Source organism: Rousettus aegyptiacus, unplaced genomic scaffold (genome assembly GCF_014176215.1).
Source record: "Rousettus aegyptiacus isolate mRouAeg1 unplaced genomic scaffold, mRouAeg1.p scaffold_m13_p_11, whole genome shotgun sequence".
In the NCBI taxonomy this organism is placed as follows: domain Eukaryota; kingdom Metazoa; phylum Chordata; class Mammalia; order Chiroptera; family Pteropodidae; genus Rousettus; species Rousettus aegyptiacus.
Window position 1 is genome coordinate 60,347,840 of NW_023416286.1, and position 288,358 is coordinate 60,636,197.

Below are 288,358 nucleotides of genomic sequence, written 5' to 3' on the forward strand. Positions count from 1 at the left end.
TCCCTGATAAGATAAAAAATAACACTAATCTACTATTAGTTTTCCTAATATGTTTACCTTCCCATAGTTTGCCATCCCTAAAAACCTTTCCCTTTGTCTTGTCACTTTTCTGCAAAGTTATTTTTTCTTTGATAAGATGCTATATACATCCCAAGGTCTCATAACACTTTTGAGTTACTCATTACTAAATTTCTCCCATATATGTTACACTACATGTGTTAGTAAACTGTTTTTCTTTTGTTAATCTGTCTTATGTTGTCGGGAGCCATTAAGAGACGCTGAAGAAGTCACATAGCTGATAGCCATGAAGCAGCTGCCGAGACTGCTTAACAATGGTTCAAGGAAGCAAGATGTTAACTTAAACATTACTGACCCTGGTGGGGAGACTTGCATCATAAAGAAACCCTTTTAAGATAGTGGAATGTTTTATAGCCCAGAAAAGGATGTTCTGCCCTGAGGGAAGGATATATAGGAACTTATGTAAATGTCAGCATTCCTATGGTAATGTACTTTGTGCTTTGCCCCTGTACTCTGTACTTTGCTATTTGTACTCTATGCTTTGCTATCGTACTCTGCTATTGTATCCAAAAACTTATATAAGGGCTGTGCTAAATAAACTCGGGGCTGCAGCAGTGACTGTATGCCCTCCCGAAGCGCTTTCCTATCTTCTTTTTTCTTAGGCTTCCCCCCCCTCTTTCAGGTACTGATTGACTTTAGCCGGCTGGCTCCGGCATTATGTCAGTTGAATTTCCAGGACCACAGCTAGAGAATCCTAGAAGGGTACAAGAAAAAGAATTTATTTCTCCCCCCCACCTGATAAAATATACATAACATAAAATTTACCATCTTAACCATTTTTTAAGTATAGTGTTTTGTTGCATTAAGTGCATTTATATTGTGCAACTAACCACCACCATCCACTTTCAGAACTTTTTCATCTTCCCCCAACTAATACTCTGTAGTGTGAAAATTAATAAACAGAAACTTCTTTTAAAATGGAGTACAGAGGGTAAAAGAACTTTTATTATATATATGTAACTCAAGGAACATTATTGACCCTCAGGAAGAGACTACTTTGCATCTTCAACAGAAATGACACCACTTTACTTCCTCTGCAGGAGGAAAAAAAGATTATTCCTTGCCCAGTAATAGCTCTGCCAATGGGAGATCACCATAACTCAGTCAATGAAAGATCACTACACTTTGAACTTTTAGTTTCCTCCGATGGACTGACTCTTCATTTACAGCAGCCCCTCCCAAGTCTATATTTCCATCTTTTGTTTCTCTGGACTTGTGTGTGGTTCATTGTTAGAATGCATGTCCTAAATTGCAAACCTTTGTCGATATTGAATAAACTCATTTTTGGAGAAATATCTGGCTATTTGTTTAAAGTCAACAGTACCCATTCCCTACCCCACTCCACTCCCAACCCCTGGTGACTATCATTATACTTTCTGTCTTTTTAAATTTGGCTACTCACAGTGCCTCATATAACCGGAATCACAGTATTAGTGACTCTAATGTTTCTGGCCACCAAATGTGTGCGTTTTTTTCCCCCACACAAACCAATTTTCTGACTCTCTAGATACTAACTGGTGGTGTGCCAATATCCATTTATTAGCTCATTTTTTTCCAAAGGCTGAAAATTGAACCAAGAAGATTCTTTCTCCCTTGTTTCCTGAAGATAGATAATAAGAGCTGTTGTTATCGTGTAAAGTGTGAATGAAGAATCTAATTATGACCAAAATTTTCTTCTACAATAGGTAATAATGTATTCTGTGTCATTTTTAATCCTTTAAGTTCTGATATACTTTAAAATTGTGTTTTCTTGGCCTGGGCAACTTTGTGAAAATCCATGTCTCTGCTGTACATAGTTGATTTATCCAATCATTCTACTCAATACAGCTCTGGTGATCCCATTTTGACTTGCTCTGAGGCAACCATTTGCACTGGCAATCTGTGCACATGTCAAGACTTGTGATTCTAAATTACATAAAGCATGTCAGAAATGTTGGTGCAGTATCAATTACTTGACTTTGTGTTTGTAATTTCAAAGAATTATCTGAAGATGGAGAGAGAGGCAGCCCAAAGTAACAGAAAGTTCATGGGCTTTGAGACCAATATCTGGGTTCAAGTCTTGTTTGTTTTTTTCCATTTTGGAGAATTCATTTCACCTTCCTCAAATCTTCTCGAAACTTTATTATCAATAAAAAGATAATCATACATACCTAACAGCAATATTTTGAGGTTTTAGTAGGGTGATAAAAGGTTAGTTACACATTAAATTAGTAGTACTATACTAACAATAATATATATATAATAACATAGTAACAATAGTTATTGTTACTGAATGGGAAATATATCATGTTTTACCAAACATTTGCCTTATATGACATAACATTTGATCAGAAGCATAATTCTAGACTGATTCTAAATTTTTTGGACAGTTAGATTTTTGGTATGTTTTTCATGAGAATATTGATACTTCATTTGCTATGTGTTGGTGAGAAAACTAACATCGGTGATGGTTTCATTTTAGTAAGTTTTTGTTCTTTCAAGACCGAGTTTGGAAATTCACAACACCTCTTTTTATGTTGTAGCATACATTCTTTTTAAAGCACTTCAAGAAAATTTTTTTCTTGGGGAAAAAACGGTTTTTGTTTTTAATCACCCATGATTTCACGATACAGAAATTTTGGAATATTATCTTCCAATGTTTCTTAGTTTCATGAATTCTTGTATGTAATTGGTATAATGGTTTCATGTCATTATATGAATATTTTCTGTTGTTTTAGTTTGGGTCCCCTGAAACTAAACCCTAAGACAAACATTTGAAAGCAAACAGATTTTTTAGGAATGATCCTAGGAAACACTGGTAATGGAGTGGAGAAGTGAGAAAGGAAGGGGGGAAAAGCCAGTAAAGGATACATCATCAAGCACATTCTCAGTATGGGCTACTGGAATGTAATTCTGCTGGGGAAACTTAGGTGACAATGTGGAACACAAACCTCACAGTTAACTTCCCTGAGAAGCGAGTTTGGGGTATTTATACACCAGTTCCTGTCAGTCTATCGACTGAAGGCTGCCAGGGGAGGGGGCAGAGGGAGACACTAATTCCTCGGCATAACTGTCCTCTTCTTGTACTTGGCCAGAGCTGACTCTAGAGGTAGAGCAAACTCTAAGGCAGAGCTGCGGGAAGTCAGGCTAATGTAGAGTGGTAAGGGTCCAGGGCTATCGGCAGTCATTGATAACATTTGCTAAACCCATGTTATTAAAAAAACAATTATAGGATAGTATACTGTGTGGATGAATGCCTCAACAATTGCACTCTTTAAAATTCTTTCTTTCCCTGTTCCTTCTCACAGCAAAATTTCTTAAAAGACTCATGTAATCACTGTCTGCATACTTTCACATATCATTCTCTCCTCAACACATTTTTATAGGGGTTTTATCTTCCTCTCTTTAAAGTGCTGCTTTAATTAATCAAAAAACCCCACCTTGCCCAAGCTATTCATTTGTTAGCTAATCTTCTGTCTTCCACTCAAATGCCTCTCAGAAGCACAAGCTCCAGTGTTTCCTTCTAGAAACACTCTCTTTATCTCAGTGACTCCAAATTTTCTCCCACCTGTCTCCTTGGGTTGGTTCTCTAACCTAGGTGAAGGGCCTCAGTGCTCAGTCTTTGGCTGCTTGTGCTTTCTATCTCTTTATCTCCCTGTAGCTAGATAGAGACTATGGCTTGTTTCCATACATCTAATTACTTTAATAAAACTTCTTAAGTAAATCTATGAAAATGTCAACATTTTATATAATCTGTCTGGGATACACATAATTTTAAAAATAAAGAATTGGGGGTTATTTTTCACATTCTTGAAAAAGAAGAGGGAAATTTATTAATCATTTAGGAACACTCATAAAGCCATTAGTAAACCAAAGCACATTATAATAACATTCACTTCTTCAGCTGTTATTCTTTGAGCAATTTCAGTCTCACAGAAGACAACTGAGACCAAGAGGCATCTAAGCTGCCAAAATTATATACACAAAATTATATACACAAAATTATTATTCCTAGCAGAGATCCTCAATTCTTACTCAACGCCTATTAAATATTACTATATAAGCCTCTTTAAAAGTAGCAAAAAGTAAAATATTATTAGAAAAAAAACAGAAGAAATAAAATATATGAAAACCAGACAAAATTTTTAAAAGTTAAATGGTTGCTATTTAAATATATATAAGTAAATCCATAAAACCCTAAGAGTACTGTAATAAATGGCACAATATTATATGCTGGTAATGGCATCAAATAATTAATAACATTTGTCATTAAGTGCTGTATACTCTGAAGAATGAAGGGACATCAGCAATACATTTTAGATAAATACCCATCAAAAAAGTTAACATTTTATTTTAATATTGAAACATAATGTACTTCATTTCTGTTGTCCACATTATAATAAAAGCCTTAGCCCAAACACGTGACTCTAATGATAGAAGTAGAAGACATAGTATAAGGTTGTAAGCTCTGCTCTGATAAACATATTTGTATATAAATAAATTTGTATATAAATTATTGTCTATGTTGACTTTTTCCCTTGATAATCCTATAAGTAGAATTCCTTTAAGTAAAATTGTTGATTCAAAAGGGATGAAGATTTTTAAGGCTCTTAATAAATATTGCCAAATGGTTTTCTAAAAAGACTATTTTAATTTACATTTTACCAATAGTATGTTACAATGCTTATCACATTTTGCCTTTATTACCATGGAGTATTGTGTTTTCTAAAAATCTTTGCTAATTTGAGAGGTGAGAATGAATATACCTGTATATTTACATTCATATTATTATTTGTATTATTGTGCTATAGTTTCTTTTTTACTTATACTTTTCCTAGATTGTAGCCTACTGAAAAAAAGGGATTTCATCTTTTTAGGTGTAGCCTTTTCTGAGGACATCTTTATCAACTTTTAGCAGTTTCTGGACAAACTCATTTCAATAATGGACTAGTTTTCCAAATGACTGAAAATAAAATAACTTATGTTCCCAATATTATTATTATACCTTCGAGAATGACCAAATAAAATATATTGACCCCAATGGCTTTGTTAGCAGTTTTGCTTAATATTTCACCGGTAGCTCTCTATTATAGTGTTATAACACAGATATGATTGAGATCCAATGGAAAGTGAAACAAGTAATTCATTACTAATAACAAAGTCCTGAAACCTGAAGGTGACTTATTTTCATGAATTAGCATGAATTAGAGCACATTCAAAGTTATTTGTATAATAACAAACCTGATTCATTTGATTTCTTGAAATATAAATTAGTGGTATTTGAGCCTATCAATTGGTTATAGTAGTGTTGTCTACAGAAATATAGAGTCTAATCTGTAGTTTTAATTTTGTAGTAGCCATGTTAAAAGCTAAAAAGGAACAAATAAAATTAAAATTAATAATAGCAATATATTTTTAAACCAATGTATCCAAAATACTATCATTTCAACATAGAATCAATGTAAAAAATTATTAATGAGATATTAAAAGATTTTTTATAATTCTTTGATATCTACTGCATATCTTACACTTACGGCACATCCTAATGTATACCACATGTATTTCAAGTCCTCAAAATCTTCATGTGTGGTGCAACTATATTGGACAATCCAGGGTTTACAGTATTAGTTAGGACTTTTATGCCTACAAGGCAATGAATATATTTTTTAGTAATTGGAAAGATGTTCCTGGTAGGTGTCTTAGTTTAAGTTCCCACAGCAGCAGACCCTGAGACAAGGATTTGGGTGGAAGTAGTTTATTTTGGAGGCGATCCCAGGAAAATACTTGTAGGGAGTGGGATAAGATAGAGAAAGGAAGGAAGCCAATAAAGGGTGTGTTAGCAAGCAAGTTACTGCTTAGGCAACTGGCCTCCATCCTGCTGGATAAGAGGAGAGAGAATATTTCAGCTGACAGGCAAGGGGACCAGGGCCTTTACCTACCAACTCCCCATCCATCACTAGTTGAGGGTTGATTACAGAGTTTTGGCTTGCCTTGCATATGGGAACATATGCTTCAATAGTCAGAAAAGGCCCTTAAGTAGGGAATGTCAGATAAGCAGTAAGATGTCTTAGACCTGGAGAGGTGCCTTTGAACTGGAAAACGATAGCTTCTGCTATAGCAGGTCATGCAATGTAAGTAGATATTCTATTAATTTTAGAAACCCCAGACACTTGATGCTACCAAGACTTTCCTTTTATGCTACTTGTCTTGTTCCCTTCTGTCTCTAGTTCCTGAAACAGTTCTTGTCAGACAATAGGTATTTAATAAATAGTTGTTGATTGCATGTCTTTCCTTGGGTACTGCTTTATTCTTTCAGGCCTCTACATGTCCTTGGGAGACATGGCTACTAGCAGTTATGGGCCATATCCTTACAACTCCCCAATAAGAAGGGAAAGTGAGATTTTCCCTTTCCAGCTCCACCAAAAATTCTCAAAGAAGAAAACCAGTTGGCCTGGCTTGGACCATGAGCTTATCTCTTAATCAATATTATTGGACATGGTCATGTTTTATTATGATTGGCTAGATTTAAATTGGGTGCCCACTTCTGAGGTAACAAAAGTGGAGACTTATTAGAAGGTAGAAAGACAATGCAATTATCACTATATTTGGAACTAGGGAAAATCGCCAGAGTATGTTTAAATTGTAAGTGCTGTTTGTCCCATATGTCTTAGCAGAAAAACACTTAAGGACCAGCTTTGTCTTAGCTGAACTATTTACTACTGCATTATTAGTTCGTATACCTACCATTGATATAATACTTGATAGTTTAACTATTTGAAAGGGATCCTATAGATCATCTAGTCATTTCTACTTTGCAAAGGCACAAATTTGTATCATGTGCTCCTGAGGTTTGTTTGGGCATTAATCGTCAAGTACGACAAGACTGGATCTCTCCCTAGATGTTGTCTCCTCATCCTTACTAGAGTCAATGACTGGCTTCATTCACTCAGTGTGATATTTTCAACATTCATTCATGTTAGAGCATGTATCAGAGTTTCATTCCTTTTGATAAAATGCCAAATAATAATATTGTATGTAATGTCACATTTTATTTATTCAATCACCAGTTAATGGACACTTGGTTCCTGCCTTTTCTCCCACTGTTTGGCTTTTATGAATAGTGCTGTTGTGACATGTGTGTAAATTTTTGTGTGAATATATGTTTTCATTTACCTTGGGTAGACATCTAGGAGTAGAATTGTTGAGTGTTATGCTAATCATTTCACATTTCACCAGTAGCATATGAGGGTTCCCATTTCTCCACAACTTCTCTGACATTTATTGTCTTTTTATAGTACTGAACTATTTAAGATCAGTAAACAAGTGCAGATAGAGCTTTGCAAGTTCTGTGCCTGGTCTAGTGGCCATGTACCTAGAAGGCATTCACTAAACATTGGTTGAATGAATGAAAAAAAAAACAACAATCCATTTATTTATATGTTGCTTTATGTCTTATATATACACTCACAAGTTGTGAGGCTCACAATAATCCTATAAGAAGTAGGAAGAGTAGAAGACTGATTCCCAATTTAGACCTGAGAAAAATAAGAATAAGACAGATTAGATAATAAATGAAAAGTCAGATCCTTGGTCCCTTGGCTCCAAATCCAGTCTTCTACAATTCAATGCTGGTTCTTGGTAAATCTTTGAAATAATGTTATTAGTTAATGTACAGAAAAGAATGTTCAGAAGTTTCAAAGATCTTAAGTTAAGAAAAAAAAGACTCAGCAGAAACTGAAGGGACTGCTCGTTTTTGTAGTTTGGAGACTGCTAAGGAGGATTCTGAGATAGTCGTGGGGATGAGAGAATGGTCTAGGGCAGTTTGACAAGGGGTGTCACTAGACATAACTTTTGCAAGCAAATTCTTCATCTTTGAAGTAGAAATGGTAGCTGAGAATTTACAGGGCTAGAAACTTTAGGGAGGTGTAAAGAAAACTATAAATCAGGTGAGGGCTGATTATTTAGGTTCATAGACTATTATCTGAGAAAGAGCTAACATCTAAAGATAGGTAATAATCATAGTTTTCTTACAATATTCAGTTCTAATTGTACTTTTTTTGTAACAGAAATTCTATAACATATATGAAATATCAAGAGAATAGTATAATAACCCCCACCACCCATTAAATAAAAATTATTGACATTTTGCTATTCTTATATATTTAAATAGTCTGACTTTCCTGAAAAGGCATTTTTCCCCCACAGCTTTTTGAAATATAACTGACAATCAAAAATTGTATATATTTCAGGTGTACAACCTGATGACTCGCTACACACACACACACACACACACACACACACACACACACACATTGTGAAATACAAGCAAGCCTGTCAACATATCCATCACTTCACATCTGAACAATTTTCCTTTTTTTTTTTTATGTTGAGAATACCTAAGATTTATCCTTTTAGCAAATTTCAAATTATACAGTATTGTCACTTATAGTCGCTTTGCTGTAAACCAGTTCTCCAGAACTTATTTATCTTGCATAACTAAAACTAAAAGCCATTATTAATAACACCATTTCAGGCAAGTTACATTTAGGGCTGAAGGGAAGAGAAACTGCTGAGGCCACAAAAGAACTGAAAACTTTAGAGTGTGAGTCCAAGATTTTGTTCATTGAGTTCTACAATCATTCAACGAATATATTCTAGGTGTAATTTTCATGGACACTGACCATCCACCAGTGAGATAGACCATGCTGGCCTCGGATTTGAGTCCCAATAGGGTTTCATCATTTACTGACTCTAAGACTTGGACAAGTTTTGTCCTTGAGCATCATCTTTCTCATCTGTAAAATAAGGACAATAATACCTCCTGACTGCAGCATTGTCACAATTAAAAGTGAGGTAAGGTACTCAGAAATGCGCATAATCCGTGTTCCATAATATATGTTCCGTTTGCCACAGTTATTCTACTAGGTTCTGAGAGCTTGATGAAAGAATTCATAAGGAAGTCTGTCTGTCTGTCTCTCTTCATGCTCCTTTCCCAATCTAAGAGGGCAGCAAAAAACTCACAGGAGTCTTCTGTACAATGCAACATGTAAGATGCCAAAGCCTGTCCCCAACGACAGCATGCTTTCATCTTCTAAATTCATTTGAGTTCTAATCTTCTGTTATCTTTCTTTAGGTATTGCAGCTCTACAAAGATAATCTGTGCTAAACCCTGCTGTTGTCGAGGTCAAATGTTCGTCCGCAAGTTGGAGAAACTCCCACTGCACCCTTGTTTGGTCCTGATAAGGGCAGTGAGCCCGGATGGCGAGCTGCTAAATGCCCTCTGGCCGCTCTCTCCCGGTCTTCCGAAAGCCGCAGTCAAGGAGCGTTTCTAAGCCGCGGGGGCGGGTAGAGCCGGTGCCTCGCCTCTTTACTTCTGAGTGGGCACCTTGATTCCAAGAACGAACTTCGGTGAAATTTGCAGCCAGGAGCGAGCACGTGGGAGCCTCGCTGCCCGGCACTGTGTACCTCGTGGGCAGCTTACGCATCTCTATCCAACGGCGCCGGCTGCCTTGGGTCGCCCCTGCGCGTGGCTCGCAGCAGCCTCGCCCGCCGCCTAGCTGCCCGCGACAACCGGCTGCAGGCAGCGACTGCAGCGGCAGTCGCGGCGCGGAGCAGGCGCCCGCGAGGCAGCGCGGCCGGGGAGGCGGAGGCGGGGACGGGGCGGGCCGCCAGAGCTCCGCTCCCGGAAGCGGGTGGTTCTTGGGCTCCAGCCAAGAGGACCTGCGCGGTGACCGGGGTCCAGCATCCCCGCCAGCGCCTCTAGGAGCAGCAGGAACTGCACCGCCGTCCGAGCAGCTTGACCCCGGCTCTCGCCGCCCCGGCTGGATAATGCTGCCGGTGTACCCGGAGGTGAAGCCCAACCCGCTGCAGAGCGCGAACCTCTGCTCGCGCGTGTTCTTCTGGTGAGCGTCCCGGTCGAGTTGCGAGGTCCCCCGGTCGCTGAGTCCGCGCCTTTTGAGGAGGGAGACTGAGCCTCTGTGGGAGGGAGCGCTTTCCACCGGCTCTTTTTGGGGCGGGTACGGCTGCCCCATGCCGGCCACGTGGTCCCCGTCTGCGCCGGGCGACGGGGCGGGAGGGAGCCGGGGTCGCGAGGGGAACCCGGGGACTTGGTGGCGGGGACGCAGGGTTTCCCCTTCCTTGCTGCTCGCGGCCCAGCTGGCTTCCCCGTTGCCGGGAAGAGGAGGAGGAGAATGGAGGCTGTCTGGGGAGGAGTGGGGGCAATCTTTGCCCAGCAGGAAAAAGGGCTAGCTCACCCCCACACCCCCCGCCCTTAGTCGACTTTCCCCTACTGCTCAGGGATTCGCATTCGGAACTAAAACTGCACCCTTTTCTTTCTTTCTAAACAAGCAGCTTATAAATAGCTTCCTTTATCTAATTTCAACCGAAGCCTAATTAGTGCCCTGGACCATTGCCATTTCCCAATAGTGTCCCACCTCTTCCGATATTGCTTAGGTGACAGCTGCGTGTTACAGCTCCATCGGGCTGGGCTCCCTCTGTGTCCGTGACCACGTCTCTGTCTTTCTCCCTCTCTCCCTGTTTCTCTTGTGTGTTTCTCACTGTGCGTCCTAATATCCGGTTGTGGCAAATTTTATGTGGGTAAAAAGCACTTTGTTATTATTTAATGAAGTGGGGCACTATTTGAACACGGTTGGCTTTTGCCTGGGACACATACAGCCCTGACTGGAGTATTTCTTTGACCAGCTCTTTTCCTATTGCTAATATTTCCACTTCCACCTTTGAGGACTACTCTGGATACGTCTTACATGGATCTATAGCCTTTAGAGAAGCATCTAGGGTCTTGATGCAGGTGGTCCTGCCCAACGAGTCCTGTGGTCCCAAAACTACCAAAGGGTCCCTGAACTGGGAGGAAACACAGGTGCAAAACGGCCTACAGAGGTGATGCTCTTAACTAAAGTTTTCCATTTAGCAGCTGTGACTACTGACTGAATGGACTTCAGTCACACTTGGTTGATTGTTAGATCTTATGTTTGTCGTCCCTAATCTTTCCTACATATTCTGATATTTCCTTTTTTTTTTTTTTTTTTTTTTTTTAAGAGAAAGCCTAAGGGACCCTAAGGGAATGAGTGCTCCTACACTCGTTTTGATTATGGTGTGTTCAGTATGCGTTGGAGCATCTCATGGTTGGTGGTCGGCCTTTAAAGAAGGGCGAAGAAGTAATATGGCTATAAATTATAAATACCATAAATTATAAGTAGGCAAACACCTCCTTAACTTCAGGCAGGGCAAGGACCTCAGGAAGCACTTTGTGGATTATGGAAATGTTTGTGCATGGAGATAGAAAAGTGAGGGCTCCTCATTAATCACTTTCATAGCCACCCATTTCCGTTTTCCCTGCTGAGGGGAAGCTGTTAATTCCATTTTACACCTGAAGGCTCTGAAGCAAAGAGGTTGAGTAAGTTGCCTAGCATCACACAGCCACTAAGTAGTGGTGAGCAGAATCCCAAACCAGGCATTGGGACATCTGGGCTCGTGTTCAAACCAATGCTCCTATTGGACCACTTGTTCTTAAATGCAATGGAGAAGGCTATTCCATACATAACCTTTGTTCTTGTAGGCTGGAGTTTGTTAAATTACTTGCTGTTGGAGATGGTGCATACTTTAGGACAACTGTTGTCAAAGTGTGCCACTCATACCTGCGGTATCCACCTCACCTGGGAGTTTGTTAGAAATGCAAATTCTCTGATATCCATTCCAGATCAATTCTGTAAAATTAGAAACTCTGGAATGTGGATTTTAAACTGGCATTCCAGGTAATTCTGATGGAAAGTTAAGACTGGCTCACTACTTTAAGCCACTCCTCCCGTTGTCATTGTTATTCTAGTATTAGTTTTTTAAAAAAGGACAAGTCTTTGTGAAGTCAGTTGTAGACTGTGAGTGCCACCCTGTATTTATTTACTCTCTGCAGTTTGAGGAATTTTAAAGTCTGAGGCACTTCATTGATTTTTTTGTGTATCCCTCTGAGTCCAGGCGGGAAAGCTGAAATGAGGCCAGCTAGGAAGTGCTGCCTGGGGACAAGGCCAAACTTGTAGAGAAAAACTCATTTTTCAACTTCTCATTGTTGTTTGCTTTTTTCTTCTCGAATTTCATCTGCTTTCTAAGCTTGTGAACTGGTAGCTACCTTTTTCTTAAAGATGCCAATAACTAGCATACTGACTTTTATACAAAAAAACCTTACTGAGATTTTGATGTTTTCACAGCACATTTTGGACTTAGGGGTCTAAGAGGAGTCATATATTATGGCTATTGGTAATTGTCACAGATTTTTGAAAATAACGTATTTTTTTCTATTTCTGTTAGAAATTTAAAACTGTAGAAAAAGAAGAAAGGAATAAGGATGATTTATTTCTCTTAGCCAAGTACCTGCTGCTATTTTGATGGTGTCTTAGTCTTCCTCCTAAAACTTTTTATGAACACGCCTTTTCCATAAAACTAAATAGTTTTGAATCCCAATTATTTCTTAATTTCCTATGGTTAACATTTATTATGGCATAAAATAATCTTCGAAACAAGATATTTAATGATTGCAATCTACACAGTCTTTCGCTTTTTTTTGAACACCATTTGTTTCTGTGTATTATGATATAATGTATATCCATGCCCATATACTTTGAGGCATCTTTTTCTCTATTCACAGAAGTGTTATTACTGATGAAAGAACAAATTCTTTTCCAATAGAATATTCCCTCTTAATAAGGGTTTGTATGCTTATTTCATTATCAACTTCAAGTACCTGAATTAAACTTTTTTTCTAAGTAAAAAGGTTAATATAATACCAGTTTTAATTTGAATGTATTTTATTTATAGAGATGAAGCATATATCTACTGATTTCATTTGTATTTCTTTGAATTGTCTATTAATAGATGTTTGTCCCTATGAGGCATTTCTATTTTTTAACTAACTTGTTTCATACTTTTCCACATTCTCACTTGTCTCTTAATTAGTTCGGAGGTTTTAAATTTATATATCATTAATTATGATATATAATTAAATATGATATATATGAGCTTTTCAATTTCTCCTATTGCTTTTGTAATATATCTTTTTAAATCCCAGCATCATTTAAATCTCTATAAGTATTTTTAAAAATTATTTTCTTATTTATTTCTAACAAAAAAGGCAGCTAGAATTTCTTTTAGAATTTGCTGTAAGATAGACCCCATTTTTTTCCAGAACAGCCCATTTTCCCTTATGGTTTATTGAGTACTTCTTCCTGCTCCCCATTATTGGAAATAATAAATGGCAAAAATTGTGAACCATGTCCAACTGGGCATTAGATTGCCCAGTTCCCTGAGACTCTCCCTGGTGATATCCTCCCTGATGGGTAGTGTGTGTGTGTGTGTGTGTGTGTGTGTGTGCGCGCGCGCGCATGTGTACTCAGTATTCCTCTGCCCACCCCTATCCTGGAGGTCAGCAGGTTGGGGGGTAGTATAGAACATGTCCCCAGAGATGGGGGTTGAGGATGGTTTGGGCCAGATGCATTTGGCCCAAAGAGTGGTTAAATTCTTGCTCCCCTGACGCTGGCTCAACAAAGCGAATGGTGTTGTGGAGACTGCCACTGGTGTCAAGACACACTCTCTGGAGACTCTTCTCAGAGAAAGCTAATGACACGAGGGGGAAGTGCAAATGGCTGAGTGCTGAGGTGGCTTAGAGGGTTGGTTGTATTAGGCTCTCAGGAAATATTGATCATGAATGAATAGAAATGCTTGATTTTAAACTAGGATTTTTGCACCATTTTCAGACTACCTCATATTAATCTCCTTGTTTGTCATTAACAGTTGGGAATCCACATGTTGCAGATGGAGGCTAGTGGAACTTTTCAGGGCTCTTTCTCTGGCCTCAGCCTGTTCCTCTTTCTTAAGGTTTAGTTTGATGAGTTTTGGCAATTTTATACAATAATTGCAGCTCCAAGCAAGCTATAGAATATCTCAAAGGTGTATTAAAATTTACTAAGTACCCAGAGTGAAATCAACAGTGTTAACAAATTTTATAAGTTTATCTCCTATAGTTTATTCTTGTGTGTGTGTGGTTTTTTTTTTTTTTTTTTTTTTTTTTTTTGGTATTTATCCTTATATTCCTGCATCTGGTGTTAACCAGTATCCTTTCAGTATGTCAAGTAGATAACTTGCTTTTCTGACCTCTCCAGAGGACTCCTTTCCTTCATCATGTAGCTTCCAGGACAGCTGCTCTGTGGGGTGTGGCGCATGGGGGCCTCCTCTACGACTTGAGCTTTCAGTGTTAAGTCTCGCCTGTCACTTTTTGATGGGGTTCTGTACCCAATGAGGATGCTTCCATGGGCTTCCTCTTTGGTTGAGCTCTAATTCCTTTGTACATGTTTTCTATGTTGATGAATAGCATACAGGTAGATGCCTGCAGTGCAGTGGGAAGGTGTGGGCTTTGGAATTAGATGGACTCAGCTCTTATCTTTGGCCTTGCAAATTCTGTGTGGCTGCATGCAATGATCTCTGAGCCTTAACGCTGAGAGGCTGGAGATGATAATAAATGCAGTTCACCCAGTCCAGAGTTAAGGCCTCAGGTTGTTATGGCCAGAGGATGCCTGAAGTCAGGAAGATAAATGTTAGACGCATTTAAAGATTAATCTAATCCACGTGAGATCTCTTTATCTATGCAGTCTCACCTCGTTTTATTGTACTTCCCTTTATTGCCCTTCATAGATACTGTGCTTTTTACAAATTGAAGCAAGACCCTCCACCAGCAAAAAGATTATAGCTCACTTTTTCATGGTGGTCTGGAAAGGAACCCACATGTTTCTGAGGTATGCCTGTATTATGTACACACACAGAGTTAACTGAAAATGGAATTCAGCAGAAGCTTGCTTAATATTTTCTTTAGATGTCAAAACTCCTGTTTACCTATTTCAGGAGTATGTTTTGATATGCTAGAAAAATGCAGTCACAGTGCCCTCTCCCTTCCTTCTCCCAGATATTCTTATGCAGGCAGTTAGTCCTCAGAGATGGTTCCATTTAGATAACAATATTGATAATCACTAACACTAATAGAATGCTTCCTGTGTGCTAAGAATTTCACTCACTGTTTTATATTTAATGTCTCACTCAATCCTCAAGCAACCCTATGAGGCAGGCATCCTGTGACTACTTATTTCACAGATGAAGAAATCCCGGTTCAGAGAGGTTGGGCAATTTGTTAGGAGCCTCCTACCAAGGAGGTCACAGGGCCTCAGGCTCCTTCCTGTCTGCCTGTCTCTAGCTTTGACAGGTAAATGTTGGTCGTCCAAATAAAAAAATGAATATGTTGACTTTATCCAGCAGACATTTAAAAATCATGTTAGTGAATGAATATGCTCTTTATATATGCATGCATCCGGAGCATGTTTTCCTACCTTCCCTTTATTATGCTGCCTCCTGAATTGCCATGTGGATTTGTTGGTGTGATTATCCATCCAGTGCTAAGGCATAAACCTGTCAGTTTTTGACTTTTTTACCCTCATCCACTAACGTCAAATTCTTTTCATTCAACTTTAAACATACCCTTGGAGTCATTCATTCATTCGGCAAAGGTTTCCTGGACACAAGTGTGTGGGATCCACAGGGAAGGAAACACCCAATATACCTGCCCTCCTGGGGCTTGTGTCTCTCTCCGCTTCTGCTCCGACCTCAGTTCACACTCTTGGTTTCTCTTCCTCCCAGTGGGTCTCCTTGCTATATTCTTACCCCTAAAACAAGTTCGTGCTATCCTCTAGCTTAACAACCTCCCCTACCTCCTTGCTGTTCTCAAGAGAAGTTCTGTAGCATGGTATTCAGGGATCCTTCAGAATATGCTCTCCAAGACTTGTCTTTCATTTTTCATGTAACTAGTCTTTTCTAATTAGGTGAGGCATGTCTTGTAACTATTCTGCCTTTGCAGGGCCATCAGAGCCAGGACTAGGGTGCTGACTGATGCTAGGCAGCTGCCTCTAAATGAGCTGCTGGGTTACGAAAGCGGCTGAGATCTGTTTGCCCAGTACCATTGCTAGAGACACGTTTCTGCCACACTGGCCTTAATCCACGGTGGAGCCTCGCCCCATCTGAAGCTGGATTGCCTGGGTATAAATTTGATCTCTGCTACTTTCTTTACCACAAGCAATAATCATTATATACACCTCATAGGGTTGTTGAGAGCATTAAGTGAACCGAACACTAATAAGACATTTAGAATAATGTCCGGAAGATAGTAAGCAGTAAAAAGCATGAAAAGAGAGCTGTGCCACCTTCCTCTTGTTATTTAACAATTGTAAGCTAACATGTCCCAGATAGGTTACTATTTGAGAGTACAATAGGAGTCTAGTCCTAGGGTACTATTTTGACTCTTGTGGTTTAAGTTATTCATTCAGTAAACATTTGAGTGCCTTCTTAGTTGCCAGGTTTAAATCCATAAAAATAACATTTTTCTCAAAGAGTTCACACAGTCTGATGGGGGAGGCAGTCATTGTGTTAGTTTTATAAATAATGCTAGCTGCTGAGAAAAGCCTCAAATCTTAGTGGCTTAGTTCAAACAAACAAACATACATTTATTCTTACGTTGTCCATTTTGGGTTGGCTGGAGTCGGGAACTACACACTTACTTAGTAGCTGGACTTTTTATATCTTGTAGCTTGGCCCTTGGGTCCTCTCCATCAAGTCTTCTTCGTTCAGCTGGAAAGGGGTTGTATATGTTTCAGACTTGAAAGTGACACACATCATTGACACTCACATCCTGCCGGCCAGCTCTCAGTCATGTGGTGGCATCTTACTATAAGGGAGCTAGAAAATGTCCATGCGCCCAGCAGTCTACTGCAAGAGTTAATCATAACACATTGGGGTGCGTGCTGTAGTAAAGGAATAAGGTGTGCACCAATGGAGTGTTGCGAGGAGCCATCGAATGGAGAAAGTGGGGAGTCATCCCAGGGAGGGGATGAATGTGTACAGGATGCAGAATCTTGGAAAAGGGGTAGTGCATCCTGAGAACAGTGAAAAGGGTTGCGGACACCCCTTGGTTGTTATGCCCTTCCCTGCCAGCTGGTGGTATTATATACAGTCATCAAGATCATACCCCTCCCCTATTCCTTATAAATAAAAATGCCAACTCTCAGACTTCACTTCTTCCTTCTACCCAGATCTGTACTTGGTGAACACCTGCAGCCCTTCTATGGTTTCTGGATTAGCTCCTTATTCCATTTCCCGGTTCCATGGTCAGTTCTATGCCAGCCTCTTTGTGAGGTAGTCCCTGTCTGCTCTTTTTCCACAGGCTAGCTCCTGTCTGCCCTATGTCCAATGTCATAGAATCATAAGGTCAGAAGGGATGGATCTTCTAGTTCACACTCAGTATAGGAATCCCTTCCAGATAATGTGTAATGGGGAAATTTACTACTTATATTTTTTCATATTAGAATGCCAGAAGTGTCTTGTATAGTGCCACAGTTTTATTTCTGGGAAATTTCTACCCATCTGTATCTCTTTTTAATTTTTTGTCAACACACAGAAAGTTTATGTCCCCACTTCATATGATGGCGTTCTGGTTTTCAAAAACAGCTATCATGGACCCATGAAACCTTGTCTTTCAGAGAATTGTCTCCAGTTCATGCTACCTTTAAATGGCAGGGTTTTCCTTTGGTTGAAATGAATGCTCTTTAGTTTCTCGGTGTTTTTATTCTAACGTGGCACTTATAACTGGACATAGTATTCCGGGTTTGATCTGTTTAGAGGTAATATTTTAAGTAACTACTACTTTGACAATTTAACAGATAGTTTTGAGTGCTTGCTGCATTCCAGGTAATGTTCTAGATTAGGAGTTGGTAAACTACCATCCATCAGTCAAATCTAGCCTACTGTCTGTTTTCGTTAACAAAATTTTGTTGGAACACAGCCTCACTCATTTATTTATATCTTGTCTATGGGCTTAAGCAGCAAAGTTGAGTAGTTGCAACAGTCTGTATGACCTGCAAAGCCTACAATATTTATCATCTAGCGCTTTATTGAAAACATTTGCCTACCCTCTTCTAGGTGTTTGGAATATAGCAGTGAGCAAAATAGATAACAAATCCTGCCTTCATAGGACTTAAATTCTAGTGTGAGAATGAATACTAAACAAGATAAATAAGTAAAATATGATTAAGTTAGATAGTTATAAGTGTTGAGAGGAAAAAATAAGGCAGGGGAAGGAGTTAGGAGTGTGTGTATGGGTGAGGGAGATGACAGTTTTAGGCAGGGCAGCCAGGGAAAGCTACAGAGAAGGTGAGGGAATGAATCATGCACATTCTGGGAAAACGGCCAGTGCAAAAGAAGAGATCTTGAGGACTCTGTTGGCCTTTGGAGGAGATGAGCTATACTTGGAATGAAGTGGGGATTTAGTAAGATCATTTTGGCTACTGTATCGTGAATAGACTAAAGAAAGTCATAGATACAGGAAGACTAGCAGATGTCACAGCAATTCAGGCAAGAAATGATAGGCCAGGATGGTAGGAATGTCAATAGTAAGTAGTCGGATTCAGGGAAAAGCTTATTTGAAGGTGGAGCTGGGGGTCTTTGATGCTAGACAGACTATAGGACTTGAGAAGAAGGGATAGTCAAAATTGTGCCCATGATTTGGGCCTGAGCACCTGGAAGGATGGAGTTACCATTAGATGAGATACTGAAACCTGCAGGAGGAACAGGTTGGAGAAGACCAGGAGTTTGGTTTTGACCATGTTAAGTGTGAGATGCCTGCTATACACATTCAAGTGGAGAGGTTGATAGGTAATCAGTCATGAATCAGGGGCTCAGGGAAGAAGTCTGGGCCAGAGATAAAATTTGGGCATCATCAGCAATGTATATTGGACACATGATCAACTGACCTCACAGTCCATGGGGTTTGTCCCCACGCAAACTTCTCTTTTATCACTATTTAAGTTAACTTTGTTGTGCCAAAGTTTGGCACCTCACTGTTGCCTATTGAAAGTAATTTGAAAACATTTGTAGTCCGAACACCAGAAAGGACGGGTCCTGGAACTCCCCTCCTCCAGGGTGGGGCTGATCTGCCGGTGAACACCATGGGCAGTAGATTAACTTGGCCACCAGTTTGGGAGAGTCATGCTATCTGTCCAGAGGTATCGTATCTACTGGACATTCTGAAACACTATAAAGAAAAGAATTGAGCTTAGTTTGGCATTATTTTCTTCTAAGGAACGCAGGCTGGCTCTTGGTGCTGTCTTTCCTAGTTATATACACTTGCAAATTGCCTCCTTTAAATGATTGACTTGTGTGATTTCTATTAAGCTTGCTAGCTCTATTTTGTTTAAGTGTTTATGAATACACAGCAGTTTCTCAAACCTCACTATGATTGAATTACATGGACAGCCATACAATTTAAATACCTGGTCCTTTGTAGGCCAATTTGATTCACCTCTGGGGTGGAACGCAGTATTTTTAAAAGCTTCCCTATGAGTCAACACTGAAGACTAAGAATCACTGATTAACAGCTTTCCAATGGTCAGACACATTTCTCTGCATATTTCCATTTTCTGGCCAAGGGTTCTGAACTGCCCTCATCTCTACCCCTTTTCATGTTCCTTTCTCCAAGCACAGTGAGGCTTATTTATCCCTATGGGGACTCAGCAAATGATTGGGGAAGAAGGGGATTTGCTGTGTGCAAGGATCTTAGAGATGTTTGGTCCTTGGATCCTTATAGTAACTTCTTGTTGAAGCTGGCTTTGTCCTCGTTTTACCCAGGTAGGACATAATGAAGCTCTGAATTGAGTCAGGTCTGACAAATACCAGAGCCTGAGCTTCGGCTTTCCTGTCTCTGTTTATGTCTTTACCGTGGTCAGACAAGGATGCCAGGGTTGATTGTGCTTATGAGGGTAATTGAGTGGAAATCTCACTCTTGTCAATTAAAAGCTGTGAATATAAAATTGCTCACCTAATAAACTGTTTTTATTTGCAGACTTTTATTTATGGGCTTTATTGGGCAGGATGTAACTGAGATTACATGGTAAACTTAATAGGCCTTGTGTGCCCTGCCCTTCAAGATGGTATGAAAGGTGTCTGTCCTGTTTGAAATTAGTAGATGGGGAGATTTATAAATGACTTAAAACTTTAGGCTGGGCCTGGAGGGGTCTGATTGTCACAGAATCCAAACGTGACATTTATTTGAGTTCTGAGTGTTCATTGAGCAACACACACAGTCATTCAGCTGTAAAACAGATAGTGCATTTTTAATAGCTATTACCTAATATGGTACCAGTAAGTGACTTCTACATATCAGGCCCTCGGCAAATGGGTACAGTGCGGATTACTGCAAAATTCCACCCCTTTATCATATCTTTTTTTGTTGTTTTAAATGATCAATTGTTATTTAAGTTTTTGTTCATGTGACTTTTTTTTTTTTTTTTTTTTTTTTTAGGCGAGGCAACCCTTGGTCACCTCACAGGTTGCAAGGACTTTGTCAGCTTACAATCCCTTATTTTTTATTTCTTACACCTACAGCACCTGGTCTTCCTAGGTGGTCTCCCATCCAAGTACTAACCAGGCCCGACCCTGCTTAGCTTCCAAGATCAGATGGGATTGGGCTTGTTCAGGGTGGTATGGCCAGAATCATGTGACTTTTTAAAAAAACTAAGTTGTTAGCCCTTTGAGGGCAGAAACCAGTATCTTACATCTTTATCTCATCACTGAGCTGAGCATCTCACACTTAATAAGCTTATTCAGTAATTGTAAGTTGTTTCTTTAGTCTTTTCTGATTCCTTTAAAGCACAGTGGGGCTTACTCAACTCTGTTGGGGCTCAGCAAATGATTCGGGAAGGATCTTGGACATACTCATTTTTGCATGGAGATACTCATTTTTAAACCCTTTTATAACCTCTTTTCTAAGTTACAGTCAAGAAGGGCAAGGCAGTAAGGAGGTCATGTGGTACAGTGTGTAATATCATCTCTGATGAGTGAAGAAGTGACTGCCCTACAGAAATTAAGATCTGTTAAAAAGAAAGCAACATGGGAAATTAATTTATTAATTTATGCTAAGAACTGGGCTGCTATTGGTGGAAGCACTTTGCAGTTTATAAGGTGGTATCACTCCATCCACCAGAAGTCCTCTGGAAAGCAGTTTAATAACAGCACTGCACCTGGAACTGCTCAAGTCGGCTTTCCATTAATGGCCCCAGACCCCTTGATCTTAGACTTCTACCCAGCAAAACTGTGAGAATAAATTCATGTTGTTTAAGCGCCCCCGTCGGTGGCACTTTGTTATGGTAGCCCCAGCCGATTTAAGCACTCATATGCCCTATAGAGGTCTTGGTTGGAGTTAGTGCCACTGGTTGTCTTTGATCAGACCTACTTTGTATTTGTGATAGTTTGTCCTCTATTAGACTGAACCAGCCAAAGATTCTGACCTCATAACCTTGCCCACTACTTGACCTGCTCATTAGAGACCTGTCTCCTCATATTTTTTGAGTTGAGTTCAGGTAAAATCGCTGAAACCCTTCAAGATGTGGAGCTAATCCACATAAATCCTCCAGAGTGCTTTACTTAGGAGGAAAGCAATCCTGTCCCCATACAGGCAGTCTGGGCGTTTCAAGTGTAATTATTGCCCTTGAAAATACATCAGTCGTTGTTGCTGTTAGTTCCCTAGCACCAGGTGGGTGCATCTTTGGTGTAAGCTGTCCAGTGTGAGCTGTTCTTTCAGGCTATGATGTAACTCAAACTTGTGCTCTGAACTTTCTCTTTTACAACCTACATACAAATTTACTAAATATTTTGCTTTGGGGAAAACCCCATGCAAGTCCATGTAAGTCCATAGTATATCCAGTATTAATAGACAAGAAAAAAAAAGAGATGGCTCCATTGTTCTCTCAGGCAAACTCAAAATCTTCTTTCTTCCCCTTGAGAATATAATGCAGTCCAAGTTTTTTTCTTAAGACAAAAATTTCAAAGAGAAACTTAGTCCCTTTGAGTAAGCCATATTAGGATCCCCCTCACACCAGTGGATTTTGATCATCTCTGCTCAGAGCCACTCAGAAAGTAAACTGAAGACTTTGTAAGGGAAATTCCACAAGGCTGCTTCATTTACACAGTTCCTTGGGAAGGATTTTTTTTCCTGTAACAGGGAGGGACATATTCTAAGAAACCCTTTCAGGAAGGATGAGGTGCAGCAGGAAAGAATCCCACAGAGCAGCCCATTCACAAACATAGAAAAGGGAATTAATCGCCTTTGATTTTTGGAAATTGGCATTTTTATAGAGGGCAGAACAAAGTGAGTAAAACAGCAGCTAGTAGTGAACATAATAGACTGTGGAAAAGGTAGCGGGCGAGGTGGGTGAAGGTTGCATTGGTTTAACTGAACTCCGACTGGCAACCTTTAGATGAACCAGAGACAGGCTTAGCCATTCTGATTCCCTGTCACTTTAGGCTAATTCTCTAGGAAAGTTTTATTTTGAGTAGTTGGTGACAGATGCAAAACAGAGGCCTGAGTAGGTTGAAGTAAACTAGCCCAGGGTCACTCAGACAGAAGGTCTGGTTCAAAGGTGTTATGTAGTTTCCTCCCTCTCACATATTTAGATTAAATTCCTGGCAAGAATTTGGAGGGAGAAGAGGTGAACATGAACACTGTTGTAGTACCTTGTATGTTGAAGGACCGACCATGCTAGGCATGTGGAGAATGTAGACATGCGTGAGGCTCCAGTGTGTCTTTCCAGGGTGGGAGTCATGGGGCAGGAAACAAGGCAGTAGCTTCAGCTCGGCCCTGTGCCTACCAAGAAGCTGAGGAGCTTGGCTGGAGGTCCCATTCCACACTCCCTGCGTTCAGTGCTCTCTTCCCCAGGCTCCTTTCTGCCTCAGGCCCCTACCTTCTCCTGCCTTCTCTCGAACTCTCTCTTCTCTCCCCACTTCCCTCTCAGAAAGGCATCCCTATTTACTGGTTTCTACAAAAATCCATGCAGAGTGAGGTTTGGAGATTTTTGAAGATTTTGTTTGATTCTCAAGGGAGGGCCTTGTACTCTGTCCTCTCTCTTTCTCTCTCAGCTCCCCTCCCTCTTTGCAGTAAAAGGCAAAGTCCCTCCTGACCTTGGACACAGGCATTCTGACCACTCCAGGACCTGCTGAGATGTCCATGAACAGTTTTCTACCTTATTATGCAAATTCCTGTAATGCAAGGTAGAATGCTACTATATCCGCGATTAACATTTGTAAACACTTTGCCAAGCGTGACCACTTTCACTGCCTCTAGCTGAGGAAACTGAGGTACACAGAGATTAAATCTTGTGCCCAAAGCCACATACCTTAGTAAATGAAGGGCAAGGGGTGGGGGTCGTGGTGGTGGTGGGGTGGCGTGGACTGTCTGATTTCTAGCTTCAAATGTTGAAAGCCCCATGCAAAGGTCCTTGGAAGGAAGAGGAGGGAGAGTTACACTCAGATGTGTGTTTTTGCTGGAGGAGCTGGTGTGATCCAGGTTTCGTGAAACGGGTGGTGCTTGTAAAACTACGATGTGTTTTAGTTTGGGCAGAAATTCTCTTTCCTGTCTTTAAACTTCTTAAGAAGTATACCTCCAAAAGCATGGCACGCTGCTGCTGATGACTTCTTTTTCTAGGCTTTGCAATCTTGTATTGATATTAAGGACCAATCTTTATTTCTGAAGTGTCCTCTGGTTCCCAATGGATTTTAGCATTCAGTTGGAATGTAGGGAAAAGGATTTATGTTCATTATATCTGGGTCTCTTAACAGGCTATGATTCAATGTGTCGGACTCATCTTTTTATTTGGGAAGGACGTGATTTGATGTAGCAGCCTCCTTCCTACCCTTCTGCCACGAAAAAGGGGGAGAAAAAACACACCTTGATTTGATATGAAATCAGATTAATAGTAAAATTTTTGATTGCTTAAGGTCGTACAGCTCTTGTAAGTCTGTTTAAAAATAAATTTCTTTTTCACCTGTGCCAGGTGGCTCTAACTCTTCGTTTGTCCAGCATATCCTGGTTTATACCCTTTATCACATTGCAATCATTATCAGCACCTCTTTTTATCCCTAAGAGTATCTTATATGATTACTCTAACTGAGCCGAAGTTCATATTCCATAAAATATGCCCTTCCTCGCTAGCTGTGGAGCATGGACAGCAACTGTGGACAGGGCAATGCCAATATTTGCTAAACATTTACCAAGAGTAATGACTAGTGAAAACCTCTTAGTATCCACACTTGAGTGGGTATTCTCAGAAAATAACCCCTGTCCTGTGCTTTGTATGGAAGAATGATGGTTGCGAAAGCTACCAGGGGAGAGTGTGTGGTTCTCGAGGTGACACTTAGCAGGCCAGGCGGTGGGAGTCTGGGAGTCTGAGAGTCTGGGGTGGTTGGTCCATCTGGCTGTGGAAGCTGGGGGAATGCTGACAGTTACTGGGTAATGTCTCTTACTTGTAGTTCAGTTTGTGTGGCTGGAGGGACCATACCTAAAGGGTTTGTGTGTGAAGATGAGTGTGAGTGTTTAGCCTGTGAAGGCAATTATAAGTAAGCACTTAGTTTTGGAGGTGTAAGGCACGGAGAGCGAGCCCAACAGTAAGCCAAGACAAGGCGACCATGGTGAGCTTCCAGGAAACGGGAAATTCTGGGTGGAGGCTGGAAGGCCCCTGAGATGTCACGAACCTTCACTCTCTTGGCTTGTTTAGACAATATGCCGATTCCGGTGCTTTTGGTGTGGGTTGGGAGAAGGAGTAGGCTGAGAGCTCTGAGGGCCTGGGTGGCTTCCCTGTACCCTTGGGATCTTCTGAGACAGGTAGAGGCTGAGGAAGCCAGATTATCGCATGAGTTTACACTCTATGGTGACTGTCTTTGCTGTGTGATCTTGGTCTGATTCCAATCTGAGCCAGTTTTTTTATTCATCAATTGAACATGTTAGTTTTAGCTCTGTAGAGTGGATGGAAGATGTTAGCCATGTTTGCTGTTTTCCTCCAGGACCTGAAGCCCAGCTACCTCTCCCAGATTCCTGGGTCCACTCCCTTCTACAGGATACTTTATTATGGTCTCTGCTGAATTAGAGGCAAATACTTAGTATTGCAGGATTTTTCTCTAGGCCTTAGGGCTCCTGCACTTGACGTTACACGCTGAACCTGCTCTTGTCTTTCGGCTCTTGGGCCACACTTGGCCTCCTTACTGAGCTCTCCTTCCTCACCCCATCTAAAACAGCCATCCCCACCCCCAGCCACATGTCCCCATTTTGTTTTCTTTCTGGTCCATATCATTGTTTTGAACCTGTCTCTTTTTTGTTTGATTCCCTTCCCTTTCCCCTTCCTAAATGTGAGCTCCATAATAGAAACCCTGTCTGTGGCTTAGAACCTAGAAGGGTACCTGTTACATGGGGGGCAAGTGCTTCACAGTTAATTTGTGCTAGTGAATGTTGTATTCCCGTTTTCCTATAGTCTTGTTGTTGAGATTCCCAGCAAAAGAAGTGAGTTGTGGGCCGCATCCTTTTTTATTCAGAAAGGCGTTAATGTACATGCTGTGGCTTGAGGGTTGCTTCATGGGGATGAGGGAGGAATAGTCCATGTTATCTCTGGCCTCTTTGAAGGGAGAAAGAGGAGGTGGCTCTTGGGTTACACAGCTGGGTAGTGGGGGGTTGCCCATTCACTGTTCTTGACTCTTGTGGGGTATGCATGCGGGGAGTGATTTGTCTTCCTTCCATCTCTGCCTTTCTTCTGATAAGGTGACCTGCGTGGAGGGGCAAGGAACACAGAGGCTTTTGGTGGGAACTATATTAGCTTGAAAATGGCATTCAGAATCCTGGGATTGGTTTAGGACTGTGGGGAGACAGAGGACAGGCACAAAGCTAGGGGCGACAGGCTATCTGTAAAATATCTGTACATGGCATTCTCTTCACAGTCTGACAAAACCTGTTTGTGTAGTTTTTCCTTTTTTTTTTTTTTTTTTTTTTTTTTCTGTTTCTGAGCTTTTGTGGTTATAGGAAATATCTTTTTAAAGCTAATGGGAGAAGATACCAAGATTATGAAGAAAGCTGTTCTAGTGGATCCTGAGATTTACTATGGAATTTTCCTCTCCTGACTTATTTCCTGCCAAATAAGTCCTTTAATAGACACGTACACAGGCTTTTCAAAGAATGTTTTTGTTCTTTCTTTATATGCAGCTATTCAAGCTGAGGGTTGGTATGTTCATAATTGACCTAATGCTTCAAAGAATGAACTGGTTCAGCTGGAATTTTCCTAAAATCTATGCCCAAATAGAAAAGGGTATGATTTATAATTAGCATTTCCTCCTTAATTCTGGATAATAGCAGAAAGGTTATTACATTTTAAATTGGTGTTATCATTTTAGATAGCTGTTCTCAATATTGTTCTCAGTATAAAATTTGGTACCCTTGTCTTATATTTTTTGGTATAAATTCTTTTTGCTTGTCAGAATGCGGCTGACAGATTTTATTTTCAAGTCTGGAGTTGTCGTTGAGAGCTTGAAACAGTTGTCTAGGAAAGAGATGGAAGGGATAGTCAGAAAGAGGGACTACTTTGGTGTGGAAGAGTGATCTCATGTTCAAAGCCAGCAGGGGCACTAGGGACTGACTTGTCTATCATACCTTCTCTTCTGCCTTAGTTGGGGCAGCAAAAGCCTTATATGTTTCATGTGTGGAGTGTAAGCAGTCTCAGTTATTAGCTCATTGATAATTACAGGAAATATGGACTCAAATTAGTGCTTATTAATTTAACCCTCCTGTCTTTTCTTCTTGGAATGCAAGGTGGTGATGTATTAAAATTAAATGAAAAACTAGGCTAAACGGTTTTAAGAGTTATTTATTGTTTTCCCCTGCCTGTGAAAGGTTTTTCAGAGGCACATGAGCGGTATAAATTGGATTGCCTGGAGAGTGTGTGAGAGTTCTGAAACGCTTGCTGTGCTCAGTGAGCATCATTCTCACCTGTACTCCAGAGCGTTTCCTCCAAGGAAGTTCTCTCGGGTACTTGAGATTAATTTTTTTAGTGGACAAGGCTTGCAACCAGAGTTCTTGGGTGGGTAGGAGCTTCTTGGATGTTCAGCCTGTTTCCCAGGCTTTTGACTAGTGGTAATGGAAGCCAGAGGGAATCCTGTTCCATCCAGTTTCGTGTGAAGTTATGCCCTGTGTGTGCTCTGTTTCTATTAGGCCCAGTGTCTGTTATGTAAATAGAAGAGGAACATACAGTTAAAGTAAACTTAAACCTGAACCCAAGAAAGGTCTCTTACAAATTAAGTGTCCTTGGGAGTTACTGCCAAGTTCTCATCTATTTTCTGCAAATTTGGAACAAACATGGTGCTATTTATTTGCAAGTACTGTAAACATGCTGCTGGGATGTTGAGGGTTAAGGCGATACAAATATTTGTTGAGGTTTTATAGACTAATAATCTGTTAATCATAGCTATGGTCTTGGAAAGTAAACAACCTCTACATGTGCTTCTATGTAAGACTGGCGTGGCGGATGGTGGCCAGTGTGTGAACCTAGGGCCCATATGTGAACTTGTCTTCTATTCCCAGTCCAGTGGTAACTGTTGCCATGATGTGGCAATGACTGCCTTTGGAGAGCTCACTGTGTACAGCTCTGTCCTGACTCAGGGTGACAAATACTGTTTTTGATAGAACCCAGCCAACTCATATCACATCGCACACACTCATGTGATCTGTGTGCAGCTGTCTCTGGATTCATTTGTTAGCTGTGCCTTAAGATAGCAATAAATTGTAGATCTGAGTTAAACTTTGTTATGGGTTGAGAAAGGCCAGCTGGCTGTTTCTGTTTGAGTCTTTTCTGATGTATCTTCTATTGCTTATCATATGACCACTATCTCTGAGGCATCAGAAATGGAAATCTCTTTGGCGGATGGCTCTGCTTAGAGATTTGCTACTCCATGTGTGGTCTGTAGACCAGCCATCCTGCCATCACCCAGACATGGCAGAGTCTCAGGCTCCACCCCAGACTTAGTAAATCAGAATCTGTATTTTAACAAACTCTCCAGGTGGTTTGTATGCACAGACCTAGGCAAGGCTCCTATTCTCATCTGCTTGGTTGAAGCTGGGTTGCTACCTCTTCCAGGTTCTGAAGAGTGTGTGTGTGTGTGTGTGGGGGGGGGGGTTCTAAGGCCATGTGAGTGTGTCACACATCCCTTCCTTTTCAATGCAACGTTGTCTCACCTAACTGCAAGGGAGGCTAGGAAAGAGTCAAACTGTGTGCCAGGAATAAGGGAGAAGGAAGGACCAGACTCACACATGTACCAAGGAATGAGTTATGTAAGCTAAGCTGTGGGTATAGTTCAGTGGTCAGTATTACACCTACCTTTCCTTTGCAGTTTGTTTTTCAGTTTGTTTTTTCTTAATCACTGTATTAATTAAAAGATTGAAAAAGATAATAATTTTAGAGAAAAAGATAATTTTATTTCTACTGATAGATAGCACCAATATTAATAGTTGAGTGACTGACTTTAACTCTTATAGAAAAAATACCCAACATGCTTATCAAATATCCACCACTTGAGACCTGGATGGGTGTGGACTTTACCCTAGTCTTCCTTTCTTCCCTTCCCTTCTGTGATGGAAAATGACAAGCATATGTATATGTACATATTATACATATAACCCTAGACTATCCATCTACGAGTATCAACAACTACCACTTCAACTCTACTCCCACTTACTTATTCTGAATGTGAAGTGTCCAACCAAGTCAGATGAATGAAGAATAGTGTTATGGGCTGTAGTCCCTCCAAAACTCATATGTTGAAACTCCAATGCCCAGTACCTCAGAATGTGACTGTATTCAGGAATAGGGCCTTTAAAGAAGTGATTAGTTAAAATGAGGACATTAGAATGTCCTTATAAGAAAATTTGGATACACAAACACCAGGGGTGCATGCACGCAGAAGACAGGTAAGCCATCTGCAAGCCAAAGAGAAGGGGCCTCGAGAGGAACCAACTTTGCTGACACCTTGGTCTTCAACCAGTGAGGTCAGTCCGAGTTCTCACCTTCTAGGTGTCCCTGACTTGAATCTTACCTTCTTCATGCTGGTGTGGCCTCGGTGCTCACATTCCTTTTATGGTGAGCCCTTGTCCTACCTTGTGCCTGTTGTTGCCATCAATTCCCACAGCTGTCCAGAGTCCTAGACCTGTTCCACTTCTGAGCCAGTGGTCAGTGGTGACAGGACTCGTGGGCACGAGGGGACACCAGTGACTGGTGCTCATGCGTCTCATTCAGCTAGGCGGTGTCCTAAATGCCTGCTTCCCTGCCTGTCCCTCAGGTATCTGCAACAACTAAATTCTAAGAGGAGGGCTGGAGGGATCCATCTCTGACTCTTCCTTTTCAAGCTGCCTCAGACCAAGTACACTGAAGCTTAGCTTTTTGGTTCTAGTTTAGTCATTTAACTGACCTTGACTTCTTAGGCCAGTTTTTCTTCCTGGGGCTCGTGGGCTTTACTAGCTCTAACCTCCTTTGACTGAATAATCATTTACCAGACACCTTTTTGTGATTGTCTTTCCTGGAATCTCAATTCTGCATGAGTTTCAGGCCAAATATATAAAGAGTGCTTGCTAGAAATATAGACTTAGTCTCTACCTCAGATCTGCAGAATCAGAACCTCAATAGTGGGGTCTGAGCTTATTTTTAATGAGCTTCTCAGGTAATTTCATTGCAGGTTAAAATGTGAGAACTCCATCCTAGAGTGAGAGCATGTGGCCACAAGGGATGAGGAGAGAGGAGCTCTTAAAACATTCCTAGTCATTTCCTTTAGTGCTAGCCGAAGAGTTCCTAGTGACAGTGATGGGCTTCTGGGCTCCGTGTCTAGGACTGTATTTTATATTACAGGTGAGGACAGGGAGGCTGTGGGGTGAAAGAGGCAGGCAGGCAGTCAGCAGAGGAGCAAGTAGGTGGATGGACTTCGAGGCCAGCAGAGGCTAAGGAGGCGGTGTCTGATATGTGAGCACCTGGTCTTGAGCTCTAGGGAGGAGTACCCCCTACACTGACTAGTGAGGTTCAGATGGTCCCATCTCCATCTGAACCTCACAGGCACTGTCCTCCATGAGACTGCCCTCCATTTAGATACCAGCGGCAGGTTTGGGGTCCCCAGGCCACCCGCAGATGGCTACATATTTGGGGGTTTCCATAAGCCCCTCAGGTTCAGTAATTTGCTAGAACCATGCAGAGAACACAATTACAGTTCTATTTTAGCAAACAGATACAAATCAGAAACAGTCAAAGGAAGAATCACATATAGTGAGGTTTGGGATAATAGAGCTTCCTCATCTTATACCCGTGGAGTCAGGACATGCAGGACATGTCACATTTCCGGACATCATTGTGTGACAATACTCAGTATTGGCAACTAGGAAAGCTCCCCCAAGCTTTGGTGTCCAGAATTTCTACTGAGGTTTCATTACTTAGGTGTGATCAGTTGATTCATTAGCCATGTGATTGATCTCCAGCTCCAGCTCCAGCTCCCCATCCCTGGAACTCGGACTGATACCACATGGCTCAAAGGCTCAGTCCTCTAATCGTGTAGTTGGTCTTTCTGGTCTTTCTGAGTCATCTGTTAGCATAAATTCTCTAGGGCTCACCATGTCACCTTGTTAGCATAAAGCATCAGGGCCCACATTCATTTGGAAAATTCCAAAGATATAGAGGAACTGGGACAAGCCCAGGAACTACGGACAAATACTAGCTGAAGTGTTTTTTTCCTCCAGCTGTACTAAGGCACAGTTGAAAAAACTGTAAGGTATTTAAAGTATTCCATGTGATGATTTGATCTACAAATACATTGTGGAAGGATTCTCTCCACTGAGTGAATTAGCCTATCCATCACCTTATTTATCCTTTGTTTTTGGTGAGAACATTTACATTCTACAGTCTTAGCAAATTTCAATTATACAATATGGTATTATCAACAGTTGTCACCCTGTTGTACATGAAATCTTTAAGCCTTGTTCATTTATCTTATAGCTGAAAGTATGAACCCTTTCACTAAACTCTCCCTATATTCCCCTCCCCCCACCTCCAGCTCCAGGTCCTGGCAAACACTTCTGCTCTATAAGTTTGACCTTGATACAATGCAGTATTTGTCTGGCTTATTTTATATAGCATAATGCCTTCCAGGTTCATCCATGTTGTTGAAAATGACAGGATTTTTTTCTTTTTTAAGGTTGAATAATATTTCATTGTGTATATGTGTATGTATCATCTAGAGAAGTTATAATGTCATAGAGCAATGCATTACTCAAATGTTTGTAGCGATGCTAATGTAAACAAACCTGCTGCACTGCCAGTTGTATAAAAGTATAGCACATACAATTTCGTATAGTACATAATACTTTATAATGATAATAAAAGACTATGTTACTATCTTACGTATGTACTATGCTATATTTTTTATCATTATTTCAGAATTTTTCTACTTAAAAAAATGTTTGTAAAACAGTATGCCATATTTTGCTGGCGGCAATCTCATACATCTCATGTTTACCACATCTCTTGATAGCATTATTTTCTCTTGTGCTTGACTTAATCTTGTGTTGTTTTGTTCGTCGTGACTCTTCAGAGTACAAACTTCACTGCTAATGCTGCCAATTAGAAGCTGGATCAAATCACTGAGCTGGAAATATTAAAAGTGATTCAGGACTACAAGGGTAGGAAATCGGCGATGGTTACTGCTCACCAGTCGTTCGGAACGTGCCATTCCAACATAGCTATGATCTTGAAGAACAGGAACAAAATGAAGGAAGCTGGATCTGCTTCACTGAAGGCAATGAAACTAACAAAAATTCAAGAAGACCCTATGTCAGAGATGGAGAAACTTCTAATGATCTGGATTGAAGACTGGACACAGAAGTGTATGCCTCTCAGCACTGTGATGATCATGACAAAGCAAAAAGTTCACTTGCAGTGTTGAAAGAAAAGGCGGGACCCAACTATGATGTTGAATTTACTGCTAGCTCCAGGTAGTGTAAACAATTCAAGAATAGTTATTCATTACATATTATGAAAGTGAGTGGTGAGTCTGTGAGTGCTAATGTGAAGGCAGCTGAAGAATTTTTGGGAACTCTAGCTAAGATGATTGTGGAGGAAAATTACCTGGCAGAGCAAACATTCCGTATAGATGTGACCTCCCTATTCTGGAAATGGATGCCTGATAGAACTTTTATCTCTAAGGAGGCCAAGTCAATGCCAGGCTTCAAGGCTTTTAAGGACAGGGTAACAGTCTTGTTTGGGGGCAATGGTGAAATCCTTTGTGACGTAGCACAGGGAGAACTCCAGGGTTTTCAAGCATATCAATAAACACAAACTAGCCAGTGTACTACAGGAACAGTAAGGAGTCATGGATGATTTAGCTCCTCTCCCAAGATGCCCTTCTGAACTGCCACGCCAGTGAAATGGTGAAGTGCTATTAGAGAATCGCATGCCTTTCAAGGTTTTGTTGATTATACTCTCGGACATCCTCCTTTTATTGGTGATGTTCATCCCGATATCAAAGTGGTGTTTCTTCCTCCAAACACTACCTCTTTGACCCAACCAAGGGAACAAGGAGTTGTAGCAGCTTTTAAGGCCTACTGCCTGAGGAGGACTTTTGCCCAGGCTATTGCTGCAACCGAAGAAGACACTGAGAAGACTCTGCTGCAATTTGGGAAGGATTACAAAATCTGTGACTGCATGAAGAACCTTGCTTGGGCTTGGGGTGGTGTCACTAAAGAGTGTATGAATTGCATCTGGAAGAAGACACTCGAGAGATTCACCTTTGACTTCAAAGGATTTGCCAAGGATGAAGAGGTTGCAAAAATCAACAGGTTGTGATTGAGATGGCAAATGACTTTAACCTAGATATGGATGATGATGACATTGAGGAGCTTCTAAATTCTTCAGGTGGTTCCTGAGAAATTGCCTAATAAGGAATTACTGGAACCAGAATGGGAATGCATAAATGAGGAATAGGCAAGAGAAAAGGCAATTGCAGGAGAAGAAAAAGAAAACCCCTCCTCCAGGAAAATTCACAGTGGAGGGTTTAGTAGATGCTTTTGCAGACTTCAGCAAGCTCTTTAAAAAGTTTGAAAACACAGAACCCAATACTGAAAGGTTTTCATTAATAGAGAGGAATATTCATGGTGCATTATCTGCTTACAAGCAAATCTATGATGGAAAAAAGAACCATACCGAACAAACCACCATGGACATATTTGTGAAAAGAGTAATACCTCCTCAAGAAGAGCTTTAGGCAGGGAGGTCCTTCGGGAGGTACTCCAGAAGAAGACATTGCTATCATAGGAGGTGACAGTCAGCTCTATGCATGTTGTTGCCCTGAAGACCTTCATTTGGGATAAGGTGTGGAGGTATAAGACAGCAATGTTGATGATCCTGACCCTGTGTAGGCCTAGGCTACTGTGTTTGTGTCTTAGTTTTTAAGAAAAAAATTTAAAATAAAAAAATTTTTAAAAATAGAAAAAAGCTTATAAAATAAAGATATAAAGAAATAGTATTTTATACAGCTGTACAGTGTATTTGTGTTTTAAGCTAAATGTTATTACAAAAAAGTTGAAAAGTTGAAAAGTTTACAAAGTTAAAAAGTTTCAGTAAGCTAAGGTTAATTTTATTATTAAAGAACGAAAACCAAAAAAAAAAATTAAATTTAATGTAGCCTAAGTGTACACTGTTTATAAAATCTATAGCCATGTGCAGTAGTAATGTCCTAGGCCTTCACATGCACTCTCTGCTCGCTCAGTGACTCACCCAGAGCAACTTCCAGTCCTATAAGCTTCATTAAAAATAAGCGCTCTGTACAGGTGTACCATTTTTAATCTTTTATACCACATTTTTACTGTGTCTTTCCTACATTTAGATACACAGATATTTGGCATTGTTACGTTTGCTTATAGTATTTAGTACAGCAAAAACTACAGGTTGGAGCGATAGGACCAATAGGCTATAATGTACAGCATAGTGTGTAGTAGGTGAAATCACCTCATGATGCATTTCTCAAAACGTAACCCCATTGTTAACTGATGCATAACTGTATGTTTATTAGATTCATCTGAATTAACTTGTAGTTTGGGTCCAGTGTTTCCTTATTGACTTTCTGTCTGGATGATCTATTCATTGTTGAAAGTGGAATACCGAAATTCACCGCTATTATTGTGTTGCTGTCTATTTCTCCTTTTAAATTTCTTAATATTTGCTTTATATGTTTAGATGTTCCTGTGTTGTGTGCACAAATATTTATATGTTGTCATGATAAATTGAGCCTTTTCTTATTGAATAATGACCTTCTTTGTCTCGTTATAGTCTTTGGGTTAGTCTATTTTGTCTGATACAAACATAGCTACCCTGCTTTTTTTTTGATTTTCATTTGCATGGAATATCTTTTCCCATCTCTTTGCTTTCAGTCTATGTGTGTCTATCTACCATAGACTTTTGCTTTGTGGTTACCATGAAGCTTACATAAAACATTTTAAAAGTCTCTTTTAGGCTGATAACTTAACTTTGAACACATACAAAAGCTGTATATTTTTACATTCCCCCACAGTTTATGTTTTTGGTGTCACAGCTAACTCATTTTATACTATGTACACTAACAAATTATTGTAGTTATGGTTATTCTTAAAACTTCTGTCTTTTAACTTTGATTCTAGAGTTGTGAGTTATTTACCCACCAGCAACTTATGATTATTCTGAATTTATATATTTACCTTTTCCAGTGAGTTTTATATTTTCATGTTTTCCTGTTACTAATTAGTATCCTTTTATTTCACCATTAAGAACTCCCTTCAACATTTCTTGTAAAGTTGGTCTAGTGATGATGAACTTCTTTAGCTTTTATGTGTCTGAAAGACTTTCAATTCTGAAGGACAACTGCCTGGTAGAGTATTCTTATTGGCAGTTTTTTCTTTTAGCACATTGACCATATCATATTACTTCTGCAAAGTTGGCTGAAAAAAAACCTGCTCATAGCCTTATGCGAGTACCCTGGTACGTAAGAAGTTGCTTTTCTCTTGTTTTTAAGATTATATTTTATTTTTATATTTTGTATCTATTTCTGTGATTTTTTTAAACTTGTAAAGTCATATTTTTAAACTAATACCATGGAGTTTCGATTATTGTATTTGAAATAATTTAAAATCTGGTGGTGTCTTTTAACTTTTAATTTTGACGTAACTTCGCTTGACAGAAAAGTTGTGAATCGTGCACAGAACTCCAGTATACCCTTCACCCAGATTCCCTAACATCGGATTCTACCATATTCGCCATTCTATTATGCATATTATTCCTATTTTATCTGAAGCATTTGAAAGTTGATTGTAGACATGCTTCTCCATTAGCCCTTAACATTTCAGTGTATACTTCCAAAAAGTGAGGACACTTTCTGGCATAATCACTGTACACTCATCACAATTTAGAAATTAACATTGATACGTTTCTACCATTTAATCCTCAGGCTGCATAACCAATTTCCCCATATTGCCCATTTTCGGCCCAGGATCATGTGTTGTATTTAGCTGTCATATCTCTTTAGTGTCCTTCAATGAGGAACAGCTCTGCAGTCTCTCATGTCCTTGATATTTTTTGAAGAATACGCAGGTCATTACTCTGGAAAATGTTCTTCAGTTTGGGTTTGTCTGATGTTTTCTCATAGTAGGAATACGAAGAAGTAAATGCTCAGTGCTTTATACACACCTGATGTCCACCTGTCTCATTACTGGTGATGGTAACTTTTATCGCTTGGTTAAAGTGATGTCTGCCAGGTTTGTTCATCCTAAAGTTAGGTAATAAATTTAAAAAAACCTTTTTTTACTCTTTGAAGTTAATATCTTGACTACAGGCATTCCTTGTTTTATCCTTTGCCCTGTTGTACTTCATAGACGTTGCTTTTTTTTTTTTTTTGAATAAATTGAAGGCAAGACCATCCACCAGCAAAAAGAGTGACTCACTTTATTGCAGTACTCACTTTATTGCCGTGATCTGCACCCTAACCTGCAGTGTCACGAAGTATGCCTGTAATTTATCAACAGGAGCCAACTCTCTCTTCAGTATAATTAGAATATACTTATGCAACTGATTTCTGTCTATATAGGATGCATCTTACAACTTTGGTATACTAGTTCATTGCCCTTAGTAATTTTGAGTTGGACTTTCTAATTTTGTAAAACTATACAAATTTTATTACTTTCTCTGTCTTAGCTTTTTTTTGTCTTCTTTCACCGCTTTTTCCATCATTACTAGTGTGTCAGTGAACCATCCATATCTGGTATCTTATTTTAATGGGAATGAGTTTAATGTGTGTTTTGCTGGTAAGGAAAATTGCTTTTGGATATAGTTTTAAAAAATATATTTAGTAGATAAAATATATGTTATAGAGTTTTTAAATGTATTACTGCTATGCTAATTTTAAGAAATTTAAGAATCGCTTTGATAGAGTTTATAAGAAATAAGATATAAAAAACATTTTCTTAAAGAATGATTTGAGTTGCAGTGTTTTTGTTTTAACTTCCTAGGGTAAATTAGTAAGAGGATATTGAATTTTAAATTCCTGGTTTTAATTTTAAACTTTCTGGTTTGCTTGGGCTTTTTTTTTTTTTTTTTTTTTTTTTTTGTGGTAGAACGACACATGGAGGTGAGATTTGTGTTGCAGGAAGTAAGGCTGGGAGAGTGAATTAGATCAAGGTTACTTGCATGAAGGAGTATGGCAATTGTACTGGTCACACCTTCGTAAATGTTTCTGATTCAGTCTTTAACTGATTTCCTTGCCTTCTGCAGTACATCATTTACAAGGTAGCTTAAAAATTTTTCATTATTTCTCTTTTTCTAAAGTCTAAATTTCTAAGTTTGGAATACTGGACCTTTGGTTACATCAAACTACATCAAATCCCATTTGGTTTTGAACCTGCTGTTCCTAGGCAATATGTCTTTGCATATCTTGCCTTGTTTTTCTAGAAAGATTCTCTCCTCTTCCTCTGTTGTCTCCTCAGTGAATGCTGAATGATTCCTCTGGATTTTACTCAAGCTTTGTCTCTTCCTGGGAACCCTCCCTAACCCAGGCAGCTGACTCAGTCATTTGTGGTAGGGCTCCAGATACTTGTTTGTCTTTGTTTTAAGACTCCCACTGCTAAGGTTGGGATTTTGATGTTTAGCCAGGGTTGGGACTGTTGGCGTATATATCAGATGAAGCATGCCAATGTACACTCTATAGCAGGTTCTTAAACTTGAGCCTGTATCAGCATCACCTGGAAGACCATTTCTAATAAGTTACGGGATGCTGATGTTGTTGGTCTAGAGACCACACTTTGACAACCTCTGTTACAGAAGATGGGTCACTGGTGAGCTGGGGTATTGATCATTCGCCCCTACTGAGACCTAAAGAAAGCCAAGAAGCAGATCCTGTACATAGCTCAAAACCACACTTGTCACATCATACTTTAATTATTTGTAACACAAATCCCTTGCTCACTGGACTGTGAGCTCTAGGAGGGCAATTGGACCAGTGAATATAGTGATGGGTTCATACCATTATTCTTGTTTTGGTGGCTAAGGGACTGCTGCCAGCGCCCTGTAGCTACTATTTGGGGCCAACATTTGAAGTAAAGTTATGCAGCTTTTCCAGAAAGACAAAAAGGTTGGGGCCATGGTTCTGATCAAGAAGACTTTGCCACTCAGACAACGTCTGGAGACATTTTTGGTTGTCACAGTGTGCGGTGGGGAGATGCTACTGGCATCTTAAGGATTGAGTCCAGGAATGCTCTAAGGGAAGGGGGTTCTAGTGAGGTAGGGTGGGTCTTTCTGTGAAATTTGTCTGTGTGCTTCTCATTTGTTCCTCACCCAAGTCTCTGTTCTCAGACTCTCTGAGTAGCCTATGTACCTCTGTCCCCCTGACCCCTATGTCCAGCCCAGCTCCGCCCTGATGGAGGCCCTAGCCTGGGCCACAGGAGCCTCCAGTGATCACATGTGGCAGAATCTTCAGAGAGAATCAAAGATTAATAATTTGCCACAGCTAAAAGTGTGTTAAAATACATTATTCTTTCAACAATAACCGACCTGCATATTCTACTTGACCAACAGGAGGTAGAGAGGATTGTATGAGTCAGTGTTCTCTGCCACTGCTTCTCAAGCAGGGGACAGTCATTTATTCATTTATTCGGCTGAGTTTTGAGTGACTCGCTATGTGCCAGGCCCAGTAACTGCCATGGAAAGACTGGGCCCTGCCCTTATGAAGCTCTCGTTCTAGAAAGGAGATGGACAAAATAAAGAAGAGGATTATTTTTCCACTCGACAGATAGATTGTAGTAAATGGTAAAGAAAGGTAGTGAGGGAATTAAGGTAGCAAATCAAGGTGTGTGGGTTTTTTTCAGATAGTGCAGGGCCTTGCTGTGGAGGTGACAATTTGATTGCGACCTGGAGAAGGGCCTGTGCAATAATGGGAGGAAAGGGGAAGAGGATATGTTCCTATCAAAGGAAATAGGAAACAGGAGCTTGGAACCAGCAGCTGGAGTGCTGTGAGCGAGGGCGATGGGCAGGAGATGAGGTTGGTGAGCTAAGAGAAACCTGGTCACACGTGACACTCCAGCAGGAGTTTAAGTGTTCTGTTGCAGGATGACAACATGGTCTTGTATTTTTGAGAAATTATTCTATATTTTTTGTGTATAAAGATCATAGGGAAACCAAGAGTGAGAGTAGGCAGGCCATTTAGCAGGCTGCAGCACCAAGAACTGATGGCGGCTTGGGCCTCAGTGGGGGAAGCAGAGATGCAGGGAAGTGGATGGGATCAGGTTGCATTTTTGAGGTAGCAGCTGAGGCAGCAAGGGGAAGGGAGGCATCAGGGGTGACTACCAGGTTTCTGGTTTGAGTAGTGGGTTCCACGGACTTGACATTTACCGAGATGGGAAAGAACAGGTTTGGCAGGGAAAATCAGGAGTTTCATTGGGACTGTGGAGCCTGTTAGACATCTGTGAGGAGATGGCAGGTAGGCACTTAGCCACAGGCATCTGGAGTGTGGGGGAGAAGCCTGGTGCTTAGCATTTAGATAGTGTTCGGAGGCAGGGGATGGACAGGTATCCCCTGGGAAAAGTGTGAGGCTCACCTTAGTCAGTGCAGGGGCCAGACTGGCTGAGTAGATGTGAAGACAGTGGGTGTTAGGTCACAGCCATTGGCAGGCATTGTAGATGTCTGAAAGCCCAGCCTTAATATGTGCAATGGAAGAGATGAGAAAAAGAAAATGAGCAGCTGGGGATTGGAGTGCCCTTTGTGTAGGGTGTGAAAGTCAGTGGTAATGATACTGGGAGTTGGGGTGAAGTGGAAGCCTGATCCAGCAGCTGGAGTTGCCGAACAATGAATGATATAGGCAGTGACAAAGGATTTTTTAGATGCGGTGTGAGTAGCTGGTTTGCAGGTGTCAGAGGCGTTTACAGCTGGGAGGGGTATGGGGCTCAAAAGTGGAGTTGGGGAACCAGAGGCTACCCTGAGGCTACAGGGAAGCTGTGTCCCCAGGGACCAGCCAGGCCCCTGCTAAGAGCAAGGATCTGAGGGCTTGGGGGAGTTCCAGGGAATTTCATGGGAGGACTAGGAGGGAGGGTTAGATTGGGTGGTGGCGGTTACCCAGGGAGTCTAGTTCTAGCCGAGATGAATGGGTTGTGACTGTAGATGAGTGAGGACTTGTCATCCTTAGTGGGTGGTCTGGGCCAGGGGCTTCAGGGAGAGTGTTCCCGTGAGCCACAGCATATGGTGGCTCTCACGGGGCTCCATTATTGGAAAACTGTACCCACTGGTGTTAAGAAAGTATAGGAGTGAAGCCATTGCTTTCTCGACTCTGTCCCCCAAGGGCCCTGAGGGAAGAAGGGAGTAAAGGAGCACCTAGGAGATGTATTCGCCAAAGCAGCTCCCTGCAAGCGGAGCATTTCTATGCCAATTTTTCCATTTATTCAGTGTTTCCCCCCACCCCCCTTCAAGTGCCACAGTTTACTAAAACTTCTAGGAAGATGCGCCAAGCGTTTCTATGGCTTTGCGTACTCCCGGGACACTAGGGAACACTCCTTGGGGTTTAGGGCCCCCGCAGTCAGGCACAGCACTCTGTGGGGCCCTTGGCTCTTTCAGCACGGGACTACCTGTTTTAGTCATTTTACATTTCACTTCCTTATCACTGTATGGGAAATAAGAAGTGATGTGGGAGTAACAACCAAGTATGAGCTGTGTAAGGAGGAAACCCTCACCAGGAGCCTCAGTTCAGCCCCAAATGCGGTTTTACCGTTATGGGTCATTGCCACATGGCTCAGAGTTTCCCTGTCCCAGGAACTGTGCTGGGAATGGAGTATGAAAAAATGGCCAAGAGGCCCTCCTGCCCTGTAAGGATCCCTGGTCTGTTGTGCAGATTATGGCGCTAAGGACAGTGTACACACAGTAGACCCATTACTGTATCAGGAAATCAGTTTATTTAGTGGTTTTTGATTGGTGTTTCTTTTCTTTTTTAAAATTAATGAAAATTGTGGTATAGGGATGTCAAGTACAGCATAGGGAATATAGTCACTAACAGTAATAACAGTATGGTGTCAGATGGGTGATCACTTATTGGAATGATCACTTTGTAAGGTTTATAAATGTCGAATCGCTATATTGTGCCCCTGAAATTAATATAATATTGTATGTTAACTGTAATTGAAAAATAAGAGACAAACAATACCCCCACCCCAAATTTTGGTAAAACACACATAAATGTAAAATTTACCATCTTTTTAAAAAACTGAGGTACAATTGACATTAATTTCAGATGTAATAACATAATGATTCGATATTTGTATATATTGTGAAGTGATCACCACAATAAATCTAGTTAACATCTGTCACTACACATAGTTACAAAATTTTTTTTATGATAAGAACTTTAATATTTACTGTCAGCAGTTTTCAAATATGCAATACAGAATTATTAACTACAGTCATCATACTATACATTATTATACTTTCATGACTTATTTATTTTGTAATTGGAATTTTGTACCTTCTTACCCCCTTTTCCCATTCCACCCACCCCTTACCTCTGGCAACCACCAATCTGTTTTCTGTTATCTTGAGAGCTTTCTCTGTCTGTCTGTCCCTCTCTCTTTTTTTAAAGATTCTACGTATAGGTGAGATCATACAGTATTTGTCTTTCTCTGTCTTATTTCGTTTATAGCATAGTGTCCTCAAGGTCCATCCACATTGTCATAAATGGAAAGACTTCCTTACTTTTTATGGCCAAATAATATTCTATTGTGTATATGTACTAATACCATCTTAATTGTTTTAAAGGGTACAGGTTAGTGGCTGTCCTTTTGTGACTGGCTTATTTCACTTAGCATAAGATCCTCAGGGTTCATCTATATTGTAACATGTGTCAGCATTTCTTTTTAAAGGCTGAATAATAGTCTAGTGTATATGTATAGCACGCTTTGTTTATCCATTAATCCCTCAGTAGACACCTGGGTCGCTTCCACCTCTTGGCTATCATGACTAATGCTGCTGTGATCATGAGCATGCAGTGATTGGGATTTCTTTTTCATGAACAAGGGTAGAAAATACCAGAGTAGCATGGGGCAATGTAGACACAGCGTAGGCAGACCTTCTGGGTGTTCAAGAGCACTTAGGAATCTGGATTTGTATGGGAACTCTCTTGTTTTTTCAGCTATTTTTCAAAATAATGTGTGCCACTCCAGACATATTCGTTGCTGTGATCTTGCTTATGGGCCTCCACTGGGTAACCACAGGCAGGAGAGATTACGTATAAGGGATTTTTGATAAATGCCACATAAGTTGCCGTGGTTCCAAGGGAGGAGAGGTTTGCTGGAGAGAGAGGTCAGGGAGGGGGCCCCCTGAAGGAGCTCGATCCTGAAACAGGGATCAGTTAAGTCAGATTTTAAAAAAAGGGGTATAATGAATTCTCAGTCATTGCTGGTGGTAATGCACTTTGGAAGACAGTTTTGGGGTTTCTTACAAAACCGAACCTACTCTTTCCATATGACCCAGCAGTCATGCTCCTAGGTATGTACCCAAAGGAGTTGAAAACTTATGTCCACACAAACACCTGCATACGGATATTTATAGCAGCTTTATTTATAATTGCAAAAACTTGGAAGCGACCAAGATGTCCTTTAGTCAGTGAATGCATAAATGAATTGTGGTCCATCCAGATAATGAGATATTATTCAACACTAAAAAGAAATGAGCAACCAAGGTAAAAGACGCGAAGGAATCTTAAGTGTACATTATTAAGTGAAGGAAGCCAGTCCAAAAACTCAGTCTGAAATGACCCATAATGATACTGTGCGATTTCAACTATATGACATTATGGAAAAGACAAAACCATGGAGACAGTAAAAAGATCAATGGTTGCCAGGAATTAGGAGGAGAGAAGCATGAATAAATAGGTGGAACACAGAAAATTTTTAGGGCAGCGAAACTGTTCCGTATGACACAGTAATGGTGAATACATATCATTATACACTTGTCAAAGCCCATAGAATGTACACTGAAAGTGAACCCTAGTGTAAACTATGAACTTTGGGTGATAAAAACATGCCAATAATGGTCATCAATCGCAACAACTGTACTGCTCTGGAGGGGAATTTCGACAATGGGGGAGGTTGTGCCAAAGTGTGGGAACTCTCTGTACTTTCTGCTCCGCTTTGCTGTGAACCTGAAACTGCTATAAAAAATAGTCCATTAAAAGTTTTTTAAAAAAGGATGAAGGCCTATTGGGTTTGGGGGTTGAAGGCAGGATGGTCAGTGTGTGTTCGGGGGATAAGTCGGCAACCAGTCTAGCTGGTAAAAAATGGTTCCCGTTGGGACAATGGAATGCATAACCGGAAAAGCAGGCTGGGGCTCTTGCAGATATGCAGACACTCACACTGGCAATGCTCGTACCAGGGTGTGACTTTGCAAGCTGCATGAGATAACATGTCTCCTAAATTAACCTAACCGCCCGGACGTTTATTTCCCATGGATGATGAACTTTGAGCAATCTAGTGAAAGTACTAAATTAGCCTTGAGTAGGTATTTTTTCAACTACGACAATGTGAATTACATGTTCACATGCGTGGTGATTGAGCTTCTGGAACAATTCTTTGACACAATGTAAAGTATTTCTTTTCTGTTCTTTGTGGTGCCCGAATTTCAATGAGTGGCATCGAAGGCTTAGTTAATCAGGCAGTAGATTTCTTACTCTCAGGAGGGATACCTTGAGCTAGGAGGCAAGAGCTACATCATCCCTTACAAGGGGTAAGATTTGATAGCTTGGAAGAAAGCATTTTGTTGGAACAGGCACTGTTGACTCAATCTTTAGAGGAGGGCCAGCACAGAGGCACTCACAGGTTTGGAAGGGATCTTGGCAGTGATCGATTCCACAACCTTGGGCTGTGCTAACCAGACTAGGGTTTTACCTGCTCGCTGTAAGATCCCTTACTTACTAGTTTCAAACAAGAGTGCTTTTACCTCCTCACAGGCATGTGAGTTGGGCCGCAGAAATATTTTCTTGCTCATGACTCCTTGTTTTATTGGGAAAATATGTGGTGATAAGACAAGGGCACATGAAGACATAAAGGCATGGTTTAGTTGGCAGGGGAGAGAGGAGACAAGAAGGCCAGGAATGAACCAGAGATTTCTGCCCAGCCAGCAGTATGGGAGATCCGCATGTGCCCCAGGGCAGAGGGAGTGATGGGGGTGGGGGGACATTGGGGAGGGAGCGGGACGCAGCCTGCACTGCTGCTTCGCTTGTGTTGACATGGGAAAAACAGGTCGCAGATGAAGAGGGAAGGGACGAGGAAGTGGATTCTGAGCAAACTTTAGGAATGGAGGAAAGTTTCAGAGGAATGAGGAAAGAAGATTCTAGCTGAGAGATGCCATTGCATTTAATTTGATTTGGCTGGGGGCCACTCCAGGAAAGCTGGCGTAGTGACCCATTTTGAGATAGCTCACCTGTGGTGTGGGTGTTCCCATCTCATGCTGGATGGATTCTTGTGGCCAGGCATGGAGACATACCAGACACTGTCTTTAGTCACAGATGTGGCAAGTAGTTTGTGAGTAGTCCTTGCTCTGAAGGAGTTATACTCCATGGTGAGGCAGGAGGGAAATGCCGCTGCTGGATTAAGGGGTGTGGAAGGAGAGAGGAAGGAGAGAGTCACAGCCTTGGGACAAGGACCACTGGGGCAGAGCTGGGTTGAGGGATGGCTCCTTAGACAGTGGTCTGGAGTTGCTGAGTAAATTTCCTCAGACATAAGCTGGAATTAAGGTGTCCGTTGTCTCAGGTCTCCATGTCTAATTCCTCACTTGGGTGATGACAGATAATTTAGGCTCCTGTGAAAGTAGTCTTGCCATCAGATAAAAATGAAAACCTTAAGTCTTTGCTGGTACCTGTAGGGCTCAACCTTGCTTTTTGAGATTTGGGGGTCCTTAAGTCAGGAGCCACGATGAAATAAATTTGCTTAATTGAGTAATTCCATCTATCAAAATTTTTAGAGGCTTTTTAATGGGGTCCAGTAGTGATTACTTAATGGCTGGTGTTTGTCTCCGGGACATTGTAGTGTTCAAAGCAACCCCAGTTCATCCCATCAGCAGCCTTGGGCGATATTATCTCCAGGTGTTTTCCTAATTTACCAGAGGCCACTATTGAGAAATGAGGTTCAAGGTCACACAACCAGAAAGTAACAGCCCTAGACTAACTCAGGAGGATTACCCCTTGAAACACATTAAGCGGTATTTTTTTTTTCTTTTTACTCATTAAACTTTTGAAAATTTTGGTAAAATACACATAACATAAAATTTACCATCCTAACATTTTAAAGTATACAGTTCAATACAATAGCGTTAAGTACATTCACATTGTTGTGCAACCAAGCTCCAGAATTCTTTTCCTCTAGCCTTGGAGTTTCATTATACACTAACTCCTCACTTCCCTTTTCTGCCAGCCAGCCCCTGGCAACCACCATTCTGCTTTTGTCTCTCTGAATTTGATTACTCTAAGTACCTTATGTAAGTGGAATCATACAGTATTTTTCCTTTTGTGACTACACCATTTTACATTCCCACCAGCATTGTTCAAGGGTTCCAGTTTCTCCACATCCACGCTGACACTTTTTTTTTTTCTTTTTGGATAGTAGCCATTCTAATATGTGTGAGGTTGGTTTGTATCTCCCTAATGATTAGTGATGTTGAGCATCTTTTCCTTTGTAAGCAGAATTTTAAAGAGGGCCTGTCAGGGTACGGTATCATCGTCTGGGTAAGTTCCAGTGCTAATTTCTAATTTCCCGAGAGATTCCTTCAGGGAATAACTGTAGAATAAATGGCCCAACACATTTCAAACCTGTTTAGTGGTAAAGCTCACAGATTTATACTCTTGCTTTGGAAGGAAATTGAGAACTAGGGATATCAAGTGACTGCCAAAGGAGGATGGAGGTGCAAAATCTGTAACTTGTAGAAATGAAGAGGGGAATGAATGGTTGAGGCCCTGGGAATGCCCGGGTCCTCAGGACCGTTGCTGGGACTAGATTTCGGCCTTCCGGCTCCTGGACCAGCATTAAGCCACTAAAGTTAGCAAAATCAAGCTCAGTTTCTCTTACTGCTTCCTTCATGATTCACAGATGTTCATTTTTTCAACAAAATAATTCTTGAGCACTACCTCTGTACCTAGTGCTATAGGCTAGGGATAAAGCAGTAAATAAGAGAAACGAGATCTCTGCTTTCACAGGTTATTGTCTGGCTTCAGAAATTTCCTTACCCTGGCAAAGTCAGTAAAATGGTGTTAATCTTTAGACTATTTTGCAGATTAATTATTATCATTTAAATAATGAATAATAGATAAAGAGAGTTTATTGGAATAGAGTTTTTCTTGGGGTCCTTTATAAAGTTATTGTTTTTCCTTTCATAATTAGTAAGTAATTAGTAGAGAGATAATTTGAGGTTATGTGAATATCCTTTTGTACATCAAATTTTCACTCACTGGTTTTAACTTTCATCGAAATTTATTTTTTAAAATTTTTATAAATTTTGTGTTTTTCAAAACAGTTGGCATACAATATTATATTAGTTTCGGGTGTACCCGTTGTTAATTTTCTAACTCTATCGTTCCTTAAGTATTGTTTTTGCATTCTAGAACACAGGAGCTTTCCCTTCTCCCCTATTTATGTAGGAGTAAGGATGCATGGATTCTTTTGTTATTTAATGGGTTATGATTCATTGCCATTTTTTTTTATTTTGATGCTCTTAGTATCACAGATTTGTCTAGTGAGAACCTTTAAAGCTGGCTTCTCTGTCCTTTGACAGACATATCCTCATGATTCCTTGAGCGCTTCCTTATTTTCTGTTCCAGGCCATTTTGTACACTCTCTGTGTGTTATGTGTTGGTCTCATCACTGAGTGGTGATGCTATTCTGGGAATGCCTGGGACACTACTATTTGTGGCAAGTCCTCACAGACATTTTCCCCAAGGAGTCAGTGTTGTGGCTGAACCGGCCCTTATGGTTTTAAGATTCCAAAATGCACCTCAGTAATGATTTATATCAGGGAACTTTGAAAATAATGATTTATTACTCGTAGGTCCTGGCATGCCTGGAGTCACACAGTAAGGTCATGGGGGGAAGGAGTGAGAGAGGGAGGTAGGGAAGAACACCAGTCTGGGTTCTGCCTTTATTGAGGTTGAGGGTGAGGTGCCTAAGGTTTTGCGGGTTCACTCTGTGTTGGTCAATTTAAAACAACAGTAGGGGTTAAAGCTCAGGAGGGGAAAAGCCCAGGGTTAGTTATCCAGGCCAACCAGAGTTTTCTGGCAAAGAAAAAGGGAACTTCATGGGTGGGTGACCCAGGTCTTTATCTAGAGGTGTAGCTGGCAATGTGTTTGACTTGAACATCTTTGAAGTGGATGCCTCAGCAACCAAAAGCTTAACGTATGACACTTAAAATACAATAAAAAAAAAAAGCTAGTTGTCATTTCCTGACACACTGCCTCAACCTCGGAGTCAGTCATTTCTTTAAGTACCCTTATGGAAAAAGGTACTAAAAAATCCCCCACGATCTGGGCCCTGGAGTGCTCTTTGATACTGATGTGTCATTGCTTTCAGGCTCTCTCAGCAAACAGAGCTAGTGTGTGTGTGCGCGTGTGTTTGTTTGCATATGCAAATATCTAATTTTTTAACCATAACTGTATATTTAAAATGGAGACTTTTAAAAAACAAAGGTCATAAATGTAGAGTTCTAATAAGATGCAGATATATATTTTTGGATAAATGTCACCCCTTTTCTCTTAATTTTTAACAGGTGGCTAAACCCCTTGTTTAAAGTTGGTCACAAACGGAGATTAGAAGAAGATGATATGTATTCGGTGCTTCCAGAAGATCGCTCCAAGTACCTTGGAGAAGAGCTGCAAGGGTAAGCAACAGGCAGTGAGGAGAAGGATAGGAAGAAGGGGAACTTCTAAGTGTGTGGCTATTGGTTGGGAGAGGGTATTGCCTTCCTTTGGGCCCTTCTGGAGCCTTCTTCGCCTAGCATTGCACGGGCACCTCCCCTCAGGCTGCCCTTGGGCTTAGGCTACTTGGAGGCTGTGGGGAAGCTGTGTTTCCTGTGGAAGTGCAGGGAGCCCACAGCAAAGGCCCTGGCCACTGAGATCTGTCCTGGAAAGTGGTATTGCTAGCGAAGTTATCTGGACTCCTGTTTGCCATCTTGGGCTGCTCAGCTCAGGGTGCTGTCCATCCAGCAGAGCTTGACAGTAACTTGTTTCCTAAAATAGGGACTTTTTTGCTCCAGGCTCGTTTTTTTCTGGTGCTTCAGATAGCTACCACACATGTTGTAAGAGCCCTGTGAGCGATTAGCCAGCATTTGTGGGATAGCCATGAGGTGTCCTGTAATAAGCACTTACCTTTCCCTCCGCCACTTCCCCTACTTCCCCCGTTTTGCCCTAAGGCAGGGTGTGCTGCTCTTCACCTCCCTTTGTTTCTCATTGCAGGTTCTGGGATAAAGAAGTCTTGAGAGCAGAGAGAGACTCACGGAAGCCTTCTTTAACAAAGGCGATCATAAAGTGTTACTGGAAATCCTATTTAGTTTTGGGAGTTTTTACGTTAATTGAGGTAAAAGCTTTGACCTGCAGTGAATTGTTTTTCAGTATATGTGGATTGCTAGTAAGACGGATGGGACTGCCTGGGAGAGGGGCAAGAAATTTAAGGCCTGAGAGTAAAACATATCTAGTAAACATGATGTAACTCAGCAGCTGAGTTCATCTTTAGAATGGGCAAATACTTAGATGACTAGACCTTAGGGAGATTATTATTTTCTTTTAAGCAACTAAAATAGAGAGTCATGGAAGGACAGCACTGAAAAGAAAAGGCGTTTTATACCATATTAGGACACTTTCGGTGCTCAGTAAATCTTATAAATGCTAAGAATGATCCTTGACCAAAAGAAGATCCTACAACCTCAAGAGATAGGTCTCCTGTGGTTCGGAAGATGTAAATTTGGAGCAGAGCCCAGAATAACAAACAGTCATTAGGTACTCAACAAATAATTGTTAACTTGACCAAGACATATCTGATAAATGCCTTCCAAAGCAGGCATCGTCACCTCTCCCCTTCCAGGGAAACAGAACTCAGGACCCTGCTTCTGGCTTGGGCTCGAGCTGGCCAGAGCTCCCAAGAGCACACAGGTCTGGGCTGTTTGCTTTCCAGCGAGCTGGGTACCACGAGCCAAAGCCCTCTCTTTGGAGTGGCTCTGGCTTCTCCATGAATTCTGGAGAGTACGTACCACATGTACCACCTATCTTGGTTTCTTGCCCCTGGTCGTTGGAGGGGATTGCTGGTCGGAAGGTGGAGTTTTGGTAGCCTAGCATGGCAGAGAGCGTAGGATTGGATAGGCAATGGAGAACCAAAGGCAAAAGCCAGGAGTCAATGACCTCCATTGCCGTGAAGGGCCTCGGGCATGATCCTCCGGTAAGACGTTGCTCTATGTGCTCTAGGTAGGTGTGCTGAAAATTTGCCTAGGTGACTTGTGCTCTCTGTGGGGCTTTAGTACTGCCTTAGGGACACTGGTGGCCCTGCCTGTGTGTGACATTAGAGTTAGAAGTTGCAGTTGCTATGAAAGGGTTGTTCTAGATGCAGAAGGATGGTGCGTCGTTGTAAATGCATTTATTGGGGGTGAGATGGGTGGGCTCGTTGATTTGTACGTGGAAAGTGTAGCTCCTGTTTAAAATGCTCTGTTGTGTTGAAGGGCACTGTGGGAAGTGGGTAGCTAGGTGAGTAAACGCTGGAGAAAACCAGAGAATCTGTCAGGCAACAGGTGATTGGATGGTCCCGGGAGACTGCAGTTCTTGCTAATGACAGAGGCATGTTGGCCAGTGTGCCAGACGGTGGGGACGTGTGTGTATATGGGGCAGAGTTCCTCCTTTGGGAGGGCACCAACCACCACCTGGATACTGCTGTGGCCTTGTGAAGGGCAGAGTAGAGATGCAAATCGGTGGGACTGCTTTGCATCAAAGTTTAGTCGAGGGTGGGAGAGGATGCAGGAGACCCTCAGGTCGTCCAACCTGTTTTTGACCTGTGCTCAGGTGTCCCAATAATGGTGTTTCTACATCGTTACAGTAAGTCTCAGTTTAATAGAAGTGAGGTGGCAAGTGGGTGTCACTGGAGCCTGTGTCTGCATTTCTTGATCAATTGTGGCTGCTGATGTCAGGGAGCTGAGCTCTCACGAATTCTGCTCGCCAGGAATCACTGGAGCCTCGCTGTGCGCCTGTGGCTCTAGGTTGGGGTGGACAGGGGTGAGTGGCCTCAGAGTTTAGTATGGGACCGTGTCCTAGAGCAGGCCACCCTCTGCTGCCCCCGGATGTGTAGTTTCCATTTGCTGCCAGGTGCTGAAGAAGCTGAAGACAGGCAGATCAAAGGGTACCCCACGTCTCTGGGTTGGAACTGAGCTTCTGGTTTTCCTCACTGTCCTGGGCTGCTGGCTTCTTGGGCTAGGGTCTCTAAGCCCTACATGGTGACTAGATTCCATCTCAAAGTGAGCTTTGGGTCTTTGCTGGCCAAGATTTGGGAGAATTTGACACAGAGACAGAGGCCCTAGGAGCTGGGGTTCTTCTTGAGAGAGGATAGGCCCCACTTTGGTGCTGGGATTTCAGAGTTATCCAGTTCCAGTAATACTTATCGATGGAGGATCCAGGATTGCTAGGTCTGGGGGGCTGAATGAAGGTGCAGCCAGCCGGTAGAGTGTTGGGCCCTCTTTTAGGAGATTGGTTGGTTATGGCAGAAAAGTGGGGAATAAAGTAACTGGCCAACGTGGGGGCTCATCCTCAGTAATATTAGTATTAATTAATATGAGCGGCAGCAGCAATAGAGGTTCATACTCAGTAGTAGTAGTAGTAGTAGTAGTAGTAGTAGTAGTAGTAGTAGTAGTAGTAGTACTCCTCAGTAGTAATAGTAACAGCAGTAATAGTGGTTCATACTCAGTGGTAGTAGTAATAGTACTGTTGACGTTTCAATAAGGGCTCATTCTCAGTGGCGGTGGCGGTGGCAGCAGCACTATTTGTGTAGTAATTATAGTAAGTATTTGAAAAATGTCTATCAGGAACTGCTATGAGCACTTTACATGTGATATTATTTTATTCCTTTGGCCAACTCAGATGAGATAGAAATTATTATTCCCATTTTGGAAAAGAGGATACATAGTGACAAGTAGTTAACATATTGTGCCCAGGGTCACACAAAACATAAAGGACAGAGTCAGGATTTCATCTTGGGTGCTCTGGCTTATGAGGCCGACCATCTCTATGACTGATAGCTTGTCCTGTGTCTTCAGGGTCTCAGATACATGCATCTCGATCTTGGCCTAGGAATAATAAGTAAGATGCTAAGAACTGCCTGGAGCAGGAAGTTATACTGGGGATTGTAAATCGAGGTTGAGTCCAGGTGGCTATATCCCTTGGGTGTTGGAATTTGCTAGGGTGTTGACATTAGCAGTAGCACCATGGTGCATTCATATGGATCAGGAGCCCTGTAGAAAGCCACCTTGGCTCATTACTATTAATCTCAAGTAGGTACAGTTTGCCTGCCCTGGTGACCTAAGTTCTTAAACATCCATTCACACTCTTAAGACATCATCGCAGATTGGCTCCTTGAGATGGACCAGTAGAAGGCAGTGGTCTTGCATGGGACTCAGATGATCTGGGCAAAGACCAAGTTCTTTATGTTGTTACTTAACAAGAGCGCCTGGTTCACTGCTGAGAGCGGGTATCTCTGTGAATCTTGGAGTGGGTGTGCATGTGTTCAGCAACGACGAGAACCCCGGCTCAGTCACCAGTGTGGGGGCAGTTCTCCTGTTCTCATGGTTGAGCCCTTCCCCAATTGCAGATTGTGCACCAGATCTGGGGTATTATGGTGACAGCTAGGTGGAACTGGTCAGCGCTGGTAACAGATAAATCAGATGTGATTTCTCTCAGGAGGATGCTTGCTTGATTGCTCTTTGTTCAGGCCAATTTCTTGGTGGTTTATGCTATAAAATTAGACAGTAGTCTAAAATCCCTGGATGAGCATGGTGACTAGCCTATGATGTTCATTCTAACTTTTTGTCTTTAAGATAATACCTGGCAGAACTCAGTTCTGATGCAGTGAAGTTCAGGGATTTCTAGGGGTCATTAGGGCTCAACTAGAGTAAACCGTGAATTTTTTTTTTTTTTTTTTCTGGCAGCCAAAAGACGCTTGTAATCCAACACAAATATTCTTGTTTCCCTAGACTTGGCTGTTGAAACTCCTGTTTTGGAGAAATTAGAAATGATTTCTTAGGGTGAAATGTTATATATCAAAAATCATTTTCAGATGCCATTTGGGTTTTTAGTGATTAAAACTAGTACTAAGTTAGATGGGATGAACATTAGTTTAATGATCGATTGATTTCATGAAGCAGTTTCCCATTTTGTGATCTTATCTCTATGCTACTTGTTGGTTTTTGTAATTTAGATAGTGGAAAATCTAAACTCAATCCAGCCTTTTCTTAAAAGCTCAAAGTTGAGGATTATCCATGATTTCTAAGCAGTGTACTGTTATCAACCAGAGCACAGCCAGCCGTTTCCCAGGCACTACTGGCAGCATTAGCCAGGCAGGGTGACGCCAGTCTAGGGCAAGGCTTCTGAGGTTGGGATTTTGAAGTAGTGAAAACCTCTGTCCTATGAGAGTTGAGGACTGATTTGATTGTAATGCCGGGAGAAACAAGTGCCAGGCAGACGATGAATGCGGTGCTCTAGTAGACCAGCGCTAATTGGAAGAGAATAGCTGGTGAGTTTCCAGCATTCTTGGCCCCTGTGTGCACCTCTTTGGGGACAGTGGTGGGAAAGGAGCAAGTCTCTGCCTGCCCTGAGCCTTCAAGGTGGAGAGGAGCCTAAAGCCTCTTTAAGGGCCAAACATTGACAGAAGCCACCTCCCTAGTCATGGAGCCTTTTTTTTTTTTTGAGAGTTGAGGTCTCTCCCTGCTGGTGTGTCAAGTGGGATGGCCTCAAAGAACTTATGTGGGTTCTCCAGTTCCCTTCCCCTGAGAGAGAAGGAGTGGACTAGGGTTAGGTTCTATTCTAGTGACCCTTAGAAATGACTTCAGTGCCTGCTGGCCTTGTCCAGTGACTTGGCCTTTGCCTGAGGCCACTTTGGCTGATTGTCTTTGGTTTAGCTAGAGGCTGTAGGAAGGCGAATGTTTATATATATCTTCATGTTGGAACTCAGTTGATGGGCAAGAAGTAAACAAGACAAACAAAACCCTCCGAATAGAGTTTGTTCCTTGACTTAGGGGCTGATTCCCAGAGAGCTGTACTGGGCCTTTGCATTTATATTCTAGCTCATTCTTTCAAGTGTCCCTACCTCCGCTCAATCCAAGAGGCTGAGGAGTGGCTTCTGAAGAAACTGGGAGGAACCATTGAGGACTATACAGCAAAGGAGAGATGGAGGAATCCTCTAAAAAAGTGCGCAGGAAACCTGCAGAGCAGACCAGTGTACTTTCTGCTAGTTCTTGGCATATAGCATTAGTGTAGTAATAGCCACAGTGATGACCCTGAATCATCAAAGGTGATGCTTCTCAGTTCATTTTCTTTAAGAAGTCAAGGAAGTAAGGGGGCTCATTTGAAAAGAATTGCATTCATAAAAGTTAAAAAAAGATCTGCTTAGAAATGAAACTTCTAACTACTTTCTAGAAAAGTTGGCTTTTAAGAATGACTTCTGTCAATATTTCTTGTTCTGCCATGATTGCCTGTAAACAGCAATGAACTTTCCCAAGCCCATTGTGAAATCAGCCTCTGCCATTGAGAATGGAATAGGTTTCTTCCCATGACTTCTGTATTATAAAAGTGACCATAGCTTAAGCTTATCTTCATGCTGGTTTCTCAGCACTTTATGCCGTCATAGCTCATTTAGTTGTCTTAGGTCTCGAGACAAGGCAGATGTTTCTATGGATAAGGACATGGAGGTGCAGGAGGGCATGTGACAGGCTTAGGGTCATGTGGCCTGCAAGTGACTGACCTGGTTTGTGAAGCAAAACGTTTTGATTCCTAGGCCAGTGCCCTTCGCGTTCTGTTTTGATGCTCTGTCTCCTGTCCCAGCCCCGACTGACTGATCAGAGAGCCAAGAGTAGGTGTTTATTCTACCAACAGCTCTGTGTTCCTCTGTCAGCTGCAGTGTTTTTTCTTTCCCTGTAGGTTTTTAAGAACGTTTCAAAAATACAAAAATAGAATAGGATCGAAGGGTAGCAGAATATGCCACCCCGGAATATGCCCCTTTGGCACAAGGATTATTTCGAGCTGCTTAAACAGCAGGCACAAAAGAAGCTCTGAAAACAGAGATATTACCTTTCTGTAAGGCATATTTACATTTATCAAAGAAATCTCCATTTGTTAGCGTTTCCCTCTGTAACCAAGAGAAGGATGGCTTTAAACCACTAGAGAATGAAGAAGTCTTTTTAAAAATTAATTAATTAATTAATTAGTTAGTTAATTGTGACATTGGTCCACAAAATCCAATAAGTTTCAGCTATACACTTTAACAGTAAGGCATATATATATTTACACTGTGTGTTCGCCTCTCACAGTTAGATATATTTCTGTCACCACATATTTGACCCCCTTTACCCTGTCTGCCTCCCCCCACTCCCACCCTCCACCCACTGGTAACCACTAATCTATAGTCCATGTCCATGAATCTCTGCTTGTTTGTCCTGTTCATCTGTTGCTTTTAGGTTTATATCCCACATATAAGTGATATCATGTGATTTTCAACTTTTTCAGTCGTTTATTTCACTTAGCATGATTATCTCGAGGTCCATTCATGTTGTTGCAAATGGCAGTATTTCATTTCTTCCATTGTATATATGTACCACAGCTTCTTTATCCAATCATTTATCATAGGACACTTTGGTTGCTTCCATGTCCTGGCCTCTGTGAATAACGCTGCTATGAACATTGGTGTACAAATATCTTCTTGGATTCGGTTTTTCAAGTCTTTGGGGTAAATACCCAGTAGTGAGATTGTTGGATCGTGTATGGTAGATCAATTCTTAGTTTATCGAGGAACCTCCATACCGTTTCTATAGTGGCTGTCCCAATTTGTAGTCCAACCAGCAATGTATAAGGGTTCCTTTTTTTCCACATCCTCTCCAACATTTGTTATTACTTGTCCTGTTGATTATAGCTATTCTAACAGGTGTGAGGAGGTATATCATTAAGTCTTTAAGAAGACTTAATCTTTACAACAAACCCTACTCTTGTTTACCCTGCTTTTCCTACTAACCCCTCATAACTACTCCCTCATTCTTTCTTTTGTCTTTAGTTCAAGATAGTATTTCAGGTGGTGGCTTGGGCCATTTCAGAGAGTTACTCAGTTTTTCTGAGCATCTCCCATGTGTACTGGAGGTATACATCTTAATAAACTTCCATTTGTTTTTCTCTTGTTATTCTGTTTTTTATTGCAGTGGGTCTCAGCTAAGAACTCAGAAGGATACTGGGAAAATTGCTTTTCCTCTCATATAGCAAAGCAAGCCCCTATGTAACACCAGGCCAGCATCATTAGTTATCAGTTCATGACATTGTGATTCATCTGAACCCCTACCTAGTATCACTTCCCAAGAAAATTTTGAAGTAGTTCCTAGACAATATATCTTTTTATCTATAAATATTTCGGTATGCATCTTTAAAAGAGGTGGAATCTTTCATATAATTCTTATACCATTATTGTGCATAAACATTAACACTAACACTTTAATATCATTAATATCTACTCGGCGCTCACATTTGGTTTATTTTCCCTTGTAATATGAAGCAGCATCCAAATAAAGTGCATCTGGTTGGTATAGGTTGTATAGGTTCCCTTTCTATTTCCCCACCCTCTTCTCTCTCTCTTGCCTTCCTGCTAGCTAGCTAGCTATCTATCTATCTATCTATCTATCTATCTATCTATCTATCTATCATCTATTTACCTATCTGTCTCATTTGGAGAAACTGGGTCATTTTTCCCACAGTCTGTATTTGGATGATTTCTGCCCTCCACCCCATGTTCTCTGGCACTGCAAGTTGGTGGTTAGATCTAGACACTTGTTCTCAGTATTTTTCCACCTCTTTGGCAGGATTACTTCATAGGTAGGGTAGTGTTACTTCTCTTATGAGGTATATAACATCCAGTTGTCTGTATTTGTATATGATGTTAGGCAGTATTCATGGTCATTGCTCAAGACCCATTCATTCATTAGGGGGTTGCAAACTGGTGATATTTTAATTCTTCTCCACTTATTAGCCGAAACACTTCACGAAGAGAAGTTTGTCATAATCAATTCTTTGGTTACCCTGAGCTCCAGTATGTATAGGAAGGACAGGGGAAATTCTTAATTTTTAAACAAATTTTCAAAATAATAAATTGTTTTTCCAGCATTCTTCTCTGGGGCTAATGAGGTTTTCTTTCATCATTTATTTTATGAGTGTCATGTATTTAAGGATTTCTGATGTGCTTCAGTCCATTACAGTTATTATTCTTATGCCAAACTTTGGCCATCTTTAGCCAGTGGGAATCTGTTCAGGTTGGGTCCTAAGTCTTTTGCGTATACTCTAATAGTCTTTGCTAGTTTCCTTGCTTTCTGGAGTAACAAGATGTTTTTGGGATCATCTTCTACAGTTTTTGCCCCAGCCCTAGAATCAGCCATTTCTCCAAGTAGCCCTGGTTTCTTTTAGTGGGAAATGGTGTTCTTTTATTTTTTTATTTTATTTTATTTTATTTTATTTTATTTTATTTTATTTTATTTTATTTTATTTTATTTTATTTTATTTTATTATTTTATATTATTTTATTATTTTATATTATTTTATTATTTTATTTTAAACACCTACAGCACCTGGTATTCCTAGGTGGTCCTTAATCCAAGTACTAACCAGGCCCAACCCTATTCAACCCTGCTTAGCTTCCGAGATCAGACACGATTGGGCACGTTCATGGTGGCATGGCTGTAGACTGGGAAATGGTGTTTAGAGACTATAGTCTAGGCACTAGAGGTACTCACTGCTGGTGAGGTGGTCATTGTTTCTCAAGTTTTTGATTAGATTAAGCTAGAATACATTTTTTTTTTAAAGGTAAACATATCATGATTGTTTATGGGTATTTTTAGTCCAAATCATATTCAGGACACTAGTGTTTTTACTGAATCTCATTACTCTTACACCTTTATCTGTTATGTATGTCTGTACCTCTTTCCTCCCATGCCTAATCTCAGTTCCCAATGAAAACATAATTACTTAATTGTTTTACCTCATAGTATCAACACTATTACCCATAATATGACTTAGGAAAAAAAATTAAGATTTTTTTGCAGTTCATATTGATTTTAGGATAGGTAGGTATATCACACAGAGGATATATTTTTAAATTATTCATTTAAAACCACTTTTAATTTTTCTTTTTTTGTATGAGTTGCATAAGTATGTATTTAGGTACATTTGCTTCATTTTACTCTGAAATTTTAGAAATTGCTTTTTAAAAATGTGTTTTATAATTCTGTATGATGGCCTTGGTTCTAAAGCCAAATCAACAGAAGAGGCTATTAAAGTCTGTTGTTTTTGTTCCTTCCACTATTTCCTCTTTCATTTTGGAGGTAAATTTAAAAACAAATTATGATACTTCTAAAAACTTTTTAAAATATATTCAATTTTTCCTGCTGAGAAGAATGGAGAATGGATAGTTTTCCTCCTCCAAGCCTCAGTACTTTTGGTTCATAAGGGTTTTTCTTAGAGGCATGATATGTGACATGTAACCTTGATTAAAACCCTTCATAGTACTTGTAAGTCATTCAGCGCAGGTCTGTGGACCCGCTAGGCTCAGATGCCATGATCGTGAAGGAGAGGAGGACAGTAGGTGCTTGCATGAGGCTAGTTTCTGCTCTCCAAAATCTTTTAGGGTAAGGGACTTTCCAGCTTTATTCTTAATCAACTGAACCTAAACCAGTCCCTGGATGCTGGGCCTTGGGCATCAGTGTGTCCTTAATACCTCCCGAGTGATGCTAAATGTGCAGAATGTGCAGTCAGGATGATGACCCCTGATTAAAAGAGGAGTTAAGGTATATCTAGAATCTCGATGGTTATTTCCCCAGACTCACTTACTACTTTTCTTCCTTATCGCTGGATCTTTCTCAACTCTACCCTTGTCACCTTGTTGTAGAAAAGATCCAAAATTAGACCAGTGAGAAACCAGGCAGCACTCAGAGAGTTGGAGAACTCAGGTTTATTATGCCAGTGGTCCCAGAGGAGCTAGTGCTCTGAAGACCTGGACCCTGGAGTTCCCTTGCAACATTCCTTATATAGACTCTTTTTGGCATGGGCTGACTGGTTAATTTGTCCTCAGACAGTTACAAAGGGTGGGAGTTGCTATGGGTTTCTAGCAGTTACAAAGTTTTAAAAGGGGGGGAGTTGCTAGGGGGTATAAACAGTTACATTTGTTGCTTAGATCAAACAAAAGAGAAGGTAAGTCTTCAGTCAATTTCCAATATAGCCCATGCAGCAAGCATATTTACAGAAGCAGAACAGAGAGCTGATTAGCCTTTTGAATGAAAATTCCTCTTCAACCTATTCCTGCATTTCTAAAAATTAACCACCTACACATTTTCCCCATGAGCTCTCTCTTTTATGCTTATATGTTTTACTCAAGCATTTTTTTCTTTTTCTGATAGCTTGTTTCTATTTCCTGTATTTTCTTTTTTCCCCCCCTCATAGTCAGGAGTGGTAGAGTTGGACAAGAAATATTTCAAGTACATGGGGAAACATGGTGGAGAAACTGCCCACTGGGGAAGTTTTAGCATTCAGCCACATAATAAGTTACTCTGAGAAGAAAGGGGTGGGGACCAAATGTCATTTGCTATAAGGAGGCTGAATGCCAATATGCCATTAAGAAATATCTACCCCAAAGACTCTCAGCTCAGCCATAAGAAGAGATAAAATACTGCCATTTGCAACAACATGGTTGGACCTTGAAATAATCATACTAAGCGAAATTGGCCAGACAGAAAAGGTTGAAAGTCACATGATATCACATATGTGGGATATAAACCTAAAAGCAACAAATGAACAGGACAAACAAACAGAGGCTCATGGACACGGACTAGTGGTTACCAGAGAGAGGAGGAAGGGAGGGGAAAATTAAAAAAAAATAAAATGTTAAAAAAATCATGTATATATAGTAAGAAAAAAATATAAATAAATTGGCATTTAAAAAAACAAGACTCAGATTCTGGTGGGACTTTGAACCATGGGGCATTGTATCATATTGGGCTCTTTTGAAAATCCCTTATTTCTCAGTTAACAAGAATTCTTGTGAAGGAATAAGGACTGTATTCTCAGTTGGTTTATGGGAAGAATCTTCACCAGGTCATAGATTGGTATCAAAGATGAAGTGTTTGCATAACTTTCAACCTTGTTCTTGCTATCCAGAATTTTTAAATTTTTTTGTAGTTTTATTGAGAAGCAATTGACACATATCACTGTATAAGTTTAAAGTGGATGGCATGAAGGTTCGATTTTACATATATTGTAAAGTGATTGCCACATGAGGTTCAGCGAATATCCATCTTATACATACAATAAAGATAAAAGAAAAAAAAAACTTCTCCAATGATGAGAACTCTTAGGATTTACTCTTTCAATAACTTTCCTGTATATCATACAGCAATGTTAGAGATAGTCATCCAGAAGATTTTAATTTGGTCAATTTCAAATTTGATAATGCATATTTTCTCAATTGTTATACTTCTTACTAGTTGAGAGTTAAGATCAAGAATGGACAGATGAATGGGAAGGCATGGGCCATGAACTGGCATTACTCATTAGTGAGCCTATGTGCTTGACTCTGCTATTAAATACTGTCTGCAGAAAAGTCCAGAGCTTAGGTGGTAGTGACCTGCCTTCATTTTGGGCTGGATTTGTTGCATCTATAAGTATTCTTTCTGATGGATGACATCACTCCTACATTCTCCTGTAATTATATACATGGTAGGCTCAAATGGATTGCTGAGTAACAGGCAATCATAAGTTTTAGGAAAGTTTGATATGGCAGGTATTATTACCTTTGAGCTTCTGGTGCATAGTCCTAGGGTTGCATGCTGCTTCTCTGGGCTGCCCGTGGCCACACCTGCCCATGTGTACAGTTTGACATTCTTGCTTTTTTGCGTAAGCCTCCAGCTTTTCACCGCAGTAAACTCTTATTAAAGTCTGTTTTACTACTCTTTCGTAAACACTTATTGCTTGTTGGGGTGAATGATTGGGCATGCTGGAAATGTAACAATGAGCCTTTGGATTATCTTACTCATAATTCTTCAACTAAACAATTTTTCTTTACCTCTATATAGTAGATGAAAACTTCTGTGATCTCTTGGAAGGTGAGGCAGTTGGTGAAGCCTGGGAACGTGTGTGTGCATGTGCATACAAAGGGACAGGAGTGTCACACCCATTTGAGGGATGGGAACATCTTGCTGTAAATATCCTGATAGGGCACTAGTTAGTTGAGAAGAAAATACATGTTAGTTTTGTTTCATGTTTTGTTTTCTGGATTCTTCTTCCCTTTTGTGCATGGGTTCCTTACTTCGGACAGATAGGAAAGAGCTATCAAAAGCAAACCTGTCAAACCTGTCAGTTGTTTACCATTTCTGTGTTAATAAAGAGAGATTCTTTAAAAGGGAATGCTTGTTTCAAGGTTGAGTTCTTGAAAGATTTCCAGACTTTTGGCATTTGTCTTTTGAGAAGGTCGTGGGAAAAATGATGTTGAGGGCATATGTATTTGCTTTTGGTGACTTGCATTTTTCGTTGAGTGTTTTTTTTTTTTTTTTGATAGGAGAAGAGTTACCTTCCAAGGGAGGAAGTAATTTATGGGGTAGAGTGTCTGTTTGTCAGGGAGAGGCCAGTTTTGCTGTTTCTTTGCTTTTAATCTTGGTGAAGAAAAATGCTTTTCCCAAATCTTATTTAGAAGATAAGCCCAAGGACTCCCATCTCATTGATGTAGGATTTCCGTTTTTGCCTTGGGGAGTAGTCAGCACCTGCAATGGATGTATGACTGATTGGAAACCACTGACAACATTTTTTTGTAGCTTGACTTTCGCCTTGTTTAATTTTTGACTCCAAGGAGGCAGCACTTCTGGGCACATCCCAACTTCTAGTGTGTAGAGACAAATTAAAGTAATATCCCCTGGGACTGAGAGCCCGGGAACCTCCCAATCCTGGTTCCTTTAATACTTTAGTATTTTTAATATTCCAACAGAAGCTGGACTCTGTTCTCTTAATCTACTGACATGTTGAATTTGGCTTGGGAAAGATTGTAAGATTTCCCCTTCTGATCTGTGTTTGTGCCAATATCTCAGTTTGTAAAGGCTCTTAAAGCAGAAGGAGGTGGGTGACAAGAGTGTGCCTTCCGTAGATGAGCCACTCTTAACTTTGTTTGGGGCTGGGAAGTTGAGAGTACAGAGGAAACAGACTGTCCATATGTAAGCAAATTACTTACTCTTTTGCTACTTTTTTCCTTACTCATCTTCGGCCAAGATTTAATTGATATTTTGCCAAATGCATTCTAAAGCACTGGTTTTAATATTTATCGAGCATCCACAGTGTACCAAACACAATGTACTATAAAGCTTTATTGTCTTTGAACTTATAATTTTGGCTTAAAGCTAAAACAACTGTCTGCTTGTCATAAAGAAGAAAGTAGTCCTGTTTTCCTTTTAGATTAGTGACAAATGTAGCAGTTGGTCATAATGCCTTTTTTATATGCTAATAATAAAAGCGAAGCTGTGTTAAGGAAAACCAGTGTGGCTTGTATTTCTAATTAAGGCTTTTTTCTCTCCTTTTAGGAAAGCCTCAAAGTAGTCCAGCCCATATTTTTGGGGAAAATTATTGATTATTTTGAAAAACACGATCCCACCAATTCTGTGACTTTGCACGAGGCCTACGGCTATGCCACGGTTCTGTCTGTCTGCACGCTCGTTTTGGCCATACTGCACCACCTGTACTTTTATCACGTTCAGTGTGCTGGGATGAGGTTAAGAGTAGCCATGTGCCATATGATTTATCGGAAGGTAAGTGTCTTTTGGTAACAAAGTGTGCACCTCATCTGAAGCATTAGAAGCATTTTTGGGACGTTCTGCACAACTTAAAAATTTTGTAAATCGAACCATTTAAACCTTACCAGAAAAGCTCACTGTTTGCAACAGGCTTATTTATTTATTTTTTTTAAAGCAACTTTATCAATATATAATGAGTTTTCTATTGAGAGTAAGTCAGGGCTGCTTTGATAAAATTTGGTCACATGTGGTGGTAAAATACTAAATTTGAATTGAAATCTAATTAAGAAGTAAGTATCAAAAATAACCATTAAATTGATTTAGGCATGAAAAATTTTCAGTGTTATGACTCAATCTCATAGTTATATTTATGGAATTTCTGTTATTGTTCATTAAAAACTTTTTTTGTATCAAACTTGTATTTAAAAGTGACCATCAGTGAGATTGGGTCTATAAATTTAAATCTAGGAGAAAGGATTGATTGTATTAGAGAAAGGGAATGATAGTATTTTTTAAATGAACCATTTATTTATGTTCAATATAATTTTGTTAAGTAAAGGAAAATATTCAATGGAAGCCCAATACAGACACACTCACAATATTCTTTAGCTATGGTTATTTTAAATAATATTCAAGAAAAAATTCGATGTTTGGGATAAAACTTTAAATTTCACATTTCAGTAATTTTGGAGAGAACTTATGGTTTCATCTATTTTATGTTGCTTTTCTTTTGAGTTACTATACAGTATTTTTTCATTAGTATGTGTGATAACAATTTTAATAAGACTGATTAGATGTGTTCACTGTTTTTGTATTGAGAAATGTCATAAACGTATCCCATAGTTTACCCTGGTCTTAACTACTGTAAAAGGAGTAGGATTTCAGGTGTCTTCACAAAGAAATTGCCAATATATACCAGGGTCAGGAGCTGAGGAGCTTTTTAGAATCTTGATCCTGTATATATCTCTTTACCCTGGGCTATTTGCTTTAAAAATATAAAAACCTTACTTAATTGTATTATATACTTGAAATTTGCTGAGAGCAAATCTTAACTGTTCTCACCACACACATAAACATACACAAACACACACTATAGTAATCAATTCCCAGCGCATATGTATATCAACCATCGTGTTGTGTACCTTAAATATATACAATTTTTATTTAAAAAATCCTCATTGGAGATAAAATTCAGCAATTTAAGTATTGCTTCTTTTACCTAGTTGCTACTTATCTAGTGCTTGTTTTTTGTGAATACCTTTTTTTTCCCCCCTGCAAAATATAAGGCGTCTTCTGCAGAGTCTTACTAATCTTGGGATTGTGTGAGTTCTGGAGGCCCGGCGTCTCATTGCCTGTGGTGGGCTACAGCCTGTAAGCTGGTTTCGTCCGTGAGGTGGAAATGCTAGCAATGCCTCTGCTCTCAGTCAAGGGGCCTTCGTCGTCGTCATCGTCATCACCTTTGTTCTCTTGCACTCCCTTCTGTTGTTTAGGAGAATACTCAGATTTCTCTATCAATTAGCTAGATTTGTATTTCCAGATCATATTTAGCTCCCATAAATAAATAGGAAATTTCACTAGCACTCCACTCTGAAATCCTAGAACACTGATGTCAGGTTTGACAAGGTGAAGTTTTGAATATAGCTTTGTGAGGAGAGTTGTTGTCCACCTGTTTTTCTTCCTCTTCTCACTGACGCGTTGGAACTTTGCCTTTGGGAAATGTGATCTGACTTGGCTCATGTAAACACCTCCCCAAGGTATTAATTTGCTGGCTTGATTACTCTAAAAGGATTGACCCTTTACGAAGTCAAGAATTGCTTGGGTTAAACCGTAGGTGTAACCTGAACTTCCAGAAATCTGGGATAGGCAGATTTCCTCGTGCCTTGTCTCGAGAATCCTGCCGAGGTAAAGAAATAAGATACTTCATTACAGGTGGGCTGGTTTGTTAGAGAAAAGCTGGGCTGTACTGTGGCTCTGAATGTCCCCTTGTGAACACGTGCAGTTTATGCTCAGGCTCAACCTCCTAATCTCCTATGCTGGGAGGAAATCACGTTGGGTGTTAAAATGGATTGGCTGCTAAGCTCATAGTCGTAGTTTAGAATATTAAATGACCTCATGGGATGTATCATATATAAAAATGACTTGCCATTTGTTTACCTTTGCACAGCTTCAGTAAAATTACTTTTGGCTTTTGATCATTTTTTTTTTATTGTGGTAAAATAGCATAACATAAAATTTACCATTTTAACTCTTTTTAAGTATACCATTCAGTGGCATTGAGGACAGTCACATCGTTATACACTATGCACATCCAGAACTTTTTCATCTTCCAAAACTGAAACTGTACCCATTAAACACTGACTCCCAGATCCACTGTCCCCACAGGCATCATATTCCGCTTCCTGTCTTTATGAATTTCCCTACTCTGGGTACCTCATATAAGTGGAATCACATTATTTTGTATCTAGCTAATGTCATATAGCATAATGTCTTCAAGTTTCATCCATGTTGTAACGTGTGTTAGAATTTAACTCCTTTAATTGCGGCTGAATGATATATTGTGTATTATTTATCCATTCTGCCTTTTGGCTATTGCAAATGATGCTGCTATGAACATGAACATACAAATATCTCTTCAAGTTCATGCTTTCAGTTCTTTTGGATAAACTGCCAGAAGAGGGATTGCTGGACTATATGGTCATTTTATGTTTAATTTTTTGAGGAATTACCATATTGTCTTCCACAGTGGCTGTATCATTTTGCATTCCTGCTAGAGCACTGATTTTTCTGTTTAACATGAGGACTAAATGAAGAGAAGTTTATGAAGTATGACATTTCGTTTGAATCATTGGTTTCAGTTGGTGGTCTGTTCAAGTACCTCAAATATTTAGGGCATTTTCCAGAGCATTTTACCGAATAAAGGGATTGTGTAACACCGGCGGTGTTTTTGTAACATCAACGGACTAAGAACCCAAGTTCTTACACAATAGTGTTTTGAACATTATACTTGCTCATTTAAAAAAGTCACCAGCAATTACTGGTCGTATTTCCAGCATAGGATGCTCTCACCTCTTTTGTGGGACAAGTGGCTTACTTTGTCTTTGTTCTTGGCTGGGATCCAGAAAAAGGAGGACATATCCAACTTCAAATTTCAAGGGGCTGCTTTGCCAGTTGAGAACATAGGAGGGAGGGCCAGGCTGGTGGAAGATGGTAGCTTCAGGAAAGGTGAGCCTGGATTGAAGGTAGCTGACAATTTCCAGCCCTGTCACTAGTGGGAATGAATGTCCCTTCTGGCAGCCCTGACGTTGGCTTTTGGCCTGGGTAGAAGTGAGCCTGAACATGAAAAGCTCTAGACCTGGGGCAGGCAGGATGACAGTTTCGGTAATAAGGATAGTCTTGTCATATGTCCTAGAGGCTTTGAATTTTTTTTTTTTTTTTTTTTTTTTTTGCATGGAGAATGCATATAGCACAGAGATTTTTTTCCTTGAGATCTTTAGCCTAATTGGCTCTTAGGTTTCCTGACTTTGTGTCCAGTGTGAAGGCGGTTCCTGTAGCCTGATGAAGGGCTGGATTGCTCTAAATGCCAGGTAAAGCCAGAGCACTTAGTCATTGAGCCCATGGATGCTGTTCTCTGCTACTTGTTTTCTGGTGCAGATTTCCTTGCAGAATTGGATTAGTTTGACCAGACTTCTTATTTTGGCTAAAATCTTGTGATAACTCTCTTAAAGGATATTTTTTAGGAGAGAATTTGTCCTTCTTTAATTCAATTTCTAATATGAGTTGATTCCATGTAAACATCTGTTTTCCTTTATTCTTTCTTGTAGGTCTGTTCTAGAAGAATGTATGTAGAGTCAGTCATTTATTTGTAACCCCCAAATCAATAATCGAGGCTCTTTTATGGTCATTTGTGGGTGTGCACATAGTGGCTGAAATTTTGAGTCACCTGACATGCATGGTCCCAGCTGGTGTTGAACAAGATGACCCTTCGCCTCCATGTTTCAGCTCTCATACTGTAAAAAGGTGTCCTTTTCACAGATTATTTAGCGCCTGTTTTCTGCATTTTTGTGCTTTTTGTTGATGATTTCCTGTTTAGAATGGCCTCCCGCAGAGTGCTGAAGTATTTGTCCAGGGTTCTTAAGCACAAGAAGACTGTCATGTGTCTTATGGAGAAAATACCTGTGTTGGATAAGTTTGGTTCCGGTATGAGTTATCATACTTTTGGCGGTGAGTCTAGTGTTAATCGATGATAGATATTAAGTAAGTTGCCTTTAAACAGAAGTAGGGTTATGTATATGTTGGTCAATTGATGAATACTGGTAGCAGCCTAACCCTGCATTTTCCCTAGGAGCAATTATTCACTAATTCATGTTCACAGTGACTTTATGAAACATAACTACCATGAATAATGAGAATCGATGCCTGATAGTTATGCAGTACATCTCAAGGGGATGACTTCTGTAGATCAATATTCTGTTTAGAGAAATATTTTTACTTAAGTATATTTTTAATTATTTAAGCAATGTATAGATGGTCCCCAACTTATGATGGTTCAACTTAACAATTTCTTGATTTTACAATGGCGTGAAAGTGATACAAATTCGGTGGAAAACGTCCATTGGATTTTGATCTTTCCGTGGGCTAGCAATGTGCTGCATGGTACCTTTATGATGCTGGTCAGCGGCAGAGAGCCGCAGCTCCCAATCAGCCAGGGGCTGATGAGGGTGAACCACTTGTGCTGTGTTGCCAGTGTTTTTAGGCATAGTGTTCGTGTTTTCTCATTCTGTAATGTCTACAAAATGGACATCTGTGTCTCCTGCTTCTGTTGAGAAGACGCAATCGCTCTTCAGATCAAATTCAAGATAATTGCCCAACTGTGGGCTAGTGTAAGTGTTCTGAGCATGTTTAAGGTAGGTGAGGCTGAGCTATGATGGTCGGTAGGTTAGGTGTATTAATTGCATTTTTAACCTAATGATGTTATCGACTTGCCATGAGTTTATCAGGAGTAAGTCGAGAAGTATCTGCAGTTCTAATTCTAGAATTCTGTAATTTGGAGGAAAATGCATGTGCCCACACCATTTAGATTTCATGTTTTTAGGTAGTCTTCATCTTTCTGAGTGATGGGTCTTCTCCTTTTCTTTAGTTCTTTCTCTTAAAATCCATCTTCTCTTGACCATTTTACTTTGCCTTTCCAGACATTTCTCCAGCTCAGGTTACATTAGGACAGCAGACATCCTTTATCACAGACTCTGAGAAGGAAGGAGAAGGAGCCCTTTCAAGATGCAGAGAGAGGTTGAGCCTTCTGCAGTAAGTGGAGACATTGTTTAAAAAGTCTCTGCATGGAATGTGCTGATTATTAGAAGGAAAGGTTTCACCTTCCTGCGGCCCCTCCACCTCAATCCCAACCCTCCCTCTTGATCTCCTAGCATATGGGTTGCAAGTTTAACCCTTCTCAGTAGTGAATAACCCTTTAGAAATTGCAGGTGTAAACCTCAGGGATGGTAGCCATTCATTAGTCCCTAATGTCTTAGAATGTGGGCTGGGAACATCAGATGTACCGAGTGTTCAGGTGTTGGTCAGGGCCATGGGTATTTCATAGAAGACACTGTGAGAGATCACATAAGGTAGGGATTATGAGCATGGACTCTGAGAGCATTCAGACCTGAGTTCAAATTCAGTTCTGCCATTTGCTAAACTAAAGTCGTAGAGAATTGAATTCACTGCTCAGGGGCTCAGTTTCCTGATTTTTAAAATGGGAATAAAGAATATCGCTTCATGGTGTTGTCGTGAGTACTGGATAAAATAATTTTTATAAAGCACTTGGTACAGAAGACATTTATTAACTTCAAGAAGGTTGGGGGATCACAAACATAACAAGGCTCTGTATTTGGACTGCTTTTGTATGAATCGTAGCTTCCTTCTTGCTAGCTATTTGCCTTGGGCAAGCTGCTCTAAGCTTAAATTTCCTCATTTCTAAGATGAAGAAAATAGTACCCAATTCTCATGTTTGTGGGGATTAAATGAGTCAATCTTTGTAAAGCATTTAACATAGTACCTGGTATTTAGCTAGTGTTGAAACAGTCTTATTAGCTTTATTATTGGCGTTCAATCACAGAAGGCTCAAATACATATAATTAGAAGAAATGGCAGCTTGGGTGCTAAGTGGTGCACAAGTGCACAGAGTTAATAGTTTAGGAAGGGATCCCACTAATTGGTGGAGGTGGGGGAGAAGGAGAGGAAGGGCATTCCATGCTTTGAACAATGTTGAGATGGAAAAACAGAAAAGGTTTATTCAAAGAATCGTAGTAGCTTAGTTGGCATAAAAATTTAGGTGAGCACGAGGCGATAAACCTAAGAAGGCATACTGGGACCAGGTGATGGAGGACCTTGATCATGAGCTGAAACCACTTGGGTTTATTTAGGTGGCAGAAGTGAGCCACTAGACCTTTCCGAGTGAGGAAATAAATGATCAGAGTAGTGATTTAGAGAAATGCGTCTACAGATGGCCTGCTGCATGTGTCTACACTTGAATTGATGAGGGCCCCACATGGAGATAAAAACCATAGAGTTGGAAAGGAGAAGTCAGGCCTGGGAGGTACAATATGCGTATCTTATTGGCCATTCATTCATTCATTCACTTTGACTATTTTTCCCATTTGGTGAAGCATTTAGTTTTCATGAACTGTTCCTGACATCCAGAAAACAAGTTGTGGGTCACTGTAAAAGAATAATAATTGTCTTATTTATCTAAGGCAGCTGAACCGCTCTCACAAAATAATGTGCAGAAATAAATTAGCAAAATGAATTAGTATGTAGATCTTTTAATGCATTATAATATTTATGAGAGATAGAGAGAGGAAGAGTAGAAAGAAAGTAGCCCTTTCTATTAGAGGGGGAATTTCGAGGAGGAAAAGTCATAGTTCTGATAGGAATCCACAAAGCCAGCCGGTCTTGAAACTTGGGCAGTTTCTTAAGCATTACTGTTTTTGGTTACTATTCTTGCCCCAAATTTGGAAGGAAATACCCCAAACCTCATCATTCTAAAGTGGTAAGTATCATTTTTGCAGATTCTTTTCCAGTCTTTGTTTAGCCACACATATGTGTTTGTACAGTTAAAATCTTACTATGTTCACAGTTTATATACACTTTCGTCATTGAATTGACTTCTCTCTTACCCTTTCACTGACTGCAGTGGGGAGCTCTGTGTGGACAGTACGGGTTGTGGTAGTGTGAGCTGTAGGGCATACCCGTTTAACGTCCTCACGTAACATATCAAGGATGAGAGCATATGCTAGGCTGAGGGTCCCCAAATTTTGTCATGTCATTATTGTGCTTCTTAAAAACTTGGAACCTGGGTCTAATCCCAGACTAACTCCTTCAGAAAATCTAAGAAAGGGGTTGGAAATCTGTATATTTACTCTGTTCCCCAGCATTCCTATCAGGCAAGTCGAGGAAACACTGAACCAGAGAACGGTGAAGGGACAGGGACGGGGATGGGGACAGGGTGAGTGTGGCGCCTCCTTGGAAAGTGAAGGGGCAGCCTGAACCTCTGCATTCCTTTCCCTGGGATTTATGCCTAAATCATGACATGCTTATTTATTTTTAAAATTATGATTCATCTACTTAACATTTTTTTCTCGTTTGTCTGAAATTGTTTTTATTTTCCGTTCATTCTTCTAAGAGAGTTCTCTAAGTTTAGATTTTTTGGTGGTTATTTTCTTTCAGGTTTTCAAAGGTAATCATCTTGTTCTTTAAATATACACATTTAAAAATTTTTTCATTTTGCGCTAAAATACACATAGTATAAAACTGGCCACGTTTACCACTCTCGAGTGTGTAATTCAGTGGCATTAAGTACATTCCCGTCATTGTGCAGCCATCACCAGCTTCCATCTCCAGAACTCTTCACTTTGTAAAACTGAGACTCTTTGCCCATTAAACTGCACTTTCCCTTTCCCTGCTGCCAACCTTTATTCTACTTTCTGTCTCTGACTTTGCCTTTTCTAGGGACCTCGTGTAAGTGGAATTATACACGATTTGTCCTTAGATGACTGGCTTATTTCACTTAGCATAATGTCCTCAAAGTTAATTTAATTTTTTGCATAGGTACAGGCCATACATTTGCTCAGTATTCGTTGAGAAAGTCACCAATTACCCTGACCTTCATGAGCTTTCAGTTAGTTGGGGAGGAAAAGGACGGCATTTCAAAGAGGGTTCTGCCCCTTCTGGCTCCCCGCTCTGAGCGAGTAGCTGTGTCTTGGTTGTGTTTTCAAGTCCTCATCTTCTCTTTTCTCCTCCCTCTGGGACCTATTAGCTGACATTTTCTTTGTTTGGTATCTCTGTGTCCTAACAGCTGTTGAGACCCAGCTGCTTTTTGGTAAACTCCGCTTTAATGAGTAGGAGAATGTGGGATTTAGAAAAATGGGATTTGGTAAAGAGTATGACAGGTCACTTTGTGGGAGGTAGTTTTCCTCATTGCTCTGTGTACTTTTTTCTTGATCCTTGTATACATTTCCGATGATAGAAATTAAAGCATTGCTGCTTTTGATAAGTTTGGTTCTAAAATTATGTGTTATGAATGAATTTTTTCTGCTACACAGATTATTTTCTGAAAGCTTCTAAGATGTTGTTTGTTGCACAAGTTCAATACTTTGATAAATATAAAACATTAGGAAAAAGAAAAATCGCATTCGTGAAATACTCTCATTTTTGAGTAATTCTCAGTAAAATTATGTACAATGGGTGAGTTCGTAGAGGGCATATTACTTCCTTCTTGTAGAAGAAAAGCACATTACAAGCAAAATGATTAGTAACTATAGAGAAAATAGTTCTCAGTATAGTTCCTCTAGAAGACTTAGCATATGGCTTCATGTATAAATTTTTATGACAAAGCATGCCATTTTTGAGGTGATAGATTATAATAAACACATTTTTTAAATGCTTTTTATTTTAGGAACAAAACAAATAAATGATAAAACTTTTAAAAATATTGATAGAAGTTCATTTTGGGGGGGGAGGGGGCATACTTTATTTATTTTATTATTAAATTATCTTCTCTTACCTAACCCTAAAATGTATATTTGTACTTGTGTGTATTCTCACTCTCCTTTCTTTCCTTCTCATGGGCTTTATTAGTCTCCCCATATTTTTCCTTCTTCTGGTTCCCTTGCCAGCTCACCTTTGCCACACACAGCTCTTCTGTGTTGCCGATTTCTCTGTTCCTGTCTCTTGTTTGGTAAACCAGTCAGATGGGGCTTCTCTTTCAAACAAATGGATGATGGAAGGGGCTGGGTGTGAGGGGTCGTTCATTATCTGGGGATGTGATCTCACTTTGAACATACTGCCATCAAATTGCCTTACATTTTCTTTGCATCAGTATTAGTAAACTTTATTAATTAAATTGTAGTCATTTTTCTGAAACGATTTATGTTGACTGTCTCCTCACTCATCAAGGTACCTATTTTCAGTTCAATAATTATATTTTCTGAAATGTTCCCAAGGATCTGGGGGTACTTAAGGCCCCCCACAGTTGAGAGAGGTGTTTTACATGTAGCATGGTCACCAGGAAACCCTTGGGCTCTTCCTGTAGTCACCTAGGGGCTGTTGGTCTCGAGGGTTCCCAAGGCGTTAGAAAAGCCAGCCTCAGGGACTCATGGCTCTTGGATGCGATGAGGTTAAGGAAACTCCTCTTGAGGAATTCAAGTCCTAAGTCTGACCTCAGAGATGTAGTACCTCCCCCAACCCACCCAGATGGTTCTTGAGGTCTACGTTGTCCCATCATGCTCAGAGGCTCACTTGTGAACTCCACGTATCTTTCTAGCCTCTTGACTCCAGTAGGTCATAGTGGTATAAGGGTAAAAGGTGGCTAGTGGAGTTGAATTACCCCCAGGGAGGTAAATGGCAAATCTGTCAAAGCTGGTGGAGAGCTTTTTGAATAGGTATTCTAGGTTGTGTGATAGCCATGGAGAATCAGGCAAAAAGAAAAAGAAAAAAAGGCAGTGGCGCTGTCAGATTATAGATAGCAGCAGGTGGTTGATTTTGTATGAACTTTTCCATTTCCTTGAATCTCTTCTCTATGGAACTGTAGAGGGCATCTAACTTTATGGAATTGTCTCCTATCATGATCATGGGGATGGAGGATATTAGGCAGTCCCTGAGCACTCCCTTTAAAAACAGATTAGTGGCTTTTGATTACACATTCATGAAAATAGATGTGGCAGCATTGCTAGGCAACTCTGGGCAACAATATTGGAAAAATACAGACAATTTTCTGCTTCAGATGAGCTAAACATACTTATTATAGTTGCTTTTTTCAGTAATGCCCATTGTACCTGGAAACCACATTATTTGACAAATTCAGCTCGAGGGTAGGGCCAGGAATCAGGAAGTAAGCCAAAAATGCTAAGTAGGTGACATAAGAGCTTGTTTGATTTTTTTTGTTGTTTTTTGTTTCTTTATTCTAAGTCTTTTGCTCAGAGCCTACTTACTATGACTTTTCTTAGAATATTGTGAAGCAATGCCCTAGTTTAGAACCACTGGTATGTGATGGTGAGATAGTCTGAGGAAAAGATAGTAAAAGGTCATGGCGAGTTAGTCTTTTGAAGAAATAGCTGGACAACAAATGACAAAACGATTATATAACGTATGTAAAATCCCCAAAGCACTGCCATTTGGGGCTCTCTGTGGGAGGAGTGTTCACACACAGAGGATCCTTAACACTGGCTAGGAGTCACATTGGTGACGAGGAATCTGCAGCATGGAGGTGATGAGCCACAGTTTGTGTCTTTTTTTAAAAGAGACTATTAGAGAAAGGTTTGAGGAGGATTTCTATTAAAATGAAGATTTTGGTTCTTAAAGGGATACTACATCTCACCAGTCTGGAAAACTCACTTCTGTGGAAAGGGCATTCATTTTCCCTATTCCTTTAGTGATGATATTTGTGTCTGCACTTCGATTTTGTGTTTCACTTCTGATTAAAATAACAAAGGAGAAGCAGTTTATTTTCCAAATAAGTGACAAATATATTGCATTTATTTTTAAAAATTGTACAAAATGAATGTTCTGACCTAGGTCCTAGAGTTCTCTTATAACTCCAAATGTATTTTCATGTCCACCCACAATCAGAACCAACTATAAGTGGATCCTGTGCTGATGGAGTTTTCATTCCACAGTTCAGTCTTATTCTTAATGGCCACCTAGATTCTAGTATAACCAATAATTAGATATTTAGATTGTTTTCCAGTTTTTAGTAATTTGATATTTAGATAATTTTCCAGTTTTTATGTATTAACAAACAGCAGTGCAGTGAACATGATTAAAACTAAAACCTCAAAGACATTTTTAATTCCCTAGAGTATATACATTTCAAGGCTTTTGATATGCCAGATTTCCTCCCAAAGAGTTGACTGTTTACATTTTCTCCAGTGAAATGAGATTGCCCACATTCTTGCCAAGATTGGATGTTGTATTTTTTAAAATCTCTGCTGATTTCACAATTGCATGGATGAAAAATAATACTGCTTTATTTTAATTTACATGTCTTTGAGTAATAACAAATTTCAGATTTGCAAATTTTCATTAGCCATTTGTGTTTTCCTTAGTGAATTTCCTGCATGTGGTCTTTGCTTATGATCCCCCCCTCCTTTAATTGGTAAGCTTTTATAATTCTTATTGATATTGTTCCTCTGAACCTCCAGGCTTCGATTATTATATAATTCTCTTGATCTATTAAAGGTATTCACCCTGGGTCTGGCATGTATTGTACAAGTATTGATTCCAGTTTGTTTTGTTTACCTTTTATTTTTCTCATGGTGGAACTGTTCTGCTTTCACAAGGAAAGCACATTTAACTAAGCATAATCCATTTATAACATGTCAGCTTAAGGAAATGTAGAACCAAAACATTAACAGAAAGATGATGCATTAATTTGCACATTGTTCATCTCTACATTGGATGCGAACTGTTTTTATAACATGTATACTTTATGAGAACCAAACTTTAATTTTCTGCATTAATGAGGAACAGTGGTAACTGCTTCAGTAAAAAACAGAAAAACAAAAACCAAAAAAACAGCTGAGTGCCTGTTCTCTGTGAGGCATCAGGCACTTTCAGCTTATTTTCTCATCTGCAAAATAGGAATAATACTTCGTAAGGTTGTTTCCTATTCAGTGCCCAGTGTCTGGCTTACACTAGACACTCAGTAAATGGTGGCTGATTTGTGATCACGATGACATAAATGAACATGCAAGGGTCAGTGTACTCAGTTGTATTGTTGTTCCTCTGTATGTAATGTCTCATTTTTCTTGGGCTGCTTTTAAGACTTGCTCTTGCTTTTTGGTTTTCAGCAGTTTGACTGTGGTGCGCCTAGGCATAGGTCCCTTTGTTTTTATCCTTCTTGGGGTTTGCTAAGATTCTTAGGCATGTAAATTAGTGTTTTCTACCAAACTTGGGAACATTTCAGCCTTTATTTCTTAAAAGTATTTTTTTCTTCCCTATATGTTGTCTTCTTCCAGATCTCCAATTATGCATATGTTTCATTGCTTGATATTGTCCCTTTGAACCTCCAGGCTTTGACTGTTTTTTTTTTTTTTTTTTTCCCAGTCTCTCTCTTTTTTTCCCCCTGTCCTTTGGATTGTAAACTATAGAAGAAAGGGTTAATGAGTCTGGGAACAGATCAATGGAAGTTTTTCGTTTTTAAAGTTATCTAGTGAATTTTCCATATTGTACCTTTTAGTTATAGAATTTCCATTTGGTTCTTTTTGATAGTGTCCATCTCTTCCCTGAAATTACCCATCCACTCACTTGTTATAACCATATTTCCCTTCAACTCCTTGAACATATTTGCAATACAGTGGGTCCTCGAATAACATCATTTCATTCAACACCATTTCACTGTAACATAGGAACTTTTGTTTATATCATTTAGTCTATCACGAAATTGTTTTCGTTGTATGCTATTTCCCTAAAAATGGGAGAACCTATTGATGACGTTAAGCAAGGACTTACTGTAGTTATTTTACAGTTTTCATCTAATTCCTAAATCATCTCGGAGTCTATTTCTGTTGCCTGTAGTTTTTCCCCTTGATTATGGGTCACTTTTTCATTGCATGTTTAACAGCTGTTTTCCTATATTATGAGGGATACATTATAGGGAGTCTCAATTAAAAGGTATTGAAATTTGCTCTGATAGACGATTCCTGGCAGGATAGATGGGTTCTTTTAATCTCTCTGCCTGTCTAATCTAATCTGGGGCTGATTTTTGCACTTGGAACTTAGTCCAAGTACGTGGCTCTTACTCTAGAGTGTGATTTTTGTTGCAGTGTCATGGCTCTCCTGGCCTCTGAGCTGACCATCGAGGCACTAGGGAGATCTCCTAGTTGGGAACAGACTCCAGTGTCTCCCAGTATTGCATAACCTCTGGAGTCTTCCTTCGACACCAGCCCCATAGCCTCTCTCCTAGGACTCAGGGAGCCTTGTACTGCCCGTGGGCAGTGAAACCATGGCAAAGAATCTTTGGTAAATCCCCACACAGACTTTTGGGGCCTGCCCTCAGCTACTCTGGCCCACAAATTGCAGATGTTTCTGCAACTTGGAACAGCATCTCTTCCTGTTTGGCTCAGTGAATCTACGGTTCTACTTGGGCAGAAAGCACCCCCGCCACCTGCCCCCTCACCCCTCCTCTCCCCGGCCGAAAGCCAGGCCGGTCACTGACTCAGCTCTCGTATTTCCCTTCTCTAAAGCCTCACAGTCTTGCACTGCCCGTGGTTTAGTGCCTGAAAAAAGCTGCTTCATGTATTTTGACCAGTTTTGTAGTTTTACAGTGGAGGGCAAGTCCAGCACCAATTATTCTTTCATGATCGGAAGCAGAAGTCTGGCAGTTTGCTTATAAACTGCCTTCCTCATTAATGATATTAATGACATGTCACTATTTTTTTTCATTCTATCTAGACTATAACAGATTTTCTTTTGACAGATCTCAATTTCTGTGTTGGCTACAGTGATACTTTCCTTCTAGAGCCAGCCTTTTAGTCCATCCTTATATCTGACATGTTGCCTTCCAAACTCTGTAGTGATTTCATTATATAAACGTGACTGAATTACAAGTAGCCCTAATGTGCACCCAGAGAAACTTTGTCTTTTGCTCACATTGTCACCGGCACCATCTTACCCTGTAGTCCTCATTGTCATAGCACTAATGGTCTGTAATTGATAATTCTAGCTGACTATAGTTATCTGGAGATTAAAAACAAACAAAAGAACAGTTTAGAATAAGAGTTTGGTGTGGCATTCTGCCTTATTTCAGTTGTTAAAATTATATGCCAAATATCTACTCCTTTAAAAGACTCTTAAAATTTTCTGCATCTGGGATTAACATGGATGTGTATGTAAAATTGGCTTTAAAAATATTTTCAAGCTGGCTTTCAGTAATTAAGGCACAAAAAGTTTTATTTCTTACCTGTAGGGTTGTCCGTCCTCCCTCCTTCCCCCGTTCCTTCCTTACTGGCGTATGTATGTATATCTGCATCACACTGTCTGCTCTCCAGAGTGTTCTCACTCATGTCTGGCCCTTCCTTTCCATTCACAAAGCCTCGTGCACAGTCCTGTTACCTCTTGCCTAGACTAATTAGTCCTTCTTAAGAATCACCTGGCCGATCACATTCACAGTTTCATCTTCCTAAAATTGAGTTTCTCACTCTAATATTAAAATTCACTGTTCTATATTGCCTTCCAACCTCTGTAGCTGTTTCTCAATACATCTTTCAAGCCAGATTTGGAGTATTCTTCACTCAGCTGCCTCCACATTTTCCTCTCCCTGACTTCTATGCCTGCTCTTCCTTTTACCTGCAGCAACCTCCTCTTCTCTCCCTCCATATAGTTTCTCCTCTTCATCATCCAAGGTCCACCCCACCCCTGCCTCTCCCACCCCCAACAGTGTCACCCAGTTGAAAGCTCCCACAGTCCGCTGTGCCGCTGTACTTACTGCCCAGTTTACACTTGAATTACAGGTGCTTGTACATATCTTGTTTCATTTGTAAAGACAAGAAAACACGACTCCTCTGTCATCCTATCTCCTGGAGCAGCTGGCATCCTCCGCATAGCAGATAATAAATATTTGTTATTTCGCTCTCATAGGAACCCTGTGATCTAGGCAGGATGAGGGATTATCTTCATTCACAGAATGAGGACTCCAAGACCCAAATTGTTTAAATGACATCACACACAGAATTAATGACTGATTCCAGATTTATAGCCTAAGTCTCCTAACTTTTTTTTTGGTAGGCAACTTTTCCACTCTCATCTAATTTGGCTCAAAATTACCTTGGTTGGCTCTTAAGTATAAACTTTTTTTTTTTTTAAAATACTTTGGACATGTCCAAATTTATCAAAAGATGAAGTGGGGGATTTAGCTCTACCTCCTGTTCTTCCCTTTGCCGTGACCGCCACCACACTGAGGAGTAGAAGGCTGAATCAGGGTCGCTAGAGCCCTGCCGTTGTGGGTCATCCTACTTGTCTTGACATCACACACACACAAAAACCCCATGAAAATGTACCGTTTCGCTATTTTCTAAGTGAGGCTTGGTATCAGGCTTGGAATGTGATTCTCTCTTTCCCTCCCTTTCTTTAGGCACTTCGCCTTAGTAACGTGGCCATGAGCAAGACCACCACAGGCCAGATCATCAATCTGCTGTCCAATGATGTGAACAAGTTTGATCAGGTAAGCTATACCTGAGCAATCCTTTTTCATTTCCCATCCTTCTCATGTAGTTTACCTTATTGGAATGTCAGTTGCCAGTTTTTTTGGTACAGGCCAAGGTACTGTTGAGGACATAAAGGTTCTTTGAATCCAGCTCTTCATTTCTCCTCTGTGCAACTTAGATATAATGTGTGTCGTCTTGTAGATGAAAGTTTTATTTTTCTAATGTTGCCTGCAACATACTTTAATCATAAATGGTCAGACAGCAGTGTTTTTGCCCAGCTCGGTTAAATGTAGCTAATAGTCCTCTTCTAGTAGCTTTTCTTTACATGAGCTGGTGTGTCAAGATTGTTCTTTTCCCTGTGCCCTGTGCAGCGCCTGCTGTGTAGGAAGTCTGATAAATAATGACAAATGGGTAGTCCCTAGCCCGAAGCAACCAAATCTCCTCAGTCCTACCACACTCTTCTACACTTACCTTGTGACTATATCACATTATGCAGGGCATCATAGGAGCTAGTCAGATCTGTATCGCACTAGACCACTTCTCTTTCAATTATTCAATTATCAAACATGAACTAAGGCCCCTACTTAGTTCCAGGGGTGAATAAGACTTTTGACCTGGAGAAGCCACAGCCTGTCAGGGAGGTAAATACACAAGTAATTACTGGAGAGTGTAGTAGGCACCATAACTCAGGCTTTCTTGGGGTGCTAGAGAGCCTAGGGGAGGTGGGGCCAAATTTATGGCAGAGTTTGGGGGAAGCCCTGAGCACATCTGTGGGGAAGACAAAATCGAGATCTTTCTTCCAATGCTGCTGGCCAGGTTCTCCCTGAAAGCACCTAAAGTCTGCCTTGTGTTGCCCCAGAAAGGAGAAACTTTTCTGCTTTGGCATGTTTAAAGCCCACCGTGATCACTTCTGCTTAGGTTCCTTTCTGTTGGTTCAGAGCAGATCATTCCTATACTCTGTCCTTTATTGATTTTGTTTTTCTGTAGTCCTAAAAAGGCTTTGTCTTTTTCTTCTAAGGTAACAGTGTTCTTGCACTTTCTGTGGGCAGGCCCACTGCAGGCCATCGCAGTAACTGCCCTGCTCTGGATGGAAATAGGAATTTCGTGCCTCGCCGGGATGGCAATTCTAATTATTCTTCTGCCTTTGCAAAGCTGCATTGGAAAGTTGTTTTCATCACTCCGGTAAGAGAAAAACTGGTTTAAAAATAGGTACTATGTATTTGTTAATATCCACAATCTGTCTGATGCTCCTGTTCAGAAAAAAAGTGGGGGGGGCAGTGATTCTATGATGTCTTTGCAGTGAGTTGTAGACTCTTCAGGCTTAGCCAGTGGAGACTCCGGCTTAGCCAAAGGCTAATCTTGAAGCGGGAAAGGGGAAGGCATTCACTCGCTCCCCCCGACTAGCTTTTAGGCACCGTACCTCAATAAGTAGAGCATCCTTAAGCAGAATTTGTGTATGTTGAGGTTGTTTAAACATTATTGACTAGTAATACATTTAGATATAGGCCTAATTCTAGCTGCATATACTTTTGTTATGCTCGTGTTAGAGCCATTTTCAGTGTGAGTGTTTTCATTAAGCTTCAAGCTCCCCAAGGGCAAGGTAAATCTTAATTATGTCCTTACAACATCCCATAGTCCTAGCAGCAGTGTATGTGATAGAAAAGTGGCTGGTGATGAAAAGCCTAATGGTTATGAGTAAGACCTGAAGCAGATCCCAGGGGGTTGGAAGGGGGCCGTCGTCAAGGTTGTCAGGTGGATGGAGATGTGCTGTTTGTTTGAAGCATATCGAGTTCTTTCTTTTGTGCCTCTATACCTGGCATTTTTCTCTACTTGGAATTTCCTTTCCCCTCTTTGCCATGGAGAAGCGTTCCTCATCCTTCGAGGCCCCTTCCAATGCTACCGGAATTCTGAAGCTTTATTGCTCTCCTCTTTCACAGTAGAATTAACAACCCTTTTTTTCCTGCTCCCCAGCACTTTATTCCTATTTTATTACACCACAGCCAGTTGTGCTCTTGTTACACTTGGGCGCCTTTCTGCCTTCACAACCCAACCATGACCTCCTTGAGCACATGGTTTGTATGTGACTCATTTCATGTCTTCTTTAGAAGACATGCTATTGCACGCTCTTCAGATTACTTCTTGAACTGGGATGAATTGTCGATTTCCCGTTTGAAGTCTTTCTCCATTTGTATTGTGAACAGGACCTGCTTCTGCTGTCAGTGCAAGAAGAGCTATAGGGAATCCTTCGATCCCCGGCCTCTGCCTGTGCCCACTGCTGATGAGGAAAGCTGGGTTGTAGTCGCCATGGCTCATCTCTCATGTCTGTCTCTCTCTCCCCTTAGGAGTAAGACTGCCGCTTTCACAGACATGAGAATCAGAACCATGAATGAAGTTATAACCGGCATAAGAATAATAAAAATGTATGCTTGGGAAAAGTCATTTGCAGAACTTATTACCAATTTGAGAAGGTAAGTGTTCGTAAACATCACACCATATTTTCATATTTTTAAAAATTTGAGCAATAGTTGACATATGACATTGGTTTTAGGCATACGACATAATGATTTGTAGATACCGTGAGATGATCGCCACAGTAAGTCTAGTTGCCACCCATTAACATACAAAGTTGCAAACTTTTATTTATTTATTTTTCACTGAGTGGTTTTAGAATTCTTATTAGGTTTTTACATTAGGGTGAACGTAATTCAATGCTGCCTGCCTCAACTTCCACCTGTGACCACAGGGGTAAGCAGAATCATGTGGTATGTCACTTTAACCTGACCTTCTATTTACCATCTTCTTAAAAGAAAAAATACATATGCTTCTTACACAGAAATGAAATTCAAAATATTTCTTAATATTCAAATGCCAAACAAGCAATGATTCTATGATGTTAATATTTGATATGACATTGAAGGTAAAACTATAACTTATGTGAATGTAGCACATACAGGAAGATTCTAGAAGTTGGATTATACCTGTATGAGGCAAACTGTATGAACCAGTATTACTCATTCCAAACAAAGCCATGGAAATAGTGTTCCTTTTTGTTTGTAAAATGTTTTTTAGTCTCTCATTTAAATATTTGATGAGTCTTTACACTCCGGCACATGATACACACGCTCCCTCCTCTCACTTCTGCACCTTTTTAGGTGCACCTCCCATGGCTTCGAAAGCACTCTCATCCTCATTCCTCCCTGGGCCCCTCCACCCTGCTAACTCAGGCTCATCCTCTCAGGTTCCAAGTGTGTGCTACGTGCCCTGGCTCCACCGCTCCCAGTTAAGACGCCTCTTCTCCGTGCCCGCGTGGGGCCTGTGCTGGCTGCTTCTGTCTAATGTCTTGGTGTCTCACAAGTGTCGGGTGCCTTATTCTCCTCTCCTATGAGTTCATGAGCTCCTGGAGGGGACAGGCTGCATCTTTCTATCATCAGTGAGGTGCCCAGCATAGGACTTGTGTCCACAAGTGCTTGTTGAATGAATGTTCAAACCCAGTCTGATCGCCCCATAATGTGAAAGTGTGACATTAAGCCTCATGTAGTTGGATGAATGAGGGGTGATGGAGTGTGTGGTCCTTGTGAGGGAGCTGGCCTCAAGGTGCGAGCTGTATAATGACTTTCTCCTAATGTACGTCCACTCCTTAGAAAGGGACCACGTGCAAAAGGCACTTGAATTCATGACTTTGATATTGATGCTTCCTTTAAAATTTATATCCCATTCTATATCCTATATCCAGGAAGGAAATTTCCAAGGTTTTGAGAAGTTCCTACCTTAGAGGAATGAATTTGGCATCGTTTTTTGTTGGAAGCAAACTTATCATTTTTGTGACCTTCACCGTCTACGTGCTCCTTGGCAACGTGATCACAGCCAGCCGCGTGTTCGTGACAGTGGCACTGTACGCGACTGTGCGGTTGACGGTCACTCTCTTCTTCCCCTCGGCCATCGAGAAGGTGTCAGAGGCAGTTGTCAGCATCCGAAGAATCAAGGTTTGGTGACTAATAACATTTTAAAGTTGTAAGCGGATTTTAGTAAGGTCATTTCTCCTTTTACTTAATGTCACTGTGGTCCCGTTAGGTGAGGTTGGACTCTCATGGCCAAACCTGCAGTCAGTCCAAAATGTGCCTCCCCCCTGTCTTCTGAGGTAGAGTGCATCACAGATAACGTCAGCACTGCCGATCACTCATGGGCAGAAACATAAACAGCAGCGGCCCAGGCTCTTGATGTCCAAGCTGTAACTGCAGGGTGATTAAAACGTCTGAGAGCAGGAGAGGGAGATGGATTTCGTCTTCCATCTAACTTCGGTGATGAGGCAGGGACTGCATGCAGTCCTGGGGTGAGTAGGGTTTCTCTCTGGGCCAGGAAGGAAAGAGTTGCTGGAAGGTCCCTGCTTCTTGGGCAGGAAGAGTGGCCTCCGCCTCACTCAGCTCTTTCTGTTTAAAAATGGGTTCTTTCCTCCATAGATGCTTTGCTTGTGATTTCTGAGTATTTCTTTTGGCTCTCTGCCTTTTTGTCCCTGTCTTCTTTTCACATTACTTTTTTCCCCGCTTCAGCCTATCTCCAGAAGGCCTCTTACTTCCAAATTTGTTTTTTTGATGTCTACCATACCCATTAAGACCTTTTCCTGGCTAGCTGTCCCTAAATTGCTAGGGACAAATAATTTACTTCACCAGGATAAGGGCCTGGCACACAGTAGCTTCTGAATTATTTGTGTGTTTACAGATAGGTCTAAAATGAAGATGAGTTGGCTCTGTGAGAGGGCTTTGGCCTGAACCCGAGTGCCTGGGCTTGACCAGAAATCTAGTTTTTTTTTGTTCTTGCTTTTCCACAGTGATGGATGCCCGGTAATAGATCTTTAGTGAAGTCAGAGAGCTTTGGGCGTGTTTTTTGGGAGGAGGCAGTCTTGTCATAAAAGCTCAGATTTTTTTATGATGAAGTTTCTATACTATGAAAAAAGCATTATCCATAAAACAGATCAGTCATACAGGGTCACTTCTGGTTCCTCCAAGTTTATCACTCTTTCCGACAGGGGCTTCTAGCAACTTTGTTAAGAGATGGTAGTCCATGCACTTCGATAACGTTTCTTTTATGTAGCTTCCTCATTTAAAAGAAGACATTTAGGGATATACTTTGACCATACTGACGGTCTAAGTGTACACTATAACTTTTCCATGCCGTGGCTTTGCATGTATATTGTGCTGCTGTAATTTAATCTCGTTACTGCCTGTTGCTGCCTCCGCTTTCATTGCTGCTGCCATTGCTTACTATGGGCGAGGCACTCTTGAAGCCTTTACACATCATCTCATTTAATCCTGACAGTGATTCAATGAGATAAACATTGGTGCCCCCACTTTACAGATAAAGGAACAGGTCCCTGTCATAGGTGCGGTAGCTCACCCATCTTCACATTGCTTGTAAGCGATAGAACCAGGACTCTGCCCAGAGCCCCAGTTTCTTAACCATTGTTGCAGTGACTTCTTAGTACCTCTGGCATGTGCGATATTTCCTTAAGTGTTGTTTTAATTATCTAGTCTTATTCCAAAGACCTCCAAAGCTTCCTCATTTCCTGCAGAATAAAACTTTTAAACTCTAGATTGAAGCTCAGCAGGCTGCGCTGCGTGTCTCCCAGCATGTGATGACCCTCCACTATGGTGGGAAGGCTTGTTTCTGCTGCATACCACATTCATCCCCATGTTTAGGTCTTTGACCACTCCATTCATCTCCCTGGCTTGCTTTCTCTTCTGTCTCAGATCTAAGCAAACGCTGCCGAGCCCCCTGGCCAGCTCCCGTGACCCTCTCCTAGCACTTTCATTTATCCTGATCTTGGGATTCCATTTACATACAAGGTCAGGACTGCACCACTCAGCATCGTTTCAGGTGGGGTGATTCTGGCAACCCAGGAGCATTCTAAGCCACCTGACAGCAGACCATGTCTGGCAGTTCTTTTGTATAGTATGTGGCCCCATGTTGGACACATGAAGGGTATCAAATAAATTCTGGATTGATGAAAATAACAGTCAAAGGAAAAGACTGGCACTCAAGAGAGGCCCAGGGTGGCCCAACCTATACTAGAAGCCGGAGAAATGCACAGTGAGGGATACGCTGGAGTTAGGCGTACCTGGAACATTGAGCCTTGTGGGGCTCAACCCAGGGTGTTGTCCAGAGGGGATGGATCTTGTCCAGAAGGGAGAAGCACCTGAGTCTTTCCATCGTTCTGTCTGTGTGTCCATCTGTGTATCTCAAACCAGCCTGCCTGGACTTGGTGGACCTGCTCTCTGAAGAGAGGAGCTGTTCCCCACACAGCCTGCTGCTACTGCAGGCCCTGCTGGCCTGGCTCCTGGGCTGTGCGGACAGCTGGGCTTTCCTTGGGCTTTGTAGATAAATAGAAACTCTCAGTCTTACTTGCTTGCTCAACAGAATTAGAACATCTTACTGGCTGCCATGAGGTAAAAGATTAAACTCATGGGGCTTTGTGCTAAAATGCATCTCGAGTCAGAAGGCAGTCTGGAGACAGAATTCCCTCTACGGAGGAGGCCAGTCTTTTTTCTCTTAAGGCCTTCAGAGTCTACTGATTTAAATGTTAATCTTGTCTAAAAATTACTTTCTCAGTAACATCCAGAGGTGTTCGAGCAGTCTTGGGACTGTGGTCTAGCCCAGTTGACACACAGAATTCACCATCGTAGTCTCTTGACTTCCCCATCTCTTCTTTGAGCTCCCCAGATGTGACTCTGTTTTCACTTACATTGTGACTGAAGTCGCCTTTATGGATTTCTCTCCCTGAACTCCAGACTTCTAAAGGACAGATACAGTGCCTCTTCATATATGGTTCATCTTCGTATTCCACACTGATAACAGAAGCTCAGATAATGTGTAACCGAAGGAACCGTCCAGCTCTGTCATGCCTGTGGGATTCTGTGAATGCCTAACAATTGAGCATTAATTAGTGGAAAGTGACAACTTTTATTCTCTGATGTATTAATGTAATGCATCAAAGAGTATAGTGTGAAAGGGATCCCATAGAAGGTTTTCAGGAAATTATGGTCAAATATTTGGGTCCAGTGTTTCTTTTCCAGCAAAATGCCACTGAACTGGATCTGAGGCTTGAAACTGCTTCCCATGTAGATATGTGCAGTGACCTTAAAATTATAACCTGCTAAAAACTTCGAGTTTTCCAGGGCTAACTGTGTCAAGCTAGTTTGTGTCCTGATAAACGAAGTATCTTTGCTTTGGGCAGAAGAAAACCTCAGTTTTCCTTCATCTACATAAGGTTTCTGGCAGGAAGGTGGGCCTGGGGATTTACAGATTTGTTTCAATAAAGGTGGGATAAATGGCAGAGGGTAGGTTGGTGAGAAGAGTCAGTGTTAGCATGGCAAATTGCTTCGTGGTGGTGTTGAAGTAATTATGGAAATTATATATATATATAAAATATATATATACACACACACGCGCATATTATATATATATATATTTTAGATCTTAGACTCTTTTTCTATCCATATTTTTCTATAACCCTTTTTAAAATTGAGTTTTCTGGTTCATCAAAATCAAAGGAGATTCTTATTAAACTGAATTACCACAGCTCGGGGAGATTCCAATTCACTAGGTTTCGGGCAGGGCCTACGGTATCTATGTCTTTAGTAAGTGCCCCCATGTACCTGGAAATAGGCCACATTTGGGAAACATTGTCTTACTTATGGACAAAAACACATACGGTCTAAATGAGCTTAAATGTTAAAGACATCAGGATCATGTTAAGACAAAAATCACTTGAGAGGAAAAACGAATACCTGCCTTAGTTTATGCGAGACATTTGAGGGATTAATTTGGAATTTATTCATTCATTCAGTCACTCCACAATATAATCGGGCACCTTCCTTAAACCCGGTGCTGTGCTAGATACAGATACACAATGATAGGCAAATGCACAGAAGTCCTTCCTGCGTGGAATTTATGTATCATCAAGTAGAGGGGATGTCATACAGAAGCAAATAAGGAAACTCACTGTCGATGTGCATTCGTGTGTCCTTAGTCTAGTCCTTGGAAGTAAAGGTCTTAGGGAGGTGCTTCGGCAGAGATGCCGGTGTAATTTCAGAGACAGTGCCTCCTGAGAAGGCTGAAGTAGTTACCTAGGCGATTGAATATATGTGTGAGGGTGGGGACGGGCAGGTGAATTGGGGGAGGTGGGAGGCTGATGTTTGCTTTTTTATGGGGATAGTTATGTGACAAAAATTCTTAGTGCACCAAGAGGAGACTCATGCATTCGAGGAACCAAATATGTCTGGGGCTGTAGAGAAAGTGCTGGAGGCCTGAGCCGGGGACCTTACAGGACCCTACTGACAGCATTAAGAGGTTTAACTTTTTCAGGGCTCGCCTGGCTGCAGCCTGGGGAATGGGCCAGGGAAGTAGGGGTGGGGATCCAGAGTACGGTAGGGAGATGTGTAAAGGGGCGTTAGATAGTCCGAGAATGAGATGATGTGTTTTGGTTTAGGGTGGAAAAGAGACTTGGGCAGATTTGAGATCTACTCGGGATCACGCTGAGTTGGATGTTGGGGAAGGGGAGAAGTTGGGTAGAAGGAGAGGACTGCATGAGTATCACCTGTGTTCACTGACATGTGGAATACTAGAGGAGGAGAAAAGCATGAATTTAGTTTTGAAGTCTAAGATGCTTTTCTAATACCCAAGTGTTTTTAGACCCACCAAAAGGCCATATGCTCAGTTCATCCTCCTTTCCTGTGTCTAACAAAGGTAATAGGCAATGAATACAGCAGCCCCCTTATCTGAGAGGGATACTTTCCAACACCCCTAGTGAATGCCTGAAAAAGTGGATAGTCCCGAACCCTGTGTATACTGTTCTCCTACGCATACGTATAATAAAGTTTAATTTATAAATTAGGCACAGTAAGATATTAATAGTAATAACTATTAATACAGTAGAACAGTTATAACACTATACTGTAATAAAAGTTAAGTGAGAGTGGTCTCTCTCTCTTCCCCTCAAAGTATCTTATTGTGCTATATTGACTTTTTGTGACGATGTGAGATGATGCAGTGCCTACATGATGTGATGGAGTGGGGTGGATATGCTGGACAGAAGGATGATTCAAGTTCTGGTTGGGACAGAGCAAAATTGAAAATATATGAATTGTTTATTTCTGGAATTTCCCATTTAGTATACTTGGACCACGTTTGACTGTGGGTAACTGAAACCATGGAAAGTAACGCTTTGGATAGGGGGGAACTATTATATAATTGACTGATTCAGTGCTTACTTTCCTTCCTTTCCCTTCCCCTCACTTAGATTTGTTAATGTGCAATTAGAAGATGATGAAAATGGCAGCTGGAGAGGAAGGCAGGAAGGGTCTGCTGAGTGTACTGGTCAGGTCATCAGAACTGGGTGAGCTTTGACCGTAGATGGGCTATGTGCTTAGTAGGCATGTAGAGTTTAGAAATCACTGCCTTCTTAAAGCTTGCTCCAACTCTGTCTTCTGTAGCCTGGGCCTCAGGAGATTGGGCCATGCAATTTCCAGTAAGATCATGTTTCGGGGCCCTAGGAAGAAAATCTACATCTTTTTACCTTCGAGTTGGTGCTGTCATCCATGCCTGCGGGGCAAACCTACATGTTGGCTTTATGGTGTAGTGTCTTCTTTTTTATACATGCTTTTCAGTTTCCTTTTTTATGTTCTGAAAATGAAGGATTTATTATAAAGTTACAGGCCCGAGAAATTCCCTCTATTTTCCTTTTAGTGAGGAGAGATTACTGATGGTCTTGGCATTGAATGAGTTCAATAGGATTCTAACAGATCTGTTCTTAACTTTAAAGCCCTGAAAGTCTTCAGCAGCTTCTGCATCCGGTAAAATTGGTTTCTGAGGTTATATTGTTCACAGAGCTGCTTAGGCTTTTGCCTGCCAACCACTCTGAAGTCAACCTTTTCGGCCCGAGTTCCAGTGTCTGATACTTTCCCGCGTGACCTGCTCTGGGTATGCAGTTCCTGGCTCTAATGGCAATTTAATTTCAGCTCTTTCATCAGCCTAAGTACAAGAGAAAAACCCACCCAGCACTGTTGGCACCTTTACAAGTTAGAAGATTGTGACTTCTTTCTCTACTCAGACCTACTGTTTATTGACAAGTACTCAAAACGTTTGCTTCCTCACTTTGTGCCTAGTTTTTCTTTTTTGAAAGTGGGAAATTTTTAATATGTATACACTGAATATTGACTTTTATGTGTTGGTTATATGCTTAAGCTAAAATCAGAGTTTTATTCTGTCTAGACGAGATTTATAGTATATATAAGCTTTTGCATACACACACACACACACACACACACACACACACACACACAGCCTAGTAACTGTAAGGCTATAGTGATGTAGTCAGTGGTTTGACTCATTGGAACCAGTCACAAGGTCTGTTTATTCCTTTAGCTGATTTTTGTTGATATGTTGATTCTGTGCGAGGCTTAGTTGGAGTTGGGACTGTTTGTAAAGTGTGTGACGAAGTAGTCTCTACCCTCTGTGTGACTGAAAATCCCCATGGGGATTCTGGGGGAGGAAGGGCAGTGCCAGCCAGGGCCACCCTGAGCTGATTCCCATGGGATTAGCATTCCAGATCAACTCAGAAGGGCAGGTGGGATTAGTCCTCAGGGAAGCAAGGCCAGCGCCACTTCGGGAGTGTGCAGTTAAGTGTGTGTGCGTCAGCGAAGGGTTTTAAGCAAGGTGGACGTTCTCAGAGTTGTAAAATCAATAGGGAGCTGTGTTGGGGATAGGCTTGGTGCTGTTGAGGAGTGCTGGGGAATGAACAAGAAGTATAGGGAGAGAGTGAAAAAAAATGCTTTGCCAGTATTTTCAATGATTGGTAGCAAGATTCTGAAATTATGTAGTTTCAAGAGGAATGGAGACTTGGGGAAAGTGATGAATGTGGCAAAACCAGTTAGAGTTAGTAGTTGGTTGACTCTGGGAGAGGTGGTGTGGTGAGAGAAATCGGGCTGCGGGGGGTTTAAAGCCTGCAGATGTGTCCTCAGACCACAGCCTGTCCATTCTGCCTCCTTCCCCGCCGGGGCTTGGGGCAGGTAGAAAATGCAGTGCCCAGTCTTTTGTTCTCCTTTTAGTTTCAGGTATACAGGGTAAAGGTTAGACATTTGGTAATTTGTGAAGTGATCCCCTCGGTTACTCTAGCACCCACTTAGCAGTGCCCACTCCTGAGTATAGGTTCTCAGCGAGCCTGTTGGGTGGATGAGCGTGTGGAACAAATGAATGAGCAGATGGTGTCTCACGCTTGCTGGCTCTTAGAGAGAAACGCATAGGCACGCATTTTTATGTTTTTCCTACACAGAACTTTTCATTTTCAGTTTTTACCAGTTGTTCTTTTCAAGTAGAACATCGCAATCAAATTCGTATCTTTGTGGAGTGCTAAGAGTTGCAATCTTTGTGGAGCGATGAGTTTTAGAGGTACTCATGATTTTTAGAGGAGCAAGTTACTTATGTGCTGTTTTCACTTTCCCAAACATATTCACACGCTTATTTCCGGTGCCTCCCGTGTTGGTGAGGATTAGGTTTGCCTACGGGTTCTAGAATACCTATGTTAAAACTGCTTACACAAGAGAGTGTTTTCTTCTCTCATGCAAAAATCCTTGTAAGGTTCTATATTGGTTTCCTGAGGCTGCCGTAATAAAGTACCAAAAACTTGGGAGGCGTAAAACAACAGGAGTTTGTTTCATAGTTCTGGAGGCTGAAAGTCTGAAATCAAGGTGTCAGAGGGCGATGCCTCCTCTAGCTTCTGGTGGTTGCTGGAGAACCCTGGCATTCCTTGGCTTACAAAGGCATCACCCCAGTGTCCGTCTCCATCGTTACATGGCCGTTTTCTGCCTGTGTGTCTGTCTTTGTGGCTCTCTTCCCTTCTTATAAACCAGCCACCAGTCATACTGGATTTGGGGCCCCCCGTACTCCAGTGTGACCTCACTTTCATTAATTACATCTGCAATGACCCCGTTTCCAAATAAAGTCACATTTTGTGGTAACTGGGGTCAGAAATTCAACATACCTTTTGGTGGGGGACATAATTCACCTCATAACAAGTTCCACAGCTAGTATGATCCTTCCTAGTGTTAGGAATCCAGACTCTTTCTTGTTATTCCACTGTGTGCGGCCTTGAACAAGCCGGCAGCCTCCAAGGCCCAGGCCGTGAGGCAGAGGAAGGATCCTGGACGTTGTCACTTGCCATTGGCCTGAATTTAGTCACATGGCTACACTAAGCTATGTGGGAGGCTGGGGAGAGGGGTTCTCCTTCTAGACTGCCATGTGCCAGCCAAAAATTGGGGGTTTGTTACCACAGAAAATGAGAGCAGATTTTGAATCAGGCCAACAGTTTCTGCCACATGTTCAAAGTTTTTCTGAGTTTGGGGTGATCTCAGTTGTTTATCCAGTTTCTGCACCTTGGTAGGTTTTCTCTTTGAATTATGCCTAACATTTGCAGAGCAAGAGGAAGTTTTCCTATATATCATTATGTTAGATTTGTATGGTGAGCAGGACGGTTTTATTCAGCTAAATAGTGTTGAATAGTTCCTGACTAGTGTGGAAAATACCGGGACGTGGCAGTGGAAGATGCGGCCGTTCCTGCGTCGAGGGGAGGGAATTGTGAATAGATGATTGATACAGGAGGCTGTGATCATGAATCGATGCTTATAAAATATTTTATAAAGAGATGGTAACTTAATAAGTGCCTTTTTTTTTTCAGAATGATGACTTAAGTGATAGTTAATGACAAGTAGTGATGCATTGGTTTGACACGCACGAGGGGAAAAGCAGCGTGTGCTTAGGTGCCCAGCTGAAGGTCACGGCAAAGAAGCCACAGAGCCAGGCCCCTGTTCACAGCCTCGGCCATCGGTCTCGTGTTCCCGGCCTGTGCTTCTGAGCCAGCTCGGTCCCTCGAGGCCCAGGAATGGCCTTCGTCTTTGTGTTCCCAGTATGTGGCATGGTGCTTGGCACATGGTGGAGTTCAGTAAATATTTATGGAATCATTTCCTACCAACTCTGTGTTTATTGTTAATAACACAAAAGAAAAACAATAAAAATGCCTGAGTTCTAAATATGTTCAAGTGCGGAGCCATATTTTCTGTTTAAGGTGGAACTAGTGCACTTGTTGATAAAGTTACAAAGATAGCTTCATGACCATGAACACTTTATATATGTATACACACATAAGATATATATTATAGTCTACTATATATGCAGTATATATACATAATACTATACTACATAATTATATGTTATACACTATATAAATATAAACATATACAAATATATACAGTTGACCCTTGGACAACCAGGAGTTAGAGGTGCTGAGCCGCCGCACAGTCGAAAATCTGTGTATAACTTTTGACTCTCCCAAAACTTAACTACTAAAAGTCTGTGGTTCACTGGAAGCCATAATGAGAACATAAACAGTTGATTAAAACGTATTTTGTATGTTATCTGTATTACATACCGTATTTTTCAATAAAGTAAGCTAGAGGAGAGAAAATGTTAAGAAAATCATAAGGAAGAGGAAAATAATACATTTACAGTATTCACTGAAAAAAAAAAATCCATGTTTAAGTGGACCTGCACATTTCAAACCTGTTGTTCAAGAGTCAAGTGCACTAAGTTATGTGGTATGTTCTGATGTGAACCATCACTTTGAATACATCGGCAAAACGATATGTAGGCTGTGTAAAGGTTTTTGTTTTTTTTTTAATTGCGTGTTTTAGGAAAGCAATTATTTTTGTGTTTTTGTTCTTGCAGTTTAACCAATCTGTGTTTTTCCTTTTTCTGTAGAACTTTCTATTGCTTGATGAGATCAAAGAGCGTAATTCTCAACTGCTGTCAGACGGTAAAACTATAGTGCATGTGCAAGACTTCACTACTTTTTGGGATAAGGTAACAAACTTTCATTACAAGGTCATGACTGCTAAAAGACAACTGGCAACATAGATTTAATAGAGTTTTGAGATTTTTTTTTTTATACTTAGTATAAGATATGACTTGCTCATTGTTATAAAAATTCTCAAAATCAGGAATAAGGGTTGCCTTTAATTGAGATTAAGTGTAAAATCAGGCTGAGGCATTTGACATATTGTTCTTTATCTCATTTTTCAAGAGAACTTTCAAAATATTACCAGATTTTGAACTTAAAGTACGTAAGTTTGTAATGCTAGAATTTATAGGATTAGAATATACTTTTTACCTTGACATTATCACACTATCTGCTACATATGGAGTAAAGCCATGATTTGGATCTTTGGTGTGGAGTAGGGTGGGGGCTCCCCTATTCTAAACTCCTGGGTGGTGCTGGCTACTTTGGTGGCGGCCAGGAGCAGGCAGGAGGCAGCAGGTGGGCATAGTAAGAGCCAGTGGGTCCCAATGTGTGGCAAGCTGACAGGCAGGACTGGTGACGTCACAAGGATTTTCCCACCACTTGGTTTATTTATGGCTTTCAGGCAGATGTGAAAAATTAAAAAAAAACTAGGGACCACTCTCAAGGAGTTCTCAAACTTGCACATTCAGTGCAGCCTCCTGTATCAACAACTGAAATGCTTTTCTCCCAGGGTTCCATGGTCCTCTGTGCCTATTCTTCTGTATCAGTCTGGATTAGGAAAACAACCCCCACACAGGAGAGGGGATGTCACGTGGGGAATTAGTTACATGTGTAGTGGGTGAGGTAACCCAGAGCTTAGCAATACCAGGAAGTTGCTCCCACTTCTAGAGCTGGAGGAATGCAGGAAGGAGGTGGTGTTTACCAGAGGGTCACCTGTCTGGGGCAGAACCCAGGAGCCTGGCTGTCAGTGGGAGTGGGGACCACAGTGCGAAAGGCTGTTCTGTTGATGCTGGCACAGCACAGGTAGTGCGACTATAACAAAGGCTGGAGAAGCAGGTGGAGGTACTGGCGGGTACCAGTTTCCCTCTCCTGCCTCCTGGCCTTAGACAGTATTTTCTAGGGCTGAACTGCCTTTGACTTGGAAGTTTGCAGAAGGTTTGCAGGAGCTGGCAGTTCCTAGCATAGCAGGGGTAAGGTGGGAATTGGAGCCAAGAGCAAACACGCGCTCAGCCAGCACTCCTTCCAACCTCCACTCTTGTTTGCCCTTCTCCAGTGGTACAAGTGTCATACTTTGTAGACGCTTCCTGTGTTTTCATGCCTATGACTCTTAAGTATTGTGCTACCTGCATCGTGGTCACCTACTTCTGATTTAGTGCCTGTCATCTCTACCCAAACAGTAGTATATTCCCAAATTCATAAAACCACATCATTGCACCTTTTATACATGGACGCTCACACAAGCTGCTTTACCTAACCTGCCCTAGCTTAATAAAATAGATTTACCTCCTATTTCCTATTGCTCATCATGATACATTGTAAGTATTTATAGAAAGCACCATTTAAAATTTATTATAAAGGTGTATTCTGTTGAATGTTTTGAGTTAGATGAAGCACCCAGGTGGCTAACAAACACTTTACATGACCCATGACCAAATTTCTTTTGTACCAAACTCTGCAACATTGTAAAATGACTGTTTTGTTCTTCTCTCAAGAACTTGATAACATGTTCTCAGACTTTTTTTGCAGCTTGCATTGGTGTACAGAACACCCTATTCTGTTTTGCTAGCCTTGCTTGTGGAAGGATTGTGCCCGTGCTGGGGGATAGTTAAGAGGTGTCAGGTTAGGTCATGGATGAGAGAGCTCTCAGGTGAGGAGGGGCACAGAGGTTGCTAGGTTTGGAGAGAAGCTGAGGCAAAATGAAGTGCATGTTGCAGTGTAGGGGAAAGACGTGTACTCTCTAACTTGCTCCACTAAACAGCCAGGCAAGTGGGGGAGGATCTTCTTACCTACTGGCTTCTCATTTATGAAATGAATGGATTTGGTCTTATTCTGCAAGCCTTAAAATTTATGGTCCAGTTGGAGCCTTTAAATCTTCATAGGGCAAGGGGTTTTTTTTCTTTGTGGTTTACGGCTACATCCCCAGCGCCCAGACAATGTCTAGCACAGAGTGGAGGGGCGGCTCCGTCTGTGATCCTTGTTGCATCACCAGTAGCTGAACCAGAAGTGCAAGGGGCCCTAGCACCCTGAAACTCTTGCATGCTGCCCCCTTCTGGTCTTCCTAGAGTAGTGCCTTATCCTGAAACCTGCACAGAGAAGGAATTGCTTGCTGCGAATCTGGCCCAAAGAATAATGAGGTGATATGACAGGAAGCCAATGTTTGTATGTGACTCATAATTTTGCAGTCAACACTAAGTAAAAATAGTAAAATAGGAACTAGTTATCAAACATTAAACAAATGGAGAAGCTTAAAAAATGTTTCTGATGTATTAAAATCCAGCTTCATATTGATGGTTTTTAGTAATTCCTAGAAAGGCTGGGGCTAATTTTCTTGTGATTAAAAATAATTGTCATCATTTTAGTATGTGACCATTCTTTAATTAATTCAGTTATTTTCAGAGAAATTTTTTTCATTTTGAAGATTATCCATACTTTTTATTTCTCCTGTGCTTTTAGTCTTTTGGGCATTTTAGTAATCACACATACTCACTCATTTTTTAAAAAAACATTAAAAGTTTTCTAACATTAGCAGTTATTGAGAATTTTCTTCACACTTAGTATATGTATAAGCATACATATACCGTAACTCTTTATTTTAGAATTCGTAGATTACTTAGGAATACGACTTGTCATTAACGTGATGAGTACTTTATCCTTCTCCACCTTGCGTTAGATAGTACGCTGTTGCAGGTACCTCTGTGTTGTTACAGTGGAAGTACTTTGTTGTCCCTATTTAGCCGGGACTGGTAATACATGCTCCAGGTATAAAATTGAGACTATCACTCTAACCCAATATGTGATTTTATGCCCCATTTTTGTTGTTGTTAAATGAAAGATCTAGTTACAGCCTTGACCATCATTTACAGGAATTTATTTGCCAATAGCGACATTATTTTGAAGGGGCTTCTTGCTTGCTAAGCATTACTGAGATTCATTCTTTATCAAGTGAAAATAGATTGGTGGAGATTTCAAATTGTTTATTAGTCAAGGACCGGGCGGGTCATGTACTTATGCTGCCATCTTGTGGAGATGAATAAAATAGATTAAATCCAAGGGTTTAATGAAAACTTATAAATGATTAAAAACCATTGATACTGAATGTACTATTAAGTACATTGTTTTTAATAAGTTATTGAACATCAAGAAGTTTTCATTTAAGAAGGTGCCTTGTCATTTTTGCTACTTAAATTCTGTGTCTAGAGCCATGTCCACATAGAAATCTGGTAAAAGAATGGTCTTTCTTAAAGGCAACTGACGCTGCTTCAAACCCCCAAAGAGATATGATTGAATGATAAGGATTCCAGGACACAGTATACTAAAATAGGAAAGAGAAAGATATGGATTATGTTCACGTAACAATGCCTGTTGTATTGTTTTCTTCACTTTTTGAAATGGATACATTTTTGTAAACTTTAATTTATAGAGCTTAGAAACCCCAACCCTGCAAGGCCTTTCCTTTACTGTCAGACCTGGTGAATTGTTAGCTGTGGTTGGACCGGTGGGAGCAGGAAAGGTAAGTCAGAATGCCTTTTTGAAGCTTGGTATAACGCCATATCCTGTGTCAAACTGTTGGGGCTGAGCCCAAAGCTATACGTAACACAGGTTTGAATTGGATATATCTAGAATGGCATTTCTCAGAGTATGTTCCATGGAATATAAATTTTGCAGGAAGGTTGCATGGCCAAGTAAATCTGGATAAAGCACCTTATGTTTTTCTTCTTGGTAATTCAAGTAGCACAACTGGGAACTGCTTGTCTGAAAGTTGGCCATCTCAGTGAAGGAAATTATTTAAGTGGCAGCTGTTTGGGATGGAATGACTGAGCAAATGGGGACTTCTTTTTGTCCGAGCAGACCTCGCAGGAAGTCTGGAGGTTGTAAAAGCTCTTCCAGAAAGTTTTAAACATTTCCTTATCTGATTTATCTGAGTCACATAAATACACATTTAGTAAATGTGCAGCCGTGTGCCTGGCACTGTGCTGAGAGCACAAGGTACAATGTAAACGTGGACCCAGATGCCTTTGCCCTTCAAAACTGACCAGGTTCTGGGGCGAAGCAGATGCTCAAACAGGTTCTTTAAGCTCTGCGTTATAAGCACTCTGATCATTTAGGTACAGACATCTCATGTTTGTATGTTGTAAGAGATTTGAAGGAATTGTGTGTGCATGCTTAGTCTTGCATGTTCTGAAACAACAAAATAAAGAAATAAAAACGGGCTGTATAAATGAGAAGGGGATTATTTCTTTTAGGATCGGATGGGTTTTTGCCCTTTGGAAACATGACTCACTTCAGAGTTCCTTTAAATAATCTTTTCTGGTGCATTGGATATAAATATTTATACATAGCTTTTCAGGAACAAGTATTTGTTAAGGAAAGGATATATGTTTGCTGGGACAACTACATTAAACATCAGGCATATGAAACATATATCATGCAAGGCTACTCAGTTAAGAATGTTGAGCATTCTTAATTAGTCTTCGTTGAGTAAAGTATTTCATTTGAGGGAAGACTTTTGGGCAGAATAGATTGTTGTACTGTATTATATTATTATTCCTTATCAACTATTAGTTTATACTGACCAGTAACATATTTAAAAAAATTTTTTTATTGCCAAGTTCCAGGACTGTACTTTATCCTATTTTCAACGAAAGGGCTATAGCATTTATCAAACTGCAGAGCAGGAGAAGGTGGTATTGCAGCGGCTCGTTCTGTCCTGAGTGCTGTCTGTACACATGTGTTTGTTTGCAATCTGTTTCAGTCATCGCTGTTGAGTGCCGTGCTGGGGGAACTGTCCCCAAGCCAGGGGCTAGTCAGTGTGCATGGACGAATCGCGTATGTTTCTCAGCAGCCCTGGGTGTTTTCAGGAACTGTGAGGAGCAATATTTTATTTGGGAAGAAATATGAAAAGGAACGATACAAAAAAGTAATACAGGCGTGTGCCTTGAAAAAGGTGAGTAATGACTTTAGTGTTGCATATATTCAGAGTTCAGATCATAATAATAATAGTGTTAGCTTAAACTGTAAATTTTGTTAAAAGTTTAATTTTTCAACATGATATTTGAGTGCTATTTTAATACTTTGAGTTGATTTTCTATGTAAACACATGTGCATACATGCACACTGCTATTTTAATCTTGATGTGATAAAGATATTTACAGAGTGCCTTTTCCTTTGGGTTTGTTTATTTTGTGAAGTTTTATTCACTTTCAACCTTTTTTTAAACGGACACCTATGAAAATCTGCAAAAGTGGAGAGAATATTGTAAGAACCCTCGTGTGCCCATCCCCCACCATCCGCTGGTGGCCAGTCTTGTTTCGTCCCCTTGCCCTAACCCCTGCCAGCCCCACCCCATGCCACATTATTCTGGAGCAGATCCTAGACCTCATGTTAGTTCATCTGAAACTATTTCTTTAGTTATCTCTAAAATACAAGAAAGCCTTTGAAAAGACACCATGTTATCACACCTGAACTGAGTTTACCTGATAAGATGTAATTTGGCAAAAAGAAAAAAAAGTAAATACTGACATGTGCTGTGTCACTCTCTCTGGGTTATGAAATATCAGTGAACAGTAGGTAGCCTTAAAAGGCTCTCCCTGGGGTCTGCTCAGTGCGGTCTGGACATCTGACTGCTTTTATCCCTCACGCCGTGTGGAAAAGGCTGGGACAGGCAGTCAGAGGGATGATGTTCAAGGTCCCAAACCAGCTTTGTGAGGAAGTAGTAATTTTGCTTGAACAATGGCTTGATCATTATAGGTTGCATCAGGTGAGTAGCATTTTAAGATGATGTAGACAAAACATAGTTACTTGTTTAGTGGGCTTTTATTCCTTTTTCCTGGGTCATTGTTAATGAGAGGTTATGTGCTTTTAGAAGTGACATCAAGTTAGCAGTCACGAGCTAGATTTTTTAAAGCAGTATCTATATTGTAGAAGAAAAGAAGAGGGAAAAAATGTAGAGCAGTAATAAAAGTAGCTCCCATTTATTCAGAGTTTACGTGCTAATCATTTCTCTCTCCCCCCCACTCACATGAACACTCACAAAGGTACTCACATTTTTAATCTTTTATCAGTGCCTTCGCTGTGCCTGTCCTCACTTTACAGTTGGCAGAACCGAGGCTTAGAAAGATCAAACAATTCACTTAAACACTTGCAGCTCAGGTTCAGATTTGTTTCTGCAGGACTCTAGACCCCAAGCTTTCCCATGGTGCCTTCCTTATAAACAATTGAGAAAGTTTATAAGGAAGAACTATTTCAAACATTGGGTCATCGATGAAGGCAGAATGTGGAATGCGGAATAGACAGATCTCAGGCATTTCCTCTTTATCTGAATCAAGTGCAGTGCCCGATCCCAGGTCAGACTCCAAAGACCTAAGCCAAGGTCTGGGTGTTTGATGGCACATCCTTGTCTTTCCAGTGATGTCTCAGCCCTGTCTTTTCTACTCTCCCACATTTGAGCATCTCCAGAGAAAAGCAGGTGTTGGGAACGGTAGCTGCCAGGCAGCATTTTCCTCAGGGACTGATGCCTTTGCCACAGCCACGTGGCCCTGTAATGGAAGCAACGTTCTGCGGCTTCGTCCACTCTGTGGGTGTCTCTGTGGCACACAGACTCTTGCTGGCTTGGGCTGCCCAGTGATTGTTCTGTATGTGACTTAACTTGAAAACATGGACTGTCATCTTGTTCTGCTGAATGACACAGGGGTGTGAAGTTAGGGCGCTGGCCGGAAGGGAGGCCCAGGGTGGAGAAGTAAAGAGTGGAGTCCTGGCCTCACTTTGTCACTTGCTCACTGTCACTTTGGACCTGTCCTGTTACCTGCCTGGGCTCCTGACATTTATTCTGCAGAATGAGAACATTGGGTCAGAAGGTTTCCAAGAAATTTTTAATGAGTTGTGAGATCTTTCGCCTATCTCCCTTTGGAATCCATGTGTCAATGGATGGACATAAATGGCCACAGATAATTGGGGCCTGGAGATATAGAGATGTTATACGTAGTAGCAAAGCTTTGGCCTTTGGAGAGAAACAGTCCTCGGGAGTTATTCTAGGTGTTTGTCTCAGCTCCTTTCCTATTAAATGGGAGAGGTATGGAATTATTGTAAAGACCACAGATAAAGCCTGTAAAATGCAAACACTCCAGATTTTTAGTAAATGGTAGCTAGCTATTGTTCCTATTATAGCCTTTTCTCTAAATACATACATTCGTCCATTCATATAAATATAATAAAAATTTCTCCTTATCCCGTACTCCCAATCCTGGAGGAAAAAACAGAACATTTCTTACATTACTTATATTAATAACAACTGGATGTATCATACTGAATCTATTTGAAGTAAACTTTTAAGTTCATTGAGCTGAAAACATTTCTATAATAAAACAGGGAGATAGGAAGTAATCATATCTAGCAATATCGATTTAGGCTGATGACATATTCGAAATTACACGGTAGTCCTGGAACATAATTTAGGAAACAACATAATAATGATAGGTACTGTAGGAGTCACAGTTAAACTGGAAGGCCCTGGAGTCAGACAACTCTAGGGCTGAGTTTCTCTTATTAGGTGTGTGATTTTGGCTAATTGTGTGAACTTTACAAAGCCTCAGTTTCTTTATCTGTAAAGTAGAGGTAATAATACTATCAACCTCATAAGGTTGTTTTGAGGGTGAAATGAAGTAATGATTTTAAAGCTCCTGATTGCTAGGGACAAACAAGCACTCTGTAAGTGTTAGAATAATGTTCAAAAATTAGCTCTTAATTATAAGAAGAGTCAGTTTTGGATAAAATTGCATCTATAAAATGTGACATGTTAGAAGGAAGATATCTGAGTATATATTCATTATATGCGTTGATATTTGCATAGATGTTCTACATTACATTGTGTAATGTAGTACATTACATAAATCAACAAGAAATATGTTAACATACCATAAACAATATATTATGTAACATTTTCCTGCATATTATCTTTTACTATATGAAGACTTTTAAAAACTCTTAGGCAGTACATGTTCAAAGGTATAGCATTGATAAGTTCTAGTCTAATATTTTCCCACATAGATCGCTTGAATTTACAGACCCTTTTGGGATGTTCATAAGCTTATAATTTCTTCTCATATTTGCCACATTCCTGCTAAGTTGGACATTTTTCTTTCAGATTGTCTTAACAAGCAGAATAATTATTGTTATATCTTTATTCTTTTATCTCTCAATTGAAATAACTGTATCACTTGCCTGTGACATAATAGGAAACAAGAAGTCATGAGTACAAAAGGGATACATGAGGCTAATCTAGATATGGAGACCAAATTTATTGACATTTCTGTATTTAAATATTAAGGGCTACAGGTCTTGAATTATTTCAGTATTGTATTCATTTCAAATGTATTTTTTAGGAACCTCAGGGGACAGCATAATGTGAAGAAAGAGCCTATGAACTGAGATGAGTTTGGTGCAGATTCAGCCATTCCATTTAATAGCTGATAGTTCTCAGACCAGTTATGTAATCGCACTTAGTCTCAGTTTCCTCTTCTGTGAAATGGGTTCGATATAGTCATCTTTCGCTATTTATAGAGAATCGATCCCAGGACTTCCCTCCAATACTCAAGTCTCTTACATAAAATGGTGTAGAACAAGCATACAGTCGGCCCTTTGTATCCATGGATCCCTAACCACTTTTGGAAAATTCTGTTTTCCATCCAGGCTTGGTTGAATCTATAGATGAGAAATCCACGGATACAGAAGTCTGAGTGAACTTACCGTCCAGCTTTTGTGAGGATTAGAGATATTCGGTATAAGGTATCCAGCACAGTGATTGGCACATAGGTCGTACCATCCAGGAGCTGACTAATGGGGAGAGAATTAGATGTGTTCTTCAGGAGAAATGTAAACAAAGCTTCAGGAACCCTGTAGAAAAGAGAGATGACTTCTGACTGTAGAAACTCAGGGATGGTTTCATGGAGGAGAGTGAGCTGGGCCTGGAAAGATGGGTAGGCAGGCTATTGACAGACTATGATAGGAAGGATAATTCCAAATGGAGGAAAAGCTAGGAACAAAGGCTCATGGGAGTCCTGCTGTTCGACCCTGGAATCCAGCCCTCGATTGCTGGGGCCTTGCATCTGGCCTTCACTAACTATTGTAGTAGTGTGCTCAGTAACATTTCTGCTGTAAGTCTCTACCATTGCTAAAGGGCACTTCATGTTTTTGGCCTGACACCATCAAACCAGTGTAGCCATTTCCTGGTTTTCCTCTAGTTTATGTATCTGATTTTCAGTGAAAGCTGTTGTGGACGAAATAGTCAGTTAATTTCAACTTAGGAGTAATGTAAGAATACATTCCTGTTGGTGGGAGAACTTGTCATATAAGCTCAACCCAGGCTTTTTCCTCCAACCAAATCAGGAAATCATGGTTAGGAAATTAGTCTGACTCGGGTGTTCCTTCAGATCCTTTGAAATGTTTTTCCCCTCTGAGGCTTGTCTATAAATAGTTTGCAGAGTCAACAAACACACTCAAAGTCCTTCTTTTACCAGACTTGAAGAGAGTCCATTTCTTATTTTCTACATGTGCTAAATGAAAGAGTGAGTTTTAAGTTCCTTTTCTAGAAAATAGCTGATTGCTGTGCTATTGTGGTGCTATTTTAAAGAAGGAACAAAGCAACGTAAAATCAAGGCACAAAAGCTAAGGACACTTTGCAAGGACTGTCAACTGTGAAAGAGAGAGACCAAGTAAACGTGTGTATGTACGTGTGTCTGTGTGTGTGTGTGTGTGTGTGTGTGTGTGTTTGTGTTCCTAGAAGTCTGGGAACCTATCTTAAAATAGCTCATTGTTTTTTCATGAAAACCAAAAGCAAGAGATAATACTAACTTTTGAGCTCAACAAAGAAAAAAATGTGAAATAATAGTTAATTTTCATGATAGGCAGCCATTGCTGCCTTTCATCTGATGCAGTCCAGTTACGCTTTGAGTACTCAGGGAACTCTGAGTGCCTGTGTGTTTCGGTGGGCCTTCCGGAAATGGGTTATGATGGAGACACTCCTTTTCTCTTTTCTCTTGGTGGTGGGCTTGGCATATTGTGATTCACACTGTATCAGAATGTGAATGTGATCCCACTGTTGGTTTGATCAAAAAAATATGTACCAGTCAACAATAGCAAAAGTTAATTCATGTTCTTTTTCCTTTTGTTGAGGGTTGTTCTTATACTTACCCTTTTGGTTCTCACAGCATCTTGAGTTGAGTAATTCTTGTTTCTCATGCACATTTTGTAGAAAATGAAAGTGAGACTTAGGGAGATCAAAGGACTTGTTTATCCTAGAGATCCCCATGTGTCAGGTGCTCTCTCCTCTAAGTTTGCCAAAGTGGAGACAGAAAAATGAGGGCTTCATTTGCAGAAAGGTATTGCCATGTATCCTAGGTTGACCTTTGAGAGAGTGGAGAACCAACAAACTGCCCCTAAACTCTGCTTGTCTACATTAGTAATGATTATAGGCAATCTAAGTAAAGATTTCTGACATAAAATGTGTAACTTAAACCCGATTATTATACTGTCATTTTGTGGATGTTGTTGTCATCTTTTTATCTAGGTATTGTGATTTGTCTATTTATTTCTTAAATAATAGTCAAATATAACTTCTGGTAGATTCCCAGATCTTTAAAGCAAAACTTCTTATTCTTCTCAGCTTCGAGTTTTTCCTGGATTGCATGGAACAAGCCTCTATTTAGTCCAATTGGTCTGCTGAGTGTCCCTCGAACATTTTGGTTTTTCTTTGGTTTCTCCTGCCCAGACTGCTCTTTCTGCTCTTATTTCTTGTATAGATCTTGTCTGTCACTCTGTCACTGTGTCTTAAATAACACTGTGAAGACATGGGTCAGGTGTCATCCCTTCTCTGAAAGTGGGAAGCTGAGACTGATATCAGCAAAATGGCTAGTTAAGACACACTCCTTGATAAAATAAGTCCTGTGCCTTTACAAGCTATATATGTGCCGCCAGCTTTCCCATTTGTACCTCTAACACAGACCTTCAGGCATGCATATCCAGCAGCAGCTTGACATCACCAATAGGTATCTCAGCTTGCCTATAACCAAAATCTGTGTTTTATCTGCTAAACCTGCATCCGTTATCCTCTTAAACTCAGTAACTGGTGACCCTGTTCTTCTCCCCTTTCATGCCAAGAACAATGCAGTCTTCCTCTTTTCTTGCAACCCACCCTCATCCCATCAGCAGCTCTTACAGGCTTTTCCTTTGAAATTTGTCCAAAATGTGACCACTTCCCTCCATTTTCATGGCTCCTACTTTGATCCCTGCCACTGTCATCTTTCAACTAGATTATTGCCATAGCCTAACTTGTATCCTGCCTTTTCCTGCCCCTTTACCATGTTTTCCACAAAGAGGCAGCAGCGATTGCTTAAAAGCCCAAGCCAGATCACGTCAGTTCTCCCCCATGCCCCTCCCCGTTTCACTCTGAGCCCCTCCTGCTACGCCTCGCCCATCCTCTGCATTCTTCACTCACTCTGCTCCAGCTCTACTGGCCTCTGTGCTAGTCTTCAAGCACCTTGGGGGTGTACCTGCCCCATGCACTTGCTCATTCTTCCACATGGAATACTTTTTCTCCAGATCTCTGCAGGCTGGCTTCCCCGTCCAACGGATATCTGTTGGCTGAAACCCTCCTCTGATCAGAGCCCTTCCCCACCCCCATATAAAGTAAACTTTCGCCCCTTCACTCGCTATCCCACTTAGCTGACTTCCTTTTCCTTCATAGTACTTAGTGCTTGTACTCATGTTAATTTTTCGTGTTACCAGTCTCCCAACATGGAAACTCTAGAGACTATTTTCTATTCAATTCACCGTACCCAGAACAATGCTTGACATATAGTTGATGTTCACTAAATATCTGTTAAAATGGTTAAAGGCATAAATGCTGTAAAAAACTACAAGATGAAAACAAAAACTGTTTTTTTTTTAAAGGTTCAAAGTTATAGTTTAGCCACTATGAAATGTATCTATTGCTGTTGATCACATATATGTATGAAGAACTAATGCTAAAAGTTTAAGATGACAGTAGAACACATTTTAAGTCTTTTTTTTTTTTCTATCTCCATATAGGATTTGGAGCTTTTGGAGGATGGAGATCTTACTATGATAGGAGACCGGGGAACCACACTAAGTGGAGGGCAGAAAGCCCGGGTCAACCTCGCAAGGCAAATCGCGTTTTAGCTACTGTTCTGCATGTGCCTCTTTTGCTGTTTCTAGTGGGGGTTGACATGCAGTCCCTGCTCTCCGTGTGGGGGTACTGTGGGAAGCACTAGTCTTAGATGATTTCGTTGGGTCTTGGAATGAATATCATCTGAACTATTGAACGCTGTCATGATTGGGGGATGAGATCCAGCGGGCATGAGGTGTTTGTCAGTCCGATATCTCTTTATGTTTTCTAGAGCGGTATATCAGGATGCAGACATCTACCTTCTAGACGATCCTCTCAGTGCAGTGGATGCAGAAGTTGGCAGGCATCTGTTCCAACTGTGAGTTTCCTCATTTTTTGTGTCATTTCTGCTTTCTAAGAGCCCTGTGCAGTGGGCTGAGGAAAGTCTCTGTGCCTCAGAAGATCGAGCTCGTTCAGCTTTGATGTCCCCTCCCTTCCTTCCACAGAAGATCCAGTTTAGAAAAATTTTGCACAGATATGAGGTCAAGATGGGAAAATACTGAAGGTGCTAACTGTGTGCAGGCGTATGGCGAGTACAGGCTTTAGGGAGTTAAGAAATAAATGGCAAACTGTGTAAGTCCTCCCCACCCACTCACACTTGATAACCAAGACACTGTTGATGGATCCAGACCCCAGGAATAAAGATGACGTACAATTTTTAAATCCACAGGTGGAATAGTAACCTACCGGTGGGTAGTAACCTGGTACTTGATTACCAGTTCTTTTCCTCTATCATTTGTGGCATGTCAGAAGCGAAGTTTTCAGTACCAACATAGATCTTCCATGGAAAGACCTTGTTGGTTTACATTTATTATTCTGTAGGTTGAAAATACTTAATACAGTCTAGAATTTAATGATTTGTTCCACAGCAGAGTATGGCTTCAATCATTTAATATTGCTTCATTCGAACTAATAAGACCCACAAATGTAGAGTTAACTTGAATTTGAAACTAGATATCTAGAATCTGGATTAACTCCAGCCTCTCTCTTTGTGTTTCTGGAATTTGTTTTCTTTGGCTTTTGCTGAGCCACTGAGCCACTGAGTTACAATAATCCGAATCTCTTTTCTGTGTGTGTTGTAACCTAACATGCGCTGACGGATGCTTCCTACGAAGTCTAGGCTAGACTTTTCAAAAGCTTCATGAACTTGCTTTTGCTAAAACAGCATCCATATCTATCCCACAGTTACCTTGCTGTTGTTTACCTTGTTCGAGCCAATGAGCCCTTTCAGTTGCACTTAGGCACTACTATGTGCACTGAGACAGATGCTTTTACAAATGTTACTGCACAAAGCACCTAGGTTTATAAAGGAGGACAGTAAGCCAGAGAGGATAAGGACGCATACTGGGCAGAGGAAGGGAGATCAAGAAGTTTAGATCTGTTTTGGCCCCTAAGGAATTTGTGGAGTTTGTCAAAACACATGGATGGGAAGAGTTCACCCTGTAAAGATAATAAATGCTAAATGGAAGTAGAAGTGGACAGCTCTAGGCATTCAGCCCAGCTTGTAAAGCTCACCTTGGACTGGGCTTGGTGGGACAGGCGCCGTGGGCCTGCAGGCTGGGCAGGGTGTGTACGGAAGCTATAGGATTCAGTTCCTTTTGCTAAAGGGAGTAGTAGAAGCAAAGCTATAGACATAAAAAGAAGCAAGACGTGAAAAGAACAGCAGGCACGTCCTGCTGCAGGAAGTACAGGTTGTACAGCAGGATGCGGGTTCCGTAGCAGAGGGAAGCTGCTTGGAAGTACTCACTGTGAGGTCCTGTATTAGTTTGCTAGGGCTGTGTCTGCTCAGGCTGCTGTAACAGAATACCATAGACTAGGTGACTTATAAATAACAAATTTGTTTCTCTGAGTTCTAGAGGCTGGGAAGTCTGAGAACAAGGCAGATTCAGTATCTTTGTCCTCACATGGAGGAAGGGGTGGAGGCAGTTCTCGGAGGTCTCCTTTACAAGGGCACAGTCCCATTCATGAGGGTTCAGCCCTCGTGACCTAATCACCTCCCAAGGCCCCCACCTCCCAATGCAGTCACATTGGGGATTACGGTTCAATGTGTAAATTTTGGGAAGGCATAAGCATTTTGTCTATAGCAGGCTGCCCTGACAAGATACTACAGACTGGGCAGCTTAAACTACAAACTTATTTTCTCACAGTTCCGGAGGCCGGAAGTCCAAGACCGTGGTGTCCAGAGGTTTGGTTTCTCTTAAGGCCTCTCTTCTTATCTTGTATCACCTGTGTCCACGGTGCTTCTCTTCTTATGTCCTAATCTATTCTTCTATGGAAACCAGTCAGATTGGATTAGGGCCCACCCTAACGGCCTCATTTTAACTTAATTATTTCTTTAAAGGCCCTGACACGAAATTCAACGGGTCCTGAAAAAAAGAGAAGAGATTCAAACAGAGCCAGTAGTGTGAGAGCGAGACTGTGAGGCAGCTCTGAGCCTGGACACTAGGAGCTGAAGTTCACGGTCATCCACTAAGCATGGGTCACTGGGTGGGTCCCTAACATTTTCTTTCCCACCAGAATGTATATGTAGAGTGTTCTTATTTACTGGGGTGGTGAGAAGTTCTAGAGATGGATGGTGGTGATGGTTAAAACGGTAAATTTTATTTTACATAAATTTTATCACCATAAAAAAAATAGTGTATAGTACAGTGAATGTTTCAGAATGCAGAGAGTAGGGCCAGCTGACACTCGGCATGAGCTCCAGCTGTATGACCTGACCTCTCTTTTCCGCCCATCCTGAATGTGACTTGATGAATTTTTTCTGGGGCAGAGAAGTGCCTTGTGGGCTGTACGGAGTTCAGTGACAGGAGACTAGTGCTGGCATAGAGATTTCCCACTCCCCCATCCTCAGTGGCACCTTGAGAAGCTGAGCCTCCCCATTCCCCACGCTCTACCTTGCACACCCCTGGGTCCGCCACTCTGTCTGGTGTGAGTCTGCACAAGTTCTCCATCACTCCAAGAACAATTTCCGCTAGCCATTGCAATCACATCACGAGGAGGAAAGAGGAGGGGTTTTAATTGCTAAGTATCAGTATGCTTATCACAGAAGCTCTCCCAAGTTCTTCCTCGAACACAGGTGTTTATAAAGTCCTCTCGCAGCTTTTGGGTTTAATGACTTCGGATATACACTTGATAGAAGCAAGCTTGTTAAAATTGTTGTTCGCTAATCAGAACCACGTTCTTTAGGGAAACTTAGGGCAGGGAGCACGAATGCAATTTAGGAAATCACTCAGCAGCAACTGGAGAATGTTCTCAACGAGTTAGAAAATTGGATCGAACAATATACTATGAAAGATGGCGGTTGTGTTGGAGCTTAGTAATGTGAAGTGTTTTGTATTAAAAGTGAATGAATTACACTTTTACTTGCCATTAACAGTTTACGTCAGTCATGAATATATATCCAACGTTATTAATGTCTGGGGATTTTACAACCATATACTGTCAACAGTAAGTGGGTTCTATCACGTACAGAAATTTCGGAACCCTTAGATGAACTGATGTCAGTCGAATCTGTCCCAGGCTACAGATCTGTGTTGTATTTTAGAACGCCACGTGTCAGGGCCTGCATAGTTAGTTCTTTGGGTCTGCCCTAATCAGATCTCCCACACTGCTGCCTTCTCAGTTCACCCTTCTGCCTCAGACCTTCAGATTCCCTTCCTGTTTGGACGCAGCTCCAAGTCCTGAAAGGGCAAACAAGGTTCTTTGCATTCTAGCCCCATTCGCCTTTCCAGCATTTCCTTGCACAGCCTCAGTACACATTCCAGGAACACCGGCCTCTGTGGAGCGCTCAGAGTGAGGTGAGCGCCTTCTCATACCTGTCTGTCTTATACAGATATTGTTCCTTCTGTCCAAGAGCCAGGGGACAGTCTACCAGGGCAAAGAGGAAAGATGTAGGACACCGCTACCGCCGCCCCGCCTTTCCGCCTTCCTCTCCTGTCCCCCCAGGGGGATCTGTGAGCGTCCTGCCTTCCCACAGCCCGCAACAGGTTGTTCTTGATCGTGACGCGCCCCCTCACCCCCACTAAACTGCGAGTGCGTGAAGGCGCCGTCGCACAGCGTGTTCCTGTCCGGGAACCACTGCTGCTGCTATTCGTTCTTCCAGGGATGTTTCCCCAGATGGCCTCTTGGCTCACGTGTCACCTCCATCTACGATAGCCACCATCGCCTTGCTTTTTTCCTTCATAGCTCGCATCACGCAGTGCATTTTCCACATTCACTTAGTGTGTCTCCCTTCACGCGATGCAGAGTAGATCCCATATTCTTGACTGGTGGATGTATCCTCAGCACCTAGTGCCTGGCACTTCAACCAATGTTTGTTGATTGAGTGAAAGAAGGTTGCGACAGTTTCTTCACTCTCTCCACAGTATGTGATACCTCTGAATACAGCTCTTATACAGAATGAGAGTTAAACGACTCATTGTGGAATCAATCTTTTACTTATGGCCTGACCTGGGAATTTTTTTCTCTTAAAAATTTGGAAAATAAAGTTGTTTTCTTGGAAATTTTGATGAAAATCATAATTTAGAAAAAATTTAAAGTTATCAGCTGATAATATCATTGTAATTACATTACCTCATCTGTGATGAAATGTTAGGAAGAAAACAATTTGAAACTGTTCAGTTGGTCCATCTCGGATGTAGTAACCCATCAGGTTTGACTAACATCTCCCTTTAGGGATTAATGGCAGGTAATTTTGAATTAAAGAGAAACAATTCCATTAAAAGCTTTCCTACTAAGCCTGGTGAGGGGTTTACTTGGTCAAGAAACTTTGGTATGAAAGCCAAATGAATACATGACGAAATGGAAAAAAGCAATCCTTTCGGATTTAAAGAATGAAATGATAGTATATGCATCTACACCCTGGGGTCTCGCTTTTGGTCATAGGCCCAGTCTCAAAAGTGTCCTCTTAGGACTTTTCTGTCCCAGCTCCAAAGCAGATGGCCTCTTATGAGTAAGGGTAAGAGTGGAGAATGGCACTAACATTTACTAAGTGGATTTATTTCTCAGAACATGCCTATGAGTTGACATTTCTTATTTTGAGATGAAGAAAGTGAGCTTCAGCGAGGTTTAGTAGCTCACCTGACATTGTCAGTCTAGTAGGAGGTGGAGCAAGGCAAGGATATGAACTCCAGTCTGAGTGTCTCCAGAACTCTTGATCTGATCTTCCTCGGCAGGTTGAGTCATGTCCATGGTCCTGAGATTTGCTCAGTGTGGGACTCGGGCAATGAGAGTGTGTGCCCAGAGCCTTGCCTGTGGTCACTGGGGCCTGGTACCAACTACTCGCTAACTTGGAGAGGTCACAGACCATTGTGGGTGCAGCTTAGTTCCTAGGGGTCTGCATTCAAAATGTAGGAGCACTTTAAGGAGTTACTATAAAAAAAAAAAATTTCGAAGGTCAAATACTAAGGTGGGTCTTCACTGAGAGAATTAGTATCTCCTTGGAGCCACTGGGTCATTTCCATAATGATTAGGGCCATTCAGGTTCTGTTCTTTCATTTTTATATTTGACAGATTTTCAGTCCTAGCAAAAGATGATGCGCTTCCTGGAGGCGACTCGGAGTATTGTGGGGACTAATCAAAGCTGTGCTAGCATTTATTTTCTAACATCATTTAGGAAGAAGTGTCTAAAATAGGCGAAGGTTACTGAGAATCTGAGGGTATTTTTTTTCTTTTGCTTAATATATACACCATAAATCATAAATAATCACCTAGGAAACTGTCTAAGAAAAATGTACACACTTTTATAGGACATAGGTCTCTCCCTCCATTCCTACACAGTGATAAAATAATTAGTATTTCAGTTCAGTTTTGGAATCTCACTGTTGTTCAATTGTTTTTCAACATGAAATATATAAACAATTGTTTAGCCGAATTTTAGGGGGAAAAAACCTTGGCAGTTGCTACCTCCTGCATTGGACTGCTTTTTAGAATTTTGTAGTGAAGCTAGACTCAAGTCGGCTGCTGGTGAATTTGAGGACCTCATCGGCTGCAATGATTTATATTTGTATTTAATTTGTATTTATATTGGTATTTAAATTACAGGTCTTTGACTACTATGTGATCTTTGTCTCCTTATGTTTTCAAGATGTACATTTTTCAATTTGGAGCACCCCTATTGATGTATCTTGACATACTGTACCTCTTACATTCATAGGTGTATTTGTCAAACCTTGCATGAGAAGATCACAATCTTAGTGACTCATCAGTTGCAGTACCTAAAAGCTGCAAGTCAGATTCTGATATTGAAAGATGTAAGTAACTTCTAGAAGTCTTTGGAGCTTGCTGTCTCTCAGGTGTGTTGAAGGCAGGGCCTCTCAGCAGGTCACGCTCCTTGCATTCGTGGTAAACTCCCTGTTCCTCCTCAGTTGTCCATCCCTTTCTACTCAGAGCTGCTATCTACCCACGGAGGATGAATCCAAAGACATGTAGAAATGTCACTATTACATCTTAAGCCATATATCCTAAAGTACATAAACTTCCTAAGGACTCAGAGTTACTAAATTATAATTGTTCTGGTGAAATTGTTAAGGATGATAATGCTGTTTTGTTTAGAAGTTTTTGTTTTCTTCTTCCATGACTTAAGTGAAGTGTTATTTAGAAATTAGAGATATGAAGACATGCTCGTATCCATTTGATTATCATACATGGTTTCCCTAAAGAGTGTTTTCCATTAATACCAGAAATATGGTTAGATAGCTGAGCATCCCCTGGTTAGAGACACCCACTCTCCTGGCGTAGTCAGTTGCAAGTCTCATTGCACAGGGCTTTATGTGTGCCCGGTATGGGTGAGAGCCTGTGTAGCTGTGAGACAAGTTCCTCGCATCATGGAGCTACCATCCTTATGAGAGTATGTGATATGCGTGATGAAGGGGAGAGAGGTGTGGAGGCTGATATCCTGACCGTCTCCCTGAGCAGGCAGTACCTCTCATGACCTGAGTGACATGAAGATGCTGGCCACTCAGTAACCTGGGGCAGGGGCATCTGAGGCAGAGGGTCCAGTGGCGGGGCCATGAGGCAGGAACTGACCTGGAAGGCCAGTGTGGCTGAAGCAGAATGAGCAGGGGGAGCATGGAAGAAGACGGGCTGAGAGCGGTGGGCGGCAGGCCTAGAAGTGATGTAGTCTGATGTGTGATTTTTAAAAAGATCCCTCTTGATGGTCATTGGAGGGGCACTAGCAGAAACAGAAGTCTTAGTGAAGTTCAGAATATACAAGTATGGGCTTAGGCTAGTATTGTGTCATTTTCTAGAGTTGCTGTAGCAAAGCACCTCAAAGGAGGGGGGGTGGTTCAAAACAACAGAAATTTATTCTTGCTTTCTGGAGGCTACACATTCAAAATCACAATGCCAGCAGAGCCATGCCGTCGCCGAAGGCTCTGGGGAAGGCTCCTTCCTCGCCTCTTCCAGCTGCCGATGTTCACTGGCAATCCTTGGTGTCCTTGGCTGGCAGCTGCAGCACTTAAGTCTCTGCCTCCATTGTCACATCTCATTGTCCCTGAGTCTGTATCAGTCTCTTCTCTTTGTAAGGACACCAGGCGTATCGGATTTAGGGCCCACCATACTCTGGTATGACCTCCTCTTAACTCGATCACATCTGCAAAGACACTATTTCCAAATAAGGCCACCATCATAGGTATCATGTTTGAGATTTGAACATATCTTTTGCGGGGCCACCATTTAACCCACAACAGCTAGTGTGGTTGGGGGACGAAGGGTAGTGAGAATTTTTAAGGCTTAGTATTTGTTCGATTCATCACTCCTAGGCTTGCTTGCCTCTGTGCCTCAGCACCTCCATCATTAACCGTTGTCTGTTCCAAGAGGCTTTTGGTCAGATGTGTCACTTCATTAAAGGCATTTATGTCCTAAGAAAGACTATTAACATGCAGAATTGCTACCCTTCAGAAGCAGTTTAATGTGTTGACTCTTCCCCACTTCTCCAGTGATAGGGAGCTCAGAGTCCTCAGCCTTGAGAACAGTTAAGTTCACATGCAGAAGAGTGGGACTCACCTCACTGGTGGCAGTATGATGAGCACAGAATCAGTAGGCAAGACTAGAGCCTGTTGGGACTAGCTGGTCCCTAGATGATTTGGGGGTCCCCTTATTGCTTTTTTGAGGATATTACCCCCAGTTTTAGTATGATTAAAACAACCATTTGTCCACTGGCGAGCACTCCTGGATTAGTTGAGGTGCATTACAACTGTTTGGTCCCTCTCTAACAGCAGAAAGGTGTTAGCTGCCCTCTCGTCCCCTCTTGGAATTGTCAGCATTTGGCTACTGAGTAAAACTGCTCTCTCTATACCATAGTCATGTTCTTATGCATCTTACAGATACTAAGTGGAAACTGGCAATTTCATTAAACAAAGTGTATGAATTTTGCCTCCCAAGTGGAACAAGACACTATGTATCATGAACGATGTTCTAATTCTGCAGCTTCCAATAGTTCGCAAAAGCTTTATTAGATTTTTCTCAGTGGACCCCCCTGGAGGATGGGGTGAGAAAGGGTGTTGGGCGGGCTGGGCTGCCTTCCTCCTGGCCTGCCTTAACCAGGGCTGCCCTTTGATTTGTTTTGCGTCCTGGGCTTTTGTCTAATATTTTGTTTACTACGGAGTAAGTCAGCCGAGTCTTGTTTCACAGAGGGAGAAAATAGTGAAAACATCTGCCCATTATTTTACATATCTTTGTAAGGAGAGGAAACTATGTAATGAAGTATCGCATATATTTTTAAAAATTATCCGATTGGTTATAACTTAAGCAGTTGCCAGATTTGGGAAAGCCTAGTCGGGTGCTCGTGATTGTTCTCAGTTTCATTTTCTTGGATTTGAGTTCATTGGCTCTAGCTTAAGTTTCAGTTTCCTTGCATAGGCCACCAAGGTATTAGGGCCACCCCAGTCTAGTGGCCTCCTTGTTTAACACATGGAATATTGAACTTATAGTCAGGCACTTTCTGAGTATTGGGAGCAGTTTTAGAGTAAAGGGCATGAAGATGCAGCTTATGGGTTCCATGTCCAGGGTTGGTTCCCACTATCTTGTCCCATTGGTGCTATGATGCTATGACAGTGGTCAGGAAAGATTTGATGAGTGACTCTTACCTACGCAGAAGGACTTGTGCCCACTTCTCTGTCAATCTTGTTTTTTTTCGCCCTGACATAACCTCCGCATTTGACTCTGTTCTTTCAAATTCTGCTTGTTACATGAGACATCTTGATTTTCATGTTGTCTAAAAAGACTGTACTGATACTCCCACTAACATCTATACTTTTTGTTTCCTTAAATGACCGTGGTACTCATGTCAGTCATCTCTATTTTTAACACATGATTACACATTTCTTTTATATCCCCCAGCACCCAACACAGGCTTTGGCAGAGAACAGAATGCTCAGTTCTGTGTTGAGTTGAATCGCACTAGATTTTGTCAACTAGAATTCCACACCTAAAAATAATATTCTTATGAAAATCATAATTTAAAACCAGTTAACTTTTTTTGATTAGCACTAGATTAGATTGGTATTATCAAATGCAAATGTATTTCTCTCAAATTCTTTATTTTTATTTTAGGGTAAAATGGTACAAAAGGGAACTTACACTGAGTTTCTGAAGTCCGGGATAGATTTTGGGTCCCTTTTGAAGAAAGAAAATGAGGAGGCTGAACAATCTTCCATTCCAGGAAGTCCCTCACTGAGGAGTCGGTCCTTCTCGGAGTCTTCAGTTTGGTCTCAACAGTCTTCTAGACCCTCGTTGAAAGACGGTGCTCCAGAGCACGAAGCTGTGAGTTTCTCACCTTGCAACTTGCCCTGGTTCTGTCTGCACTTAGTGGCCTCATGGATCCTTCAGTCTGCTCCACTCATATAACATCTGCATTTATCCGCAAACAGATCCTAAGGTTCCAAGGCCTTATTCCATGGAATTTGTAGAATTAAAATAGAACACAGGGGGCAGGACCGATTGAGGTTTTTCTTTGGGTATAAGATGGAAAATTTCACTGAGATCAGTAGTGAGCTTACTGCGATAAGCCCCAAGGTATATGGGGCCCACACTGATATTAGAACTCTTGAATTTACCGTAAGTAAATCTTGCTCTTTGTGGCCCCAGGCTTTCCTTTTGCACCCAAAGGCTTAATTTGAAGATCTGCTCAGACTGCATTCTACTGTAGCCCACATTAAATCAGCTACATTTCCTCTATGTTGGAATGTTCTGGCACTGCAGATGACTGATGGTATTATTCTGTCCCTATTGTCAGATGGTTTGTGATAGGCCAGAAGTAGCATGTACAAAAGACTTAGAACACGGTAGGCACTTTAGAGCTAATTCCTGTTTTCTTTCTTACTCTTGAAGACCAAGAACCACATCTTATCCATCTTTGAATTCCCAGTGGCCAGCATAGAGCCAACTATAGAGCCAAGGACAGAGCCGAGGACATCCTTGGCTCATGTGAATCAATAATGCATTCTAAGTCCTCCTCACAGAAGTGCAGAAATACATTAGATCACCCTTAAAAATATACACAGGTATTCCTCGATATCCACTATCCAAATCCAGGAGCCTGGATGATTCTTTTTCTCACATTTCAAACTCAGGAATCACTCTCTAAAATTCAGGAATCAATTTGATTCAGAACATATGCTCTCCCTTGCTATCCAAACTCTCATGCTCCATCTTGCTGTTTGACCTCAGTTTTCTGTATTTGGCTAAAATTTTGAGCCCCTACTTTGTTTTATGTTTCCACTGTTGAGTGACACAAATAATCGAGAATGATACATTAGCTCCATATCATTTATTTTGTATATTATTTTCATACACACCTCTGCATTTGTACTTGACTCATGTGTGTTGTACATGTGCTGGAAATCAGGATGTTCTACTTTGAACACTGATAACCTTGTGCAAATGATATTTTCTTATTTCTAAAGATTCCTACCTAGAAGTGGGATGGCTGGTTCCAAGGGCAAATGCATGTGGCGTATGGCTAGACATCTCCACACCCTCCCACACAGGAGCTGTACCATTTTTTACTCCTTCCGGTGTACGAGATGTGCGTGTTTTCCCATGGCTTTGCCAACGGAGTATGCTGTTGAACTTTTGACATTTTAGAGTTGATTATTTAAAATGTTGTCTCTCACTGCCTTTTTTCCTTCCCAGATCAAGAATATGCAGGTTACACTAACCAAAGAGAGCCGTTCTGAAGGAAAAGTTGGGATCAAGGCCTACAAGAATTACTTCACAGCCGGTGCCCACTGGTTAATGCTCATTTTCATTCTTCTAGTAAACATCACAGCTCAGGTGAATAAGGACACTTGTGCCTTTAACTCAATATTTACAGTAATATTTATATCTGTACTGTATTTATACTGTATTATTGTATTTTGCAGTCCACTTGGATTTGCATTGAAAATGGGGTATCTGTGGGGAACAAAATAAGCAATGCTTACTGGTGTTGTGTGTACATTACAAAGAGCTTCTAGGGGGAAAATAAGGATGTCTTTCAAAGTTTTAAAAATGTAATATACACTTACCCTATTGTTGTCTGGGATGTTGCGCTTAGCACAAACTTGGTCTGAGCTGGAAGGACCATCTCTGTTTTCTGGAGCCTTTCAATTATCCATTTTAGTGAGTGAGAGTTTTGAGTTGGTAAGTGATGTTAGAGTTTGATTTTTGTATGTGTTTGTTTTCCTACTCTAGGTCACCTACATTTTTCAAGATTGGTGGCTTTCATACTGGTGAGTTATTTCTAAATTGACTGCAAAGTGCTATAAAAACAACATGAAGCCTCCCTTTTTCACAGAGTCAGGGAGAGGTGGGCTTTGTGCAGTCTCCTCTTCTAATCCTCACTTAGTTTCCCTGAAGAAAAATTAAAGTTCTTGCTGGTGGAGTGTGACCCTCCCACGGTCTCTACCCATGTCTGATCCTTAGCAGCGTCTTCACAGACAGTTTTTGAGAACTCAAAGTCACGATTCAAATTGGATTTTTATAAGGTAGACATACATGGGACCCTGTAAGCTGGAAGTCATCTTCCAGTGGAGGTTCAGTGAAGGTTTTTTTTTGGTCTTTATCTAAATTCCATCTGTAGATTAATATATTTTCTTCCCCGTTCCATAGGGCAAATGAACAGAGCGCCCTGAACATCACTGTAAATGGAAAAGGAAATATAACTGAGAAGCTTGATCTTAACTGGTACTTAGGAATTTATTCAGGTAAAGTGTGATCATTAGGTCTATTATATGACAGTCTGAGGTGCTTACAATGAGCCTGTGTGAGTAACTAGGCTTCCAGGAGTGATTCAATAATGTCTTAACAGATTAAGAGTCTGAGTCGCATTTACTCTGTGAATTAATTAGAATAATTATTTTTAAAATCTACTAGAAGAAAGAGGTTCAATGAAGAATCTTAATTTGCTCTCTACTAGATTTTGGAAGTTAAATCGGGATTGAGCATTCAGAAAATCAGCCACTGGAAATATGTGGCTATTGTCTATTCTAATAGGTAGCTTTCGCTAAATCTTATATTATTATATGGATGGGCAAGGGGATTAGAAACGGATCCCCACCTTCTGGTTCGGATTGTTCCAATTCTGTTTGAATAAACCCTGGCTTTTGTTGAACTTGGATGAAATCCTCTGGCAGCAAGGCCCCCCAAATAAAAGCATTATTCCCTTGCAGGTATGCAAAGCTCCCTTCACCACACTGCTCATCTCTTGGGCTTCACTAATTACTTAAGAGGGAAGCTAAGCAGGAAAAAATTCAGTGTCTGGGAATTAGGCTTCCTTCTCTCTTTCTTACCTTGAGATCACAATGTTATCGCCTTCCCAACTGTGTGAGTAATTTAACATTTGGCTTGCCAAACTAATATTAACACAGTGCTCTGTTTTCACAAGAGTGCTTAGAATATATGTAGCATTACATACTTTTAAAGGAAATCCTCATCTAAAATTTTAAATATTCCCACAGGAAATGCTCATACAAGCTTTCCTTGAAGATAGAGCGAATTATCTTTTTAAGAACCCACTCATTGAAATTTGGTATTTATTTAGTTGATCACTTGCTAAGAAATCTAAATCCATTAGCTGTTTACTTGCTGAATTGGTACACTATGAGAGACATAAAGAAAGAAGAAAAATGGTTCTGTTATATATTCATGTAGGCTAAAGAAAGTGCCTGCTTATTGATGGAATTTAGGAATTTGAGCAGCTTTCAGAATTTAAAAATGAGTGGTGTGTCATCTGAAGGGGGAAAAAGTACTTGATGGAATTTATTACAGACCTTATCCCCACTCTATTTAGCATTGCGAATTCAAGAGACGTTAGGAGAGATATTTTAATTTTTATATGCATAGTAGGTGTTCATTTATGTCATTAATAAAATAATTTAAGTCATTATGTCCATTTAAAAATGCTTTGTGTTTATATAAAACATTTAATAAGAGATTAGTTTCTCACTTAGATTATCTCATGTTAAAATATAATTTGTATTTTCTTGCGATTCGATTATTTAAGAGATTTTCTCTTTTTAAAATTTTTTAAATTTATTTTTTTATTATTTTTTATTTTTTAGGCAAGGCAACCCTTGGTTGATCTCACAGATTGCAGGAACCTTGTCAGCTTACAATCCCTTATTTTTTTTATTTTTTACGCCTACAACACCTGGTCTTTTTATGTTTTAGGCAACGCAACCCTTGGTTGATCTCACAGATTGCAGGAACCTTGTCAGTTTACAATCCCTTATTTTTTTTTATTTTTTATGCCTACAACACCTGGTCTTCCTAGATGGTTTCCTATCCGACTAGTAACCAAGGCCCGACCCTACTTAGCTTCTGAGATCAGATGGGATCAGGCTTGGTCAGGGTAGGATGGCCGTAGGTAAGAGATTTTCTACTTGCAAGTTATTTTCAGATTCTTTAAAGCTGCAAGGGCATTTTTTTTTTTTTTTTACAAGGAAATGGTCAATCATTTCTCCTATTTCCTGATACTGTCACCTGCTGGTATCAAAACATACCATGATTTTAGAGCATGAGATATGTTGTAAGTAGTAAGGTTTGGAATATGGAGATGGAAAAATAGAACTTGTAATTAATTTAGGAAAGACTAGAATGAAATTGTAGTTTACATCTGATTTTTTTTCCCATATAGTTGCTATCTAATGAGAGAAAAATACTTTATATTCTTCTTTATAAATGTATCTTATGAATGCATTAAACTCTTAATAGAATCCTTTATGGAATAAAATGCATAACATCTTGATAAACTGACATGCTTTAATATTGTTGAGGAAAATGCAGAGATCTTGTGCTATGAGGGATGTTTCTTTATTTCAGGTTTAACTATAGCTGTCTTCATTTTCGGCATAGCAAGATGTTTGTTGGTATTCTACGTCCTTGTTAATGCTTCAAAAACTTTACACGACAGAATGTTTGAATCCATTTTGAAAGCTCCAGTATTGTTCTTTGATAGAAATCCAATAGGTAAGTCAGACACCAAATTTCTCAGTAAATATGTCTTATTAGCACATTTAGTGCCTGATTGCATTTCAGTATTTGCAAATGGAGGTGATGCTTGGAAGAAAAGCACTATGCATGTTGATTCATTTTCTACAAAAAAACTTCCCTGACATTTTTCTACTACCAGAGAAAATCTGAATAGAGGGGGTATATAAGCTTTCATTTCAATTTATGTGTGTGTGGAAAAATAAATGAATGTTTACATTGCAGAAAGATTTAGGAATCCATTCATGTGGCATATGAAACACCCTACATTCAGTGCAAACATGTTTAAATGTAGTTGACTAGTTGCTTAAACATGGGCTGTATTATGTATTGTTAAGCTAGGTCATCCTTTAGAAAGGACCCTTTTACAAGGAAACTTTCTATATGAGACAGGCTGTGTGTTTCTTCCTTTCATTACTCATCCATTTCTGAAACCACAGAGCTCTTGTGTGTGCTCTATGAGGTTTACCAAAAATGGTAATGAAAAATTAATTAAAACCCAAGGAGGGTGAAGTGCAAATATCTTCTTCAATGAAAGTCATTAACTCTATAGTTTTAAAGTGGACTTTTGGTTACATATTAGAGGCTTGGTCGTACCTGCCAGGTGGGTTGTCAGTAGTAAGTTCTTGATACAAGTGTACCCGGTGGCTTCCGTGTGGTTGATGAATCCACCCCGAGGCCTTTGACTTGTCTTGCTTCTGAAGGTGGCCTCCTGACCTGGGTTTCAATGAAGAATTAGTTCATCAACATACATCCCCACTTTGTTCAGTTGGTTGGACTTGTGGTGAGGCTCAGTGTGGCTTTGTTTTTGGTGGATAATGATTGACAGAACCTGTGGAGGCAGGGGAGGTGGGTTGGAGGGAGCACAGTAGTAGCCTTGGTTTGGCCGTTACCTTGCTGTGTCACCTAGGCCAAAGCACATGGATGCTATATTGGGCAGGCCAGCCTCGGAGCAGGATGCATTGTGGTTAAAAGTACAGGCTCTGGAACCAGCTGTCTGGTGTTAGTCCTGGTACTAGTTATCAAGTAATAGCTGGTTGTAGTTATTAATACTTATCATGCTAGTTACTTAACTTCTCTGTGCCTGGCTTTTCTTATCTGTAAATTGAGGATGCTCTTCACTCCTACCTTATTAAGATATTATGGGAATTAAGCCAGTTAACACAGTCACAGTGTGTAGAGCAGTGCTTAGGACATGGCCTGGGCCTAATGAATCTTAGCAACAGTGGCGACGTCTTGGAACTTCTTCACCTGTGAAACGGAAATAACTACTGCTGCCCTTCCTGTTTCATAACACCATAGTGAGGATGAAATAAGATGGAACGGCTCGTGCGTTGATTCAATCAACAAATGTTCGGTCCAGGCACTGTGCGAAGCACGAGGAATTGTATACTGCAGAGGCCCACACAAATCTACAGTCTCATTACAGCTGTAGTCAGAAAGTGAGCGGAGGACTTTTGTGCTCTTACGGCTATAAAGGCACTCTATTTTGCCAGTTAATTTGAAAACTATGGTCATAAAGTTTGGAGCATCGAGTGGGACCGAATTTCTGTTATCACAGTCTCTGAATGCTCATGACCACAGTTAACTAAATGCTTCCTGTTCAAGACCTGTAGGCATCTCCACTGATTAATTATTCAGGAATTTGGGACCATGTCTAAATCTTTGAGGTTGCTAATCTTAGCGTAGCACAGGAGTGTTTATCTTGCCTCCACCTCCCATATCTATTGGCAGGATGTTATTTCTTCAGAAAAATAAAAGCCCTGGTAAATACTCCAAAGATAAGTCTTGTTTGCACAAAATGTTTAGAGGCCATGAATTATGTACTCTTTTAGTGGTAGATTAAAAGGTACTTTTAATTAAAGAAATTTTTAATATGGTAGATAATAAGTTTCCATTTGGATAAAATTTTTGTACTTTTTACAATGGGAAGAACAAACCAAAGCTGTGAATTATGCCTCAGTTGAGACATCATTGATTATGTGTACTTTAATGGTTATATAATATGCTCAATTTTTAAGTTCCATTAAATGTGTACAAGTGTCCAGCATAATGTTGCTGCCCTGGAGTTACAGAGTATGTTGTCTGAGCAGCACGGGGAAATCAGGAAGCGTATCCTTCTCTTCCCAATACTTCGTTATTCAGGGCATGTTCTCAGGGACACCTGGGGTCAGTACGTTTCCTGTGAGCTTCAGATCCTGACAACCAACCAGATTTTAGAAAACAGAGGGGACAGTGAGGCCTTTTGCCAGTGTTACAGATGCTCCTCAATTTCTGATGGGGGCTACATTCCGATAAACCCATGGTAAGTTGAAAATACCGTTAAGTTGAAAATATATTTAGTATAACTAACCTACCAAACTCATAACTTAGCTTAGCCTAATTTAAATGTGCTCAGACACTTACATTAGCCACAGTTGGGCAAAATCATCTCCCTGCTGTTGCCCAGCATCATGAGAGATTATTGTACTGCATATTACTAGCTCAGGAAAAGATCAAAATTCAAAATTTGGACAATGGTTTCCTCTGAATGTGTATTACTTTTGCACCACCAAAAAGTCTAAAAATTCTAAGTTCAAAAATCCTACCATTGTAAGTTGGAAATCATTTATAGTTTCCAGCCAACTAGGCTTAGGTGATAACTGGTACAGAAACCAGAAACTCTAGGCAGAGGCTCACCGGATCTGCCTGAACTATAGCTTAGCTTGTATTTGCAGAGGTCTTGGCAGAGTTCCCTTCCATACTCATCTCCAGTTCCCACTCGTGCTGGAATATTCTCAGTGACCTTGATCTGGATTATAGAAATGTCTGTTACACCCATTCATGGGTGCTCCCGCCCCAGATGTGTCGTCTTTGTTTTCATGTTTCCTCCCAGATCCTTATGCGTTTTGTTAATCAGTGGGGACCCTTTGCACTTATGCAGAGAACCAGGCCTTCAGCGGAAGGAAGGTCCTGAAACACTGGCTGCCTCACCAGTCCTAAATTCACTTGCATAGACTGAAGGAGAAGAGCAAGGCAAATCTGGAATGTGCGTGTTTCTCCTCAGTAGTAAAGTTTCTCCGACTGGAGTTTAACCATTCCAGAGAGCTGATTTTTAAGAAGGTTCCATTGCTCCAAGCTACATGACTAAGTTACTCTCCATTTTGAACCCATATATGGTTACATGAAATTTACTTCGTTTATTTGACTATATAATGTAATATCTTATTGTCTACTGATCTTTCATAACCTGATAAATTAGCTTTTTGGGTAAAATTTAAATCAACTAGTGTATAGTGTCAGAATGGCAAAAGCTAGTTTTCTTTTTCTTCTCTCTTTTTTTAACTTCCTTCCTCTTGCTTATCTCTATTTTTTATCCTTTCATCCTAAGAAGTGTTTCGGTAACAGTGTCGTGTGTGTCCATTAACGAGCTGCACACTTTCAGCTGCCTCGACGCTTCCTGCTCATTTCGATTGCGCCTTGAGTGGCATAGTGACTTGGAGATGGGATCTGCGTCCCTGTGCTGTTTTCTGCGTCTGCCTCTTCCATCATCGTAGCCCCATTTCAGTTCTATGAGATCTTAAAACGCGGGTAACGCAAATCCCAGGTCAGCAGTAAATCATTCAGAAATTAAGAGATGATTTCTATTTTAAATGTAAATTGTGTTTTCCTTGCACAGGCAGAATTCATGTTTTATATCTGTCACAAGGGGGCAGCATGATCTACGTTATTTCAGAACTATAATGTAAGAACACCTTATCGCAAAACCTGTTTTTTTTTTTTTTTTAATTTTATTTTAAAGCTTTCTTGGAAATCCATTTTTATAGCTTGGGTCTTTGTATTTTATAGTGTTTACATAGAATTTTAAAAAGCAGTTTCATGGTTTATTATGTAAACTCTTTATTAAAAATGTTTACAGTGTGGTCCCAGAAAATCAAATATTTCAAACAAGGTCATTTGGATTTCTTAATTGATACCTTCTTGCCTAGTAACTACAATAGGTAGCCACTGATATTTTGACTGGATACATTTTCAGTTCCTACCTGAGTTCAGGGAAGAACATGACCACACGGTTTCTTAGTTTTCTTCACCGTCAGAGTCAGCAGAGACATTTTATTTTTATCAAGTCTCTAGAATTTCGCCCTTTGTTTTGGAGGCAGGATGAGTGCTTAGTTTGTCTTGTTTTTTTCATGCCTAATTATGGTGACATAACACTTGGCCGAGTGTGCTGGCTGTAATGGATGCCGGAGAAATATTTGTTTATTTGCTTTCAATTTGTTAATTTGGCTTTAAGAAACTGAGCTGCTGGTGTCAGTAGATGTTTATTCTCTCAGGGAAGTGCAAAGTTAATATTGGTCCATTGCCAGTGTGTTCATTTCAGAGGACTGATTCTTCTACAGCGGAGTGTAATGTGTGTGTTTGCTTATGTTACGCATCCAGTGTAAAAAAATAAAAGGTACAAATTTCTATTATTATTTTTTCTTTACAGATCAAGTAAAATTAGGGCTAAAATACTATAAAAATAAAAAGAAACCTGCTAGTTTTCGTTTCATTTTGTTTTGTTTTCCATTTTTATTCTTCAGGTGGAAGGTACTTATACCCACTAAGGTATGGAACAGGAGTTGTTACACTAGTGTTTAAAAGAGATATATTCTTGTATCTTCCCCAATGAAAAATCTAGAATTTCCCTAAGGATTAAGATGTCCAGCTTGACTTAGTGGGAAACGAGGCTCTGTAGGTGATTTCACAAATCTAAAGTATCCTGGGTTAGGATGTACATCGTGTAGGATGTTGAGGGTTGTGGGGAGAAGGGTCATAGGGGTTTAGACTATTGTTCTGTTTCTTGAACCAGTGAAAAGACTCCTGAGAGTCTACTACAAGTTTCTAAATAAATAACTTGTAGGGAAGTGAAAGATTAACTGGGAGCAACTTGGTGAGCTTTTTGTACTACCAGAAAAAGTGTTTTGCTATATACTGTTTATAAAATCAATTGTCAACATACTGTCTTGCTAGGAAAAAAAAAAGTCATCAGTAGAGAAAAAAGATAATTGTAGGGATGCCTATCTGTCTATTCAGTTCAAATGACCACTGGAGTTAGTGCTAAATGCACATTTTTAACAAATATAATATTTCAGCACTGTCAAAATTACCTCGACAATAATAGGCCTGTTAAATTATAGCTCTATAAGTTAGGAGGTAAGATGGCTTTGCTTAGCACACATTAATCTGTGCCTGTTCACACAAGTGATTCTGCTGAGCAGGTAGCATGTTAGAACAAGAAATACTGGCCCTAAAACCTCTGATTTATGGTAGGTGTTGTTTTGACACAGCATCATTCAGACAATTTACAAGGCAAGCTTCGTGTTAAAATATTTCACCAGTGTCATCATTCGTCACCGGCATAAATATTCAGTAGGGATGCTGGAAAATTGGTAATATGCCCATTCATGCCAAATCACTCGCTATGTTTCCTTTCAAGTGAGATCTGTTTGTGGATATGGTTAAAAGAAACTATGATTTTTCTTCCTTGAGAGCAGATGAGCTGTAAGAAATTGAGAATAACAACTATCTCAACAGCTTTCATGTGCTCATCTTGCCTAGGTTGCTTTTAATTCTGGCTTAAGTCTTACAGGCCTTTTATTTATTTATTTATTTTTTTACCTGCTTCCTTTTCTTGCTTAGTGCATGTTGTAAAGAACACATTTATAAGTACATTAGTTAGTTTAACAGGCTTTTTGTGTTCAAAGGAAGAAGTTAGTCATCATCAGAAAAGCTTTGTTACAAAACAAAAACACATTTCCCCTTTCATTTTTCCTTGTTAATAATAACAAATGCAAGCAACTGTAAAGGGAATAACACAAAAGATTACATCAATCATAATGATTCTCAATAGCCACATAAATATTATTTTTTAAGGTTTAAATGAAACAGCTAATAGTTTGGAGTAGGTGTGGTAATTAAATCCTGTCGGGTTGTCGCATATTTAAAATAATGTTTTTCCGTATAACAATGGTTATATGTACTCAAACTCTTATCAGAGTGATATTAAGTCATATTTTATGGGAGTTGTTCATTTACTGCTAATAGTATTATAAAAGCCTTTGTTCTGAGTTTAAATAGTTACATAGTTACATATATTTGATTACTATTGTTATTTTGTCAGTAATCTCTATAAATGTGATTATTATAGCACTTGTCTACAGTTGGTAAACACTGCACCATTTTGGTGTACATTTCTAATCTGTTGGAATGTTCTGGTTACTCATTATTCATGTTTTTTTTTTTCTTCATAATAATCATACATGGAAATACTGACAGCTTAGTAATAGAGAAAGCACTGTGTTTGTGGTTGTCCAATAAAATGTTAAAAAGATAAGATTTGGGGAACTTGTGCCTTGTTCAAAAGTAGTAATTATGTAATGTCTCAGGAAAACATAAGGATATTTTACTTGTGTTTTTTATTTTCTAATAGCGAATATATTAAGTGATAAATGTATATCTCTCATAATATGCATATGTTCATTACTTTAATATTTGTGGCTATGATGTTTATGGCCCCAAACTCCTAGGTTTTTATTGTTTTGATATCTTAGAACTCAGAGCTCTGCAGGCTTTGGTACCCAAGACTTTCCTGGTGTGTCTTGGTTTCTGGTGTTAGTATGCTTCGTAATTTGGCATTACATGGGATATGTGATTTACGGTAACTTATAAATTAAATAAATTTGTAAGTAATTTATAAGTTTTATACATAATTTAATTTATAGTAATTCCAAAACTGTCATTTAAAAGTCTCCCGCCACCCCTATTACTTCAACATTTTAGCTTTTGGTGACAGTCAGAAAATGTATCAGTCTCTTTATGACATAGTTCATTGCTTTTGTACACCCATTTCAAGAGAAGCTGGAATAGTTTTTTGGACCAGTCTTAACATGAATAAATATTGAGAAACATACTACTGAGAGTCTAATATGTATAAAGCATAGTCTTGTGACACTAAGTCAGAGTTGATGCAGGTTTGCTGGATTGAAATTCTGTACGGTTACTATAATGCCAATGCTTCCCCTACAGTATTTGATATTAAATCTCTCTTATGAGACCATGGGGTGAACTTTTATTTTAATTTCAGAACTGGAGTCTTCATCTTCCATTACTATTTCTTTCCCCTCACCCCTTTATTTTAAGCATTATTTGTTTTACCATGAAGAAAATGGAAAAAAATCCAGATATTTACAACATTGAATCTGTGACATTTCATTTCACATAAAGTTTAAAATTTGGTTGTGTTCTTAATCACATCTCATAGTACTTGTCACAATTTCAGTTAAATTATAATTTAGGTAATTATGTGTTAACTGCCATCTCTTCTCTTAGCTTTGGGCTCTCTATTGTAGTAACACAGCAGATACACTCTATATGAAGCTGAACCCTTTCCTAAAATTTATTTTCCAGAGTAGAATTTGTAAAGTAGATTTTCTAATAGATTATGGTGGGCTTTGTTTCTGGAATGTAATAGTATGAAGAGAAAATCATATATATTGATCCTTGGAAGCTATCATTCATAAAACTAGACTATAAAAGATTCTAACTTCACCTGTTGTCTACCAGTCAAGGAAATGAAACCATCAAACACCTAATACATTTCCTTGGGGGTTAGTTGTGCATTGATGCATTGAAGGTGAGTGTTGGCAATTATGTGGGTTAAATATTTGGTGCCTTATAGTTTTTCCTTATATTTTTACCTTATAAACTACATGCCCTTAAGTAAAGAGGAGGAATTCATCCATTTTAAAACACCAATATTCTTTTTAAAACTGTTATTGGGTAAGGAGATGTAGGTCGAGATGTTGCGCTCTCTCAGTCGTGCTAGGAATGCAGCTTTGGAATAGCTGTGCCTGGCATTTCATTTCTCTTAGCCTCGGGTTCCTAACAGGTACAAAGAGGAGGCTTTTTCACTCATCAAGCATTCATGGGGCAGTCATCTAATAGTTGGTCAGTTGTGGTCCCAAGCATTGGAACAAAAAGTCTCTCTCTTCAAGACATTTGCAGACTTAAATAATTGCAGACAATGGACTGTTTCTAAAAGAACATATGTCAACATTCTATGATTCCATATAAAATGCTACAGATTCAAAATTTAATACAGCTGTAGAAGGGAGATCTCCTCCACTCAAGTATACACACACTTAGAAACATAGCCTTATAGCATATTTCTTTTTCATAGTAATGTAAGTGGTTGGTCTTGATTTCATAAAATTTCCAAAAAGTGTTCTCTTGGAACCTCAAGACAAGTCGTTTCCAAAATGAAATCATACCAGGGGGAGTGTGAGAGGAATTTAGGAAACAGAAGTAAGTGATTCTTTTTTAAAGATAATGATCAATTTTATAGCAAACAACTCAATTTCTAATCAGACTCTTGACTATACTCAGATGCTTTCCTGACCCATCAGGTACTATCTTGGTGCTAGACTTAATTTTCAAAAAGTGTTCTCTTGGGACTTAGGAGAAGGAGAGGGGAGCCAGCACTTTCATTGTTGTTCTTTATATGTATCTACATACACTTCTCTTTGGGCTTTTTAGAAGTGTGTTACAAGTGCCTTGACAGTAGGTAAAACATAAGCAATGACATTTTTCCCAAGTAATGTTGTAAAATCAGCTATGACTTGTCGAGTGTACTTCTCATTCTTGGTAAGTAGGATTAATCTCTTAGAAACTCCACCTCTCATTTATAGGTGGAAAGTCTTTAATATCTAGAAAAAAGATGACAAGCTTCAAAGTACACTTTGAGTGGTGGAAGTTTATTAAAATACTGTGGTTAAATGGAAAGCTATCATAAAATCAAGTTCTCTGTTCTGGAAATATTTTCCTTTCATTTCTTTTTTTCTTCTCATTTGCATTTTAATAGATTGTATCACATGGTGAAGTGTTTCAACCTCTTGAACACCTGGAAAGTCTATTTTAGACTTGTTATGTGTTTAAGAACCTTTATGTAGACATTATTCCAAATACGGGCATGCTCTTCATGACAGGGAAATGCTGCCTCCAGGTCAGCCGTTGGTAGAGAGCAGTGTTACAGAGCACCATGTTAATTAACATCAGTAGAAACCAGTGTTTCTGCCCTGTTTTTTTTTTTTTTAATTTTTATTTTTCAATTAGAGTTGACATTTAATATTACTTTATATTGCTCTGATAGATTTCCAGCCTAAATCTCTGATTTTGTGATGTCAATAATTCGCTAATGATTTCTCTCTTAACTTCAAGTGGAAGTTTCTGGAAGTGTTCTTTTGATTCAGCGACTGATCTCAACCTTAACTGTGAGACTTAAAATCAAAAAACTATAGATATTTTGAGGGAGTGGTAAGAAAATGCATCCACTTTTTTTTATTCTACACAAAGATTTTGAACAGATACTACAATGTATGTGGACTTGTCCTTAAATATATTTTCTCACATACATAATTCCATTTATCTAAATCAGCACTGGTACTTTGAGACGTAGTTAGAATCATGGATTAATTTTTTCATTACCCTTAACTATTTAAAAAGATTAAGAAGGAAATGGTTGCTTTCTTGTATATAGTTATTTTTAGAATTTTTTTTTCTTTTTTTCCTATTGGTGTCAGAATGACCTGGGCTCATAAATTTGTTTCTTTGGGAACTATAAAGTTATTATTCTTACCTTTTTGGAGAATAAAATGATAGTAACATCTTAAAATTATATCTCATGCAAATATAAATGTTTTCTATATTTTCCCTTTTACTTAGCATTAAAATGAAAAAGGAGTTAGGTGGTTTAATGAGTTCCACCAATGAGCGATATTGCAAACCGAAATATTTCTTATTGGTGCCAGCTTTTATATGTCAGTCTTAACATGAAAGGAAAATAAACATATATTTCAAGATGGGTAATCAGTGTTATTAGAAAATTGTTTTTCCTTGACTTCAAGATTAAATAAATAATTGTTGACATAAACAGCCAGAGTAGTAACAGGTAGCACCTGTGTAATCCAGACAATTGGTGGTTTATCGTACAATCAGATAAGCTGCTGTTTATTAATGCTTTGTCAAGTCTTAAACAAGGTGAATAGATTTAACTCATATGTTAGGGAATTCTCAAAGTTGAGTTAAAAAGCTTTAATTCCCCTTGATGCAAAATTTTCTAACCATTCGCATCTCCTTTCGCAAACGAGATACCATGGGAGTTTAACACTTTATCGACTTGGCCTTCGGGTATGTTTTCTTCTCTTGGTTCTTCCTGTATCAAAGTAACTAAATTTCCTGGATGGGATTAAAGTTTGAAATTGTAGGTGACAAAATGAGTACCTGGTAAGTTTGGGATAAATATTGGATATTTTTAAAAAACATATAGCTCATCTTTTCCTTTAATTTTTGTGTCCATTTTTTATTTGACATCGGCTGAGAGTGAACTTTGGTTGTCATCAGCAGGCATTTTAAAAGTATGACTGGACAGGGAGCTGAGAAGTAGGTCGAGACGTTACACGGTCTCAGTTTCTAGAAACATGACTTTAGAATGGTTATGGCTGTCACTTCACTGGCACAATCAAGATCCTGGCACAATGATCTTAAGCCACATTGATGTGGTATGGAGTGGGGAGTGTGTATGAGTGAGTCGGACTTCTTTTTATTAGATTGTCACACCAAAACAAGATTCATATTATTGAATTCTTTTTTTAAAGAGATGTGAAATTTGTAGTTAGAAATAAAATGACCTTCAACTGTTCCCACCACCAAATCGAATGGTTTTCCTTTATTTTCCAATAGTGGTTTTGAACCACCACGTCACTGGGGATCCATGGAGCCCTGTGGTAAAGAGAATAATGGACTTTGGAATCACCTCTCCTGAATGTGAATATGGCCCTGCCACTGTAGACAGAGCTTTGCTGAGTTACCTAATCGCTCTTTGCCTCACACATAATGAAGACGATAGCATAGTAATAGTCCTAACCATTTTTATGTGTGTGGGAATTAACATATGTAAAGCATTTTAAAATAGTGCCTAGCAAATAGCTGACATTGATTTTAATTAAGTGACATGATAAAATTTGTGGGTTTCTTGCCCTCACTCCCCTTTTTGGATTTTTTTTACAAAATCCGATGAATGTACCAATTTTGATAAAATAGTAGGGAGGGGGAAGGGTGTGCGTATTTTCTCAGATGAAGCAAAAAATAGATAAATGAAGACTAACAAGCCACAAAACAAAATCTACAGCGTGTTTTTTGTTTGCTTGTTTCATTTTTATTTTCATTGGGGCTTTGCTTCATTCCAGAGTTCATTTTAATTTAATTTTGCATATAAGTACCAAACATCTGGTTTCCTTTTTGTTTGAAAATGATACTGCTGAAGTGTATTACAGGTCTATTGTGTAATTAAGGAAAGACAGTTTGAAATTTTATAAAATAAGTTTTATTTAAATGGAACATTGGAATTATTCCAGGGAAGTGGATATACTTCTCAGAAATACCAGGAACTTATTATTTTTTTAAAAAGATGTTATAACTGGTCAAAATGTAGAACTTCTATGTATTCACCGTTTTTCAAAAAGCATGAAAAATGACAAATTTCACAAGTGAAAGTTAAAGTTGACCTAAGGCAGTTTTAGATTGTCGAGCCTTCAAATTTTATTCATGGGATGTTTTTAGAGACATTTCGTGGTTTGTTCACTCCAGTTAATTCTGGGCAATCCTTCTGCATTTCTATCAGATGGACATTCTGATACTTAAAACTTCCTCTTGCGCAAAATATAGTTAAAAGCAACCTGGGAAGAACATGAAATTCTTATAAACCATAGGTTATATTTTTAAACGTTAAAGGAATAATAAACCCAACAGAACAAATACAAGTCTTTTGTATATACTGCCCAATTAATATTAATAAACTAACAATTTAAATGCCATAAATTATTGGCTGAAATAGCATTGAAGTATATGAAGAAATACATAATTTTAGGTGGCAAGACCTAAATGAAGACAGAGTGCCGACTAGTTTAGCACCTGCCAGGTAGTTGTGCTAGTAGTTGGGCAGGGAGCACCTAACTAGTCCTGAGCCAGTATTCGACCTCAGTAATGTCTGAGAGGCCTTCTACTCTGAAAATTAGTAATTCTATTATTCCAAAGAACTCCCTTAGAAATAATTCAATAAAAGCTTAAGAAAACCGAAAACAGATCGTTCGTAAAGATGTCAGAGGATATTTATGATACTAGTTTCAATAGACCCACTAATGTTTTCCAGATTTATTACATAACAGAGGTTTCAACTTTTGGCAGGTGTCCTCTCATTCCCTAGCAGACTGAAGATCAACTGGAAGTATAATAAATTTGGACTATTTCCCATATCTTTTCATTTTATAGCAAGCAACATCATAAATTTATTTGACAATTTAAACTTATCAATACTGTCATTTCCATTGTCTCGTTTCTTCTTCAGTAGCAACAAAACAACAAGAAATCTGCAATCTCTTGCTCCTCTCGAGCTTGTACACAGCAGATTCATGCTCTTCCTCACCTCCCCATTCAATCCTCTCATTATTCTCCTCATGGGTTTTATGTGGGAGCCATACTGAGATGATGCCTCTAATAACAATGAAAGATCCAGATTACCTTTATCATTAATCAGCAAACGGATTATAACTCAACATTTATTAAGCATCTCCATTTGCTGGTGTGCTGGGAATTTTACATAAGTGTTTTCTAAAGATGTGTCGCCCATTCCTGTGTATTAATAATATTTTACACAATAATGACAGCTCTTCAGGTAATGGTTAAATTATAGTTATCACAGTATTTCCTATGTGAATGTGGACATAATATTAATCAGAAATATTTTTAAAAATTGAGAAATTTTGTGTGACCTGAACAATCAGTCATATGAAACAGGTATTACAATGTGTGTGTAACAGATGGATATGTATATCTGAATGTATATGTGTGTTGATACATAAACTCTAATTTGAACTACAAATGTGAGAGTAAGAAATATTTCAAAATCTTTGGACTCCTATAGACTTTGAATGAGAAAATAATATAGTTTTAGGCCTTAATAATTGGAGTGGACAGAAGGGAGCTCTTAGGAAGTTCTTATTGGGAAAAGAACAGAATAACATCTAACCTTGTAGGAATCCCATCCAGCTGTTGCATAGATCTAAAGAAATGGGGGTGGTAGAAGATTGGGTACATCCTATTGGTCTAGTTCAGATAAGCCATGTTACTCATGTCTGGTAGTTCGGAACCCAGCTTGTCGTGGGCCTACAGTTTGTGATAACGACAACCCAGAGTCACAGGTATATCAGTCCAGATGAAATCCCACTTGAAAACATCGTTTCTCTTATTTATTTGTTCAGGCCTTGGTACGTGGTTCACTTTTCAGCTACTTATCCTCCCTCCACTCCCAAATTATATTAATAGAAAAAACAAAGAGATTCTTCCGTCATCTGTTTTACTGCCTGTGTCTTAATAGTTTTTGCAGTAACATTAGAATGTTGCTTTCTAACTTGTTTGCCCTCTCTAAAAGTCAAACAGTATTTGGAAATTTGCAGGAAAATAGTGTACAGGAAATCTAATGCATTTACAAGGCTCAGTCTTTTATAGTGAGACACTTGATTTTGCTCATTCGCTTTATCATGAAAAGTATAGATAGGATCTAATCCCAATTGTAGCCATTTTTTTCGTTCTTTGTGTAAACTTAGGTGTATAGCGTAGATGTATCACTTTTTCCTTTGCTCCTGGAGAAATAAAGTGAGACCTAGGTAAAAAGTGAATTGACCAAAAAAGTGTGAGGATAAGGAGTAATGCGTTTTAATCTGAGAAAAGAAAAACACTGCACTGGACTCTATTCTCCATTAATGTTTTGAGGACATCTCAGAGCATTTGATAGCTCGACCTATTCAGCCTTGAGCCAGCTTGCTGCCTCCTAGTTGTAGCGTCTTGGTGAATTAAAGCTCTCTTACTCCTTTCTGAGGAAAATATTAGCAATTTGAGATTTGTGACTAGTGGATGTATTCAGCTCGAAGGAAACCTTTCTGTGATCAGCAACGAGACTTTTCATCTGAGGCCTGTGGAGTCCGTGACTGCCCCAGAGATTGGGGTCCTGCAGTGATTCTGCTTCATTATGAGCCTACACTGATATTATTTAATGCCACCAAGTTTCAAATGCTGGTAAGGAGCACAGTTAAGGTCATGGTCTGAAAGGACTTTGATGTCCTGGAGAAGCCTGATTTTCCCCTAATATGCATGAAAACCTTGTGCAGTATAGCTGTTAGGGGATGAATATTTGTTCATGTAGGTTACAATAGCAGACGTATCCTGAGAGTGATGGTAATATTGGGCAGAATATGCATTTGGAGGGAAAAGGGAATAGAAATAGTATGCAAAAATTAGCCATGGAAATCCGCAAATACCAGGCCAAGAATATGCCTGCAAACATGTTAGCTGGGTTTTACCAGGAATGACAGAGAGATACTTTTGCAGATCCTGCCAGTAGAGAGTTTCCGACTATCTTAAAAGTTCAGCTAAATAATTTCTTTATAGATTTCAAACCCTCTTCAGGCTCTTTTCTCTTACATAGAAATTTCTCCTCTCTACTTTGTTCCTAGATTTTTGCGTTAATGGAACACATGAAAGTCAGTTAGTCTGTGGGTATCTTTTTTAACTATCCATAAAGAAATGTATATTGATTCTCAGGTTCAGCACCCTGGTGCATGCAATCTTTGGTAGTCTGATTACCGAGAAGGTTTGCCGTTCACTTTGCATACTTGTTCAAGAAATTTTAGTTTCACATCAGGTTTTAATATACCTGCACATTTTTAGGGGCAGTCTGTAGCTTGTTATTAGATGATCTTTGTTGTTTCTCTTTTAGAGGCAGTGGAAGATCCATGGACTGCCCTGTCCTCTGAGGGAGACAGGAGACTAGAGACAACCCCTCTCCATGGTTGAGGAAATACAGAACCTAGGGGGCGTGCATCCATTGTGCGGTGTGGTTGGAGTATGCTGGGCTAGTAGTGACGGTGTGTCAGATTTTCAGTGGTTGACATTATAGCAAGGAGAGACTTGGGAAGGTGGAGAACCTGAGGCCAGGCTGAGGAAGTGGGATTGTTCCGAGTGCTGTCAGGGGATAGTTGAGACAGCACACAGCATTTCATTTTGGCAGTGGGTAACAGATCAGAATGCACCCCAGAGGCCAGGAGGTCAGCGTGGAGTCCTGAAAAGTTTTCCATCTGAGTTGTGGTCAGCTTCGTGCCCAGGGATGCTGTGGCAATTATATAAGCACAGATTGGTATAGTTGTAATTAACCACTCAAATACTCGGCATCCAAATCTTTCCTTATAGAACAGCTTCTGAGCTGGGGAGTTGTGCAGGTGCGAACTGAGTGGGGGAGTGCAATTGTTTATGACACTGGGATGGTTAAATAACTTCAAAGTGCAAAGAAGGAGCTTAGAATGAAGAGATAAATAATTTTTTTATTTCTTGACTTTAAACAATTTCTGTAAACCCTGCCTTCTTGAGGTGGAGGCAGACTAGAACCATATAAATGTCTGTATTGTTTCTAAGCACTCACAGCCTCACTCGGTGTCGGCCCTGGGGGTGCCCAGACAGGGGAGGTGCCTAGAACTGGGGGTATTTTTGCTCACCGCCCACACAACTTACCCTCGTGCTTTTGCCGCAGGGTCAAGTTTCTGGGTTGCAGCTGTCACAGGAACGAGCTAGAACATTCCTTATTTTGAATTGACCAATGGATATCATTTCCCTACTTTGTATTGACAACGACTTTGGTAATTTCTTTCATCACTCTTTGGGATGGAGGGCAGTGGTCAGTGGCAGCCTGCCTCAACATTGGCCTCAGTTCTGAGAACGAAGTTCCCGTGCCTTTTTTCTAAACAGGGCAAATACTGAAAGTGCCAGTTTCTAGACACATTCACTTAATCTTCTGTCCATCTGTTGAGATACACTGATTGAGCCCTTATCATGAGTCAGGCATGGTGTCATTCAAACCTATGAGTCTTCTGCTGGACGCCACGTTAGTACACACAGAGGTTGTGGTTGTGATCAGCACTGTGGAAGAAGAGGCCTGGGGGACCACGAAACTGTTCCAGGTGGCTTGAGCAGGTTTGAGGAGGGGCTGCTGTTGGAGCTTCTCTGGTGGAACTGACCAGAGGATGAGATGCAGTTATCCAGGAAGTAGGAATGCGTGGTTGGGGTGACACCAGGCCTGGAAACCAGGGAAAGAAGGCCACTTTGCTATGGTAGAGTGAGTGTGGGCGAGAGTGATGATGGGAGGGGCTCAGAAGAACCAGCCAGGGTGGAATTTTGGAGGGTATAGGAAATTTTTTTTTCTTTTTTTCTTTTTTCTTTTTTTTCCATTTTGTGGGAAATATTTTTAACTATTGCTAGAGCTATCAGTAGGAAGATGCCTGATCACATACCTTTCTGCTCTTGCCGAAGTGTCTTCTCTTTGGAGAACATCATAATGGGGTAGAATGTGATATTTGGGGGGTTTTCTTTTTAACTTAAAGGTATTTTAATATATCACGAGTGTCGTAACTATCTGATTCCTGATTCACACTTAACTACTTGGTTTGTGGCCATTTGATTCTTTGGTTTTAATTTAATTGAGTTGTGTATAACCATAGCAAATCCTGTCTTCTCACTGTTTATTACTGTTCAAAGTGCCTTGCAAATTGGAGATGTTATGCCCCGATTCGGAACCCCACGAGCCGCGAAGGAAAAAACAGCCGATGTAATCACGCAAGGGAGTTTATTAGCGAGCTAGCTCGGACCCAACTCTACACACAGCCAAAGCAGTGTGCAGAAGAAGGGCCCCTTCCTTAATCTTACAGACATATTTAAAGGGAAAAACTACAGAATGGGGTGACAGGTCTTGGCGTTGCAGGATTGGTGGGCAGGTAGCCGCAGGGGAGGTCTAACTAGCAAACAATAGAAGGGGAATTCCAGGGCCATTCCTACTGGTCGACTACATCTGGTATGGGTGATAGTCAAACAGTAATTTCCAGGAACTAGCTAAAATGGAGGCTTGTCACAAAATGGAGTCACTTTGGTTCTTCAGAGAAAACTAGTGTTTTAACCCAGAAGCCTTTAACCCAGAAAATTATTGCATAGTGAGTTAAGGTCTACTTGTGTGTACTTAAAACTCTAAGATAGATTAATATATTGCCTGGATTTATTTTTGTATGTATAAGTAATGGCTAATATTTTATACATACTTATCTACCATGGGTTATTTAAAAAGTGAGTGGCAGTAACGTTTTGGCTCTGGAATGGCACTAAGTCGCCTCTTTGTGGGGAGGCAGCTACAGAGCCTCAGCGGCTCCACTTTCCATGCCGCTAACAGACCTGAGCTTTTTAAACATTTTATTAGTGTCAGAGGGGGTTTATCATAAGGAAAGAATAGGGCATTTTTCTATAAAAATAAAAATGCTGTTCAGTATTGTTCCCCGCCCCTTCCCTGAAAAAAATAAAACTTTGGTAGTTAATCAGGGTTCCAGATGTTTGTATGTATTTATTTATTTGGATATTTATAGTGTTTTCTGTCAAGCAGTTTGCCTCCCTGGGTGCATTCCAGAAATTTAAAAAACATACATGGCAAAGCCACTAAGATCAAAGACCTGTGTCTTGTGACTCTGCAGCACTTTAGGCCAGTCCCTAAAACGATTTGTATTAAAAGACTGAGTAAGAGCTCGTACTGTCCACAGGGTGCTTTGCAGAACATTCTGGATAGGGCTGAGAACTTGGTGAAGAACTTGTCTAAATTGGAGTCTTCCTCTCTGCTGAGTGTGGGCATTCATCAGAACCACCCCCCCCACCCATCCCCCCACCCCTCCATAGGACAGGGATATCAGCTACCTCACTGGGACATCTCTGGTCTCTTTTATTTCCAAATTTGATTGTTGATTTTCCTATTATTTTTCCCTTTAAAACACAGGCATTCTTTATTTCTCCGCTCTCTTGAAGATTGTTAATTCTACCACGTAGAACTTTAAAGACTGCTCCTTAAAAGTATGGATTTCATTTTCTGTATTATTTTTAAAATAATGTAATGTCTACCATCTAAATGGAAAACAGCAAGACTTTTTGTAGTAACAAATTTATGCCACTGTGACTAATACCTCTGAAAGAGGAAGTGCCCTTAGCGGTGGAGGCCTGACCGAGAATCAGCCAGAGGCCTCCGCAGAAGCATTCTTCTCTTCTGAGTAAGAAGATCTTAAAACACAGTAGGCCTTCTCTGAAGTTCTTACCTAATCATTCTGAGAATCATGGATTTGGTTTATCGAATTGTTGGTTTATCTTAGAGAAGTAATCAGTAGATGTTTTCTAGCTTCAGTTCCTTACTGCAGACCTTCTCTTCTGGCTGGGAGTCGGGTGAAGGGAGTAGGGGGAGGATGGGGCAAGTAGGTCTGTGAAGTGACAACCTCGAACAGAAACTTTCTTACCTACCTTTATGCATATCCTGAATGATACACACCGTCTTCTCCACAGAGTGAACTTGACCCTGCTTTCCTTCACTCCTGACCTGCCTTGGGTTCACCTGTGCAGAAGTATGTGATGCTTCCTGCACCAACAGGGGAACGTTTTTGCAGTAGCAGCACACAATCTTAGTGTCATATGGTATTAATCGGGTACATTGTTTGCAGGTCGGGCATTTGGCAGGCTTGCTCTGGGGCACTCCCCATGACTCATTACATTTTGAGGTGTTTGATTCTCTCCACCCACCCTTTTTTCTCCCCAGCATGTTGACCACCCCTAGGTGAGAGATTCAAAAGGAATTACACTCAAGCCAGGTGAATTTAGTTCAAAGGACAATGGAGTTCTCTATCGTCTCCAAGGTAGGATAGATATTTGGAGAGGAGCCTTTCGCCTTCAGTTTGAAGCTGGATCTCCTCTGAGGAGTCCAGCTTTGTAATCAGTGACTTTAAAACTGTAACTTGGCTTATACTCCCTCTGTGCCCATTCATGCCGGGAATACCCTCAGAAATGTTACTGTCTGAGGGTAAACCAGAGTTACCCAGCTTTTTTGTTTATTTTTGATTTGACATTGCCTTTCCCAGTAATAAAAGCCTGAATCCCTTAAATATTTATTAAATTATCAAATCATTTTTCCACTTGATGAATTTTGCATTAAATTATGTCTAGAAAAAAAAGTCATGATTTACCAACATTTCAAAAATCCGTTGTATTTTGATTTTGCTAAATGTATTTTAAAACACAGGTTGAAATTTAACGAGAGATAGAAGCTGCTTTCATGACCTAATGTTGGAAATTCTTTCAGCCTGAAAACTAGTGGGCTATTTTTTAAATATAATTTTTATATATCTATGAGATGAGTAATGGTTTCAGTTTACTATTCACCATCCCATCTCTGCAATTACACACAGTAGGTATGGGTTTTTTTCGTTGTTTTTTTTTTTTTTAATGGTGACATTGGTTAATGAAATCTGGTTGGTTTCAGTTGTATATTATAACAGTAAGGCATGTATATATATATACATATATATACATTTTCATTGTACGTTCAGGTATGGGTTATTTTCATGCCTTGTAAATGACAAGCTAAATTGAAAATAATTGTTGAAATATTCTCTTATTCTAACATTGGTATTTAGAATACTAACAACATCTTGATTTTCTGTATGATAATTATGAATATTTTTAGGTTTTTACCTGATCTTGAAATATAGGTAGCGTTCAGGAAAAGAAACTTTGGATTGAGTTTGTGAAATTATGATTTCTATGCTCTTCATTTAACTTTTTTTGGTTCTGACACCACCATTCCCTTTTACTTTAGATCTTTAGCTAAGGGTCTAAATTAAATGCCATATGAGCAGAATAGAAATAGTTTAAAATAATGTGATGTTCAGAATCATGTTGATGTCTACTAGTGGATGCTAAGTAGTAAATGAAGTCAGTGAATGAATCATGAGTTTCTTGATCTGATCTCTATAACCTTGCACTAAAGCTTAATTCAAGGTTTCCAGACAGTTTTTGAATAAAGGAGAAAAGAGTTAGCTAATTTGCCTACCTCTTCTTTTTTTGATGAAAAGAAGAGGTAGGCAATCTTGAGGTAGGCTAGTGTAAGTGTTCTGAGCATGTTTAAGGCAGGCTAGGCTGAGCTGTGATGATTGGTAGATCAGGTGTATTAAATGCACTTTTGACTTGCAATATTTTCAACTTATGATAAATATATCGGGATGTAACCCTAGCATCTGTGCTTCACTGTCTTCTTCTATTCATACGCACTTTTGTTTTACTTTGGTCTTTCCCCTAAGCTTCCTGTTCTTAAGATATATATGCTCACGGAAGGCAGGGGCTGTTAGCTCTTCTGAAAGGCTCTTAATCATGCTTTTGGGTGTTGGAGACCAACCCAGGCAGTATTTATTGGCTTCTGATGGGGCTGTCCTTGACTTGAAATTGTAGAGAATGGGAGGCTTTAAATGAATCCGAGTTGTGTTGATTTAGCCACATCATCCATTAGGGCTGAATTTCATTTTTATTGATCTTTCGCATCTTAACTTGAAAGTTTTTTCAAGGTGTTGGGGAGTGGACAAGTGGAGGAGGGTCAAGAATATCGATTGTGTAAAATATTTTTGAGAAAGGTAAATTACTATAGCATTTCCTAAAGGTCAGCCCATGCTTAGCAGAGTAAAATGTTAACACGTTTTGCTCTCTTTCCTTTTCCTCACTGCGTGGTGGGTGGCATTCATGTCTCTTCGGCACCATTTTCTGCAGGTAGCCTCTCCCTTTGCTCATTTCTACCCTAGCAGATTTTCTTCATCTTCACTCTGCTCATCCTACAGAGAGAAAGTTCTCTGCCGAGGTGCTGGGTAGGGACTCTGAAACGTCCTGGTCCCCATTAGTGCACAAGTCTCCTCTTCCACACCAGGATTATGGCAGAGGTGGCTGCCACAACAGACACCTCTTCTTTGCCCTGGGATGCTAAGTGCACATACACATGGAGCTAACCATTCTAATGAGGTTATCAGGAGTTACATGTGTCTGACAGGTTGAATGGATTTGAGAGGATAGCTGTTAAGTTTTAATTCTTTTTCTTTTCTTAAAAATTGTGATAAAATACATATACTGTAAAATTTACTGTCTTAACCCTTTTTAAGTGTACACACAATGGCATTAAGCACCGTCACATTGTTGGTATATGTTGATGCAGTCGTCACTCCCATCCGTCTGCAGAATTGTTCATCTTTCCAAACTGAAATTCTGTGCTCATCAAACAATAGTAACTCCTCATACTCACCCCACCAGGCTTTGGTAACCACCATCCTACTTTCCATCTCTATGAATTTGACTATTCTAGGTACCTTATATATAAATAGAATCATATAGCATTTGTCCTTTTGTGATTGGCTTATTTCATATAGCATAATGTCCCCAAGATTCATCCATATTCTAGCATGTATTTCCTTTCTTGAACCTGAATAATATTCTATTTTCGTGTGTGTGTGTGTGTGTGTCTACAAAGGAAATACACACACACACACTTACATATACCACGGCTGCACTATTTTACATTTCCACCAGCAGTTCACAGGGATTCTAGTTTTTCCACATCCTCATCAACACTCGTCATTCCTGTTCTTTGTTTTGTTGTGTTCGATAGTAGCCATCCTAATGGGTGCAAGGTGGTTGACTCCTTTGTTTTCTTGAGTAAATCGTAAGAAGTGGCTTTGGGCACCAGTTCTTAGTGGCAGCAAGTGCTAGGTCCCCTGGAATGGTTGGACAACACTTCACCTAGAAACAGGGTCGGCCATGTTGGTCCTGTGCTCAGAGCTCAGGTTTCTTCGTTGCTAGTCTCCTCTTGTCGCATTCCCTCGGCCTGCTTCCTCTTCTAATCCTACGCTTGAAAATTAGATCAAATGAAAACTGTGTTTAGATTTATTTACAGTTTCTTAACTCCTTTCCTGTTTTCCTTTGACAGGCTTGGTTGGCATAAGAAGTCTTTTTCAAGTAGCAAATTAATTTAGGTGGCAAACATCGCACCTGAATTTTGTTACATGCTGGCAGGTTAGATAAATGGATATTATAATCTCAGCACTTTTCTGCCCAATGCTACTGTGCCGATTTGCAAGAGTCTACAAAAGTGATAATATTCTGTCAGTTTGGGGCCTAGAAGAAGGCGAAGAAAATAAAACAGGGCATATTTTCTTATTTCTATTTATAGGATGCCTGTGGGGAACTAGAAATGCTGTATGACAGTTTACATGGCTAAATACACATGAAGAAAGATAAGAAACCCAAAGACATTTTTTCGTAGGCACATGGGAGAAGAGAGGGTCCAGATCAGTAACTGTCAGCTGTGTTGGAGACACATTCTCTGTTGCCATTAAAGATTTTTTATTTCCCTTAAATTCATCATTTCCTTGAAGAATGTAGTCTATTTTTAATGACTTTATTGATTTGACGATTGGGTTGTGATGTACTTTATTTACAGCTGAAAAGTTTCGTTCCTGTCAGCACTTAATGCGAATAAATCTACTTTTTGGCACCACTTTGATAGACTGTAAAACTGCTTATATTTGCAGGAAAATTTGTTTTGCTATGGTATGTTTGTGTACAGACGTAGTGTGACTCCCCCCTCCTCCTTGCTCTCAAAATCATCACATGCCATAGTTTAGCTGAGAAATAGACACCTGCAGGACTGTAGTGTTAGACCAGCATAAAATGAAACGCTGGTTTGATGTCTGAGGGAATCACAAAAATAGATTTAATACCACAACTAAAGTCAGTTACATAATGCTTTAATTTTTTTGCTACTGTGTTAAGACTTTGTAATTTTTGATTCACAGTTTATGTATTTTTTGAAGTAATATATGGTATATCCCACACTCAGTTATGATCTGCATATAAATTTAATATTTTATATTCAACGATGCTCAGTAAAAGTGGATCTTCGTTTTCCGTTGCCCAATTTATGAGCAGTATGTTGACATACATTTTGCTAATAAGTTTTTCCTGAAGTTTTTTTTTTTATGAAAACTGTCACATATATTTATTCAGCTTTTATCAATTATAATAGATTAATTTGGGGAGAAGATGATATATATATATCTAAATTTTTTTGTGTGTGGAAAGTGACTTCCCCTTGTAAAAATATTACCTAGTACATATTTTGTTCTTAAGAGGAGTACGATTAATTTTATTTATTTTCAAAATTGCATTTTTAAATGTATAGTAAAACAAGCACCAACTCAACATTTAACAGAGCCAGGCTAGCAGCCCCTTTCTAAAGAGAGGCAAATAAAATAGTTGACTGTATCTGCAATATAACACCGTAGAGCTCATTTTCAGCTAACTCTTATGATCTTTAGTTCAGATTTGAATCAACAATGATGTGCAAAATCATGCATTTAAAAAATACATTAATGAAACTGTAAGTGCTTATAGTGCTAGTGTAGGCAAAAAATAACAGCAAATACAGAGCTGTGTCATTTTCCTTGATACTTTCTCCGTGAGAAGAAATGAATGTCCAGGACAATAATAGAGTCCTTCTAAGAAACATGATGAAAAGTCTTTGGGAACTATCAGCCACACTTAAAATAGACCTCTGAGGAGCTGTGTTATAAAGGCACATTTAATTTAAAGGAACAAAGTTGATAAGGGGGGTGCAGGAAACCAAAAATGTTGAGCAGATTTCTGCTGGATAGACAGTTGTGCAGATCAAGGGTTTTTATAGTAAATCACCTCCTGCTAGAAAAATGGCCATATCTTGCTTTTCCCTGGGCTGGAAAGTAGTTTCTGAGTCTGTCATTCTTTTTCCTGTTCATTCCCAGATTGAATGAACACTGTAAATAGGTGGGGCCGACTGTCCCGCTCTTTACTTGTTCAGTTGGGAGGACCGGAGTCACCTAGCTACAGTCCTGAGAACTGAGGAGGGGACTGGCACACACCCGTGCGCCTGGGAGCAGCTGAGCACATTCTCAATCATGCAGTTGAGCAGTTTGCTAAGTGAGGAAGGAAAGAATATCACGCACAGAGGTTGATGTCTTTTTATGAGAGAACAAAAGAGTTTCGATTCTTTCACTTTGAGTTCAGCCTGGCCATTGTGTGGCACAGGAGGTTTAATGAATCATTGTTTAACTAAGATCCTGCCAAGTATTTGACCATTAAATAGCCTCCAATGTGTAGAGAGTGCTTCCCTGACAGACTCTTATTTGACTGTGATGAATTGGCATTGAATTGTTATTTAATTACCTCTGCAGAAATCTAAGAACAGTTTGTGTTCTGATTAAATTATTTGATAGAAAAACATGCATGGCACTGTGGAAGCCAGTTCAGTACTTGCTATACCTAGCTACTGACAGGTCGGCTTCTGTGGTTGCTCAAAGCTTATGGAATGTCCCTAAATATCAAAAACCCAAACAGAATTTTGATTCAACATTTTTAATATATAAAATTGTTTTGGGACTTCAGCTTACAGCTTAAGTTTATAAAACTTTTCTATTAGGTTGAAATTCTTTTTAAGTTACTTATTGGCCTGTTAAATATTTCAAGCCAGTGTATTTCGGGTTACAGTTAAAGCATGTTATGCCTATGAGATGTTCACAGGGGCCGACCAGCTAAATGCATTGGCAATGAAGAGCGAAGGGAGAGAGACAGAGGTTGCAGGTTCTGTCCTTAGATATTAGCCGGCAGTGTGAGAGGCGATGGGATGATAGAGAGGGAATGGGGGGATAGAGATCTAAGAGGTGAGAACCTCAAAACAAAGGAGGCAGTTGTATTTAGGGAATGTTTGAGGTAGCAGGAATGAAAAGAGACAGACGTTAAAAGAAAAATTAGATCCGAGAAACAAGCATACATAATTTTAAAGAGTGTTATTAGAAGTGTGAGATGCTGCAGAAAAAGTCATAAGGAATGAGGATTGGGGGAAAGCTAGCTTTTTGGTTTTAGACACTAGATGCTGGTGTATACAGTGGTGTGAGGAGGACAGAAGCTGGAATGGAAAGGATTGTGGGGTATTTGAGTAGGCCGTGATTCCATGTGAGGAAAAGACAATGGTTTGGCTAAGAGGTAGTGTGTATCCTATGCTCTTTAGAACTGACAAGTAGTATTATAATACTTAGAGAAGTATTTCCCAATCTTACAACTTTTAACTGAATTTTTAAAAGAAGAAACAGTAGGTGAAAACAACCTTTCCCTTCTTTTTTAATGGTGTTTTTCTTTCTTTCTTTCTTTCTTTTTCAACAAAGGTCCATGCATTTACACTTAACACAGCCCAGCTAGTTTTGTGTAACAACTGTTGGCGGTTCCCAGATATTAAAATGATATGCTGGAGATAGAACCGACGATCAGATTGGGTGTTGGTTGATCTGTCTCCAGTACACCTTCGGTTACTTTACATAGGGTGGGTAGTAGGAGGGCCCATTGTCTTCAAGTTTAGTCTTGTTCTCACACCAGATGTTTTGTTGTCCTATTTTTGAGCATTACATATAACTTGTATGTGTATTCGAGATGGGAAGAGTTGATTTTGCACACCGAATGGTAATGCCCATTCAAGGTTTTCTGAATTACCGAGTCTGATACTTGCTTTCTCATTAAGTGGGAATTCTTTGTTTCTATGAATGGTTTATAAATAAGTATTGCCACCGCTATCTTCTGAACACATTTCCAAGGTGAGACTGCTCAATATTTTAAACCCCTAGTGCTCATGCTTCTGGAGATATGAAAGAGAGACTGTATGTTTAGTCTTAAAAGACAATCGAGATACACTGGGCCAGGAAGAAAATCTTTCTTGGAGACAAACTAGTGCATTTCTGTATCAAAAGTCAAGTGATTGGTGGTTTCCTGCTTTCTTAGAATTGGTAATTCTTAACTAGGACGCTTGACTCTGTGGCTACTCCACTGCCTGTGGTTTAAGGTTTAGGAATCCCTTGAAATCATACGTGGGCATTTTCTAGTAGAAATGCTCCATAGCTTTCATCAGACCCACAGTGTTTCAGAACCACCATCCCAGAGATTTTTTACCTGTTGCTGTCCACTGGTCTGCACATCCCTGACCATATGTGAGCCATGAGCCAGTCTCCTGTGCGTGATATCCTGTGTGATTTATGCGTGAGATCCAGGGGTAAAAGCAGTAGTCTGGTTTAGCTTCCCAATTTTTTTCTTTTTAATGCTTAGGAAATGTAAAATAACGATCATTTACCGTAGCAAAGCATATGTGGCTGCTGCAATAAAGTGGTTTCCTGAGGCAATTTGTGAGGTGTATCCAGTTCTTCAAGGTTAATCCCCTACCATACCTGGCTGAAGGTGCTTTAACTTGCCCTGAGTTATAGTACAGGTTTCGGCCCATAATAAGGCGGTACTCAAGCCCCTATACTTCCCTAATCGATTATGCCTTTTATTAGATCATATGTTCTCTTTCTTTTATTCATTTGTTCATTTGTTGATCTATTCATTCAACCTACCCTAATTTATATAGTTTAATTTTGAGGTGGAGTTACTTTAAATGTTTTGCTTTAATTATGGTTAACCAAGAGAGAATTCTTGGAACTCTTCTAACCAGGAGGTATATTCAAAGTATTTAGCATCCAGTAGAGTGGGCATTAGCCAATCAGAAGGGGCCTGGGCTGTCAACAGCTGGTTTTACCATCACCATTCATACCAGCGTAACACCAGTCCTGCCTGTAACTTTATTAGTTCATTCTTATTAATTGATACTTAATAGAGCTTTCTGATGTGTCCAGAGAAGTAGCTCCATGTCATAGATGTGCTGACATGAACTTTCTGAATCTCCATAATGCTGGTGGGAGTTCCAGCGTGGCTGCTTTACAGCCGAGTGTCCTTGAGTTAATTTCTTACTCTCTCTAAGCTTCGGCTGCCTCTTTTGTAAAATGGGAACAATATCTCACTCATGGTTTTTAGGCGATATGTATGCTCTGCTTACCACAATTTCTGGAACAATTGGTGCTCATGCGGGAATGGTGGTGGCATTCTAGAAATCAAGCGTGAATGAATAAAAACAACCACAAGAAAAAATCCTGCCCAGATCTCTTGTGTGTAGTGCATCCTCAGTGATGAGTTGGTGTGGGGCACTGTCTGTACACCCAGAGGCTGAGACAGAACTGGTCCCTCGCTGCCTTTTGTGGAACTCTTTAGACTTTCTTCAACTTAGGTAAGAAAGATGTGTAAGACGTCCCTTTATCCTCTCTCTACTTGGCCCCCTCCTCAGTACTTTCTCCTAACAACTATAGCTTTGAAGAGATAGACAGAGGCAAAAAAAAAAAAAAAAAAAAAAAACCCAGAAATCAGACTTCTTTCTGACTAAAGGGAATTTTCAGTGGAGGCCCCTTTCTACTCCCATTCCATACCTAAGTTCTCTCCTATCTTAGCACACCTTAGGTCATGCTCTTTCCATTAACTGGGCAAATATTTGCCATCTTTTTGCCCTTTTCCACCTGGTAGTCCTCACAGGTGTCCTTCCTCTCACCTGACCAACCTCGTCACTCTCCTTCAACCCGCGCTCTGCCCTCTTTCCAGATTCTCAGGCCGTGCTTCCGCCTTGAAAACTCGTTAGGCTAACCCTGTCTAACTCACACTGTCTGGTGACACCCACTACTCTCTCATCGGCACCCGCCTCGTACATGCTCCATGCCACTCGGGTATGTGCTCGCAGTATTCCGTGACACTGTGTCACTGTATGTACTGTATTCACTTATGTGCATCTTATTAGTCTGCCACCGACCTTAGATTATAAAATGCCCCAGTAGATAGCAAACAAAAACTTAGATCAAATTTTAAATCTAAATAAAGCACTAATAAGGGGTTAAAGATGTTTTTTTTTTTTTTTTTTTTTTTTTTTTTTTCCGATTAGTGAGTAGGACGAAAAGGTACAAAGTAAGAGGATGTCATGATCTAGAGGAAGAAAGACTTTGAAGCCGGATTTAGAAAAATTTGTAAGATTGCCCTTTGTCTTGAAGACATGTGAGATTTTACAAGTCATCTTGTGTGGACAGTCTCAGCCTGGTATCTGCCACGTAGGAGAAAAAATGAGAAAGATCTCATTGGACAAAGAAAGGTCATATAAGAGAGTCCTAGACTCTGAAAACACAGCGTAATCATTCTAGAAAAGCATTCTTTCACATCGCTGGAGGAGAACCTGCAGTCCCTTGTTGATTTACTGCCGTCCTGATTCTACCTTAACTCCCAGGAGATGTAAAAATCCCACGCTAGGTGTCCACCTGCCACCATCACCATCGGGACCACTCAATAGGTGTATCCCTTGGGTTAGTCTACCTGTGGCTTTCTCCTACTCTTTCTGCTGCCACTAGAGTGAGCAGGAGACATTTCTAGGATCCGTTTCCTGGACCTCAGTTCTGGCTTTCCCCAGCATGTAAGCAGGTCAGTGGGGTAGAGGAAAACCAGCAATTGCAGGTGTATCTGTTTCATGTTTGTTCGACAGGGAAGAAGGGGCCCTTCCAGGGCTATCTATAAGGTATAATAGGCATCTTCTTCAGCATGAGGTTAAGCTTACCCCCTCAGGCCTGGGTACCAAATTAATACCTTAAGAAAATGGTCTGGGTTAAGATGTACCTTTTGAAGGCTACCATTTAAATGAAGTGTCATCTCTTATGTCATTTGACCTTTAAGTTCTGGGAGGAGTTCTATAAGCCTAGGCCATGGGTATGCCAGAACTTTCCCTCAATATCTGCTTACCTATGACATATTATTATTATTATCTGTGCCTTGCATTTCCTCTCCTGTCTGTTCCTTTCATCCTTCTTGTCAGCCCTTGTTGCCTGCTCCCTGGTCCCCACATGATCTGTGTCTGCTCCACACACCCATCTTTTGCTTCCTTCTCTATCAGCTGCTACCCACCCTGCACCTAGAAACTGCTGTTGCTTTGACCCCCTTTTCCCTCTGAGACGCTGGCTTCCTCACTTTCTGGAGTGTTTTCCTGCCATTGTGCCAGCTTCTGTAAATCGCTGTGCCCAAACTTAGCGTGTAACCAGAAACTTTAAATGCCTCCTGAAGGAGCACAGATAAATTGGTTCAACAGCAGCTGAAGGAAAGTGACAGTATGAGGAACCAGACACTTCATGTTGCAACATGAATTTCCCCGGATCGGTAAACAACTACCTAAAAAAGTCTGCAAGAAGTATCAAGCATTGGAAATAGAGATTGAAATTTGAAAACAAATCATTCTATTTTATAGCAGAAGGGCTTGTTTTATTTATTCATTCAGAATACACTGTATGTAGCGCCTTCTGTATACGAGGCACTGGTCCAGGCACTGAGGAAATAATGATGAATGAAACAGGCAGAACCCCCTGCCCTAATAATGCCTATATTCTAATTTAATTTGTGTAAATAAAAAGGAGACAATTGGTCTTTAGCTCCTGGAAGCAAAGAAAGGAGTTTAAAAGGGCAGTAATTACACATATAAATGTGACAAGTTTATCTGATAGGTTCTTAAGACCAACACCACATTATCAGAAATTTTCAGATTCTTCCTTGTTACTCCAAGTGTGGTCCATGTACTAGTGGCATGAGTATCATCGGAGAGCTGTCAGAAACACAGAATTTCAGATCCCACCCAGAGCTCTTGAGAATATACATTTTAACCAGATCCCTGAGATATTCATGTACATATTAAAGTTTGGGAAGCATTGTTATTATAAGTGTTGGGCTATTTCTGATCTAATGTCATCCAGGAACTCAGGAGACCTCAACGACCTGATAAGTTTGCTGATGTGTTTACAAATCAAAGACTCAAGCATTGTTGGAATCTGTAGTGATAAGAACAAACCTTTCCAGGTGTATCCCTCTGATTGACACTTAGAGAGATGGCCGTTGAGTGGTTTCTAGGTCTCACGGCCTCTCTTCAATAAGAGCTGCTTTTTAAATATTTATTTTATAGATTTGCTTGTTATTTTGTGTAAGAGTCTATCTGCACAGAAAGTTTCTCATGTTAAAAAAAACAAAAAGTTGGAAAGCCACCGAGTTTATGATATTTAGCAAATACAGTTTGAACCCCCCAACCCCTACCCCAGGCGCTTCTCATTTTGTTATATGTTGTGAGTGAAATGTGGTCCATGTTTACAAAAGGTTTATAATCTAGATATAAATTTAAGGCGAATATACATGAAAAATAGTTAAACCACAAAATAGATTATACTGTAATGTATTCTGAGATACCCAGATTCCAGGGGGAATCTAGAAGCAAGCTACAACAGTTTCTCATCAAAGTGTCAGAGAAACTGCCTTTAAGCATGAAGATTGCTTATGTCTTTTCTGAGAGTATACTGCGTCTTGTTTTAGGCCCTTCTTGGTTACAGGGCCTCCTTAGTCCTCATTACTAAAAGTAAACCTGGAAATTAGAGGCAGGCTCTGGGCAACAGAAAATGTGTCAGCAGAAAGCAGTAATAGAAAACCATAGTGTTTAGGGGTGTAGGAGTGCATCCTAAGTAATCTTAAGTAGCCCCAAAGAACATTGTCCTGTTTAAAAACAGTTAAACCATTGCTGCTCAAAATATTAGTTCTGGGGTTGTTAAGAAAGGATGTATTTATTATGTTCTGTATCTTTTGTTTAAGAAAACAGAAGTCTGTAATCCACTTGAAAAAATTTATGTAAAAATGACTAAAATAAAGGTAAAGAGTTTTGTTACTTGAAAGGGTCATTAGTAATTTGGAAATTTTACCTTATAAAATCCATCTAATTTTAGTAAGCACTCTCGGACCTACGATGATTATTCTGATCAAGGCTTTTGGGTTGCTAGGGACAGAATCTACCTATGTTGGTTCAAATGAGGAGGGCTTGATTAAGAGGAAACGGCATCTCATGGAACAAGGATGACTTTCCTGGCCAACAGCTGGAGCCGCTGTCATAGGGCATGCACCTAAGCCCCCTTGCCTTTCATCTTTGCTTTGGATGATGAGTCTGCTCCACTCTCTTGCTTCTCTCATGGCCTCTTTAGAAGGGGAATCTGAATGACTTGATGGTTAGTCAGTGGTTTAACTCCCCCCTGGGCATCTTTGGTCAATTAGCTGTGGCCAGGGCTGTGGAGGCTTCCTGAGAGGGCAGCACAATTATCCCAAGCCTGTTCTGTAAAAATAGAGAAGTTCAAGTGAATGGAGAATGCCTGGGAGCTACATTTGTCAGCCAGTGTTTTACAGAGGAGAGAGGGATAAGGCTGAGCAGGTGGAGCTGAGCAGGGACTGAGAATGTTCTTGGTGGGTGAATAGAAGAAAGAGTAGGCCCCCATCAGAAAGAGTATATACAATCAGGAGTGATGCAGGGAAGGCTAGGTAGGTATCCTTTCTGTCTCTTCTCACTATTCCTAAAAATCTTGATAGATTTAATTGGATAGACAAAGAAATGAGGATGTCAGTGAGATTATTTTAAAGGACAAGTTAAGACCTGCTGATTATTATGTGACATAAAGATAACTCAAAAGTGACTTAAAAGTTTTCATGCTGGGTGTTTGGGCAGAGGTCTAAGGCAAAGTTTGAGAAGTTGGGCGTGGGTAGTGGTGTGTCAACTTCAAAGGAATCGGTTCAACTTAGATGTGTTGAGTTTAAGATGTTTTGTAGGACAGCCAAGTGCACAAGGAAGTCCTTGGGAGTTTGGAAGTAGAGATAAGATTTGTGATGTGTAGGCAAACAGGAAGTCATCATAATAAAAGTGAGTGAAGATGAAAAGAACTAGAAAAAGAAAAGATGGTCAATTGTTCTATCTTAAAAAAAAAAAAGAACTAGTAAAGGATATTGAAGGAAGTTATCCTGAAAAGTAGGGTGTCTCAGGTATGCCCTCTCTGCTGTGTGGGAGTCCCAGGATGGCTTGTCAGTAGCACCTGCCCTATTATGAAATATTATTGTATCATCCCGAGTAAGGTGGGACCTTGCATTCTCCTATCTATCACAATGACTGTAGTCTACAAAGGGATTTGAACGTTTGTTAGCTACAGAACCCTTTCTTCAAAGGCTGTCTATGTTTGAATGTCCAGATGGATGTAAGGGGCTCTGTTCATGAGGAGGTTGGTGGGAGGGGATGGGCAGTAAGGAAGAAAGGTGGGTTATCGAGCTGGGTGAACTTGGCCTCCATTTCCTCTTCTGCTTCATTCTTCAAGGCACCTCTGCAAAGTCTCAATCTTCACAAGACAAAGTTTGGAAGTTAATAGACCTAGTGACCTTTCATGCCCCTCAAAGCCCTAAAATCCCATAATGATAATATGAATAATGCCTTGCACATGTGTGCTACCTTACAATGTAGAAGATATCTTCATAAGCATGATATCTTTTATCCTCATAATCTTTTATCTTGTGAAGTAGTTGAGGCAAACATTACCATCTCTGTTTTACAGATAAGAGATTTTCATCTCAGTGGAGGTTGGATGAGTTGCCTAAAGGGCTGTTGCTACTGAGTGCCAGAGGAGGACAAGGACTTTGTGGTTTTTCCAATGATGGTTTCCTAGTTCCTGCTGTCTTTTTCATGACATTTATTTATTTATTTATTTATTTATTTATTTATTTATTTATTTTTTGAGCAGCCACCATATAGATGACCTACTCTAACAGCTCTTGCTCCTGTTCTTACTCTGGTCTAAGCTGAAATTAGTTGGTATAGACTCGAGTAGAAAGTCCTGGCTTACTTGAGTCCCTTGACAGCTCTCTTTTGCAGACAGTGATCCTTTGCAGCCCAGTGGCCATCTCCAGGCTCCACTAAACACCCTCTCCTTTGGACCAACTTTGTGCCATTGCATGGCATTGTTCCTGGAAGGTACAGGTCATTCTCTGCTCTTTTGAAGAGACTTTGTCCTCCTTTTGGTAGGCTGCTTGGAGTTAGATTTCACCTATCACTAGAACAGAAGTTCTTCTACTTATTCTCACCTCATCTCCCCTGCACGCTCCCCGACCTCAGAGCCCAGCTCAGACCCAGCATTCCTGGCTTCAGATTCTGTAGGGCTATCAAACCAACAGCCAAATCTTACCAAAAGAGTTGGGTTCTAGAACCATCAGTGAAGCTAAGTATGAGTATGTATAAAGAAGTTCAGAGTATCGAAGAGTCCACAAGACACATATGCTCTTACCCTAAGACTGGGTGCGGTATGGCCTGAAATGGGATCTTTTTTGCCAGTACCTAAGACCACTTCCTTACTAGAGAATGTGGCTCAAAAGGAAGCACTACTGACATACTCTACATCATGGATAAATCTCAAAACGTTAGGCTAAGTGAAAGAAGCCAGACACAGAGACCTCATATTGTACGATTCCATGTTCATGATATGTTCTGAAAAGGCAGATTTATTGAGAAAGTAAATAGATTAGTGGCTGCTTGAGGCTGGGGGTGGGAAATAGGGAGTCACTATAAATGGCATAGGGGTCTTGTGGAGGGATAAAAATGTCTTAAAATTTATTTTTTGGTAATGATCGCATCACTCAGTTAAGTTACTAAAATTCATTGAATTATATACTTGAAATGAGTGAATTTTATGAGATGTAAAATATAACTGAATATTTTGATATGTAAATGTATCCCTTTTTTAAGGAATGGGGCCCAAGCTAGACTTCCAAGTTTTAAATTACAGTTTGATTATAAGTGAGCTGAGGAATCCTAGATATGGGAGAGGTGTCAGAATTCTACAGTGACAAACTCCAGCTTAGATTGTAGAATCAGTTCTTAAAATATGGTGAGTAATGAATTCGTATTTTGACAAGAAGTTTGGTGGCATGTTTCATGGTATTTTCTGTCTCGTGGGCAAGAGCAGTTAAAATGACCCTGAGTGGTTCTCCGATAGTGTGGACTCCAAGGGGTACCTCCCTCTATCTCCCTCTTCCTCCCCCTTCCACCTTCCTTCACCCCATTCCTCCCATCCCCCCCCTTCTCAGTTATTCTCTCTGTCTTCCCTTTATATACTTAAAAAAAAAAGTAATGCATAGTGGTTGTAGAAAAATAAGAGCATTAGAGAAAAAATTAAAATTGCACATACTACATTATAGACTTATTGTAGACTTGTGTCCAAAAAGCGATCTAATCACCAGAATTTACTGTTGGCTTTGTGATTGGATATATCCTGTATAGAATGGAGAGATGGTATTACCACTTTACTCCCAGGTGATCAGATAATACCTGGGGTATTGGTTTTAATCCTGGGCACAAAGCATTAACTGAGACTGGCCATCTAAGTCTGGGCCAGAGACAATGGCCAAGATAGGATACCATGCCTTCTGAAGGATAATTGGGGCACCAAGGACTAGTTGATTGTGAAAAGTCTGGAAAGGATTTGATTAGCTTTCTTCAAGCATTTGAAGGGCTGTTGTGTCAAGAGAAATTAGATTTACTCCACCTGATTATCAGGACAGAATAAGCAGCAGAGGTTGCATGATCGAGGGAGGCAAGATTTGGTTTAGTGTAAGAAAGCCTTGTCTAGCAGAACAGCCTGAAAATGGACCAGGTCCCCCCTGTTTACAATGAATCCTTCTTCTTTCTACATCCCTGGAGATATTCCAGCAGGGGCCAAATGTCATTTGGGTCAAGAGGCATGGCATGTATGTGAAGGGAATTCATTGTAAGGATTCGATTTGGAGACCATTGAGAAAACTTTGACTATGAGGCTGTGAACTTGAAATCATAGCTCTGATTACAACACTCTATTGCAAAACCAGATGAAATATTCTGCAAACACCATTCATTCTCTTGTTTCTTAGAGCAAGGAAGCAACTATTAAATCTTTTCATCTCACATCTTCTACACTAAGCTTATTGGTAAATAAAATTTTATATATATATTTTTTACTATCTTTGACATTCAGTTCAGTGATTGTAGTAGCTATGCAGGGAGATGGTTTTTCTCAGGAGTGTTTTCCTTGTATTTTATACTGTTTCCCAACCATAGGTGTCTTAGACCTTAAGACTCCCACATTATTATCTCTGCGTAGCTTTTTCATGTCTTTTGCTTTTAATTTGAAGATCGTTTTCAACATTTTCAAAGCTGAACCATACTTGGCAATGCTTCTGAATCCTGCCTATGTTAAAAAGTTGTACTTTTCTGTTGAAGAAATAACAAGCAGTTAAACCGTCCTTAACATTTTCACATGTATTTTCCTTATTTTGAGAAGGTAAAACATAACTAGGTAGTCCAAAGAATTCATCAGGATATGTGAAAAATTGCTCATCTGATGTTAATTATCCTCAAGTACAACTGAGTGACCAATAACTAGGCCTCTCGTCCCTCAAAGCCTGGTCTGAGAAATAGCAGAAAGGGCATCATCGCCTGACAGCTGGGTAGAAATCCGGGATCTCCGGCTCCACTGTAAAGCTGCTGAATCAGACCATTGGACAGCACAGTGCCCAGCAGTAGACTTTCCCAGGTGACATGCAGCAGACCCATGGGTAATAGTAATTATCTCACCTTGGGGTTTTTTCATTTGTTTTGTTTTATTTTGGTTTTGAGCACCTGTTTATGTGTCTGGCATCCTGACTGGGTTCTTTCACATGCATGAGCCCATTTAATCCTCAGAATTACCCTCTTAAGGAGGTATTATTAGAGGCTCAGAAAAGTTATTACAGGGCCTGCCAAAGGTGTCACTGAAGGATAGTTTCTGGAGCCTGTGTTTTCTAAGTCTGAGACAGGAAAATTGAGGCCCCGCTTGTAATGGTGTCGCCTGGCCAAGCGCGAAAGCCTCCGGTTGCCCCAGCTTCTCTCTCGGGCACACCCCATGCTTCCTGGCTGAGCCCAGGCGCCATGTGGGAGGATTGCAGAGGCAGCATTTCTCCAGCAGTGGAAGCTCAGCCATTGTGGCCCAGTTGTGGCTTGGTGGGAAGGGCCTCCAGAGAAAGTCACCTCTGACAAATGTTGGGAATAGCAAGGAGAAGCTCCGAATCCACCTCATTTGCAGTTAGGTTTCCTAAAGCATCAATTACAGTTTAGGGCCTAGATAAACACATTTCTCAGGGTCGCCTACACCAAAATAAGCTCTGTGTATGTGTGTGCATGTGTGTGTAGCTTCAACTTGTTTTTTAATTAAATCATTTGAAAGACAATCTTCATTAGAAATTAGTTCTGACATTTCGATTCTGAAGCCCTTAGGATATAATGTTTTCTTGGATTCTGGGGTGGGGGTGGGGCATGGAGGAAATCTGTAATAAGTGACCTTTAATCAGTAAATAATATTTCTATTTTCCTGCCTATATTCCTCTTCTTGGATGTTTAGGAGTAAGTCTGTGTGTGTTGTACCCGGTGCACCTCTGAGAATAACGACTTACTACTCTGGTTGTAAACTCACAATTTGAAAATGACAGGATTCCAAATTTTTCCAAAATGAGAAGTGCTGTGAACCATCCTGGGAGAAAAAAATAGAGGTCAAAATTACACTTATTTAACAAGTACCACTTAGTAAAATTAATTCTGGTAACTAAAGCAAAACTGGTGTAACAATTAGGATTAATTTATGTAATTTGCAATTGCTTATTTACCTACCAAGCACTCAGGTTGAAGTTTTAGATGGGATCTAAAAGGAGAGTAACCTCTAAAATCCACCAACATTTCCCAATAACTGTAACAAGATTATTTTCCCTCCTATTCTTTTGAAATCAGGGCCAAATTTCAGCTCCCCACCCTCTGCTATTTGGTGGTATTTTGTTTCTCTTTAGGTATCATCTATTTTCTTTTTCTTTACCACTGACTGGCTTATTTGATATGAATGCATAATATATTAAGTATATATGCATTTAAAATATTGTTTTGATTTGTTTGTGGATTGTGTCTCTTAAATGATCTGTCTGGCGGAAATGAGTAATTTCTCATATCCTATTCTTGCAGGAAGAATTTTAAATCGTTTCTCCAAAGACATTGGACACATGGATGACTTGCTGCCCCTGACATTTATAGATTTCATCCAGGTAATGTCAAGTTCTTAAACAGAAAACGGAAGTTTCCAATTTTCCAGGGCCCTCTCATGGGGACTAAGGGTGGGCCTTTCAGCCTGGTGATGTGTCATGTTATCTTAATAAAAGGCCATGTTTGTCAAAGAAAGGTGTGGTGATGGTTTGGAGGCTAAGTTAACATGAGTAATACCTGGTGTGTAGGAGTGGCTACACAGTCATGTCAAGGTTGGTTCGAAGCAGCTACATGCTTGGTAAGTGGTTCTCCATCTGCCTTCCAGGTATCTGGCGTGGAGTTCACTTGACTGTGAGCACATTTCATAATATAGAAACAATCACCTCTCACGGAAAGATAGCCTAGATTAACTAAATTATGCATTGTATTACCACAAAGGAAAAATATTTACTGCACCGTTTTTTGTTTTTTTTTTTTTTTTGGTGGATAAAACCAGGTGTGGTTACTTACAAAGAAAAGATTAGTAATAATAAGGTGAAAATAATACTTTGTTAACAAGGACAATAGAGAGCAGTTATTGCAGATGCAAAGCCTTTAAAGGCAAGTCCATTTAAACCAATAATTTGAGTACAGGATCAAAGTCATCTCAGAAAATGTCTTTTTTGTTTTTCTGGGCAGCTTTTCTTTCACACGTTGATAGCTCTAAGTCTTAAGGTGTCTTTTTAAAGGAAAACCAACAATCCCACAGAAATACCTTTTATAAAGCATTTGTTTTGTCTGTGAACTTGAGGTTTTAAAGAATAATGTTGGGTCATCTCATCTCTCATCTCCTCATTCAGTATTGTTGCTCATGTGGGATTTTTTTCTGTTGTTTAATTCTGTCTACTTTTCAGTGATTCAGGCTGGGAAACTTCTTTCTTTCCAAGTGTTTATTTTGGAAATGAAATGCATTAATCAAAAGCTGCACATGTTCTAAAATTGCAGCTGCTGTTGCTAATACTTCATGAACCTTTTTCACTTTCATAAGTGCCAGTTTACAGCAGTCTAATCACGAAGTCATTTTAAAGCCGGGAAGTAGAAATGCTACATACAGTTGGAGTGTGCAGTTATGGCTTGATCCTGATGCTCCCCACACCCTGTCACACACACTTTCTAATTTCTTCTGGGGCCACTGTTATAAAAGGAGACAGAATTACTTAATTTGGAAAATTAGCTATTTCCGAAAAATCAGTAATAGGCCTGGGATGATTACAGGCATCCCTCTTAGTCACACAGAAATGCAGCAGTGAATATCTGACTGCAAACAGCGTAGCCCATGGGCAAAGGCATCCAGTGTTTACCAGCGTGAGGTGGGCTGAGACTCAGGCAGAGTCTTTTTACTGCAAACAAAGATGTCTGATTTTTTTTTTCTCTTCTGCAAAATTATTTTTTTATATGTGTCCTGCTGGGTTTAGCTATGTTATCTATCCCCAAGAAGTAACCTTTTATTAAAACAGTGTCACATTTGATGCGATTGTTAACTAGTTTGAGAAGATTTTATGAAAGGTTCCGTTTCATTGCAGCTGCAAGCTACACCATAGTTGAGTTTCTGAAGCTGGCTGGCCTGTGCTTAGCACATAGTTAGCTCTCATAATTAGACTCCCTCACATATTTTTGCATGACAGATGGAGAGACAGGGATAGACGCTACCTGCTTTCAGTATAAAACAGCCTCAGCCTGAGGAGAGAAAATTCTAGTCTGCTGTTTTTAACCTGAGAGACAAGGGTCTTTTTATTATCCCCTCACTTAATCTTGGGGAACCTTATCATTGTTGAATACCAGTAGTCCCAATTAGCTGATTTTTTGAATCTAATAGCAAAGGTAAATCTCGCTATTATTGTTTCCAAGAAAGGAGCTTTGTAATAAAGAATAACTCAGTTATCAATTATGATAAAGATCTATTGTCACTTGTTTTGTTTGCAGGTGTCTTTAATAAGGCTTTCCATAATCCCTTCAGGAAGAAATATTTTCTCTTTTAAAAATAGTATTAGCTAAATATAAAAGCTCTGATCCCTGCCATTGTTGTTGATTCTTTGAGGGACATTTCCCAACATTCATTGTTTAAATGGTTGTCAGGAGGAATCAAGTGAAACTTCATAAACAAAGCAGTAACTGGTTCATCTTACTTTGTGTGCAGAAGCCTTTCTCCAGGGATTTGCATTCGATGAGTGGGCTTTTGACTGAGGTATCACAGGGATCATTTTGAAGTATTTGGGCCTGTTGCTAAATTAACAAGAGAAGATTTTTATTAAAGCCACAAAAATGGATTTAACCCGACCTCAAATAAAGGCCAACAAAAATCAAAATGTAGACTTTTTTTTTTTTTTTAAGTTGGATAGGACTCTGTAAGGACAAAAACAACCTGGTGGTGTTCTGGGATTCTTAATGGAATCATGTAAACTTAAAATAAACACTATTATGGTAAGCACATAAAATGAAAACTAATTTTCCAAATCAAATACATTATATTCAATTCATTTTCCCCAATCAACCAAATGTTTAAAACCTGTTAGTTATAACAGCCATCTTCTGGAAATTAATTAGAAGCCTATTAGCTCTGCTAGCTGAGCCGAATGAAGAGGGCTGCTCGTTACATTTCTAAGTAGGCTCCTGAATTAAAGCACAGCAAGGTCAAAATGACAGTCATCTTGATTCACCTCATGGCTGTGCTTAAGTGGTTGATCTAGTTTTGGGGTTTTGGTGGGGGGATGGTGGTGGGATAGTGTTTTAAAATAAATTGGATCTGCTTTGACTCACTCCTCTAATAAATTTTAAAGTGGAAGTACTAGTCAGGTAGAACATGCAGGTATTATGAGTATTATCTGTGTGTACAATAGCACCATCTCAATTGTATGGGAATCTGAACTAGAAATGACTTTTAGGCATCTTTCCTAGCTCATGAAACTCTTCCAAAAAAAGTTTTGTTAGCCTTTTTTGTAATTGAGAGGGTAAAACATCACCTGTCTGCCTTTGCTTTTAATGTCATTAGCAAAACCCGCTACTGACATCAGGAGGCCCTCAATTTTAATGTCTCTCATCAGATTTTCTGGGTAAGAATCCTATGCTCGGAAAAGCTCACAGAATGTAAGTCCTTCTAAACCTACCAGCTGAGTTATTGGAAACAACGGAGTTTTAAAAGGGCTGGGAATTTCCTTATGAAGAAGTTACCCTTAGTGATATCTTGCAGGAGACGTGGTCCTTGTCCACCCATTATCTAGTATTCTTAACTGGAAAGAACATGGCAGGATTTATGACAATAAATAGAATGCAAACCGATAATCTAAAGTTTAGGTGCCTTCATGAATGGGAATTAAACTTTCCATTTATCAGAATATTCAAACTAAGACGGTCTTGTTTAATGTTTTTCTCCCTACTACTAAAGATATGCATAGGCTCATACTTTTCTGGAAGATTAAAATCAAATAGATGCAGAACTAATGTAAATTGCATTTATCCATGTGAACTTTTTAAACCAGAATGTGCATGTTTGATTTCTTTTTCCGTAAGACAATGAGAGTTTTGTTGGTTTTGTAAATAAGAGTTCAGAAATGTGGACCATTAGGTTAGAACTTGATTGTGTTTCCGGTTGAGTCTGATGCTGAGGAACTGGGGAGAGACCTGAGAGAGAATGCAACCCTTCATTTGTGCCATAGTGTCTAGAGTTTGGTTCACTCTGGAGAAGCAAGTCAGAAATCAGGGACAGTGGCTAGAGTTTGGTGCACTCTGGAGAAGCAAGTCAGAAATTAGGGACAGATTTTATTACACCACTGACTAAATAAATGACTAATATAAGAAAATTCTGTTTCAAATGTGAGCAAATTTGCTGGCCAGATAGAGGTTATTTACCTAACTTTGTTCCTTGGACTTCAACGGAAGATTCGTATTTGTGTGGACATTTGTGGGTTTTGTTTGTTTTTTGTTTCATTTGGATAGTTAACTATCCATATCCATGCTAATGCAATACAGTGACACAGCTAATTTTGAAAATGTGTGTCATTTACGTTGTCCTGCTTTAGAGTTAGAAAGAACAGTGGGGCTAATGTTGGGGATTTGGGAACCTGAATGGAACACAGATGTGGATTAAGAAAGGTTAATTTTTAACCAACGAGGCATTTTGGAAGAGTAGGCCAGAGTGAGGGAAGTTTCTGAATATATTATAGGAAATAATTTATACAATACAAAATAACAAGTCTACAGGTTACCTCAGGGTTGCCCTGGACTTATCAGATAAGTTAGCCAGTGACTCACAGTACAGATATAGCTTATCAAAGTGCTGTTCAAACATGTTTTGTTTGCTTGTCAAAATCATAAAAGCTTTGAGTATTAATATTTTTAAAACCAAGTTATTATTAAGCGAGAACATAGTTCTTCACACATAAAAATGAAATAGAAATAGTATAAAGATCTTTATCTAGACCTAAGACATGAGAAATCAGTGAGGAGGAATTTTTTCCACTAGACTTTGGCCTTCAAACCATAGTATATATTGGTAAACAAAGAAATGAAAACATAGAAGCAGTGATTAAAATTCACATTTTTAAGTGTTTGACTTCCTAATACCATGGCACAAATACTGGCAGCATAAATCTAGTCTTTGATTTTCTTGAGAAAGATTGATTTAATTAATAGAGGTGCCATGTCTGTGTAATATTTGTAATGTTTTAACAATAATATGCTTTAATTTTAATTTTATTCATGATTGAAATTAATGATTCATAATTTTAATAATACAGATATATTTGTAATATTTAATGGGCAGATGTGTTATTTTGTGAATATGTTTACAACTAGATATATAATGGGAAATCTTGAAATTTCTCCTGAAAGAAAAGCATTATTTCTATTATATACTCGTGATATATGGATTTGTAATTCAGTATTTCTCATTCCTATGACATCGTCCTTTTTGTTTTTTTCCACCAATCTTTTATTAAACTCTTACTATGTTCTGAGATGTAAGGATGAAAAAGATGGAGTCTGTATCTTCATTCATCTGACAAGTATTTACTGTGTCCTTTGTGCTAGGCATCATATTGAATGAAATTTAATTCCCTTCTTCCATATGGCACTCTTTTCTGGGAGAGACAGATAGAAAGTCAGCAATTACAATGCTGTGTGATAAGTTTTGATAGAAAGGTTACTGTGTAGGAGAATGGATAAGGCTTTAGCATGAGACAAATCTGATTTCCAACCCCCGCTCTGCCATTCAGTTAAAAGTTGAGACCTCCAGGTGGAGGCCGCTTGTAGGTAGTTGGAAGTATGGGTCTGGTGTTGAAGAGAAAGACCTGGGCTGAGAGTAGAGCCTGCATATTTGTCACTGAGCAAGTAGTAGTTGAATCTGTGAGGATGGATAAGATTGTCCAGAGAAAGTGAAGCATTTTTAGGGGCCAGGATCAGAACTCTGTGGAAACCTCGGTATTTACAGAGAAAACAGGGACAGAAGCCAAGCAGAGGAGACACAGAATGAACAGCAAGGAAGAGGGGAGGAAAATCAGTGTTGGGGAAACCAAAGGAAGATAGGTATGTTAAATGCAAAGGGAAGGGTAAACAGAAAGTTATCATTTGGATTTGGGGATTAGGAGGTGTCTAATCCAGAGCAGGTTTAGGACAGAAGGAGGCCAGATTACAAAGGCTGAAAATCAAAGAGGAGCAGAGAAAGCTGAGAAGAGGGCAGACTGCTCTTTGAAGGAGTGTGACTCAAAGAGGACAGGCCCATTTGGAATGTAGGGTCTGCTGAGCTGCCACTGGGCTGTTTGGGTTTGTTAGTTTATGTGTATGATGGTGGTGGTAGATGGTAGATCCCTCTGTCTCTCCCTCCCTTCAATAAATAGGGATTAGAGTTGAGGTACTGAAGTACAGTGGTGAGTAAGGAGAGGAAGAAATCTTGAAATTCATCCCTTGCTGTGTTTGGAATGCTGAAGTGTCACACAGGAAGTCCTGGAAGGTGAACAAGGGGTAGGAGCTAAAGGCAGTTAGGGAGGCTAGTCCAGGAGGACTGCAAAGCTTCCAGGAAGTGACCTTTGATCCAAGATGAGAGAAGAAGACCGCTATGGATGATGGGGCAGAAAGTGCTGTTGGAAGCCGAGTTTCCACCTGGGGACCGTTCTCTTTGTTGTCAGCCAAAAGTAGGGATCAGAAGGGGAAGGAGCTTAAAGGGAGTTGTTCAGTTTGTTTAAAAGGGTATAGTTAGTGCCAAGTGTGTTTGAACTCATTTTTAATGGTTCTGTGTATCCTTGGTGTATTTCATAATGCTTAAAAGATACTTGATCATTTTCATTTTCATTTTTATTAAACTTCTGAAGTGTTTATTCTATATGCTATACATTCCCATTCCCTTAAATGAGAGCTCAGGCAATTTATTTAACACTTTATAAGAAAGACTTGCTTTTTATTATTTCTTTGTTTATTCCATCTTTGCCTGATTAATACCCTGGTACATAAATTAACCTGCCTAATGATCCTCTGATACCAGCAGATACCTTTGTTCTTGATTTCAAATGCCAGCATATTTGCTTATTTCAGAAATTAAGTATATTTTCTTCCCTGAACCAGAGACTCTCACATGTCATAGAAGGATGAGACCCTTTAAGGGATCCCAGACTCTGACTTCCTCTGAGACTGGCTGTGGAGCATCCCCCTATCTGTGGGGCAGGAACACACAGCCTTTTCTCCCAGTGCAGCATTATCTTAGAATATATATCTAAATAGATTTTATTTTGCTTTGTTTGCTGGTGATTTGTATTACAAAAGAGCCCATGCCTGAATAGAAAATTTAAATTTCCTAGCCCTTAAATCTAATCTCGCTATAACTCCTGGAGAGAAATTGCATGCTTGCCAGACTGACCGTCGGTGTGCTCCTGTGTCTGTGTGTATTTGCATGCCTTTAGCGCACCCTCAAATGAACCTTCATTAAGGACTGGCAAAAGTCTCTCTTCCCCATTAGTGAAGCTTTTCTTGACCACTATATTCTACGATAAAACAATCTCTATGCCCTACAAAAAGAGAAGGGATCTGATAACAGTAGACCAAGTTCTATGCCAAACATATTTCATTTCAGCCTCACTTACAGCCAGTCAGTCAGTCAATGTTTATTGAGCGCTTCCTATGTGCCAGGCACTTTTCTAGGACTTGGCATGTGTAGCAGTGAACTGGATATTGACTTCTAAAAATTTGCATTCCAGTGCCAGAGACAGATAGTAAATAGGTAACTTTATATGGTAATTCCAGTAGACTGCTAATGCGTTGAGGAAAGGAAGGTGTTTGTGGGGACTGCTTGAAACATGGTGGTCGACAAAGAGGTAATATTTCAGTCTGAGAAATAAGGAAACAGAGACCTCAGGGCATGTGGTCGTGGTGGTGGGAGGAGTTTCTGATGAGTAGAAATAAGTGCAAAGGCTCAAGGCGGGAACAAAGTATCATGTTCCCAGGGAGAAAGAAGGCGAAGTGGAGAGGAGCAAGAGGGCCCTTGAGACGTAGGCAGATTGGACCGCATAGGCTTCACGGACTGAGGATAAGGGATTTGGATTCTATTCTGGGTGCAGTGGGAAACCCCTGGAACATTTCAAGCAGAGTAGGAATATCATGTCCATGCATTAGATTGAAAAAAAAAATTGTAATTCTTACTTTGACACTTCTCATAGGCTTGTTTTGTAATGTCTTAAATCAATATGTGCATAATCCCTTGAAGGCAAGACTCTGAGGCTGTGTGTTCTGTGGTATCCCCTCATCCATAGCACGGTGTTATACACTGAAGTGGATCAGTACTTAGCTTTCCAGTTATGAGGTCATGCAAACTGTATTGAGTCAGTGCACATATGGGGAAGTGGTTCTCGACAGTCAGGGTGGGCATCTATCCTTCTAGCAACTGACCCTTTTTAGAGCTGTGGCTCCCAGACACCAGATTGTATCTGGCTAAGGTAATATGAAAATAGGATGATATAGGATTTTTCACAAAGCTAAATTTACTTAATTTTGTCTTTAGATGTCTTGAGTTTCTAAATACAGTGGAATCGCTCTTACCTTGGAGTTCCAGAGTCAGCTCACAAGGTGAAAGTCTTTTATAGTCCAAATTACCTATACATAGCAGTCATTCTAGCTAACATTTAGTGATTGCTTTCTGCATGCCAAGCCCCGTTTTTAAATCCTTTATTTGTATAACCTCTCATTTCATCCTCTTGGCAGCCCTATGAGTTGTATATAGTTATTGGGCTAGTTTCACAAATGAGGGAAATAAGGCCCAGAGAAGTTCCATAATTTTTCTAGGATCACACAGCTAGTAAGTGATTAATTAGAGATTTTTCTTTTTGCGCTTTACTCGTGCACACGAGGGAGAAGCAAACTGCTCCTTCCTGTATTTTGATCACACCAGAGTATTCTCATTGATAGAGATCCTAGGCGGAATATCTACTAATATTTAAATTATTGATCATTGGGGGCCAATACCTCTTCTCCAGCAAAAGTCATAGAAGTGCTCATATAATACGACCCCATGGTATTTGAGATATAAACCTTTTGGAAATTGTGGTATCAGCCTTTTATTTATTTTTTTCCTGGCTTTAGAATTCATTATGTGCAAAACTACTTTCCTTCTCCAAAAATGCTTTCGGAGACTTTTGCTGGTTGGTAAAAACTACTATTTTCAATAACTTTCTTTCTCGGTTTTGTGGCAAGCCTGGTCTCAAACATTAGTACCAGCGAAATTATGACTGTTTTTTACATACAAGCCTCAGAAAGCTCAGGAAGTAGAGGGTACTATATTTACGTGTAATTTGATGCACATTTGTTTGAAGTATGACATATATGGCTCTGTAGTAATAATGTGTAAACAAGGAAGGAGAATTGACTGTGATGAAAGCAAATGCATGTTTCTTAAGGTTTTGTTTAAAAATAGAAGCATAGCTTTACATTAAAACTTTATGAACAATGGGTGATTTTACATTATACTAATACTGGTAACTGAAAACGCATTCCTAATAGAAAATGCCATAACTATACTAAAGTTAAAAGTTAAATTGTTCTAGAAATAACATACAAAATGCATACAATAAATCTATCATTTTTATGGAAAAAAATACACCTTATGGTTTAATTAAATGGAATGTCCAAGTAGCACTTTAAAATCTGAATACTCTGAAATACTACCAATAAAGGATTTAAATTCCCAAGTCCAAGATTTTATATTGTAATGATAGCATTCTTCTGTGAAGTGAGGAGAGGAGTTGTGACTTATTTCATTTCCAACAGCAAAGCTTGTCAGTACTTTATTATATGTATATGTATGTTCATGTGTAGATATAAATACACACATACCGTCAAGGACCCATTTACATGCATACATAACTTTCAAATTCAGTAGCTGGTTGCACACCTTAATTAATAGCTGGAGCATATGGTTTATGCAGGGCTTTAGGTGAATTGGTCTTCATTTTACATGGCCTTGAAAATTTGTCTAAGTAATTTATATTTGAACCTATAGACAGTTGGCCTCATCCAATGTCTTTGAACAGGTAAGTGGCTGCTCACCATGTAATTTTAAGGTAAAACAAGATGTATGTATGTGCTATCTTCTTTAAAGATGTTATCATTCCCAATGGTGGATGTAACTGCAAATCAGTAAGGCCGATAATCTGGTTTGTGCTGTATGCGCATAGTAGTTGCCCCTGAAGCATGCCTATAGTGGCTTCCTTTAAAGGATCTTGGTATATTTAGATTTCTCTCTCCTGTTTGTGGTCACTTGAAAAAGTCTTTGTGGAAGAGACCTCCCTTCTTTTCCCTTGCTGATTCCAGCCAGCATCTGTGTCAGCCTCTCCGGATTGGACAGCAGGCCACCTTGTTCCATCCTGGGCTTCAGTGTGGCTTCACTGGGCTTTTGGCTCTGTTGGGGACAATGCCAGGGCATCCAGGAAACCTGACAGTGTTTGATGATCTGATTCATTCTATGATGCTTACTGTTTTCAGGAGAAATTATGGAATAAGCTAATGAAACCAGTGATGTCCCTAATATCATAACTTTATGGCCCATAAAGATTACTACATGAGTTTATATCACAGAGATTCTAGGTATATTATCCTTGAGATTTTAAGACATTTACATGTAGATTCACTCACTGAATCAAAAGCAATTGTTTTCAAAATAGACCATTGAGCAGCAAATATTTTAAGTTAATGTATTTTTTTATAATTTCTGAAACTTCCAAGTTCCCAGATAACATTGACTAAGGATTGTCTAGAATTCTTGCCATTAAAATCATCACTTCCAAGAAGTCTTTCTACTGGCAAAACAAGAGAAAATAATGGTTAAAATGTGGAAGGTGGATGCGGGTATTTAAAAAAAATTTTTTTTTCATTTGGGACTGCTCCGAGCATGTGAACTTGCACATAGCTGCCCTCAGCAAAATGCTGTAATTTATTGAAGAAAACTGAATTGCAGAACCTTTCTTCCCCACACACCCCCTCATCCAAAAAAAAAAAAAAAATCAACAGCTTGACTGAGCTTAAATAACTGACTTTTCATATTCTTTCATGAAACACAAAGGGCTAATCCTGAGGCTACTTGAGCCACCAATGCAGGCCGTGATGGGGACCACCATGGAACATGTCATTCCCTCCTCACCACACACAAAACACATTGACTGCAGCTTTATGAAGTGAAAATGCCCAAGAAAAAGAAAATGTGAAGGAGGTGTCCTCAGTTATTTCTTTCCAGAGGGGGAGTGTGAAAGAAAAAGCTGCTGCATCTGGATATTGAGAACAAAGCAAGCCTAAGACTTGGGCATAATAGGTTGGGTCACTTGCTTTTATAGAAGCAAAAGAGTGGAACTGCCTTTACTTGTCTCAGTACCACTGACCCTTGCATTTCATTGTGTGGAGATGTCAGAGAAAGTGTGTAGAAAGCATTCCAGCCTCTTTCACTGAACAATGACTTTGTCATTTTGAGATTTCTATGGTGTGTTGACCCCTTCCCTGACTCCCTCTCTCAAATCCCCCTTGGACAAAAGAGATTGTTAGTTAGGCTGCCTTGCCCTCATTTGAAAGATCTCTGTTTTACCGACTCTTTAAAAGTAAACTCATCCATTTTAACTGAATCACAGTGTTTTCACGCTTTTAAAATCAACAAAAGCGTTTTAGTCAGAGCATTTACAAGGATGGAATATTCTGTGAAAATGCCAGTCCCAGAAATAATGATTCATGCAAACTGCCAAGTTAAAGTAGGTTTTCTTGTTAATAGAAAAGAAAATTGATGATATGGGTTACTGGAAATATTTACAAACACTTGACCCTCGGGTTTCTGAGATCAGGGTGATAGGATTCACACAAGCCCACTCATACAATTCCTTTACCTTTCTTTATTTTTAATGAAAGATGAGATGTTGGGATTTTTCCAGCGTGGTGGTTAGCACACTTAGAAAGCAGCACCGTCCACATCAGCATGGTGACAGTTAATCACCGGGGACCTTCCCAGGCTGGCAACCACTGTTCCAATTTGTCTGTCCCAGCATGTGTGCTCCAATGATAATGTTTGTAGTTTAACAAGAAGCTAATTAAGACCTAAAAGAAAAAAAAAAATAAAGATCTCATTTTTATCAAGCTTGGTAGTATTGTGCAGAGCATAGAACTTTATACTCTAGCATTATTGAATGATGTCCATTGCAAAACAATAGTGCCCACTCGCGGGCCCTCTCTCCTTGCCATCTTGCATCTTTAGGAATGATCAAATGTTGCTAGAGAGAGGAAAATGGCTCAATATTTATGTACTTTGAGGACTTTTAGAGTCTTGATATGCTATTCTTGATTACATTCATTCAATTCTATCTACTTTGTGATAAGACGAACAAAAAAGGGATGGGCTAGAGAGCTTCAGTTTTGGTAAAGTCTTGTACTTGCTATTTTGTGTATGGCTGTGTCTCTTAAATCTGATGTGGAAAGTGATTATAATCTATACTGTCTTGTGATTATCTTCTGCTTGTGTGTTTCATGACTGACTTGATTCTTGCAGCCTTTCTCTGGGTTCTCTAATTATCATCTGCATTGAGTCTCCAAGCAGATAGTACAGTTCTAGCATCTTAACAAAAGGCCAGCACCCTATGGGAGATATATCCAATGTGACTCAGGAGCCGTTTTTTGTTGGAAGCACACAAGCTAGTTACCATCAGTCCTTATATGTGCCCCCCGCCGTTCCCTACCTGCAGTGTACCCAAGAAAATCACCACGTGACATTATGATTGTGTATTTTACACATTGCCAACACCTGTCTGAGCATGACCTAAGAAATGGGAATGGTGTCTTTATTTTTGTAACCTATTGCTATTTTTATTGAGGTATAGTTTATATATGTTAAATATGTCTTGTAGTTTGGTGAGATTTGATAATTGTGTACGTTCCTGTGACTACAACCCAAAACAGGACATAGAACATTCTCATCACCTCAGAAAGTCTCTCAAGCCCCTGTGTAGTCAGTTTGCACGTGCACGCGTGCACACACACACACACACACACACACCACTTCCAGATTTCTTTCAACATAGACCAGTTTTCTTGTTCTTGGGCTACATTTATGTAAGTGAAATCCATATAGTATGTGTTTTCTGTGGCTGCCTTCTTTTGCTCAACATGTTTTTGAGATCCATCCATGTGATTATATGTTTCAGTGTTTTGTTTTGTTTTTTCCCTGAGTGATATTCCATTGTATGAAGATACTACAATTTATCTGTTCTCCAGTTAATGGACATTTGGGATGTTGACAGTTTTTAGCAATGAACTTTATTGTACAAGTGTTTATGTGGGTACGTGTTTTCATTCCTCTTGGCTCAAATGCTTAGAAGTGCAATGCTGGGTCATAAGGTAGGTGTGTGTTAACTTTAAAAAATTACCATAAAATTCTTTTAAATATTTGCACCATTTTTCACACCCACCAGCAATATAGGAAAGTTCCAGTTGTTCTATATCTTTGGAACATTTAGTATTATTAGTCTTTTGATTTTAGCCTTTCTTTAGTATTATTAGTCTTTTGATTTTAGTGGGTATGACTCATCTCTTTATGGTTTTAATTTACATTCCCCTGATGGTTAATGATACTGAGCTCTTTTCATATGTGCTGATCGGCCGTTTGGATATCTTTTGTGAATTATTGGTTCAGATTTCTTGCTGACTTTTTTTAAAACTTAAAAAAAATCTTTTTATTGTTGATATATAGGAGAGTATATGTATATATTTTTAATAATAGCTTTATATATATATGTTTAAAGTAGTCCTTTGTGAATATTTTCTTTCAATTCGTGGCTTGCCTTTGTATATTCTTTAAAAAGTTTTTTTGATTGAGGTATAATTGACATATAACATTAGTTTTAGGTGTACAACACAGTGATTTGATATTTGTAAACACTTAAAAATGATCACAATAAATCTAGTTCACATCCATCTCCTTGAATAGTTACAAAAAATATTTTTCTTATGATGATAACTTTTAAGATCTCTCTTAGCAACTTCCAAATATGCAGTACAATGGTATTAACTATAGTGACAATGCTATACGTTGCATCCCCATGATTTATTATGTAACTGGAATTTTGTACTTTTTGACCCCTTTCTTAGCTTTCTCCCACCTTCCACCCCCTGCCTCTTACAACCACTGGTCTGTTCTCTGTATTTATGAGCTTGGTTTCTTTGTGTTTTTGTTTTTGATTTCTAAGTATAAATGAGATCATACAATATTTGTCTTTGTCTGACTTATTTCACTTAGCTTAATGCCTTTGAGATCTATCCATGTTGTCACAAATGGAAAGATTTCATTCTTTTTATAGCTGAATAATATTCCATTGCATGTATAATGATGTATACATATATGCATATATGTGTATATTTATGTGCATGTATGTATATGTGTACACACACACACACATTGTGATATATGTCATTTTTGTTATCCATTCTTTCATTGATGGACACAGTTTGTTTCTGTATCTTGGCTATTGTAAATAATGCTTCAGTGAATATGGAGGTACGTATATCTTTTTAAGTTAGTGTTTTCACTTTTTGTAGATTCCTAATGGAGAACAAGTTTTAATTTTATTGAAGCCTAACGTTTACCTTCTTTGTCTTTTCTTTTGTAGCCCATGACTTTTGTGTTCTAAGAAATCTTTGAATATTTTTAAGAGCTGGGGAGCTACTTTCCTACTAATTTTCAAAAATTGATTCATCTTGTTTTAATTTTTGTGGGTGGAATAAGAAGTTAGTGGTTGATGTTTATTTTTTCTTCCCAGTTATTCTGTCCACGTTTGTTAAAAAGACTTATGCCCTGAATTGACTTGGTTAATAATCACTGGTATGTGAACAGGTCTGCATCTTTATTTTGTTCCACTGATCTGTTTATCTTTATACCAATACTACAGTCTTGGTTATTGTACATTTTAGTAAGACTTGAAAATACAGTAATTTAAGTCCTAACTTTTTTGTCAGGATTGTTTCGATCATTCTAGGTGCTTTGCTTTATTTTCTGTCATTTTAGAAGCCTTTCAATTTTTTTTTTTAATAAAAAGTGTGCTGGGATTTTTATTAATATTTTCTTTTAGCAATAACAATATGAGTAGTCTATGAATCTTAACAATATTGAATCTTTTGATTATGAACATGGTTTATTTCTCCACTTATTTAAGTCTTTCATTTTACGAATGTTTTGTATTTTTATTATAGACATCTTGTAATCCTTTGGTTAAATTTATTCCCCAGTATTTTTTTTTTAATTATGCGTGTCATTGTTCTTAATATCTTTTTCTAGCTGCTCGTTCCTAGCATATAGAAGTACAATTGATTTATGTATATTGACATTGTCTTTGAACTTGTGAATTTCCTTTGCATTTCCTAGAGTTTTTTTAATTCTGTAGAATTTTCTACATACATAATTATGTCAGCTGTGAATAATGACAGTTTTACTTCATTTCTAATATTTATAACTTTTATTTCATTTTCTCTACTTATTACTATGGCTAGAATTTCAGTATAATGTTGAATAGAAGTGATGAGGTAAGACATTCTTGTACTCATATGGTAAAATATTTCAATATTTTTTCATTGAGAATGATGTTATTGGCAGTTTTGGGGGTAGATATCTATCATCAGATTTAAAAAGTTCCACTTAATTCCTCATTTGCTGAGAATTTTTACTTTTTAAAAAATCAAGAATATGTGTTGAATTTTGACAAATATTTTTTCTACATCTCCAGGTAATCATATGACTACTCACCTTTACTCTTTCAATGTAGTAAATTATATTGATTGATAATTGCAGGTTAAATTAACTTTATACTTCTGGAATAAACTCCACTTGTTCATGAGGTAGCATCTTTTTTTATGTATTGCTGTGTTCAGTTTGTTAATATTTTGTCAAGAATTTTTGTATCTGTTGTTTATGTGGGATATTGGTCTATAATTTGCTTTCCTTGAAATATTTTTGTCAGCTTTTGGTATCAGAGTTATGCTGGCCTCCTAAAAAGAGATGAGAAATATTTCCTTCTTGTGATGGTCAGTTTTATGTATCAATTTGGCTAGGCTGAATTCCTGTTATTCAGTCAAAAGTAATCTAGGTGTTGCTATGTAAGTATTTTGTAGATATGATTAAAGTCCACAGTCAGTTGACTTTAAGAAAGATTATCCTGTATAATCTGAGTGGGCCTGGTTTAGTCAGCTGAAAAGCCTTAAGACTAAGACTTCCCTGAAGAAAAAGAAATTTGGCTTGTGAATTATAGTGGCAGATCCTGCCAAGAGTTCCAGCCTGCCTATTCTTTGTAATAGTCTACCTTATAGATTTTGAACTTGCCTAGCCAAGTTCAATGGTGAAGTATTCTGTTTTAATTGTTGGATTCAGTGTATTGGTAGGTTGTTTACTGTTCTTAAGGCATATGATTTGTAATTGCTTTTTTAAGTGTCTTTGTCCGTTTTTTCTATCATATTAATGCTGGAGTCAAGTTCTCTCTAAGAAATTGGTAAAACTTTTTTGTACAATTTACTTGTAAAGCCATCTGGGCCTTTAAAGTCTTTTGTGCGGGAAATTTTTTAAGTATGGATTCAAATTATTAAATTGATATGGAATTACTCAGATTTTCTATTTTTCTTTTGTCAGTCATTGTGCATCATTTCCCAAGAAATTTGTCTTTTGCATTAAAAAACTTTATCAGCATTATGTTAATTGTGTGTTCTTTTTATTTTTTTTAGCCGAGGCAACCCTTGGTTGACCTCATAAATTGCAAAGACATTGTCAGCTTACAATCCCTTATTTTTTAATTTTTTTACACCTACAACACCTAGTCTTTCTAGGTGGTCTCCCATCCAAATACTAACCAGGCCCAACCCTGCTTAGCTTCTGAGATCAGATGGGATCCGGCTTGTTCAGGGTGGCATGGCCATAGACCAATTGTGTGCTCTTTTTAACGCCTGTGATATCCCATCTATTCTCCCTTTTTAAGCCATGATAATGGTGATTTTCTCTTTTTTTCTCAGTCAGTCTTGGCATGAGTTTATTAATTTCACTGGTACAGGCAAAGAACCAAGCTTTGGGTTTGTTGATCTTCTCCTTGGAAATTAGTGTTCTGTTTCATTAATGTCTACGTTTCTCTTATTTCCATTCTTCCACATAATTTAATTTAATATACTGTCCTCTTTCTATCTTAAGATGAATTTTTAGAATCTTGACTTGCAGCTTTTTTTTAAACGAGACTTGATTTTTTTTAGAACATGTTAGGTTCACTGCAAAATTAGGAGGAAGATACAGAGAGATTTCCCATGTATTCCTAGTAGCCCCTTAAAAAAAAAAATTAAGCTATAAATTTACCTCTAAACATAGCTTTAGTTGTAGTCCTTGACTCTTACTAGATTTTCTTTTTTGTCAAAATACCTTCTAAATTTATTGTAATTTCTTTGAACCAAGTGTTATTTAGAAGTGTATTACTGACTTTCCAAACATTAAGTGACTTTCTAGTTACCTTTCTGTTATTGAATTCTTGTTAAATCCACTTTAAGTCAAAATATATTTTGTATAATTTATGTCCCTTTAAGTTTGTTGATACTTGCTTCAGGGCATAGAATATATGCAGTTGAAAAGAATGTATCCAATTTTGGGCTGGAGTATTGTATATTTCTTAATTAGATTAAATTTATTAATCATATTTTCAAATTCTTTATATCTCTGTTGATATTTATCTGCCTGTTTAATTAGTTATTGAGATAAGTAAGTGAGAATCTCTCATTATGAGTATAGATTTGTCTATTTCTCCTGGGTTGTCAGATTTTCCATTATTAGGCTTATAAAAATTCAGATTTCTAAATGTCTTCTGGGTTAATTAACTTGTTATTCTTATGAAATGTTTTCCTTTATTTCTAGGAATTTTTCCTAACTTAAAGCTTCTATGTTTATAATGGTGTAGATAGAAACTCCAGCTTTCTTCTGGCTAGTGTTTTCATGGGCACCCCTTTTCCATCCTTTTATTTCCACCTTTACTTTTAAAGGGTGCCTTTTAAAAGTAGCATATAGATGGACTCCAGTCTTGAATTTTGTAGTTAGCTCTACCACCGAGAAAATGTAAAAAGGAAGATATTGATCAACGAGATATGCTGAACACAAAGGAAAAAGTATACTTCATTTCCCTAACATTTTCTATTGTGTTGGTTAACAAATCGTAAGCCAGACACCACTATTTTCCCCTTCAGTGGAGTTAGTTAAGACTCAGGAGCAAGAGCTAACTGAAGGATGCATATGCTGTAGAGCTGGTGTGGACATGAATGGACATGAGGCAGCCAGATGAGGGATGGAAGGAGTGATGAATATATCCTAAGGAAAGGACAAGTTTAGAAAAAGCTTAGTCTTAGAGTTTATATAGATCTCTACACAAATAAGACACACAAACGTTATGCAAAGTTCTGATTTAACAAAGTTAACTGAGTTGGGTGAGGTCAACAGAAACAGGTGGTCAAGAGGGGATCTGGGAATCAGAGTTGATCTCTGAACTCCCTAAGATGTGCAAGGTGCCATATTAGCATGAAACATACACCTACAGATTTAATACTAACCCTAAGCTGGTGTTAACGTTTAGGAGCTTATCTTTTGGAATCTTCCATATTTTTCCCTTTGCTTTTCTTTATCCTGTAGTGGAAGGGTAATGAGTATATTCAATAGGAATTACATTTTATTTCTTAATACTCTTAGAATTTTGTATAGCCTCTTCACAATTTCACTGCCTTGACAAGAATCTTGTATTAGCAAGCAGCACAACCTATATCATAGTCATTTCATTGAAAGGTTATTTTTTATCTCATATGTTTCCAGAACAAATAGGCAGAAGACTCACCTACACCCACATCAGTAAACAGCTTACTGATCAAAAACTAAGCATTATTTTTTTCTCTCGCTAAATCAGAAGAAAATATTGCCATGTTTTCTTGCCAAGAAGTTAGTCTTGCTTTGTTTATTGCACTTAAGTCATATCTTCTGCAAAATCAGTAATAGTTTAAGGCAATCTGGATGATTTGTACTTATCGCAACTTGAAACAGAATTCTTTAGAGTCTGACTGACAGAAGAATTAAAAGCTTTGAAATCCCTTTGAGATGTTAGCAGTCTTAATGATCATGATTTTACTTTTTTAATACTGTAAACAAATAATAAAAGCACTGTCTGCTGATTAAGTGGCATTATGATTAAATATATATTTCACTTTGTGCCTAACATAAGTACACGTGCGAGTAAGAGTTCAAATAATAATGGAGTGAGCCAAAAGTGTGGATGATATATTTATTTGCATAGAATAAGAATACATCTTTACTGCTGTTTATAGAAAACATGTTTTTTTGGCACAAGCTTCACAAAGACTAGCAAGAACAGAATCTCATGAAATTAAAGTAAATTGTAGGCAGGTACCTAGGAATTCCTACAGTACTGTAAGCAGCTCAGTAGTTAAATGCCAAACAGGCAAACAGGTCCTTGTATTTAAAATTGTGCTTGTGAAAGAAATATATTGAAATCTTTAATATTAGATGACAATGTTAATTCTAGAGGAAGAGGTTTCCTAAGGAAATTTTAATGTTACCACCATCTAAATACAGATATTGAACATGTAAAATACTGAGTTTCATTTTGTGTCCTTGGGTTTTAAATATTTATTAAAATTAAATTTGACTCTTTTGTTTTGCTTTCAAGTCATTTTGCTCTGGGCTTAGAACTCATCTTCCCAATGAAACTTTTTTTAAAAAATTTAAACAGTAATCCTTATATCAACACATGTCATGTGATCTGTTCGCAAGCATTTTTAAAACCTTTTAATGATCAGTTCTGCTCGGTGAGCTGAGCAGGCTATTATTCCCTAATGAGCTGGGAGACTAGGACTGCTCGTCTCATGGGAGAGACCAAATAATCCCACAAGAGATCCAACAAAACTAGAAAATGCAGACAAAAGGGAAAATAATATAAAATACGAGCATATTTGGGTATTAATTTTTTTCAAATATGAATCTTATGTATATTGGATACAATATCATGTATAGATTTAAAGAATAGGCTTGAGGTCAAAAGAACTGAATTATCTGACTTTGGGCAAATTATTAGACCTCTCTGAGTGTCAGTTTCCTGCTTTATAAATGGATATGATAATCCCTTCTACTAAGATTTTATGGGAGAAATTAAATAATGCATGTGAAATACTTAAGGGGTTGGACACATGACAAGCCTCAAGAAATGTTATTCGTTATTGGTTTTGGGATGGTGGAGTAACCAACATTTCTTTGATTGTCAACTAGATCTAGAGAATTGTGAAATTTCTTCAATATTATGAGGAAATTTTCCATTAGGCACTAGCAATAAAGCAATGTCTTAATTTTCAAATGTTCTCATTGGGCAAGATTTTAAACATTTTTTCCCCTTTATTGCTTTTGTATACTTCATTAATATTCATTCCGATGCCATTACGGCTTATCAGAAACAGCTGCTCACAGGACAGCATCCTTTCTGAGGATGAGAGGTACATGTTAGACATCCCTTGCATATGTGGTAGTGACGGGATCCTCTACCTTAGTTATCTTGATGTTTAAATCAGGATGCTTGCTTACCAAGGAGGCCAACCTGGAATAGACACAGGTGGATTTTCCTTAATATTGATACCAGTTCATGATGCACAAAATAGAAAGTGTCAAATTGATCTTCTCTTTTGAAAATATTGAATTATTTAGTAAGCAGATGTTTGGTTTGTTTTTATTTATTCAGAGGTCTACCACCTTTTTCCTTAAATCTCCCTGAATGCTCAGCAATTTCAGAGCAAGTAAGTCCTCACTAGGAAGAAGGAGAGGCCAGCTAGCCTATTTTCCTCCATTTATGACTAGAATTTTTTCCTTCAGAATTTCATTCCTCTTGACTCCGGGTTTTATACTGATACCATAGTAGAGACAAGGAGAAATAATAAAAGCACATGGGTTTACATCGAGGTACTGCAGTTTGAGTCACACGGGCTCCTGGCTATGAAGCTACAGTTCTGGGGGGTATCCTTCTTCCATGCTTCTGTCTGTAGCTTTGGACATGGATTCCCAAAGTACAAAATGCTGCTGGCTTTCTACATAATACATATTAAATTCCTGCGAGAACTCGGGACAACCACTTAACCTCCCAACTTTATGGTTCCTTGTCTGTAAATGGAAATGACAGTTCTTTCTTTTCTCATTCCCAAGATGGTTGCAGGATCCTCTGAGAAAACTGACATGGAAGAGCTGTGAAATGATAACCTAAGTCTGTGGAAGGCGTTACCCTGCTAATCCTTTCCTCGTAGGCATCACGCCTTGGGCCCACCGCCCGGGGTAGCATAGAGGGGAATGCCCTGGGCTGGCAGATATGGGATACGGGTACTGGCACTGAGAAGACACAGAATAACCCAGGTTAACTCAGGCAAGCAACTTAACTTTTGCTGCCAGGCTCCCTATTGGTCAAAATTTCTGTCAACTGATTACCCGCAAATTGTCCATGCCCCTCTTTGTGTTTGTTAAACCTGCCAGTTGTGTTTTCTTAGAACCCTCTAAGCAGTGTTTAGTATTCTCCCCTGTGTTTGTATATAGCACTCCGTGTATTGTCCAGATGATCATGGATTCATATCCATCTAAGATGGTAAACTTCAGAGATCTTGGCCTATGCCATGTGAGTCTGCACGTCTCCACCATTCAATCCCACTTTCATAGCAGGCAGACATTGCATGTTGAATTGTATTCATATCACCTGAAGTTGTACACCGTGATATCAGACTTTTCTTGATAAAGATGGATATTTAAATGAGCATTTTCCATGAACTTGGGTTTCTATTCCTCCTGTTGTTTTTAGATCAAGATCATTTTCTAAGATAGAATCACCTCACGGGATGAGGTAATGATTAAGTGAACATCTATTGACTTCTTAAAACAGTGCCTCGCATACAATAAATACCTGATAAAGTGCATCTGCTTTTGTTATCATCTTTAACCTTTGGAATAGACATTTTAAATACTTATCCTAATGATGAAAATTTTAATGTATATCCAAATGATTAAAAAAAATTTTAGACATTGTAAATTGTTTCCTTAATGTCAAAACTTAGATTTCTAAGAAATGTCAAAAATTTATTTCATCATTTTTTTGGTCTGTTTTTTATTGGTCATGCTGATAAACTCTGAAAATCTTTAAGGGTATATAGAGGAAAAATTGATGGCAAATTAGGAGGCTCAAGTAAGTAAAAATAAATTTCCTGGACAATAAAAAGTTGGCTGTATATTGAGGGCAAGCTTAAATATATCATAATAGCTAACAATGTCGGCTCCCTGGTATATGCTTTATGCATAGTCTGGATCAGGTTGCTTTTCCTCTCCCTGTGCCTCAGCATCTCCATCTGTAAAATGAGATAATACTACTCAATAGGGCTGTTGTGAGAATTAAATGAGTTAATACATGTGAAGTATTTAATGTGCAGTGAGGTACGTAGTCAGCATTCAGTAAATGTTAACTATGGATAGAAAACCAAGACAGTGGAATCCCCACTTCCAAAGATGAACATTTAAATTTTTTTCTCTCCTTTTCTGAGCACTAAATTTGTAATTAACTACTTCTTTATCCTTGTTTTTATAACCTAGTCTTCTGGATTCCTCATCCATGGTCCCTTGCTTGCTAATTTCCCTGGTAATATCTACAGACTCATGATAGTTTGAGTTTCAAGTTTTAAACCCCTCTGAGTCTGAACTTTTCTCATCTGTTAAATAAAGAAAATAGCAATGCCTACCACACAGGACTACTGAGTGTTTCAAAAGACCTAATACCTGGAAAGTTCTTCTCGTCGTATTTGTCACATAGTGAGCATGCGATAAACATCATCAGGACCACCTATGATCTGTTATTTCTGTTGGATGAGGAAGCATTCCCTGTCATCCCAACAAGCTAGGAGTTTGATCTTAACAGAACAACTCATTGAAGCCTGTTTTTGAAAAGAATTCTTGATTAGGAGGTTAAAATGTGTGTGGTCACTTCCTCCATACCAAAGAACAATTCTCTGGGACACCAGCAGGGTGTCCAAGAATTCAACTCAATTCTGCCACTGTCTACCTGGAGATGAAATCAGATTCCACAGGCAAAGGGCTTAGTCCTTAGTCACAAGACCTCCCTCCACTTCAGACTCCGGATAAGCCCAGGTTGTCACCTGTACTTCTGACTGACCGACTGGCTATAAAATCAGAGGTTTCCATGACTCCCTCCCTGGGTTCACTTAATTTAATAGAACGGCTCACAGAACTCAAGAAAACTCATTTACTCTTTAGATTACTGATTTATTACAAAAGATGGTAAAATATACAAATCAACAGCCAGATGAAAAGACACGTAGGGCAAGGTCCTGAAGGAAGCTCAGAGCTTCTGTCCTTGTGGATGTAGGGGCCCATCATGGTGGCAGAGCCTTCTGGTTTTCCAGTTTGGAAGCTCTCTGAAAAAAAGGACAAGTAGCTGTCCTTTTGAGTTTTTATGGAGGCTTTATTACAGTCATGATTGACTAAATCATTGGCCATTGGCAATTTATTCAACCCTCAAGCTCCTCTCCTCTTCCTGGAATTCAAGGAGTGGGACTGAAAGTTTCAGTCCTCTAAACCACGGGGTGGCTCCATTGACAACCAGCTCAGATCCTGTGGTGCTTGCAAAAAGTTACTTCATTAACATAACAAAAGACACCTTGATCTCGCTCAAGACTTAGGAAATTCCAAGGGTTTTGGGAGTGCTGTGCCGGAAATGGGGATGAAGACCAAATATTTATCTCTTGTTATGAATTACAATATCACAGGAGGTCTCCGTATCTGTTTTCACTATTTCAGACGTTTCTACTAGTGATTGCTGTGGTAGGCGTGGCGGTGTCGGTGATTCCTTGGATTGTGATACCTCTGGTTCCCCTCGGCATCGTTTTCTTTGTTCTTCGTAGTTATTTCTTAGAAACGTCAAGAGATGTCAAACGCCTGGAATCTACAAGTGAGTACCAAGACTTTTGGGTTGGGATGGCAATGGAAGCTAGCTTGTGTTCATGCTATAGTTAAGGAGACCCCTGAAATTCTGCAGGCTCTGTATCTCATGAAATAAATGGTAAGTAGCTGAATACAATGGCCACTGTCATCCCAACAAGCTAGGAGTTTGATCTTAACAGAACAACTCATTGATGCCTGTTTTTGAAAAGAATTCAAAAACTGTTAGTCATTGTGGGCTTGGAGGCAAATAGATCTAGTGGCATATGCCAGGTGCAGCTTTCAGTTTAGCACAAAAAAGGAATGGAGAATGTGTGTGTAAGGTAAACGTGTGACACGCTGAGAGAAGTTTTAAAAGCAAGCCTTTATTGGGAGAGCGCTCCCGGGCAAGGTTCACTGGTCCCGAGAGTAGAGGGGCCAGAGAGGTCACACCCTGGGGCGAGAGGGCATAGTTTTTATGGGGTTATGTGCAGGTAGGGTATAGAATGGGGGAATGTTAATTGAATGTTAGTTGAGCATCGGATTAGAGTGGTGGTGCCAGTGCTTTAGGGTGGGCCATTATCAGTTGAACTCTTACTTCGATGTCTGGCTGGAAGGTCTGGATTTCGATATCAAGCTGGGAAGTCTCCAGATAGGTATCTGGCTGGCCCTTCCCCCATCACCAACCTAATAGAGTGTAGAATAATACTCCTCAGAAGTGTGCGCTCCATGAAGACGGGCCATTTCTGTCCTATTCATGACATATTCCTGATATAGAGAAGGAAAGCAATAAAAGTTTTTACGAGATATAAAATATTTCATGTCATTACTGATATAGAAGGAAAATAGAAAATTATTCTTCCTTTGAATTTATTAGAAATGACAAGGAAAAGATCAGGGGAAGGAAAGGAAGCATTGGGAAACATACTCATGTTAGAAGTGATACATTTGAAAAATATATTACTTTCACATACTCAAAAAATGGCAAATAAGTTGTGGTTGTGAAATGTTTTGAAAAGATAAGCACTGTTCTTTTCAGTTTTGCTCTTTATTGTCACCAGTATACGGTGTAGTGCCACACCGTTTGAGGTTTTCTTCCCCCCCTGGGCCATCCATATTAAGGGACGGTGAAAACCCCCTTAGGAAGACACAGGAGAGCGATCAGTTTAGTATGCATTTAGTCCATTACTCTACTCAGCTTCCTAGTTTTGGAATAATGGAGAAAGCATTTTATGATTAATCATTCTATTCTATAGATAATTGCAGAGTATGGAGTAATTCAGAGCTTATCTCAATATTGCACAACCATATTTCAATATTATTAAAACAAAAATAAGAATAAATTGTTTTATTTTTTTAAAAAGTACAAGAATGATAGCCAAAACATAAAGAAGGACGATATTTGTATCAGAAACCTCAACTTTGGATAGTTACTACAAACTAATACTACCTCAGATTTCTGAGAGCCAAGCTAAGGAGAGAAACATCAATTCCCATGGTTTTTCCTACCTACCAAGTGGAAATATACAAGTTGGTTAGGATAAAGCAAATTTTTTGTTGTGGCAAATGTATTTCTTTTTAAGTAATGAGCTCTAGAGAGGCATTTGTCTTAAGTATTTGCATAAAGGATACTGGGTGACATTTTCGTGAAAGCTGTAGAAAATTTCCAGTCATCGAGTGCGGTTTGGTTTCTGAGGTGTTTCAGTGGTATGGTGGATCAGAGTGGACCTGATGTGTGTAACATTCTGCTGATGTGACTTGTTATGATGATAGGACTTGGAGAAGGCAGAATAAGTGACCGACTCCAACCAGTCTTTTGTGTAGACAACAAGGCTTCAGACCTTTTATGATTTGAGGCTACTTATGAAACGGAATCATCCTATCTTGTCACAAAGGAGGTAGTCTCTAGTATATTCAAAGAAAGGTTGTGTTCCATGTGGAAGTAGAGAAAAGGGGACCTCTTGAGCCTTTTTTCTGATCTGGAGAGTCTGAGAACTTTGGCATGGTCCCTGTGGAATATTTGGGTTTTCCTGAACCCCAATAGCCAGTGATAGTGAGTTAGACAGTAAGTTAAATCCAGATCCTCCCTCCTCCACACCCCCAAATAACCAAATATGGTGGCCAGTTGATTAGAACTGTTTATTGTTATTTATCTGAGTAGTCTGTGCCATATATAACAATTCCACTGTTTCCTCTAGGTAGTAATTAATAGTACCTCTTGAGGTCACTGCTGGAGCCGCCAGCAAAAAAAAAGGTACCTGATTGTCATGGCTAGAAGGCACAAACCTGCTTCCTCCTTGTGCTTTGAAGGACTACTGAAGTTTTATTTTCAGATCATACTGCCTAGCCGACTCTTAATGACATATCCCAGTTGATCATAATGGTTTTTCATTTTTGCAAAAGTGAGCGTAGCAATGCTCCGCCATAGAGAAGTATATAAAACCAGGATGGCATTTAGTTGTGTATTTCTCTAGCCAACTCTATTCATTTGGCAATGCCTTAATTATGAAGACATATCCAAATTCTGTCTGTAAGGGTTCTGTGATTAACTAGCAATATCTGCCAGGGGCATTGCTAGGGGAACATTACTTGTGTACCACATTTTCAGGCCGTAAATTCTCATGCCAATTCCTAGGGACTTTGTTCAGCTTAAGGTGCTTAATAAGAAGTACAGTAATGGGTAAGACTACTGCATATTAGCTAAGTAAGATTTTGGGATTTTCTAAAGAAACAAAGTCTAGAGAATAATGCATTTAGTCACGTGGGCATCTTTAACCCCTGCTAATTTTCTGAGACACCGTGGTTGTGATTAAAAGCACAGCCTTGGGAATAAGATAGTTTTGGGTCCGATACTCAGCTCTACCACTCACTTGCGTTAATTTACTTAATTTTGGGCAGTGCTCTTAATCCCTCAGTCTGTTTTTCCTTTTGTCAAGGTAATATACCTGCCCTCTAGGGTTTTTGTGAGAATCGCTTGAGTTGATGCTTGAAAAGTGCTTACTAGCAATAGAACCTTGAACATGAGGCAGTTAAGAACATAATAACAACTAGTAGGTCTCATGTAGCATTAATGATAACCTGTAGCAAGGCTATCAGCCCAGGGTCCTTTGGTGTAGGTCTCTACCCAACCCCCTTCCCAGAGAAGATTAGCAGTCCTTGTGGAATATGTACTAAAGAACCCTCAGGATCATAGAAGACACAGTCGATGTTGTGAAAATGTAGGGTTGTATTTGTCTGTGACTGCCGACTAATGCCATGGGTGTTACATAGGTCTACTTCAGGATAGCCAGTTCAGTCTGTGGTAAAAAAGGATATTACATTGGTCAAGATGATACTGGAGCCTTGGCATCCCTTCTTCATTTGTACTAATTAACTTTTTTTGCAGACTCTCCACTTCTCCCATCCTGGCATTCCACTCAGCCCTAAGTGGGGTGTGAAAGAAACAGGATAGCTTTTCACAAGTCTAGATATCTGCTGTACCACTACAGTACTTGGGTATGAAGTCAAGTAGGTGATGTGCTCTTGGATACTCTGGTGTTCAAGGCCAGATGACACCTGATTTCTAAAGTCGACCTTGCCACATAATCAATTGCCACTTTGATCTGGTGAGGGAAGCAAGCGAGGATGTCCAAGCTGAAGAATTTAATTCAAATACTCTTTCCTGGTTGAACACCACATCTACCTCCTTCTCAGAAGAATAGCCTATAATGAAATCGTTTATTTCCCTTGGACATGAAAGTGTGGTTCTAATGGGTTCTCTGCACTGCCTGGACTCTTAACACTCTCTCGATAGAGTAATGGGCCTTCGAATTCTCCTGAACCATCCCTATGAGCATCCCGTATCCAGACTGTATTCTGGGGAAAGGTTTAGACATCTGGAGAGTGCAGAACCAGGCCTGTCAGAGCTTCCTGCCTTTCTTATTTGAAGCATGAGCTCCTTCTATATTCATACTGCTGTCTTAAAAGTACAAAGTTAAAAGAAGCTAAAATGAATACAAGTTTAAAATTACTCAGTATAACGAAGAGAGAGAACATTGTAGATGCTAGAGTAAGATCACAAATGTGCTACTGGTTGATCGGAACCGTCCCAGAATCACTTAAGGCTCTTTGCCTGAATTAGTTACAAGGGAAAATGTTAGGTCACGTCCCAGTTTAGAGAAGGTTTTTTTCCCCCTTAAAGCACTATTACAGGTGAGGGTTCCTAATGGTCAATGTTCCCAGTCAAAAAAGAGCCCCAGGGCTAAGTGGATAGTCAGCTAGCCCACAGCCCAGGCTGTCCCTCCCACTGCCCACATCTTCTCACTCTTTCTGAACCCCAGTGCCACACATGGAAGCTTGCCTCTTCTTTGCTTGTAGAACTTTGGTTGCTAAGTGCAGGTGGAGGTTCCAGTCTGCACATTTGTGGAAGAGCCCCAAGGCTGAGTGGATAGTCAGCTGGCCCACGGCCCACGACCACCCCTCCAAACACACACACACACACACACACACACACACACACACACCACCACCACCACCACCACCACCACCACCACCACCACCACACACGTGCAGTGCTCATGTAAACTTCAGTATTGACTGAACTGACACACAGACAGGTACCTGGCTGCCAGGCTAAGGAGTCAAGCCCTGAAAATAAGTTTGAGGTTTTCCCTTGAGTCTTTTTTTTTCCATCATTTTATAAAACCTCTGTAGCTTCCTGTAAGATAAGTGATCTTCACTTCCCCTAAACACCCAGGTTTTACTAACTGGTCTTCTCTAGGAGATTCACAGGTACCAAAGTGATAAGTCAGTACTTCTGGTAAAAGCACAGATTATTATTCATTCCAGACAGAGGTCACAGGCTCATGATCTGCCTCCGACAATAGCTAGTTACAGCCTCATTCGTGGTGGGAAATGTAAGGGATTGTCCCTGCCTAGCAGCATGCAGTCTACCTGTTCCCTGATGTGCAGGAGCCAGACCATGGCCCTCATACAGTGTGTTCTCGGAGAAGATGGCAAAGAAACCAATGGCCAGTCATGTGGCATCAGGTCCCAAGCCAATGTGAAGTTACTCAAAAGAAAATGGCCACTAAGATCACTGTCAAATTCTGAAAGATTGATGTTACTGTCATATGCTGTGGTAAGCTCCAAACACCAAGACAAGTGTCTGGCAGGGAAGTTATAAAAATATCCATTAGGTTCCTTGTGCTGAAATTAAGAGTATTGAAAGACACCTTGGCTCTATAGGTTTTGTGGGCATAAGGGGAATACACTACACAGGTGTGCAGCAACCCATACAGAGACCCTTGGTGCACCAGCATCTCAGGATGCTGGGGGATAGCAAACTGTCCACCTTACCCATCATGCACTTGTCCTATGCCAGGTTTGGGGATATACTACTGAATTTATCCCAGCCCTTAAGAAGTTAATAATCTAAGGTAGAGACATATCTAACTAATCATAATTCAGTGTGGTAAGTACTCTAACAGAGAATTAAATTTAAAAGTGCTACTAACTCAAAAATGAGTGAAGAATAATTTCTGCCTAGAGAGATGTCAGGGCAGAATATGGAGGGAGGCCATGTTTGGGGAAGATCTTGAGGAATGAATTCATAAAGAAAGAAATCTAAATCTAGTTGTGCTTTGAATTTGGTCAAAGGTTCAGAGAGAAGCTTTTATTTCCAGGTCATTAAAATGGAGCATGGTGTGACCAGGAGTTGAGGGCTGACGCAGAGGGGACTCTTCAGGAGGGAGGAGTCCCTTCTCCCCAGAGCAGCCTGCTGGGAAGCTCCGGATGTGCTGTTTGGTGGGACTTGCCACCGCAGAGCATGGGAGGCGGTTGGTCTCCTTGCATCCGGTCTCACTGGCTATCCCTGCCATTTGTCTTTCTTGCTTCCCCAGCACGGAGCCCAGTGTTTTCCCACCTATCGTCTTCCCTCCAGGGACTCTGGACTATCCGGGCATACAAAACTGAAGAGAGGTTTCAGGAACTGTTTGACGCACACCAGGATTTGCATTCAGGTCTGTAAGTTTCTGGAAACATCTTCAAAGGATGGGATATGCCGCTTTCTGAGGCTTGACCTCCCTCTCAGGTGGCCTTGTTGGCTAGTACCTTTCTTGGCCTCCCCCTCAGGCCCAGCCCCACATCCTGTCTGTTCATCTCCTTCCTCCCCACTTCCCCTTGGCCATAACTTCTGTCAGAGTCCCCTCTGCGCCCCCCTCTTCCCCAATCATGCCACTGCTTTTCTCCTACTGACTGGTTTGCATTGTCCTTCCATCAACATGCCCTGTGACTTTTTGTCCCTTTAGGGTTTGAGTCAGTGAACTTTTTTTGCAAAGGGCCAGATAGTAAATATTTTAATTTTGTGCACCATATTGTCTTTATTGCAACTACTCAACTTTACCAAGTAGCATGAATACAGCTAAAGATAATACATCAGCAAATGACTATGACTGTGTTCCAATAAAATTTTATTTACAAAAACAAGGTGGTGGGCCATTCTTGGCCCACGGGCTATAGTTTGACCTTTTTTTTTTTTCCTAGCACATACAGGGTGACAGAAGTGACTAAGAAAGTCAGATTCCTAATGATCAGATTTACACTCATTTGATGTATATTATTCTTTGTAATAGTGAAGTTTTTTCAATGTAGAAATTTCAGAATTTCCTCTAAGTCTGTAAAATCCTGGCTCATCTTTATTATGTTTTGAAGATAGAATGACACTTTGAAAGCCACATGCAGATCCTTTTATTTAGCATAACGATCATTTAGATAGAGGCTTCTAAGGAACAACCACTGTGTGCAGGGCCCTGTATGGACCTGCACTCTCTGCTATTAGAGAACTGGGAACAGTCAGCCATGTCAAAGGATGAGTTTCACGTTGAAGCCCAGCACCACACAAGATGCACTGATGAAACCATTGTTCCATGGTCTGTAATATCACATTTCTGTTTATAACCCGTGGGTTGAATTTCTCAATGCATGCTTCCCCACAAGCCACTGTGCTGATTCCTAAGTGTACCTACCATACACATTGCCTCATCTCGCGCTTAGCTTTCTGGAATCTTCGGAGTCCTTAGGTATGCAACATTGTTGTCCTCCTTTGTATAAAAGTCTTCTGTAGTTCTATTGAGCAAAATGTTCCCCCTTGTTCAAAGCAGTTAACGTGTTCTTTCTGCTTACTCATGATACTTCTTATGGTTCACAAATCCAGAGGCCTGGTTCTTATTTCTGACTACGTCCCGATGGTTTGCCGTGCGTCTGGATGCCATCTGTGCCATCTTTGTCATTATTACTGCCTTTGGGTCGCTGATTCTGGCAAAAAGTAAGTACAGATGTGAATAACTATTTATGGTATGATTACAATTTATAACTACATTTACAATTATTAAATTAAACTTTAGCCACTTTGTCTAATATCATAAACTGTTTGATTCAGCGAATTGTATTAAAGTGTTTGCAGTATATCAGGTTAGGTGTGATTCCCCAGTGTGGCCCATGTAGAGGAGTCATTGGCATCTGGATGAGTTCTTTTTGTCTTTCTTGAATAAGTTAAGACATACACAAATGTCACAAACTTACCTAAACATCCTGGTAGTGTCCAAATTTACTGTTAAGCCTTTTGTCCAGTTTAGGGCTTAAGGTTTGAGCTTTAGGATGCTTCAGATCCCTTGGCTATAGTTGCCTGGTGCACTGGGTTGAAAACAGTTCTCAGCAGGAAAGAATATTACCCTCCCTGCCACATGGGTACAAGGTGAGCAGGTATTGGCATGCATGACATGAATTCACCATTCCTAATTATTCCATAGTAACAACACCGAATCACAATATTTAAGAATGGAACAAATGAGAGCAGTGTTTTAGATTTTAAAATCTTAGTGCCCACTACCTTGGTTTTCACCTGTAGTTGCATTGGATATCGAGAGTAAAATTACATATTGGTCCTTGAAACCATAATGAAACTCTTAAGTAATGACTTCCTTCCCTATGTTATACTGCCAAGTGTATGTCAGTCCTGTTGGGATTAATAACTTATTTAATAGTCTTTCTGAATTCATAATGAGTGAGCGAGTGCGTGTGTGTATGTATATGGTATCATGATCTCAATCAGCAGATAGTAAAAAGTATGACTATTACTATCATTAAATACAAAGTATTTAAATATTATAATAAAAGAGTCTTCTTGATAAAGTGACAGAAGGAACCAGCCTCAGGGAAAGAAAATGGGTCTGACTTTATTTCCTTTCTTTTTCCTCATTCAGCTTTGGATGCTGGGCAGGTTGGCCTGGCATTGTCCTACTCCCTCACGCTCATGGGGATGTTCCAGTGGAGCGTCAGGCAAAGCGCTGAAGTTGAAAATATGGTAATGTTTATCTTAACGTTCTCAGCCTTTTCAAGTCTCCTTGGCATTAAATAGCATAAAAGTACTTCTTATGTAAAATATTAAAACTGTTATTTTTACATCGTAGCTAGCGGAGATTTTTAGATCCTTTTTCCATCTGTTTAAAGTTAATATAAAATAAAATGTATACATCTTTTTCTCAGTCTTATGTATGCTATGTCAGCAGGTTTTATATTCATCACAAGCTGTCTTCAAATGTAATAAATGTCTCTGTAGGAGGGAGGTTCTGAAATCCTGGAGAGGATATAAGCTAATTTCTTAGAGTCCTGTTTATTTTTGTTTCTTAATGGGTAATTTCTCATTCTTGGTAAAAGAGAAATTCAATATTTTGAGGTTGTTTGTTTGTTTAATTAATAAGTAATCCCCCTTTCCCATTTTAGCATTATTCTCGTTTGTGTTGAACACCTGAATTTGCAGGTGTCCCTTCTTTTTGGTAGGATAAGCTCCCTCTCTTAATGTGCTAGTCGTAGGCATTGAGTTACAGTTGTTTAGTCAATATGTTAGTTATCTCCTCTTTTGGATATTGGCATCTTCTCCTAAAGGGGGAAAAACAATTAAAGTAAAATCGTTCCCTTTTACTCTTCTCATAGAGTAGAAAGTGACTATTAAAATGAGGCTCGATGGCCATCCAGTTTAATTCATCCATAACAGATGACCCTTCTGTAGCATCAGTTGCTGATTGGTGGCTATAACTATTCTTTTCTTTGATAAAATTCTCTAATTGTTATTCAGATGTGAAAAGCGGGTAAATGAAATCTTAACGTTCATTTCTCTAGCAATTTTTATGTGGTCTTAAGGTAAGTAGCCATAAGTAAAAGTATCACAGGATGTTGAACAAGTTTGTAAACCATCAAAGTCCTCACCAAACACCTATATCTCTCTTTTGAGGATGTTAAGACCTGAGGTGGTATTAACCAACTAGGTCTAAACACAACATTTCATTTACAATCTCTTAATATCCATAAACAACACCCTTCATTCCTAACCTATGCAATATTGTATGTCTTTCAGATGATTTCAGTAGAAAGGGTGATAGAATATACAGACCTTGAGAAAGAAGAGCCTTGGGAATACCCGAAACGCCCACCGCCAGGCTGGCCCCATGAAGGAGTGATAGTCTTTGACAATGTGAACTTCACATACAGTTTAGATGGGCCTCTGGTATTGAAACACCTGACAGCACTCATTAAATCAAGAGAAAAGGTTTGTTTAAACTACTTTGACTCTAAAATTTCAACTAATGATTTAGCTCCACATCTACTTGTTGGCTTCCTTGTGGTTATGTCAAGGGGACTTTATGCCTCTGAGGATGCAAATTAGATCAGTGATTGTAGGTAAGTCTTGAAAATAGACCATGAATGTGAATACCAGTATTTCTATTCTCATGGTAGTGGGTAAGCCCTGGGTCACAGGGCTGGAACTTAACCTGACTCAAGATACTCAATCTAACATCTAATTATTCATACCTAAGTCTCGGAAGTCAACTCTGGCCCCTTGTCACTAACCCTTCAATATCTAGTTCCTATTGATTCTTACGTCTTTGTAGTTCTCAAAGCCTTCTCTTTCTCCATGGCAAATTTCAGCTGCAGTCCTCCACCATCCCTTGGCCCATTCTGTAGACTCATCTTCCAATAACTCGTATTTTGCTGCTGTTCTCCTACCCTTCCACCCACAGGCTGCTTCTTTCTGGAACACAAATGTTATCCTTTCCGAGCTCTCCGCTAGCTCCTTCAGGCCTGGGAGAGCCGCTGCCGGAACCATAGTGAGGCCTCAGATCTACTCCAGTAGGGGGCGGGTGGCCAATTCTCAGCCACCAGAGAAGAGTCTGGACTCTATGACTCAGTCAGGGCTCAGGAACCAGAGCCCACAGCCAGAAGCAGTAAAGGGCCTGGAGACTGGCTCAAAGTCAATGAAAGGAAACCTAAAGGGGCAGGGGATGATACATGTGGGGACCAGCGGGAGGTTTGTGACCTGGTCTTGCCAGTGTTAAGTCCACCGGCTTTGAGACATGGGGCCCCAGCTGAGACCAGGGCAGGCTCTTGAAGAGTGACTAAACCAGAACAGATGAGGCTGTAGGAAGCTCTTCTGCCTACCTCTCCGGCCTCGATTCCTAACATGTGCATACCCCTACACTCAGGCAGTGCATAGGTTCTCCCAAAGCATGCACGCTGCCCCCTTTGCCTCAGAGACCATTCCTTTCCATTGTCTGGCAGGTGAAAGTCTCCTTGTTTTCAAAGTTGACTCTAACGTATCTGCCTCTATGAGACCTTCAGTTCTTCTACAGCGCCCAGTATATTCTTTAAGGTGGTATTTATAGTGCATCCAAGTTCATAGCAGGATTAGTCACAGTACCCAAAAGTTTGAAGCAACCCAACTGTCCATCAAGGGATGAATGGATAAACCAAATGTGGTATAACCATACAGTGGAATGTTTCAGCCTTAAAAACGAAAGAAATTCTGAGTGATGGATGAACCTTGAGGACATTATGCTAAATGAAATAAACCAGGCACAATAAGACAAACGCTGTAGGATTCCACTTATTAAGAGGTTACTAGAGTGGTTAGATTTAGAGACATAAAGTAGAAGATGGTTGCCAGGGGCTGGTAGGACCAGTGAATGGAGAGTCAGTGTTTAGTGGGTACAGAGTTGTGTGTTGCAAAGCAAAAAGAATTCTGGAAATTGCTTGCTCCACAAAGGGAATGAATGTACATAACATTATTGAGCTATACACTTAAAAAAATGGTTAAGTTGGTAAATTTTATGTTTGTGTATTTTATCACGATTAAAAAATAAAAGCTACCATTTATGGCGTGCTTTGCAACTTTAGGTCTATATTTCACAGTACCCTGAGGCTTTGTAAGGTCAGGGAGCATCTTATTTTCATCTTTGTTCCCCAGAAAATGGCATTTTGCAGGGCAAACGGTGGGTGCTGAGAGAGTGAGTGAGTAATATGCAGGTACAAAGCAACCAGTAACAAAAACATACACACAAGACAACTCCTGTAAACAACCCATTACCTAGATGTGTTAAGAACTGCTCTTTTAAACTCTCTTTCCACCACAGACCCATTTAGTAGACTATAGCCATAATTTAATGAATGATACCCTTATGACATGAAAGAATAAATGCTCAACTTAATGCCCAAATGATACCCAGGGAGCAGCTTCAGTGAGTCACATGGCAAAAGCTGGCTCCTGATTACTTCCAGTTTTATTGTAGGTCTGGAAGAAGGTGAGGACTGCTGTGTTGGGGAAACATTAACTGCAGCTCTTGATGAAATTTTGTCCCTAAGAGCACTGTAAGGGATGTTTGCTGACTGATAGACAATGTGTTCATCAAATATCGTATTCTAAACGTAATTCTGTTAATTTGCCCATGTCTTAAATTTCTCTTGAAACCATAAAATATAAATATTCTAAAAAAACTGTCATCCCCTTAAAAACATAACAACTTTGTATTCTTCAGTGTTAAGACCCCCAGGTCATAGGATTATCCAAGATTCTAAAATGTTTGAGGGAAAATTGAATTTGGAGACTGAATTATGGTAACTCAAATAACAACTTTTGATTTGTGTCTCGGTCCACTCAGAGTATCGCCTTTCGCTCCATTTATGAATTCAGAAATTGTATCCGGCCAGCGTAGTCATGAAATGATTTCACTCTGCCTGTGAAGATTCCAGGTTTCATCTCCTCCATACCTGTGCCAGCCCCCATTATTCTGGGATACCCCTCTGGTCTTGCATTTGATTGAGAGAGGCTGTTGCAGAGGAGGACATGCGAATGTGCAAACACAGAAGTGGTGCTTTATTCTCTTTCATTTATTTCCTCTGCTGTCCAGATTCCTGGAAGTTATAGTAAACAAGAAAATCTAATAGGTACTAAGCAGGATTCTAATTCGCAGAAGAAATACCAAGTAAAATTAAAGAACCAAAATGAGGTAAAAAGCGCCCTCGGTTTCCTGGTTAGTTTCTAAACACTGGCTGCATTTTTCATTTAGATGATTTTGTGGTTGATTTGATCATTTTAGAAGAGTACTGGGCCATTTTAAAGCATTTTCTAGCTGTAGAGGTAGATTGATTTTGGTTTATTATTTTTTTTTCTTGCTCAGAGCTATTACCTGGATAATACATTTTTAACAGATGTGTACTAGACCTTGCTATAATGTGCAAAAATATTAGTTTCCTACACAGTCTCCTTTTTTACATCATACTTTCTCAGAAAGCCCTCCCCTCACTCCCAGATTGTTCTACTTCCCATGCTAGCTTTCTGATTCCTTGCCACCCAAACTGTGGTGCCAAGGCCCTCAGCACCTCTGTTAACCTGGACGCTTCTTAGAATGCAGAATCTCAAACCTTCCCAGACCTCTTGACTCAAAATCGCCTTTGAATAAGACCCCCTGGTAGTTATTGCTCCCTCACAGGCAGTTTTTGACAACTGATAACCCATGATTTTTAAGAAATGTCCTTTGACAATTTGAAATTAAGCTCATGAATCACCCCAACCACTATGACTGAGCATGATGCTCTAGAAGGTTCTTTACCACTTACCACCCTACAGATTTATTTACTTTTATATTATACAAATTGAGTTTACATTATAATTCTGTGTGATTCCAAACTTATGCATTTATTTGCATCTTTTCAGTATAGTCTGTCTTCACCACAGGCAATTTTCATCCTGTTGTCTAGCCTTCCCCAGTCTCCTGCAGGGACTAGAGATATTTCACCATTGGCCAGGCCCCGACTGGGTCCCGAGGCAGAGACAGCCAGGCGTAGCAGTATATTTGAGGCCCTGTCACCACCCGATGGGATCAAGAATTAGTCTCCCTGTCTCAAGCAGCGCGCTAGGTCTGTCTGGCCTTTTTGTCACGTGTTCCACATAGCCGCAGGTTTCTTTCCTAGCCCAGGCAGCGGGCGCTGTTTCTTCTTGTTAATGGTAGACCACCTGACCTTGGATACCTTCTTTGCTCAGAAAGCTCTCTTGTCCCTGCCACCACATTATACTCACTGGTACCCACGTCGCGCTTTTACTCTCTGGCAATAGGACACATATAGTAGGCCAGTTCCTTTAACTGCAGCTATACCTCTCCCAACTTTCTGTCTTCTAGTGAGACAGAGGGCATAATAGGTGCCAGGCCATCCAAGTGATAAGGAAGCCATGAGCAGAATGGATAAGAGGCAGACAGACCTGGATTTGAGTCCTGTCCTGCCACTATTATTTCAAGCAGGCTAGTTAATCTTCTAAGCCTTGCTCTTCTCTTGTGCAAAATGGAAGTCATAGGACTCATCCTGTAGAGTTGTACAACTTAAACAAGATAAGACATGTAAAGCACCTAGCGCCGAGACCGAGACCGGCACAGAGTAAATGCTTGGACAAAGATAGCTGTCATTATCATAGGGTGTAAAATGATCGTAGCATCTTATACTCCCTAAATTGTTGCCTGCCCCATGAAAATGAGGGGTTGGCCATTTGCAATTGTATTTATGGTTATAGAATCCATCTGCCATGCCTGTCTTCTCTCTAGCTTATCATATACCTAACAATGTGGTAATAGATTTTCCATAAATTTCTCCAGCCTGAGGTAAACTCCTCAACTCTCTATGAAATGCCTCTTTCATGGAGGACACCACAGTTAATAAAAATAATACAAAGGTGAATCTAATACAGATCCTGCTGCCAGTCTAGTAGAAGCAATGGGGTAGTATAAAAATGGCTACTATGTAAGACAGAAAGAAGTCACGGTTTTTATGAAAGTTTAGGAAAAGCTGATATAATATCTGTTAGGGGTGGGAGAAGTCCACATGAGGGGACAGGTAGAGCATTTCTGAGATATTAGGCATTTGAGACAGACCTCGTGACGTGTGGTAAGGATTTCAGCAGGTGGAATTGCATGTGAAAGGCATTCCAGGAGATGGGACCACATAAGCAAAAGCGTGATGCCTTGATTCAGTGAACTAAGAATTAGGCACCTGCAGAGCCTTGGGAGTGGAGGGAAGGGGTTGAACTACCAGGTATATAACAGACATTTTCATGTTTAATCCTCACAACTACCTAGTAATCCCATGGAAGCAAAATCGTGGAGATTAAGGATGGAGCAGTTACTTGGGACAGTTTTGTAGAAAAGACTTCCCAGGGCACATACAGGCACAGAGCCTTCTTTCAGAAGTTTAATCTGAGAAGCGAGTGCACATGGACTTTAGTGGGAAGATGCAAAAGCCAAGAAGCCACTAGCTGTTGTGTATTCCTAGTAAGACTTAATGGACATAATGGGGAAAGTGATTCCACTTTTTGGAATCAAACTCATGATGATTAAAACAAAATTATAACACCCAGGTTTTTGAATGTGCAAGAAAGTAGGTGGGAGTAGAAACCAATATATTTCCGGAGGGTAGTTTGGCAGTGCTTAACAGCCTCCTTTGAAAATGTTCATACCTATCTCTCAGCAATTCCACATCTAAGAATTTATCTTAAGGAAATAATTAAGGTTACTTGCAAAGATTGAACTTCAAGGATATTTAACAGAGTTATTTGTAATAGCAAAATATCTGCAAATCGAGTGTTTGTTAAATGATCGCATACTGTAATATATAGCCATTAAAATAAATGTTTTTATAAAATATTAGAAGAAAGACGATTATAACAATATATGCATATTAGTCCTATTTTGTTTCAATATATGAGCTGGTATTTTTAAGAATACATACACAAACATACACAAACATACACACACAAGTGCAGAAAGAAAATAGATCAACATTTTAAAAACGGTTTTGTCAGAGTGTTGGAGTTACTGCTAGTATTTATTGACTTTTCAAATTTACTTGTACAGATTATGATTAGGAAAAGAGTTTGTTTTATTTTGTTTTTTAAAAGGTAATTCATCCTTGCACACGGTGATGACCATGGACATTAAAACGAGGGGATTGGGCCATGAAACATTGCAGAAGTAGAACCTTCAGGGCCACGCTGGTGTTGGGAAAAGTAGATATAAGGTGAATGCTTTGTGCCTGTGAGCCTGAGAAAGAAGTTATGAGATTAAAGTGGGGAAGTCAGAAGAAGCAACTGTTATGATTGGGACATTGTGTATTGATCTTGTTGAATTTGAGGTATAGAGAGTCAGGTGCAAGAGTCTAACACATTGATGTAGTTATCAGAGACCAGCCTTGTCCTCATTGAGAAAACACAAAGGGATAGTTGCAAAGCAGCTAATTTAAGACTATTCCAGCATATCTCTGTGGGGTTATGAATGGAAACTTCCTGATATTGGTGATATTTTGCATGGGCAGTTGGTAAAAACCATTGGTGAACTGTGAAAGATTCAGGCTAAAGTTTTGATGACTGAACAGCAGAGAGAAATAGAACCAGATTTTCTTTGAGTTGCCTTTTTCTTCTTATCCTCACTTGAGTTTGGAGCTTATAGTCCTGTGGGTGTGGGCAGTTCTCAGTCCCCCCTGCCATATTTTGGCCATTTACTGAAAGTCTACAAATGTTCCAGTTTGCACAAATGGATCAGTTTCAATAGAGCTGATTGCATGGGGTCATCTGTACATTCTCAAAGACATGGTTCTTGTCTGTGTCTTAATGTGTGTTGATTTACATATGAGAACACCCAGAAATACATAGAGACAAACCTGAGCCATGCATATATGCACTAGGATCCACCAATATGCAGAAAATGGCCTACCTCTGGCATATAAATGAATCCTTACCATAAAATATAAAATGGCCACAAAGATAATAAAATTAGCTAAAGCCATATTTTCTTGCATTAAATCCATTTTTCTATAAAGACATTTTTTTTGAGAGAGAGAGAGAGAGAGAGAGAGAGAGAAAGATTGCTTCTGTCCCCACACAGGTGGTGTTCCCGAGAGCACTCCCTAATGAACTTTCTGAATGTTAAGCTCCTTCTCAGAATCTGCTTCCTAGGAAGCCCAACCAGGGACAGGGAAGTGGGAATTTAGACGAGGATGTATTATATAAATTTAGGAAAGAAGAATTTCATACCTGGTATGTTCTCTTTTCTTCTGTAAAGTTGGAGACAAGTTCAGCTCATATGAGTCAGGGATGTATGTCAATCATTGCAATGTTGTAGTGTTAGAGGAAAATTAAAAATAAATATACAGCAATAGGTAAATGGCTGAGTAAATTCTGATATATCATTCGGATAAAATACATAATTAAGAAAATGATGTCTCAACATAGACAAATTGTAGTTTAATGGGAATGAGAAGATTCAAATCTAGGGAAGAAGTTTGAAAATGGTTTACAATAGCTACCATGGAGACAGAAAGGGAGCTTGCTGGCATCTGATAAAAGGAATGCCAAGTAGCCTGAGGGTCCCAATCAGCTTGTCATGTGGTTGTTTCCAATAATTTTGACATGGAAGCAGTGTGAAGACCTAAAAGCTAAATTAAAACAGTAAGAAAAGCGCTATAGTCAAGAGAGGTAATGTAGTTATAGTGGTTCAGAGCCTAGGGTCTTGAGTTCAAATTTTGACACCACCACTTAAGAATTAAGGCAGGGCTGGCTTCTTGGGTGTGCGAAAAGTACCATTTACAAAGTCCTGCTCTCAGAAGGGTCCTTTGCTTGGTTAAAAAGCCCTGTTGACACTATCTTGAAATTATTAATTTTATCTTGGAACTGGTGTTTTGTTAAATCTGGTGTGGCATTGGACCATGCTTGTGAGCAGAGGAACCTCGCACATGCCCTTCATTACTTGCTGCCTCATTTGCATATCAAACAGATAAATTCTTTTTGAAATGCCATTATCGATTTTACAGATTTAGCTTTAAAACTTTGGAGGTATTCAAATGAGAAACTATGTAAAACTCTCACCATGTAAGCAGTGCTCAGAAAGGTTTAGTTCTTCTGTGTTTAAAGCTGTAAGTTTTCTAAATCTACTGAATTAATTTACAAGTGATTGAAAGCAGTCTTATGCCTCTCATTGATTCCAGATTCCTAAATAGAGACACCATCTCTTGGGAAGCTCCCACTGGGGACTTTTCAGTTGGGAAGCTCATCGGAAAAAAGGCCAGTTTTCGCATACAGATTTAAATGCACACAGCGAAAAGCCAGTTTTTACAATACAGTTTCATTCTTGACCAGCATTTTACTTGCATTATATTGATTCTTTGATCTTATTGTCAGTGCACTTAATTTCTCTCTGTTTTGGTTTTAATAACTAGACTGATACTTGACACATATCTTTCCCAGGGGGCAATTTATAACTATTAACTAGTTTGTAAAATGCCTTTTGAACTGCTCAGATGAAAGAGCCCACATAAATAGTAAATGCTACTCGTGTTGTTGTTGTTGATCTCATTATGTGTATTTTGGCTACTCACTACAGTCAAGACACTGTGACCTACATTTAAATATTTTAAGATGTTTCCTTTCAAGACAGAATGTAACCATATATTTAATATCCAGAAGTGATTTAGTTTCTTTACCAAACAATAATTCCTCTTAAAAGATAGAACTCTGGGTAAATGCATAGTTGTTTATGTATCATGCTTCTGACCTGACTTGTTGACATCTCTATAAAATTATCTAAGAAATTCTCAGGGTTCGAAATACCCAGAAGCAAGAATAAAGCTAATTTAAAAGCTGACTTATCATAGACCACTTAGAAGACTTCTGGTTTTTCATTGCCAGTGGATTGATTCTTTTATTTTTAATTCTTCTTTAGACCAGTAAATTTCAACCAGGGGCAGTTTGCCACTCTAAAGGACATTTGTCAATGTATGACATTTTTCGTTGCCACAATGTTGGGGGTGCTACTGGTATCTAGAAGGTAGAACCCTAGGATATTGGTAAACATCCTACAATGCACAGGAGGGCCCCCTTACACATACAACAAAGAGTTATCTGGCCTGACATGTCAAGTGTCAAAGCTAAGAAACTCTTTTAGACTGCGTTCAATATAGAACTTCTTTAATTCATCTTCAACAACCAAGGTTTCTCCTAGGTTTGTTGCATATCGTTTCTTCCTAACCTCTCCTGGATCTCTTTACAGGTTGGCATTGTGGGAAGAACAGGAGCTGGGAAAAGTTCCCTCATCTCAGCCCTTTTTAGATTGTCGGAACCCAAAGGTAAAATTTGGATTGATAAGATCTTGACAACAGAAATTGGACTTCATGATTTAAGAAAGAAAATGTCAATCATCCCTCAGGTAAGCAAGTCAGAGCATTTTCGTATGTTCTTTTTATAAGGGCACCTGTGTTTAATTGCTTTTAATTTTATTGCTTTTTTAAAAAATTGAATTAAGCGTTGATTCTTTCCCACAGTAGAGCATTTTTTAACAGCAGGTTTTTTCAACAGATATTTTCATCAATACCAGATTTTGTTTGTTTGTTTGGTGTACATATATGAGAGAGAGACAGAGATAAATAGGGAAAGGGAGAGGAAGTAAGAGGGGGAGGAGGAGTAAGAGAGAGAGAGAGAGAGAGAGAGAGAGAGAGAGAGGAAGGAAGGAGAGATCTAATAATTTACCCAGATAGATTGCTGGACTCCAACTTCTCCAATTACCCAATTTTGTCCACTGGTAACCATATAATTCTGAGAACAGAATGATAAATGGTTTGTTTAGCTCTCGAGATATTTCTATAGGAAAGCATGGATTTTAAGTGTCTTAATGATGAAATTTTGCTATAGGGAAATAAAACTACTTTTCAGAGGTGATTATTTCCCTGGAGAGCTATTCTATGAAATTGGGGCTTTGAGAATTACAGAGTGTATAGATGCTTTGGAGAGACTTTTAGAACTCTAGCCATTAGTAAATGATATAAACCGGTGAGGCAGTACAGAATAATGAGGAAGAACGGGAAACAAGGAAATCTATTCCTCTATACCTCAGTTTTCTCTGCAGTACAAGGTGGGTAGCGGTACCAGCGCCTAGACTGTTGTGAGGACTAAACGGGTGAGCGTATGTGAAGTACTTGACACAGACCTAGTACGCGGTTGCTGTGATGGTGGAAGGTTGAACTGATCATCTCTTCCTGGGCTCTGTTCTATTTTCATTTTTTCTGCCTCTTTATAGAAGTACAACTTTCAGAGAGTGTTAGAGATTATATATATGCGCAATAAGAACTGGCATTCCCTGTGGTTCATCCACTAAATATAGAAAATATTTATTGAGTCATTACTGTCTTTCGGGTATATGGCCAAGGGCAACGGGCAACGTAGCCTTTGCCCACTGGCCTGGGACCTCACGTCTTCCATCTTGCCCTTGGCTTTAGCACTTACACATATTCAGCTCCAGACTTGCTGAATTTTTTAGTTTAAGTTTTTCGGTTTTTTGTTTTTTGTTTTTTGTTTTTTTTGTTTTTTTGGTTTGGTATGGTTTTACATTCTACAATCATCTGGTCATCAAGGGAAGACAAGATAAAACACACACCCTCTTGAGATGAGAAATTTGGGAGATGAGACAAAAAGAGCTAGGCAAATGTGCTTCCTGGCATGTGAATATAAAGAACTCTTAAATATCTATTTATTAGGAAGTATGTAGAACATGGTGCCTATAGAGAAGGATATTGTGGACTTGCATCTTATGACCAAGTACAACTCTTGCTACCTACCACTAACCTCTAAAATATTGGAATTTCTGGAAGTAATTGTGAAAGCAAGATATCTCTTTTGAACCATAATGAGATGCTACCTTACACCCATTAGGATGGCTAGTATAAACAAACAAACAGAAAATAACAAGTTTAGCAATTATGTAGACAAATTAGAACCTTCGTGTATGGCTAGTGGAAATGTAAAATGGTACAGCCACTGTGGAAAACTAGGTAGAGGTCCCTCAAAAAATTAAAAGTAGACTTATAGGATCCAGCAATTCTACTTCCATGTATAAACCCCCAAAAATTGAAAGCAGGGTCCTGAAAAGATATCTGTACACCCATACATTATTCACAACAGCAGAAAGGCAGAAGCATCCCACCTGTCCACTGATGGGTGAATGGATAAACAAAATGAGGGCTATCTATTCAATGGAATATAATTAAGCCTTAAAAAGGAAGGAAATTTGGATACATGCTGCAATATAGATGAGCCCTGAGGACATGATGATAAGTGAAATAAGCCAGTCACCAAAAGATAATTCTGTATGAGTCTACTTATCTGAGGTACCTAGGGTAGTCAGATTCATAGAGATGGGAAGTAGGATGGTAGATATCAGGGGCTTCAAGGAGGTGGAGAACGGGGAGTTGTTTAATGAGTACAGTTTCAGTTTTGCTGATGAAAGGAGCTCTGTGACTGGATGATGGTGATGGCCGTACAACAATGTCGAATGTATTTAATCCCTCTGAACTGTACACTTAAAAGTGGTTAAGGTATTAAATTGTATGTGTATTTTACCAGAATTAAAAAAAAAAAAACAAAAAACAAAACAAAAAACAAAAAAAAAAACATTGTTCTAAAGATATCCCTTTCAGAAAAAAAAAAAGAAGGATATTTTCACCATGTACAATCATTGCTTTAAAAAATTCCCTCTGGTTATTAGATTCACGACTTAGTGAATACAGTATAAAATATGAGATTAAATTCCCAAGTTTTCTATTTTGGTTGTACCCATCTCTGAAATGGGCCAAAGAGATTTACTTAGCAGAAATAATGGGTATCTGTGAAGTACTTTCGTATCCTTGGATGAAAGGATCTAGTAACATGTTCTGTGTTACTTTTAATGCTTCTTAATAAGAAATGGTTGTATGCTTGTGTACATAAAAGACTGTATAAATAAAGAAATAACATTAGATGATTCTTGGCTCTGCCAGTAATGTTTGGAAGCACATCTGAGCAAAGCCTAAATATACCTTGACATCACCAGGTTTTGGTTCTGTTCCATCAGTTTCCACCCTAGCGTTGAGCATGCTCTATATACAGACTCCAGAGAGCGTGCTTACAAAACAGTGCTGAGCTTTGTATCCATGTAGATAATGATCACCAATCATTGTAAACACAGAACCTTTATTTTATTTTTTTTTTTACTTTTTATACCTTTGTCTCCAAAGCACAATGTTTGTTGATTAAAGAAAAAGGAGAGATCGTGCAATGTCTAAAGGGTCCCAGAAATCATTCAGGAGGCTGCCAGGAGTAGAATCTTTAAGAGTGCAAGCTGAGTGTCAGCATGATCTGGCTCTGCCTCATCTGAGTGTGTGACCTTGAAGGAGTCACTCAGCCTCTAAGCTTCTGTTTCCTTCTCCTTAAACCAGGTCTAGTAATTACTGCCTCGCAGATTTGTTGTGAAGATTTCAGTGGGTGAGAAAGTGTTTGTGGCCACATGCCTGATTCTCAGGAATGCTCGTAAACAGTAACTGTGATTATTAAGGATTGGGACACTGGTATTATTGGCCTTTCTGGTATTATTGCTACTTAAGTAAAAATAGTAACATTCTGGAAGGACTTAGCTCTTTAACTTCTACTTATGTTATGTTTTTGTGGTCCTTGGTGGTTTTCTTTACATTGATTACTTATAACATAAACCAAATTGCTTATATAAATTTAAAGAGTGAAGCAAAAAAATAAGAAAACGAGCACCAGAGGAGTTCTAAGGAAGAACGTGAGTGTAACCGAAATTACCCACTGTTTGTCTCACAAGGAACAACAGGAGAGAATACCACTTGTTTTTTTCTTTTGTTTTCTGGTCCCCTCCCATCAGGGTTCTTTCCTGACTACTGAGCTGTGCCCCACCCATGAAGACCCCTGACATTTTTTCTCAGCCCTCCCCATATCCCCAGCTATTTTCTACCTGTCTCTGAGGACAGGCTGTGTCTCTCATTTCCATTGCCCTAGTGGTTATTTCAGGCCCTGAGAAATTACACGAGTATTAATAATAATTCCTAACATTTGTGGAATCCTTAACACTTTTTATTTAGCTTCTTTCTTTCTTTATCAGATAGAGTTAAAAACAGGCAGAGTGAGCTGAACCTATTTACTAAGTGGCAGAGCCAGGATTCAAATTTCTTTTAGGGAGATTCCCAGCTCCACAGCCTGAGCAGCTAGCTAACCACTCTGCTAGGGCTGTTGACTGTGCTCCGCAGTAGAACTTTGTACCATTTGGTACGTGCATACCCACATAAAGAAAAAAATTTTGCAGAGCAATATTACTCTGTACTCTGTACTCTATTTTCTATTATATCCATTCTATTGTAGTTCATATAAAAGACAAAATGATGATCATAAGGCACAAAATTGATTTCATGATCTATTGGTTATATCTGCAGTTTGAAAAACACTGCCTCTCACTGTCCCTGTTTGGCTGGGCTCCAGGTGCACGGTAGCACCTCACCAGGAGCTTCATTTATGTTCCATATTCTCACAGCAGTCCTGCAAGTTTAGCCCCACTTTCCAGTAAGGAAACCGAGGCTTGGGAGATTAATTACGTACCCTGAGTCAAACAGCTAATAAGCAATCAGAACTCAAGACTGTCTGACATATAAACTCACTCTCTCTCTCTCTCTCTCTCAGTACACACACACACACACACACACACACACACACACACATATTTACACACATATGCATATATATACATATATATGTGTTTGTTGAGCTGAATGATGTTATCAGATATTTTACCCATTTTTTTTTTATTACCCTATTCAAAAAGAATTTCCCAAAACTGTAACAAAAATGAACATAGAACAAAGTTAAAGATATTCCTTCTGGTACTATGTTTTTCATTTGGACAGTTAGGTGGTTTTGAAAAACTAAATTGTTTGTTACTTTTGCCTAAAAACTCAAGTCACACTCAGCATTAAAAGAAGAATCAATTTAGAAATGGGTTCACTTTTGTGTCATGGGCTAGTACGTTTCAGGAGAAGATACTCAAAATGTTACCTTTCCAGAGCTAAGACCCCTTTCTTTTTGCAATGTCTCATTGGCTGTAGAGGTAGAGAAATTCTGTTGGCCTGGTTACTTGGTTTCTTGTCTATACTGCAGAAAATTTAGATCTCACTTCCTCCAAAATAGAAGCAGTGTTGCTTGTGTTTCAGCACTCTGATTCAAGGACACTAAGAAGTTTAGAGCAGACTCTGCAAAGAGGGATCCTAGGACTGTTTCCTTGAGTTCCCGGATTTGGTGAGGAAGACCTGCATCATCTTCCCTGGCTCCCTGCTTGCTGTGATGCCAAGTGCAGCAGTGAGCTAAGTGGTGTTCTCTCTTACAGGCTCATCCCTGTCACTCTTGACCTACCATGCGCAGGTCAGATCTGGGGAGATGTGATAGTTCCAAAGACCTGCATAGGACAAGAGGCAAGGGAATGATGACATACACAGTAGGGCCAGTCCTAGAGGGAACTTTCAAAAACAAATACTGTTTTCTTAAAATGTATACCTCATTTTGTGTTCAGAATTTCAGGAATAAGCAAATAATAATAATAATAATAATAATAAAGGCACTTCGCATTTTTTAAAATGGGTAGCTGAAACGTATGCGTCCTATGTACTCACAACCCAAAATAGTGAAGTGTATTTCCCAAACAGAACACCAAGGTGAGATTATATTCAAGGGAATAGCTTGCTTATCTGAAAGGATCTGGAAAAACGGATTTCAAAATTTCTTTGGAAGGCTTCTCTACATCTAGAGCCCCTATCCTATTGGCACAAAGAAAATGTTTTCACTTGAAGAGGGATTCCATGGAAATGCAGTATTTATGATTTTACCCCAAGGGTTGACACAGATCAAGAGCTATCATCTTTATATGATTAAACAAGTTTTTTTATTATTATTTATTTAAGAGAGTTTTAAAATCAAAGCAAAAGCTAGGTATTTCTTAAACAGCCCACTCTGCTCTTTTGGTATTTCCTTTCCCTTAGTTGTCTTCAGCGGGTTCAAAAAGGTTAACCGGAGCTGTCTCTTTAAAACTTCTTCTTTATTACCTGGTTTTCTTTTCCCTTATTTTCTTCTTGAGAACAAAACTCAAAGAGAGAAGAGGTGGGTATGCTGTTACTCGTAAAGAAATACAACTGGATTCCAGCCTAATGTAGTCGGGCCTTTGTTTCCAACACTGAAGTCTTCATTAAGGCCCCTGGAACTGCTCCCCGGAGCTCCTGACCTTTTTGTATCGAAAGAGGACTTTACACGACTTAAATTCTTTTTCCTTTGTTGGTGAACAATGTTCTTTTCTTTCGAATATGGATGATGATCGGTTCATTCAGAGGCTACAGGATTAAAAAAAAAAAAAAAAAGAAAGAAAGAAACCAAGATTTCAAGCAACTTCAGGTGATTCCATCATTCTTGAAACAGGGAGATGAACTGCCCTTCATAAAGGTCCTTAGAATAGAAATGAAAATGTAGCTCTGAGGACCTAAAGAAACAGAGGTAGCAGCTATTAAGAAATATTTTAACAGAGGGCAGTTTCCTGCTTTGAGACTGAAATGATTAGGGTAAAGTAAAATGTTGTGCTTTATCTGCCTAGTTTGTAACCACTTGTACAGTTTTTGTCTTGGTCCCGGGTCGTTTTAAGTATCTGAAGGTTAGTGGGTAGGATTTCTTTTTAGGATAATGAGAGGCTTGTTTTCTAGTAGTCGACACAAAAGGTCTAGTAAGACTGTAGTTTTCAGTCTTGCAGTTGTGTTGAGGGATTATCAATTTACTACACTAAATGCTTTGATTCAGAGTGGCCATTTTTGGGTCACACGCCTAATATGAACTTGGTTACGTTAGTAACAAAGGAAAAAATTACTACTGAATGTGGCACAAAAGATTTTAAAAAGTGTACACTTTGAACCATGATGAAAAGCAGGTTTTATACTAATGCTCCATTTAAAATATTACATTGAACAAGAGCTTTGTTTTCCTAACTGTACCATGCCAGCTAACTCTTATTAAATGAGGTTTAATTGTGTACTTTCAGACAAAAATGTAGTACTTAGGCTAATAAATTTAGTGTGTATCTACATGAAGATTATGGGCCCTACCATAAATATCTACACTGCAAACATTTTTACAACACGTATTTATACTTTTAGTTTATTAACTCCATTGTTCGGAGGTGGATACTTTAAATAATAATTTCTTTCAGAAATGATAATTAATTTGACCCCTATCTGCTCTTATAGTATGTGTCTACTATGTGCACTTTCATTACCTTTTGAAGATAAAGTAATAGTTTCTTTGGCAAGTGGATGAAAGTAGAATGAGTAGAAACCAAAATGAACACCGTGCATAAAACACAGGGGCATATTAAACAGACATTGTTAACAAATTGCCTGCTGGTTTTAAACAATAACATAGCTTCAGTTGGTTAATGTTCTCATAAATCATTCATTTCATTCAGCAAGCTTTGATTGAAATTTTACTCACTTTGAAATATATATTTGGCGTGTTTTAACAGAGAAAAATATTCTTACTTACCAAACTATTTTCCTCCATCTCATACTGCTAAATAAAAATGTAATTGCTTAATATATCCTTTTAGATTGACAGTATAGATTTTAGTGGGGACCTCTATGTAATGGAAAATGCTTAAACTTAATTTTTTTTCTTTTTATGGAAGTCAGCATTGACTTGGTGAGAATTAGAGCTTCCTTGAGGCCTGCAGAGTATCTGAGGTCTCTGTTTTAAGCTCAGCATAAAGTAGCTCCTGGCATTGGTCAGGGGCTCAGAGTCAGCTGACTCCTCTTTCTGCAAAGTTTCCAGTTTTGGGAGAGATTCATTCTCTTCAAGGAGTTTCCTAAAGAGAGGAAGGTGAGGGGAAGTGGCAGCAGAGAGGCTCTGATTATGAAAGAGGTGATTGAACTGTAAATGGGTGTCCCTGTGCCTGTTCTCTTGAACCCACAAAACCACCATTCCCAATCAAATGTGTTAGTACAATAAGCCCTGTCATCACTTAAGGAAGGACAGTCTTCTTTTAAAAACAAAGTTTTTTTTTTTTTTTTTTTGTAGTTAGCTTAGGTAATGTCTCTCCAGAGTGCACTTTGAAAACCTGGTACTTTAACAAACTCTAGACCTCTTACTGAATGCAAATTTGCTCTGTGAGAGAAATTCGAAGAAAGGGATGTTCAGGTCGTAAAAGCCGAGATGGGCAAAGAAATGGTCCTGTCTTTAATATAAGTAAAGAGACCATCTGTCACATCTCCCAGTGGGCTCCAAGCTGATTTAACCGGTCCTCTTTCAGCCCTTTTATCTCCTCAAACACCAATCCTCAAAGAGTCACTCAGTTTAGGCTACAGAGTATAATACCGCCCATAGTTCAGAGCCTTGGGGGAAAGTGGGAGGAAAGTCAGAAGGGTGAGGAAATTATGGGTACCAGCCTTTCCTCGCTTGACCATGTTTCCGTAAACCTCATGGAAACGACGAAAGGAAGAGAAATCGCATAGGTTAGTAGAATCTTAGAGTTGATAATAATAGAGTAAGAGAGTTTGTTTGTTTGTTTTGTTTTGTTTAAATCTGAAGCACAGTGATGGTTTTCCCCCTGACAAGGAATTCTTACTATTGTTTGATGGGTTAGTTTTTGATTCTAAATCCAGTAGATTTCAGGGAGACCTTAAATTTGGGTCTCGGGATTTTACAATTCAATTCAATAATAGTTTTGAAACATCATGTGACCAGTGATTTTCAGCACTTCTGGGTCATATTAACCACTTAATCAACCTTGTGCAAATAAAGTGACCTTTTCAATATCTCTTTAATTTAAGATTGTGCTTAGGTACATATTTTTTGCTGGCACACCATCTATTATCTGCATCCATTTTGCCCTCAGCAGTCTTAAAACTGAGACAACAGGGAAAGTATAGGGGGCTCTCCAAGTGTCATTTTTCTTCATGGCTAGAGAAGAGAAAAGTCTGCCTTCTTAATCTTCCTTCTCAGGCTTTTGAGAAACGAACATCAGTCCAGCTTTAAGGCCAGGCGAGATGTGAGGCTGGTGATTCTCTTTAGTCCAGCCTTGGTGGAAAAGTCAAAACTCCTCTATCACCTTTATTCAAAGTAGCCAATTGGACTCTTTTCTGCTGTCCCTATTCTTGTGGCCTGAGTCTGTAGAACCTTCCAGAAGAAAACTTAAATGGCCTACTTAAGCTTAGGTACAGGAATCTCTCTTGAAACCCAACAGGAGGCATATATTTCAAGAGTAAGTTAATTGTAGCTCCTCCCAAAGCAGATGACTAGGAAGATCTATTAAAATGAAAATAATTTTATTACGATGCACATCACAATGGGTTTCAGGTTATCCAGCCCTTGCAGTTAATAATGAGGTTCTGTGAGTCATATAATCCCGATGCACAGACAAGATAATATGGGGATTAGCTAATACAAATCAGAGGGGTTCTCTTCATGAATAGAGGTGCCACGGGCCCCATTATACATTATTTTTGGACAAAAAGATTGTCCCATTCGAACACATGAAGATTCTCTCAATCCCGGAAAAATGTTTTACCAGTGGAGAAAATATCCTAGTTTATTCTTTAGCACAAATGTGAAAATACTTAACAATATTGCTTTGAGGTACAAATTTCAACTAATCATGGTTTTGGTATTTTTCCAATATCACACATTTATATAACTCTATTGATATAAACTTCCTTAAATAATTATATCTTCATTTTTTTCTGTTTAAGCAGATATCACTACCAAGAAGGCATTTTTAAAAATCAAAACTTTTTCTTCTTCAGTTTCTTCTTAAGAAGACACACTTCAACAGATTCCTTTTTTTAATGTTCAGTGGTCTAGAAGATATTTTGGACTGCACTCTACAATGAAAAATTAATGGAGAGGTTGTTTTGTAAACAAGCATTTGCAACCTTATAACTCATGATTATAGTGAATTTTGGTGTTTTTGAATTTTAATTCTGTTCTGAAAGCACTGGAATGAAAAGAGGCTACAGTAATAACATTCACTATTTTGGGGTATTTAGGAACCTGTTTTATTCACTGGAACAATGAGGAAAAATCTGGATCCTTTTAATGAGCATACGGATGAGGAACTGTGGAATGCCTTAAAAGAGGTAATTTATAAAATGTAATTAACCTGTTGGCATTAGCATACATGTATATACGTTTATTGCATTGCAGGTAATTAAGGAGGAACTTTGGTTCCTCATGTTTTCATTTTAACTTTTTTTCCTAGAACCCAAAGCAACTATATACATTATCTTACTTGTCCTTAGTGGAGCACTAAACTTGAAGTTATAATTATGGGTTTAAATTCTACTAGTGACCTAGTAGCTAATTAATTACACTATAATATTCGTTTTACTCCTCTGGTCTTAGGGAACATCTACTAAGTGGAGAAAATAATGTTTTTTCATTATTAACTGAAAGATAAATGAGGTCATACTAATATAATACTTTGAAGGTTTATAAGAGTGTTTATAAAGGTAAATTATACAGTTAGAATGTAATAATAATCATTTATTGGCAAACATGTTTTACTGTTGCAGAGTGAATGCAGAACTCTGGAGCTTTTGCTTCATTTTTATATCAATACATTCATTTCTAGAGTATTTCCTATTATCTACTTAGTGTACCCTTTTGGACTACTTCTTTGAATTTCCCTTGCATGAAAAAGATTTTGACTGTTTACATCCTGTTGATCCGTATGTTTTAATACTAATTATTTTATGTATTTGCCCTAGTTTTGCAAATTGATTAATCTACTGGATGGTAGAAACCCTATCTAGACTTCTAAACTATATAGACAGACTTCTCACCCTTCATAGGACCTAGTTCAATCTTTTGCTTTTAAAAAGTAAGCAATTAATAAACAGGTACTGAATGTTTACTAACATTCTCTTCATTTCAGAAAAGCATGGCTCATTTCTTAAAAAAAAAAAAAAAAAAACTCACAAACCTCAGTCGTCAGTTGCTCACGTTGTTGTTGTTTTGAATCTGCATTTGTCCTTTCCTGTCACCCTTCCAGGGATAGCTCTGAAATCTTTAATTTATAGATGAGCTTTGACAGTGAGCAAGCAGATTTGGAGGCCCGACAATTTCCTGCCAGTAATTCTGGTTTCTGAAGGCATGTCAGCACTGAGACTTCACACACCCACCCTGCTTTCCAGCAACTAGGGATTTTATTTTCCTAACTCAGGCCGACTACTTCACTTTCTCCTACTTGAAAAGCAATGGACCTCTAATTCCATTTAAGTTGGTGAGTCCTGCAGTGAATTTCTAGAGGAGTGGCGGTGGGGAGAATAGTTAACCATCAAATATAAAGAAAAGGAGGATGATCCACTGCTCCTGCGCTCAGGGCACATTTAGTGGTGAAATTGTGGCACACCTTAAAAAAACAAGAATTACTCGTAAATTATTTTTCTATTTGTTTCAGAGCTTGAGATCTCTCTTCTTAGATTCTCAGATAGTAAAATTACTCTAGAAACGCACAGTTGCATGGACAGTGGAAAAATGTTAATTGAGAGACAAATCCTTCGAATTTGGCTGTAACTTATTTCATCTGTAGGAGCAAAAATTAAAATAAAATTTAGTAGCCTCTCAGAATTCTAAAAATGATGAGATTGTGAAAGTAGTAGATAATACTAAGATCTGCCTTTGTTGAAACTACATTTGGAACTTTCTGTGAATACAAATAACTATGAATTTATTTCACAAAGTAAAGTCAGTTTTCATGTATTGCTTCTGGAAAGCAAAGCAATACCTTCGAGAGTAAGAAATCATCCCATCATTGTATTTTTCTAGGAATTATTTCTTTGTGACTTTTGTTTTTTTCAGTGAAAGATTGGTATCCTAATTTTTAGAAAATTTACCACATCTTTCATTAAAAAACATAGAAAGCAAAGAAGTCAAATTATAGATAGACTAAAAACCCAAAATGGCAATGGAAATCCAAACTCGTAGGGTTGGTTTAAGAGTCAATAAGAGGGCACTGCATTTTTCCTTTTATGGAGTTCAAATCAAAGGAAAAGATACTTTTTCAAAAACTCCTCTTAGTTCTGCCTCCTTAGCAGAAATGGACATTCAGAAGGGAGATAGTTCTGTGGATGTTGCTCATCTCATGTTGGTTATCTTTTGAAATATGCCGAAAATAAATTTTTCATATATGTACTGAAAAAGAGCCAGCTGTAAACTAGAGAAAGCTCACTAGAAGTTAGTGCTGATTTGAGGAGCCTAAGAAGCAATGGTAGCGCTATAAATATAACATAAGTAAATGCTAAACATTAAGCAGTTTATCAGTAAAAGGTCTACAGATGCAATACTATTTTATCTATATGCATATAGTCTCAGTACTGATAAATGCCAAGAAGAAAAATGCAGTCGAACATGGAGAGAGGTTAGCTGATAGCATTATTAATAATAGGCAATATCTATTGATCTCTTGCTTTCTATCAAGTACTGGTGTAAACTCTACACATACTGACTCATACCCCAACAATATTAGGAGGTAGACAGCTTTATTATTATAATATTATAGTCTTATTTAGAGGTTAAGAAGCTAAGGTAGAGAAAGTTCAGGAGCTTGCCCAATTGGCAGAGCCAGCTGGGACCCATGCCCAGGCCATTTGGCTTCAAGGCCCTAATTTTTTATTTAAAAAATTTTAGATCACAGGAAAGTCAAAGGAATAGTCTGATGAACACACATATGTCCTTCAACTAGATTCACTAGTTGTTAATATTTTGCCATGTTTCCTTCTTCTCCTCTACAATCTGTATTTTGCTAAACCATTTGAAAGTAAGTTACAGAAATTTTTATCAGAAGTTGTAATTCACTCTTATCTGTGTAAATATATACCTTATAGTAATAAGGACATTCTCTTGCATAATACAGTTTCTCATTCAAGACATTTACTAGTAATATTACACTGTTATCTAATGTTTTCAAATTCTCCAGTTGTAATTCCTAGTTACTGTGTTATACTGCCTTGGTTCTCCTTCTCTTAGTTCCGATACTTAACATGAGTGTATGATAACCCTGCAGAGGGTCTTCATATTCCCATCATTCTCATGACCATCCCTGACTCATAAATGAAGACAGCCTCAGAAAACAGTGTCTTCTGGAATACATGTTCATTGTTCTTCATCTCACAACCCTTACTGTTCATCAGGCAGATATAGACAATCTGAATGAGGGTCAAAAACCATTCAGAAACCATATCTGAGTCGGGCAAGTGTAAGATTATTCCTTCAAAGCTGGGTATCAATCTTAGGAAAGACCAGTTTGCCATACACAGATGTTACCAAAGTCAGCTCAGCAGGAAAAGCTGAGAAAGCCTTTGTCACTGTCATCCTTTTGACCAGTCCCATCACCTAGGGTGTAGATCTATGATTGCATGTCATAAAAAAGAATACTTAGTAGGTCCTCTTCCTTGCAATGGAGGAGGTTTGACTAAGTTAACATCTTCTGTTTCAGAATTTTCACCACAAGGACTTTCACCACAATTCAAATCTGATACTTTAGATTTTGTATACCTTTCATGCTAAAGGTAAATACCAAAACCATATTTGATCCTAACTCAGAATTTCCATTTGTTGATATCGGACTTCCATCATGAACACAACTCAAGATCACATTCATAGAAGTTCCTCAACATTTAGGATACCATGAAGACGTTGCCCGCTTACCCTTGGTGTTTTATCATTTGGCATTGTAATTCAGTGTTGCTGCCTATTGGCTATCACTCATCAATCTGTTAATCTCTAAATTTGAAACATATTTTTTTTTCTTCTTTAACTCTCAAGTATAGCCTAAGTTTGTTTCCCACTCTATAAAATTTCTCAAAAACAAATATGAATTGAACTGAGCTCTACCAAGTACCTGTATAGTTTCAGATTATCTTTGGTAATTAAGGTTTTTTAAAAACCTACAATTACAACTTTTTGAAGCAAGATGAATATAAACATCTATCACCATAGTCTGAGGGAAATAAGATGTTATATTATACCCTGTTTTCCATGAGTTTTCATACAGTGAAAAACATTTATGAGATTGAGGTAAATGCATTTGACTGGTCTAGCAATATGAGATTAAATTTGGGGAAGAATCATCACCAAAATCAATTCCAAATTTACTAATATAAGTGCAGTTTGTATTTTTTTAAACTTTAAAATCTTCCAAAAGCACAAGGTACTTTTAAGATTAGAGAGCCCCACTACCTTCAATAATTTTTTGAAAACTGTTTTCCATAAAGATCCTTTTAACCTTTCTGTTTAGACTACAATGGGAGAAATAGCTTCATTTTTTGAGAGACTATTTTAACTAATCCTTGGAATGGGTTCCTGGTAGACGTCATGTGCCAGAAAGGGGGATACTGAGACAATTTCTTTTCATCAACTTTATTGGGGTAAAATTTACAAACCAGAAAATCCCCCTCTTGTAAAAGTGATTGAGTGGTTTTGGTAAATTTATAATTATACAACCATCACAACAGTCCAGTTTTAGAACATTTCTATAACCCCAATAGTTCCCTGTATCCATTTACAGTTAACTCTCTGGTTTCACTGTTCCGTTTTTTGTCTCTATAAATTCCTGTAGTTAACTTTTAACTGAAAATTAAAAAGGAACATTTACATTTTTTCTATGTTTTACCTTGAGAATAATTTTATTTAGCATACTGTGTATGTCCTGATGAAATTGGCACAACATGAACAGACTGTGTGTACTGGTGGCAACCCAGAAGAGTCTTGACTCCCATTAAGTTTGTGTTCTTAAGTCAGAACGTTTCTGTCCCGAGTTGACCATCTTTCTCAGTGAACTGGAAGTAAGTAACTCTCCCTGTTGTGTGACCATACACACAAGATGCAGAAGTCCCAAGAATTTCAAAGCTCTAATGTCTGGGAAGTTTGTCTATTTCAGTAGTAGTTTGTTTAGGAAAACACTTCTTTCTTTAAGAAGAATCTAGGAAACATTTTAAGAAGAATTTAGGAAAATTCTTCTTTGTACATCCACAGGTACAACTCAAAGAAGCCATCGAAGATCTTCCTGGTAAAATGGATACTGAATTAGCAGAATCTGGATCGAACTTCAGTGTTGGACAGAGACAGCTGGTGTGCCTTGCCAGGGCTATTCTGAAGAAAAATCAGATATTGATAATTGATGAAGCGACAGCAAATGTGGATCCAAGGTACAGAGCTTAATGCCATGTAACCTGGAATCCGAATTTTAAATATGGTAAAATGAGAAACATTTAATGATGCTGGGAAGTTTTTATAAGTCCTCTCTTTGCCCCGAAGATATCTCTTGATAACATTAATTCTGGCAAACAGGAAGAAACCAAACTATGTTATACAGTGTTAATGATATTATTAGCCTCAGAGAGCTGGATTCCTAAATTCAACTCCTCATAATTTCAAGCGACTTGAAGGGAAGAGTATCTTCCATTGTTTTATGAAAAATAGTAAATTTCTAAATAGACTTTATACTTCACTTTTAAAGAACAAGACCACACATAAAGTGTTGATTTTTAAAAACATTCTAAAAATATCATATGGTCTTTTTAGGTCTTAAGTTTCTTTACTCAACTAAATTCAACTTCTTCGATTCCAGAACTGATGAGTTAATACAAAAGAAAATTCGGGAGAAATTTGCCCAGTGCACTGTACTCACCATTGCACACAGGTTGAACACCGTTATCGATAGTGACAAGATTATGGTAAGACCCTCACCTGTAGAATTCCAATTGTTTCCATTTATGTTCAATTTTTACTTTATCCTTTCCTATTAAGCTTGATAGAAACCTGTAATAAGTTAATGTTCTGTTACTTTTTCTTCTCATTCCTGACAGTAAGTCAAATACTTAATTACACATTCAGAATGTGCTATTAATAATATATCCAATAATTTCATATTTTCATCCTAAAAATCTTATTTAAATTTTCATTTTTCTTTAAGATGGCCAACCATAAAAATATTCCAAAGCAAGGTATGGCTTCATATTACAGAGTAGTAAAACATAGTCATTTTTACTGTGTCACAGTGGTTTTAGCATTTTTGGATTCTCTTAATCAAAAATGTAGCCTTTCATTTAGACTACCAGGAGGTTGTTGGGTAAGACTGTAGAATTTATCAGCTATTGGGATGTTCACAAGATGTATTTCAGAGGGGAGTCTATGAGAAGAAAGGGCCTAGTCAGAAGAACAAAGTATTTCAACAGACAGATTTAATATAGGAAATTCTTTACATAGGAATTGGAGGGCTGGAAGAGTGAAAGGAAACACTGCAGTGGTAATTTTAGGAAGCAGCTACTGTTCCCTAGACACAGCTCCAGACCTAGGATCGCTAGGAGAGCCCCTAAAGAGTCAGTGCTCAGACTTCCAGGGAGGGACCTCTGCCCAGCTGCTGGTCAGCTTTGTGAAGAGAGCTTGATGAGGGAGTCTGGAACCAGTTTCCACTGCTGGCATGATGCTGGCACAAGTGGCAGAAACCAGGTAGACCATTTGTTCTGTGTCCCATCTTCAGTCTGCTTCTGGTGCCCCCTACTGGAAGAACCTAACAAAGAGCCAGCTGGCCAAAGAGCTTCTGAAATGTGGTTTGTAGAGACCCAGATTTGGCTCACAGATGAGAATAATGAAAGAAAGGTAGTATTCGCTCTCGCTTTTACAGTTGTGCCCTCTCTTCTCGTCAGATGTTGGTGGCTTAGACTGAAGTGCTAGCTGTGGATATGGTGAGATGGTTAGACTTGGGGTAGATAACCAAGTAGAGCCAAGCAGACTATGTGTTGGATCGAATGTGGGATATGAGGGGAGAGAAAGGAGTCAGTGCTGGCTTCCAGGTGTAGGATCAGAGCATCTGGGTGAATGGGGAAGACCAAGGGAGAAGTTGATTAGGAGAAGGGAAATGCAAAGATTCTCTTTAGAGCATGTTACCTTTGCGATGACTGACCTTGTTTTCTGTGGTAGACCTTACATTTCACCACAGAGCTACCCTTCCCATTCCCAACCCCACCCAGTCTTGGAAGACATTCATTGTAGGACACCCTGGAGATGTCCTATGGTGATGTCACAGGAAGGTCCCACCAGGAGATGTAAACTTGGCCACTTATTTACATCTTGGTCAGAGCTGGTTTCTGTTGCTGACTTCTTTATATGGCAGGATTAGATCTCAGGGAACTTAAGAGACATAATAAATTTCCTAGCTTCAGAGTCGAGTTATACCCCGGGTGTAAACTTTGTATTTTCTTCTAGAGCTTCTGATAACCAATCAGCTTTCAATTTGGCAAAACGCCATAAATAATGTTCTTTCTCAAACCTTTGAGTTTTGAAGCAGTTTTTTTTTTTCCTTGATTGCTATAGAAATACCTGTTTCCTTTCCAGAAAACAAGTGATTTATCTGTTCTGTTATTCTGAAAGCTTTCAGGACATAGAGACAAGTTAATCAGCCACAAAGCCTAATGCTCCAGAGGGCGGGTGGCCAGCCTAGGGAGTGGCTGGGGAAGTGATGGATGCTAATGAAGGGCATAACCAACAGTGTTGTCATCATCAAGTCGTGTAATTGCAAATGCTTAAGGTGTAATAATTACATTTTGTTGCACTGGTGAATACTTCTGCACAAAGACGGATGAATATGGTTTTGTTTACTGTAAGTAAATCAAACAAAAGCCTTGTTGGGAAACAACTGTGACCTAATTAATAGCTTTGTTTATATGATGGCTCTCCAAAGGGATTTACCCAGTTTTGGTTCATTAAGCGTCATTAATGTGTTAGGCTTAGAATTCTATTTTACAAAGATGTTCTCTCAATTTTAACTTTATTAAACATGATGTAGTTGTAATGACAGCTAATTTAATCTTCCTCATTCGCTCAGTTGCCACAAAACAGTGGAGCAAGACAGACGCTTTAGAAATCCTCTTTTGCCTAAGACTCACCATATCTCTGCATTAAAGACAGCTTCTTCCCTGTAGTTTTTAGGATTAACTGGTTACTTGTGACCTGTTTCCAGCCAATGGCACAGCTTTTTCCTCCAATCCCTACACACTCTAATGTATAACACCCCGGATTCTCCCTAGTAGTGGAGCAAAAGAAGCATGTGAAAATCTGCAGCTGCTAACAACATTATTTCCTGTTTCCAGTGCTTTCAGTCCGCAGTTAGAGAATTCTTTGGGAATGAATTCTGGAGACCCGTAGCCAAGGCTAAGAAACTCAGATTCCACTTCTTCTATTTTATCCTTATGGTTGTAGAATCTTTACCTTTCTTCCTAAACTCAAATGTCTTTTTAGTAGAGTTTTTCCCAGAGAAATCAAAACTAGAAACACTTTTAACATTTCACCCAGAAAAGCACAAAAAGGACTCAGGGCTAACTAGAGTTTTATTTAAATTCTATTTTTAATTGTCATGAAACTTTCCTTTAATAAGCCTACATAGCCACAATTAGAATATTTGAGAAAAGCTCCTTCAAAAATAGGCCAAGAGATTTCATTCATATTTTCAGAGGGAGAAAAATACTAATATGAAGATAACACAATTTGGAAGAAGAAATACTTTACAGGGGCGGGAGGAGGGTTACAGACTTACAATACCAGGAGCTTTGGGGGAGCAGCTGTGGAAGTCACTGTGACCTAGTCTTCATCCATCCAGATGAGAAGAATGATGTACCACTTCAAGACCTAAGAAAGGATTTTGAGTAATTTTTGCCACAGAGAAAATCTCAGGCACCCATTTTACCAATCGAGGGACCTGGCTTCCAAGGTTGGATAACTAACTGTTCCTGTGCCCCTTTGTCACCTGGCAGCTGAAAGAAGACACCTGAAACTCAGATCTTGCTCCTCCCCACTCTGCTTGATTTTCAGTGGGATCTCCCTTTATTGCTGGTCACCATATTAAAGCTGTTTTAGGCATCTCTTTACCTCCACCCTGAACTGCCCCTACATCTCCCTGCAGCCACCCCACTGTCACTGATGGCATCCTGGCAATTAAAATGGATTAAATTATTTTGCAATAGGACCATTTAATTTTTATATCTAGGACAGCTACCTGGAATATTTGCAGATACACAGGCCTGATAAAGACATCCTCATTGAGCTTATGTAACTGACTGACTCATCCAACGTAATATATTTTTCCTGAACCTACTAGAGAGCGACAAGTGATTTAAGGTTGGCATTCCTGGAGAGATCCTGGGGCCGAGGGAATGCTGTCACTCTGACTCTAATGTGTGGTTTAGTTCCTAGTTTAACATGGATTATAGGAAGAGTGGGGGTACAGCAGGAGATTCCAGGAGGTTTTTCTTATAGATATAAAAGATACTAAAATAAAAGTTCAAGATTATACCCATTGATATGTATGAAAGGAAAATTGGGAGTTGCTTTATGTTTACTTGTTCTTAAAAATCTAGACTTTTTGACCTCAGATTCTATGCAGAATCTGTCCAATGACGGACTGAGAGAGATGGAAAATGGGGCAGGTGGCACCCAGACCAACTCTGGCTGCCAGTTGGCTGGGGTTATGCCCCGCTGGGCTGTTAACCCTCCTTGAGGTTGCCACATCTCCCACAATAAAGAACGATTTGTCTGGAAGGAAAAAAAAAAAAAAAAACCACTAGACTTTTTAATCAAACCAGTAAACGTGCAGGCTAAGCGGTTAGAATGCGATTCCTCACCTTTTTTTCAGTGCGCATGCCAGCGCAGCTCGTGCAGCACCCGGCGTCTGAGTCTGCAGCGCTGCGCTCTTGCTCCTCCCGGGACTGATTCCTCTCTGACTGTGCCTTCTCTCTTTCCTCTTTTCCAGTGTTTGGTATAAATGAGTTTCAAGCCTCCATCCCCTACCCTGGTCTTTCTTTCCCTCACTTTTCCTCTCCCTCTTGCCCACAGCAATCAACCTGAGGCACGTGGTCCTTCAAGTCTGTGTCCCTCATCCCATAATCCATAATCTTAGCCAGCTCGGCATTCCCTGCTCCCCCCTCCCCCCGCCTCTCCCCCTTGATCTTACCCTGTCATCTTGCCAGACTATACCACTGGGCAGTCACTCAGTCATGCCTTGACTTTAGTTTCCTTTGTATTTAACCTTCAGCCAGCATGTTTTGGGTGCCTGTTATGCATTGTTTACAATGCCAAGACCTGGAGATGCCATATAACCTTACCCTTAAGGAGATGACAAGCTCACTTCCAGCTTTCTTGGCCCATGTTGTTGCCTGTATCTGGAATGACCAGTATCCACCCACCCTCCCCATTTCTGTATGTTCAAGTCTATCCACCTTCAAGGCCCAGTTCACTGCTCGCTCTCCTTGAAGTTCATCCTCAGAACCTCTGGCCAGAAGTCATCTCTTCTACCTCTAACTTCCTCTTCGTTGGGCTTTTTTTCTTGCATTATAGACACTTGATGATTTTTTTATCTGTCCTTTGAGTACAGGCTCCCTTAAAGGCAGGGGCTATGACTTACATACCTTTGCCCCTTCCACAGCATCTAGCATAATGACATGAATGTAGTTAAGTATGCAATAAACATTAGCTGAATAAATTCAAGAATTAATGAAAGTTTTTTTAAATTTTCCTCAAATGTGTTTTGGCCATGTGTTACTTGCTCTTTATTAATCCTGATAGCTTAATAAAATTGGTTTTCTTTTACTGCAACTATATACCAGACACAGTAAATAATTTTAGCCTGAGTATAATAAAATTGCAGGGGACAGCTGACAGGGGAAATGTTTCTGTTTATAGGCATATTCACTTAAATTATACAAAGTTAATGTAAGATATCCATATGGAAAAATATCTTAAAAAATTGAATGTTAAAATTCTCATCTCCCTTATTTTCCTTCTGATAATAAACAGCATCTTCCTCTGGGTCCTCACATGGCGAGGAAAGATTACAGGTTCAGACCTGTGGCCGAATCCCAGCTCTTCCATCTACTGATTCTACAGCCTCAGCCAAGTTATTTAACTTAACTGTACCTCAATCTTCATCTCTGGCTCTGAGATTCTTGATAGACTCTATCTAGATTATCTTTGAATCTCCCATTCTTAGAGTGGTGCTTTGATAATAGGTACTAACTTAATACTGACTAGTTGGATGGATGGATGGATGGATGGATGGATGGATGGATGGATGGATGGATGTACTGTGCTTGTCTACTCTATCTTGAGAATTAACAGTGATGACTATAAAGCATGTGGCAGAGTGAATGCTCAACATAACTATTTTTATTTTCCTTTTCCAATTCAGAAAACTATTATTTTCACTATGGGGTGATTTTTTGGATCTTATGGTAGCTATACTCTTTGTTACATGGCATTTGTACGTTAGGGCATCTCATCTCTCAAACCTTGTAAATTCATTTATTTGGGGCTATACTAATGTAGTTCATTTTAAGATACTGTATTTTGTTTTAATGCATGTCAAAAGAGTATTAAAGACGTATATTTATTTTACATTTTAAAGTTATCTTACAGAAGTTAAAATTTAACTTCTAATAAATTATCAAGCAATATAACAAATCATCACAGTTCTGTCTCACACACACCCCAAACTGGAAACTCCCCTTATAAAATTTAACGCATAAGTATTAAATTGCTAATACATATAAGGCTCAAAATATTTTGACCAAAATAATATTTCTCTCATTTATATTGTTTATCCTATTGTTTTTTAAGAGTGTTCATTTTTTCCTGGTTCTGCCTTTTTAGATACCAGTCAATTCTGAGAACTAGTCATCTCAGTGGCATTCATTTGTTTTCAGACAATATGTGAGAAAATGGGAAGATTTACTGTTCATTCAAATTTGAATAAATAGAAATTTGGACAAGGACAAACTATTAGTAACTCTTCCATTAAAAATTATGTGTAAGCTTTCTAGTCAGAGAACCCCTTTCTCACTAACTCTGAAGTGGCGATTTTTAAAAATTTACTTGTTGCTTTTGCAGAATGTAAAGTTTTTCATTGTATGAAATAATTTGATTCGCTTATTTACTTAGCCTTTAGCATGAGAAAGACATATATTTTAAAATCGCATTTTTTTTTCTTCTTCACCATCAGGAGTGCTTGTGTTTTATAATGCTATGCTTAAGTAAAATTATACATTTGGGGCATCTAAATTGTCATGCCAAATTATAGGACATTTTAATCATTATGTGTATATGGCAGTTTCAATTATTCTTCAACTCTTTTGAGAAAGCTGCCCTTAGCAGTGATTCATAGTAGTAAACAAAAGATTAACATGTAAATGCCCTCTATGAAAGATGTAATAAATGTTTCCAATTCAATACCAGGAGACAGAATTAACTGTAATACCTGGATGTGGAGAAACAATCTGTGTCCTGCTTAGATTTTCAACATATTCTGTTAAGATAAATTTACTGTAAATATGGCCTAAATGAAGAACTAAATACCACTTAATATCAGAACTGTTTACTTAGGTACATCATTTGAGCCAATTGTTTCAGACTTTTTTTTCCCTCCGAAGCCATTAACCGAAGCCACTAATAAGTAGAAATGCAGAGTTAAGAGCCACTTTCTCTCCCTTTCGATTTCCAGTGAACATATTAATGAGCAATAAAAAGACTGGAAGGCAGGCAGCTGAAGAGAGAAAAAGAAGCAAGGAAAGATAATTGTGAATACAGATATTCAGATCCTCAGCAATTCAGATTGCACTGTCCGAATGCTGTGCGGATTGTGATCACTGGAATTTGAAGCCCAATTTCTTAATTGTTTCTTGAGTCTTATCCAAAGAGAAAATTGGTTTTCTAGAGTTTTCTTCTGTGCAGAGCAATTATGCTAAAGCTGCTTAGGTAGCAACTCTTTGGGGTAGCCTTTCACTCTCAGAATAATAAACTATAACCAAAACCAACTTCAAGAGGCACCTTAATCTCTCTGACAAGGATATTGTCCCTCTTACCAGGTGACGTAATCTAGGACCCTTAAGAAATCTCAGAAGCGTTTACTTCTTTTCTAAATATTGCTTAGATTCTGTCAAACGAGCTGAGTAATTAATTTGCTGTCCGGTTACTGCCATCTGGTCTGTATGACATCCTCCTACTTTTTAAATAAATTAGGTCTGATTTTCTTAAATCAAGAAATTTCCCAACTCCGAACGTATGTATAAATAGTCTTCAAAGCTCAGAGTTTGAGAGCTAAAGCACTAATGAATTATAACAACTGCAGAATGCCCTTGGCAGAATATAAAATACCACAGGACTGCTGAGTGCCCATAATCATAGTCTAAAACTTTCGTTTTCTTCCTTTCCTATAGCATTATAATAATAAAAGGTCGGGTTAGGCCTTTGTCTGCCTAGTAAAACAGGGTAATCAAACCATTTAAACACCAGCCAGGACTACCACCCAAATAGAGTCTCTCTATTCTCCCTCTTCCACCCCTTTCCAAAATATTGTCTGAGTTATAATATGTTACTGCAGAACATTGTACGCTAATGGGTTTCCTTCTGCTGATTAACAGGTTTTGGATTCAGGAAGACTGAAAGAATATGATGAGCCATATGTTTTGCTGCAAAATAAAGACAGCCTATTTTACAAGATGGTGCAACAACTGGGTAAGGCAGAAGCTGCTGCCCTCACTGAAATAGCAAAACAGGTGAGCGCGCCACAAAGAGTTATAATTAAAGTTCATCTCAACAGCTCGCTCCTCACAACCTGGCTCCAGGGAAATGGTAGCAAGCACTCTGTGCCCTTTTCAATTACAAGCCTCCAGACACAAAGCTTCATGACTGGGTCTTAACAACATGTCCCAGGTTGAAGTCAGGTCTGCTAAAAATCAGCAGACGTGGTGGGGTGGGGTGTAGGCTGTGTTCATGCTCACGTGTGCGAGCACATGTTCCTAAGAGACTTCAGATGGGACTTTTCATACATTTTTACTCTCTGTGCTCAGAGAGTCTCGTAGAGCACAGAATACTCACATTTTGCAGATCCATTGGATTTCATTTTGATTGGTGCTCAGCATATTTGAGATGCAAATGCTGTCAAGGTACATCCAGGAAATTTGAGAGTTTGAGGGAAAAAATGCGGAATATTGTTCATTGAGTCTAGGAAGATCTACCAGGGAAATGTGTAGATTGCTTTTGTTTTCTGTTTTATAATTTGTAAGGAAAACACCTACATGAGGCTCCACTTTTTCTCTAGATTTCCCTCTAATTCTCTGTTGTTTAGAATTAGATACACTTATTTCCTCTATGCTTTATCTGCCTTGTAGAAGATAAAATTGTCGTCAGGACAAATCAAGAATTTATAATACCTTAATGTTATAGTGTTAATGGTGCTTGAAAGTTACAAAGCATTTTCATGGAGATGATGTATGAGAATTTGACACTGTATGGCATGAGAAAGGTGCTTAATTAATAACATTTAGATTATACGATATCTTACAACAGTGGTGATGGAGTATCTCATTCTACGGATGTGATAACCAAGGTCAGGTTTAAGGGACTTAGCTAGTGTCATGCAGCTACCTGTAATTCTTTCTGGAACAAAATGAGAGTTGGACTGGTGGAAGGATGGAGGGAAGGAAGGAAAGTCTGACGTTCTTGCCACTTGCGAGGCATGGCATAGGTGGAATGAGACCTCCACCAGTATATGGTGAGGCTCTGCATCAGAACTGTTTATATCTGGGCGTTACAATTATGGGCATGTTTTCCCTTTTTATATGTTTTTGCATTTCCCATATTTTAACTGTAAATTGAATTGTATAATATTTTAAATACATATAGAAAAACATATAGGTCATAGAATTAGGAATCTCATTATTTCCTGGTCCAGTAATCTTGTACCTAATTTAACAATATTAATGGTAAATTACATTTGTGTAGTTCTTTATAATTTATCTTACCTGGTTCTCACATATATGATTTCACTTAATCCTCATGGTGGTTCTTTTTTATCCCCCTTTATGGACGATGAGGAGATTGGATCAAGGGCTCGCCTAAGGTCACAGAGCTGGTCGATGGAGAGCAGATGACTTGCTGGGTGCCATTCTTGGTACTAAATACTGTGTCCAGTTTGAAAATGCTGCCTCTCGTTTCATGTGGTGTTCACGGTAGGGCCAGTCCCTTAAGTTTACACGGTAGCAGATCATTACTCTTGGATTTTGATCCTACCAGAGGCCTAGGTCACCCCTACGGAAAGTCATAAGGGAATACATATCTCTAGTCTCATTCCAGCTGAAGATCTTTTTGACATTATTTCTGTATACGCTTGGTCCTCTTAGGAGAACAAACTGTCATATTGTCAAATTTTAAATGTGCAAGCGTCAGATAGATATCAGTGCATCATTCAAAACTGTAACCCTGGGAGGATTAGCTAAGTCAACAAGCTTTTTACTCTAACAGATTAAAATTCATTCGTTTGAAAAGAAAATAATCTGAGAAAAGGTACTTCCAAGTCACGTTTTCTTGACCACATAGTTGCTTTTCTGATAATGTTGGTGCAGGCAAGCTGAGTGACTCTGCAATTGACCATTTTAGATGATCCATGAAATAGTAGAGAAAGTACTTTTTAGAGACATAAAGTTGAAGAGTACATTAATTTGCTAGGGCTGCCATAACGAAGTACCACAGAATTGGTGGCTTAAATGACAAATTTATGGCCTCACAGTTCTGGAGGCTAGAATTCTGAGTTCAAGGCGTGGGCAGGGTCAGTTTCCTCTAAGGCCTCTCTTCTTGGCTTATAAATGACCACCTCCTCCCTCTTTGTCTTCACATAGTCTTCCCCCTGTGTATGTCTGTACCCTAATGTCCTCCTCTTATAAGGACACCAGTCATATTAGATCAGGGTCCACCATATGACCTCATTTTAACTTGACTGACCTTATCTCCAAATCCAATTACATTCTGAGGTATTAGAGGGTTAGTACTTCTACATATAAATTTTGAGGTACATAATTTAGCCCATAACAAAGGATGAATGCCCATTATTCATTCTACTCCATGATGAAGCAAACCCAATTGAGGTTTTAGTAGTTGCTTCGTTCCACATGCATAACAGAGGTGCCGTTTTATCTATTCATGAAATTACCAGATGCAACCCCAAAATTACAAAATCCTAATATCCTAGATTCTAGGAGCCTGCACCATTTCGAATAGGTGGAAGAAGCACTTGGCAGCCATGTGGACTTACACGTCACCCAAGGTCTCAGCCTCAGAGTCCTTACCTGCAGTGCAGGCACTACAGCACTACTCAGCTTCTTGACACTGTTATTACAAGGATCAGAGGAGAGAGTATATGCTTAAGTGCTTTGAAGAACATAGAGCATTTCACAAATATAAAAAAAAAATTCTACCTATTGCTGATGAAAGTTGGATTTTTTAAAAGACTATCTATTGAACTCTTCTCACTAACAAAAAAAAACATATCTGAAGTTCTAAGTAGCTTTAGAGACTAAAGAATTACAACTTATTTCAATGGTTTTTAACAAATAATACATTTAATGCTACAAAAGTCAACGACTCTACTGTTTTTAATAGGTTTTTTAAAAATTTATAAATAAAAAGTAAGTCACTGTACTACTCCTGCATTATCTTTCCCATTTTTGACTGCTCAGTTGATATATTTTGTGCATCAACAAGAACTTGTACATATATGGCCTTTATGGCTATTCCTTATTTTTTTTCACTTAATATTACATATCAGATTATATCAATGCATATAGTTATCTCACTCTTTTCAATAGCTCTTAGTATTAATGCATTCTCCATTCCCTACTCCCCATTTTCTCTTCTAATTAAGTTAACGGTTAGAATTTTACGTTTTTCCCTCAAAGAAGGCGCTCAGATTTACTTACTAGTTCCTGTATTCTGTCTTACAGTGTATCAGTTTCTGCTTTTATCTTTAATTCCTTCCTTCTTTGGTTTATTTTGTTGTGGCTTCCTCTTGAATACATTTGTTTTCTTTTCTTTGTTTATCAATGTAAGTATTTTAAGGCTGTAAACTTTTCTCTGAATGTTGTTCTAACTATATCTTACAGGTTCTGGTGTGTAGTATTTTTGTCATAGTTAAATTTTTATATATAGATTCTGCAGTTTTGGTTTTGATTTCCTCTTTGGACCAAGAATTATTCTAAAAGGAGGTCTTTAAAACTTCCTGGTAATATGGGTTTGTTTTTATGTTTGTTTTCTGTTTTATACCTCACTATTGACTTTCATTGCCTTGTGATCAAAAACTGCCACCTGTACTGTTAACACTCAGAAGCAGTACTTATTAATACAGGCAATTTTTTAAAAATATTCTTCCGGCATTTTAAAAGATGGACTATTGTCTATTAAAAGTATAGAGTTTAATAACTTTTAATTTGATCTACTTCATTAATTACATTACTTAGGTCCTCTCTATCCTTATTTATTTTGATCCATTTGATATGGCTTGGCTTAGAGAAGTGAATTAGTATATCGTAAAAAGTTCTACTTTTCAGTTCTTGTCATTTTTGTGTTGATAATTTTGATGCTATGATTTTTCTGTCCACAGGTAATCATGTCTTATGTTTTCACTATGAATTCTATTCTCTACTATTTTAAAGTGTCTTCCTTTGATTCATTTAATGCCATAGGCTCTAAGTCCATGCTGGGTCAAAACTAAAATTGAGTCCCCTGCTTTCCCTTTTTTTTCATTTGTCAGGTATGTCTTTGATTGTCTTCTAATGTCAGACTAAAGACTTGTCTCTATAAATGGCATTTAGTTAAGCTTAGCTCTGAGATTTAATCTCAGTCCTTTTTTAAACAAATGTATTTAATCGTATTATAAAATACAATTATTTTATATGTATTTTAATTATTTTAAATGTATTTATTGAGATTATAGGTTTGTTCTATTTTAGTTCTGTCCTGTCATGCTTTCAGGTTTTAATGTTCTTTTTGTAACCTTTTAATTTGTAGTCTGTAATTTTTGTTTGTTTTTTGTTTGTTTTTGCTCATTGCTTTATGTATGTTCCTTTTATTTCTTCTAGGAATATGTTTTTTCATTATTATTATTTCACTCATTATAAACAACAACATATCTGCCCTCTCTTTGTTCCACCACCAAATTTTAATTGTTTTCAGTAGTTTTCCTTCTACTGTTTACCTTCAAATCTTTAAAAATATTTAAGCCTCTATTATTCTACTTGTTTTAAATTATAGTGTCTCCGTCTCTTAGTTGGCTAAACTTTGGGTTGTGATCTATAAGTGGGGCTGTGAGATCCATTTAGTCAGTCATGATCAGGGAATTTGAAGAAATGAAATGGAAAGAAACGGAATAGGAGAGAAATAACAGTATCTTTCACAGTAATAGTAAATGTCTCGTGAAACTCTTTTAAGTATAGGTAAATATAGATAGTGAATCTGTACTGACTTTCAATGTAAAGTGAAATGTAGTTAGTATTATGGGGTGGCAGTAAAAAGAGAAGGTTGGAAAACCATGTTCTATATTATCTTAAAAGAGGATTCATTGGAATTAGAATCCTCGACTTACCATATATATGAAATATTTGTCTGCTGCATCTCTAAATTTTCTGGTTATAAAATTTTGGGGTCACACTTTCTTTCACTTAATATGTTATCTTTGCTCTAGGGTGTTTGGTATTGTTTATTCATATGGATAAGTCTAAGGCCTAGTTAAACATAATGATCTTTCTGGGATGCCCAAAGGAATTTTTTTCCTCCTCTATTTTAAAAGTAATTAGTTTTTCCTAGGATATCATGTACTATTTGGTCTCTAGATTCAAGTCGTCTTTTATTTTTAGAAGTTTAGTTGAATCGTATCTTTGAATTTTTTTTGATTGGATTCTCCTCTTTATCCTATATATGTTGTCTATCTTTTGTCTATTTTATAAAGCTACTTTCAACTTGATCTTTTAATTTACACTTATTTTGCTTGCTTTCTTAATCCTGTCCTCCATGTTTTTTCATTGTTTTTTCAGCCGTGTATACTCTACTTTGTGCTGCCATTAATAGAACTCTCATTTCTTTGATATTTTCATTTTTCTCTTCCATTTCACCCTTGGCCTCTGTCAACTCATGGTTATCTTCTGTTGCTGTATCATGTTTTCCTATACTGTCAGATCTCCGTTGTCCATGGGTTGATTATTCTACTACATTTTCTTTGACTGTTTTGCATTATATTTTTTCATAATTTTCACCTGTTCAGTGAATATTTATTCATAATGTACTTATCTTGTTCCTTTTTCTCACTTTTTTTGGTGTATTTTAAAGATCCTATGCTACATTATTGTTGTTGTTGTTGTTGTTGTTGTTGTTGTTATTTCTACTACTGAATTAAGTGAGTTTTTCCTAGACCAATTGTTTGCCAGAATCGTTATGGCTAGGATATCATTTCAGGCAAAAGGGAATTCTTTCTATTTAATCTAGAAGCTCCTTATGACTCAGAGAAAGAATATGTGTGTGTATGTGTATAAGAGAGAGAAAATTTGAGAATGTATATTCATTTAGTCTGCACTCCTCTGTAGCCTGCAGAGATGTGATGTTACAATGCTACCTGCATTTTAAAATCTCTCTTCTCTTAGGACCTCACAAATATACACACTTCAAAACAGATGCTAATTCTATATGATTTCTCATTGGCATACCTTAGAATTTGCCAGAGTTGGAGAACTGTACTCTCCCTGATTGCTGTTTACTACGGCCGCGTTGGATCCAGTTGCATATGGCAGCCCTTACAGATATTTTGCCATTTGAGATTTAGATGACTCCTGATTTCATCAAAGATGGGTTTATTTCTGTATCTCATCCTCAACAAATTATAATGACCTAAACCCAAGAGAAGGTGGAAAAGAGGAACATGCCCTGAAATCGAACTATTATGACATTGTCTCCTTTGATCTTTGCTACCATTCTGAGTTGGCATTATCCCTTTTTGACAAATGGAGAAACTAAGGCAGAAGAGCCAAAGTAACTGCTCAAAGTCACCAGTTAGTGTTAATACTCCAACTTATATAATCTTTTAATTACTATTTTGCCTCCCATGTTACCGTATTCACTGAATTAAAGGTGTCTTCAGTATGACTCTGGGGTTCTGTAAAGATAAAATCAAAAGAGCCTCTCAGATGATTTGTTTTCATCATTCACACTGGGTAATGCTGCTACTTTCTGTGGACTAAGGGGCCACTTCTCTGAGCAGCATCATAACCACACCTAACACTTAACTTGGTGTGTTTTCAACATGTAGTTTATAGCCATTAATTAGTTCCTATGAGTTAAGTCATTGTCTCATTCACAAATGAGGCAGCCAGTATTGAAGAGACGTTAAGTGATTTTTCCAGGATCAGCAGTGAGTCCCGGGAGAAAGAGCTGAGATTGGACTTCTCCATCTCATAGAGTTCGTTATAATTTCTCTAAAATTGGTTGAAACTAAGGTGAATATTTAAACTCTAGCTTCTCAATAAAGCTACCATCATGGAATTAGATCTTATTACATGCAACAGAGCGATAAAAACTTTCCTGCATGGATAATGGTGAGCATTAATTTACACTGTATTCAGAAGGCATTGTCCAATATGTTGAACTCTGGCTCAAGACTCTGTCAGTTCATTCTCACTAAACTGTATGTATGGCACAAGGTTAGTGCTTGGCCTGTACACAAAGACTCTGCTCGAAAGTGTTCAGTCATCTCAAGTACCTTCATAATCTGCATTATAAAAAAGATGCCTTCTCACACTTCTGCTGTTAGGTAGAGTATAAAACTTGGCAACAGATGAGAAAAAGACAGGTAAAATCAAGGAGTTTATACACAGGAAGCATGTTTTCAGTTTCAAGTATTTCAGACAATGAAACTAAGACCAATTTAGTTAAAAGTTGCTAATAACATTTTCTTTATAAAACAAATTACACTGAGGCTTATAAGGAAAAGAACTGGCTTATTTTGGGGAGGACTATCAAGTAGTAGAAAATAAAATATATTTCCAGTTGTTCTTTTAGCTGTTTTTAGTTTCATTAAAAAATAGATTCTTTAGAGTATATAAGTACATAACCACATAAAATATGGCTACCTTTAAAAATGGAGGGAGATGAAATGAAATTAGCCCCAATACAGGCCTTATTTTTAAATACTACCATTATAATGGAAATAGCCTCAGATTTCACCCAGTGGGGTCCAAGCATTATTAAAGAATTTCCTATTTTTCTTCTTAAGTGATATATAGTATTTCATGTATAATGTTATTTTTGGAATAGCAAGTATGCAAGTAACAAGAGAAAAGGTACACTTAATGCGAAGGTAGCTGTCTCAGTGCTTTTCTTTTTCGTATGTGAAGTCCATTATATCCCATGATAACTTAGTTGACAGCATCCACAAATATATTTGGAGCCAGGTTTTATAAAATAGATCCATGACACATGTCAGCTCATGACACATGTCAGCATTAGATAGATGCTACATTTTCTGTTTTAAAGAATCAAACAAAACTTTTCACATTCTTCTTTGAAAAAAAAATTACATTTAAAGTCCTTTTTCACCCAAACACATTTTGTGATAAGAGCTCACAAGTCTTGACATTATTTCATTTTGTTAGACGCATCTGTCAAGGAACTGAGATATGATACAGCCACTAAAAACTGATGATTGTGGAACAGAGAAACTTGACAGCATTTCATTTCCTTTATGTTCTGATTATACATTTATCAGAAAACCTGTATCTCTTCTAGTTCAGCTAGAAATTGGTAGAATTCAGGAACTCAAAGACTTGGCAAAGAACTGCCTTATTATTTGGTATCATCTTACATTTTAGAGAAGTTGCTTGGTTGAGTCATTGTTAAAGCTTTTGCTTCTCTTTTCATTATTGTGGCCCACTATCCACAGATCACATTTCTATAGGCCCTATAACTGCTTTGCTGCACAAATTAAACGCCAGGACATTTCATACATATACGCCTGCGTTTCAATGCTTGTCAGTCAGAGTTTATAAAATATAGGGATTACAACCTGATATTAACATCCAAATCTATTGTGCTCATTTTATGTGTGAAAATGAGAAACCCTCATGCAGACGCTAGATGTCCCAGCCTCTTTGTCACCCTGTTTTTAATTTATCTCCAGGTTTTGAGTCAGTAAAATGATTTTGCTTATCAATTTAATGTAGTGATAAAACATATCTGTAAATCAGAATGATCGGAATTAAAGTGAATCTACAGGTTGTTTGGCACTAAACCCAGCCCCACGGAGGTTTTTAATAGGGCTACTTTTTTTATGGAATAAATAAATACATTCTTGTCTTCTTTTACTAATTGTGCCTCCACTAATGATAAGATTTGCTTCACATGAAGAAGTAAACATTGAAATGCATTGCCTTAGGGAGGAGGAGTTTAAAACTTTAAACATGATCTTTTTATGCCCGTCTTTTTTTTTTTAACAGGTGTACTTCAAAAGGAATTATCCAGATATTACTCAGAATGGCCACGTGGCTACAAGCACTTCCAATGGACAGCCCTCAGCCTTAACTATTTTTGAGACTGCACTGTGATTCTGCCACGATATCAAGTCTATTTCGAAGTCATTTTTCCAATAGTTTTTGTACCGTGTAAACTACGCTCTACTTTTTTTCACACTATAGCAAGTTATTTACATACACACGATGTTAGTTTGTTTGGAATTTTCTCCTCCAACTTCACCCAATGATTTTAAGCTCTAACAAAATTACTTTTTATTTGTATTTATATTTATATGTTATAGTATTTTTTTTCTTTATCCAAATCAGAGGTGCAGGCCACCAATTAAAGCTGTCTACCAGGTTTGTGCCTTAAAAGACTCTGGAGCCAAAGCTCATTTTGTAAGGTATGAGACAAAGTTGTAATAGATTTTTTTTTACTACTCCTAAATTACAAATTACTTTCCATTTTTATCAGGGATTCTGTTTACTTGAAAACTGTGTAAGGTTGCCATTTTGTCTCACCACTTTATAGAACATAACTAGGATCCATTATTTCCCCCCACAGGCCTCTGGTTAAAACAGTACACATAAAATTAATAGGAAAAACAAAAAATTATACTTTAGTATAAGTGGCATTATGGTAGGGAGAGGCTACTCAACCCCTGCCCCCCCCCCCCCGAAAAAAGATATATAGTTAGAATATAGAAAGACAATTTAATTATATGTTCTAAAAGAGAAGGAAGAGAAAAAAAATGCTTTCTCAAAATAGGAGCCATTATAGGTGATTTAATAATGAGGGAACAAATGCAATCACCTATATCATCTTTTAGATTCATGTGACTTTGGCGTGGGAACCATTGCAGTTTTAGACTGAACGTGGTAATATTTTCCAAAAAGTCCAATCCGCTAACAGTAATCCCTAAAAACATAGTAATGTTCTATTTGGATTTCTGGTTTACTGATGGCTACCCCTCTGTTGACTATAAGCCTTTTGGTTTGGCCTTTATTAAAATCCCTTCTAAATTGCATATATGCTCTCTTGGTGAGAAAAACCAAAAATCATTGCAAACATTGACTAATTATATAGTATGTTCTCAGGATGCATCCAGAAGGTTCTCTTTTATGAGCCTACCCAGGTTAGTTTACTCCTAACCACTAATAGAAATTTGTTGAGGCCTTTCTGATTAGTAAATCAACAAACCACAATATTTCCTACGGCTTGCTGTACTTTATTTCCCTGTGGGCCTTTAGTTTTTCTTGATGGTGGTGGCTATGATATGTCGAGTTTAAGTTACTAGAGGTTTTACTGTCATGGTTTTAAGTGGACTCTCATGACCTCTCAGAATAAGGTGCAACTACCCTCAAGTTGCATATATTAATATACATACCTTCATATAGGAGGGTATTGGACTCTCGGCAGAGAGAAACAGATGTTTTATAGAATCAAGCCTTAAAAAGCACACACAGAGTAAATTACAAAAATACAGTGAATGTAGTAGCTGTTGAAATCTTCGTATTTAGAAATAATATGGGTAATGTTTGGTCCAGTAAACCAGTAGATTGTTTAATAGTCAAGGTTAGTAGTTCAGAAGACTGAAATGACAGCACTGGTGATAATGAGGATTGTTAAAACAGTGAAAGTATTTGGAATGTGTGTGTTTGTGTGTGTTTATGTTGTCTTTAAAGGTTAAAGGCAGTTAAAAATATTTTTATTTTATTTCTGTTTTAACATCATCATAGAGTTTTTAATGAAACAAAATTCAATTGAAATAAATGACAGTTTTCATCTACACATAGAGATATGTATTTTTGTTCTTAGAGGGATTACTGGCTCACATCCTTGCTGTTGAAAACCAACGTGTTTTCCTGAGTTCAAAAAATATCTTCCATTACCTACTGGTTCCATTAGCTACTGGGTGTACCGTATATTCTAAGCAGATAGATGGGTTTCAGATAGATTAAAATAGTTGCATTGAAGCAAACCGCCTTGCACTATTTCCAAGGAGAAAGCTTATGCCCTACACTCAAAGAGTATTAAACAGTTGAGGTCTTTGGTTTTTGGAAGGTGATTTTGCCCTAAACTAACAAGAAACATCTATTGCTGCTACATTCAAAACACTGTGGGACATTGGTTCTCAAAGTGTGGCCCCTGGACCAGCAGCATCAGCATCACCCGAGAACCATTAGAAATGCACATTCTTGTTTCTTACTCCATATCTACTGAATCAGAAACTCTGGTGGTGGTATCAATAATCCGTGTCTTAACAAGCACTGAGGGATGATGCTGATGGCAGACTAAAGTCTGAGAACCAGTACTATAGAACATAAAGAACTCCTAAAACTCATTAAGAAAAACAGCCCAATTAGAGAAATGGACAGAGAATTAAATGGGCACTTCACAAAAGAGAATATCCAAATGGCCAATAATTGGAAACGTGCTCACTCTTGTTAGCTACCAGGGCAATACAAATTAAAACCACAATGAGATACCACTAAACACCCACTAGAATGGCTAGAATTTAAAAAAAGCTGAGAATATAGATCAAGTGCCAATGGAGCAGTAGGAACTCTCATATATTACTCTGTGTATAAAAAAGTATATATTAAAAAAATAAGAAAACAGTTGGACAGCATTTACTCAAGCTGCACACCCTGTGGTCCATTAATTCTATCCCAAACATATACACATGTGCTCCAAGAGATGTGTTCTAGGATGCTCCTAGAAACATAATTCCTAATAGCCCCAAACTAGAAATAATCCAAATGCTCATCAGCAGCAGAAGGAAAATGAACTGTGATGTAATAGAATATGCCACAGCAATGAAAGTGATTAAACTACATCAACAACACAGGTGAATCTCACAAATTTAAGCCTGACCCAAAAGTATATTTCTATTTATATAGTTTAGACATAGTCACGACTATTGTGTTTAAAGTCAGAACAGTGCTTCACTTTGGAAAGGTGGAAGGTACAGCAATTGGGAGAAATAAAGGGGGAACTTCTGTGGGTGCTTAAAATGATTTGGAGCCCAGGATGGTGGGTTCTTCATTTATTTGCTGCACTTTTCGATTGCATGACATATTTCACAATTGAATTAACTAAAAAAAGTTCTTAGCCTTTTTTCTTTTAAAATATCAATAAATTCAGTAGCTCAGTTGTCTAATAGTAACTGATGTGCATCTGAGAAATTATTTCTGCTTAAAATATGAGGGTGTTTAAGGGTTGTCTTGTGGCTCATAGGAAATGGCCTCATTTGAAGTTTTTAGTATATGAGAGATCAAGGTCTATATTTTCTCTAACCAATTTAATAAGATAAATCCCACTCCGTCTTCCAATTCCAGGATAAGTACAAAAATAAGGAACTATAAAGAATTTCTAGGTTCTACTTTTTAAACAACTTTATTGATAAGTTTGAAGATAAGTATACACTCATGAAACCAACACAATCTCTGCCGTAAATTTATCCATTACCTCCAAAAGTTTCCTCCTGCACTATTTTTTTTTGTAGGTTCCATTAGTATGACTAAGATGCAAACAAATAAAAATCAGTCTAATGCTAAATTCTTTTGATGACACCATAGATGGTTGGTGTCTTAACTTGTGAAGAAATAGCTTAAGCCAATTCAGTGAGGCAGTGATTTAGATTTATTAAGTATTGTAACAGTTTGGTGAGTTAACTGTTAATTTATCAGCAAATTAACTTCTTATGTAAATCAGTGAATTGTTTTAATTTTTTTTTTTTTTGATGGTTTGGAGATAGTAGAAGGCCCTCTCCTTAAACCTGAGTATTTGTATCATATCTAATTCTGAAAAGTTTAATGACATTCAGAATCTGATGCCCTGAAGTGTCAAATTTAGTCCCTGAGTATTTAAGCCACATCACATAACTGATTCTGTTGTGTTTTTTTCAAGATGCACCTTACCTAAAAAACTCTATGATGTTACAGAGACCATATCCCAAGAAAAACTTTCCCTGTAATTTCACTAATGTAGTTCAGGGAATGGACAAATTTATATCTGACTAAAAGGAAGAAGAGGGAAAGGAATCTTTCACTTGGAATGAAGAAAACTAAGGAAGTGAAAAATTAATCAAGAAGTTCTAGGGGTGGCTCCATAGTGTAGTGGTTAGCACATCTGCTTTACACGCAGAAGATCTTGGGTTCACTCCCCATGTGGAGCCACAGACCAGCCCCCTCAGTCACACCAGGCCCCCAAGTATGCCAAGTGGGCCAAGTACACCAGGCCCTGGGTGCACCCTGGGAGTGTGTGAGAGAAGACGCTCCACCTTCAGAGATCCAGTTCTTAAGGGGAAATAGCAACATCCATGGGTCAGGGGTGGAAGTTGGGAGGGGGGAATTTAAGAGGGGAAAAAAGAAAGTTCTAAAAGCCATATTTATGGTCAACCTACTTTAGTTAGTCACCAAATGACCTAATTCTCAAGTTCATTTATTGAAAATTGAGTATCAAAAAAATTACACAATATTCCCAAAATAATGGAGTTGGGAAGCACACCGTGCTTCAAACACTTTGTAAAATTGAGATAAGGAAGTAATTTTCTTAGGGGGCTGTTAACAAAGATTAAATAGGACAGTGACACAGTATATGGTCTATTGGCTAATGTAGAGTCCATGAAATGTTCGTAACTAGAAATTTCAAGAAAGCTAGAAACTTTTTAGTTGCTTGACATTGCCATGACATCCAAACTCAGGATCGGTGGAATCTTGTTGAACAGTCTAGAGACTAGTTTGAGTGTTGCACTTGCATGGTGAGCCACATGTAGCTTGAGCTGCACACTAGCTATGCACAGTAAAATTGTTTATTAGTTTGCAATAGATCGAAATTTTTAAATAATTAAATTAATCTGACTCTTGGTGCCAGACAGTTGAGAAGCACTGCTTTAGAACAATGCTGACTATGTGGTTAGCTTTCAATAAGCATTAGCCTCTATTAATTGTTACCATATCAGGCAAAAGTCATTATATGATTTTATGTTTAGAATTAGATTGCATACATTTTCAAGTGGCTTTACTATAAATTAGCAATATTTAGTAGCATTAAAAAGTTAAAAATAATCTGTTCAAGGTTAGATTTTTTTTTTTCTTAAATCTGAAAAGGTATTTTACAAAACAAAACACTGTCCATATGTTTATACACACATATATTCTTGAATCTACAGCATGGTCTTGCTGGGAACACATCAGGCAACTTAAAAATCTTTTGGAAATTGTCAGGTTTTATGTGTAAACTGTTGATTTTCCTTTAAAAACAAAGAATATGGGTTATCTGAGCATTTGCTTTTTAAATCTAATGTTCTAAGGAAAATAACGTCATTTTTTTCAAAAGCTAAAATAACAACGTGTTGAAAAGCTGAGAGAAACATACATTTATTGGAATTTAGAACTTTAATAACATTAATAAAAGGAATAACATACTCAGCCCTGTAAGACCTCCATCTATACTCCAGGCCCATCAAACTTCCCTTGGGGGGTCAACATTGGAATTGGATGATTTTTTCAAGAAGGACGAAGATCAAGACTTAGATATACTAAGAATGTTTTACAAAAAGCTTACATTGTACAGTTCTGACCAACTTCAGTCTTTTACTCAGCAACAATGCTCATAACACATAGCCAATTCACAATTATCCATCCCAAAGGATGGAAGCTTCGGCTATTCCAAAACAGTATTTGATCCAAAAGTTAATCTTATTTAATTTTGGAGGGCATTACATGAAAAACATTTTTAAAATTAAAATTACAGACTATCTAGACAAAAATCAAAATGACTCTCCATGAGACTGTTTGTATGTCAGGAGTGTTGCACCAAAGAAAGGAACAGTCAATAGAGGATCAAAAATTTTAAAACTCCATTTTATAACAACGATTTTTTAAAAAGTCCTTGAGTCCATATTGATTCTAATAAGATAGATGATAGATAAAAGGAAAGCTCTTTTTTGCTGTACAATGCCAACTAATAGGTGTAGCAGAATTGACAGAGAAAAGTACCAGGCTGTAGCCATCATTGTCATAAATCAGACAAAGTTCAGCACTGCCTACTAAACATACAGTAAATGTTGGGGAGTGGAGACAGCATTTTCATCGACTGAAAGTATCTCCCCAGATTAATTAGTTCATAAGGGGGAAATTGTATCTTTAAAATGGATAATCTAGCAGACACCACCCTAACCAAGTGACCAGGGTTAATTTGGCATTGCCGATAATGGACCAGCCGATCCCCTTGCCTTTTGATGTGTGAGGCAGTAACAACAACACATCATTCCTGTGGTGCTCTGCCTCCATGCAAAAGGAAAAAAAAAAAAATGAAACAAGCGTAGCCTAAATCAAATCAACAGTCCAACAAGCTCAAATAGAGGACATTCGACCAAACAACTGGTCTGTGCTCTTTAAAAATGTCAGTGACAAAGGTTGAGGAAGTGTTTCAGATTATATGGAAATGACCAGACAAGACAGTTGAATGCGTTGTGCGATCCTGGATGGAAAACAGAACAAAACAAAATGCAATAAGGACAGTACTGAGACAAATGGTAAAATTTGGATGAGAACTATGTAGTAAAAGAGTTATATCAATATAAAATTTCCTGAATTGACTTATTATACCACGGTTGTGGAAAAGAATGTTCTTAAGAAAAACATACTGATGTATTTAGTGGTGAAAGGTTGTGATGTCTACAAATTATTCTCAAATGGTTCAGTAAAAATGATTATATATATATGTTACAAATATGTAAAATATATAACACAATAACATAATTATTTTATATATGTGATCCTGGATCAGAAACAATTATCTGTCTATGAAGAAAGAAAGCAAATGTAGGAAAATGTTAAGTGAGTGAACATAGACGAAGGCTACACAGGAGTTCATTGTGCTATTACTGCAAGTTTTATGTAGATTTAAAATTCTTCTAAAATAAAAAGTTTAAAAACAAAACCTTTCCACAGCTCAATGACAGAGTGAAGAGTCCACATCGAGAATAAGCAAGAGATGACTCTGTGTGGTCTATAAAAATCATCAAACAAGTTCTAGTTGTGTGAGTATGGTTTGCATACCTCCCTCCAAGCTCCAGTCTAACTTGAGGCAAAAGCAGACCTTCACCAGGAAGCGTGTGGAGTCAAGGCACCTCCAGCTAACAAAATTATTTTTCACACAGGCAAGATACAGCATTACGTGATCTTTTAAGGATATTATAATGCCAGATGCAGAATCGTCGATGTGCCAAATTTCCAGAGCTGTGTCATTCACTCCACTGTTATCAGAGGGAGTGGCCCCCGGTGGGAACCTTGGGTTCTGAGTGGAAGTTCTGTCAATAACAGAGCTGCAGTGAGCAGTGGAAGCCAGGGGCCTCCACGGACAGATGAAACACAAAGTGCTGTCCACTGCTGCTCAACAAGCACTGACTCCCAAACTGTGGGCGCCAGTGTAAATTTATTTTGTCCAGAAAGTTCTCTTTTTTCACAAGATACATAGATGTTTCTATCTGGAGTTGTGCCAATTGAGCTTATTCTGGTATGTATTTTCTTGATATGAAAATAGACTAACTCTTTTTCATTAGTTTTCTTAAAGACCTGGTTTAACTGATCTGACTCTGCCACTAGTTGACTTTATAAGAAAGCATTGTGCTGTTTTGAGGTTACTTGTAAATGTAACCAAGCCAACATACCAGCACACAGGATATTGATGCTAGAATTCCTTTTCTCTAATTAGGCAGCCATTTTCTAAAAAGTTTGCCTTGGCAATTTGAAACAATGTTGAGAAACAGGGATGTCTGATTTCACAAAACAGAGATTAACATTGCTGGTCACTTTAAAGTTTTATTGGAAAATGTGCTGACTTCTTTTACTAAATACTTCCAATTTTTATTCTGTGTTATCTTACAGTGAATACAGTGAAAATACTGAGAGTACATTTTATTCTCCAAAACATGAGAGTTAAAACAGACACTGCTTACTGTTGGCAAGAATACATACAGCAAACTAAGCACTTTCAAATATGCTGGTGGAAGTGTGAGCTGTACAAACTTTCTGAAGTGTCACAGAGTAACGTATTGCAAGGTCCTTACAATGTTCCTAAATATTGGCTCAAATTTTTCTCTTTTAGGAATCTATCCAAAAGGATACAATTACAAAATCCAACACAATAAAAATACATTCAGATATTTGTAGTAATATTATAACATCAAAAATGGAAATAAGCTGAATTCCAAAAAGAGTCCAAGTTTGGTGTGCACATACAATAAAGTATTAAGCAGTCAATAAAATAGTCTTTCTAAAGATAATTTAATGAGTGTGTGGTGTAAATCCTCGTTTATAATATTAAGTGAGAAAGATTATCTAAATTTTAAAACAATTTGTAAAGCGCATTTTTATTTTTAAAACTCTGAAATTAAATAATCAAAATGTTAACACTAGTTATTTCTGTCTGATGTGATTATCACTGTTTTTTTATTTTTCTAGGTTTTCTGAATTTTTAAAATTACCTACAGTGAGCACGGGTTAGTTCTAAGGTTCACAAAATATGTAAAGAGAAGCCATAGTGCCTCTTTCAGTTAGGATAAACTAGTGAGTTTATATTTTATTTAGGAATAAAGTCCTATTTGTCCACACAGAAGCTCCTAGCTTCACTATCTTTACATCAGATCCTCCCATTAACTCATGAGTTGTTCACATCTTCAAAAGAGTTTTGCATCACGGTCTACTTATTTTTCCAGTGTTCCTCTTCTCTAGCAATATCTAGCCAGTTTGAAAACTCCAATGTATTTCCATTAAAAATACAGGCCATGTGACTACTGTACCTAGTAAAGCTCTGCATTCAAAAACAATTTTTGGACAACACTTTAAGGATAAATAAATAATCATTCATTTCTTAGACTTTGAAATCTTTTTATTATAAATATGTAAAATCATTGCCAAGGAGTTAAGAAGAAAATCAAGTTAACAGTGATGAACATAGCCTACTTTGTCAGTGCAACTTCCAAGCAGCAACAATAGTGGTCTACTCTGTATCAGGTCTAGTTTTTACTGAAATGTTGGCTTCTAAATTATGCAGTGGGTCTAGATTTGCTGCCACATATATTTTGGGAGGCACCTAAAATGAGCTATCGGGCAAATAGTAATGTTTAGGCAAATTTCCATGAGAAACTTGGTGTTTCCCCATATTATAATAATGTATAAGCTTCTGATTTACATGTGTGGGGGCAGGAATGCAGATGACAGCCAGGAACCTGAGACATTACTTGTTTCAGTGGAATTTGGACTTTCAAGTCTTTCTCAAGCAGCTGGGCTCCAGAGGGGAGAAAGATAGAGTGTATCAACAAGCCAGCTCAACCATAATGTACATGACTGGACATTGACACATCCAGCCCATGGAGGGGGGCAGGTTGGCTCTCTGTAGGAAGCTTTCGGTTCTCTTCCTTGCTTTCTCATCTTTGCTCCCCCTCCTCCTAATTAGAACATGACTCTGGCCTAAAGGATTTCCTGACTATTAGTTTTGTGATGGAGATAGTATAGCCTTTTTGAGAACAAGTTCTATGTTGGAGTCAGCAATAGTTACCCCTACCTGATCAAGATATCACTATATTAATTTCATCAGTGCCAGAAACCTCTCTTCAAGGCAAGGTTTTTGAGTAGGTAGACCAGGTACCTGTCCATATATTGTGATTTAAGGAGCCCTGGGAAAATCCTCTACACAAAAAATATTCCCCACTGACTCTTGAGGGCCCATCATCATTGGTGATTCATTTATGTGATTACCTTGTACTCTTTCCTTGGGGTCTTTTTTAGAAACAAGATACTAAATTCTTATGGAGGATTAAAACATTATGTCACTAACATTTTAATGCAAATGAGTTAAGCATTTTGCTTTCTCCCTAATAAAAGAATGAATACTGCACGTGATCTGGGGGAGTGGGTGTTTGTGACCCATCTGGAAGAGAAGAATGCATCTTTGGCAAGCATGAGAAAAGACACTTCACCAATAAAGATATTTTAATAATCAGGTTGATTAACATCAAACCACAATAAAGAAATTGCGAATATCCTGATAACACATAGGCAATGAAATTTAGCTTCACTTTGTACAGGCAGATATACAAATTTGAGGACCATACATCTGCCAGTCTTGCCTGTTAAGCCAAATTATCACTCAGGTCCACTCTGGGTCAGAGTTGGTTGAAGGATCTTGTAGGACTTGACTTGGTGTTCACAATTTTGGGGAGAAGGAACTTGAAGAACCAGGCCTGCTTACTAAAGAGAGGTTTTGCTTGCTTAAGGCACCAAGAAAGTTTTTGAGGGCAGCCAGCTGTCTTTGATCAGAGCCCAGCAAACATGGCATCTAGACCATAGTAGAAGAATAATCAGTGTCAATCCAAAGAATGAATGGCTTTTATACTAAGTATTAGTTGAACAAGTTGATCCTTGTTTCAGGCAAACAACTGTCACCTTTATCTCAGCATCAAAAAATTCAGATGTAGTTTAAACTCTAAGGCAACTGATTGGAGACAGTGTATTTATGTGCTAAGTGTGCTATGTTATACCAATTTCTCTCTCTCTCTCTCTCTCTCTCTCTCTCTCTCTCTCTTTCTCTCTCTCTCTCTCTCTCTCTCTCTCTGCTTTAATGTAGGAAGTATCTACTACTGGCAGGGTCCACTGCTAATATTTTCAGGCCCAAAGCAAGAGTACAAATGGAAGCCCACATACCACATATCTAAATAAGTAAAGCTATTTAAATCAGCTAACATGTTCAATAAGATGTGTTATCTTCCCACCTTGATAATCCATCAGAACTAACTGAAAGGCCTGGTTCCAATTTAGAATTCCTGGATTCTCATAGTTCTGTGCTAAAAAGTGGAAGCGTGGGAAAGCTGGCCCATGCCCACAGCCCACACCTGAAAGGGCCTCACATGCACAAGTAAGGACAGCCCAGATGGCACAAGTAAGTTCTGTCCACCCCATCCTACCCTGACAAATGGGCTCTCCCAGACCAAGGACTCCTCACCGTAGGAGGATAGATTCAGGCAACAGACCCATACAAGTTCATAAAGTGAACCAGGGCCTTTTGGGCAGGCCATTCTGCGATCCTGGGTACCGATCCATCCTTCTGGATCTTTAATGTGCATACAATACACCTGGGAACTTTATTAAAAGCTAGGGTCTTGTTAACATTCAATAGGTCAGAGGGCAGGGGTCAGTACCAGCATTTCTACTAGGCCTCCAGGTGATGTGATGTTGCCGGGTCATGGGCCACATTTTGCATCGTGAGCTCCTGAGGAATGGGCTTTGGATAGATGTGTCCCCTTGGCTCTCTGACACTTTACCCCATGAAGACTGGTCAGCGGGTGGAAGGCTTCAGTGGAGCCTCTAAGAATGAGGCTCTGGGCAGAGTTCTCTTAGGCTGGTGTAAGGGCAGTTCTGGCCCCTTCTTTGCCGGTGTCCCCATTGCAGCAATGGGTTCTGTTCCCATCCTGCTGGGGCCTGGTCTTCCCCCACCAGCACTGCCACCGCCAGCCTTTGATCTCCTACCCACTCTCCTCAAGTCAAGTTTCTCTTGGCTCCTTTCTCTGTAGCTGTTCCCATTTCTTCCTCCGCTTTTCTCTTACGCCACAAAACAAATGTAAAAATAACATTTCAAAAATGTTGAAAATTAATGCTGATGAAATCGTCTTCTTGTTTTCCTGGGATGTAAGCTGGCAGTAACAACAATCATAGATAAAGCTTCTCTAGTGCCTAGCTGTTGTTTGTAAACAAAATCATATCTGCTCACTCATTACATGAAATCTGGATTTCCATAAATGCTTGCTAGATTAGAGCAGCCTGGATGTTTCTCCCATATTTTTTACAACACTATGAAAGCTGCTATCTCACCATCACTATCTAATGAAATCATTAGGTTCCACTAAAACTGACCCCCGCAAGTTTTTGTTACAAGCGGAAAACACCTCCCAACCCCTCCACCCCGACCCCCACCCCAGCCTCTTATTGGGATGAAGCTTAATCCTTGGATTTGTGTTCAAGTATTTGCACTGGTTTTGAGTTCTTTTCTTCTTTCCAAGGCTGTTTTTCACTATTTGCCTGAGTTATTTGAACAGGTGGCTTTGCACAACCTATGGTAATGGTGAGGCTTTTGTCTGCTTTGAGATTGCACAGGGAGTCTTTTAAGGGAGAAATGTCTCTTTCTTGCTAAACTATTCACACCTGTTCTGATAACCACCCTGTCTGTGTTGAACTAAAATACCACGCCAGAGAGGGCTTCCTCTAACTGGACAAATGCTCAGAAAGGTAGAGGCACTGCTAGCCACGAGAAGGCACGAACCCATCTTTTCCTCGTGTGCACAGGACAAGCAGCCGAAGGACCTCGTCCTGGGTGACCCCCTGGCTTTCTAGAAGCGAGAGGACATTAGGGATCCCTGCTGAGAAAGTTTTGGGGGAGCCTCGCTGGACTTAGGCAATGGAGGGATGCAGATGGGCGCACTAGGCCTCCCGGGGCCGCAGCAGACCAAGGCCGCGGGCCTGAGCGCCGGGTTCCCTGATCCTTTTGTCTGGGGCCACTTCCGGCGGGAGCATCGGGCGCGGGCTCCCAGCGGCGCTTGGCTGGCGATCACAGGCGGGCGCGGCGCGGGCGCCCCGGGACGCTCAGCGCGCGCGCTCCCTGGCCACAGATCAGAGGCACCCGCCCTCCGCCGGGCCGGCCCGGGAGCCCGCCTGCTCCCTGGAACGCGATCACAGACCCGGCCTCCGGGCCCCGGGGGCGGGCAGGGGCGCCGCACGCGCCCCAGGGGAGAGCAGTCGCCGGTGCATTCCCACGGGGAGGTCCAGGGCTGGGAGACGGCTTCTCCTACGTGTCCCGCAGGGTGTCCGCGGGTGGGAAGTTTGCGCGGGGAAGAAGGGAGATTTTCCGGCTCTTGTGCGAAAGGGAGGCCGGTGCTAAGCGGCCCCAGGAGGGGCTGTGTACACACACTGCAGTCACCGCTACGCGGTAGCCACCGAGTCCCTAACCAGGGACGCACTGAGGATGGGCTTTTCTAGAATGTTTTTTGAGGAATCTGCACTCTGTTCGTTTCCTGGCCACAAGAAAGAATGAACTGTGCGTGGAATAGGCCAGGCTGGCTTGGACATAGTTTAAAGGGATCTGATCTTGCTCACAAAAGTGGGTGTGATGCTGCCCAGGTAGTTCTCACCTGGCCTTCCACTCCTCACCTGCGCGTTGTAGGTGGCCGGCCGCCTGAGCTCCTTCTCTCATGTTACCTGCAGGCACTCAGGACACACACACACACACACACACACACACACACACACACACACACACACACACTGTACAGGTAACCTTTCCAGACTCTGGGCCCTGCAAGGAAGCAAGAGTGCCTAGAACTTTCACCTCTATCAATGGCCCACATACTACCATAACTGTTCAGTCCCTTATCTTCTCTATAGGAAGCAAAAGAAAGCTGGTATCAGGGGTATTAATGCAGGGGCTCCCATCCAGCGGACAAAAGCCATAAAGAACGGTTTTGAGGCAATCCCTGGATCCATATGCTCACCAGGCATTACCTGTAGACTAAACTAAATACAATGTTTGAAAAACATGTAGTGTTGTTTTTCAAATGTACTTGGGGGACAAAATTAAATTTTTTATTATTTTTATTTTTTTTTTCATTTTAACTCCTCAATTCAGGATAGCTCTCCTGAATGGGCATTTGCCCTAATATCAAAGCAATACAACTTTAATTGTGCTGGTAGGGGGCGCTGTGGTTACCTTTCCAGCATCCATCCACCCACTCCTAATAGTGGCAGCCTCTTTTATTGGCTTGGATTAGCCCCAGCCAATGGTTCACAAATCTGGCTACACATCAGAATCACCTGGAGAGCTTCTCTGAAGCCTAGCCTCTCGTACAGCTGTTGAATCGGGATCTTTCGAGTGGGGGGTAATTCTAACCTGCCGTATGCTGAGAGCCGCTTATCCAAACCTTCAGAGGACTCTCACCCCCTTGCCACAGTGATTGGCTCAGAGATGGGCAGCGGCCTGAGGCCTAAGCCAATCAACACATGATGAGGTGAGTGGCAAGGAGGGAATATGGGGAGCCAGAAAGAATAAAAGCTAAAACACAGAAGCAGGAAATGCGCTGTATGTAAGAAATAATAATACGTTCAGAAACCAGAAGCACAATGTACATTATACAAGGTGATAATGAGGCTGGAAGACGGGTTTAAGAGTTTATTATTAAGAGTTCTAACTGCCACAGCATGTGAATTTATCTTTCGGGGGGAAAACAAAAACAAAAATAATATTTCGGCCTAAAATTTACATGATCAGATTTGGTTTTTAGGAAGGTAATTTTGGTGTCATTATGCAGAAGGGGTTTAAATGGAGAGAGATGAAGGCCAGAAACTGATTAGGAGATGAATACAATGGGCTAGGGAGGAAATTCTGTAGGACTGGGGAGTTACAAGACATTCCAGAAACTTCGAGGATTTCCATGTCACTCTTGACAAATGTGGTCTTGGTATAGAATTCTACTTCTTCTTTCCCTTCCTCACAGTGGTTGATAATATATCTAAAGAAGAGAGACAGAAGAGAGAAGGAAAATTTTCAAGCTTTTTAAAAACAGAATAATGGAGAATTATAACACATTGGCAGAACATTATCAGAAGTTCAGAAAAAGTCGTCTCAGATTAAATGCATGAAATTATCAAAATTTGATTGATAAAGTGGGTTTATTTGAAGTAGACTTTGTATAAAATAAAATTCATCAATTTTAAATGTGCAGTTTGAAATGATATGGTCATGTAACCAACACAAATCAATATATGTAACATTCCCATCACCCCCAAAAGTTCCCTTGTGTCTCTTTGAAGGCAATTTCCTTCTTGCATATCCAACTCTTGGTAACCACTAACCAGGTTCTATCCCTACAGTGTTGCTTTGTCTAGAATATCATATAAATGGAATCATACAGTTTGTAGCCTTCTGAATCTGACTTCTTTTACTTAGCAAAGTGCTTTAGAAATGCATCCAGGTTGTTTTATTTATCAGTAGCTAATTCTTTCTTATGGTTGGGTGATATTCCACTGTATGGATTTATCACAATTTGTTTACCCATTCATTCACGAGTTGGTGAATGTATTGTGTCATGGACTGAAGATGATCTGGATCTAAATCTTCAGAACCTGTGAAAATTATCTTAGTGGCAAAAGTTGTGATTAAGTTTAAGGATGAAAAGGAGGAATTTATCCTGAATTACCTAAGTGGGCCCTAAATGCTATCACATGTATTCTCATAAAACGGAGCCAGAGGAAGTTTAGAGATGAACATGTGGAGGAGAGGTGATGTGAGCAGAGAGAGAGACATGGCCCATGAACCAAGGAATGCCAATAGTCACCAGAAGCTGGAAAAGAACAGATTCTCTGCTAGAGCCTCCAGCGGGAGTGCTGTCCTGCTAGCACTTTGATTTGGGACTTCTGGCCTCCAGAACTGCAAGAGAATAAGTTTCTGTCATGCCAAGCAATGAATAAGAATTTCAGTCTTTCCACATCCTCACCAACACTTAGTAGTGGTAGTTGTAAAAATTTTTAGCCATTCTAATGGATATGTAGTGGAATCTCATTTGGCTTTAATTCACATGTCCTTTCTGGCTAGCAGTGTTGAACATCTTTGCATCTGTTTATTTGCCATGTAGATTTTCTTTGCTAAGAGGTCTGTTCAAATCTATTGTTCAATTTTTATTGATTTATTGTTTAATTATTGATAATTTCTTTTTAATAATATCTATGACAATAACATACAAATACAACTTTATTTTACTGAACAATTATGTAATAAACTACATAAAGAGTAAAATAAAGCATCTTTCAGTTTACATTTTTAATATGAAACAATATACTGAAAAGATTTTTAATGAATTCTATTTTACATCTCTTCATCAGGTATTAACATTTGGAACAATGGAGCTGAGTCAGAACTTCATATCAGGTGCAACATCAAGTCTATTCATTTTTGTTTGTGTTGGAGCTCAGAGGGTGTTGTAGCAAAGGGAAGAAGAACACAAATTGCATGTTTTGCAATATTTGGATATCTTTGCAATGGGCCGCTCCAAAAAATCATTAATTATTTCATCTTGGATAGCTCACCTTCCAGTTTTGCAGGATCCAGAGACTGAAATTATTCATCTTCATTCTGTATTGTTTAACTTTTTGTTTGTTTAGAGCCACAAGATCAGCTTTTTGTTTAAACTACTCTCAGAAACATCCATGAGAAAAGTTGAGTAGAATAAATGTTTTAATAGATAATGAACATTGAATATTATCACATAAGTGCTAGTAAAAATTGTAGACTAGTAACAATATGTGCTGAGATTTTAGGAATCATAATGGACTGGTAGTTATTGAATAGACAACATACTACAATGAATTGATAAATGTATCCACAGACATCTTACGTTCATGCATCAGTTGACCTTGCTTCCTGGTCACCCAGCTCTGTTGTACCATTTTAAAATGGAGATCATCCTATTTTACTAAAAACCTCTGTATAAATATATTTAATATTGGTCTTAAATATGTATTTTTAAAATATATTTTAGAAGATATATCCTTGCATAGAATTGTTGTTATTGTTGTTGTCGTTTTTTAAGAATTACCTCTTAAGGTCATGGAAAAGTCTGAGAAATCCTGTGCCAAGCAGATTCCCATTCATTATTTCACTAAATTTTATTTAACTCATTATCGACTGAATCTAAACTTTAGCATGTGCCATTGTCACCTGAGAAAAGGGCTTGATACAATGCAGGTTCTTGTTGCAATCCCCGTAGGCCCTGTGATTCCATTGGTCTCCTCCCCAAAACAAACAAACTTCTCTCCAAGAGTTTGTTAAGCTTTGAGAAACAATGGGTGAGGCCCTCAATTGTCTTCAATTAGGGTCCTTAGATTTTCTGATAGGGCTTTCTTCTGATACAGGGGAATTTTTAAAAATGTAAACCAGTAACAGGCAGGAAAAAAAAGACATAATTCAAGGACCACGTAACAATAAGAAAGTAATTTTTTTCTGTTTTTAAATAGTGTGACAGTATATTCTACACATTGACACTGTATATGAAGTACAAACCCTAGGGTCTAGTTGGAACCATGCCAGCCTAGCGTGAGGAGATCTGGGTTCCAAACCTTTACCTAACACAATGGCCTGTGTGGCCTTATAAATCACATGACCACCTCAGCTACAAATGGAAAGGAATAATGTGCAATCTTTACCTAGCAGCTTGGGCCCTATGGGTGCTGTGTTATTTGGTGGGTACTGTGGGTCCTTTCTTAGTCTACTAGAATTCGTAATAGGAAGGATAAAGGCAGCAAGTAGCTGACTCCACTATTACATCTTTAGGCACAATAAAATCCCCATTGTTCACAAAAAGGTTGGAAAACCCCTGGACTACATAAAATAAAGGGCATTTCAATTTTGCAATTCAGGTTTACTTACAATATAAAACTCAGTGCAGATAACGGTTAAGGGAAAGACTGAGAGAAAAGATAAAAAAATATAGACGTATTAATAAAGACGGAGCAAACAGATGAAAATAAAATGATTTTGTTTCATGATTCCTTTAGCCTCCTCCATTCTTCCCTTCCTCTTTCTGTAGTAGACGCAATTCTAAGATGTTCCCAAATTCCTGGCCCCGGTGTACACACATTCATTCATTCCTAGTTATTCAATAAAACACTAATCTAGGTGTTGCTGTGAAGGGATTTTGCAGATGTAATCAATGTCTCAAATCAGTTGACTTTAAGATAGGGTGATTAACTGGTAGACATGACCTCTGGGTCTAGAAGTCAGACAAAAGGAAATCAAAGAAATTTGTAGCAGGAATGGAACTGGCTGTGAGAGATGGGGGAGTCATGTGGCCTGGTATGCAGGCCACCTCTAAGAGCTGAGAGCAACATCCAGCTGACAGCCAGAAAGGAAACAGGAACCTCGGTTGTGCAACCACAAAGAATTGGAATCTGCTGAATATCTGAATGAGCTCGGAAGCAGAATCTTTCCTAGAGCCCTCAGACAAGAACTCAGCCTGGCTGATACCTTCATTAATGTTATACGAGACTTCTAAACTACAGAACTGTGAGCTAATAAATGGGTGCTGTTTTAAACCAGTTAAGTTAGTGGTAATTCGTCATACAGCACTAATAAGCTAATACACACTCTCTGTCCCTCTTTCTGTATCTTTTAGGATAGACATTCATGTTTTTGTTAAGAATCCTACCAGAAGATTAGAAGTTTTAGAATTACTAATACCTACATTTGTTGCCTTTTAAGAAATTTGTTTAAAAAGTTTAAAATCCACATTGTATTTTTGCAACTTCAGTCATAGTTAAGGATGTTATATTTTGTCTTGCTATTAGAATGACGTTAAGTCAAATGTTAGATATAAATTTTACATGTAAGTTTCTCTCTTCATTCTCTCTTAATTTAGTATTCCTCGCCTTCCACTAAGGAGCCTTTTAAAGCAAATTTATTAAGGTCTAGAAAAATTTGATTTTGTTGTTTAATTGTATACTGTGTATTATTTCAGCTACTGTGGAAAAGGATAAATGGCCACAAAATACGGTAAACTGTTTCCAGTGACTAGCAAACTATGGAAAGGATGTGTTGTTTACCTTTACAAGCCACTTTGTAGAACCATTTTTTAGTGGGAAACAATATAATAAAGAATTGAACATGGGCTGTGACTATGATTAAAATTGTTTTCAATACTGACACACCTATTCTGTGACCTTGAGCAAGTTACTTAGCCTTTATTAACACAAATTGAATGATGACCTTAATTTCTAGGATCATATATGTAGCCTATAGTAATTGCTCAATAAGTGATAGATTATCAAAATGAAACACTTTAAAGCTTCCAAGATTATATGCTGTCTGTAGCTTATCACAGCAACCAAAATTCAATACCTCCTGAATTTGCCACAAGCAACATAAAGTCACATGGCATTAAGTCACAGTGAGCAGTCTTCAAAATAGACCAACTGCACCATAAGATTTGTAAATGATCTTGACATCTGTGGTGGTTATTCTCCATCTGACATTTTCACCCTCATTCATTTTCTGCTTTTCTCTCTCTTGCTGTAAAACAAACCCACTTGGGCTGCTTTGAAGTTTGGCCTCCAGTTGGCTTAACCAATGGGAGGCATCGTCAAGAGACTGGTGGCTGTGATGAGGTGAGTGGAAGGTGGAGGTACAGCTTACCTTTCCCTCTATGCTTCGGGGAAGCACGTTTGGTAGTAGTTTTGTCCCCCCATGATTATAGCTCTTCTTTGCAACTCCAGCTCTCGCTGGACACCAAACATTATCTCCTCCTCTCATTCCATCGCTCTTTTGATTGTCACAGCTTTCCATTGTTGCTACTCCGGGCCTTACCGTCATGGGATTACTCACATACCAGCATCTTTATAGAATCTGCCTTTTTTCAAGTCATGGAAATGTGGGTGGGTCAGCAGCAAGAATTTTCTCCAGAGCCATGCCCCCAGAGCTCTAAAAACCTAACGTATATTTTCATTCATCTATTTTTTCATTCACTCACTGATTCACACATACAGCATTGTACAAGGCACTGCTACAGATCCTGTGGAAGTCATAAAATATGTCCAACACAGGTCATACATCATGTCATTGTGTATCTGTCTACCTCATCCCTCTATTCTAGCCAGTATCCTGATAATACCATAATATTCATTGCCTTAACTTCATGCTCCTTACCTTAATTCACTGACGCAATCTTATCTGAGATTCCTAACCTCAATGCTACTCCTCCTTCATTATCTATTCAATTCTTATTTTGGGTTCAAAATTCATTCAAGCAATATTTGCCCCAAGAAGCCTTCCCCAGTTTTGTGGTCTGCTTTACATTTTCCTGTTCTATGATTATTTTTAGAGCGCTTGGTATAGATTATAGTAGATACTATACTAAATGCTTTACATGGATTATTTTATTAATCCTCACAATAACCATATGAAGGAGATACTATTCTTTCCCCATATCACAGGTTAAGAAACTAAACCTCAACATGTTTAAGCAGCAGGTCCAAGTCCATACATTCAGTAAGTATTAGAGCTGAGAGTCTTACCCAGGCAATATGACTCCAAAACCATCATGTAAAACCCCTTCACATTTACCAAACATGAACAATTTGTTGTAAGTCTTGTTTTTTGCACATGTTTTCACCACTCAATTATAATCTAAGGACATTATTTTACTCATCCATGCTTCTCTGGTGACTACTACAATGTTAGGGAACAGAATGTTAGGGAAATCATTTTCAGTTGCAAAAGATGCAGGAACACCAACTCTATATTTCCAGATGCTTATACTTACTAGGGAAAAATTTATAGTGAGGTCATGGGAAAATAGTTTACCTTCCAGAATCAACTTTTAAAAAATTATAAGTGATTCTTAATCACTCCTAGAATATACTCAAAGTACTTTAGATTTTTCTAACAAAACATTTTGTTTTCTTTGTTTTTTACCTTCAAAGCTAAGGTTGTACATGAAATGATATAAGACAGTGATCTCAAACCTTTTTGGCACCAAGGACCAGTGCTCCTATGAGAATCTAATGCCCGATTGTCGGAGAGGGAGCTGAGGCGGTGATGCTAGTGCTGGGGAGCGGCTGCAGACACAGATGATGCTTTGCTCCCTCGCCTGCTGCTAACCTCCTGCTGTGCGGCCTGGTACCTTATGGTCCGTGCACCAGTACTGGTCCATGGCTCAGGGGTTGTGGACCCTTGATGTAAGAAATGACAAGTGCTTATACTATTAACTTTGTTTTTTGTTATCTACAGAACCAGACATTGAACATGTAGATACTCCAGTGATATTTGATGGAATAGGTATTGTGGTACTGGAGTGAGTGATGGAAAGGTAGAGGTTTGGGATTCTGGGTATATTCATGAGTTCTGTCTTACTGATAAAAGCCACTCTGTCAACATTGAAACCAGATAGGTCTCTCAGGGTAGCCTCCTCTTTCTCATTCAGGGACGAGACATGGATATACATGGACACTTTCTATAATATATAGAGGCTCTCTGGATTATTCTAATCCTTTGTAGAGCATGGAATTTAGAATCGAATAGACATGGCTTTGAATTTTAGTTTTGCAGATTACAAATGTGACTTTGAGCAAGTTCCTTAACCTCTGTGAAATACAGTTTCTCATTTACAAACTAGAGATACTCCTTAAATGGAGAATATATCTGGCTATTGAGTATCTGGTATGCATTAATATGGCTATGCCAGCTTCTAAAAAACAGTGAAATACTCTTGAAATAGTAATAGAGCTCCCCTGCCTCAACCGCCCCCGCCCCAAGTGTTTTCTCACTACTCAGCTGCCTTGGTCTCTCCCATAAGACTTCTGTTCTCCAGAAGACCTCATAATCCAGGAAATAAGGGGTTAATGCCTAGTACAGTTTAGGCCTCCAGGATCCTATTCTGGGTCCTTACAACATTTGTTATGATTCATGGGTGACTGTGAAAATATTTTGACTCTCATTCTACCTTTATGGAATGTTCAGTAGCCATTTATGAAGCTTCTTGCACAGTTCCTAACACATAGTAAATACACAATGCATGGTATTTATAGTGGAAATTTGTTTTCTATTGTGGCCTTGCATCCATTACCATCTCTGGACACTGACCATATTTTCCATGCATAAGTACCCTGAGTACGGGGTGGGAGTAGCATGTGCTCAGGCCCAGCCAATGAAAATGTTTCATCGCTCCTGCCATAATGATTGGTACAGGAATGGGGACACAACCCAAACTTGATTCAATGAGCCGTATTTAACTTATGCTGCTTAGGGAAACACCTGCGGAAGAGTTTGAATGGTTGCCACGTAATCTCTTAGGTCTCTTTCAACTCTTAAATATTTATGTCACAGAATGTCCAACTGATGCTAATAGATGTCATATTCAACATCAAGAGATGAGAGACAGACTGCAACCTAAGTATATCACTTGAGTACCTGTGTCCACCAAAGCCAGGGTACAACTCCGAATTTTTTAGGAACATTAATAAGTTTCCCATTCCCCTTTTTTGTTAATTTTGAGTGGGTATTTTGATGCTTACTGAGTCACACAACAGTAGCATACTATTATAATAATTTGGCAAACATGTATTTAGTACCTACCATGTGCCATTATTCTCCCTTCTGTTTTCATCCTCTGTGAGGCTCTGCTTTCCTTCATCTGTTAATGGCATTCGACACTTGTTTCCCTGGAGGGTTGGAGCACTGACGCTTGCTCTCCACTGATGCTTTGCTTCCTTTCAAGACCCCCAAAGAAAGATCTTCTTGTCTTACACTTCATTTTTTATTTGAGCTCTCTCAATAAACTAACAGTATGTCCTGACTGTGAAATCCCCAAAAGCAAAGGCCACACTTTATAAATATTTGTTGATCTCTGGAAGCAACATGTTTCCTCAAAATGAGTATTCAGTAGATGTTAGCTAACACTCTTGAAAGTCCAATAAAATGGAGAAATAGCCATGGTTTATGATCAATTAGGACTGTAATTATGCTGATTTGCCCAGTGGATCATTGACTTCTGGGCATTATAAAATCTGATGCTCTAACAGTCATTGGGAACCCTTCACAAATTCATAAATCACTGGTCTCTGGAAGGTTAGTTGCCCTTGCTCTTGGCCTTCTTAATAGTTAAATCAGGTCAACTATGTGGCATTCTGATCGGTTCTACAGTGGCCCAAACCACCCAAGTCAACTGACTGTGGGAATTGTACTTATTATGATGACTGAATGAAAAATTATGATGTGTGCATTTTTTTCCACACCACACCTTCTACCCACTGGGCATATGAGGACAGGGTTACAACCTACTGTCTTAGTAAGCCTCCATTTGTACTTTCTGGAATTTATTTCCCCAACCATTTAGACAGGTGATGACTGCCCTCTTTCAGAATATTCAGAGGAGAAAAATTTTTTAATTTCCCTGCAGAGTCCTTCCTGGAAAAAATGAAGTTGCACAGTTCTTTCAGAAAATAGTTCCCTAGAGAGCTGTTGTTTTTAGGAACCTGCTCAAATGGCCTGGAGTTGCATTAGGGAATAAGGTTGTGTGATTACCATGCAAGAGCCACGGCCCATTTTCCTGTGCATTTAGGGAGAGAACAGACCCACGGCACATTCTTAACTTAGGAAACTTTGACAATCCACTGAAGGGCCTTCTCAGTGGCCCTTGCTTCCATTTGGCAGGACCCAAACTTAGGCATTTGATTTGATTGTGACTTATTCCTATCGGTTGAGTATTCTACAAAAGAGACTTCTTTTGGAATAAATTTAGAGATCACTTGGCAACCATGCCAAATTTTTTTTCCTATGCCTTCCTAAAGAGTGGTGATTACACAGATTAAAACCGAATCCCCAAACAGTCTCTAGTAATCTATGAAAAATACTCAAACAGATTCTAAAATGATGCAAAAGGCCAAACAAATGTTGCACATAAGATTTTTGGTAGACAAAATTGAAACCTGGGAATTTCTTAGGTGAATTGTGTCAGGTAAGAGAAATCATAATGAAACATCAAGTATAAAAAAAGGCCAATAGACTCACATTCAAAAGCTCATGGTTTGTAGAAAATGTACTGATAAATACAGAACACTAAGTAAGATATTCTAAATGAATATTTGGAGTACATCAGCATTGGCATCTAAATTCCTTAATTACTATGTTCAAAGGAGGTGCCATAAATGTCTCCCAAATATTTACTTTGGGGATAAACCTTTCCACGCTTGTTAAATCTTTTAACACTTACAGTTTTTAGAGGGGAAAAAACACAGATGAAATCCATCTAGCCCTTCACAATCATCCAAAGGAAGGAAATAATATGTCTTTCTTAATACAAAGAAGAAAATTACAATGGGCTCCACATTCTTTTGAATGGAAATGATGTCCCTTCATTTTGTCTCTGTGAAGTTTTCGGTGGTATATTTTTGATATGTTACTTTCTACAGATAAAAGAAGCACCTGGGTAATGATTGACCAAAAGAACCAGAGAAAGTGGGCAGAGTTATCTAAGAAGCTTATCCATCCATCCGTCCGGCCATCCATCCATCCATCCATCCATCCATTCATCCATCGATTCATCCATCCTATATATAGAATTTAGTGAGCAAGTAAGCTCATAATCTAAGTCACTCCTCTTGAAGTTTCCAAAGACTTGGTGTGTAAGTATTAAATGAGGTTTGGGCTTTGACTCTGGACGATCTTGAGTGTAATTTCTGATTATTGAATGGAATAGTGTACTTCAGAAGACTTCCAAAGAAAATGGTAACAGTATGAAAGGCACCGGTTTGGTAGAGACTCTCTGGGTTCCTCAGTCTTGGTTGAACAAAAGCACAGACGAAGGAGATTTTAAAAAGCTAGACCACCCTCCCACCAAATAGTTCAGGGGTGAACTGAGCAGTAATCATTTTTTAGAAGCTCTCCAAGTGAATCTGATATGTAGCCAGGATTAGGAACCACTGACCCAAAGACAACGTAGAGCATTCATTAATGGAGTGAAATTGGCAGATTTAACTCTAAGAATCCACTTAGTAAACATGTTTGAGCATTCTGGATGTTTTAAAATCTCCATGATGGAGAGGGAAAAGGCAATATGGACGACAGGAAAAACTGAATTTGATGACTGATTCTACCTTTAACTGGTTCTGGACTTCACCAAGATATTTCTTTAAGCCTGTATTACCTGAAAAATAGGAATAATACCTCACAGGGTTTTTATGAGGCAATCAGATAGTCAACACATAGTATCTAGCATGAGGCCTAGATGTTAGCAAGAGTTGAAAGTTGAAAAATGATCCATCCAAAAGATATCCACATCAAATTTCTGGAATCAGTGAATGTTACCTTATCTGGAAAAAGGGTATTTTCTGATATGATTCAGGATCTTGAGATGAGGAGATCACCCTGGATTATATAGGCAGGCCCTGAATCCTATGAAAAGTGTCCTTATGGCAGAGGGAGGTATGAGAAAGACACTCAAGAGGAGAAGGCCATGTGATGACAGAGGCAGGATTGGAGTGATGCGACCTCAGCCCAAGTACACCAAGGACTGTGGCAGCCACCACAAGCTAGAGAGGGCATGGAATAGATATTCCCTCAGAGCTTCCAGAAGGAACCAACTCTGCCAACACCTTGATTTCAGACTTTTGACCTCTAGAAGTGTGAGAAAATAAATTTCCATTATTTTAAGCCACCAAATTTGTAATAATTTTTTTCTAGTTGCCATAGTAAATGAATACAATAGGAATTCAATGAATTCTGGCTTGCTTCATGATCGTTATACAACAGGAAGACCTGGAAAGGAAATGTTCAAGATCATTTTCAGGCAGAAACCAGTGGGTCTAACATGTTTCTGGAGCAGAATAAATAATCAGACACCAAAGAACAAAATATCCACTCAAAAAGTTGGAGTAGTGAGGGCATTAGGTTTTCTTTCACAGGGAGACCCATGGGATGCTGATGTATGACCCACAATGAAATACCTGTACATATCTACCAGAGTGGTTAAAGACTGAACATGCCAAGTGATGGCAAGGATGTGGAACAGCTGGAACTCTCATATACTACTGTAAAATGTAAAATGGAAAACAATGTTTTCTTAAAAAGGCAAACATACACCTAACATGTAACATGTGACATAGCCATTCTAATCCCAGTATTTACCCAAGAGAGATGAAAATACAACTTCCCACAAAAACATGTACTGAATTTTCATAGCAGCTTAATCGAAATACTCCCAAATGGAAACAATACCGGTGTCCATCAACAGGTGAACAGATAAACAAAATGTTGACCATTTATGCAATGGAACACTGATTATCAATAAGAAGGAACCATCCATCTACTAATACTCTTAGCAACTTGAGTGATTATCAAAGCCATTATCTGAGTTAATAAACCAGAGATTATATACTAAAGAATATGTGCTATACTATTCCATTTATACAAACTTTTAGAGAATGAAAACTAATGTATAATGACAGAAGCAGATGAATGGTTGCCTGGGGTCAGGAGGCAGGGTTTGGAGGAAGCCTGGTAGAAACCAATGTAAAAGGGGCAAAAAGAAACTTTTGGAGTGATGGAAATGTTAGTGTCTGATTAGTGATTGTAATTTTGTGGGTGTGTAAATCTGTCAAAATGCGTCTTTTAAAAATATGCAAATCATTTCTTGGAAACCACGCCTCAGTAAAGTTGTTAAAAAAGAAGTTTTAGCATCCACTTCTAGGAGAGGAAGTAGGCCAACTGAAAGACCGTTGGGAATCCAAAACTTTAGAGACTTTAGAATTTACTGAAAGGAGTGATAGAAGGAAAGATGTTTTGGATCAGCGTAAGCAGAGTAATAGTGAAAGGTGACATTTCATTTGTCTTATAATAATGTTTTAAATGAGTAACTAAGCAGGTGCAATGAAGCACAGGATTTCTCCATTTCAATTAAGTCTCTCATTTCTCAGGGTCAGGAGCCTTCCTGGTTATTGCTCAAGTCTGCTTCCTGGTGCCAGGAGAAAATCCTTTTAATGGTTGTCTTATCAGAGAGATTCCCTCTGATACTCCTGTCAGTTATTCCTTTCTTCCAGGGCTTTGGCTGAGCACGGGTTGTGGATTGCTCTTCTGTCTCCCTAGCCTGGATCTCCGTGTGAAAGAAAGCCCAGAAGAGAACGACTAGTGCCCCCACTCCAACTTCTCGAGTAACTGGCATGCTCTTCTTTGTGTTTGAGTGTTTATTTTGCTCCAGAGAACATCTTTAGATCCACCGCAAAAGGACTTTGCCTTAGCTATCTTTGAACACAGCAGAACAGTTGTTTTCACTTTTCTACTTTAAAATAGGATATGCTTTTAGAGAAAGTTGAAAAGTATTGGAAAGTGGAAATAAGGGAAAACATTCTGGCTAGTCCTACCATTTACATATACACACAAGCAACTTTCAATTTTTTTCTACTCTTTTTTTCTATTTAAAGACTTTTGAAAAACAATTGTTGTTATGCTATATACACAGCTTTATTTCCCACTTCTTTCTTATTGTTATCTCCTGGCCACATTTCCATGCTATTACACAGACTTCATAAATATTATCTTTAATAGATGCATATTTTATTGAGTAAATATTTCATTGTTAACCATGGCCCTATTTATAGAGAGTTTGAAACACAATTAAATGATGGTTTCACATAAAACAGTTAGATTTCACTGAAGGTACAGAAGGAGGAGGCCTGATGGGCAAAAGATCCCTGGACTATGGTTCAAGCTGAGTTACTAGCTGGTGACCTTGAACATGTGTCATTACTTCACTATGGTCTCTTGCTCATCCATAATTCATACATTTGTGTAGCTTTTTAAGGTTCTTTCCAGTTTTAAGAGTCCGTGATTCTATGATTTACTCTATTAAACCAAAATGTCTGTTTTGGGCCATATAGGCTCCTTACCAATCCATTCATTCTTCATACATCTGAAAAATAGTGGGTACCTAATGAGTTATTTTATTTAATTTGAATTGAAGTGAATATTGAATTGAAATCATTTAAGTTCAATTGAGCTCAAGAGACTTTTAATAGACTTTTACTTCAATAGATGTCAATAGGAAGAAAAAACTTTTAGTTCTTTCATTTATAGAAATAAGTGTTTTGAAAGAACTGGCTTGTTTCCTGAATATTTACTCAGGAGAGTTCTAATTTATTTCATGTCACATTATTGAGAATGACTCAAATCAACACAACGAGTCTCAGTTTCAACAGTGACATAGAAATCAGGCAACATGAAAGACCAGGTGAACAAAGACACAGGCAAAAATACACATCTTATTAACATCTGCAATCAAAAGGAATGTTCAGGCTTGGAAAGGCTTCTCTGAATTACATGGAGATCACTGGATTTGTTCCATATGTAACAACTTTAAATTTGCGAGACTGCACGCCTCCAAAAATAGTAGGAGAGACTCCTGCCTGGCTGTCTGGAGCTCGATAAACAACCCCATTAATTGAAAGGTGCAAGTCATTAGCATATGTTACTACTATTACTCTGTACTTCTCTTTAATGTAACTTACATTTGCTTCATTATGCCAGGTTAAATGTTCTGCTTCTTCTGAGACTTTTTTTTTTAACCAGCAGTTTCTATTTTATGTCTCCTGAGTAGTATTTTTTGTACTAAAGGTAATCTCTTTATTTCTATATGAGAATAAATACAACCTTAATAATTTAATCTCTACTTATAGAAATTTAATATGCAGAGGAAATAATGCTTCAAAAGCAAAAACATCAATGCTTAGAAATATAAAATTGATACATGCGAATGGCAATTTAACCAATACTCCAAAGTGATATTGCTATCTAGTGTTTAAAAACTTCACCTAGAATATCATATCACATATCGGAAGAACAATAACAACAAAAAAGAATATAAGATAACAGATACAGCATGATAACATGCCTCAGTGGTTCTCAATAGAAAAAAATGAGAGATGGTGGGAAATGAAGTAAAAACACATTTTTCCCAATTGTTTAATAATTTTCAATAAAACATTTTAGCAAACATTTTGTAAAATGGAATTAAATTTAGTTGAAAAATACAATTGCCTGATTTTCTTTTAGTCTTCAGTTTGCTTTTTATTGAAGGTAGAAGCTTTGGAAAATTGAACTTATTAAACTACTATGAAAGTCTATACACTTTCTTTCAATCCTGGAAAAATGTTTAAATTAGCAGAATCTTAAGAAGATCACCAATTCATATTTTATATAAGTTCACTAAACTTTAAACAAGAGCCTTCTTAACTTCGCCAACTGAGTTCTAATTTATAAAGAAAATTACATTTGAGTTGTTTTAAATGACCAGAAACAATGTAAGTCTATCGATTTTTCAAGATGTTAAAAAGAAAAAAATAAATATTCCCGTTGCTCTGTGGACTTGGAAATGTCTTTATTTGCTACAAAAATGCACAACATGTCACATTCAATTACTGAAAGTACCTTAGGGTAAGAATTCATTCCATTAGGAGAACCATTGATCAATAAGAAAGCGGGAAACTCATTCATTCAGTATATTCATTCCATATATGTATGGAGTTCTTTCTATGTATTGGGCACACAGGAGGAAAATATTTAATTATGAGTTCTTAGATCACAATTAGATGTTCCTGAAAAGTCTTCATAAAGCCTTCCTGGACACACCTCCTCCTAATTTTAATTTTCAGAAATAATTCTAGCAATTGCTCTCATACATGTAACATATTCCTCTATATGCGTCATCAATAATTGATTACAGAGAGCCTCTTATATACAAAAAGCTGTAAAAGACTCATAGCTAAATAAGATAAATTTCCTACCATCAAAGCATTTCCCAATTGGTTGGAAAGGGAAATGATGTTACTAATAATAACAGCAAAAGAGAGAACAAAGTGCTAGGTATGTAAGAGGGACTGGCTAAGCTCAGAGTAGGAAGAAATTACTTCTGTTTGGGGGTGGGATTATAATTACTTGTTAGGTTTTCTTTCTTAACTGCTCTACTATAAGCTTTGTGAAATCACAGCATGGGTCTGTCTTAGTTGAATCCTCAAGAATGAATGCATACCTGACACATACTAGTCATACTAGGTGTGCAAAAATATTTGTCTGATGAACTAATGACTTGGCATTTGACTTAGTGGGTAAAAGATTGGGATTCAGTTACGTGGACAAGGGAAGCGGTCAGGAGCATTCCTGATGAGAAAAGTGTGAACTAGAAGGGAAGCACAGTGTACAGCACAGCTTCACATTTCCAGGTTGAATTAGGCAGGGTAATTAACGTAAGGTGCTGCAAAACAAAATACCCCTGGATATCAAAGGCCTAATGTCTTATTTCTCTCTCAAGTTAACACTTATGTAGGTTGGGCAGTCCTCCCTCCTCATTTTGTAGCTAGATCATTTGGAACGCATGGCCTGTAAGGTTGCTATGGCAGGAAAAGAAAGGGAGAGAGGAGGCCTCCTGGGTCTTAACTGCACACAGTCAATTAGAACTAATCACGTGGCCAATCTAACAGCAAGGGAGCCTGGGAATGCGGGGAGGAACAGAATAGTTCATGAGTACTACCTCTCTGCCACTCAAGTCTATGTTTATTTGCATATCACTCTGTGTGTGTGTGCGTGTATAAAATTTTCATTTGCCCCCATTTCCTCTAGCCTTTCCAGATTACCAGTCAAAACTCTTACTTTCTTTGTCATTCCCATAAACTACAGGTAAGTGCTCTATCCTATCTAGCTGCTTCATAAATGCTTGTGATGATAATGATTACATGTGCACATGAATAATCTGAATTTTATTCATAAGTATGAGATAGATTTTCAAATTTATTTGATTAAAATGTGTTTGAGTTGGAAATATGACTTAAAGGGACTTTCTTTTGGAGCTTACCAAGAGAGAATTTTGGCTAATGTTTCTATTCAATTCATTTTCTGGTGTTTCAGTTTCCTCATCTGAGAAATGGGATTTTGATACTAGTTTATAAGATTCTTTGTTTCTCCAAATAACCCTGATGCTCTGATCAAGGCTGAACCATGTAACAACTAAATACTTGATGTTTATTCATTACACATAAACATGTAAAACAACTGGCTAGATGATAAGAAATTTCAAGGCAGAGCATAGATAAATATATCAGATACTTAGACTGTAGTATTTAGTCTGTACATGGTCTCTGACATTTTCCTGTCATTTTTCTTTAATGTGATTGTGGTTTTTTCCTCTGAGGATGGAATATGAGTTGGATGAGAGGCTCAATTAGTGTTTAATTGTCTGAGAAAAAAAGGATTACATAAAGATTTCTCTGGAATTTAAACTCAAAAAATGGGAATTGGCCAAACTGAACTCACTCTAGATTTGAATTAGTCATGATTAGCCAAGTATTAGGAAAAAAATGTACAAATAAATGAAATCTTATGTGAATTCTTTTAATACTAAATATTTTATTGTATGCTGCTGCCAGTGTTTATAAAACAATTATCCTTGTGAAATAGAAATGCATGAGAATTCAGAGTGGTAGATGTTAAGGACTGACAAAGGCATAAGTTGGTGTATAGTATGGCATGTGTTATAGGCATAAGCTTTTTGTACAGTGTTCAAATTTAGCTCTCCAAAGATTACTTTCACCACAAAAGAAGGAAATTTTTTAAAAATCCTAGGATCTTAGTTTTTGACACATGGTTAATTTGTAGTTAAAAAGAAATTTTGGTGGCAAAAATATTGCTAAAAAAGAAGCCATCAGAAAAGGCCCAAACAATGGGTAGATTTGCTTCCAGCCACTGCATGGAGTATTTTTCTCAGTCAATTGTTCTGCCACTACAGGGTGAAGATGAATTATACAGATGCTGAGAGGCTCCAAGCCCAGGAACTCTAATTCTGTCCAGTTTGGACAGAAATTGACATTTCTAATACGTAATGCTGCTCGTTTGAGGACCAAACTTTGAAAAACATTGATTTAGATCCTTTTCTAAGAACTTAATGAAGTTGATAATGAGAAACTGCACTGAATAAATGTTTTTGGACCTCACACCGAGATTGTACCTGTTCCTGGTCACTCCAGTGGCTATGGTAGGGTCCACTCAGGATTTCTTTTTAATTTAATATCTGCAACAGTACTGAGATAAAAGTAAGGATGGCAGTTTGGATCACTTGTGGTTAGGGTCAAATGAGATCACTTTAGGTTCCAGTTATTTCACAGAATTTGGGGTCTGACAGGGATGATAAAGCTCCTTAATGGAACTGGAGGCTCTGAGATGGATGCATCATTGGCGAGGCAACTGAGGTTTAGCTCAATCCATTAGTTTTATCAAAGGGATGAGAGAGATTGTTGCAATTCAGTTCTCACAGTCAACACTCTTGGATTGACCAGCTCAAAATTCTGTAGGACAGTGATTTTAAAACATATCTTGATGCAAGTTTTGTAAAACTCATGTAGAGACTCTTACATGTGTCCAAATAAAAAATACCTGATTTGGAAGGGACAGATTAATAATTAAGATGAGTTTGTTTAAGGAATTTTGTGGAAATCAGTCACTCAGCAAAGCAAAAAAAACTAACCCCCAAATTCCTAATTAAGTCATTATGCATAGAAGAATCTCCATCTTGCTTATAAGCGAGTCTCCTTTTACTATAAATAAATAGTACCACTTAGTAATTTTTATTAATAGAGTTTCTGTATATACAATACCACTTTTAAGTTTGATATCATATTACATAAGTATCTTGTAAAGTATGTAATAAATGCCTAAATTACAAGGAATGTGGATATGCTAAGGCAGCCTTGCAAGTCAGTATGAAAATAAATCAGGCAGTAGAAAGTTTTAATCACCCTGTCACCCACCAGGAGGTTCACATGTAATAAAACAATGAAAACTATATTGTTTTCTACCTGCTTGACATAAGCTGTTACTCTTCAGGGGCGTAGTGGGCACATGTTCAGAAGCTAGGCAAGAGTCCATTGCAACAAATTATTTTTTAGGGAGAAACCGGAGAAATGAACACATGCCATTTTCCACCCAGAACCATTCTGGATATTAACTGGCCTAAAAACCGTGCCTACAAATTCCTCCCTAGGCTATAAGAGAAACTCACTGATAATGAGGATATTTCAATAAAATACTGAATAATATTCAGGGCAAACTTCCAAACTCCATCTATGGCTGAGCTTTTAAAAGCACCATTTATTGGTGGAGTTTCTTCCATGCAGTGCCTCTGACCTTCTATCTTTGTTCTCATCTTCCATATGTAATTAGAGGAAACACACATTCATTCAATCTAGACATATATTTGGATTAGGCAAAGACTTCTTAAGGGAATCACAGTACATAATTAATGCAAGTGCTTTTTTCACAGACATTCTATGAGATTCTTGATACTTGGCCCCCTTAACAATATTTTCCATCCACTAACTTCCTTCCTCGGTCAGGTCCGCCTCTAGCCTTCACTGGCTCTAACAATCCTATGTATTCATCTTGAACTGCTGAGTCCTGCTATACCTTGTTTTGAGCCCCATAACCCTGTAATTCTTATAAAAAAGTTTGGCAGCCGTGCCCCACTTCTTAGCAAGACTTAATAACAGTGATCTTCAGTAAGGTCTCATAATACTAGGTCTTCATTATTTAAATAATATATGCTATTAAGAATTATCACAAATAATTGAAACTAAACTATACTTGTAAAAATAAAGGAACAAAGTACATATTGTGGTGTGGCTGTGCAGGATGATTCTCCCAGACACAGGGGTGAATTAAGAAAGGGTAAAATGAGTAAAATGAGAAACTGACAGTCAAGAACAGTTTCACTTGCCTACTGCAAGAAGTAGTTTTGGTTTGTCGAACTTGGCTTTGATTTTTATTCACTGATACTTAAATATAATATTATGACACTTTAAATAAATCTTAATAATCTCATACCCATATACATACATTCTGGCTAATAGACATTATATCCAATTTCCTAAGAATAACAGAATGAAAATGGATGGCTGTGGTGCAAAAAGGAAATCTGAGTAATCATGAGAAAAACAATAGATTCTGAATTACAAGCCAAAGAGCATGCAAACACGGCCATGGGACATTCAGATTCACCAATAATTTTAATCATGGCCGCCATGCATTGGCTGCTACCCAAGAGCCATTTGGTTGTTGAGGAAACAGTATAGAGTAGATGATTTGTCAGAAGTCACAGAGTAACTGGAAATGAGATGTGAACACAGAGAGGTCTGGATCAGCTTTGCTGTTAACCAGCAGCACTGTACTCTCCCTCGGTGGTAAAATGAGAATTCAGTCTCTGGAAGGTTGGGCGCTCTGTGCAGTGATGATCAGGGTACCTGTCTCCTGCTGCAAGTCTCAAGCCCATGCCACACAAAAGTATTGCCAGTGACTCAAAACTCTGTGTCCCAGAAAGGAAATTTGGTTTTTCTGTAGTTTGTCTGGTGTACCTCCTTGTTACTGCCATGCCAATTTGAGAGACAGGTTCTCCTACTGCCTCTGGGATAGGGATAGCCCTCAATTAAGGATTAGAGAAAGGAGAGAGAACCCACTCCAGGCCACCACTGCCTGTCAAACAGGCTTAGCTACCCTACAAGAGCTCAAGGTGAAGATGGGCCCATGCTCTTACAAGGACAGGGATTTGCAGAAATGATCAGTGTCCTTATCAGCCAAAGAAAAAATAGAAAGTGGTTTTAGTTCGTTCAAGTTTCCACTGTTTCCAAAGCTATGTTTCAAAAAATATTCACAGGGGGTACTAGAACTGGCCCTGTCAAGACATAGGAGAGAGACTGAAGGCCTGAGGTCATGCTCCAACAAGATTTTTTGGGGGAAAGTCTAGAGGAAAAGATGGAATGAGAATAACTTTATGTGCACCCTCCAACTCAACAAGTTCCTACTCACTGCAAGCATAAAGCAGAACCCATACGCTAGGCTTGTTAGGATGGAGAGATGGGGAACAAGATATTATATAGACGCTGGATGTTTCCTTTCTTCTTTTAAAGTAATGCAAAAAGTTAGGTAAATAACTACCCAAATTTAATCAAGAGGATACATCAAACAAATTCGAATTGAGGGACACTCTATGAAATAACTGCCCAGTACTCTTCAAAAGTGTCAAGGTCAAGAAAGACAAAGACTGAGTTGCTGATTCAGATTAGAAGTAAGGAAACATCACAACTAAATACAATGAGTGATTGTGGATTGGATGCTAGATCAGATCATGGACAGTAATGGGACAACTGGGAAAAATTGAATAAGGTCTATAGATCAGATAATAGTATTTAACAACATTAACTTTCTGGCTTTGATAATTGTTTTGTGATTATGTAAAATGTTAACACTAAAAGAATGAGTGAAGGAGTATATAGGAATTCTCTGGCTGCATTCACAATATTTTTGAATGTCAGAAGTTATTTGATAATTGGAGGTTAAACATTTTTTTAAAACTTACTCTAACAACCGGTTTAAGTCTTACCTCCCTAAAACCTGCTATATAAACTTTAGGTGGTCAAATCACACACAGAATCACCCTGGCAGAGTGTAAGTTTGGGCTTGGTAGTGAGTGACTATTAGGCAAACAAACATTGACTGAGCATTGGCTATGCTCCAGTGATTACGCCGGGTACTGGGACTTCCTGGCTGGATGTCATGTCCATATTCAGTTACACTTATATGCCTTGTTTTCCCACTTATATGGAAGGCTCCTAGAAGACCAATGTAATATTTCTTTGCACTTTTCCACAGGATGCCTGAGACAATGTCATTTACATAGCAGCCCCTTGGCAAAAATATATTCAATAGTTGGATGAATATCTCTGTTATTCTCTCTTTATGATTTAATATGGATGGTTACTGGTCAATCTCATTTTCCACTTTAAAGTAGACTCTACCTCTACCTCTTTCTTCTGGTATCAAGTTGTCCTGGCTATTTCTCTGTATCGTAAGGTAGGCCTCTTCCTTCTGTCCTCTCCTTCTACTAATAGCTCTGTGGGAACACGGCGTTGTCCCCATAGTACCAGGCCCCATGGAAACACTCTGAGGAAAAGATACGCTACCTCCATGACATTCAGCAAATAACTTAGACTTTTTGGGGGCCTCCTTTGCTCTGCTTTTAAAATGGGAATCATGATAACTATTTGTCAAGGGCTTTGACATCCTTCTTTTCCAAGTCTAAGTGTAAATTATACCTAATAAAGGGTAACTTATTGATAAGTCTAGCTATGGAGCGAGTCTGTTCCAGTGGAATGGCAAGCCTGTTTCCACTTTTAGTCAGAAAAAGCTTGTGCTTGAGATGCTATTAGTCACGCTTCCTCCTGGGTAAATCATAGCTGGCGAAAGGCTGGTTTGTTTGTTCCTAAGAAACTTTATCTAGAAAGTACACTAAAGCATATCTCAGATCCCTACCTCATTAACTACTCCCTTTCAAAGGAAAGAAATCATCTGACTAGATTATATGCGAGCCTTTAGCGACTTTAAAGCTAAATAGGAATAAAGAACAGTTATTTTTGAACAACACTGGAATAAATTTGTCATCTTATAGATTCAACTGGAAAGAAAAGATGTACCATTCTAGAGGCACTTGGTGTCAGTACCCCTATTTCCCAATCCCAAGTCTGTCCCTGCGATGAAGTGTGCTGTTTATAGGAAAGCCAGTCTGTTTATAGCACACCTGTGGTACCCAAGGCATCATTCTCAGTGGCATTTTAGTGCCTGTTATTGTCTATACTAAAGGGCTCGGCATGCCCATATAAATCTGCTACTTTGTATAAGAAAGTTTACAGCACTGTCCAATTTGGCAATTTAGGAATAGTTAACTAGTGCTTTAACCGAGAGATTGGTATAAAAATGCACATCCAAAGCAAACAGATGAGGATTTGGAATGAAGAAGAGTGCACGTTTTAGAACAGCTTGTGAGCTGCTGTGCTTATGGAAACTGCAGCAAGAGATGCACTGGGACTGAAACCAGCCAGAAGACACAAGGCAAGCATGCGTAAAATAATCGCATTGTCGCCGTGTGCCAGAACTCAAAGCCGGCAGGGGCACGTTACTATTGTGGGAAAGAGGTCTGTAACCATTCCGAATGTACATTCAAAGATGAGTATTTCTGTAGATGCGACAGAAAAGGAAAAAGCGAAAGATTTTGTTACTCGAGGAAGGGCACAGAGAAAGGATTCCCTAAGGACTGGAAACTAAATAAAAATATGCACGCTGTGGCTGCCGATAATAGAGACTCAGGCTGTGAGAGTGGGCTAGCCAGTTTAGAGATACAGTATTCAGCATATTCAGTATGGGCAAGAGTGATAGAAAAATAATCTGGTTAACACCCCGGGTGGAGGCCGAGATGCTGCAGATGCAGCTGGATACAGGATCAGCAGTGTCCATCATCTTATGGCAGGGATGTGGAATATCCTTCAAAAGTGTTAAATTGATGGAGACAGACCTGCTAAAGATGCATATTTAAGGGAAGAAAAAAGAGAATCTCTTTAAGTAACTATAAAAAAAAATCGACACCTAGCATCAGATACATATGCCTGGTAGAATGCAAGCTCCAAACATTTTGTTCCTGTGAATAACTCCTTAAAATTCAGCTAAGCTGGCACTATTTTAGCATAATTCACTCACCCCCACTGACCAATAGACCAATAGCTGGACAGCTAAGCAGCTTTTGAACATGAACCTGAAATAACCCAGAGAGTAGAAGCAGGAGTTTAAGCTGACTGCAAATAAACATGGTCCCATCAGGCACAGATTGGCTATTAGGCCATCTGGTCAGAAATAAAAAATGACTTGAAGAATTAAAGGTCTCTTGAAAAGGTCTCATGGAAAATGGAAATTTGAACTTTTTCTCTTTCTGTTAATAAAGCTTGATAATGCTTTCTATATCCAAGCAGATCTTGGAATTTTTAAATGGACAATTTGACAGCTCAGTGTGGAACCTAAACTGGCTTCCTGGCAGAGGTAGGGTGGTCAGTGGAAAGACTACTGGCGTTGGAAGGGGGTGGGTGCACTGACTCTGGCACTTCCTGCTATCTTGCTGCGGAATAGTCAGGGAACCTCTCTGCATCTCAGGCATCTTCAGTCCTCATTGGCAAACTGAAGAAAACACCAGCAGTTTCTCCCACTTCCTAATCGTGTCGTGAAGACCAAAATGAGACGACATTTGTGGAATCACTCTGTAAGTTGTAGAACACTGTGCAAATGAAGGGCTTCCACAAAAAAAGTATACTGTTAGGTTGATAAATCAATCTTAGCTTTAGACGGATGTTGAAAAGGAAAAGTCATTTTGGAAGCATAGATGGAGGGAAGCTCAACAACAGTGATTAAGAACCAACTTGCAAAGTCACCTTTGCTATGGATACAGCTGCATATGGCAGGTACATAGGAAAGAAATATAATTGGCAAGAAAACTTTAGAAGAAAATAAATATTGTAACACTTACTTTTATGTCTTTAATGCCTTATAAACTTAAGTGAATCATTTAATATTGCATCTGCCTCACTTTCAAATTACCTATAAGATATTTGATTCTCCTTAACAAACTGTTCATTCTACATAATCAAACATCTCCACAGTTGATTCAATTTGATTGATTCCAATCTCCTCAGAAAATGGTAACAACAAAATAAGTTTTAAGGACCTCAAGCATTCATTCTGGGAAGGCTATGACATCACTCTCTGTTCCATCACTCAATGCAAAGCTTCTCACATCAATATAATTTGCCCATGTTCCAAAGGTTCATTTGTATTTTTCTGGAGTATAGTAGTTAAATTGCAAAGATCCCTTCTGTCCCAAGGATGCTCCTTGTCATTCAGATAATGCTTAACTGTTCTGAAACTTATAGAAAGTGATTAAAAAGAAAATTTAGTTGGTAACTGTGGAAGGTGCAGTAGGTAAGTACCTGGAAATGATTCTGATGTTTTCATTCTGAGTTCTTTTTGGAAGAGAGCTTTAAGTAGAAGAAACTCAATTTTAATGTAGTAGAATAACACATATAGAGCTGAATCAGCGGTATTAGCTTGAGAACACAAATTCTCAAGTAAAAAAAATCGCACCAGGGGAAGATGCTTAACAATAATGAAATGATTGTCATATCTTGTTACTTCACCATTGTAAGAATCGATATTTAAAAATAAACTAAGAATTAATGTTTAATAGAGGTATCTACATTTGTCTAACACCTTATAATTCATAAGGTGACATACAGCTCCACAGATACTCATGCTGGAGGAGGACAGGATTGGGAGGGATGACTTAGATTCAAAAATCTACTTCTCCCACTAAATGGCTGTGTGGTTTAAGTAAGACATTTAACATTTATGAGCCTCAGTTTCCTCATTTGTGAGAAGATGATAATAACAGCTTTGGGGGGGTCATTTTTGTGGATTAAATGAGCTAATGTTTCTAATACTTTCAGCAAAAGCATAGGTGCTTGAAATGTGAATTTTCCTCTCCCTATGTGAAAGTTGATGAGTTTAAACAGCCTGTGGAAACTAAATTTGAATGAATCAATGGGCAAAACTCCATTTGAAATTTCTCTAATTCTATTGACCAGAAGGATACTACAGTCCTAAAATAAAGTATAGAGTTAGCACCTAGTAATAAATTATGAATTGCTTTTTCTCTCTCCTAACAGTACAACTAATATTAGACAGGCATTAATTTTAATGAATGCAATGGATGCTCCATTCAAGAAGAGTCTGTATCTCCAATGCTTAATTGGTATCTGGAGCCCTCAGGTGCTCAATACATATTTGCTGAACAGATGAATGAATAAATGCCTTCCAATTTTTGATACCCTTTCTCATTCCTACCCTTTTTTACCCAGTTTTGAGCATTCCTATAATTTACACCCATACCTTTAAAATATTTTTTTCATGGATTTTTTTACCTCCTTGCAAAAGGTTGAGAGAACTCCCTTACCCAGAAGAAACAATGAACAGGTTTGTCATTTACTTTTCTGTAGATGTTCTCAACGCAGAACAACTGCTCTCTACAAATGAACATTCAGCAAGCTGCCTGGTCTCCTTGGGAGCTTTAATGCATGGGATTCTCTGTGCAGAGTTTCCAGCATGATCCTCATCTCCCCCAGAGGGACTCCCTTCTTCCTCTCATCAATGCCCCTAGCATAGTCCTTCCTTGATGGAGAACCTAAATGGTTACTGGTCCAGGTGGTTGATGGTCAGATCAGCTTTTGATTCACAAATGCTTCACCAAGAGAACATTTGGGCCTATTTTCCAAATTAACTCTAACAGTTACATTGGAAGCGACAGCTCCTTTAATACCACTTCCTATTTCCCAGGGTTAGATTTTAAGTGTACTCATGCATATGGTTGCTTTTAAAATGTATTTGAGGTACAGAAGGGGAAAAAGAAACTCCACTAGTAAGGGAATTAAGCCTTATAACCAATGTAGCAAATTCTTTATTGATTTAGTATTCTTGATAACCTGTTCTCAATATCTAATATCTAAACCAGAAGAAATGACAATTTAAAGAAAACATAACTTCGAAAAAATATATAGAATGATAATAGAAAATCTTCAGTATTTTAGTGCGAATAGTGTATCTTCAGCATTATAAGACTTCAATACAATTCACTAGACACCAGAGAAATGACTAAAGAACATAAACTTGCATTATTTCATATTATATGACACACCAGGCTATATGTTAATCATATAAAGGAGTTTTATATTTATCGAGTTCCATTTACACATATTGTCATAGGTCTGCACTTATAAATGTTGCTACTTTGCATGTGCTTTCAGATTGAGAAAAAGCAAACCTAATGGGCTCAACTTCTTGACATTCCACCTTCCTCCTGGTGAAAGGGTTCCTTTAAAAATCAGCAGCTAAAAAGTAAATTGGCTCAGGCATTTTTAGAGCAAAGATCAGGAAAAAAAATGTTGCTTTTTCTTTTCTTTCCCTTTGAGGTTTGCATATAATTCAATATTTTAAAATTGAAAACTGTGCTGCCTCATGAATATTTTGAGATCTTGGCCTTCAGAAATTTTGGAAAAAGCGAATAAAAGAAAACTTTCTTAAAATGTAAGTGTAATACAAGAATGAATGTATAGGCAAAATATGGTCAACATACAAACTCATCAGAATCTCCAGCATTAGGATCTACTAAGGGTTACAGTTTTAAATACATTTACAAGGTCATAGCTCCAAGTTCTGAGCTGAGATCATCTTCCGGGCAGTACATATTGTTGATAATTTGTAGGATTCATAGTCTTGAAGCCATCATTGACAGTATAGTGTAGATGACTTCTAAGGAAGCTATTATGCCAGTTGGAGAAGTAATACATGTATTTAAAATACAATAAGTATTGTTATGCAGCTACTCATGGCTTTCAACAAAATAAAATGCTTTTAAAAATTGCCTGAACCGTGACGGGTTCTGCCTAGCACGGTGTCAGAGGCTCAATAAATATCTAATGGATGAGATAAGTTTTTCCTAACGTTGATTTTTAAAAAAATTAAAACGAAGCCTACAGAGTTTTTACACCTCGGAGCAAGTGGAAACCCATATAGCAAATAAAAGCGTCTTGATCGGGGTCCCTGACCACCCCGTAAGCTAACGTGGTTTGTACTTAAAGTTGAAGAGGTGAAATGCACCACGCGAGGAGTTTGCCCTCTTGCCTTCTCATTGCTGTGGCTGACCTGAAATAACACCCGCCAGCTCAAATTCAAATTTCAGAGGAAGGGCTGGGTGCAAGATAGAATTTCAACCTCAGTTTTTGGCCGGCACAACTGACTTTTGTACGTTCCACCCCAGAACTCCTCCCTGAGCCACGAGCTTTGTGCCCACTCTTAAGTTACTGGGAGTTAAGAGCAAAAGGGCATCTTTCATTTCTCCCTCTCTGCCTTCTTCCCTCGGGAAAGTGAAATGCTGAGAAGGAAATTCCGGGGGTAAAGATGTGGACTTGGCGAATGCATACCAGCAGAGCCGAGATTTGACGACTACTGTGTGTCGACCGCGGAGCGGGCATTCTTACGTGCTCCGAGAGCCGGGAGGAGAAACCTCTGCAACGTCTCCAGACGGGTTACAGAGCCGCCCTCGGGCACACTGCGGCGGCCCCAGCAGCCGTGAGCTCGGTGAAAAGGCAAAGGGGGCGGTAGAGCGCGACATGAGAGGGAAATAACCACAAAGTCCCTGCGTGATGGTCAGAATGCCAGAGAGCTGCGCGCACCCGGCGCTGCCCCCGCCCCATCCCCGCGCGCCCAGGAGATGCGGGGCCCGGCTCCGGGAGTTCCCACCAGTCCCCCCTTTTGCTCGGGAAGGGGGTCACCTCGCTCCTCCGGGACTCGAGGACTTAACTCGCTGTCTGCTCCTAGCTTCCTTTTGCTCTCCAACTGCGGTTCCCCTCCAAGTAGCCCCCCAAAGAGCCCGGGACCCTCGCCTTCGCGAGAGGCCCCGAGGTGCTGGGGCGAGGACAGAAGGGGGAGCCAGTGACCGTACCCGACCATGCAGAAGAGAAGTGGAGGTGAAAGTGGGGAAGCGGGGCCTGCAAAGTTCACCTGTCCCCGTGGTGCTTCGAAGCACCAAAAAGGGAGGAGAGAATGACATTCCTATCTGCCTTCGCCTCAAAACTTTGAGACCTGCCCTGCTGGCAGCTACAGCCTCCTGCAGTGAGGCCGAGGATGTGGGGAACCTGGACGCGACCCGCGGAGGCAGGGGTGCGTGTGCGGCAGAGACCCCAGCCCGCTCTCGGTCCTCGGCGCCACCATGCGCCTCGCCTCGGTGCCCATTGGGCCGGGTAATTAGGCGCCACGCCATGTCGCACCCTCAGCCCTACACTGTGTGAGGCTCGCTGTTGGGAAGCGCAGTGTCATCAGTCTGCAAGGAGCGGCCAAATGACAGAGCGCCCCGCCGCCCCGGCGCCCCGAGTTTCGGCGGCGCAGCCTCGCCGGGCGCCCGCAGAACAGGCCGCGCTGCCACCCGGCGCCGGTGTTCGCCGGCTCCAGCTTGGGCTCCTGGAGAATTGCTGTTGCTCGTGCCGGGCGGAGGAAGGAGGCCAAGTTGTCCCTACTACCCTCCCTCTTCTCCCACCTTCCGAATTTGTCCCTGGGGTCTGGGACCAGCAGGGAAGAAGACCTGTTGAAAACTCTTAACGCCAACTTAAAAGACAATCAAATCGCTGGAGCAAAACCCTCTCTTCAATTTGATATTTTGAAATGTCATAAACGCTGCATTGCAGTAAGATTGCTGCTCCCTTAAATGGGCCAATAATTTCCAGCTCTCTACCACAAATTCCTCCAACCGGTGATTTCAATGTAAAGCAATTTAAATAAGTAAAAACCACTTTATTGCTGTTCGAAAATTCGCATGCATTTATTCTGTTTAAAATTTGAAATAGGGCATTTTTTTTTTGTATTCCCATTTATCGCTTGCCAAGAAATAATTAAGAATAGGAGCTCCAAGATTAATTTTAAATAAAAAATCTTCTCAAATGAAAATGTCAGGTCATAAAAATTCCTTTTAAATCATAACAGCATATAAATCTTTGAAATTAACCATGTAATTACAATGTCTATCAACTTTTACCTTGAGCTTTGAGCCTCTCTTTTTAATCTTCCATTCTTTTTTAATGAATAGCTATTTTGAAATTAAAAAGTACTGTTCATTACACATGCCCCGCTATAATAGGGTTTTTATCATATTTGCTCTATGTAAAAATACTTGCTACTTTGTAATTATTCACACGCCGATCCTTCCCTATATTGAGTAGAAAATAAAAAATGAAATAGAAGTCAAAGGTGCTTTAGAGCTGAATGATTTACACAATTCATTAAGGACGGTGATTTTTCAGTTAGCATCAGATTAAATGGTTACTTACTCTCAAATAGCCCTTGGGGAGTTGAATTGCTGGGTAGCAAACAGATTAAAGTTTGCATTGAAAGAAAAATTGAATTCAGAGGTAATCAATAGCATAATAGGGGCAGTGAGTGGTGCCTGCTGCCTGAAATGAAATTACCATATTTTTAATCTTAATTTTCCACTCTGTTTATCTGACAGTGTGGATGTGCAATCCAAACAGATAATGAGAGAGTGGGATATTGACACTGCTGTCCTCTGGAGTGCTTGTTTTCAGTGATTAAATGCTGTGATCTGTGATTACTTTGTGCAAGGATGTCGGGGCTGCTGGCCAGAACTACGGGAGGGGCACTCACTCAGCAGCTGTAGCTCCAGGCTCTCCCAGGTCCTAATGTCTGAAATTCATTTTCTACCAGCAATGTTGAAAAATAAAGATTACCAATTTATGTATATACTTCGGCTGCACAAATTACAATAATTAATCCTATTATAATTGTTGTCCTGACTAAAAAAATGTTTAATTAGATCAATATGTAGTGAACCCTCTCTGTAAGTTTGGCATTAATGAGCCAACAAACTTGCCTCTTAAAGGAAGATGTGAGTTATAGAAAGCAATACGCTGGGAAACTTTGAAGGGAAAGTGTATTATCATTGGAGAAGCAGTAGAGAGAAGAAAACTGAGGGCATTGTTAAAGGCATCCAGCCCCAGTGGCTGCAATTATATAACACGCTGTGATAATTTTTTTTAAATGCAAATAGTCTTCTGTGGGCATTGGGAGAAAGTCCTCTTGTACATTTAATTAAATTAATACCTCTAGCCAAATAACAAAAACACAAAAATTTAAAGTTATGTAAATCCTATAGTCTCGAAATTCATTATCTTTTTGAAATTTAAATGCACTTTGTGATTAGTATAGTTCTGACGAATACCCTATATAGAAAGCATTATTCCATTTTTGAAATGAGGAAGCTTACAATGCTTCACATTAGACAACATATTATGGATGCATCATTTGAATTTGAATTCACTAATCCTGCTGTGGGAATATGTTTACAATAGATGATGGCTATCTACCATCTACACCAACAACTTGCAATGTATAGCCTACTTTTGCTTCCACTGGGTAAAGTCAGTGTGTGTTTGGAGAATTTGGTAATTATGCATAGTTAATTAATTGATCCTCCCTTTATACATATGTGGACCCAAATAAATAGACCTGAACAAGAGTGACAGCAGTGCTGGCTATCTGATAACAGATTATTACACAGCATTTATTTCTCCAAAGTGGAGAATAGTCACAACAAAAAAATGATAGTGCCATGCCTTATTCAGTCATTCGTTAACCTGGGCCAAGTGTATTGTCTTCAGTTTCTAATAAACATAATAACTTCATTTTTTCTCAGTCATTTCTAGGCATAACTTTCTGGCGAAGGAGAAGGAGTGCTAGTCTAAGTACTCAGAAATGAAGAGTGTAAAATAACCTTTTAAAAATAGTGAGCCGGCCTTCCCCCAAAAGGAGAAAGGAAACAAAATCTAATGGAAAAGGTGATTGAGCTCCATAACTGGTTGCAAATTCAAAATTAACTTCCTGATTCTAATAGCTCACAAAAATCTCTGATTTTTTCCAAAGGGTCAAGTGGCAGAAACTGAAAAGTTAATATTTTAACCCTTAAATAGCCATAGGCAGCTCCACTCTTCTAGCACTATTTAGTAGGTAAAGAAACTCGGGAGGCGTATATGCTGAGAAATGTTGACTGAGAACTGTTGCTTAGTTTCATATTTTAATCATAGACTAAAGAAATTCCCTTGTGTTATATAAACCTGCAATGAGAATTGCACATCTCAGTTTTCCTGCTTACTTTAGATAGGCTATATGCTGTTACTTTGCAAATTGCTCTAAAGAAAGGTGACATTACAGCTACACAATAAATGAATATAGTTACGTCCCAATGAATCTTATGGTAGTGCTGGAGTGTGCTTAGAATTTTTGCTTAAGAGTCTAAAAAATTCACAAAAAGATCTATCAGGCAGATTAACAGTTTGTACTGATTCTTTCACATAGAGTTTTAGTACCATTTTGACAATTTATTCAGTATTCAGAAAAATCCATCAACTTGAATATAAACTACAGACAGTTCTGTCTTCATTATAACAAACTCATCCAATTTTTCGATAACTTGTATTGTGCCCCTTAAAATTTTTTTTTATCAATACTTAAACATGCTGATTCTTAGAGCCATGGATTATGGCTGATACATATCCATTGACATGGAAAGTAGTCAAAGTGCTATTTGAACTTTTCCCTCAATCTCTTGACTACCTCTATAATCCAACTGAAACCTGGGTTTTCTAAAGATACAAAAGCCTTCTTCCAACCCTATACCTGCAGTCACCATTCGAAGTTTATTGAGCTTTAGAAAACACAAAGAGTGAGAAAATCCAAACCAATCTCTTTCATTTCACTTTCTAAATCCTGACATGGTCCATCACCTTTTAAAAATAGTGAGCTGGCCTTCCCCAAAAAGGAGAAAGGAAACAAAATCTAATGGAAAACAATGGAAGAAGGATAATCTAATCTTTAAATAAGGAGACATGTTTCTGAAGGCGTAAGAAGGGCAAGTTTCACACTGATGTCACCTTCTCCGGAAAAATGCGAACCCTCCAGGAGGTGAAGAGGGAAATATTAATGCCATTAATCCATTGTCCACGAATTCTCCCTAAATAGATGGGATTTGAGGGAAGGCTCTAGGTCACAAGAAGTGGAAGTATTCATGGAAAACAAATGCTTTGCTCCTGATTAGCATTTAGTTCGTTCAACCATTAACGAGCCAGTCCTGGGAAAACCTGAATGTTCCAATGAACCACAAATGAGTGGCTATTACTTCCTAGAGGTGACTTAAGTGTCCCTTCAATGCCAGTTTCTCGTGTCCCAGTAAAGAAAGAAAATGTACTTATCACAGACTCTGGACATGAACATTCATTCTGGGGCACCACTAGGTTGACTAATGGCTCCTACACATTTTGTGTTCAGAACACAAACTCCAAAAGGGTTTCTTCAAGGAATGGTGGCTCAACTGGACCCAGCATTACAGCATCAACTACTTTGATGAATTTTCTTTCATTTCTAGAACCCAGAGGTTTTGCTATACCCTCTTTGTAGCATTAGCCATAATCTTGGCAGCAAAAACTAGAAAATAAAGCAACCAATGATGCAAAAAGAGGAGTGACAATTTCTGTAGAGTGAGGTAAAGCATAAACTGTTGGCTTTGTCAATCCTCTTGAGGACACATCTTTTACAGTGCCTTGTACATGGTAGAGATTAATTATTCATTTAATGAATGAATATCCAGATATAGCAAGAATTTGAGAAACTATCAGATTTTAAGTATCATTCATATTCTAAACTTCAAATGTTTAAGGTCTGAAAGGCCAATGTTCTCAGGGCTTGCAGCACTCCCTAGCTCATTCCCTAGCTATGCTTTAACTAAAAGTTCATGACTACCAAATAACTTGGAAGACAGAAGCAGTAGCCTAGTAAATGAAATAGTTTTGCAGATACTCAGCTTAAGCAGCTCCTATCTGCTCAGATACCTGATAAAGGACAAATGATCACCTTCCAGATACTGTTCCAGCTGCTACCTGCCATGTGTGGGCTCCACTCACTCGCCACATTGTCATGCCATTACACTCCTTCTTCCCTTTGAAAAGATGAGATTCTTGAAGACAAGAACCAAATTCTATCTTTATTTCCCTTTTCCTAGGCATGAGAGTTCTCACTAAGTATCTGTCGAATGCATTAAAATAAGCCTGTGCAGTACGCTGGTAAAATCTTGTTCTGAGCCGTTTCTGGTTAAAAAATAACTGTAATTATCATCCCTATGAGTTTTCTATTCCATACTCTGCTTCTGTCTCAGTGCCCTCTTGGGAAGACAGTTAATTATCATGGCTCCGGGTAGTTTCCAACTTTAAACTTCTACAAATCAAAGTTATTTGTCTTGAATATTTAGCTCCTGACTAGATGTGTTCACAAACTAAACATTTTTGGAGATTACAGTAATTATAGGTGAAAGTAGAGTTTTACAAGTCACCTTTTCTCTCATTCCATGTAGAAAAGACTGTGTTAAGTTCATGACACTGTTCCAACTGCTATCTGTCATATGCTTGGGCTCCATTCACCAGGCCAAACAGGTTTTCTTTATAGAAAATAGCTATAATATGTATCTTTATGAATGACTTCATATTTAAATGCCTTTGAGTAAATCTTTCTTCCTAATTTTTCTCTAACCAAGACCTTTCACACAACCATAAGGACTGCTTATCTTCTTTCAAACAGAGAAAACCTGCAGCTGTAAGCAGAGAAGAGCCCATTCTACTGTTAACTGCTCTGGGTATTGTGGTAGCCAGCCCCTCAGGATGGCCTGCAATAATCCCACTTCCTGGGCTTCACATCTCTGTGCCATCCCCTCCTATATGGTCCCAGAATTATCTGTATGATCCATAAAATACAGAAAAGTGGTGACACGTCACTTTTTAGATTAGGGTATAAGAGACTGTAGCTTCAGAGTTGGGCTCTTTTATTCTCTCTCTCTCTCTCTCTCTCTCTCTCTCTCTCTCTCTCTCTCTCTCTCTCTTTCTCTCTCACTTTCTCTCTTACTCCCTCCCTCCCTCTCTTCTCCACCCCCCCCACCCCCCACTGCTTCTCTTGCTCTAGGGAAAGCCAGTTGCCTTGTTGTAAGGTGTCCTATAGAGAGACCCTCATGGCAAGCAACAGCAGCCCTCAGTCCAACAGCTCATAAGGAGCTGGAGAAGGCAGCTGCCATGTCATGAAGACACTCAGGAAACCTAGGGAGAGGCCCACAAAATGGAAAGCTGAAATCCCTGCTAATGACTTGTGAAGACCTGAGGCCCACCAACAACTCCATGAGTGAGCTCGGAAGCAGATCTTCTCCTGGTTGAGACTTCAGATGACGCAGTAGTAGCTCAGGTCAACGCCTTGACTGCAGCCTCAAGAGAGGAGGTTCTTGAGCCAGAATCACCCAGCTAAGCTGCTCTCAGATTTTTGTCTGCAGAAACTGTGAGATTATATATATATATATTTGTTGTTACACAGTTAGACCAGGTATCAAAATGCAGATATCACGGTTTTTACTTCAGCTCCATGTGATATCAACTGCACATCTTCAGGAATCCTTTTTATTTTTAATGAACCTTTTCTGCCTGCATAGATGTAAGTCTAAGCACTCTAAGCTGTGGGATCTAAATTAATAGTGTCCTAAGATGAGGAGGCTGTACAATCAAGATATTTGTTTTTAAAGTTTGTGGCAAAATGTCTTCTTGTTTTATGTCTCTAATATTTAAGTTTGAGGACTGCCTTGCTGGGACCTATATTTACAAAATCTTATACAGATTTGAGCCAGATCGATAACTATTTTTATGGTCAATTAAAAAAAAATTGTGCTTGTATCCAATAGACTTGCAGTTTGAAGGAGAACAGAAAAAAACTATAAAATATTCATGGACACCAGTTCATTCTTTTTGTACCACATTTTGAAAATCAGGGTAATAGACCCATATGGGACCAGAGGAGGTGTTACGTTTCTAAGTGCAATCCTTGATATTCTCCACAAGACTAGTTCTCCTTTTAAATTCTCCAAAAAACTACGATATGACAAATATTTACAAACAAATTAAAAATATTCAGCTAGTTTGGGATTTTGATAGAATGAATATAAGACATTTATTCAGAGTAGAATACTAGAAATCAATTCTAGTTTGAATATTTCCCTTATAATCTTAACCTGAATATCAAGTAACAGCTATGAATTTGCAACAATAATAATAGCGACTGTTGACTGAGAACCTATGTGATTTACTAACACATTTTCACATCACCAACAATAACGAAAAATCCTCATGTTCAAAAAGATTTTATATTAAGCTTGAGCTAAGAAAAGGAGCTTCCACTTATTGAGAAAACACTCAGAAGGAAACAGTAAAAAAAATGTTTTTTAGCTTCTAAACTCGCCCTACACATCTAATGAGAAAGATGTCAACATTTTATGGATGCACTTTCATCGTATGCCTGCATTTTGTAACTGTCACTCCTCTTGAGTTTCAGGGTTGGCCTTTTGTCTCAGAATATTATTTCCTTTTCAATTTTCCTATTGAGGGTAAATATGATTCTAATATATTTCTGAGTATTCAGTGCCAACCTTTAAAAAAATCTATACACATATAATTAGATTTTTTTTCAGGGGAGAAGGCCATTTATGTTATTCATCTTCCCCTGGAGTCTGAGCTGGAGTCCTTTAGTTTTTCTAGTTAGGATTCAAATCAGGCAGCTTCACCAGAGAATTTCTGGGCGGCAGGCTCATTGGTGCTGGGCAATGCTTTTTGGTCAGACTTTGAGGGCAATGGGAAAAGAGGAGGATGGCAAAGACCACTAATACTCTTAAGCACGTTAGCATCTTCAGGATTCTCCTTTGTCTGAGGGCCCTGTCACTCTGCTTACATCATCACTCTGAAAGATATAAAAGAGAGAGAGAGAGAGAGAGAGAGAGAGAGAGAGAGAGAGAGAGAGAGAAGCAACACAGCTCCCATAATCATATACAAAAGCAAGTTGCTGACCACTTATGAAAATACATATTAAATAGGGGCAGTTATCACCCACTACTCATCAGTTCCAGTGACAAAAGCTTGTCTTTTAAAAACAGGGAAAAACCAATATTTAGTTGTTAAGTGCTTTGTTTTTTTGTGTTACCATATATGTTATTTTTTTTTTAAGTAAGAAGTGCTCCAAGTTCACTAACTAGTTAAATAAAATTATTCTGAGCTGGTTTTTTTCCCTTCATATTACAGTGAACTACCCTATTTTGTGGATGATTTGCTATGATATTACTGCCACAGCTGTGTGTAAATACTGCTAGCAAATTGAGAATATAAACATTTTTCAAATAGCTACATCTGGCTCATATCTCCATAAAGTCTTTATCTCAGACTTTCAGACTTTAAAGATTATTTCCTTTATTTATTAAGTTTTGGGGTTTTGTTGCTTTCTTTGCTTAAACCACATTTCTTTGTACCTCATGCCACTGTCCCCATTTTAAAGAGGAAGAAAAATATAAAACATTAGCACTTCAAGAGGACTAAGAAAAATCTCATAATGTGTATTTGTAATATCTATGACATGCAAGCTACGTCTATGTTATACACACTGCTCCAGAAAGGATAAAAGCAGTCTCTGAATAATTATCACCAACAATTTCCAAGAAAAAAATATTATTTTAGCTCAGGCAACTTTCATAATAGCGACAAAAATATTAACATAAAAGTTAAATCAATGATTTCTAATTTGATTAAATTGGCATTAGAATACATTTGACTATTTCTATTTTTGTTAGAAAATTAAGTTTTGTTTCCATTTGTCTTATTTTAGAGAACTTTAGACAAACTAGATCTAATTTAGTTATTAAAACAATTTTAATGCAATTTAAAACTCATTAAAATACATTCTTGATTTTTTTCTTTTATTTCTTTTATTATTATTATTTTTTTTTTTTTTAGGTGAGGCAACCCTTGGTTGATCTCACAGATTGCAAGGACCTTGTCCACTTACAGTCCCTTATTTTTTATCTTTTTATGCCTACAGTACCTAGTCGTCTTAGGTGGTCTCCCATCCAAGTACTAACCAGGCCCAAACCTGTTTAGCTTCTGAGATTAGACAGGATCGGGCTTGTTCAGGATGTCATGGTGTAAACTTGATTTGTTTTTTTTTGTTGACATGACCTTAGACTACCTTGTGAAATATATCTCATATGTAGTAGAAGACTAATATTCTACTTTCTTTCCAAAAAATTTTCAACTTAGGTTAGTGAATTACTAGGTAATGAACACTTTTTAAAGCAAAGGTTCCCTCAGGCATTTTTGATAGTGTATCCTTATAAATAAGGAAATCTGAGCATGTACCCCCAACCTATGCATGTTTGTTTATAAAGTATGCACATGTACTGCTTTATGTAATAAATATTAGGAAGGCTTAGTTCCTTTCTTTCCTTTTAGGTTAAGATATATAGGTAGACATTATATTTTCCTTCCTGTACCTCAAAGGTTATTTGGGGGTATATCCCTTTGGAGATAACTGATGTAAACTGTTGAGTTTCTACTTTCTAAGTGTTTTTTTTCTTTATTGAATGTATTTATACTTTATTGTTCAAGGATTCAGTTACCTATATAATTTTTTCACTATATATTTTTATGTTTATGTAGTTTTATTGCAATGTGAGTGCAAATGAGGACCACAACATTAAAGACTATAGTGTGATCCAGTCCTTTGATATGAAGCAAAGAGTGATGCAGTGTGTGTAATTGGAATACTTCTTAATACGAGGTTGGCATCAGGGCAGAGGGAGGAGGAAGACATAAATACTGTCAGCCATCTGAAGGTCTATGAGAAAGGGGCTCCCCTTGTTCTGTTTCCTTCTTAGAAACATCATTTGTAACTCAGTGGAAGTTACTGAGGGGCAAGGTTTGCTTAATGAAAGACATTTTAATTTATGGATTCGTTGACAATACAGGTTGCCCTACAGTCGACCATTGTCCTCTGATATAATGACTCCCCCGTCTCTGGGACTATATAAGTAGGGGTTGGAGCTGTTGGAAATATGTAGATAGATTCCTGCATAGCAAAAAAAGTTGGAGCAGACAACCTCTATGAGACTTTCAAATCTTAGGTCTGTGATTTTATAATAATTAAAGAACAATTATCCAGAAGTCCAGTCTCTTGGAATCTCTTTGCCACAAAGAGACATATTGATTGCTCTCAAAGTGTGAAGGTTATGTAAGAGGCAGAAGGTAAACGAAAGTTCCAAGTCCAGAACTACAAGAAGAAATCCAACTTCAACTGGGCACGGAAGCAATTGAGAAAATCATTCATGAAGTGTTGTATGAATTGAGTTTGGGAAGATTTTTCTTTTAGAGATCTTTGCGGAAGGGATAAAAATTATTCCTCTGGGAAGCTGTGAGGTGGTCTTATGAAGTCCCAAGTCCCTTTTGTTTCTCTGGTTTTGTGGATTATTATGACCATGTGCTATGGTTACTTAACTAAAAGTACGAGGAAAGGGGAGAGACAGAGAAAGAGAGGGAGAGGGAGAAGGGCGGCGGGGGAGAGAGAGGGGGAAGGATGAATGGGGGCGGGGGAGAGAGAAAGAAAAAAGAAAAAGAAAAAAATTTTCTAGTAAAATGTAGAAGAGAAAGTCAATGGGAAGGAGCAGACTAATAATGCATTTTCTTTCTTTTTAATAGTGAAATATTATATTGTCTCATTTCTCATAGATCCAGAGCTAAGGCTATGTGTGGATTTCTGGTCTCTGAAGTATTTTACAAAAACAAATACACTGGAAAATGAAGATAAGTTTCATCATGAGAGGCAGAGAACCTAGACTTTTCTTCCCTGGGTGATAAACAGGGCAGCAAACCCCGTGAATAGTTCCACTTATTGAGAGTTTCTGGGAGCAGAAATCAATGTTGTTGCTTACGGGGCAGGTGCAGTGCAAATAAAGCCCCTCAGTGCTGTCCCCAGGCTCAGAAAAGGCATGAGATCATACATTTCACACAGGCTGCTAGAAAGCTGCCAGCTCTGCCCATCTGGAGGCTGCTGTCATGAAAAACTCCCCAAACGAGTGAGTGCCCGGCTCTTCTGCCTCCATCACTCAGCTCACAGCTTCCTTCTTCAGCACAGGCAGGAAAAAAGCAAATGTCTTCTCTTTCAGGGCTGCTGGCTGTTATAAGACTCAGATTAAGGGGCAAGTGCTAATTTTACCAACTGGACAGTCGGCATTAACTGCATCATGCTATAATGATTTGTAATCAAAACTGGGGTAATTTCACCAACAAAATGAGAACCTGTGTGTCTAATATGTATCAATGACGAGGATAAACCCAATTAAGACTGCACTCAATAATTAAATACCAAGAACAAGCCAAGTAATGATTTAAGTATTGGAATCTTCAAAATGTTGCCTGGAATATTTTATTAATCTTCTTTAATTTGCGGAAAACCATAAATATTGTCTAAATTTGTGAATATGGTTTCCAATTATATTTAAAATAAATCCCTTACGTTATGTGAATATAATTATATTAAGTTCATTGAGTTGACTTCAGAGTTTAAGAGGTTAAAATTATTTATGATTTAGAGTTTTAGTGTCCTTTCCTAGTACAATGAGAAGAAAAATATAGACAATAATAGTCAATTCTATTGTCTGTCATTATCTGTAACTTTTACAATTATTAAAACTCTGGGTATAATTATGTGTTTGAAAGTCTAATTGAGTTTTATTTGTTTTATGCTAATAACTGAAAAATTATAATGACTTAAGCAAGAACTGAGCTAAAGTTTACCTTTGTATAGCCTATAAAAAATATTTTTGGCAAACCAAAGGACTCTTGCTAGGAGCCCTGTGGTTGGACAAATATAGTAAGATTTAGTCATGCAAACAAACTCATGAAAGACTGATGTATAGACCACAAGTGATGAAATTACAGCTTCAGAGGTACCGTCAAACATACCTCTTAGTCATATTTGACTGTCTATCAGCCTCCTTGGAAAAGCTCATTGTCTCCTGATTCTTATGTGTTCACTCTTGGACATAGGCATAGGTCCAATTTCTGGAAATATTTTATCTCATTTTAGATAGTGAATGATATTAATTAACAGTGAGTGAAGCATGAAGTATGAGCATTATCCATAAAATAAAACTATCAATAAATAATCACTTTAAGAAACAGATATAATTATTATAGCACAAAATTCATCTATTCTAAGCATATAATTAATAATTTCTGGTGGATTAGCATTGTGCCAACATTGCTACAATGTAGTTACAGAATATTTTTACTACTTCGAAAAGACCCCTTGGGTCTTTTCAGTCCATCTCTATTCCTACTCCCAAATTCTAGGCAATCTCGAATCTGTACTTTGTGTCGATTGATTTTTCCTTTTGCGGATGTTTAATACAAATATAACTACACAATATATGTGTAGTTGTTTGAATTTAGTTTCTTTCTCTTAGCATGTTTCCAAGGTTCATAAATGTTGTATCATGTATCCTGTAAAATGTATTCTTTTTTATTAATGGAGCGATGTGCCATTGTATGGATATACCATCTTTTTTAATCCATTCACCAATTCGTGGATTTATTTTGTTTCCACATGTTGACTACTATGAATAATGCTGCTATAAACATTCATATATGAGTTTTCGTAGGGACATGTATTTTTGTTTCTCTTGGGAAGATACCTAGGAGTAGACTCGCTGGGTTATATGATAAACTTATGTGTAATTTTTTATAAAATTGTTAAACTGTTTTTAACAAAAAGGGGCTGTAATAGCTTCCATATCCATGAGTACTGTATGAACATTTTAATATCTCCTCTTCCTGACTGCCTTTTTTGTTACAGCAGTTTTATCTCTAATAGTCATTTGATGCATATTATCTCATTTAACATGTGGGCTAATTGAGGATCAGGCCATCAGCACAATGCCCAGAGCCACATTATTGGCCTATAGTAGAGTCTGTGCTCAATCCACACCATTGCATTTCTCAGCTGGAGACACTGGCATAATCTCTTTAGGGAGATAGGGAACTAGGCATTGGGGGAAGACAGGGCAAGAACTATACGTTGTATTTGGGTGCGTTTAAGAGAGAGAATGAATAGTGAAGAGGTTTCCAAAGGAAAAGAGTGAACAAAGAGATGAGAAGAGTGTCAGAGCTGGTTTCTTGGACAATTTCATTTTGCGGGTCCTAGCAGAGTTTAGTAAGTGGAAACGAGAGAATCGTGAGAGTCAATGCTATGGAAACAAGGAGAGAGAAGCATTTCAAGAACAAGGACAACATCAAACATTGCAAACTAGCTGCAGAAGATGAGGCTCAAAGAAGGCCACTGGATTCCAACAATAACATTAGAAATCTCAGTCTCAGTAATGCTTTGGGGAGATAACAAATTGTCAGGAGCTACTAGAACTGGAAACAAGGATTACAAACTACTCTTTGGAGAAACCTATAGAGAAGGCAAGATGTAGGAAAGGCAGAGGAATTAGTAGGCTCAAAGAAAGGCTGGGTTTCCCTTTCCCATGAACTTCCTATAGACCTGGGAATAAGGGAAACTTGTATTTATTTGTAGGCAAATTCGTAGTTTCAATTTCTGGATCTATGGGAATAGGGCTTGTGTGTTATATTCATCACTACCCATTGTTAGTTGAATGAAACAATACAGAGGCTGACATGAGACTCATCCAGAGTAACCATCCTACTTGCTAACAGTTTCTTCTTTCTCACATCAGCACCTCCCAGGCCCCTCCCTCTTCTTCACCCTACTAAGTGCCTGAAGCTAACTGATTCCGCGTCAGTGATATCTTGTGAAACTTCTCTTTCCCATTTGGGTGGTTGGTCCTAGTCTCCAAATTGCTCTCATTGAAATGGTCTGATTCCTGCCTTTGCTATTTCCCTAGCACACAAGTTTGGTCTTCCTCCTGGTCCCTGCCACCTCTCCAGGTTCACCGTCCCTCTCCCTGCCGACTTATTCTTTGCTCCTAACAAAAATGTCTCTAAAAATTGACAAACGTGTGTAATAGGTGAGGATCATAGAATTGCCTCTGGTTGAGAACCACTGTTTTTTTTTTTTTTTTTTTTTTGAAATCAGTATTATCAGTTAATGTGTTGGCATTACAAAACACATTACATTGCAGTAACATAACCTCTGTCCAGCATAGCACTTAGGATATATAGTAATTGCCTAGAAATGATGAATTCAAACATTCAGAGAAGTGAAGATCAAGAACTTTAGAATCAGGCTGGGCTTCATTCTCTTCTCTTCATTCTCTTCTCTAGTACCTAGCAGCTCTGTGATGCTGGAAAATTATTTGACCTCCCGAAGCCTCATTTCATTACTTTCTCATTGTTGGGGATGCTTACAGCACCCGGCACAGAACATTGCTTGGTATACTTTTTAAAACGGGGCAAACATGATATGTGAAGGATGAATGCACACAAACTTTTCAGGATGCACAGAGTTGTTAAGCAAACACGAATAGGAAGGGAGGAGAAGTGGACAAGAAGAAAACTGCCAGCAGATGGCCTCTTTCTGCTTTATCTTCTTTGCTTTGGCTTTTTTCCCCATTGCCTGATCCCTGTATTACTTTCAGCAACTTCAAGAGAAAGGAAATAGAAATCAGCAGCTGAACTAGATGTAGAACAACCTGGATGATATAAAGAACCTTATATTCAAAGATAAGTGTGCATATGTTTTACTTTCCCTACTAGATTACAACCTGCCTGAGGGTTGAAGTTATCGTGGCTTATTTAGTTTAAATCTCTCTGTTCCAGAACCATAGTTCTTGACACAGATGATCAGTAGATAAATAATGAATCTCTTGTGTTGATAAATCTACCATTCACTGTTTAATGGAGCTTTTCTTCCTGTGACAAGGTGTTGGTGATGATTTGTTACACTCTTCTGCAATGTTGTGCTCAGATTGGCAAGATAATTGGCTAGATACAGTCAGAATTTGCAGCTTTGAGATGGCTAAATGGGTTTGGCTACAGCAGACTTAGCTTTTGCTAGTTTCATTTACTGATATAAAAGAATCCTTCTGTTCATTAACATCACTGCTAGAAAACCAAGTTAACTGGCTATCAATGACCCAGAGTACAAATAAGAAAATTAAATGGAGACCCACCAGAAGGTGGAGGCGGGGAAGATGAAAGGAATCTATACTTTAAGGTAATTTTCTCAAAGCGTGGTCTTTAGACAACCTAGCTGATAATCATCTGGGGTGTGGGTCGGAGTGTGCTTTATAAAAGTAGTTTCCTGGGCCCCCAACCTAAGACTTATGGATTTAGAATATGTTGGAAAAAGACCTCCCACACCACTCCTACGACTTCCCTTCCTCCTTTCCCCTCTCCTCCTACTCTTCCTCTTCCTTCTCTTCCATCTCCTCCTCTTTTCTTCCTCCTCTTTGTCCTCTTCCTCCTTCTTCTCCTCTTTCTACTTAATACACACTAAAATATGAGAATTGCTTCTCTGAAGAAAAGAGAATTTAATGTACATAGTCAAGTTCTACCAAGAGCCTTATTCTACATGTCCTGTTATATTCGGCAGCATCGCTGTTCTTGCAGAGTATTTTTTAAGATCTTCAGAGACGTCATCATAATAGTACTAGAAAAAGAGCTCTGACTTGCAGTTAGAAGGCCCTAGAACTGTTTGTGCCTCAGGCCAATCAAACCTTTCACCTGCCTTAGGAGCTGTCGGCCTTCCTTCAAGGATCCAGATGTTCCCGATGGCCCCAGATTTCAAAGAGGCTGTGGTCTTCAAAGCCTTTTCTCCTGTTTTATAAACAAACAATAAGAATATCAAACATTTATATAGCAGTTACTCGATGCCAAGTACTAGACTAAACACTCTACATACACTAATTTATTTAATCCCTCTCAACAACTCTATGAGGTAGGCTAAGCTCCTTTTTCAGATGATAAAACTGAGGCATGGGTAGATTAAGTAATTGCTCAAAGTTAAACAGCTAAATAAGCAACCAAAAAGTTTATTTTACATCAATGATAACTATTTTCATATTCAAATTTTTTTCTATATTTTATATTTATGTATTTGCTGTATTTCTATATTCAAAATAGTAGAAAAGGCACTGAAGACTAGAAAGAGCACCTGGGGTCTAGCCTGAGCTGCTATTACAGTTATGACTATGGCTGGTTACTTAATTCCCTGGCTTCCATGTCTCCTTCAGTAAAATGCCATTCAAGAACATTCTAGGGTCCCTCCTAAAACTTTCATGTGCTTTCATCACTGATCGTCTTCAGCGTATTTGGTACATCCATTATGCTGTTAAAAAAAGGAAGTTCACTATTCATCAAAGAATAATTATCGTTACAGTTTGCTTCAAAATTACTCTACATTTCTGCTTTAAAATATTCATATAAATTCATTTCTATTAGAGAGATAAATATTTCAAAGCTAGGCATTATATTTCTAAGAGTTTATTTAATTTAATAAAGTATTTAAATTTTTCTCTATGCGCTGGTTAAAAATGAGGGGTGTCCTGTCATGGACACCTCATTTACCAAAAAGAGGCTGCCGGACGTGGTGCATAGCCTGATGAATCCAGCTGCAGTTAGCTCTTCCTGTTTTAAAATGAGGTGAAAGCTTATACAACTATTCATTTTGCTGTGAAAATTTTATCTGTTTTTATAGATGAGTTTTCCCAATGGGTGATATAGAATCTTATAAGTAAGCACATCCCAAATGTTTCCTTTTCATAATTATCTAAAGCACAGCCGAGTCTTGAAAAGACAATTGTATAGCTTCTTGTGTTGCTTCATGGGCTTTAAGTGCCCACAAAGAGGATTCCTTATGCTTTAATTTCTCTTTATTTTTCTGACTGTAAAGACCCTTGGGGTAAATGCCAGCCCCACAATCCCGCCGTTATATGGTTACTGTCAGCCTGCTCCAGTGATGCTTCCTGTTCACTAGGCCTCCTTTCATCTGACCACAATGTCCTGGCTTTGCTGCAATTCTTAGTCAACGCCCATCTCTTCAATAGCCTGTGAATAGTATTAAATGGTGTTTATGCTAGCTATTGTTGCCTTTTGTGTGGTTTGTCTAATTCACAGAGAAAAGTCTGCTTTTGTGGTCGAAGACCAGCTACGTCATGGCACACCATGTGCCTTCTGATGGGACCCAGTCCTGCTGAGTGATAACATTGCAGGCCTGAGCTCCTTTGCAACACAATCCCGCATTCTTAGCACAGTCAATACGCTCACAGGCAGACTGGTTTACTCTTTTTATTAAGAGGTAGGGGAAGATAAAGCACAAACAAATACCAGATCCTGAAACAAAACAGAAAAGAAGGGTAAGTTCAACTGATTTGCAACTTACTCAGCCAGGCAAGAAGTGAGAAGGCAAGTGAAAAGAAAATCACAGATTTATTTTATTAGCAACCAGACGTGCCAGGTGTACCCACCGTGGCAGCAAATACTTCACATTTCAGGAGTAAGATTGCATTATGGTTTCGAGGTATTGTTTAAAATGACACTTAATATCAGAGTCACTACTCTGCCGGGACTTTTCTAAAGTGCTCACAAAAGAGAAAGGATATAGTATTGACGATTACATTATCCTCTGGTTC

General features: G+C 39.1%; 1 protein-coding gene and 3 pseudogenes across 1 annotated transcript; 1 reads left to right on the top strand and 3 right to left on the bottom strand.

Moving 5' to 3' along the window:
- Positions 1-9,759: 9,759 nt before the first annotated feature.
- ABCC4 (ATP binding cassette subfamily C member 4) lies at positions 9,760-230,595 on the top strand. The gene is made up of 31 exons (XM_016158617.2): positions 9,760-9,959; positions 47,292-47,402; positions 47,977-48,097; positions 61,350-61,574; positions 77,179-77,268; positions 78,270-78,433; positions 79,594-79,719; positions 80,985-81,234; positions 91,055-91,156; positions 94,735-94,824; positions 96,067-96,258; positions 103,395-103,489; positions 103,724-103,810; positions 109,646-109,742; positions 113,044-113,253; positions 114,625-114,765; positions 115,165-115,202; positions 115,582-115,676; positions 117,793-117,939; positions 154,730-154,809; positions 178,128-178,278; positions 184,127-184,246; positions 185,440-185,550; positions 186,488-186,588; positions 187,639-187,830; positions 196,643-196,798; positions 206,481-206,570; positions 211,468-211,640; positions 212,063-212,168; positions 219,900-220,034; positions 228,789-230,595. Exons 1-31 carry the CDS (start codon positions 9,886-9,888, stop codon positions 228,894-228,896), a joined length of 3,978 nt encoding a protein of 1,325 aa, XP_016014103.1. The 5' UTR covers positions 9,760-9,885; the 3' UTR covers positions 228,897-230,595.
- Positions 20,527-20,645, bottom strand: LOC118609772 (annotated as a pseudogene).
- On the bottom strand, positions 117,220-117,339 carry LOC118609874 (annotated as a pseudogene).
- LOC118609909 lies at positions 171,070-171,188 on the bottom strand (annotated as a pseudogene).
- Positions 230,596-288,358: the final 57,763 nt, after the last annotated feature.

What these genes read in the sequence shown, in the direction of transcription:
- ABCC4 (XM_016158617.2), top strand. Translation starts at nt 9,886, where the DNA reads ATGCTGCCGGTGTACCCGGAGGTGAAGCCCAACCCGCTGCAGAGCGCG. An exon ending in TCACTACTTTTTGGGATAAG is followed by an intron (nt 91,157 to 94,734) that starts GTAACAAACTTT and finishes TTTAATTTATAG; the next exon opens with AGCTTAGAAACCCCAACCCT. An exon ending in GCGCTGAAGTTGAAAATATG is followed by an intron (nt 186,589 to 187,638) that starts GTAATGTTTATC and finishes TATGTCTTTCAG; the next exon opens with ATGATTTCAGTAGAAAGGGT.